Source organism: Micromys minutus, assembly GCF_963924665.1.
Source record: "Micromys minutus genome assembly, chromosome: 1".
NCBI lineage: Eukaryota > Metazoa > Chordata > Mammalia > Rodentia > Muridae > Micromys > Micromys minutus.
In genome coordinates this window covers 221,087,035-221,375,392 of record NC_137969.1, presented here as the reverse complement: position 1 = coordinate 221,375,392, position 288,358 = coordinate 221,087,035, and the positions used below count along the sequence as shown (strand labels likewise).

At 43.7% G+C, this 288,358-nt stretch overlaps 9 protein-coding genes and 1 pseudogene across 14 annotated transcripts in view; 3 read left to right on the top strand and 7 right to left on the bottom strand.

Moving 5' to 3' along the window:
* Window positions 1-13,491: 13,491 nt before the first annotated feature.
* PPP1R36 (protein phosphatase 1 regulatory subunit 36) lies at window positions 13,492-30,487 on the bottom strand (the record flags this gene model as incomplete). Its single annotated transcript, XM_080931521.1, has 11 exons — window positions 13,492-13,678; window positions 14,178-14,366; window positions 14,555-14,733; window positions 15,058-15,100; window positions 17,654-17,788; window positions 23,778-23,876; window positions 24,388-24,454; window positions 24,541-24,647; window positions 26,247-26,333; window positions 29,184-29,248; window positions 30,395-30,487. 11 exons carry the CDS (start codon window positions 30,485-30,487, stop codon window positions 13,492-13,494), a joined length of 1,251 nt encoding a protein of 416 aa, XP_080787647.1.
* A 7,502-nt stretch (window positions 30,488-37,989) lies between these two features.
* On the bottom strand, window positions 37,990-40,385 carry HSPA2 (heat shock protein family A (Hsp70) member 2). Its single transcript, XM_080938460.1, has one exon. It carries the CDS (start codon window positions 40,327-40,329, stop codon window positions 38,416-38,418), a length of 1,914 nt encoding a protein of 637 aa, XP_080794586.1. The 5' UTR covers window positions 40,330-40,385; the 3' UTR covers window positions 37,990-38,415.
* A 6,711-nt stretch (window positions 40,386-47,096) lies between these two features.
* ZBTB1 (zinc finger and BTB domain containing 1) lies at window positions 47,097-72,178 on the bottom strand. Of its 2 annotated transcripts, XM_080923094.1 has the most exons (3): window positions 71,901-72,178; window positions 56,213-58,126; window positions 47,097-49,079 (listed from the first exon to the last, which is right to left on the bottom strand). In XM_080923094.1, the coding sequence occupies exons 2-3, from the start codon at window positions 58,108-58,110 to the stop codon at window positions 49,043-49,045; spliced, it is 1,935 nt and encodes a 644-aa protein (XP_080779220.1). In that variant the 5' UTR covers window positions 58,111-58,126; window positions 71,901-72,178; the 3' UTR covers window positions 47,097-49,042. The 2 variants fall into 2 exon arrangements, with proteins under 2 accessions (XP_080779220.1, XP_080779219.1); XM_080923093.1 differs by lacking the exon at window positions 47,097-49,079 and having other exon boundaries at window positions 55,718-58,126; window positions 71,901-72,175.
* An 809-nt stretch (window positions 72,179-72,987) lies between these two features.
* Window positions 72,988-91,505, top strand: ZBTB25 (zinc finger and BTB domain containing 25; the record flags this gene model as incomplete). Of its 2 annotated transcripts, none has more annotated exons than XM_080918802.1 (3): window positions 72,988-73,113; window positions 84,820-84,999; window positions 90,365-91,505. In XM_080918802.1, exons 2-3 carry the CDS (start codon window positions 84,827-84,829, stop codon window positions 91,503-91,505), a joined length of 1,314 nt encoding a protein of 437 aa, XP_080774928.1. In that variant the 5' UTR covers window positions 72,988-73,113; window positions 84,820-84,826. The 2 variants fall into 2 exon arrangements, with proteins under 2 accessions (XP_080774928.1, XP_080774927.1); XM_080918801.1 differs by lacking the exon at window positions 72,988-73,113 and adding an exon at window positions 79,184-79,309.
* Window positions 91,506-109,670: 18,165 nt separating this feature from the next.
* Window positions 109,671-111,836, bottom strand: AKAP5 (A-kinase anchoring protein 5; the record flags this gene model as incomplete). Its single annotated transcript, XM_080910379.1, has 1 exon — window positions 109,671-111,836. The coding sequence occupies one exon, from the start codon at window positions 111,834-111,836 to the stop codon at window positions 109,671-109,673; it is 2,166 nt and encodes a 721-aa protein (XP_080766505.1).
* A 9,333-nt stretch (window positions 111,837-121,169) lies between these two features.
* Window positions 121,170-187,938, bottom strand: MTHFD1 (methylenetetrahydrofolate dehydrogenase, cyclohydrolase and formyltetrahydrofolate synthetase 1). The gene is made up of 28 exons (XM_080918787.1): window positions 187,745-187,938; window positions 170,836-170,920; window positions 162,716-162,775; window positions 161,954-162,007; window positions 161,652-161,788; window positions 161,459-161,559; window positions 159,249-159,385; window positions 158,150-158,261; window positions 153,359-153,486; window positions 152,860-152,957; window positions 152,528-152,701; window positions 151,333-151,469; window positions 149,033-149,079; window positions 148,242-148,349; window positions 148,042-148,116; window positions 143,502-143,604; window positions 140,722-140,798; window positions 139,814-139,954; window positions 138,177-138,245; window positions 137,467-137,578; window positions 137,236-137,375; window positions 134,175-134,216; window positions 130,258-130,358; window positions 129,374-129,551; window positions 127,728-127,835; window positions 127,124-127,276; window positions 123,028-123,121; window positions 121,170-121,385 (listed from the first exon to the last, which is right to left on the bottom strand). Exons 1-27 carry the CDS (start codon window positions 187,783-187,785, stop codon window positions 123,032-123,034), a joined length of 2,808 nt encoding a protein of 935 aa, XP_080774913.1. The 5' UTR covers window positions 187,786-187,938; the 3' UTR covers window positions 121,170-121,385; window positions 123,028-123,031.
* Window positions 187,939-193,302: 5,364 nt separating this feature from the next.
* LOC308420343 (ubiquitin-conjugating enzyme E2 D3-like) lies at window positions 193,303-194,205 on the bottom strand. Its single transcript, XM_080916323.1, has one exon. It carries the CDS (start codon window positions 193,950-193,952, stop codon window positions 193,509-193,511), a length of 444 nt encoding a protein of 147 aa, XP_080772449.1. The 5' UTR covers window positions 193,953-194,205; the 3' UTR covers window positions 193,303-193,508.
* A 1,937-nt stretch (window positions 194,206-196,142) lies between these two features.
* On the top strand, window positions 196,143-230,749 carry LOC308423428 (uncharacterized protein; the record flags this gene model as incomplete). The annotated part of the gene is made up of 9 exons (XM_080920123.1): window positions 196,143-196,280; window positions 199,122-199,250; window positions 210,425-210,681; window positions 211,547-211,682; window positions 215,742-216,047; window positions 218,456-218,635; window positions 222,577-222,783; window positions 224,957-225,175; window positions 230,591-230,749. 9 exons carry the CDS (start codon window positions 196,143-196,145, stop codon window positions 230,747-230,749), a joined length of 1,731 nt encoding a protein of 576 aa, XP_080776249.1.
* Window positions 228,502-229,292, bottom strand: LOC308431526 (large ribosomal subunit protein eL6-like; annotated as a pseudogene). The gene has a single exon. The product of its transcript is annotated as a large ribosomal subunit protein eL6-like (transcript).
* Window positions 230,750-260,629: 29,880 nt separating the features above from the next.
* ESR2 (estrogen receptor 2) overlaps window positions 260,630-288,358 on the top strand; it is a gene marked incomplete at both ends in the record, with an annotated part of 42,973 nt that continues 15,244 nt past the window's right edge. The window contains 6 exons of one of the 3 annotated variants that reach the window (XM_080937157.1): window positions 260,630-261,048; window positions 261,996-262,168; window positions 271,977-272,093; window positions 281,979-282,278; window positions 285,816-285,954; window positions 286,777-286,830. In XM_080937157.1, the coding sequence (XP_080793283.1) occupies window positions 260,630-261,048; window positions 261,996-262,168; window positions 271,977-272,093; window positions 281,979-282,278; window positions 285,816-285,954; window positions 286,777-286,830 (1,202 nt within the window). The remainder of the gene's footprint in view (window positions 261,049-261,995; window positions 262,169-271,976; window positions 272,094-281,978; window positions 282,279-285,815; window positions 285,955-286,776; window positions 286,831-288,358) is intronic. The other 2 variants (XM_080937158.1, XM_080937159.1) reach the window with 2 other exon arrangements.

The window sequence follows — 288,358 nt, the reverse complement described above, 5'->3', positions numbered from 1 at the left end:
TCTCATATCTTGCATAGGTCAAGAACATAAGAAAGGCTTACTTAGTATTACTTGCATTTGTTTTGTGTATTGACTTTCTTTTTCTCCCTTCCTTCCTTCTTTTTGGTGTTTTTTGTTTGTTTTGTTTTGTTTGTTTGTTTGTTTTTGAGACAGGGTTTCTCTGTGAAACAGCCCTAGCTGTTCTAGAACTTTTTTTGTAGACCAGGTTGGTGTCAAACTCTCAGAGATCCTCCTGCCTCTGTTTCTCTGCCTGTGCCTATGATGGTATGCACCACCATACTGGAGTGTGTTGATTTTCTATAGAGCTGTTCTAACAAGGGAGAACTATGTAGGAAGCAGAGATACTCCATTAGCTTCCTGCTCCTTCCTTTCTGAGTCCCAGGTAGACATCTCTGATCAGAGGTGTATCTAGACTCACTCAGGTATACTCTTTCTCTCCCTCCTTCTCTCTCTCTCTTCCCCCTTCCCTTTGTTCCTTCCTTCCTATCTCCTTCCCTCCCTCCTTCCCATATTCTTCTTTTGCAGTAAATACTAAAAATGATGGCTTAACCCTTTATGGGCCCCCGCGGTCTCACCCCTCTGACGCAGCTCTAGAGTGGAGCCGAGCACATGGACTCTGTCACTTGGCCTGTAACTCTCTACCCGATTCCTTTCCCAGGCGGTTCACTCCCCCCGCCCTGCTGCTTCTGTCCCAGGTGGCTACGACTGCCCCAGCGTGTTCCTTTCCACGACCGGCTCTTTATTTATAACGCCTCAGCTCGAGGTGAAATATGGCTCTACCCGAGACAGTATAGACAGAACTCAGGGAGGAGACGAGGTGTGATCACGTTCAGTGTCAGGCTAGGGTGCGTAAGAACCAGTTCTGCACAGTCTCCCAGATTTTAGTTACTCTGGGAAGGGCTGGCACAGCAGTTCATCTCCACAGATATTGATCAAGCTTTCAAGTGTATCTGTCCTACCCTGGATGTCTTTGTTCACCCTCTAAAGACCCCTTCATTCCTGTGTGTGGCTGGGAGCAGATCTTCATTCTGAGGCTGCTGCTTTGCCCTTCTCTCAAACTACAGTCTTCAAGCTTCCTTATGAATTCTGTCCCCAAATCCCTACAAGACCAAGAACCTGTAACAGGAGTGGATTTTGATCATGCATGCTTTAATCCCAACACTGCAGGCAGAGGCATCTTTGTGAGCTCGAGGCTAGCCTGGTTTACATAGAGAGTGTCAAGTTAGCCAGAGATACATCATAAAGAGACCCTATGTTAAAACAGACAAAAAGGGGAGGGAGTGGGGACAAAAGAAGCCATAAAAAAGAACACTGGTCCTCATAAAAAGCTTAGATGTTAAAATGCATTATTTCACAACATAACATAATGTATTTCCTCTCAGCCACATACCTCTTCCTTATTTTGTGAGACAGGCTCGCTCACTGACTCACTGGCCAGCAAGCCCCAGGCATCCTCTCGTCTCTGCCTCCCCACCAGTGGGATGGCAGGTGTGTACTGCACTGCAGTGTTTGGCTTTTACGGAAGTTTTTGAGTCTGGGGCTCAAACTCAGGTCTTTGTGCTTGCAAGCACGTACAATAGAGACATCTCACTAGCTCTGTGAGTTTTTAAACAAAGAATCTTCACATTTTTGTTAGTCAATTGTAGATTGGTCATAATAAGACATAATAAGAAAAACAATCTACTACTAAGAGATAGCAAGTTTTGTTTGTTTTTTTTTTTTTTTTTTTTTTTTTAACCTCACCTATTATGTGAATTGGCATACAACCTCGGTTACTCTAATAATTTTATTTGACAAAACTGTCTTGAAATGTGTTGCAAAGAAAAACTAAATTCTCAGTCAAGGGAGTATTTGTGAAACTGGACACCGAGAGAGAGAGAGAGAGAGAGAGAGAGAGAGAGAGAGAGAGAGAGAGAGAGAGAGAAAGACTGACCGGTGGGAGTGGGCCAGAGGTCGGGGCATTGAATTCTCATTCTAGAGCTGGACACAGCATGTGACAAGACTGTGGTGTCTTGTGACAGGTACCAGCTATTCCTCCTGGGATCTTGAGTATCATTTAGCTATCAAGGAACAAAAGACAATCTGTCTTTTGCTTGGAACAAAAGCCTTGACCTTGTATCACAAGAGAGTACTGAGTCTTCTTTCAGCTGCCTCTCCCTAGCCCAGCTTTGAAGGAAAATAAAACTTCCTATTAATGATGCACTCCCGCCCCAGCATTTACAGAGACTCATGGTGCCCAAGATCGTCCACAAGCTCTGTCCCCTCAGAATCCTCAGTCACTGGGCTGGGGCAGACCTTATCAGTGGCGCCATTACTGCCTTCTTGTGAATCTCAAAGAGGCTGACTTGTAAAGAGTTTGATCTTCATTTAGAGAGACATCTAAGACAGTAAACATACTGCCTGGACAGAAACTACAAGTGCAGATCAGAGGTGGCCCTTGTCCCCATCCTTATCCCACCAGCCTGATCATTAGGGACACCTGGTGTCAGCTGACAGCTGATCCTCTGTTCTGTCTTCCTATATTTTTATGGAAAACCAAGTCGCTGATTTCAGGATTGGAATATCTTGAGTTTTCCTAGATGACAATTCAGAACATAGTTAAAGCAGGACCAGTGAGTGTCCCCTTATCCCGCTCTTCTGCGATTTGGGGTGACATTTCTAGTGTCTCTAGGATTAGGACTTAAGGAAGGAGTTCCTCTCTGTTGTGTTTGTCACAGAGGGGATGTCCTACTCTAGCACTGCCCTTTGGAAAATGGCCTTGAGGGGCTGAAGAGATGATGGCTCAGTGGTTAAGACCTCTTCCAGAGAGGTCCTGAGTTCAATTCTCAGCAACAACATGGTGGCTCACAACCATCTGGAATGGAATACAAGAACATTTGTATGCATAAAATAAATAAATAAATAAATAAGTAAATAAACAAATCTTTTAAAAAATGTAAATTCACAAAAAGAAAAGAGAGAAACCGTGCTTGATACATGTGTAAAGAAACACATGCAGGATCTGTTTGCAATGCAGAGGTAGAGCTTAACCCCAAGCTTCTCGTAATGGCAATAAAAATCCTTCAAACTGGGAACATGGATGATGACTCCTGGGACAATGTGCTTGTCACACAAACATGAGGACCTGGGTTCAGAGACCCCAGTACATATGTAAAAGTTGGGTGTGTAGGCACACACCTGTAACACGTCCCATAGCCTTAGCCCTCTCCCAAAGAAGGCAGTTCAGTTTCAGGAGGAAGAACCTCCCTAAAGAAATAAGGCTGGGGGCTGGAGAGACAGTTCAGCAGTTAGCACTTGTTGCTCTTGCAGAGGACCCAGGTTCAGTTCTCAGCGTCTACATACGGCGTCACAACTCGGGATCCAATATCTTCTTCATACCTCAGCAGGCACCAGGTATACGTGTGAAACACATATACACAAACAGGATCTATCAGAATCTGGAAGCCCGCTGCCCTCAGCCTTCCCCCCATAAATTATCCCCATCTCTCTGAGGGCCCCCTCTTCTCTGTGGGGTCACAACCTGCACTCCAGCCCTGCATCACCCAGTCCCTGGACCTGAGAGAAACTCTCTCCCAGCCTTCCTCTGCTTTGCCTCAAGAAATGCTCTCTTCTCCCCACACTTTCTTTAAGGCTCACTGAAGTATCCAGTGTTCAGTTGGCTATCAGTGATTTCAAAGGCAAAAACCATCAGTCAGCAAAGTCCTATGTCTTAGTTAGGGTTTTAATGCTATGAACAGACACCATGACCAAAGCAACTCTCATAAGGACATTTAAATGGGGCTGGCTTACAGGTTCAGAGGTTCAGTCCATTATCATCAAGGTGGGAGCATGGCAGCATCCAGGCAGGCATGTGCAGGAGGAGCTGAGAGTTCTACATCTTCATCTGAAGGTCACTAGCAGAATACTGACCTCCAGGCAGCTAGGATGGGAGTATTATAGCCCACACTCACAGTGACACACCTACTCCAACAGAAGCCATACCTTCTAATTTTGCCACTCCCTAGTCCGAGTATATATAAAACATCACACTCTATGCTTCCATGGTGGCTGTAATGGAAATCCAGTATTTATCACAGGGTAGCCAAATGAACAGCTTTTGGTTCTTCTCTTCCTGTTAGTTAGGCTGTAAGGTCTGCAACTGCAAAGAACAAATGTTTTACATACACCATCCTCAGCACAAACTATGAGCAGACACTACTCATCTCCCCACTGAGCTAATGGTAAAACAGAGGCAACTTTGAGGTAAAATAGCCTAACTCGGGCCTCAGATATGTTCAGATTGATTCTGAACTCTACAAGCAACAGCATTCATACTTGATGCCCCGTCCCCATAGGCTGTATAGGGATGTGCCAGGACTCAAATCCACCCCTCTTGCAAACCTGTCTTTGGATCTGGGGGAATCCAAATTGTCCCATATGTTGTCCTTGTTTCTACTCGTGTCTGCCAATAATGAGACCCTAAAATGCTCAGCATGGGACTATTGCCCATGCATACCTGAAGATGTACCTACTCTGTCAGTTTAAATAGTTCCAATTAGCTTGAAATTCCTCCAAGAGACTGTCCCTTCCCATATCTTAGCCAACTCATCTTTTCCAGAACGTAAATTTTTTGGATAGTTTTCCTATACTGCAAAGTTTCAAAGTGGTTAGGAGTGTTCTCCACTTAGGCCCTGAGGTTGCCATATAAGGGGAAAGGGAGTCAGGAATTTTGCTCGTCATTTTCTCATTCACACCCTAGCAGCCTGTTGTGGATGAGATGCCTGAGATCTCAGCACTGTGGAAGGCCAGGCTGGCTCATAAACTTAAGGCCAAATTGGGGCACAGAGCATGACCCTATTCAAAGAGAGCTCCACCATCATGCTAGTCTCTTTCTCAAACATTTCCTCTTCCTCTCTTTTTTAAAATTTTATGTGCTTGAGTGTTTTGCTCACATGTATGTCTATGCACCACACGCATGCTGGTGTTCTCGGAAGTCAGAAGAGGACATCACATCTCTTAGAATGGGAGTTACAAAAGGTTGTGAGATGTCACATGGGTGCTGGAAAGCCAACCCAGTGCTCTTACCTGCTGAGCTATCATCTTTCCAGCCCCTGCTGATTTTTGCATCTGCCCACTCCTTGGTTCTGTATGTGGGGTTAGGCTGTCACCCAAAGCTCTCAGGAATCCACTCTTCGCTTGTGTGTACATGTATCTTGTCTCATGGTAGCCATGACAGTGGGAAAGGTCCTGGTGAGGTTACCCCTCTCTGCGATGTTAGCAGCTCCTAATTTGGTATCATTCAGTGAACACACAATTCTCAGACTCAACCCTACCATACAGGCCACTGAAGAGAGTATTTATACAAGCCTCTTTCCTTATAAATATACTTTCCAGGCTTCCAGATCGCTTCGGAGGCGGGGAGATCTGCTCACATTCTTTCTAAGAACTGCCACTAGTTATCTGAAACGTTTGCTCCTCAGAGAGAAGACAGTCTCGATCTGTTTCCAAACCTGAAGAAATAGTGGTGTTTGGCCACAGTGCAGCTTCTGGAAGGCAACCAACGCTGGATTTATCCGAACACAGGAGACACCGGTGTTCTTTGGATGTCAAAGCCCAGCCTGGCCATGTGGAAGCATCTGAGCAGTCTCTGCGCCTCATCCTATCCACAGACAAGCTCTGCTTTTACTGAGGGCTAAGCAGAGAAAAACTGCAATTTGGTAGTCGGCCGGGTTCACGATGAACTCAAGAACTGGATGTTTTTAAACACGGGTTTCTGTAGCGCTTTGTTTATATCCTGTCTCTAAGAAAAGTAAAGCCAGGCCTTTTGCAGGGGGATGGGAGGATGGGGGACTTCTAACTTGGCCTACTGTGCTGAAACTGTTGAGGGGTAAAGGCAGAATATTATTTTTGAAGTTTTCTCCAAATTGTGCTTTCATTGATTATGGTTAAAACTATGTAGCACAGAAAAATAAAGCAAAACAATAAACAACAACAATAAAATAGTAGCACAGCACAAAAGCATTAGTTCTAGAAAGCAAGCCTAAATACGCTAATGCATAAAGAGCTCATAGCAGCTATGCGAGGGTCTGGTAAATTTCCACTTGACATCAATTTGTTCTGTGTGTAAAATACTTATATGTATTTGTCTTATTTAGGGTTTCTATTGCTGTGATAAAACATTATAACCAAAAGCACCTTGGGAAGGAGTTTTTCCATCACAATTCTATATAACAGTTCATCATCAAAAGCAGTGAGGAAGAGAATGCAGGCAGGAAGGAGCCTGGAGGCAGGAGCCGATGAAGTCCTAAAATGATGATGCTGATGCTTACTGGCTTGCTCCCCATGGCTTGCTCAGCCTGTTTCTTATAAAACCCAGCTAGTGTCAGATTGACATAAAACCATAAAACTAGCTAGTACAGTATTTACCACAATAATATCTGTGCACGGGTGCATGTGTATGTGTGTGTGTGTGTGTGTGTGTGTGAGAGAGAGAGAGAGAGAGAGAGAGAGAGAGAGAGAGAGATTATATAGATGCCTGTCTTAGATCAAAAACATTTTTTTATCAGAGAGATAGAAAAGGCATAGACTTTACATGTATAAAAACATAAAAAATAAAACCCCACTGGTTGGAGCTATGGGGGCAGCTCAGTCAGTAGAGCAGTGAACGGGAAAGTATGCTAGTTGGGTCCTGGAGCCCAAGTTTAAAAAACCAAAGCTGGGCCTGGTGGCACCCACTTGTAATGCCAGCATCGGGGAGGCAGACACAGGAAGGCCACTGGAGCTTTAGGTCAGCAAGAGAACCTGTCTCAAGAGAAGCCAAGCCCATGTGATAACACCCGAGTTTGCCAATGGCCACTTGGATGATTAAATATTAACTTTATTTCTGTACTTCCTAGGCAAAAATGAGAGAAGCTGGCATGGCAGGTTATGTATTCTTGCTCTCTCATGAGATGAGCACATTAATTTTTAAGGGAGACATCCTTTCTACTGGCTGTCAGTTCTGAGAACGAAATGGATTTAGCCTCTCAATGTAACCACAGGGCGAGAGGTGAGTTCCACAAGGCTGAGCATCGTGAGGCTCAGGGGTGTTCAGTTTAATGTTTGATGATCTGAGACTTGCCTATTTTGGATCCTCAAGAAAAATGTAAAAGGACACAGCTTTCAGGCCTTGTCTAACACCTAGGCAGGGCAGAAGATCACCCAGGAAGAATGGCTTGGGGAATAAGGAAGGATCAAATGCAGCTCTCTTTCCTGTGTGTGGCATTAAGGTTCAGCACTGTGGAAATTTTTACTATCTGGGCTCCAATGTTGAAAATTCAGGGGCCAGTGAAATGGCTCAGTGGCAAAGGCATTTGCAACTAAGCCTGGGTGTTGAGACCCATATGGTGGAAAGAAAATCAGTTCCTGCAAGTTGTCCCCTGACTACCGAACAGGCACTGTGGCACACATGCCTCATACACACAAATAATGAATAACTTTAAAAACATAGAACATGTTCAGGTGATATACAGAGAGGAGCATCACAGAGAATGTGGGAAAGACTATCAGAGCCCACACCTTCCCATGTAGGGCTACCCCCAACCTGTGCTATTTCTCCCAGACAGTCTCAGAAACTTCATGGGCTCCCCACAGCTATATCATGTATCTCAATGTATTAACACGAGGACTGGAGAGATGGCTCAGGGGTTAAGAGGCCTTTCTGCCCTTCCTAGAGATCCAGGATTCCCATCACCCACATAGTGCCTCACAACCAACTGTAACTTCACTTCTAGGGCACTTGACACCCTCTCCTGGACTCCATCAGGCAAGCACATAGTGTACAGACACACATGCTAGCAAAACAGCCATACACATTCAATGTTGTAAAGTACAGATATGTTCTGGTAGCTCCTATTTCTGAAAAACCAAACACCAAAACAAGTCAATAGCGGGGCTCCCAGCAACGTATTGTGTTTATGGTCAGCCTGAGCTATGTGAAATTCTATCTCAAGAAACCTAACAAACAAACCAACTAACTAACCCCAATTAACCAACAATCAAGAAACTGGTCCAACAAAGATGGACTCTCACCATCTCTTAGCAAATGCATCATCCCCTGTCCCCCACCGCCACCCCACCCCCACTGCTTGGAGCACATCAAGCCTTCTTTTGATCAGTCTTGGTCTCCACTTACTCACCCTGTATCAGAGGGTTCCACCCCTGCAAGCCTACACAGTTGACTGCATGCTCTCACATCTAATGGTCCCCTTTCTGAGGCCATCTCATCTTACTCAATTTCAGCTACCCACTCCCTGGAACACAGTACATTTTTATCCTCTGTGACTCCCTGCTCTCAGTGTCTCTCCTACTTCACTGACCACTGGTGCACTTGCTTTGTGAAGTTGATTTGCATTGTGGGAGCAGGAAGGGATCTAGCACCTTTCCCCACCCCCACATCTGCCTCGTCTAATATGTAGAGAGCCCTGCGTCTGGGTCCTTCGCCTTCTGTCTGCATTCTCTCCTTAGCTAGTCACACACAGTCCTGTGACCAGTTGCTTCCAAGTCTCTATTCCCAGCTCAGATAGCTCCCAAGAATGTGGCACTGGTACAAAATCCAACTAATCCATATCCCTTAGCCTGTCACAATTCTAAATGTCCCAGTTCAAAAGAGAGTTCAAGACGTTCCCTCAGCCTGTTCCTCATCCACTCTCCCCTATTTGGAAACACAGAATCCCCAACTGCTCAAACCAGGAAATTTAATCATCCTTCCTTGTATTTGTTATCCCAGCAGTCAGTCCATCTGCAAGTTTTATCAACACTACCCTACCCAGAATCCGTCACTGGCTTTGTCTCCTGGGAACCCACAGAGCTTCTACATTGCTCCCACTGTTTGTTCCCTGTTCACCTCACCTCCAGTCCACAATATAGGCAGAGAAATTCTTTTAATCACAGATTAGACTAGGTTGCTTCTTTCTCTAAAACCCTCTACTCTCTCCCCAGATCACTGTGCAAAATCCTAACACCCTACAACTTCCAACGCACAACCATTTTCTTTGTTATCTCTGAAATGCATGCCCTGTGTGTGCTCATCATCCGGATCGTTCTTGGTGCTCTGTGTAGTAGGTGCACAATACTTGTTGGGAGTCAGTAAACCGGCAGTTCAGAGCAGTTCTCAACCTTCCTAATGCTGCCACCTTTACTACAATTCCTCATGTTGTGATGACCCCCAGCCATAAAATTATTTTGCTGCTGATTTATAGGTGTGATTTCGATAGTTATGAATTGTAATGTAAATATCTGTGTTTCCCATGGTCTTAGGCAACTCCTGGGAAAGGATTGTTCTCCTTCCTGCCTCCTCCCATAAGGCTTTGCAGCCCACAGGTTGAGAACCACTGCTCTAGTGGTTGAGGGAGGTATCTGAAGTACACTAAGTTCTGCTCCGGTACCTTCCTATGAAGGATGATGCAGGTCTCGTGTTAGGGAGTTTACAGTTGTGGATGGATGCCATCCCTTTAGAATGGATTTCTTTTTAAAAATTGATATCAGTTTCTAGTTTTTAGCAGCATAGATTTTCATACTGTCCGAGTGTGATATTCTTTGCTATGTATTTTGTGTGTGTTATGGGTTATAGTGTAAATATATGTATTTTGGTCTTGGGTGAGCCCTGCTAAAGAGGTTGTTCCAACCCTCAAGGGTCCAACCCACAGGCTGAGAACCACTGGTTAAGCAGGACAACTTTGCCTTCTAGACTAGTGAGAACAACCTTGTCGCTCAGAGTCACTACCTGAAAAACATACTATCACTACTATTCTTACTGGTTTGTGTGAGGAAGTTTCTAGTCTGAGGACGTTCATGCTGGTTCTCTTACTGTGGGGACCTGAGATGGCACGTGGGGTGCTCACTCCCTTGTTTGCTTCTTCACGTGACAGGCAGGAGTCCCTCAGCACACGTGACACAAGTGATTTCTGGTTCCTCAGCAGATACTCCCATCCTGCCTTTCAGCTCTGCACTGGGCACGATTATCAGCCCTCAGGAAGGGAAGGGTGAGGGGAGAGAAAGAAGCAACAGAATCTGGCTGGGAACCGGCACACTTACATAGTTGGTGACTCACAAAAAAGGAGGCACACAAAAGAGCACACCTCTGTCACCCCCAACCCCAACAGAAAGTGCCTGTAAATCCACTGCCATTGTCCTGGATCCCTCACACCCCTAGGCCTGCACGCTGGGCACATGGGGGGGGGGGAGCTGCTGCAGTTTTGTTTTCTTGAGAGGATGTTTTTGTTTGCTTTAAAATCTCATTCCTGCTTTGATCTGCGCTTAATGCGGAGAAGAATCATTGGGAGGGAGGTTGGGGGGGGAGTGCAGCAGCTGCTCTAGTCCAGGTTTCTCATGACGCCAGTGGCACCTGAGAGTCTTGTCTAGGTCTGTTATTCTATTCAGGTTTTGCAAAATGGGGCCCAGAGAGGTGGTTCAGCAGGAAGTAGCACTGGGTGCTCTTCCGGAACTTAATTCCCAACGCACATAGGCAGCTCACAACTGCATGTAATTCCGATCTCAGGGGACGCAATGCCTTCTTTGTCCTCTCAGGCACTGCATCTCAGTCAAACCAGAAAATAAAAGCAATATTTTTAATTTTTCAAAATGATAATATTCTAGAGGGGACTTTTTTAATTTTGCAAATGATAGCGTTCTAATGGGACCATCCCTTTCTAATTATTACTTACAGTGGTTCTATAAAGAGAAACATTTCCATCAGCTATTTGGGTTGCCCTGAGATACGGTTTGAAAGGGAAATTACTGCCTACTGTTTTGAGGTTTGTGGAGTTTCAAAGAGCACAAGGAAAGAGGCAAATTTCAGATGAACAGCTGTGTTCCTCAGGAAGCGAGTTGACAAGCTCTGGTGCAGGGGGGTAGCTCTCCAGTGGAAATGAGACACCAGGCCCTCCTCTCCTCAGTCCTCGTCAATCTTGCATGGATGGTCAGCAGCCCACTAAGTCCTTAGCCTCTGCCTCACAGTTCAGCCTTCCCCACATGCTGTTTCCAAGCTGCGCTCCGGCTTAATCCAGTTCTTCCATATGTAACCCACTTTAAATTTCCTCATGGACCTATCAAGGCACAGAGTGCTGACAGGTTATTAAAAGGGGACTGCATATAATCCAAGGCGATGAACTTTATCCTAACCATTCTCCAAAGCACTCTTTAGTACCTTTATATATCTATAATATCTATATGAATCTATAGTATCTAAAATATTTTGATGGACTATCACAGTAGAAAGGGCAGGGCATAGGAATATGAGGCGGCTGACTGGTCATATGCAGTCAGGAAACTCAAAGAGAATTTTAGCGTTCTGCTCTCTCCTTGATCTTTATTTTTACATGTATGAATGTTTTGTCTGCAGGTGTGCCTGTGGACCATGTGTTTGCCTGGTTTCTGTGGGGGGCAGAAAACAGTGTCAGAGTCCCTGGAACTGAACTTACAGTCACTTGTGAGCTGCCACAGGGGTGCTGAGCCATCTTCCCATTTTTTTGCTGATTCTGGAATTCCAGCCTAGGGAATGGTGCCACCCATCCTCAGGACTGGCCTTCCATTCTCAGTCAGACCTTTCCGGAAACAGCTTCACAGAGTTACCCAGAGGTGTTTTTCTATGGCAATTCTAAACCTGGTAAAGTCAACAGTGATGTAGAGCCATCTCATCACAGTGAGGTTGTCTCATATTCCCTTAATTCTATGGACCATTTTATTGCATTCTGTCTTTAGTCCTGGAACTCCTAAATAAATTTCTAAATTCTGCATATACTAAGATTCACTTCTTAATACTGGAAAGTGTTATGAGTTTTGACCAATGTGAATGGGCAACGTGCTCATTGTCACGGTCACACAGAGTAATTTTGCTACCCTGAAAACATCATACTTTACCTATCAAACGTTCCCCAGCTTAAGTCCTTGGATCCATTTGTTACCATTTGTTGTTTTGTTTTGTTTTTTTCTGATGTGTCTACTCTCCTCCTGTTTTTGCTTTGTCCTGGATATTATGTATTTAGAATTACCTACAGATTTTCTGACTCTACACTATCTACTTAATATTCACCTGTATTTTTGTTTGTTTTCTTTTTTATTGGATATTCGCTGTATTTACATTTCAAATGTTACCCCCTTTGCTCCCACTCTCATCCCCCCCATCCCCTCCACTTGGTTCCATGAAGTTGCTCCCTTTCCCAACCACCTTCTCCATCTCAGTGCCTTGGCATTGTATTCCCCTACACTGAGAAAACACACCTTCACTGGACGAAAGGCCTCTTCTCTCATTGATGCCAAACAATGCTATCCTCTGCTACATATGCAACTGGGACCATGGGTTTCTCCTTGTGTGCTCATTGGTTGGTGTTTTAGTCTCTGGGAGCTCTGGAGGGCTTGTTTGATTAATAATGTTGTTCTTCCCATGGGGTTGCAAATTCTTTCAGCTTCTTCAGTTCTTTCTCTAGTTCTTTCATTAGGGTCCCCGTGTTCAGTCTGATGTTTAGCTGCAAGCATCCTCAATTGTATCTGTATGACTATGGCAGAGCCTCTGAGGAGACATCCATATCTGGTTCCTGTTGTTTGTTTTTCAAGACAGAGTTTCTCTGTAGAATAGTCCTGGAGCTTGCTTTGTAGACCAGGCTGGCCTCAAATGCACAGCCATCTGTATCTTGTCTTGTTTGAAAGATCATTCTTCTTATTGCCAAATGACACTTTATTGTACAGTTAGGCCACAGCCTATCAACTGGCCTATTTAAATGGCTTCTTGGCTGTTTTGGCTGCTGATGGCTATGAAATAAAATTATTATAAATATACTTTTGTGTAGCTTGGGTATATATATCTTTAAATTATTTTAATTTTACTTTTGGTGTGTGTGTGTGATGGTTATGTGTGTGTGAAGACTATGTGTATGTGCCACAGCATGACAACTTGCTCTCCTCCCACCTTGTTGCCCCGTGTTTAAAAACCAGCTAGTGTCCTGGGTGAGGCTCCTGTGTCTGCTTCCCATCTTCTGCAGGGATGCTGTGAGTAGACATGCATATGACTCCTCTATGTCCCTTTACATGAATTCCAGGGTTGGAACACACACACACAAACTGTCTATGAACATCCATTTAAGGCTGTAGTTATTTAAGTTACAAAGAAGTGTCTCCCTCTAGTTATATAACATATTTTGTATAATGTATATAATGCTCTGAGGAATGATGGGGTTGTCCTCTGGCTTGCACATGCACAGGCACACAAGTGCCATATACATTTGCACACACAAATGCAACTCACAGGTGTGGACACAAAGAACCAGTATGAGTAGTGCTTTTGAAGATCTTTCGAAAACTCTTTATTGATCAAATTGTTAATTTTTAACAGAACTTGAGCAAAAAAAAAAACAAAAAAAAAAACCTTGAACAGTTTAAACAGCTATTTTATGTTAATAAATATCAATCCTAAAAGTGCTACGGAGAAATATTTACTTCAAATATAGAGCCCTAGGTAAGGAACTGGAACCAACTTGATTATTTAGGGCAAGTGCTCTGACAAGCTAGTTTTGACATGACCAAATTCAGTGTGTCCTGAATCCTTGTGTTATTTTTCTCCATTATGGAAGAACTTCTTCCGCCTGGTTTTCCATTTTCTTCTGACTCAAGGGGAAGGAGAGTATGTGGGTTGAACAGATTTCGAGGCTCCCCCAAGATGCCAACTCTGTAAAGAGAATTATTGCTGTATGACTGTGACTATCAGTCTGTGATGGCATGTGTGCACGCACACACACACAAAGACATACATACACATTTAAAGGCAATCCCATTTCCATACCACCACTGTGGTCTTACATATAAGCCAAAAACTCAGTCCATAGCAGGATTATGTTCTGGCTCAACTCACGTCTCCCCAAGACAAATTCTTCTGACAGACCCTGAGCCCTAAAGAGTCTGTCCCTCACTCCTTCGGGTTACAACTATCTGAAGTCTTGCACAACTTCTAGGGATTTTTTTTTTTTTTTTTTTTTTTTTTTTTTTTTTTTGTCTAGTCCAGATGGGCCTAAGTAGAGGTGCTCTGGTCAGGAAGACAGGGGCTGGCTCGGGAACAAATGCTTTCTCCTGCCCAGTGGAAGAACCACAGTGCCTGAGTCCCTGGACGTCCCAGGCCTGCCAAGGGGGATTACACACTAGTCTCCTGTGATTCTCCTTGGGCTACTTACATTGGCATAGCCACAGATTCCAGACTTGTTATCTCCTGCTCCACTCGGGGTTGGAGTTTGATGCCTGCCACATACTTTTTCTCAGTGATGTGCTGAGCTTTTTCTCTGAGAGATGGCAGCAGTGTAGACAAAACTGGGGAGCGCATGTCCATGGCCTTCTTAATGGCTGGACGCTTTGCCATCATTCTCCTGTGGGACAAAGAGGGCACAGTCATGTCCCATCACTCTGTTCCTGACAAATATTCTCAAGCTGAAGAAAGGCCATGCAATACCAGCTGCGTTAGAGGCTAAGGCACATGGACTCCAAGCCTGGGGCCGGCCCGCGCTGCTGAGAGACTTCTTTCTCAAGAGCATGGAGACCGTGAACGAGCTCATACCTGAACTGTACCAATGTCATGCGTTTCTTCTCGCCCCCTGACTCTTCGTACTCTCGCTTCCTTCGAGGGATGTTAAACATATTGGTCCGAAAAAGCCTGCCCACCTCTTCCTCAATCTCTGTCAAGTACTGACGTCGGAAGACAATCCAGGCTATGTACGTACAGAAGGTATAAAAGGACTAAAAGAGAAAAAAGAAAAGTCACGGGACCCAGGAATGGTATGGAAAACGCCCAGCACCCCACAGTGCCATTACATAGGCACGAGCCGAGGTGATCCAGCTGGTCCGTGTCCCTGGGAGCTGTACAGAGTTGCACTCGTCTTCACATTTGTGGGTGGAAAATCAGGCCAAAATTCTAAGGTATAGCAAACAACATCTTATCATCCTTTTTAAAAACAGGTATTTGCTTTTTTTTTTTTTTTAAAGCATTTGTCAGATGGCTATTGGTTATTGCTTTGTACTGTTTTCAGAGCAAATGAAAAGTCTTCAAAACAAGGGGCTTACCTCAAAGAATTTCCAGTCTTTTTGTGTGTCTGATATTTTCTCCCTGAAATATAATAAATCACAACTATAGGTATTAAGTTCATTGTCCCTAACATGTAGGATTCTAACTGGCAGCCCTATTATAATTTGGATCTGGAAGGTCCCCCTCCCCCGCCCCAGGCCATAGGCTCCTTTGGTAGCTGATGGCATTCTCAGGAGGCAGTGGGAACTTCAGGTGGCAAGGCCCAGGTAGAGGAAGTGGGTCACTGGGAATGTGCCAGGTGACCCTGTCTCTGGACTTCCCTCTGTCTACTTCCTAGCCTTGATGTAAGCAGCTTCCTTCTAGCATGCCCTCCTGCCACGAAGTTCTTCCTACCCACTGGCCCAGGCTGAGACCTTCATATCGGTTATTGGATTTCCTCCTTCTTTGCCCCAGGAGAGTCAGCCTTGTGATTTCTATGCTACACTGAGGAAGCTGAAGCTGAGGCTGAAGTCCAGTTTTCTCTCTGTATCCCACGGTGCTAGTCAGCCACCTGTGATTGCTCCACTGATTATGTCTTGATCCCTGCTTACTCCTCCAAGATGGTCTTCTTTGCACTTTATACTTGGAACCATCTTTCTGTTGTATGGTCACTAAGTATGTGTTAAGTACATCGTGTGTGTGTGTGTGTGTGTGTGTGTGTGTGTGTGTATGTGTGTGTGTGTGTGTGTGTGTGTGTGTGTGTGAGGGGGGGGAACAGAACATGAAGTTGGGTGGGTAGGGAGTAAAGAAAATTAGGAGCAATTAGAGGAGGGAACAGGATGATCAAAATATATTTTATAATTTTTTCAATTTTTTAACTATTAAAAAACAAACAACTGTAGAGTTATGTTTAAAACAAAAACACCAATTAATAAAATTCAACATGAATTTCTCAGATTGGATTAATAGAAAAAAATCCATAGCCAATAAACAAAAAGGCTATAATACAGAAAAACTCAGTAATAAATAGTGCTGGAAAATGGAACACTGTCAAAGAGAAAGTATCTTAGAGTCATGGTTCGCCTGATATATATGTGACACATTTCAAGGAGATCAAACTGAAGCACTTTTGTTGTGATTTTTTAAAACTAAGAAAGAAAGGCGGGGGATTTAACCCAGGAGGACCCTGTACGGTTATCAGACAGATTAGGAACAAGTTGGACAAACCTACATTAGTGAAAATGTGGACTATCTATCTTTCTATGTGTGTAAGTGGGAGGAAACCAGCAGAGCAGGACATGTGGCCAGTGCTTGTCATGGGACACAGAAAAATCTACACAAATTCCCATTTGGTCCTTGGTAAAGGTTAAAAGAAAATAAGTATATTTAACTTTGAAGTGTTTATATATATATATATATATATATACACACACACACATATATATATACACACATATATATACACACACACACATATATATATACACACATATACACACACACACACACACACACACACATATATATATATATATTTCAACTCTCAAAACTATTTGTCATAAACCCCAAGGTAACCAAGAAAACAGAATGAACGGGAATAGAGTTCTTCACGGTCATAAACTAAGGTTCCTGGCCCCACATGTGGGAAGGCTCTGGGATTTTCTGCTTTTTTTTTTTTGAAAAGTGCATAACTGTGTTGCCCCGGGAGGACTTCAAGTGATCCCCCTGCCTCAGCCTTTTATGTGCTCCCTACTGGAGGCAAGCATTACCGACACATTGTGTGCACCGTTAGCCTGACAATATATAACGTGAGCATTTTTAACGGTTTGCACTTTTTGGTTAAACATGTTCTGGGTAATAAGCCATAAGGAAATAGCCCGAAAGTAATGTAGATAAAGATATAAAAATGTTCAATACAAAAATATTACAAACCAAACCACCCAAACAAACAAATAAACAAACAACAAAATGAATGCACAAATGTTCACAAAAGAAATGGTGACTCAAATGGGCTAGCACACACAACAGAATCCCCCTGCCCAATAGCTACTGAGACTGTGTACTAAGTATACAGATAAAATATTCGTGTAAGCGGCAGTAAAGGATGGTGGATGGGCTTTCTCACACACAACCGCATGAGTACCGCTGCTATTAAGACTGCACAAGAAAAAGTAAAAGCAAGCACACAGGAAATGTAGAAGCAGCGGGTATCCAGGACAACCGAGTTGGTGCGATCATTAACAAACCTGCATCTGAAAATGAGGGATGTCTTATATGTCCTCACAGCTGCGGTTGATGCAAGAGAAGCAGATACGGCACCCCACCCCCTCATCCCACCCTCCACAACACTGGCCATCACTTGGCCACCTCCTGAGACAGCCATGCAGCAGCCGCAAAGCCCAGGTCACAGGCTGAGCAAGATTCCAGAGAGAACAAATGCTGTCATCCAAAACGCAGTGCCATTTTTAAAATGCCCGCTGAGACTCTGGAATTCCTTCCATACTTACTTGGCTCTTTCAAAGCAGTTACCATTAGCGCTTGGAACAGATTCTCACCTGAGCCCCATTAAAGGAAATACTGTCTCAAGGGTATCAGAGGTCAAATGGGAAGGTGCTAGAGATGCGCAGCCTAAGGGCAGCAGCTGCGCATGCGTACTTTCCACAGTTCATGTGATGCTTATCCGCCATGCCCACGCCCAGCACGAGGATGCAGTACTTCTGCGCCAGGTACTTCTGTGCATTTTCTAGCTTGTTCATAACCAGCTCTATCTCTTTCTTCTCTACCAGGCCTCTGGGGATGGGGAGATACAAGGTAGATTAATTCTGGTCAGTCTATATTAAATGAGCAAGAAGTCAAAAGTATGGGCTACTTTGAAAGAAATAGTGAGTTAACAAACTTCACTCGACAGTTTGACTTGCTTGAGTTTTAGCATAGGAAAGATCCTCAAAATCTCCCTTTCTCTTTTTTAAAAAGATATATTGGGGTGGAGAGATGGCTCAGTGGTTAAGAGAACTGACTACTCTTCCAGAGGTCCTGAGTTCAATTCCCAGAAACCACATGGTGGCTCACAACCATCTGTAATGAGATCTGATGCCCTCTTCTGGTGTGTCTGAAGACAGTGACAGTGTACTTACACACATAAAAACAAATAAATCTTTAAAAAATTTATCTGCATGGGTGTTTTGCCTACATGTATGTTAAGTGTGCTGTGTAGGTGTGCCTGGTGCTTACACATGCAGAAGAGGGCACTGGGTCCTCTGGAACAGGAGTCATGGATAGCTATGAGCTACCACGTGGGGACTGGACCTGACCCCTGGACCTCTAGAACAGCAGCCAGTGCTCTTATCTGCCAAGCCACCTCTGCTACCCCCTCAAAGTCATTTGATGGGTATTACCCATTGGAGTCAGCATCTCAAGTCTGCTTTTCATGTTTTCTCAACTACATGCACACTGAATCCTAATTCCTATAGAACATTCAAGTAACAAGTTATCTGAGCTAGCTGCTGGGGTACCCGGTGGCTTCCCCATTCTTTCGGATTCCAAAAGCACTCAGTGGAGACTCTTTGCCACCTCAGCTTTCCCCAGGGCCCAAGTGCTACTATTAAGTTGAGGGGTTCTGTGTCTGAATACAGGCTGTTCCCAGTTCTGAGCTCGGCTCCATTTGGAAGGGAACCATCGGCCGGTCACTAACTCTGTAGAGTTTGGCATCAAGTGTATGAAAGCACAGCCCAGATCTGATTCAGTTCATTGGACTGCAAATGAACTTTGTAAAAGATGCTTGGTCTTAGGTTACAACAGGTCTGCAGCCCGATTTTAAGTGTTTACAGTACAGCATAGTACTGTTGACCACACTGTCAAGTGTCACTGGAAAGCAAATGGAATGTGTTCTCAGTAGTAACAAATTACTGCCCCTTCTGAAGCTACACCAACTATTTGAAGACACAGCAGGTGGGTGCTGGCACACACCTTTGATCCCAGCACTTGGGAGGCAGAAAGGAGGTTGACTTCTGTGAGTTTGAGGCTAACCTTGGCTACAAATCAACTTCCAGGACAGCCAGGCTTTACAAAAAAAATCCTATATGACAACATGCCTGAACAGAGACGGATGAGTTGAAGGAAACCACGGGCCTTCAAAAGGCAGTGTTATCACAGGCCATGAAAGGTTTGTGAGTCACTGGAGTTTTGGAATAAAGAAAGTGAGCCCAGGTATTTGTAGTCCAAACACAGCTTCTACATGCAACCTGCAGGCCAAGTCCCAGTGTCTGCCTCCCAGCCTTCTTCAAATGCCCTTTCTACTTTGCCAGAGGCACCACTAGCTTAATCCTCTCACACTATAGAAACCAAATCAAACAGTCATCAAAGGGATGCTTTAAACCACTTTGGATAATGATTCTCAACTTTTACTCAATTGTAAGAAAAACTATCCTGAGCTTTTTGCTCAAAGTACAGACTCCCAGTGTGACACCCTTCTCCAAGATTCCACAGAAAGTTTAGGAAAATTAAAACAATCATTCCTAGTGATTATGAATTGGGGGACACACTTAGTAATGATATACATTGGGAGCCTGTGTGTTCCGCTGTCAAGATGGCTCAGCAGGTAAGGGTGCTTGCCATCAAACCTGATGACATTAGTTCAATCCCTGGGACCTACATGGTGGAGAATAGATTCCAGCAAATTGTCCTCTAAAACACATATGCACACACACACACACACACACACACACACACACACACACACACTCACATTTTATTTCTTACTTACAACTTTATTTAAAAAAAAACAGAGATATCTGTACAGATTTTTAAAAGCATTTTGGCATAAAACTATATGAATATATTTTTGTCAGTACTTGATTTTTTAAAAGGTTTGATAGTACACATTGAAATTTTACTAGTTACTTACAATGAGCATAAAGTACATGTAAAACAAAATGTAACATGAAAATAGTCAAGGTTTTCTTGGTGTTTAAAGATTAAACATAATGATTTTTAAATACCAAAAATTGCCACAAGGCTATATTCTTATCTCTTGAGTTATTAATGATTTAAGGTCTAGGTGTACCCCACTCTGAGAGGGTGCACTTATTATTTATTTTTCTAAGAAGGACTGACTTCCACTTTTTGGTCTTTCTTTTTTTGAGCTTCATATGATCTGTGACTTATTTCTTGGGTGTTTCTGGGGTGTTCGGATCTTTCTAGGGTTAGTATCCAATTATCAGTGACTGCTTATTATGTCTGTTCTTTTGTGACTGGGTTATCTCACTCAGGATGATATTCTCTAGATGCATGCATTTTCCTAGGAATTTCATAAAGTCATTGTTTCTAACAGCTGAGTAGTACTCCATTATGCAAATATACCACAATTTTTTAATCCATTCATCCACTGAAGTAAAATATTATACACACTGCTGCCAAAATAAAACTGGCATGATTCTATGAAAAGAATTGGAAAATGAATATAAAGAGACATAGAAGTGATTATAAACTTTGGTCCCATAAGACTTCTCTCAGAAATTTATTCTTTAAAAAGCATTATCCAAAGTCAGTCAGAGAAATTTTATGAATGAAAATATACAATTCTAAAAACAAAAAACCCAAAAAACAAAAAATAAACCCCAAAACATATTCAGTTCTAAAATTCTGAGCTAGGCATGGTAGCACATGTCCACAATCCCGGGACTTGACAGGCTGAGGCAGGAGGAATTCAAGATCAACCTCAGGAATATATTGATTTCAAGGCTATCCTTGGCTAAAGAAGACCATCTAAGAAAAAAAAAACCAATTCAATACATAATAATAATAATTGTTATAATAAACAGTAATAATATATAACAAAATTAATATATAAAATAAATTATTGTTATTATTATTATTATTAAGACAGAGTGTCTCATTATGTAGGCTTGGTTGCCCTGGAACTTATTATGTAGATGAAACTCAAACTCATGAAGATCCACCTGCCAACGTCTCCCAAGTTCTGGGCTCAAAGGTGTGCACCATTTGGCCTGCAGATATTATTTATCTATCAAAGAAATAGGTAATGTTCAAAATCCACAAACACAGAGGAATGAAAGGGAAGCCCTCATGCAGCCCGTTATGACTGAAGGGCTCGGCATTTACTAACTTTGCGTGACTGAATTCAATTCTTTTCCTCTGTGCAAAGACTCCAACACTGTCTATACGCTGTTGTACTGAAGTAAACAGACTGACTTCTAGACTCTTGAAAAATAAAAGGTTGCCATGATTTTCAGAACCCATAGTCAAAGCTTTGGGCTGGCTTGTTTTCCTGTTAGGCTGTGTTCTGGTTAGTTTTCAGTGCGTTTAAAAACTAACCAGGAGACCTTTCTTCTCTGTTACTTATAAACTAATATATAAAAGAAATGTGTTTGCTAGGTTAGTAGTAAGCCTCGGAGTTAGAAGAAACACAAGAATATAACCAGCCAAAGAGCCTTACAGATCTACCGATTCCAGCTTGGGACTCAGAGGCTCCTCCAGCCTCGTAAGCCCAAGTTGGCTTCAGCTTTGGCATAGAAACACACCACATTCTGGCTGCCCTGCTGGGAAATGCCACCCTGAAATAACACTCATGTTGCACATCTCGTGGTGGCGTCCCAGGGCCAGCAGTGTCAGAAGTATGTATCTGGTCCCTCACAAAACTGCTGTCCGGGGTCACCTGTCAGTTCACAACATGTTTCTCCAAGCTGCTTGATCAGATACAGGAGTTTTATATTAAAAAAAAAAAATACATTCTGTAGCAACAAATTAATGGGCTCCACTCTGCATTCCTAACGGCTAAATCAGAGCTGATTCCACATGTACGGGAGGAGAGCAGCCCGGGCACTAGGAAAGTTCCAGGGCTTCTGAAAGGTCACCAAGCCTGAGAAGCATTGTGGTGGCCTGGGCTCCAGGTTCCCAGATTTTGGCCCTGGAGTTTGTTTTTCCGGTCACCACTGCCTAACAGTGCAGTTAAGTTTTCTACAGACATTTCCCCCCAGTTAAATCTACCTAAGAAAACAAAACAAAACCAAAACCCACAACAACTTAGGTTTTTGTTATCATATGCTTACAAGCCTTTTAGCATGAATTTTGTAAGCATAAAAAAAAAAATAAACATAAGAAAAAGAGGTGGAGTGAGCAAGTGAGGGGGCGGGGTGGAGAGTGCTGCTGGGTTCTGTGTTAAAGTCACTAGCTGAGCCTTGGAGAAATTCATTTGAATTAGAGACCATCAGAGACACCAGATTCAGGCTGGAGAGATGGCTCCGCAGTTATGAGTTAAGGGAGCCCGGTTCAATTCCCAGCACTCCCATGGCAGCTCACAACTGTCTAACTCTAGTTCCAGAGGGTTCAACCCCTAACACAGAGAGAGGAGGGGAGAGAGAGCTGAGTCTAAAGATTACAGAAAAAAGTGAAATATCCCATTACTAATATCCTAAGGGCTGGGGAGATGGTTGGTTCAGTAGGTAAAGTGGTTGCTGCTCCAGCTTAAGGATCCAAGTTTGGATCCCCACCCTGCCATGTGTAAACTTGGCATGGTGGCAGGCATCTGTAACCTCAGCTCTGAGGGGAAATGAGACAGACAAATCCCCGAGGCATTTGGCCAGCCCGTCTAGCTGAAAACCAGCAAGCACTGAATACAGCGAGAGGCCCTGTCTTAAAACACACGGTAGAAAAATATAGAGGAGGATCTGATAAAGACCTCATGCTTTCACATGCCCATGCACTGGCTGAGCATGCTACCCCACCCCTACATGCAAGTACATGCATACACCACATGCATGCACTACACACACTCACACACACATTGTAAACACATGCACATGCATGTATATAACACAAACGTACGTACAAAGAATACAATTTAAAAAAAATGAATTATTTTAAAATACTAACACCCTAGTGTTGACTATGTATTATCATCATAATATTTTTTAAAGATTTATTTATTTATAATATATGAGTACACTGTAGCTGTCTTCAGACACACCAGAAGAGAGCATCAGATCTCATTATAGATGGTTGTGAGTCACCATGTGGTTGCTGGGATTTGAACTCAGGACCTTTAGAAGAGCAGTCAGTGTTCTTAACCACTGAGCCATCTCTCCAGCTCCTCATTATAATATTTTTAAGTCAATAGGTTAGATAATTGTTTAAATTAGCTTTAGATACATTTCATTTTGTGTGTTTAAAAATAAAAAATAAAATTTATTATCAAAAATATTAAATAACATTAAAAATAAAAATTTCTAATAACGTGTTGTCTTAAGTTAAAAAGAGACTAGGGGCTGAGGAGATGGTTCAGTAGGTAAAGTGGTTGCTGTTCAGAGCCTTTTCATATACTTAAGACAACACATTATTAGAAAATTTTGGACCCAACGGTGGTGGTACAGGCCTTTAGTCCCAGCACTTGGGAGACAGAGGCAGGTGGATCTCTGAGTTTGAGACCAGCCTCATGTACAGAGCAAGTTCCAGGACAGCCAGGGCTACCTAGAGAAACCCTGTCTTGAAAAACCTATATAACAACAACAACAATAATAATAAAGAAAATTTTAAATTGCAGATATGGCTTTCATTCTATCTCATCATTGAATGGTGATGATCTATGCTTGCTGGAATGTTTCATTATGAGCATTCCTGTGTGAACTGCTCAGTGGGCTTTGAAACAAAGCAAATTCTTCTGTGTAAGATGTTTTCTAGACCACTGAGACTTACTCGACGCCACCGTCCCTAGAGAAAGCTGCCAGCGATAAAACTCTAAAGCACGCAGTGAAATCTTACTCACACCATGTAGCTTTGGGGTTTCTTTTCCATTGAGAGTCTCTCCAGGTAATAAGACAGATAGTACAGCAGCGCCATGAGGAAACTGTCGAGATTCTTGTTCCTACGGGGAAATGGAAGAAAAAAGAAACCGACATTGGGTTTCTCATGAAGAGCAATGGGACACACAGTGTGAGAACGAATATGGTTCGATCACACAGTTAGCTTCCTACCCACTGAGATGCAGAGGTAAAAAGCACCTGAAAAAGACTCATTCCGGGTAGTAAGATACCGACTTATTAACATATTGTTAATTATTTCATTTTACAAGTATTCTTTCTTTAAATAACGTATTTCCACTGTTTGTAAAATGAACAGGCTGGGCATGGTGGTTCATTCCTGTGACCCCTGCAATCCAGAGGATCTCAGGTTCCAGGCCAACACTGGCTGTCCAAATGCAAATTGCTCTCGCTCCTGGCTCTAGGACTTAGGAGCTTCCAGACTCTAGTCTCTGAGAGGATGACTTGTATAGCGGCACCATGTGCTCTTTCTCTTTAAGAACCAGACCTGTAGTCACATTAGACTTCTTAGTCCCTGCAGAAGGGGAAAGATGCATGCTGTCTCTTCAGCTGTACCTCATAAACGTCGTGAAGGAGCAGACCCGCTGCATTTCAGTGTCTTGGAGGGAAAGCAAAGCCACAACTGAAAGGAGAGAAGGAGGCAGTTACACAGAAGAGCCACACTGGAGGCCGGAGGCTGCATCGCGGAGTGAGAAGAAAGAGGCTCACACTTGACATCATCCAGCGTGACAATGCCCTGTTGACCGATTTTATTTCGTTTCTCCAAAGCCTTGGCTGACTTTTCATCCCTTGAAGCAAACCTTTTATCTGTCAACCTGTTTGAAAATAGAATTGTCTCAGGTGATTTCTTTAAGATTTATTTTATATTATTTGTATGGGTGAGTATCAAATTCGTGCGGTGCTCACTGAGGCTAGGGGAGAATGTTTAATCCCCCAAGTACAGTTACAGCCACTTGTGAGCTCTGGGAGTCAAATCTGTGTCCTCTGGAAGGGCAGCCAGGACTGGAAGGATAGCCAGAATGCTCTATCCCTCAGAGAGCATCTTAAAAGATTTAGCCGTATCCAATATATCCCAAGATGCACAAGGACTTGGCTTGTAAGTAATGAGCACTTGAGTGTCATGCACAGTTCCAAATAATCTAGTATTATCTCAAAATGCACTTTCTTGAACCTGCATCTATTATGCTAGAAGTAGAAGCATGAAGACTGATATAAAATGTAAACTCAAATTGATCATTTTTGGGTTTTGTTTGCTTGGTTTGGCTTTTCAAGACAGGATCTCTCTGTGTAATCCTGGCTCTCTAGGAACTCACTCTGTAGAACAGGCTGGCCTCCAACTCTGAGATCTACCTGCCTCTGCCTTCTAAGTGTTGAGGTTAATTTCACATGTTACCACCACCCAGCTTTCAGACAGATCAATTTAATCACTTAATGAGTTGAGGATGTGATTCAGTTTGCCTATGTATGAGGTCCTGGATTAAGTTCCAGTACTGCAGATGGATGGATGGAAGGATGAATGGGTGGATGGATGGATGGATGGATGGGTAGATGGGTGGATAGATGGAAGGATGGGTAGATGGATAGAAGGATGGGTAGGTGGATAGATGGATGGATGGGTGGATAGATGGGTGGATGGATGGATGGATAGATGATGGATGGATGAATGGGTAGATGGGTGGATGGATGGATGGATAGATGGATGGAAGGATGGATGGATAGATGGTTGGAAGGATGGATGATGGATGGAAGGATGGGTGGGTGGATAGATGGAAGGATGGGTAGATAGATGGAAGGATGGGTAGGTGGATAGATGGATGGATGGGTGGATAGATGAATGGAAGGATGGGTGGGTGGATGGATGGATGGGTAGATGGGTGGATGGATGGATGGATAGATGGATGGAAGGATGGATGGATAGATGGATGGAAGGATGGGTGGGTGGATAGATGGAAGGATGGGTAGATGGATGGAAGGGTGGGTAGGTGGATAGATGGATGGATGGGTGGATAGATGGATGGAAGGATGGGTGGGTGGATAGATGGATGGATGGATGGGTGGAAGGGTAGATGGGTGGATGGATGGATGGATGGAAGGATGGATGGATGGATGGATGTATGAATAAAAGGAAGGAAGGAAGGATGGATGGATGGATAGATGTGTGGGTGGATGGAAGAAATTCTAGTGTCACTGCTATTTTTCAGATTTTCAAAAAGCCACAACCAGTTTGAAATGCACTAGTAGCCATATTATTAAAGGAATGTTTAGGGGCTGTTTATAATTCCGGCCATAATTGAGACCCTGCCTGTGTTTCCCTTGATGGGTATTTTCATGACAACTTAGGAAAATGGGTATTTCTTTGCATTTGTAAAGACAAGCAAGACCACCAAGAAATGCCATGGTCAAAGTGAAGCCACCTTTCTGAAGCTGCGCCGTCCATCTCGGCAAAGTGAACCGCCTTCCCTTTCTTGCCTTTCTCCTTGAGTTCTACTGCAGGTGTGAAACTGCAATGAGAAGGTATGATTTGATTAGGGGCTTACCTTTGCCCAGGGGAGGGCAGGTCCTACCTGGGGCAGATCTCTCGTAGTCTGAAGATTGGCATCGAATTTCACATGTGGAGCTAATATCAAGAAGAAGGCTCACACCTCCTAAAACATTTCTGTCTGAACACCTTGTAGTAACGTTACAAAGAGCAAGCTCATGGATGCAGAAAGCTTCCTATGTTATTGAGTGCTGTGACAGGCTAGGTACTTTTAGGTGCCATCTTATCCCTCATAGTAACTTCATGAGGAAAATGTCACTGCCATCATTTTCACGCCGGAGAACTGGTCAGGCCAGAATAGGCTCCAGGGACTCTAGACACAGAGCTGTGTATTCAGTCACCAGGCAGTTCTGCCTCCTAAGCAGCCATCACTGCTTCGCAACCCTGGGAAGGTTTCAGTGCATTATTTGTTATGTGGGCTGTGTGTGTGTGTGTGTGTGTGTGTGTGTGTGTGTGTGTTTTCTTAAAGGGAAAGCATTTTTAAAAAGATTTTATTCGATGTAATCATGTTGGGAAGGGCAAAGAGTTCCAGGGCAGGGAAATTAAAGTTTGAATAGAGGGCCAAGGACGTGCAGTCCCAGTGAGGTGTCATCTCATCCTCTATTGTCTCTGTGGTCTGGGCTTCGGTGTTCCTGCTGTAAGGCATTCAGACAAGTTGCCAGGACTCAACTCTGGTGAAAAGTTCCCACAACCATATAACACAGGAGTTATATGGGAGTAGTGAGTCTAACGGACCATGATGAACAAATATATATTAAGGCCCTACTATGTTCTAGAAATTTCTATGGATAGGAGAGTGTGTCTTGAGTAGAGCCAACACATAGACTCTCTGGAATGCCATGTCAAACACAATAGTTTGGCGGCTTACTGGACTTTTCTAACCCAATCAAGGAGCTTCATCTCTGCCCAAAGTTGTATCTTACTATTAAGTTTTTTTCCACATTTGGTCATTCTCTAAAAATAAAGACCAAGTTTATAAACTCCCTTTATCTCCTCCCCAAAGCTCACAAGAAACCTTTTTGAGGAATACTACCCCATGAGAATAATAAAGTTAGTTTGGTACTTTCTTCTAGGAGGTTAGTCATCCTCCTGCCAATAGCCATGTTGTAACACAATGTTAGCTCCTAAAGGCTAGAGAGGTGGCTCAGTGGTTAAGAGCACTGACTGTTCTTGCAGAGGACCCAGGGTCTATTCCCAGCATCCACATGGTGGCTCACAACCATCTGTAAGTACAGTTCTGGGAGATCCGATGCCTTCCTCTGGTCTCTGTGGGCACTAGGTACCTAAGTAGTGCACAGACTTACAGGCAAAACACTCCCACACATAACATAATAAAACAACCTTTTAAAAACTCTTCTTACAGCCAGGCAGTGGTGGTGCACACCTTTAATCCCAGAACTCAGGAGACAGAGGCAGATGGGATCTCTGAGTTTAAGGCTAGCCTATAGAGCAAGTTCTAGGACAGCCAGGGCTTGAAAAAACAAAAACAAAATAATAAAAAATAAAAGTTTTTTCAATAATAGTCTTAAAGGGTATGTTTCCTCTAAGAACCATGTGAGGAATAGTAATTGCAATGTTTGAGCCTTATTTGAATTCTCATCCGAACCAACATAAAATATATCAGACACTGGGAACCTTTAAACTAACTAGTAACCTTAATGATAAAATACTATGAGATTAACACTAAAACTTAGTTCTAAAAGTACTGTCAATCAACTTTCTTTATATAGAGATTCAGTACATAGAGCTGGGCAGTGGTAGCACATGCTTTTAATCCCAGCACTCGGGAGGTAGAGGCAGGCAGATCTCTGTGAGTTCAAGGCCAGCCTGGTCTACAGAGTGAGCCCATGACATGACAGCCAAGGCTACACAGAGGAACCTTGTTTCAAAAAAAAAAAAAAAAAAAAAAAGGAGGAGGAGGAAGGGGAGGAGGGGAGGCAGAAAGCATGGTCACATTAGTATTTAGTGTCAATGTTGGCAGCTCATTTTCCTCTGTGCTGTAACTATTTTCCCATCTGTTGCTACCCTGTGTGTGTGATGTCACAGGAGCTCTTGAACAGGATTTTCCTGACACCTCAGAAGAAGACAAACCTCAATGACTGTTTTGGAAATAGCAAGCTACTCAGAGATGCTGAGAGGAACATGATCTATAAGATGCAAATGCTTACAGGAATGTACCTTAGTGGTAGCAAGTTTGCCTGACGTGAACAAGGCCCTGGGTTCAAGGCCCTGGGCTCATAGGGTAAGACAAAAATAAAACAGAAACATTTAATAACTCTACATAACTGTGCTGCCCTGCCTGGCTTAGATACACACTCATAGTCAACATCCCAAAGAAGATTAAAACTAGGGTTTTTTTTTTTTTCCCTTAAGATAATCATTTTAATCTTACAAAATTTACTATAATCTGCAGAGGGTGTAATGTTAGTTCATTAATTTAAAGTGTAATTCTATAACGTAAGAGGCAGTTTTACAAAGTAGTTAAGAATGTGGCCTCTGAGCAAAGAAGATCTCCGTTGAATCCATTTCAGTCACTGCAGACCTGCAAACGGGACGTATCATTGAATCTCTTTCGAATTCCTTAGCTCCTTAACTGTAACTGTTCGGATGTTTCAGAGGTCCATAGAAAGCAGCTCACTAGACATTATCAAAAAAAGCGTCTCTAAGGCTGTTCAGCAAAATCATCATCTTTGGATAATGGGATCTTACTGTATTTTTTAAGACTCTTCTGTATGGCTTAGTACCCCCTGCCCCCAGCACATTTAATTGTCATAATAATGCTTTTTTTTTAAAGTATTGTATTAAACTTTACCTTCTGAATTCCAGAGTTTTTGTTTCGTCTCTCCAGTACCACATTCCTAATCGTAATCCACATTGCTGTAAAATGAAATGGTGACATCATATATAACTAAAATTCACTTCCCAACCCGCATGTCCCCACAAACCTTTAATAATTCTGGATATTCCCTCGTTAATTCTATCGAATTAATCACATTGAAGATGTCCTTCAGTTCCTGATTTTCCTGCCATCACCTCCTTGTTGCTGGGATTACAGACATTTGACGTTAACCCTGGTTTATGTGATTCTGGGAATCAGGATCCAAACCAGGGATGGGTACATGCTAGGATGTCACTCAACCATCTAAGTGACACCACAGCCTTTTTCATTTTCTTTCATGTGTACGGGTGTTTTGCTTCCTGTATATGTATCTGCACACTGTGTGTGTGATGCTGGAAGCAGAAGACAGCATCAGATCTCCTGGAGTTGGAGTTAGCAATGGTCATGAGCCAATTTGTGGATGCTGGGATTTGAACCTGGCTCCTTTGGAAGAGCAGCCAGTAGTAGTCTTGTTCACTGAGTAGTCTTTCCATTGTTTTGTGTTTTTTTCTTGGTTTTATCCTTTTTGTTTTCAGATGTGGTTTCAACATGAAAATCGGGGAAAGGGTGAAAGCTAGTCACAGACATTCAGAAGAGAAGATGCCAAACAGCAACCTTTAGTCTAGATTTAAGTTAGACTCCCATTTTAAAAGGGGCGGAGGGAGGAAGGAAGGACAGTTGTCTGATGTCCCTATTTTCAGGGACAGAATTTCTCAGGGTTCCAGAGCACGAACAACAACGCCTTGCTCTCCAGGGGTCCTACCCAGAGCCCAGCTTCTCCTGCAGAAGGACTACCTAGCTCACATACTGAAAGAAGTGGACTTTTATAATCATCTACAAATCCGCGAGGGAAGCCAGACAGAATTCAACTCCCACAACACACCTCTTCACTTTTGCGTTTGGGGGCAAATATGCTCAACTGTTCTTGAACACTGCAGGTACCAGACGAAAGCGACGACCCGCCTACGGAGGAGCCCGAGCGCAGAGAACAGGACCAGGACGTCGAGCGCCGCCCTGGTCTCCCTAGAGAGTCCCGCTGGGCTCCCACGGTGCCTGCTACACCGCCAGCCGCGCCGATGGCGGGTCCCGGTCAACACTGCCCTCCAGTCACCCGGCCCGAGAGCGTGCGACCAGGCTGCACTTACGTCCAAGTCCAGCCGGGTGGAAGATTGCCCGACTAACTGCTTTCTCCTGGAGTAAAACTCTGGGACGGTGAACATGGCCTCACCCTTGAACATCACACCCGCGTCACCTGGGATACCGCCACGCCGCCGCCCGGCTGGCGCCGGAGGGGCGGGGCTTCCGCCGGACGGGGGACCCTAAGCCCTCTGCGGGTCCCAACCCTTCTGTGCTCGCGACCAGCCCAGACTCGACACTTCCTGCAGTAACCCCCCATGAAACCCTCACGCTGTGCTTTAATTGGAGTAACTAGGTACAATCCTATAGAGGAAAGACCTGTTCCAAACTGCCTTGGCTAGCACAGTAAAGCTGAAGCACAGCAGGATCTAGCTTGATTTGGAGAGTTTGGAGATTAATGGAAGAGATTAAGTGTTGTGGAAACACGTCGTCCTGGGTTTCGGCACCAATGTTGGGGGAAGGATGAAGAGAGTTGGGGGCATATGGCCCACGGAGGTGCAGCGAGGCCTGGGGCAAGGGAGATGCCTCTGAGGGGCCCATGTTGGGAATCCCTTCCCCCTGAGGGACCAGCCACACAACGGTATAGTACAGAATAGAGTTTATTCAGGTTATGGGAGAGTTAAGAGAGAGAGAGAGAGAGAGAGAGAGAGAGAGAGAGAGAGAGAGAGAGAGAAATAGAGGAGTAGAGGCAGGCCATGAGCATGTGGGGGGGGGGGGGAAGGGGAAGAGGAGGGGTAGGGTTGGGAGAACAAGAGAGCCAGGAGGCCAGAGAGGCCAAGAGAGAGAGGAGGGGGGCAAGCAGCCCCTTTTATAGTGTCAGGTCACTGGGGTGGAGCATACCTGGCTACTACCAGGTAATTGAGGGGTGGGGTTTACAGAATCCCAACATTAAGGGCACGGAAATAAAATGTTCTGGGGCAGTTCTGCTTAACTAGTGGAACCTGGTTTTTAACCTACTTCGGAAAATATCCCCATCTCCAGGATCTTTGAATTCCAGCACTCCAGAGGCATTTTCCAAAGGCAGAAGTAGACACCTCGAGTTTGAGGTCAGCCTGGTCTACAGACCGAGTTCCAGTACAGCTAGGGCTACAAAGAGAAACTTTGTCTTGAAAACCAAAAATAAAGCAAAACAAAACAAGCTCAACCTGCTTTCTTATAGAACCCAGAACACTAGCCCAGGAATGACTCCACCCACAATGGGCTGTGTTCTCTCCCACTAACCATTAATAAGAAAATGCCCTACACTGGCTTGTCTACAGCCAGATCTCATGGAGGCATTCTCTCAGTTGGGGTTCCCTTTTCTCTGATGACTAGAGAGTGTATCAAACGGACACAACACTAACTGGTACAGTGTGCACTAACCTTGGGAAGTACTCTAAATTAATGCTGCTAAAAACAAAAGCAGTAACAACTTGCTCACTGTTGATGGGTATTCAAACGAGCTTATGCTCACACAGTCGGGAACTTTGTGCTGTCTCTTGGCAGTTGAGCTGACAGGCAGATTTGGGTTATTTTCCCCTCCAATGTAAGCAATGTTAGAGGGAGGAGACTGGAAATGCTGGATGAGTCTGCTTTTGTATCCCCACAGCTAAATAGGTGTGAGGTACACAGTAAATATCCAAGTATCCATAAACTTTACAATGATGGTAATATGCATGTCACTGCCTGCCCCAGTCTCCCAGTCACTGGCTATGGAAGACTAACACTGTAGTCAATATTCCTGTCCTGTTCGCTGGAGTCCGCTCTAGCTGTTGATCAGGTTAGTTCAAATGCATGCCAACTCACCTGTGTACCTCCAGTGTTAAGTTTGAGGGTAAGGGCAAAGCCTGCTTACTAATTGAAAAGGGAAAAAGAAGATAATATCCTAGGTGCTGGGAATTATTTAACAGCCAGTATCTACAACTTGGAGTGCAGTGAACCAGGAGAAGATGAGATAAAGTTTCAGAAAAGACTAAGACCAAAGAATCAAGTTATTCCACAATCAGTAGAGAATGTGAAAATAAACCCAGACAACCCTCTAAATGCATTAAAGGCTAACAAAATCAAGGGGTTTTATAGACTTCAGCCATCTCTAACCTTGCTCTAAACTAAGGTGAAAGGAAGTTCCTGAAAACTTAAAAAGTATTTAAAGTTAACACGAAGAGCCAGGCATGGTGGTGCGGCTTATAATCCCAGGACTCTGGAGGGGAGGCGGAGGCCCACCTGGGGCCCACATGGGGAAACAAGAGCTAACTGCAGACTGTCCTACCCTGACGTCCAAATGCACGGGGAAGCACATGCCTACAACAAAGACAATATGGTCACAACAGACTTTTTAAAGTTTATACTGTTATAAAACAAACATCCTATTAAGTGTCCTATGGAAGAAATAGAAATAGACATGCCTTAAGATCTTATAGAAACTAAGGAGAAGGCTTGAAAAGATAGCTAAGCGGTTAAGGATACTCTTGTGGAGGACCTGGGCTTCTTTCCCACCGCCCACATGGTGGCTTTTAACCCCTTCTGTAACTCCAGTTTTAGAGATCCAACCTCTTCTAATGTCTGAGAACAGGAGGCATACATGTGGTACACACACACACACACACACACACACACACACACACACACTTGCAATGCATAAAATATTTTTAATTAAAAACAACTAAAACAAAAAAAAAAAAGGAAACAAAATAAAAAAATATTTTTAAAAAGAGAAAAAAAAAAAAAAAAACCCCAACAACTAAAGAGCCTATAACACAGAACAAAATTTCTGGTCTTGAATTTTCAGTCCCAATATTAACTGAATATAAGCATGGTGGCACATGCCTTTAGTCCCAGCACTCAGGAGGCAGAGGTGGGCAGATCCAGGCCAACCTGGTCTACATACTGAGTTCCAGGACAGCCACGGCTATAGAGAGACACTGTTTAAAAAAAAAAATTCATGTTTATTTAGTGAAAAAGTCATAGAGTTTCATAGTGTTGTAATTCTGACGAAAGAAAAGAACGATGTTTGAGACAATCATGGTGGTGCATGGCTGTAATTCCAGCCAGGAGACACTGGGGCAGGAAAATGGGGAGTTCAAAGATTGCCTGTAATACATAGAGAGTTAGACTAAAAACAGAACACTGTGATGCTAACTAAACATTCTTAACTGTTCACTCCTAACCTTCAATTTACAACCAACCGTCTCTGCACCGTAAGTGGTCAAGAAGAGAACGTACGGCATCTTGACGTGTTCCAAAGAAGAGGCATTTTAAAATGAAGCATTGCCCCACTAAGCCAGAAGTGAATATGCTCTAAAATATTTACATTCCGAGAGTCATACCAAGAATGAAACTGGATTCTTTTAAAGACCTGTCATTTTTACTCAGAAATGAACATTCGTATAGCATTCCTAGTCGAGAACATTTACTCATGGCTATTTATGCATTAAACATACAGAGGCAAGTAAACATTCTTACTCTTTAAGATTCATTTTTAGTGTGTGTGGGGGGGTGTGCACAAGAATTTGAGGGCCCACAGTGATCAGAGGAGCCAGACTCCCCTGGAGCTGGAGTTACAGGCAGTCATAATCCACCTGATGTGGGTGCTGAGAATGCAACTTGGGTCCCCAGGAAGTATGTGCTTTTAACTACTGAGCCATCTCTCCAGTTCCTTCTACTCTCATTCTTTATTTTCTTTTGTTTTTTCTAGACAGGATTTCCCTGTGCAGCCCTGTCTGTCCTGGAACTCACTCTGTAGTTGGCATCGAACTCACAGAAATCCACCTGCCTTGCTTCCTGCTGGGATTAAAGGGATGAGTCACCACCTTTATCCTCTTTCCTAACCCTAACATACATTTCCTTAGCAATGGTTTTGTAGCCTCTGTGTGTTTAAATGAGTCTTCCATTTATTTATGTGGGTAGGTACAAGCGTGTTTGTGTAAGCAGGTGGCATACCAAGGACAACTTGATTGTCCTCTCCTATGATGTGGAGCCTGAGAATGGAAGTAAAGGAGTCAAGGTTGGTTTATTTAATTTTAATTTACAGAATCCAAAGGCAAAGGGATATGCTTTACAACGTCTACCACCTACAATTTCAGGTGTGAATGTAGTATGTACCTATCCACTCAGCTTCATAAAAGATCGTTTTATTTTATCCAGATATTCTGATTGTACTCCTGTTTAAGATGGACGATTGTACCAGCACAGTGGTGGCACATGTCTTTAATCTCAGAGGGCGGATCTGAGCTTGAGGCCAGCCTGGTCTACACAGCAAGTTCCAGGACATTAGGGCCACAGAAAAACTTGTCTCAAAAAAAAAAAAAAAAAAAAAAAAAAAAAGAAAAGAAAAGAAAAGAAAAAAAAGAAAGAAAGAAAAGAAAACCCAAAACAACAAAATAAGATTGATTGATAATAACGGGTGGAGGTGAGAACAGAATGCTTACCTGGTGAGATAGCTCGGTGGGAAAAAGTGCTGGCTAAGATTCACGTTTGGTCCCTAGGACTCATGTGGTGGAAGGAGCACTCCCACTCCCACAAGTTATCTTCTGACTCCCACACTTGCAGTGTGGCAGGTGTGCAAACACACGACAGCCATGACTCTGATTCAAACAGAGCAGGCTGTAAAGATGGCTCCGTGGTTAGGACTGCTTGTTGCTCTGGCAGAGGATCCAGAGCACCAACATGGAAACTCATAACTGTAACTCTAGTTCCTGGAGATCTGATGCTCTCTTCCAGTCTCCGTGGGTACCAGGCACACACACGGTGTACAGATATACATACAGGAAAAGTACCCATACTCATAAAAATGTTAAATATGAAAAAGATCACTAATTCTCAAAAATTATTCTCATTAAGCTTTTTCTGAATGGGTAATATATTAAGTATCATGTAAGCTACATTAATATCTCCCCAGATGTGCACAGGTTTAAATTCCTTTCCATTATACAAACAAAATGCTGTAAGAAATTTAGAGTGAGATTCTTTCAAAATGTCACAGACTTCAATTACTGTAAACACTATATCTTATTTTAATAGATTATCTCGATTTAAAATAGAGACGTTGTATAGTAATCAGATATTCAGATACAAATGCGCCTGTTTTAAATGATCTTTTTAATCCCTCAGCTTCTATTTGTAAACATATTGCATTTGCTTTAGTTGCTCTAGTTACTACTTGGAGATTCAATGATGTTAATTATTCCTTGGACTGTAACTTAACCCCTAAGAGCGAGCATTGTTTCCACTGTTACTTGACCAGGGCTTGCCTAACATCTGGTAAGGAGTTCCCAGGTGTTCTTGAGTTACTGGTTTCAATTAACTCCTGGAAACAGTGGTTATTTTCATGGGTTTATCTTAGTAATATTCAAATCTAGATACATTTGAGAAGATAGAACTAAAATTTAAAAAGCCCCCACAAAAGAGGCTAGTTTTTACAAATTACTTTTCAAAATAACAGGAAATGAGGTATGTAATACATCGAGGTTGGTGTGATAGCAGGAGGTCAGAGGTCAGGCCACAGTCTTACTGGTCATTGAGACTTTAGAAACCAATCTCTTCTAAAGTGAGGCCTGGGATGAAGCATACCAACTCGTACTCGTAGGAAGGCCTTATCGTTTGAAGTTGGAGTGGGGATATTTATATTTTCATCAGAGGCCGGGAATTGAGTGCTCAGCTAGCATGAACGAGGTGCCAAGTTCAGTATGGCTCTCAGGTCTCCTATTCCTCGAGGTTGGAAAATAAAAACCAAACAACCTTGAACTAACAAAGGACCAATGAAAGAGCAATATAACGAATATTGTCCTGGTAAAATTTGTGTAAAAAGTCATTAAAGCCTTTAATCCCAGCACTTGGAAGGCAGAGGTGGGCTGATCTCTTAGTTTGTGGATTAGAGGCCAGCTTTGTCTACATGAGTTCCAGGATACCTAGGTCTGTCTCAGAGGAAAAAAAAATGTAACTTTAAGCCAGGGGTGGTGGCCTTAAAGTTGTGATAGCAGCACTTGGGAGATAGAAACATCCAAAGCTCAAGGTCACCCTCAACTACACAGGTTAACCTGTGTGGCTCCAGGCTAGTCTGCACTACCTTACACACTGTCTCAACAAACAAAATCATTCTAAATCTATTAGTATCAAAGTACTTCACCAAATGTTCATTCGATAGCCCGTGTAGTCTTGTTCCACTACATCCCAAACACTGCTGCTGGAAGCTTTCACTAGTGTTACACCAGCATAGATTAATCTACCTTCATTTCCAAAATATAATCTTTGAAAAGGTTGTAAGTATTCTGAAGCAATTTTACAACTGTCCATTTATCTTCCTTCCCCTTCTAAGAGAAGCTTGTTAAAAGAAAGTCTATTACATAAAGGTTAACTATAATGTGACAGTCATTTCTAAACCCAATATCCTTGCTTCCTAATTTTTAAATGAGCACATGCTATTTTTCTAAAAATAAAACTGTGACTAAGAAAGGATCCACAATAAGTTGAAAATATAGCTTCTAAAACTCAATAAAATAATTTAGCAAATCTTTATGTTAGGAAGATACTAAAATGTCTATGGGCTGTTAAAACTATGTATTTTCAAATCAACCACTGAATTTTCCCCAAATTCCTCTTAAATAAACTTCTAAATGTAATTTCATCAAAACAAAGCAAAACAAAACAAAACCAAGCTGGGCAATGGTCAAACAACCTTTAATCCCAGCACTCGGGAGACAGAGACAAGCTCTGAATACCAGGGCCAGCCTAGTCTACAGAGAAAGTTCTAGGATAGCCAGGGCTACACAAAAACCCTGCCTCGAAAAACCATACCAAACCATGCCAACAAAAACTAAAACCAAATGGCTGAGCAGGTAAAGGTATGTGCTACCAACCCAAAATCCTGAGTTCAGTCCCAGGGACACACATGGTGAAGAGCACCACACACATAACTTGTCCACCCCAAATAAATGTGATTTAAAATAAAGAACAATAGTAGAGATTTGAGACAGGTACTGTAAAAGCTCTAAGATCTTCAAAAGAGAAAAGGAACCACTCCCCAAGTCATTACAGCGCCCACTCAGGTTCTTACAGAATTTGCCATAAGCTCAGACAGGTAAGCTGTTTTATAGGAAATGAAAACAAGGTTGACCAGACTCAATATTACATCACTTTAAAACTTGCCTGCTGGCTCTTGTTTCAGGAACCTATATATCACAAGGAGCATGTTTCTCTACCCCTTTGACTATTGGGCAGATGCGGTCATTTTTGTTACTCTGGAGAAACACTATTTTGTACAAGACTCTGGATTCCAGCTTGTACTTTCCTGCAACATTCAGGTAGCTTTGTTGCTGTGGTCTTAAACTTGAATACTAAAGCCAGGGTTTAGGAGTTTAGATTCACTTGAAGAGACCCCATCAGGTTTCTGTATACTAAATGGGTGACCAAGATTCTTCAACCCTTAAATTGTTGGTGATTTGAGGCAGGAGCTTCATCTGAGAATTAGAGAAAAGTGGATTAGATGAAATTCACACCATACTAACTTCTTAAAGATCAATGTGAGTAAAACGGGGGACGAAAATTGAAAACGCCAGACAGCAATTTTGAGATCAATTTCAGCTTTACTTTAAATGTGCATTCATGTGTTTACAGAATATACCTGTCTTTAATATTGCTGCAATGTTTCCTCCCATCTCAAAGTAGTACATAAAAATAAACAATTCAAGCTTCTCTGTATCTCAGTGTAACCAAGCTTCAGCAGGACAGGCGTGCAAACATCAGGTTTCTCATTTCAAGCAAATCTCCACGTACATACGTAAGCTTAACAACAAAAAAAGCTAAAATCACCAATCGCTCTAAATGCATTAAAGAGAAACCTCATTTTTTCCCCCAAATCAAACTTTAGAACTAACCTTTTATAACTAAACTAAGTTGCTGCACCTTTCCTTTCATATGTATGCACCAGGCTAAAGACTTCCAACAAACAGATCTTACTTGGCACAAGGACATCATTTCAAAGAAACAAAAACGAAAGGGAGAGAAAGAAAAAAATAAAAAATAAAGAGAGGTTTACGTGGACTGCAGCGCAAGCCTAGTCCACTTCCTCGATGGTGGGTCCTCCAGAGGAGCCGCCGCCGCCGCCGCCGCCGCCTGGACCGCCTTGGTAAAGTTTGCTGATGATGGGGTTGCACACTCTCTCAAGCTCTTTCTGCTTGTGTTCGTATTCATCTTTCTCTGCCATCTGGTTTCGGTCAAGCCAGTTGATCACCTCCTGACACTTGTCGAGGATCTTGTTTTTGTCCTGCTCGCTAATCTTGCCCCTCAGTTTCTCATCTTCCACGGTCTGCTTGATGTTGTAGGTATAGGACTCAACCGCGTTTTTGGCTGCAACGCGATCCCGATTAGCTTCATCTTCCGATTTGTACCGCTCTGCCTCCTGCACCATCCGGTCAATGTCGTCTTTGCTCAGACGACCCTTGTCGTTGGTGATGGTGATTTTATTTTCTTTACCGGTGCTCTTGTCGGCAGCAGTGACGTTAAGGATGCCGTTGGCGTCGATGTCAAAGGTGACCTCGATTTGGGGGACTCCACGGGGTGCTGGGGGGATCCCAGTTAGGTCGAACTTGCCCAAGAGGTTATTGTCCTTGGTCATGGCCCGTTCGCCCTCGTACACTTGCACCAGCACGCTGCTCTGGTTGTCTGAGTAAGTTGTGAAGGTCTGCGTCTGCTTGGTGGGGATCGTGGTGTTTCTCTTGATGAGTGGGGTCATGACACCGCCAGCTGTTTCGATGCCAAGCGACAATGGAGTCACGTCGAGTAACAGCAGATCCTGCACATTCTCCGACTTGTCGCCAATGAGGATAGCCGCCTGCACAGCGGCGCCGTAGGCCACCGCCTCGTCGGGATTGATGCTCTTGTTCAACTCCTTGCCGTTGAAGAAATCTTGGAGGAGCTTCTGGATCTTAGGGATGCGGGTGGAGCCGCCTACCAGCACTATTTCCTGGATCTGGCCCTTGTCTAGTTTGGCGTCGCGCAGCGCCTTTTCTACCGGCTCCAGGGTCCCTCGGAAGAGATCGGCATTGAGCTCCTCGAAGCGGGCGCGGGTGATGGACGTGTAGAAGTCCACGCCCTCGTAGAGCGAGTCGATCTCGATGCTGGCCTGTGTGGACGAGCTCAGGGTGCGCTTAGCGCGCTCGCAGGCGGTGCGCAGCCGGCGCACAGCGCGCTTATTGGGCCCAATGTCCTTCTTGTGTTTGCGCTTGAACTCCTCCGCCAGGTGGCTGACCATACGGTTGTCGAAGTCTTCGCCACCCAGGTGGGTGTCGCCGGCCGTGGACTTCACCTCGAAGATGCCATCCTCGATGGTCAGGATGGACACATCGAAGGTGCCCCCGCCCAGGTCAAAGATGAGCACGTTCTTCTCGCCGCCCGCGCAGCCCTTCTTATCCAGGCCATAGGCGATGGCCGCTGCTGTGGGCTCGTTGATGATTCGTAACACATTGAGACCGGTGATGGTGCCCGCATCCTTGGTGGCCTGGCGCTGCGAGTCGTTGAAATAGGCAGGAACAGTGATGACCGCGCTCTGCACCTTGCCCCCCAGGTAGGCTTCAGCGATCTCCTTCATCTTAGTGAGGACCATGGAAGAAATCTCCTCGGGGAAGAAGGTCTTCATCTCCCCTTTATATTCCACCTGCACTTTGGGCTTCCCACCTTCGCTCACCACTCGGAACGGCCAGTGCTTCATATCGGACTGCACTGTGGCGTCCTCGAACTTCCGCCCGATCAGCCGCTTGGCGTCGAAGATGGTGTTCGTGGGGTTCATGGCCACTTGGTTCTTGGCGGCGTCGCCGATGAGGCGCTCGGTGTCGGTGAAGGCCACGTAGCTGGGGGTGGTGCGGTTACCTTGGTCGTTGGCGATGATCTCCACCTTGCCATGTTGGAAGACCCCCACGCACGAGTACGTGGTGCCCAGGTCGATGCCGATAGCCGGGCCGCGGGCGGACATCCTGACTGAAAAACAGGCAAAGCGACGTTAGGACGAAAGAGGCAAGCCGGGACCCGAGCCAACGGTCGCCTCACACAGCTCTCCAAGAGCGCTAGCGTCTCCCGGCTCCCTCCGCTGAGCTTCTTATAGTCGTCCCCCTGCCTTCTGGAAACTCCCAGAGCCAATCGGTCCCGGGGCCCGCCCGCCCCAACCCGTCCAGCGCTCCCACAGGCTTGCCTGGTCCGAGTGACCAGCCGGTGGTCCAACAGATACCTAGTTGGGTGAGGAGCTGGACTCCAGCCCCCGGCAGGGAGACCAAGGGGCGGCCGTTATGCAAATGAGGCCCCGCCCAGCGCCTCCAGCCGCTTGGGGGGCGTTAAGCTCGCGCCAGGGGAGCCTGGGTGAAAAGCCCCCTTTCCCGCGCTCTTTACCTTCTCTAAAGCGTGATTCGTTGACATCTTTAGGATTGGCGGGGCAGATGTCCAATGAGCAGCGCAGAACCTGAAGCGTGCGGTGGTGAGGTGGGGCGCGGGGAGGGCCGGGGCGGGCCGGGGCGGGGCACGCGGGGGCAGCACGGAAAGGGCGCTGGCCTCCGGAAGGGTTTCAGTACGTTTCGGTGTCGGGTGCCGCTCCTGGCTCGGCTTCCCGGGCCCGAGTTCTTTCTGGGGCAGTTGCATCGAATAAAGGATCGACTCTCGTCTTCTCCGCCTCTGCTGTTACTGCAGCGGGGACCGGGCTGGGAGCGGAGCGGTTCCAGGGCTGGGACTGTGAAGTTGGGCGGGTCATGGAGAGGGCGCGGCTGGGGAAGGCTGCGCGTTGCTTTCCCGGGAGGCGGGTGGGTCCTCGCGCTGCGCGGGAAGCCACGGCCCGCGAGCCGCCTCCTTGCTCGGACCCGCTGTCCGGCCTCCGCTTTCCTAGTTTATTTTCTTTCAAGCTCCCTAATAGGTGGTATTGACTTCTTGGTGGCACCGCGTAATAAGCCAGTGTCACCCTCTGACTCCAGTCCCCGCCTACGCGATCCTGTTTAGGAACTGGTCATTTTGCGCGGAGTTCGGTTGAATGAGATTGTCTTTTTTCCTGCAAAGAAGTTAGGTTGGCTGCACAGACTTTTGAGAGGAGGTAGATGAGAAAGAGTGAACATCTTTGGCTCCTGTTTACCCGGAATTTGAGAATAATTCTGGAAAGTACTCTCTGGCACCAGGGGGTGGGCAGAAGTCCTGTAAAAAGACTCCCTGGAGGAAAACGGAGACCTGTAATGTAGAGCCACCGCTTCGCTTTACAGATGGGAAGCTGAGGACAGCTGTCGCCGCAAAACTTTGACAGGTGCCTAATATGAATAGAGAAAAGGGGACTGGTCCGTCCTTAGGCCATTGAGTGAGATAGGGGTAAACATAAAAGGAGAGACGTCCAGTGAGAACACAGGGCAGGCAGGGACACACTGAGCCTAAGGGAACATGTCAGCATCTTTGAGGAGGTGACATGCCTAACTCCTGCAGAGGAGTGTAAGAAAAGCATTCTTTATCCAGGTTGAGGTGTTGGAGTATGAGCAGCGGTGAGGGCAGATGACTTCAGAATCGAAGACGAGCCCGGATATGTTGAGCAGCTTTTCTTGGTGTTGGAATTTTTTTGTTTGTTTTTGTTTTCTAAGCCTAAGGAGAGAACCACCCCTTTGAAACGGGCTAGTAAGTTGTGTGAGACAGTAATGGAGAAGAATTTTTGTATGAGAAACACGAAAGTTTTCGTTGTCTAAAAGGTAATGTTGACAGAACTCTAAAACTTTTTTTAAAGTTTCTGATTTTTAAAAGTGTGTGTGTGTGTGTGTGTGTGTGTGTGTGGTGCAGAGGCCAGAATTAGAGACCCTAGAGCTGGAGTTACATATGGTCCTGACCCACCTGACCACCTGACACAGGTGCTGGGAAACAAACTCCAGTCCTCTGGAGCAGAAAATGCACTTACTTACCCTCTGAGCCATCTCTCCAGCTCAGAGTTCTATAAAACCTAATCAGGAAAGTTTTAAAGATTATATTCCTATACGTAATTTACAGTTTCAAAAACACGTTTGCCATCGGTAGCTGCACTTCTCTATTTTCCATAAAAGACACTGAAGAAACACTTGACGTAGGAAAGGAGTAAAGAAAATATCAGACCATGTATGGTAGCCTGTGCGTATATACCTAGCACTGGGGAGGTTCTGTGAAAGAGGAGAGGGTGTGGAGCTGAAGAGACAGCTCAGGAAGGAAGAGTACTAACTACTCTGGCAGGGCCCTGGGTTCTGTTCCCAACATACACATGGTGATTAGCAACCACCATAAGGAATGTAACCATTTTCTGACGTCCTTGGACTCTTGTGCTCACATGCACATAAACTCATAAAGACAAGCACATACATATATAAGTAAAAAGTAAATAAACCTTAGGCAAGCAGATGGTACACATCCATGTAGACAAAACGCCTTTATGTTATTATTACTATATTTTAAAGTGAATCTTTAATAAGGAAGGTAGTGCGCTGGAGAGATGTCTCCACAGTTAAGAAGCTTGAGGCTTGCTCTTGTAGAGAACCTATGTTCAGTTCTCATCATCCACGTGGTGGCTAACAAATGTACCTCCAGTTCTAAAGGATGCAACGCCCTCTTCTGGCCTCCGAGGGCGCTGCACATAACTCAGGCTCTCTCTATCCATTTACGTAAAACAAGACTGAGCTGCCAGTCTCAAAACCCTTTCATACAGAGCCCCTTGGCGCTTCAAAAGGAGACGTTAATCTCTGAAGTAACTATGTCATATGTATGCAGTCATTGCAGACAAAACTTGCAGTCTTCCACTACACTCACCTTTAGCAATTCTCTGAGACGACAGCAGCTGTTATACCTGTGCTTTTATTAGCAGTGTTTTTCTGCTTTCACTTTTTACCCGGTAAGATTCATTTTTCATACTGTAGTACACGGTATCTTGAGTCTTCACCATAAAGATACAGTAACAGCACTTTTATGTGACACTTCTTCAGTCATAGAATATTAACACATCCTCATTTTGTCAATATCTTTTACATGTCCTGTGTTTGTATTATGTTTTAAAACAGGTTTTCTTTTTGATAATTATAATTCAGAATTCATTAAAACCTCAGTTCAGGTGGGTGTGGTGGCACTTACCTAATCTCAGCACTCAGGACGGACCAGGAGGCAGGAAGATTATTGCATAGTGAGTTCCAGGCCAAAGTAAATAAGGCTAAAAATCAGTCTATTATAAATTATTAAATCAAGTTTTATCAGATCATATTGTGTTATCAGTAGTGTAGGAAAACAGGCAAACCTTCCCATGACTGCCCACAACTGCAGTCTTTCTGGAGGGCTATGGGGTAGTGTTTTTGTTTTTGCTTTGAAGAAACTATCCTTTTATCTGCTGTTAATTTGTGTTGGGTTCTTCCTAAAGAGATTATAGAAAAACTGTGCTATCACTTACGGTGGTAACAGTAAATAGAGATAGCATAAATATCCAACACACACACAAATCACATATATGCTATGATGTATTATATGTGTGTGTCTATATTTACAGAATTCTGTGCATATATTTAATATGTGCATACATAGGTTGGCCTTGAACTCAAAGAGATCTGTCTGCCTCCCTAGTGCTGGGATTAAAAGCATATGCTATCATGCCCAGCTAGTTATAAGATTTAAAATAGACTAGCATTAACATTTGGGAGCATTTACCATCCCCCCCCCTTTTTGAGATTTGTTTTATATGTGTGTGTGTGTGTCTTTGTATGGTATATATTTGCCTATAGAGGCCAAAGAAGCTGAGGTTACAGGAGTCTGACCTCAGATCCTCTAGAAATGCTAAGTCTGCAAGTGTTCTTGATTGCTGAGCCATCTTTCCAGTCCTGTTTACAGAGTTTTAATAACACAGGAAATTGCCCTTGATGTAATTAAGTGAAAATGAAGCTACTCAACTTCTGTATGTGTTTTTGTTGTTGTTGTTGCCAACATGACATGCCCCCAAATGCATACCCATCCCCCCCCACAAATCAGAAGGCTGTAAACTTAAACTGTCTCCCTGTCACTCTCTTCCCATTCCTATGAGACAGGTTGTCTTGCTGAACCTGAGGCATTTGGTGGTTTGTGTAGCCTGGAAGCCAGCAAACCCCAGTAAGCATCCCTTTTCTACCTACACCCACTTGGAGCTGGGGTAACGGGTGTTATATGTGCTGGGATTAGAACTCTGAGACTTTTTTTTTTTTTTTTTTTTTTTTTGAGACAGGTTTCTCTGTGTAGCTCTGGCAGTCCTGGAACTGTAGACTAGGCTGGCCTCAAACTTAGAGATCTATCCCCCTCTGCCTCCTATATGCTGGCATTAAAGGCAATACTGTTGATCATTCAGCAACTATTCTTAAACAATGACCCATTTTTACCATCTCCAACTTCTGTATCTTATTCTATTAGTAGAAAATTCTATGAGAACTACACCAGAATTTAGATAGGATTATTAGTAATTTTATTATATTCTTATAATTGAATTTTTATTTGAGATAGGGTCTTGTGTAGCCCAGGCTGACCTCAAACTCACTGTGTGACTGAAGATGACCTCAAACTACCAATTCTCTTGCCTTACCCTCCCAAATGCTAAGATTATAAGCAATGTGCCAGCATGCCCAGTGCACTCATATAAGTCTTAAGCTCAGGGCTTCATGCATACTAGGCAAGCTCTCTGTCAACTGAGCTACCTCCCTAGCCCCTACGAGTGACCACTAACATGGCAGCTAACATTCAACTGGAACAAAAGTCATCAGTCCCATTATTTACTCAGAACCAGTACTGATTTCCAGGAGGTAAAACCTCTCTATCAGATCATACATAGACTGTTTTCAAAATATTTTCTAGTCCAAAGACTAAATTTTCACAGATTTGTCAAAGACTCAAGAGCTTTAACATGCTGTAAACATTCTTCAGTTAACCCCTAGGACCCAGAAGAATATCTGGAATACAGAATTCCCAGCCTGGTGGGTTTTGATTTTTGGCTCGGTGTTGTTGTTTGAACCCAAGATACCATGCACACAAAGCCTGTAATGCCCCCTATCTCTAGGCTATATCCCCAGCCCACGCATTGTTGATTATACATTATCTAAGGCACAGTATTTCAATCTGAAAACAATTTCACCTTTCCCCTGGGTAAGAAAAAAAATCTTCTTACACGTTTCTGTATTCAATGACATCTCAGAGGCAAACAGTTAAGACAGATTCCTATCTGAAAACATCTGTGGTGGAGATCTTGAGCTCACACGAGGCCTAAGATGATGTGTGTGTTAATGTGCCAGTGGCCTAGGATGACGTGTGCACTAGTGAACACACGTGTGCACTAATGCATGCATGCTCGCCGGCAGGAGAGGGCAGGGCTGAATTGTCCTGGGACCTCGTAATCCCACCCAAGCACAAACTTTCTTAGGGTTGGAATTGTTTTGAGGAGGCCTGAAGAGGGGAAAATGAGTAACAGCTTGTAATTTGAGGACATATAAGCAAATCAGAGTTAAACTAATGTTTCTATTTAAGGTCTCTAATAAAGTGTCATTTTATAAATCTTTGAAGTGCCCCCACCCATTTTTGTGACAAGGGTCTTGCTACATAAGACAGGTTAGCCTAGATCCTCCTGTCTCAAGTATCTTTTTGACTTTTTCCTCATACATATTTGTGTGTGTGTGTGTGTGTGTGTGTGTGTGTGTGTGAATACACAAACACATGTCCTTGTGTGTAAAGAGGCCAGAGGACGACTTGAGAGAGCTGGTATCCACATGGTTTCAGAATAGAACTCAGGTCTTCAAGTTTGGTAGCAAGCGGTGAAACCTGGTGAAGTACTTTATCAGCCCTACAGTGCCTGGTCTTAAATAATTCTCCAGTTCCCTGTCCCTACAGGAGGAAAAAGAAATCACTACTTGTTTTCTTTGACTCGTAAATTTTTGTCTTATTTGTTATAGTGATTTAACCTATAATTCCAAAACTCTGAAGGCAGAGGCAGAAAGATTACTACCAGTTTAGGGCAGCTTTGGCTACCGAGTGAGACCCTGTCTCAAAAAACCCCCAGCAAACCAAAGCTTAGTGTTAAGTTACAACTAAACTGAAGATACACAGAAGATGGGCAAGAAGACTGGCATGACCTATGTGGACAGCTAAAGACCGGGACCCAGAAGAGATGCTTTTTGAGAGAGAGGTGACCAGAAGCTGCAGGAAAATTGCTTTCTTTATCCTATGCTACCCTGACTCATGGTCCTTGGGGAACAGTCTGAAACAATCTGGCAAAATAAGGCTGCCCTGTCAAGGGGACAGGCAGACCAAATACTCCATTATTGTCAACACATAAAAGATTCCTTACCTGAAAATAAGGAAAGCAAATTATACCGGATAAGTTATTTATTTGAATAATAAAATGTTTGCTATTTTGAGTAAGTCAAAGAGCTAATAGTTTTATCAGATTTTTATACATCATTATTTTGTCTCAGGGATAAACCCAATTAATTTGTTTTTAGGTTTGGCATGAAATAGTATTTTCCAATCATTCTTTTGTATCAGAAACAAATAAATAAAAAACAGAATTCAGCAATATATTTTAGGTAATTCTCTCTGGGCCACACATGACCGTCTCTGGTGACATCACGGTGACACTGGAGAACAAGAGGGGCTGGTAACTTATCCGACTAATTACGTTTTAAAAGAATCAGGTTGCAAAACAATGCAATACAAATAATGTACAGACAGTTTAACTTCTGAATGTAGAGGAGGAACTTTTATTAGGTAAAAGCAATGGACTTTAAAATGTTAACAAAAATAGCTGTATGTAATTAAAAAATTTCATTTAAAACAACATACAGAAAATAATCACATTATAATATGCACTTATGCCATTTATAATTACTGTAATTCATTACACGTGTGGTTAGTACAGTCAAAATCCAAACCATTTTCCTTAGCAAATCTAGTGTGATAAAAACATAAATCAAAAATTGTTTGTTGAATCATTTCTATTTTGATCTGGTTTCTTTCATTACTGGGAAGTTTTTCTATTTTCTATGTATTTTAGGAGGCCTGCAGTTCTCTTTGCTTCCTTATTTTCCCTAAAGAGATGAACTCTGGTGGGTGTTTAAACCCTAACACTTGTCTTAGTCTTTTGTCTTAAAGCAGTCATATATGTGGAAAATGTTTCGTCTGTTTGCAGAGTCTTAGGTAGCCCAGGCTGGCTTTGAATTCACTCTGTAGCCCAGGTCTGGCTCTGAACTTTTCTTGACCCTACCACCTCCCAGGTGCTAGGACTATGGGCAAATGTCACCATGCCTGGCCTTTGGCTTTGCTCTTTGGGGATTTTCCCTTTTTTCTCTTTTCTTCTCTATCCCTATTATCCTATCATGGTACACTCTTTCTCTGAGTTTTCAGTCAAAGTTTCTAGAACAGAAGTCTACCTTACTACCTCAGAGTTAAGATTTTCTTCTATTTTTAATAAAAAATGATTTTTTGAAGACAAGGTCTCATTATATAGCCCTGGCTAGCCTGGAACTCAATATGTAGACCGGGCTGGCCATGAACTTACAGGGATCAGCCTGCCTCTGCCTCCCAATGACTGGGATTAAAAGTGTGTGCCACTACATTTTTCAATTCCTAAGACAGGTTTCTTTGGATAACTTATTAAAATATTTGAAGAATTTTGCATGAAAACAAAGTAAGCATTTAAACATTTGATATTACACACACAAAAAAACAAAGCAATAAGTAATTAGTCACATAGTTAACAAAAAGTAAAAGAAAGTATATTCACAATAAGGAAATAAGATTCATTTGGTTAAGGAGTGTATGTGTAGTCAACGCCAGACTCAACTCTCACTGAATCCTCTCTTCAGTACAGGATTTTTATAAACATGTTATCATTTCCTTTAGTACTTAGTTTTATGTTGAGATTTGGAGATGAGCACGCCTACATGGCACTACACACTAGTTCTGAGACTAACAGGAGTTTATACTACACTATGGGGTTGTAGTGGTAACTTCAGAAGAAAACAATGATGTATGATTTGTGAAAATCTACCACTACTGAATAATAATGCTCCTCTGTCCTTCAAGACTTAGAAAGAGGCTTTGCTAATATTCACAAGCAAGTGTGTGACTGGTACACAGTGAGAAAAGGTCAGTGTTCCATTTCCATAATAGTTACAGTATCTTGTTAAAAACTGGCCTTGGATTTTCTTTCTCTGTACCCATCTCTCTTTACTTACATTCTACAGATATGTTTAGTATCCTTTTAAATTGCTTAACTACACTTCATAATATATAAGCTATAATTCTAGTTATTTTTAGAATGATGTATTTATGGAAATACATAATTATCTCCCTTTATAATGTATGTAAGTAGTCTAGCAAGCCCTATTATTCTAGATCCATGAAGATACATGACATAAAGTTTCATATTAGTGTAGCTTGAATCATTGATGTCACATGACTTTTACAGTCACTTTTCTTTAGCAGATTTCCCATAAGTACTGGGAGAGTCACCGTGAATCAGTTTTGTTACAAGGTGATTCCAAAGTGATCTTTATTGAGTTTTCTTGGATCTTTGCGACTGGAACTTTGGGGATGATGACGTTTGTCAGGAAGACAGAAAAGATGGTGCCACGTCAGATCTGATTTCCTGGGTCTGCATTTAAAGATTATCTGTTGAAGAATGATTCTTCCCCATGTCCTCTCCAAAGTCAGATCTGTCACTTCTCCAGAGGCTTAGAAGGCCCTACTGCACCACTGCCACACAGAAAAAGACAAAACTCAAGAAAAATAGTACAAGTGAACTGCTCTACAAGACAACATCATGCTTAGGTCATAGCATTTTAGCTTTGGCACAGAGTAGGAACCAGAGAACAGCTCCCAGAACTTGAATTTACTTCTCAAATGTAATGAATGCACTGTACCTTTCAAGTATGAAGTATTAATACTGATATAATTCTTCAAATACAGGCACCTTTTATCTTTATTACTCATATGACTTAAGGATGGCTGGGTAAGTCAGTGTGTGACAGATGGGACATCACAAGTGAGAGCAAAGGAAGTGCTTCCCTAAAAACGAGATCATTTACAGTGTTTGCTTAGAACAGACATCTGACCGACAGACAGATGTGATAGAGTTCAATGTTCATTGTTTTAGACTTTCCTCAAATAGTAGGTGTATATTCTGCAAATGAAAACCAAGTACAAACATGGCCAGGATTAGTCCCAGACCTGTCACTCCCCTAAACTGTCTCCTGGTATTGGGTAGAGTGATATTTTTGCATGAATGTTTTGCCCTAATATTAATATCTTAAAAAAAAACTCTTAAGATGTTTTTCTCACATTGGGGAACATGGATTCTCAGAATCCGTGTTTAAGTTTGCTTCAGAAACACTACTGAGGCTGGGCATACACTAGTGTTACTGCTGGCACTTGGGAGGTAGAGGTAGGAGTATTAGAAGTCAAAGGCCAGGCTGGGCTACCTGAGACGATGTTCAAAACAAAACAAAACCCTAGCTCTATTCTCTCACTTGGTAAGTGAGTAACCATGTATAAGCTGTTAGTTTAAGGAGAAAACACAACATTCTTTTAAGTATAGCTTAAAGGCTATATGTTTAACTTTAGTCCCCTTTCAAATAGGTCATTACAGATTATTAAGCAAAAAAAAAAAAAAAAAAAAAAAGACAGGGTTTCTCTGTGTAGCCCTGGCTGTTCTGGAACTCACTCTGCAGGCTAGCCTTGAACTCAGTGGTCTGCACATGCCACCATGACCAGCCTTTTTATTTTTAATTAAAAAATTCATATACAAAATTATTGATATTGGCTCTGAAAGTCTTGTTACCTTGCTCAGGTGCTAGCTTTTCTACTTCACTTGATCAGCACATTGACACGTTTGAATACAAACCATGTGCTGAACTGTAATCCCCACATCACCTCCTAGTTAGAATGGCCCTCTGCCCGCCAGTGATGTGTGGGTGGGCTTTGATAAAAAGAATATTACTAATTTACCTCAGTGATTTGGTTCTTCTGGATACAAGGAAATTAAAAATTTAAACTCAGTGCTAACTTCAATTACTTTTGAGTATGTATATACATATGAATGTTAATAAGTTGGTTCAAAATTAGTATGGATTTACAGTTGTTACTGTTATTTAGTTAATTTCTATTTACTAGCTGTCAGACAGATATATGAAAACCCTTCTCTTCTTGTCTTTAGAAAGAGCTAGGTTTCATGTTTTTATTGAGATCATACCCTTACCTAGAGTTTGACAGAGGGCAGTGACTAGCAGGCCACCTAAATGACTATATAGGTACCATTCACAGAACCTTCTCCACTCCATTCTTTTACTTAAACGATGATGCATATCGTTCTCCCACAAGTATCACTTATTTTGTTTTAAGTACTGCTAGACTGGGGTGGTTAAGTGAGGTCATCTCTCACTTCTTTGTAATAAGACTGCCTTTGAGGAGCTTGCCTGGAAATTGATACTTTCATAAATGGGATTATACACTGTAAAACTAACCAACTTTTGTTTTGAAGCAGATTCCTTTAGCAGAGCAACCGTATTATACCAGTGGGAGAGGGGGATTTGTTTGCTGGCCAAAGGAAAAATGAGTTTTCACGTCTACGAAGGAGAAAAGAGGAAACTGTTTGTTCTGTTATCTTGTCCTTTTTGGGGGGAAGATTTGCTCAAGTAATCTGACTTCTTCAACTCATTAGTTCCATAACCAATATGAGGAAAGAGGTTTGTGGATACACTAACACACAAAGTGGGAACAGAGTAGAGAAAGGGAAGCCCCAGACACAGACATGTGAAGTCTGAACCCAAACCAACTTTTAGCTGATTATTGGGCCTCCAAGGAACTAGCCATCCTGTCAAGTATTTAAATGAAGCAAAGTCAGCATGTCACATTTATGACTCTTTACAATCAAGTCTGGCTTTCTACTCTCACACTCTCCCTCATATTGTTCCTGAGGGCCCACTAGTACCGGCCACCTTACTTAAGGCACCACCGATGAAGATGACCAAGGGACACAGCCTCACACCATCTTTCTATGTGTCCTGTGCTGAAAGGCACTTCTTTGTAGATGGAACAGAACTTCATTACGGACAAGAATGTAGCCTAAGTCAAAGATTAAAGTGCAAACCCCAGGTCTGATGTATACAGTTTGTCCACTTTAGGGGAAAGTGTCTCTGAACCTTAGTCCCCCATCTGGAAAGTTAGTATACTTACCTCAAAGATGAGGCTTAATTAAAATTATGCATGCAAAACGCCTTAGTAGAGTACTGAAGCAATGGATGCTGGGACTACAGAGAGCCCATTACAGGCTGCAGGTTTTCCTAATCCGGGATGTAAACGTCAAATTCTTAACAGCAAGGATGCTGTCACTTGAGTTTCCTAGCACCCATGCTCGCAGCCCTAGTTTACTGAGCCATAGCTACCAAGCACTGAGGACAGGATCCTACAGATACGCTCCCCTTCCCTGCCACTACTTTGCAATCCTAGTTAATGGTAGAGAATTTTCCAATTTTATCACTGGGAAGCACTTGGGAAGGAGAGGATGGTGAACACATTTGAGGAGCTGATCAAAACAGATCAATGGATTGGAGGTGGGAGCTCTTTTTTTTTTTTTTTTTTTTTCCTTTGAGACAGTTTCTCTTTATTTCCTTTCTTTCAAACAACTCATGACAGGTTATCATATGGTCCAGGCTAGCCTTGGGTTCTTAATACTCCTGGTTTAACTTCCTAAATGCTGTGTTTATGTGACATCATATCCAGCTTTCAAGTCTTGATAACCCCAGTTATCAGGTATCAGGTCTGACAAACTCTTTAGCTATTTGCACATGTGCATGTTCTGGTCTTTTTCTTTTGGTACTGACTTACCCTTTGTCAATGACAGGCTTTACTTTCTAACATTAAACTATTATACTTGTTCTTAGTGATTTAAAATGAATACTGCTTAACCACTGAGAAAGTTACCACCACCTACCACCAGGCTTTTTGGGGCACATTCTTGGCATGCTCATAACCACTGAGAGTTGGGTATTTCATAGTTACATTTGGATTAGCCTAGTCAAATAGTCTTGAAAGCCTATACCTCCTCCTACAACTTCTATATATTGGTGTATACTCAAATTTACACTTTTTTTGTTTTATTCAGTTTTTTGAGAAAGTTTCTGTGTAGCCCTGGCTGCTTCCCGAGTGCTGGAATTAAAGGGGTACACCACCACACCCCACCTATGTTCATATTTTTGCTTTAAGCCAAGTCATGGGTTTTTCAAGCCCATTATTGTCCTGTCTTAACAAGCTGTTATTCATTAGTGTCTTTAATTTTTCTGAGACAGGATGTTATTACGTAAAAACCAATATAGCCCTGAACCTGTGGTAACTCTGAATATAGCCTAATTTCTTTGCATGCTGGGATTACAGGTATAAACTACCACACTCTGTTTAAATCTTTTACCAGTACCCTCTGGAATCCTTTCTTCTAATTAATTTTTTGCTCAGAGTCACACTGCTCACTGCTTCACATTAATTAAACATTTGCTAGAGCCCATGTTACCCATGTGGATCATTCTCTGAAATTTTCCACTTTAAAAATATGGAAAATTAACTGGGTATGGTGCTGCATTCTTGTAATCCCAGCACTCCCAAAGGAGGGTTAAAAGAACAGAGACTCCATTCCAAAGTTTCTTGAGCTATAAAGTTTCTTGAGGCCCCGCCTCAAGAAACAAAGAGCCTGAATGCTTTAGCTCACATCTTTATAGGACATGGGAGGCTAAGGCGGAGATCAGCATGAACTTGGGTGAGGAGTCACGATCCAAGGGAAAAAGAGAAAAGGGAAGAGGTTGAGTTCTAGTCTTGCTGTCTTGTTTCTACTTAAGTTCTGAGGTCTAGTCTTTACAAAAACAATTATCTGTCCACGCTGTAGTTCCAAGAGGGAAACTCCAGCACATAGCTAGAAGAGAATGGCTGCCTAGCATGTTGATGCTCTAGGTTGGTCTGAACCACCAGGGAAAAAGATCCAATTAGACTGTGGATTGTTTATTGAAATTCCAGAAATGGCCTTCAAATGAAAATTGTCACGAATAGAGAGAAAAGATACTATGCTTCTCTGGTTTCTCTTTTCCTCTCCAGGTCTGAAAACCTGGATCCTAAAGTGTATGAAGCATCAAAGTCAGAAACAGAAGGCAAATTCCATTCCGGCCAAAGGAGGTGGAGCTCTTCTGGGCCCTCCCAGGAAGGAAGGTGAGAGAGACTGGAGGAAAGGAAGCAGTGGCTGTTTTTCACTCACCTTAATTTCATATGCTAAGTAACTTTACCAGAGCCCTGCCTTGTTAAAGAAAATTTTACATGCTGCTAGGGAAAACCTGTGCTACCTGTGGCTTAATTCCCCAAAACCACATGTACTATGTAGTAATGAAACAGAAATCAAACATACCTTCTGAAGCATGTATCATAGCTGGGTGAAGCTAGATTATGTTTATGCGTTTGCTTGCTAATTTGTTAGTTGGTAACACATACTAAACACTAAATTAAGCCTCTCTCATGAAAGAGGATCCCTCCCTCAAAGAGGGGGGAATGACATCAACTGTGGGAAAACCTTTTCAACAGAAATTCTGACAGGAAAAGTGACCACAGGAAAACTGGGTACCCTCAGACACTGTAATTTGGACATTTCATTTGAGTTTGTCTCCTCTCCCTTTACACTATTCTTTGATGTCTGGCTTTGTTAGATTTATCAGACTCTTACTAGTAATCTAAACACACATCTCATATTTCATTTTCAGTTTTAAGTATTTGTTAATTATATCCAAAATATTTTTAAATGAATGTTTCCAGCTTTTTCTGTTAACTATGTGCCCCTGGGGGAGGGGGCAAAAAAGAAAACAAACCAGAACCAGCTCAAGATCTCATTTGTGTTTTGTGCTTCTCATGGTCACTTTTCACGGACTGTCCTGTGCATCCCTTTGTCCTTACTCGAACTCCAACACACGTCCACGGGTCTCCGAGCTCAACCTGGACTTTCGACTCACCCTGCACTAGCCAACTCTGCTCTCTGTTCTCTTGGCAACTTGTGCTCTTATGCAAAAAAAGCATGTGAAAATATGATTTGCATCTTAAAAATATCAGGAGAGCAAAGAGCAAAAAAGAGCAATGCGTTTCAACTGCTGCCCACAATCAATCATCCTTTTAAATACAGATGTTAACTAAAATCCCTTTCAGTATTAAGAAGGGTGTTCCAAGTAATTCACATTAAAAGGCATTCTATTCGATAGATGTGTTTATTGGTGGGTTATTTTGCCAGTGTTTTAGTTCACACGTAACTGATATAGACCCTGTCAACAACTAGCAATACAATTACTTTATCTGAAAAGTAGAAGCTTTTCCATTTATATGCTGTGATTATTTTACTGTCCTCAAATCTCGTATCTTTTACAGAAGGTGATATAGGAAGCATAGCAGTAAACTGTAATTTGCCACAACACATTTTCTCCAAGCCTTAGTGTAAGACACAACACACTTTGTGTACTCTACTTTTATAGAACAACCAGATTTATAGTTGATTTCTTTATTTTATTAGATTTATCAATATACATGGCAGCTTTTTCAAATCTCAGTTCCAAAGTAATTTTAAAAATGAAAAATCATTTTTCTTTAGATGTCATATTCCTAAAGAGCTATTAAAGTCTATTTATAAACAAAATAATTGATAAACTAACACACTTTAAAAATCAGAATATTTTTAAATTAAAATATTTTAATGAATACAAGATGTCTTTTTTAATTAACTATCATAGTTAAATTCATTATCACAAAACAGAATGGCTTATCCCCACTAATTTCTCAAGTGAGGCAAAGTCATTGGGATTTACACTTAATATAAGTTTTAAATGTGATTATTAAATGATAACATTTTATCAATTATAGGAAATGTTCATTTATAGGAGTTTCCTTAGGTCCATCAATCTCAGGCCAAGATTGAACCCATGTCAACCTTAAAGGTTAGATTCAGTGCACCTCACTTGCCTAATAAGTTTGTCAATTTAAGAATATAGATTTCATTTATAAGGGAGAACAGTAGCCACCCCACTATACATCTGACAAAAGCCCCCACAAAACAAAAAAACCAACAAAAAACCCCAAAAACCCAAAAAGCAAAAAAAAACAAAAGAAGTTAAAAACAAATAGGATAGTTTTAAATAATTATTTTAAAATTCTTTAAAAATTTAAGCAGGAATGGTCAATAATCTTGGGTTTAAAATTTCATAGGATAACTTTAAAATAAAAGTACATAGAAATAGCAAAGTCATTACCTTATTGATTAAAAAAAAAAAAAAAAAACCCAACCAAAAACTAGTTTTAATAGTCATTGAAGGGATAACAGCCACTTACAGTCTACATCAAAAAGTAATTTTAATGGTAGTTAAGAAAACTAAGAACAAAGAATGCTCTAAAAACCAACAAAAATGATAAACATTTAATGCCTAAAATATACTTAAGATCCTAAACAAAAACGTTCAAAGTAAAAGGGTCTTGAAAATTTCCCCAACACTTGTTATAAAATCAGTTCTAAATAGCTCATATCCTTTTTGCTTTGGTGTTCTGCCTAGCAACTAAACATCTGTACAGTAGAAACCCATCAGGTTCTTTTCAAATGCTTGGCATTATAATGTGATCTCATATCCTTCCTCAAATTAAACTTTGCTCCACATATTCCACATGTATACAGATGAACATCCATGTGCTGCTCCAATTGCTCATTATTTGGGAATATCTGAAAGCAGACCTGACATATAGTCTCACCACCAGACAAATGAGAGATCATATGCCGTACATGGTCATGTTTTCGGAAGTTTCCTTGATCACAAATGGAACAGACATACCTGGCCATGCCTTTGTGCATGTCATTGTGCAGACGCAACTGGCGCTCTCTTAAAAACTGCTTTCCACATGTCTGACAAACAAACTGCTTTTCTTTAGTATGAACAGTATAGTGCTCTCTCAAATGACAGCGCTGATAAAATCCTTTTCCACACAGATTACAAAAATGTTTTCGTCTGTGATCTCTTTCATTTTCTTCCATGATGGCACCCTTAAACATATCTTGGTCTAGGCAGCTAGACATATGTTCGACCACCAAATTTTCAGTTTCAAAACGCTGGCCACAATTAGGACATCGAAAAGGACAGGCAGAATGTTTAAATAACTGCTTTTTCTGGATACTGTTTATTTGGTAATGATTGTCTCTGAAATCATCTAGCATTTCAACAAACATGTCTCGTATCTCAGACTGCTCATCGGGGTTTTCTTCCATGTCCATTTTCTCGTCAGCGTTCCCTAGCCCATTCACGGTCAGATCCTGAGGCTCTCCACACCTCTGAGCGTGCTCCTGAAGCTGTCTGCCCTTGACAAGTATCTGTCCACATTTACCGCATGCACAGATATTTTCAATGTGCTTGGCTAAGTAATGGGATGACAGGTCCTCTTCAGTTATTGTGAGTCCACACAACTCACAGGACACATTCTCCGCATCCTCTTGTGTTGGGCTGGTGTTGTTGGGGGGTCTCATGTTCTCTAAACCACCTCTTTCATCCACACTGATGGACATCCGAGGCTTTAGGGTTTTCCTACCACTTTTTTTAATGCCAACATCTTCCTCAACATAGTATCTATAGAATGGCTCTTCGGGTTCATCCTCTAGCTCATCATTGTCAGTGGACTCGTTGCAATCTTTCTCAGTAACCTTAATAATGTTAAAGTCTTTCATGTCATCTGCAGGAATATCTTCTGGTTCCATCTTGATAATAATTCTTTTTGTCTCGGCAGCTCTACTTTTTTCTTCACCAGCCATTCCAGACTCCATGGTGCTTTTTCTGCTTCCAGTGGTCGAAGCTGAATCATCAGGCGCCTGGCTGGCGTCTTCTCTGTATTTGTCTGTCTGTGCAGAAAATGTTTTAGAAGAATCCTTTTCACCAAGTTCAGCTTTGATGTTACTATCTTTTCCATCTCTAATATCTACTATTCGGTGGTAAGCTCTTGTTGTATTTTGGTATGAGTGTCTGTTGGTACAGGTCAGCACATGTTCATCCAGTAGTTTTTCACAGCTGAAGCCAAATCCACAACTATCACAGGTAAAACTCCGTCCAAAGCGTCGTGACACGCGTTCCTTTGGAGTAGATAATTTGGACACAGAACTTTTTTTACACACATCAAACAGTGGCTCAGGAAAATTAGCCGACGGTAGAGACTCTTCATCAGGCTCTCTGTTATGTGGCGTATTCACCGTGGAACTGGGCTCCGCACACCACCTGTTGGCTTCATTGCCATTTCTAGCCACTGTGTCTTCATACATTCTCACCCCAAAAATCATCTTGCTGTTCTGTTTGCTGGAAGCAGAAGATGAACATTTTGAACTAGAACAGTCTGCGTCCTGTATATCTTCTAAGCAGTCAGGAACATTGTACAGCTGGAGGTAGTTCATTGCCACTTTGAACTGCTCAAAACTGGAAGGAGCCGTCATAATCTTTCCTAAATACATGAACTGCAAAATGAGATCAAAACACTCAGCGCTTATTTTCATGTTGCTGAGGTTCAGTTGGGCAGTACTATGCTGATGGTTCATGAAAAACATCCTAAAGTAGGAGCTACAGGCAGCTAGGACCGCTTTGTGTGCTTGGAAGTAAATGTCATCAATAGCAATGCAGCAGTCACAGAGAAAGCCCCATTCTCTTTGGTTGTTTAGCTGCTGCAGGACATAGCTGCTGTGACTGGGCTTTGCCATCTTCTATGGATTAGACCTATGTAAAATAAAAACACAACAGTCAGCTATCAGGAAGGCACTTTAAAAAGGACATTTTAGCATGATTTGACTTGGGTACTTTTGCTATTACAATCAAAGCATGGTTTTCTACACTAATGAAACAAAAGCTGGCAATTTTAAGTTTGAAGATGAAAATACCTAGCCACTGAGTCAGTTTTCTCATATTGAACAAAAGAAATCAGAAACAAAATCCTTAATATTTTTTAAATTAAAAACAAATCCAAACCCAAGATCTCTCAGTTGGTAGAGTGCTTGTCTTAGAAAGCCAGGCTGACGTGTCTAGTGTTGGGCTGAGGCAGCCTTTAGTCCCTTACAGCCAAACCCAGGAGGCAGAGGCAGGTAGGTCTCTTAAGAATTCCAGACTAGCCTGGTCTACAGAGTAAGTTCCAGGCCAGCCAAGGCTCCTCAGTAGGACCTTGTATCCACACAAACAAACGAGGAAGCTCGAGCACTACCAGAAACCATAGATGTGGAACAGCTAGGCATGGGCAGACCCATGAGACCTGCTACAACTGGCTAGCACACTTGGGAAGTGCCAAGCTAACGAGAAACCATCTCAAAGAAACAAGGTAGACAGCACCCAAGGAATGACACTCAAGGTTGACCTCTGGCTTCCACACACGTGCACACACATGTACACAACACACACACACACATGCCTCTGTACAAAAACGAATATGCACACAAAAATTGTCTTTATCCTAAAGGAAAAACATAATAAATCTGAACGAGACCAGACATTAATTCAAAAGATACAAACAACAAAAGTAAATAAAACAGCGTGTGTCTGTGTGCGCCATATACATTCAGGAGCCTAGGAGGTCAGAGAGAGCGGGAGAGTCCTTGGACCTGGAGTCACAGGTGGATGAATGAAAGTGCCTGTGAGTGCTGAGAGCCCAACCAGGGTCCTCTGCAATAACATAAGCCATCAACTGCCAAGCCACCTCTCTAGCCCCCCACGGAGTTTTGCAAGATCCTGAAACTCACTCTACATAGCTCAGGCTAACCTCAGGACTCAGAATTCTTCTTTAGCCTCCTGAATGCTGGATTACCTGTGAACCGCTACATGGGGTTAAGAACTCTTTTAGATAAATACATGAATCTTTTAGATAAACGTATGCAATTTTATAATGTTATATTATACATATATATAACATCTATAAATGTTACAGATGAAGTTACATATTTGAAATAAAGTTATACATTTAAAATAAATTTCAAAACAAATGAGGAGGGAATGAAGGCCATGGATAATATAAAACTGGCTGTGTTAATAATTATTGAAGCAGGGCCATTGTGTTTCATTTTTAATTGCTTGAAACTTTTTCCAGGAAAGTTTACTAGGGATAGAGAATGGCTTAGTAGTTAAGAGCATTTGCTGTTCTGTAGATTTATGTTAAGTCAATACATGTCTGGACAGTGGAGAGGTAGATGGTGAAAAGGGAGGAAAATGGAAGAGGAACAGGGATTGAAAAGAAATCAAGTTGGAGCTGGGGAAAGCAGACTCAGATCCTGGTGGCTGTAATCAGGCATATGTAGACATAAATATTTAATATATATATATATGTAGATATAAATATTTAAAGGGCTTCTATTGGTCTTTATCTCATATGGAAGGGCAGTTTGTATCTTTGTCTATTGGATATAATCTTACTGTGTAGAGGGTTTGTGAATTGAGAATCTATTATATAAACCCATTTGAAAAGTTAAAAAATAATCTGGCTTATCTCTTTATCAGCCCCCCCATCTCACTCCAAGGTGCTGTGTAATATGGAGCCCTGCATACTGTCACTCAGACTGCAAGCCGCCCTATCCCCACATTCCTTTCCCAGGCAGTTCACTCCACCCGCCCTGGTGCTTCTGCCCTGGCGTGTTTCTTTATCCCACCGCCCGGCACAAACATGACTCTAAGGCCCGACAGCTTTTCATGCAGGTTTACATATTACATTCTCAATCCACAAACCCTCTCTACCATAAGATTACATCCAACAGATAAAGATACAAACTGCCCTTCTATATAAAATTAAAGACCTATAAAATCCTTAAAATATTCATAGCTACCTAGCATCAATTAAGTCCACCTGGATCCAGCTCATTCTTCGCGAGCTCCATCTTGATCTCCTCCAATCTCTGTTCCCCCTCCTACCGTTCCCCCTCCTACCGTTCCCCCGTTCAATCATGTATCGCTTTAATGGAAATCTACACTGTTGTTACAGAGAACCCACATTTGTTTCCCAGCACCTACATGGCAGCTAGCAACCATCTGTAACTGCATTGCCAGGAATTCAGTGCCCTTTCCGGGTCTCTATGGGCAGTGCACACATGTAGTACACAAGCACACACACAGACAAAATACCAACACACATAAACTAAAATAAAAATCTTTTAAAAATAAAGTTCTATTAAAGAACCTGCTGAGCTTGGTGAAATAAGTCCCTAGCAGTTGGGTGGATCTCTGTGAATTCCAGAACAGCCAGGGATATACAGTGAAAGTCTCAAAAAAAAAAAAAAAAAAAAAAAAAAAACACCAGAAGAGGGCATTACAGATGGTTGTGAGTCACCATGTGGTTGCTGGGGATTGAACTCAGAACCTCTGGAAGAGCAGTCAGTGCTTTTAACTGCTGTGTGATCTCTCCAGCCCCCAGAATACTTCGTTTACTATTCACCTTGTAGTGAAGGGCAAAAGAAGCAACTGGTATTTGGAAAGACAGTATGTATATGCCTTTATATTGTAAATTTTCTCCTTCAGTTAAAAAAATTTGCTTAGGGGCTGGAAAAGTGGCTCAGCACTTAAGAGCACAGGCAACTCTTCCAGAGGATCCAGGTTCAATTCCCAGTACCCATACAGCAGCTCACACCTATCTGTAACTCTTGTTCCTGGGCTCCCGACATCCTCACAGACATAAATGCAGGCAAAACACCAATGAACATAAAAAACAAAACAAACAACCCAAAACCCTGCATACTTACACAGTGAGTGAGTACTTATATGCCAGGCATACATTGTACTTATATGGTAGTTTAACTCAAATAGTACGTAGACCTCTCTGTAATTTTTCAACATTGACAGACAGCATAATTATTAATATAGTAAGTTAACTTTGGGTAAAAGAGAAAATTTTAAATCCTAAGGTTCTATTATATTATAAAGCAAAAATAAAAGCCAACTTAAATGTAGACATAGCATATACCCATAAATCAAAGACTGAGACAGGAAGGTTTTGAGTTCAAGGCCAGCCTAGATGACAGTCTCAGGCTAATCAGGTGCATATAGTTGGACCCTGTCTTTTGTTTTATTTTGTGTATGTATGTTTTAAAGAGGTTAAAAAAAAAAGAGAAAAGTTTTCTAAATTTTAGACTCAAATTTAGTGTGTGTCAATAAAACTTAAAAAAAAAAAAAATCAAACCCAATGAGCTAGAGAGATGGCTCAGTGGTTAAGAGCACTGACTACTCTTCCAGAGGTCCTGAATTCAGTCCCCAGCAACAACCATCTGTAATGGGATCTGATGCCCTCTTCTGGTGTGTCTGAGGACAGCTATAGTGTAGTCATATACATTAAATTAATTAGTTAAAAACAAACAAACCCAACATCCATAACAAGTTGCTCAGTGAAATAAAATATTCATTCTCTTATTTTTTTTGAGACAGGGTCCCTCTATCCCTGGCTGTTCTGGAACTTGCTAGGTATACCAGGCTGGCCTTGAATTCACAAATACTACTCCTACCTTGAGACTCCTACCCCACCCCCCAAAGTGCTGGGATTAAAGGTGTGAGCTGCCAAAATGTAGCTCTAAAATCTTTCTATCTCTGTAATAGTAATCAAGAAAACACCAAACCCACTTATTTCTCCTTGCTTTCATCTTTCCTCACAGATCAACTATTGATCAGATATGCTATTGTTCAAGCTCTCTGCTATACACAACAGGCCCATGCTGTTCCCCTCTTGCTCCTTCCCTACCAACTCCTCTGTCAACCGAGTTCCCTAGGAAGAGATGAGGCTTATGAAATGAAGAAGCCACTGTGTCTCCTGGAATTCAAATCAAGTGTTTCAAAAGGTAATAAATTTCAAACCCATGTCTCAGATGTTCACAGCTAAACTGAGGGAAGATGTGCCTAAAGACATGTTCAAGTACTTGTTCAAAGACATCCATGTTATCCATGAGAGTTAATTACACTAAGGTTAGCCCACTAGACTTTAAAATATATTGATAAAGAAGCCTGGCGGGATGGCACAGCAGTTAAGAGGACTTGTTACTTTTGTAGAAGACCCAGGTTCAATTCCCAGCACCTTCATGGTACCTTACAAACCATTCATGCCCTCTTCTGGCTTCCCAATGCACCAAAAAGGCATGTGTTCAGAGTCACATGTGGGCAACTCACTAGTGCACATAAAACTAAAGAAGCCTTAAAACGTTTTAAAAAGAAAATATATTGATATATTAAGGTGCAGAAACAAGTTATATTACAACTAGAATTATATAAAACAAATATACAAGTGCAAAGGTAAGAACATATAGAACTGTACTGACTCAAGGCCATCTTAATAAGGGTAAGATTTTGAGGTTACTAGTTATTCTACTGTAAGATTCACAGAAAGATTTAATTAAAAATAAACAAGCAAAAAGGATCAAATGCTCTAAAAGACTTTCTAGTAATAACAGTTATTGGAAACTGAAACAAACCAGAGTGGAACCTAGCAATGCCCTCACAGATCAGGGATGAAATTGAGTAGGGCAAGCAGGGGTGGAGGTGGGAGGAGGGGCTCTCCTGCTCGCAGATCATGCAACCTACTTACACTCATTTGCCCGTGTAGTAAGGTTGGAATAAGCAATGACTCTAATAACAAACACAAAGAATCACACAACTAATGTGTAAAATGTGGCGTTGGCCATATGATAATGAATGGAAAAAATACCGGTTGCAACGGTGGCAATGTTTATCTGAGCACCAGAAAGCAAATCTAACTAGGTAAGTTTCCTTCCAAGTAAAAGGACAGAGTCAAAAACTCCAAGATCCCTTCTAAGCTAAATGAAAAACGCAGATTTGGTAACCAACAGAAATGAACATAAACAGAGAAAGCCAACTACATACATATAAAGCTATAATCACCTTTCTACCAGTGAAAACTCACATACTCTGCATTAACTCAAACAAACACTACTCAAATAAGTAGCGCCTCTAAAGCACTTTGATGCACACTTGTTTATTCAATAAATCAGAAACTGCATACACCGCTAAACCTAGCAGCGGCACAGGTATCCTAAAGCCCAAGAAGAGGTAGAGAAGTTTTCTTCCCTAGATTATGAATTTCACACAGCATATAATCAGGAAGTGCCCGCTCTAAGAAAGGCAGCATGCTGTGCTGGAGAACAGAACCCTCCAATGGCAGGTGTAAACCCCATGTGTCCCCTTCCGGTCTTCCACCCTACTGTGAGACATAGAAAGTAGCTTTCCTTCAATTCTAAAAAGCACATTCCTTCAATTTTAACTCTTGGGAGGCAGAGAATGAAGGGTCCCCCGGTTTCAGGCTAGCCTAGTCCGTAGGGCGTTCCAGGACAGCAAGGTCCCCATCCCCCATCTCCCCTAAAAGAAACTGTATTCAGCATTTACTTTCATTAAACAATTTCATTCAAATTCCAAAAAGGTTGCTTTCTTTTTAATTTTTTTATTTATGACTTATAAGGAGATGGCTCAGTGATTACTGATGTGAACTAGGTACTAGGACCATAGACAAGTATTCCTATGGTATACCTTAGATGGTATTAAAACTTGCTTGCTACTATTTATTATCTAGCACAGTCTGCAAAGACCATCAACTAAGGACTGGGTATGGGTCCTGAATTCAGGTGCTATTGCAAAAGTGCTGAACCTCATCTAAGTATCAGCTGTAATGTGGCTTTATCTGTCTTTACTGACAAGTTTCCTAAGGATACTATGAAAGCTCTTAAAACAAACAAAAAACTGGGCCCCTTGGTGTAAGCTGTCCTCCAGCTATTTGTAGTAGAGGATGACCTTGAACTTCTGCCTCCCAAACTCTAGAATCACAGCCCTGCACCACCATGGCTGGTTTACTAAGTGCTTGTGACAAAACCCAGGACTTCAGGCATGCTGGGTAAGCACATTTGTCAACAAGCTATACCCTCAGGCTTGTAAAAGTTATTTTAAGGAAAATTTTCACTGACATAGTAAAATTTGAGGAATGATTTTCTCTGTGGATAAATCTCTTGAATGGTAATTAACAGGTTTTGCCTGATTATATGATAAGGGTGTATAAATACATACATAAAGCAGTGGTGGCATGCACCTTTAATCCCTGCAGTTCCACACCACAGGGCTACACAGCCATAGAGAGAGAGAGACACTTGTGGAAATAACCAGTTGTAGAGATTCCTCAAGATAAAAGGTTTTTACTCTGAGCCACTTAAGTGACAAACACGAAAATTATTCACTATTTAAACCAGGCATTCTGGCTAGCTATTAAATTCAGTACTTAGTACAGGAAGTTCTGAATTTATAATTGGAAAATGTTCCAAAACTTATTTTTAAGTTATTTGGAACCTGAAACACACATTCCCATAGAAACAATGCTATAAATGGTGGCGCAATTTTGTGCTCACACCCAAAAGTCTGTTAAAGCCACCATGTGCCCGGCATTAGTCTTTACAATGCTGTAGTATGCTGTGTCATTAGCACTCACGGGTCTAAGGAGCAGTATGGTACAGTTATGCCCACTATACGGAGCCCTCAAGGGCAGGGACAATGCTTAAAGGCCTTAGTGTTCTTGTGCTCAGCAGTCTCCCTACATGGCTGGCACTTAGCGCATGTTTGTTAAGTGAAAGGAAAAAGAAAAACCGTCCTGGAAACAAGCACTTACTAGACATGGGCACCAGTTCTGCCCACTCAACAACCCCAGGAACCTTCCCACCCTTGAATCCTACGTCTCAACCACCGAAGCAGGACAGTCACATTCAGCCAAGGACTCTTGCATTAACTAGCAACAAGTGTTTTTGGCAGTCTCATTTTTAAAAGTTGATGTCATCATACTGAACACAATTTATAAAATTTCATGAAAAATCAAGCTCAGTTTACTGCTTTGCAGATCAGAAAGCAAACCCAGGCTTTAAGAGAATGGTTGTCAACCTTCCTAACACTGCGACCCTTTACTACAGTTTCTCATGCTGGGGTGACGCCCAACCACAAAGTTATTTCTACTGCTACTTCATAAGTGTAATTTTGCTACTGTTATGAATCATAATGTAAATATCTGATTTGCACGATATTTGTGACCCCTGTTAAAGAGTCGTTAGACCCCCCACCCCCACCACAAGGGTCCCAACTCACAGGCTGAGAAACTGCTCTAAGAGGTTAAGCAACATGCTCAGTTACACCTACTTTCGGTGGCTGTAAGGGTCTCTGTCCTCCTTAGTGTAGGCCCCTCCTGTTACCAACAGCGTCGGTGACTGCACCACCTGACCTCTTCTCACCAGTAGTCCTTGCCGAATGCAGGAACTGCTCACACCTATTCAGAACTCAACACTGCTGCTCCTTGGCTTGTCTGTTTCTGTTCCCCTGGTCAAGCCAACAGTTGTCACTTGTAAAATGCTGATCTGCTGTCCACCATTTTAATCTCAGATAGGCTGTGAAACAATCTACATAATTTACTTCTTTGAGGCCCTGTTACGTACTATGTAGAAGGTAACCAAATTGTCTTTTGGCTTCATGGCAGGTCAATGGATAATGTTACCAACTAACGGGAACGAGCCATTTCTGTAGTTCAACGGATGGAGTTTTGAATTCTGCTTTCTCTCTGGTATAAGATAAGGTGTTTTACATATCTATTTTTAACCCCTCTATACTAGAGGCAGTATAGCCATGTTCTCAACACTAGAGGGCAGTGTATGCACCTCTGACCTAAATGCAGCTACACCAAGTTGGTGCCCCAGCACATGACATTTGTATTGTTAGAGTTTATTTTGTAGTATTTTTACTTATTCCAAAATATTGGCTCTTCGAATTCCCACTATCTGCTGCAACCGTTAACACCTGGAAGGCAGGCCATTTTAGGACTTAAGTATCCAGTGAAAGCTGCTGTATGACCTCTCAGCAGAGCCTGCAAGTCAAGTGCAGTATACGGTTTCCAGTTCTTGCTGTTGGTTCTAACCAAATCTGAGAAAACGTTTTTCTTTTTGGAGAAAGGGTCTCCCTCTGTATATTAGGCTGGGCTCTAGAGATCAGCCTGCCTCTGCCTCCGAGTGCTGTAAGCAAAAGATGTGTGCTACCACAGCCATTAAAACGCCAACACTGTAATTATTATAATTAAAATGAATGAAATAAAACCAACAGGAAGTACCAGTAAAAAAGATTTGCTGTAAACATACTTCCATTCCTAAGTCTTACATCTCTTAAGACTTTCCCCATCCTAAACCATGTGAAAAGTGAAAGCCTTCCTTATTTCATACCCCCATTCCTTTACTTAGAAACCATCTTGGGGGACCTCTCCTGACTTAGGATGAGGCAGGCACCTCTTTTCTGTGCAGTAAAAGCCTGCCTATGAGCCACAGGGAGACAAAAGATGGATCATCTAAACTAGAGGTTGTATGTTCCTTGAGACAAAGGTGTGTCAGGCATTATTGCAACACCTGTCTTCTAGTAGCTGCTCAACATTTAACTGGTATTTAATGGGGTTTTTTCAGGTAATAAATGTTGAACTAGGCGAGCCTTATTTTATTTTGCTTATTGGTTTTTGCTTATGGCTATCACTGAAACTTTATAGTTGTCAGTTTACAGGGCCTCTTTCATACATCAGTGTACAGATTCTTACAACGCCCTGAAACAGGCTTTTTAATTATCCATGTTTTGTGAATGAAGAAAACATGTGCAGTAGTTAACTACCCATCTTGTAAACAGAAGCTGGGGCTGAAACCCTAACTCTTGATTCAAAATGCAGGGTTTCAGTTTCTGTAACCCAGACAACACTTTGGGTATGATTATTCAGTGAAACACCCCTCTGGAACATTCTAAGCCTCCCACAGTCACATTTTCCATCACTTTGAAAGTTCCCATCATTCTTGCTGTCTTATCTTCCAGCAAGCAGAATGCACCCCCTTCCCCATCTCCTTTTCCATCTGCTGACCACCATGCCCATCCCCACTGCTGGCAATTTCAAGTGAGAAGAAGCTCTTCAGTTAGCTCTTAAAAGGACAATATGCACCTCACACAGGAAACTCATAGAAAATATAATGAGCAATTTACTATTTTATTTATTTGGTGACAGGGTCTCACTATGTAACTGGCTGGAACTATACATACTAGGCTGGCCTTGAACCCACAGAAATCCACTTGCCTACCTTCTAAGTGCAGGGATTAAAGTCATGTACACCCACACACTACTATTCTTTACTTTTTAATACTCATATTTTGCAGTGCTGGAGACTGAACCTAGGGCTTCAGGCATGATAGGTAAGCACTCTCCTACTAAGTTATATACCTCCAAGCCTTCAAATGATTTTGAAAACAATTTATATTCACATAGTAGTGTTTTTAAAAAGCACATCTCCTCACCCCCTCCCCCCAAAAGCAGTTGGTGACACATGCCTTTGATCACAGCACTTGGGAGGTGGAGACAGATGGATCTCTGAGTTCCAGCACAGTCAATGCTACAGAGAAACCCCCATCTCAAAAAAAGCAGCATGTCCTCAACACCTTCAAGCACCTACTGTGATTACATCTGCATCTGCTATTTTGGAGCTTTACTAGGAAATGGACTTCCCAGCTCATCTTCCTTGCATACACCAGGCTACGTAGTTTTGTAATGACTATACAGGACAAAATATCAGTATACTTAGAAATTACTTTAAGGGCTGGAGAGATGGGTCAGCGGTTAAGAGCACTGACTGCTCTTCCAGAGGTCCTGAGTTCAAATCCCAGCAACCACATGATGGCTCACAACCATCTGTAGTGGGATCTGATGTCCTCTTCTGGTGAGTCTGAAGACATAGTGTACTCATATACATAAAATAAATAAATCTTTAAAAAATAAATCCTTAAAGAAATTACCTTAAATATGTAAGATGCCAAATGTGGGTGGAATTCAGGCTAGTCTTTGCACTTCCCCACCCCCCACACCATAACTTCAAACAGCAGGTTACTCTAGCATTACTCTAATTTCCTTTCTACCAGGTTTCTCTTGCAGCTTAGGATGCTGATCACGAGGAACCCACACCATTACAAAAAGGCACAGGAATATCTTGGCCGTGGTCTTTGTGGCAAGTGTACCTACTCATTCCCACCGATAAGCTGAGAAGCTCTATCCACTCAAAGGGTTTGTTTTAATGAGCGTAGTCTGCATAAATCAGATAACAGATTGCCCACCAAGGTGAACTGCATTAGAACTAACCTAAAACTGCAGCCCTATTAAATGTAAAAACTTTCACGTAAACTTACAGAAAATGATATCAGCTCAATGCAACCCCCCCAACACCAATTCTCAACAGTCTGAGTTATGAGAAGAAAGCATGAGCCTGTGACTGGGAACAGGCCAGGGTGAGGCACACACAGTAAGATGCTCTGATGCTGTTTTTAAACAAGGGATTGATTGTCTCAAGTGATTATCTCTAGGGAGTGATTGTCAGTTTTGTATTTTATGTACTTTAGAATTGTCTGAACTTTTATAAAGAGCATGCACCTTTATCATTGAAAAAGTATTCCACTTTGAGGAAAAAATAGGCATAAATAACTTAATTAGGCTCATATAAAACATCAATAGCAAAGCATTTTCATTATTTTATAACCAGAGACACTACAAGAAACTATGAAAAAATACTACAGAGACCCAAGTGAACTTCAAACAGATGTTTTACATATTTAACCCTCCCAAGACAACAGACTGCAGCTTAAAAATATTTTTTCTGCATTCTAACACAAACCTTTTCCCCCTTCTTTTAGGCAAAGGCCATGTCCTGTGTAAAGAAAAACAGACCTTAAAAAAAAAAAAAAAAAAAAAAGCAACATTTTTTTTTCCTGAATGATGTTGCAAGGAGCACTGGATACTTTGAAAAGACCCCCAGTTGTACCAGAAAGTGACAAAGGCGGAGGAATGAGGAGGCAGAAGGTACAAAGAGTTGGCAGCTACCATGAAATAAAGACACTATGTCATGAGCCTGCGTGGCAGCAGGAGCCTTTGATCCTAGCACTGTGGATGCAGGGACAGGCACATCTCTCAAGAGTTTGAGACCAGCCTGGTCTACAGTTTAGGTGACCCACAAGGTCAGAAGCCTGGTGTGGTGGTACAGGCCTGTTATCACACCACTGGGTGAGAGGTTGAAGCAAGAGGACGGAAAGCTAAGGCTGGCCCTGGACCAAACGGTGAGAATCTAATTTTAAAACACAAAACAAAAGAAAACATAAAACAGCCACCATGGTGGTCCATGCTTTTAATCCTGGAGTCCAGGAGGCAGAGGCAGGTGGATTTCTTCTGCCTTTAAGGCCAGCCTGATTTACACAGTAAGTTCCAGGACAGCCAGGGATACACTGAGAAACACTTGTCTCAAAACACCAAAAACCAACTTACAAGGTCAGGAAGCTGTGCTCATGCCCAGGTTAAAAATGGGCTCTTTTTCCTGATAAGGATGCAGCCGAAATGGTGCAAACCAGTAGGCATGTGAGGAACTGGAAGAACACAGCCAGCTGGAAAGACTGCTCAACCAGGTTTTACTTAGCATCATGAAAACTGAGGCTTTGGGTTTTTTTATTTTAATTTCTAACTATGTATATGTGGGGGAAGGGTGTGCCCAAGAGTACAGCTGTCCGAGAGTCCAGAAGAGGAAATGAAGTTACAGGTAGTTGTGAGATGCCTTGTATGGGTGCTGGTGTCAAACTTAGTTCCTCTGGAAGAAAAGCAAGAGCCCTAGGGCTGGAGAGATGGCTCAGAGATTAAGAGCACTGACTTGATCTTCCAGAGGACCTGAGTTGAATTTCCAGCAACCACATGGAGGCTCACAACTATCTGGAATGAGATCTGATACCCTCTTCTGGTTTGTCTGAAAACAGCTATAGTGTACTTATATAAATAAAGTAAATAAATCTTAAAAAAAAAAGCCCCAAGTTTTGTGTTTTGAAAAAAGGGTTTTGCTATGCATGCCAGGTCCAGGCTAGCCTCAAACTCCTGATCCAAAGTCTTGAAGTGCTCAGATTATAGGTGTGTACAACCACACTCTGTAAAACTGCTCTCCACGGAGAAATCCTAGTGTTAAAATGAGTGATCATGGCTATAAAACAACACTGCACCGTAGAAATTCTAAGTATTAACCTTCCGAAATGCCTCTCACCTCTAGTCTACTTTAGGTCCGTCTACTTCTTTAAGAGGAAGAAAGCCCATGTAGCTCTAATGCCGCTCAGTATTACTGTGACTCTGAGTTAACAACAGCAAGTGATTCAAAAGGGAAGTTTTACAGTTCTGGGCGACTGATCAGCCATCCATCATTCGCTTCGGCCTCTTGTACCTTCATTTTCCTCACTTGAAGTGACGAAATTCCAGAAAATATATTTTATACCTTTTTAAAACCACGGTTGCTTTAAAGCTCTCATAAGAACGACATCGTTTTCCCCAATCGACTTCATGATGCCTCAAACTTCGGCTAAAGAAATTAATTCTAAGTGATCTTGGAAAGTCTCAGAACACGCCTATCACCTCAGAATCTAGGATTTCCTGAGTCAGGAGAACTCCTGGGCAACCTAGCCAGACCTTGTCTCAAAAAGAGGGGGAAAATGATTGGAACGCTTTGTGGATTCCAGTGTCAAAGGGAAAAATGTTGCCGCAGCGATACATACCGTACGGAAATACATTCTGACCAGTGGAGAATCTACGTGTACCGTCACAGCGACACTCGATTTAGGAACATGATCACACACATACAAATACCTTATCCCCAGAAAACAAGGACTTTCATTAACCTGTTCCAGACACGTCCGAGTTGGAAAATGTCTTGTCAACCCCTCGGATCACGTGGACGGGTGGCTAAGGTGGAAAGGGAGCCTGGGAGCGGCGGCTGAGCTCAGATCCACGCCTGCACGCTTCAGCAGCAAGGACTCCAGATCGCCACCCAACTAGCTCACCGCCTCCACCAGAACTTCTACTTGTAAGCGCCCACCACTGGAGGCAAAAAGCACTTTCTTCTCGGGACTCGGGGGGGGGGGGTTGAATCTTGTACACTGAAAAACCCCCAAACCCCCGAGACCTACCACTTTGGACCCGAACAAAAAGCGTGTGTGCTGAGGAGCGGGGGTGGGAAAGAGCGAAGCAGGAATCCGCGCGGTCCAGCCGCCTCCTCCCTCGGAGCGCGCCCAAGTCTGCGGCCTCCGGCTCCGGGACGCTCCCCTCCCACCGGCCGCCCAGCCGCAGCTGGAAGTTAGCGAAGCGCGCTCTGGGCCCGTCAATCAAGCGCGGCCTCCCGCCTCCACCTCCCCTCCCCCAACACACCACAAAATAAAATAAAAGGGAAAAGAAGTAATTTGGGAAGTCCTCTGGAAAGGGGATTCGTCCGGGACCCGGGGAGGCCGCGCGCACCGGACTGACGGCCGGCACCGAGCAAAGCCGCTCGGCAGCCCCCCGCCACCGGCTCCTCGCCGCGCGCTCTCCACGCTCCGGTTCCCCGCACCGGTCGGCGCCGCCTCGGCCACGCACTCCGCCAGGCCCGTGGCCCAGCTCCGGCCAAAGTTGCGCAAATAGCCCCGACGACTGGCAGATACTCACCGAGCGCGGTGGGACGCGCGGCTGCGGAGGTTTTATGGAGTTTAGGGCAGCGGGGCCGCGGGGAAGGCGGGCGGAGGCGAGGGGCCGCGGGCTGCAGTTGACGGCGCGCGGCGCTCGGCTGGGCTGCGCCGAGACACTCCGGCTCTGCCAGGGACTGCGCTGCAACAAAGGACTTCCGCTGCCGCACAGCCGCGCCTGCCGCACCGCACTGAGCCGGCCCCGCTTACGCGGCGACTCCGGGTCTGCCCACCAGTTCGCGGCGGCGTCCGCCAGCCTTCCCCTCCCTCTCGCCCGCCCACCCACTCCGTTGCTGGCGGCTAGGGGCACCCGCGGTCGCCTGTTGGTTGCAACAAGTTTCTGCGTCGGGCCGGGGAGGCTGGCACTGCCCGCAGCGCGGGCGCCCGGGAGGCGGCTGGAGCAGCGCTCTCGCCCCTCTCCCCTGGGTCGGCTTGGCCCTCCTCCTGTTTGCACAGCTGGACGCCACTGGGATCCTCCCGACTCCCCCGGGGCTGGATGCTGATCGTCCTCTGCACAGATGTCAGACCCCGGCCCCGCAGTTGGACCCGCCCCCGCGCTCCACCCTGGACGATTTGGGGGGGCTGACACCCTCGTCCCGTCCAGCCAGAAGCCTGTCCGCTCAGGGTCGCCTGTTCCCTGTACCCCCCGACTTCTCGTGCGGGCCCGCCGGCCTCGGGCCTGACTCACTTCCCCCGCCATGCCCCGCCCGGCCCGCCTCCCTCCCTGACTCTCGCCGCATGTGGCCGCCTGCCCCGCGCCCTTGTCCCCCTCCTGCGCCATACGCCGGTGTATCCTTGCCCGTCCCCCCACCCTGGGCCGAGGGGCACCCGTGCTTTTGCACACGCCGGGAAAAGTCCCCGGGTCACGCTGAGACGTGTGGGGAGCCTGTGACGCTCAAACTTGTCCCCACACTTCCGCCTCCAGTCACGACTGGGGACGGTGGCAGACGCGCCCCAAGCGCGGGCCGACCCACCGCCTTGGCCACTCGGGCAGGCGCGCACGCACGCACGCAGGCACGCACACCAGCTGGGGTGCCGCTGGCTTCCCGGCAGCCCGGTCACGTGGGCCGGGCGCGGGAAGCCGCGCGAGAGCAGCCCGCCGGGTGCGTGAGCGGGCGCAGCCGCGTGTTGTGCGCCTCGCGGGAGCCCGCCCCTCCCGCACAGAGAAGCCCGCCCGCCGCCGCGGCGGAGTCTGGGTAAGCAACGCGGCCCTGCCCCTGTGGGCTGCTCCGGGCTCAGTCCCTCCCGCCGCGAGCCGCCGGGCGGCGGCTGCAGCTGCACCCGTCGCGGGACAGATGCAAGTAGCTGGGGAGAGGGGTGTTTTTGGTCCGTTGGAGATGTCAGTCAGGGCCCAGGAGGAAATTAGCAACGGCGAGCGAGTGGTGGGCGCGCGGAGCCGCCCTTGGCCGTGGGCCGCAGGGCCTAACGCGGGCGGGATGGCGCGCGCGGGAGCCGCACTGCCTTGGAGCCCATCCCGCTGCGGGCCGGGCTCCGACCGGGCGCAGAAGCCTCCATTCGTCTGCGTCAGCTAGGTCCGGGGCAGCCGCGCCAGGCCTGCAGGCTGTAGCTATTGGGCGGGTATCCAGATCAGGCTGTGCAACCCTCACTATCCCCTCCCCCATCCAGTTTGTGAGTACCTAGCTTCTAGGGCAAGTAGCCCCCTAACCTAATAATTCATTTTTTCTCACGTATTTTCTCTTAGTCAAACGATTTTTCTTTTTGAATTCTGCCCCCATCTTATCGTCTCCCTAGCACTCTTTTGGAGAAATCAAGCCGTTATCAGTTGCTTAGGCAACGCACAGCGCTGTACCTGGAACCTGATAGCAGCTAGTGTGTGTTTTATAAATTAACTCCTATCTCCCTCTAACGGATTAAACTTGGCCTTCTTCCTCTAGAGATTCGAGCAGTTCCTTTAGACGCTGCAGAGATGTCGATTGACAGGATTAAAGTACATCTTCGCATCAGGGTTTTCAGAGTTATAAAGAGTTCATCCCTCACTTTACAGCTAACACCCGGCTTAAGGAGCACTGTGTTGCTTGATGGAGTTTCTGCACCTTTCAGGATCAGGCTTTAGCAGACACTTTTGCCGTTTAACTCGCCATTGTGCCAGGGCTGCAGTGCCAGTTTATCCTGCTTTGGACAGTGTGTACACCAGAAGTGATCACACCAGGTTTACAGGACTTCTCAGGATGATAGTCCGGGCTAGTGTAGAAGTAGTGGTGGATCTTACAACAGTCTCCTGCTTGCAGGGACTACAGGTGTATGCCACCTTATCTGGCCGCTAGTTTCTTCCTTAGGTTTAGGCATCATTCTTGGAGCAACTGAGATACGTTTTAGTTAAGGGTTCACAGCCACTGTACGACCAATGGAGGGACGAATAGACATGAAATAGTGGAGATGGCTGGATGCAGTTAGGAGGAAGCAGTGAAACCTCAAGGGTGGGCAGCAGGAAGACACACACACACACACATACACACAAACACACACACACACAAACACACACACACACACACACACACACACACGACTGTCATGCCCAGTACTATAATAAATGCCTTCTTCCAGCTATAAAGTTTCCAGTAAGGTTTGGTCACCATTTCGTTTATGTGCTAACCTTTGCCAGCTGTTTTAATAGGCGAATTCCCTAGAAAGGTACTATTGTCTTGTTACAAATATGTTTTAAGCCTGCAGAAGTGAGCCAGAGATACCTGCCTGTGGTGAGAGTATTTTGCGAAGGAACATAAGTCTAGATCACTTCTCTTTCAAGCCTAGTCAATGCTCTTTTTGCATTATATCTTGCTCCCCAGGAAGGGGGTGAGAGAATCCCCTGCGGCTGATTTATTGGCGCCTGTGGTTGCCCAGAGAGGCCAAGCAGGACTTTCAGCTGCCCTCTATGCCTTACAGAGTGGAGCTATGTACTTCCACCCTATCTCCTGAGGGGAATGCAAAGGAGCCAGGCTGTCTAGCTGAGGAGGAGGGGCCCAAGTGGCTTGGCAGTAAAATCTCCTACCATGGCTGAGCTGCTGGGAAATGTTGCATAATGCCTTCCCTACCACTGACCCAAAGTGATTTATTCCCTGCAAGCTGGTGGTGGTATCTGACCAATCTGTCCATTTTTCAAGTAAGAGCTAGAAAAGAGCTGGAGAGCTGTATTGTTGTACAGTTCCCATAGAAAAGCAGTACAGGTGTTCTTATTCTGATGAGTTGTAAAGTAGTTCTACACCACTTCCTGTGCCCCCTTTCTGTTTATTTATTCCACAGAGCATGTGTGTCTGAATCCTTTGAGAGAAAGCCAAAAAGAAAATCCTGCTCCAGTTGATAGTTACCCGTACCGTACCAGCTATGGAATTAGATCCTTTGATCTCTACTTCATACCATCTGTTAGTTAGGTTCCTCAATCAATGTTTTTTCCTTTAGGCTGTTGAGATGGCTCATCAATTGAGAGCTCTTACTGTGCTTATAGACAGCCCAGGTTTGGTTTCCAGCACTCATATGGCTCTTAATTTTATATAACTCCAGTTCCAGGGGATCTGATTCCTTCTGGTTTCCACAGGCTCCTGCACACATATGACGCACCTGAGTCCATTCAAGTACACATATAATATGTTTTGTCAGGCATGCTAGTGCACACCTTTTAGATCCCAGTATTTGGAAAACAGGCAGGCAGATCTCTGTGAGTTCAAGGCCAACTTGGTCTACATAGTAAGTTCCAGGACAGCCAGGGCTGCATAGTGAGCCCTGTCTCACCACTCCCCAAAAAAGTGGAGGAAAAAGACAGTACTCAAAGCTAACATGAAATTTGATTAGTTCATTTTAATTGTACCTGGTTATGTTCGGGATCAAACCTGGCATCTTGTGAATGCTAGGGCCTCTACTACTGGACTCATTTATATCTCCAAACCTTGGTTAGGTTCCTGTTCTCATCTTATTGAGCCCTTTTTCCTTAAAAAAAAAAAAAAAAAAAAAAAAAATTAACCTTATTTAAGAAAAATGTGTTTATATTAAGGTTTTAAAATTTTTCTCACTAATTGCTTTTGTAGTTACAGATCAAAATCAGTGTTTTATTCTGAAACACCAGGCTTTTTAGGCAGAGGATCTTATTCCGTCTATGTTGGTAGTGTGTTCATGGAGACATTCTCTGACAAAGGAAATGGTAGTTTACTTACACACAGATGCTTAGTCACTTGCCTGCTGTGCTCTGGGTCTCTTCAGGTTTTGCCCTCTTTCACTTTCCCTGGCCTGTGAGTAGCTTCTTTTGCTCTTGTTAGAATGCAGTCTTTATAATAAATTGAGGAGAATCTTGTCTTCTTGTCCTACGTTTTTCTTTTTAAGTTGTATTGTCTTAGTGCTTCATCAGACAGATGCTCGAATGCACACACGTACGCAAGCACAATGGAAAAGGCTGCTGTCTGCCCACAGACCGGGGCTCCACACTGTCTAGTGAAGGTTTCTAGAATGTAACTGCCCTTTCCTGTGTCACCCACCACATCTCCTTCTCTAATATTCTGTGTGAATGGGTTCCTGGCAGGTTTTATCTCTGCCTGTATTGTCAGATTCGGCACTTCCTGTATCATTTTTAGAAACGGGAAATAAATTTAAAGGGGTATAAGAATAAATGCTTCTTTTTTCCTAGATACTTTTCACCAAAAAGTTTGGAAATGGTGTGACCCTTCCTGGTCTCCAACCACTCTGCTAATGCATAAGAACATTTCTGTTTCTTTTCTTCGAGGGGTGTGTGTCTGTGTGTGTGGATATGAAGTCAAAGGTTGGCCTTGGGTGTCTTCCTCACAGATTCATCTAACCTGGCTAGCCAGTGAGCTCCAGGGATTTGCTTCTGTGCATGTGTGCGTGCATGAATATGCACACACAGGGCTTTGTGAGTACAGTACCCTTGGGACAAGAAGAAGGTGTCAGACCCCCGGGAGCTGGCATTACAGGCAACTGTAAGCTTCCTGACATGGGTACTGGGACTCAAGCTAAGAGCCTCCTAAAGAACAGTACTGTCTTAACTGCTGGGCCATCTTCCCAGGTCCCACTTAACACATTTTTAGTTTTTTGAAAGTTTTTTTTTTTAAGTTTTTATATGTATGGATGTTTTGTCTACATATACATGTGTACCATGAGTGCCAATGGAGGTCAGAAAACTGTTAGAGCCTCTGGAACCACCATGTGGGTGCTGGGAATTGAACTTTGGGCTTCTACAAAACAAATGCTCTTAACCACTAAGCCTTGTTTCCAGCCCCAGCACCACACACACTTTTTTTTTTTTTTTTGTTTATAAGGGTATCAGAGATATGAACTCAGGTCCTAATATTTGAGTGGCAGACACTTTATTTATCTAATATAACCAGCACAATTCTTTGGACCACTTGTAAAATAGTAAACATTCTTCCATTCTTGCTGGGAGTTACTATATATGCTTCTGATCCCACTATTCAGGAACTTGAAACGAGAACATAAAGTTCAGGGTCAGCTGGGTCACATAGTAAATTCTAGGTCAGTCTGAGTTATAGTGAGATCGTGTCTCACAAATAAAACCAGATGAGTTCATTCATTCCTTAGGTGATCAAATGTCACATATCCACAGTCATCTAAAAATGATTACCACTTTACAAATACCAAGTTACACTTGTAGAAAACCTTTTATCGTGTAGTACTAGAGATTTTTAAAGTCTGTTAAAGATTCTTAAAGTGTGAGAGTGAAAAATGGAGTGAGTAATCTAGGCTGTTGTGCTGCTGCTGATCTCAGAACGCAGGCCAACCAAAGAGTTTTCTAAACAGTTTAAGATGTTGAATATCACACTAACTATAAACAAACTAGTATAAACTTGTTTCATCTTAGTTTGAACTAATCCAGAGCTAATTTACTATAACCTAGAAAGTAAATAAGATTTTATAGTCTCATAACTATCAATACTAAGCCTGTTGTTATAAATAGTACTTTGGGAGTGAGGGTGTGATGGTTGGATGGGGAGGATATTAAGGATATATGATAAAAATGCCTTGTATGCGTGTATGAAATTCTCAGAATAAAATACTAAAAATACTAGTTTGTTAATAAAAATGTTTTTAAAGTTTTTAAACTCTTTGCTTCTCTAAGTTATGAAGGGTAAATTATTTTTCACAACCTATTTTATATTCTTTTTTTTTTTTTTTTTTACCAAAAATCTTTTCTATTAGTTTTTGTTTGGTTTTTGTTAGATAGGCCCAGACCAGCCAGCCTGGAACTCACTCTGTGTAGCTCTGGCTTACATTAGATTTGCAGCAATCCTCCTGCTTCAGCTTCACACACAAGTGCTGGGACTACAAGTGTATACCACCATGTCTGTCTTTCTACAAGATTTTAAATTCTTTATTATTTTACATATGTGGGTGTTTTGCCTGTATGTATGTCTTTTCACCATGCGTGTGTCTGAAAATTGAATTGGCAGAAGGGTTAGTGGATGTTTCTGTTTTTATGGCTTTGGTGGCACAGTGGCTGACTAAAACTGGGGTAACTATTGCTAGAAGAGGGAGAGCACACAACATGCAGGTGGAAAGTGAAAGAAATGGTATGTTGGAGTGGTGTGTATATTCTCTGAATCTTGTCACTGCTGAACTAAACTTGTTTATAGCAGCCTCCACAGAGTACACCGAAGGCCAAAACCGACAGGTTTTAGTTGCTGCCCACAATCGAGGTGGGGGGGTGGAACTTAGGAGTTTTAAGTTCAGCCAAGTTAATTATTTAAAAAAAAAAGTCACTGGAGGAATATTACTGAATAAGAGTCTATAAATAAACATTATTCATAGTTTATGTGTATGGTTGCTTTGCATGTATATGTGTATATACATGCCTGGTGTCCATGAAGGCTAAAAGAGGATATCTCATCCCCTAGTACTGAAGTAAGAAAAAGTTGTCAGTTGCTATGTGGGGGTCCTGGAAACTGAACCCAAGTCTTTTACAAGAGCAGTTAGCTCTTCAGTCACCATGCCATCTCAACAGCCCCTAATCATAGCTTTTAGTATATAAATGACTAGACATGAGAGAAAAAAAAAAAAAAAAAAACAAAAGACCAGGAAGCCATCACCCTAATCAATGAAGGTTGATCCCACAGTGACACATAAGTTAGCAGATCAAAGATGTAAAATAAGGCTGTAAGCAAGTAGGGAATCTCAGCCAGGAAAAGGCTTGCAGTAAAAGGAGTGACACCAAGGCCTAGGAGGGCCTGGCGGCCAGGTTGGGGTTCAGCACCTTTCTGAGAAATTCTGCCAAATGTACCTGAAGATGGAGGAAAGCAGTCATGGTGGAGAGAAATGAGGCAAGAGGTAAAATAGGTTAGACCTGAAAATAAAAGATCTGGAATCTCATGGAGTGGGCTTAGAAAAGGCAGCCGTCAGTGATCGTAAGGATGGGTAAGTTGAAACTAAGGAAGGAATTATTGTGTATAAATGTTCCTTACACAGCTTAATTCTCTGTTAGTATTTTAGGTTCCCTTCCCTTTTTGTATGGACTGACTTATAGTTTGTGAGTAATAAATTCTCCATCCTCAGTCCCTCCAGCTAACTCCCTGATTAATTGAGCTTGTCTTCCGTCTCTAAGAGGGCTCACCTTCCACCCAGAGCTCTTCCTTAGGTCTGCAGCTTCCTCGGGGTTCCACCCTGACGGTACCTCCTATTTTGTTGCCTTTACCCTGAGAGATCCTCTTGGATCAGAAAGTTTGCCTCCTCCACCTCCCTGCACTTGTAGGAGGTCACATGCTCTCCTTGTCACCACTGCTCCCTCCTCACAAGGCTCTGCCTTTAACTCAGTTCCCAGGTTTTCCTGGTTTGTTTTATTATATCTTTTCTGTTTTTCAAGTTTTCATAGTTACCTTTATTTTTTTAATACTGAAAAGTGGACCTAGAGGCTCATGCATGCTAGACAAACCCTCTACCATCATTTAGATCCTTTTTAAAAAGTATTTTTCTTCTGACACAAAGTCTAAGTTTCTCAAGTCAGCCTTAAGCTTCTGCTCTACCCCAGGCCAGCCTTGAATCTGTGATATGGGCCCTGGCATCCAGGGCAGCTTTGATTACAGCATGTGTGTGCCACCAGGCCCAACCCATACTTAGCTTTTTAAAGTTTTTTGTTTTGTTTTGTTTTGTAATTTGGCTTTACTGTGTAGCTCTATGCATATTTAGAAACTTCAGTCTTGTCATTTCAGAGGCCGCCTCCCTCTTAGGCACTGCTCTTTCTAGTGCTGTCTTCACTCATCATCAGACATTTCTATTTCCTTTTCCTGGAGTAGACACTTTGAACTTACTTCGTAAGAAACCTCCTCATCTAAGCCAGTTCCTGTGGCTAGCTCTGGTGTTTTACCTTAATATCAACACCAGGAACATGGCAGTTACTGTGAAAATGTGCACTGAAGATATAAATGACATCTTCTAGTAGCCCACTCACCTTTAGCTTGCAGCTTGTGGTTGACTGCGTCCTGTCTGCCTCCAGTCGTGTGGGTTCTGTGTCTGGTGGCTCTCTTGTGCCCTCCCTTCATTCCCACTGCCATTATGTGGTTTCTAGTTGGCTCCTTGACTGACAGACCTGGAGATGGTACTGTCTAGTACTTACTGAACACTTATTACATGTTCTTCTATCCAATACATACACCCTCCTACCTCCCCCCCAAAACACTTATTAACAAAGTCTCACTATAGTTTAGGCTGGCCTTAAATTCCAGACCCTCCTGCCTCAGCCTCCTGAGTGCTTCATCTGACACCTCAGGAAAATACTGCCATTATCCACACTTTGTAAGTGCTACTGAATGGATGTCCTGTCAAGAGCACAGACCTAGTTAGTGGCTGAGCTGAAACTCTTCAGTTGGGTTTCAGAGTCCAAGATGGCATTACTGTGCTGTGCCACCGAGTAACTGCCAGTGCTCTTCCTATACAGGCATCTTACATAGCTCATTGCAAACAGGGCACTTTAGGTGCAGCTGGAGTACACTCATACTGAGCATCCTTAGTGCGCCGAGCCTGTCATTTCCTTCTCCTTACTCCTTTTCTCCTCCCCCCTTTATACTAAATTGGATCCTGATATCAAAATATTCACACCCGTCCCAGTAATGTTTGGTTTTATCTGTCAGTCTGAGCCTGTTGAAGACCAGTTTGAATATCGTATTTTCCTTGCCTTCTCCATGCGTCTCTCCAGCCGCTCTGGCACTTCACACTTCTAATTTGTATTTAATTATTGTCTTGTGTTTTATCTCCCTGCTAAGCCTGTATTCTCTTTTTAAAAACATTTATTGTATGTGAGTACACTTGCTGTCTTCGGACACACCAGAAGAGGGCATCAGATCTCATTACAGATGGTTGTGAGCCACCATGTGGTTGCTGAGAATTGAACTCAGGTCCTCTGGAAGAGCAGTCGGTGCTCTTAGCCACTGAGCCAACTCCAGCCCAAAGCCTGTATTTCTTGACTTAAGCATTTATGCTTTTCTTTCTTTTTTTCTTTTTTTTTTTTTTTTTTTTTTGGTCTGTAACTTAGTGCAACACATGCTTTTGAAGTGTGTTTCAGTGAGTATGTGCTGAGGAAATGAAGATTTTTAGCTATTACTCAACCCATTAACCACAAGATCTTCATATTGTAGCTTTGTATATGCTATTTCTCATTTCCATATGGCTCCATAGCTGGTTTTGCCAGTGAATATATATATATTATAAGCCATATTTGAAAACCTGGTGAAAATACCTATGATTGAAGAATTAGGCGGTTTTTTATAAAAAAGATTTATTTATTTTATATATGTGAATACACTGTAGCCAGCTTCAGACACACCAGAAGAGGACGTCGGATCCTATTCCAGATGGTTGTGAGCCACCATGTGGTTGCTAAGATTTGAGCTCAGGACCTCTGGAAGAGCAGCCAATGCTCTTAACCACTGAGCCATCTCTCCAGCCCTCGTGGGGGTTTTTGTGAAGCATTTTTTTAAAGAACTGATTTAGAGTATTTTAATTTGAGCCAGTTTGTTGATTTTAAAGTGTTTTTGTATACTGAAACTTCAAATATAGATCTTTTAAAAATCTCCTTGTCACAGGTGATGCTTTAGAATCAAATGTGGTGCTGTAAGTAGTAACTTTTTAGTGGAATAACCTCTTTGAAAAGACCCTCAGTGTGCAGCTTTGTTTTCTTCCAGAGGATAGGCTCAAGTTTCTGTAGTTTCCATTCAGTTATTTCAGTGATGCCGAAAGGGTTTGGTTTTTGGTTTTTGACATGAGGAAGGGCCAGCAAGATGGCTTAGCATATAAAGGCACTTGCTGTTCAAGTCTGAGGGCTTGAGCTTGAGCCCTGGAACCTATATAGTAGAGAGAGAACCAATTCCCACAACATTGTGCTCTGACCCTCTCGTGTGCTCACACACACATTAAAATGGTAAATGTTTAACTAAGATAGGACCAGTGAGATAACTTAGTAAGGGTATTTACTGCCAAGCCCAACAACCTGTATTTGAACTTCTAGGCTTACATGGTAGAATTATAGAACTGTGACACATCTTTGAACTGTCATGCTGTGTCTCATGTGTGCCACAGCATACTTTTACCCCCCCCCCACACACAAATGTTAAAAATTCTTGTAGTTTATTCATGTTTACATGTGTGTGTGTGGACATGAGTGGACATGGAGGCCAGAAGCTGTAGGTAAAGGCATTTTGTAAGAAACCTGGCTTGTAATATCGTTGTTGGGATCTGAAACCTGACCCAGTGACAAGGAGATTTTTTTTAAAGACCTATATTTGAAGTCTCAGCATACAAAACCACTTTTAAACCCTGGTTCATTTCCTATCAACAAAGAGTGGTTCCCAACCACCTGTAGCTTTGACTTCCACGGATTCGACACCTCCAGGAGCATCTGTGCTCTTGTCCAATGTCCACACACAGACACTTAGACACATAATTTGAAATAAATAAAATTTTTTATAAAATAATATCTGATTATAGAGTTAAAATAATCAATTTATGGAATTCTTGAAGTTAGTTGATTATGAAGAATAAATCTTGTAAACAGTACTATTCTTTTGGCAAGGATAATGTCCTACAAAATGTGATAATGTATAAGAAAGTCAAAAACAGGCTGGAGAGATGGCTCAGTGGTTAGGAGCACTGGCTGCTCTTCCAGAGGTCCTGAGTTCAAATCCCAGCAACCACATGGTGGTTCACAACCATCTGTAATGAGATCTGATGCCCTCTTCTGGTGTGTCTGAAGACAGCTATAGTGTACTCATATATAATAAATAAATCTTTTAAATAAAGAATGGAATGGGTTAAAGTACCTAACATATAGCTGTCTTTATTGTATCATCATCAATTGCTCACTTGTCTACTAACCATGCTGCTGCTAATCTCCTGATGCTAACCCTGCTTCCATTGCTGACCTGAGTCTCTCTGGCTATGGAAGAAGCCTCATTCTCACTTTCAGAATCTGCTCTTTCAGTGGATGTTCTCCCAGTTCCTAGTGTCTTAGGGTTTCATTGCTGTAAGGGGACACCATGATCATGGCAAGTCTTGCAATGAACATTTAATTGAGGCTGGCTTACAGTTTCAAAGGTTCAGTCCATTATCATCATGGCAGGAAGCATGGCAGCCTGCAGGCAGACATGGTTCTTTTAGAAGGTGCTGAGAGTTCTACATGTTGATCCAAAAAAAGCAGCTAAGAGGAGGTTCTGATTCCACACAGGGCAGAGCTTGAGCATAAGAGACCTCAAAGCAACTACACAGTGTTGCACGTCCTCTAACAAGACCACAGCTCCTAATAGTGCCACTCTTTATGACCAAACATTGAAATACATAAATCTATGGGGGCCAAACATATTCAAACTACCACACTTAATGACACCCATTGAATTGCAGCTGCCTTCTCCCCAAAGCACTAGGGCTGTTTGCACAGCTAGGGCAGACGTGGTATTGAAGAATAGCCTCCCAGTGCCTGAAACTGTGACTTTCCTGTCTTTGTTGCTTACATCCACACAGTTACATGGTCTGTCTTGGCCAGGACTTGCGTACATATCCTCATGCAGGATTTCCCCTCTGATTGTCATGTCTCCCTTCTCTTACCATGGAGAATCTGCATTCTGGTGTGTATGAAATCAGGTTGTAGGTTCTTTCTAATGAGCTCCCAAGCCCCATATAAATTATGGTATGGCTTGACATCTGTGACTGCTAAGTCCAACAAACATTTTATGCAGTCAGGAGTCCTGAATGCCAGAGGATCTCAGAAGAAAATGGACAGTTCTAGTCCAGGTAGGATGCCCATCAGGCTGGAGAGATAGTTGAGATTCACAACCAGGTAGGATGCCCTGTCATTCCCACTTATAGGTAACATCTAAGTAGCACGTTCTATTACAACCCAGTTTTCACTAAGTTACCTCATGTAACTCTGAGCCACATATCAACATCTCATTTCATCTTTCCAGTAAAGAAACAGCATTAGAAACCTGATCTAAAGATGGGGTAGAGTTCAGTAGTAGAGTGTTTCTGGTGTAGACGAAGCCCCGGTGCATTAAACCATAAGGAGAGTAGGAGTGGGGCTTGCCTAGCATGTGCAAGGCCCTGGATTTGATCAGGTACACACACATGGAAGCGAAACATGATCACATTGAGAAGCATGAGCATTTCTCTCACTCATACAAATTACCTTCTTCCTTGCTTAAAAACTGTCTTACTGCTCAGTAGAATTTATCTCAGTGTCAGAATTAAGGGGTTTAATGTTAGATAGAGAGTGAAGTTAACAGTACTGAGTATCTTCATTTAAAGAGACCTTAATGCTCTAGGTTTGTGTGAACTGGAACTAGTTTTGTGTATAAGTATATATATTTGTGTGTGTACATGTACTATATATGTATGTATATAAAAATCTATACACACCAAACATCTATGTTGGTTTTTCTCAGAGCCGCAATGGATACTGCTGGCCATAGCCTTGTGCTTCTGCAGCAGCTGAACATGCAGCGAGAATTTGGTTTTCTGTGTGACTGCACAGTTGCTATTGGGGATGTTTACTTCAAAGCCCACCGAGCAGTACTTGCTGCTTTTTCTAACTATTTCAAGATGATCTTTATTCACCAAACAAGGTAAGAAGGGGTGTAAATGAGAAGAACTTTTTAACATTGTATATATATGCCTTGTAATATCATTTAAGTCAATGGTTTCTCAACCTTCCTAATGCTAAGACCCTCTAATACAGTCCATCGTGTTGTGGCAACCCCCAACCATAAAATTATTTCATTGCCATTTCATAACTGTAACTTTGCTAATTGTTATGAATCATAAAGTAAATAACTGATATGTAGGATATCTGATAGTTCACCCTGTGAAAGTATTGTTTGACCCAAGAAGGGTTGCAACATACAGGTTGAAAATTACTGGTTTAAGGGCTTATTATTGGGTTATCCCAATACAAATTTTTAATTATAATAACATAATATGTAACATATAATGGCATGTATATATGTATGTCAGTATTAAACTCAGTACGTGGTATCCATGGTAGAACATACTTTTGGGGGCCAACTTGTCTACCTAGTGAGTTCTAGGCCAATCAAGACTACCTAGTGAGATCCTGTCTCAAAAAACCCTCTACCAACAAAAAGGGTTTAGCCAGTACCAAGCATCAAGTCCTATAATGTAAATTTCACTGTTAACAGCTGAGACGGAGCTAACGTTAAATGGGCCTTCCAGGATTAAATAGCTGATGAGTTGGGCTCAAGTGTACCTCTGTCTGAAGCTAACCCTGTGTGCCTAAGCACTAGGCTGCTGATTCCAGTGTGACAGCATTTTATCAGTGTCACATTGTGACATCACATGCTGGGCATCACCAGTAACAGTGATTGGTTCACATTTTTGTTTTGTGGTTTTTTTTTTTTTTTTATTCTTTTACATTTTTTGAATTTTGGGAATTCAAATTCTGAGCTCTGGGAAAAGACTAATTTTAGTCTGGTCTAGGTTTAGACAATTCTAGAATATTTCTTATTTATTTATTTATAAATTTTGAGATAGAGTCTCACTAAGTTACCCAGGCTGCCCTTGAACTCACTCTAGCCCAGGAGGACCTTGAACTTGTGATCTTCCTGCCTCAGCCAAGCCACAGGCTTGGTTCCCCGTGTATTTGGTAGGTTGTTGTTTTGTTTGTTTTTAAAGGACCTTACATGAAATTAAGGTGTCAAATTCCAGTTATATATTTTTATTAAACTGTTCCATCATTTAAATATTTCCTAAGTACATATATATTAGAGACTGAGCTAGAATACAGTTATAAGTTATACCCTGTCTTCAAGAAATCTGTAGTTTGATAGAGAATTAAATGTAAAACAAATAATTGATCTGTCTTGTGTTAGTCACTTCCTGGTGCTGTCACAAAATGCCCAAGAAAACAAGGATTTGCTGTGCTTGCAGTCTCGGGCTTTAAGAGATAGCATGAAAGAAGGCATAACAGAAAAGCTACCCACTTTGAGGTAGGCAGACAGAAAGCAAAAACAGTGCAGTGACCAGGGACTAGATAAACAGCCCTGGCAGGTGTGTTCTTAGAGACTCTTCTTCTACCTTGGCCCCATTTCTTGGTGTCTCCCACCTCCTAGTAATGCAATCACATGACATTGTGACTTCATGAATGGTGAATACGCCAGTGAAGCCAGAGTCCTCGTGACCCGTCATTTCCCCAGAGCCCATCAGCTGGCCACCACGGTTGTAAGATTATACTCCTATTCCTTCAGAGGACATTTCACATTCAAACCTTAACACTCAGTTTTCTTGTCTGTTAAATGCTATAATATATACTCTCCTTTTGGGTATTAAAAGATTAAGTGGATTAGTGACATTAAAATGTTTAAAACAGAGCTTTACTGTTAGTAATATGGTGTTAAACATCAGGGTGTTCTCAGTAGAAGAGTTCTAGCAGGCCTGTTTTGAGAAGTTTGAACAAATCTGAAAAATCGGAGCTGGAGAGATGGCTTAGCAGTTTAAGAGCACTGACTGCTTGCTCTTCCAGAGGTCCTGAGTTCAAATCCCAGCACCCACATGGTGGCTCACAACCATTTGTAATGGGTTCTGATGCCCTCTTCTGGTGTGTCTGAAGACAGCTACAGTGTACTTATATATAATAAATAAATAAATTTTTAAAAATCTGAAAAATCAAGAGTCTTTCAGATGTTGTAGAGGAATATATGGAGGAGTATTACAGTTGGAGGGGAAATAGCATGGAACACAGTTTAGTCCATAACTTTTATGTATTACTGTTAAACTCAGTACATGGTATCCAGGTAGAGCATAGTAATAAAAACAAGTATAACTAAGGCTGATTAAAGGCTTAGCTTAACCAGGTGTGGTGGCTAATGCTTGTAATCTCAGCATTTCAGGTACAGAGACAGGAAGCTCAGTGAGTTTGGGGCCAACCTGTTGCTATACTGCAAGTGCCAGGCCTAGACGACATACTAAACCCTGTCTAAGAAAGGAAGGAAGGAAGAGAGAAAGGAAGAAAAAGAAGGACCAACCAACACCATGACCAAGGCAACTCTTTTTTTTTTTTTTTTTTAAGAGTTATTTATTTAATGTATATGAGTACACTGTCACTGTCTTCAGACACACCAGAAGAGGTCATCAGATCTCATTACAGATGGCTGTGAGCCACCATGTGGTTGCTGAGAATTGAACTCAGGACCTCTGGAAGAGCAGCCAGTTCTCTTAACCACTGAGCCATCTCTCCAGCCTGGCAACTCTTATAAAGATAACATTTAATTGGGGCTGGCTTACAAATTCAGAGGTTCAATCCATTATCAAGGCGGGAGCATGGCAGCAACCAGGCAGGCATGGTGCAGGAGGAGCTGAGAGTTCTATGTCTTCATCTGAAGGCTACTAGCAGAATACTGACTTCCAGGCAGCTAGGACTAGGGTCTTAAAGTCTACTCCCAGAAGGCCACACCTCCTAACAGTGCCATTCTCTGGGCCAAACATATACAAACCATCACACAAGCAGAGGTGATATAAAATGCAGATATGATCATTCAGACAACAGTAGATAAAGTGGCTAGAAAGTGTGTGGTACAAAGATGGGGTTATTATACCACATTACAAATGCTATCTCCCCCTCAGTCTGCTTTGAGCTGTGAGTTGTTTAGCTTCTAAAGTACCTGTGCTATCTAAACACAGGCATTGCGAAGGTGAGGCCTGCCTTGTGTTGTGTTGATCACATACCTTCAGGTAAGAGAATTCTGAATCCTCACCCCCAGAACAGGCTGGTGAGTGAAACCTGAGAGGGGAAGCAGGGTGTCAGGATAAGGACTAGAGAAACTAGATTGTCAGTATGCTGGCTCCCAAACTAAACTGCTTCAGGAAAATTGAGTCCACTGATGCTGTCCACGGCCTCTTCAAGTGTGTCGTCTCCCTCTGGTGCTTCTACTCTGATTCCACAGAGCTCTGCTCTGTAATGCTATGGAGTAACCATATTGAGTTTGAAATTACTAGAATGTTTTTCAGAATTATACTTGTATTCATTTGCAATTTAAAGATTTAGAAGTCAAAACAAACATTTACATTTTAACAATTTTCTTACATATCTTTAAAAATATGAATATTTTTGTTTGGTTTGGTTTGCTTTTGGTTGTTTGTCATTTTGGTTTTTGGTTTTTAAGATTTTTTTTTAATGTGTTTGAGTGTTTTGTCTGCACGATGTGAGCTAGTATATGGGTGCTGGAAACTGAAGCCAGGTCCTCTGCCACAGCAATAAATGCTCTTAAGCACTGAGCCATCTCTCCAGGCCCCTGGCTTTGGTTTTCTGAGTGGGGTCTCTATAACTAACAACTTGAAATCATCCAGCTAAATGGCAGTAGTTACATTTATAATGTTGCCTGCAGCTGTCACTGCTGCTTTCATATTTTTTCATTGCTCCTCCCAGAAACACTGGGCCTGGTGGAGTAACTCTGCATTTTCCTTCAGCCGCCTGTGGCCACCCCCGTTTACCTGGGTCCTCCCTGACCCCATATGTCCTGTCCCTTGTGCGTGGGTGTGTGCTCCATGTGCGTGCCTGGTGCTTACTGAACCAGAAGAGGGCATCTTGTCCCCTGGAACTGGAGGTATAGACAGTTGTGAGCCACCACCACATGGGTGCTGAGAATCAAAACCAGGTCTTCTAGAAAACAACAAGTATTTTTAGCCACTGAGCCCTTTCTCCAGCCCAGTCTCTTTGTTGTCTTAGATGTTTCTCCTTTCCTTGATTTTGTCTTTTTTCCAGAGAGGGCTTCTTTATTCCTGGCTGTCCAGGAGTGCTGGGATTGAAGGCCCCGCTTTGTTTTAGATATTTCATGGACATGGTACCATACAATTTTTTGGCATTTTGTGTCTTTTTTTTTTTAACTTCTTATTTTTTAAGAGTTCAGAGTTATAACCCATACCAGAACTTCCTTAGTTTTATGGCAAAATAACTTGTGATGTTCATAGCCCACTATGTTTACCCATTGTTCTTTTCTTTCTCTCTTTTTTCTTTTATTCTTTTTGTAGATTGTTTTGAAGCTGTTCCTATTTTAATGTTAATTCCACTTCCCCAAGAAGGACTATCTAGTGATGGGCTCATGAGGTGACTTCAGTTGTACCTTCCCATTTTTATTTGTTAAATAAAGGAAAAAGCCTGTGATTGGGCAGGGGGAAAGGGAGGTGGAGAGAGGAACCTGAGGGAGGTTCGGAGGAGGTTGGGGGGGGGGAGAAGGAGATGAGGTGGAACATTAGAGAACAGCAAGTTTTAAGGAGTCTCTTAGCTGGGGATTAGAGAGAGTAGTGGGATTCTGCCCAATCTAGGCGCTTTGATTGTATTCCTAATTACTGACTGGTGTTATTATTTAATGAGTTTGCTCGGGTTGAAAGATTATCGCAACACTTTCTTTTTTGAGACAAGGTCTGTCTATTGGAACTCTCTATTTAGACCACGCTGGCCTTAAACTCAAAGAGATTCATCTGTCTCAGCCTCCCAAGTGCTTGGATTAAAGGCTGCACCACAATACCTAGCTCCAATATTTATTGTTTTCTTATGTATTTAGTTGTTTCCAGCTTTTAGCTACTGTAAGTAATGGTCCAGTGAACACCAGCGCTTTCAAGTTTCTGTGTTTAGTTGCTTTCACTATACGTTCAATATAAAAGCAGTGTACCTATTTTAGTCCGTATTCTCTCTATCCTCTCGCACCTAGAATAGACTGCACTGCTTAGGAGTCACCTGGTATTGAACTAGTCTGAACATCTTCAAGTTTCTTGCTGTTAGGCAATGAATGGGTTGGCTTGTTGATGAACCCTAAAAGCCATTAAATCAAAGAGTGATTTTTGCTGTTGTATTTTATTAAGGCAGATTGCCAGAATCAAACCTCTAAGGAAGATTTGCTTTAACCTAAAATTGTCAGAAACCAAAAAGGCCAACTAGATTGTATTTCATTTTGTGTGGGTTTGTTTTTGTTTTAACAGTGAATGCATAAAAATACAACCAGCTGACATCCAGCCCGATATCTTCAGCTACTTGTTGCATATTATGTACACAGGAAAAGGGCCAAAACAGATTGTGGATCATAGTCGTTTGGAGGAAGGGATCCGATTTCTTCATGCTGACTACCTTTCTCACATTGCAACCGAAATGAATCAAGTGTTCTCACCAGAGACCGTGCAGACATCAAATTTGTATGGTATTCAGATTTCAACAACCCAGAAAACAGCTGTCAAACAAGGGCTGGAGATCAAAGAAACTCCTCCCAGTAACAGTGGGAGCCGAGCTGCTGTCCCAGGCGACCACCCCCAGCTGCAGCTCTCCCTTGCCATTGGGCTGGATGACGGTGCAGAGCAGCAAAGGGCCCACCCTGCTGCCCAGGCCTTAGAGGAGCACCAGAAGCCCCCAGTGTCTGTCAAACAGGAGAGATGTGATCCAGAGTCTGTGATCTCCCAAAGCCACTCCTTGTCCTCATCAGAGGTGACTGGCTCCTCTTTTACAGAAAACACTGTCAAAGTCCACTTATGCCATTACTGTGGGGAGCGGTTTGAATCCCGAAGTAACCTGAGACAGCACCTCCATACTCATGTGTCCGGGTCTCTCCCATTTGGTGTCCCTGCTTCCATTTTGGAAAGTAATGACCTTGGTGAAGTGCATCCACTCAGTGACAGCAGTGAGGCTCTTGAATGCCGGAGGCTGGGCTCCTTCATTGTCAAGGAGAATGAACAGCAGCCGCCCCCGCCGGAGCCCTTGAGCAGGGGAACCTCAGAGCCTTTACAGATCAGTCAAGTATCTTTGATCTCCAAAGACACAGAGCCAGTAGAATTAAACTGTAATTTTTCTTTTTCAAGGAAAAGAAAAATCAGTTGTACCATCTGTGGTCATAAATTTCTTCGAAAGAGCCAATTACTGGAACACATGTATACACACAAAGGTAAACCCTACAGATATAACCGATGCCAAAGGTTTGCAAATTCACTGGCCCAGCGGTTTCAGCAGTATTGTGACAGCTGGCCTGACGTCCCCTTAAAAAATGCTCGCTTGTCACAAGAACATTTAGACTTGCCTTGTGCCTTAGAGTCAGAGCTCACACAAGGAGGTGTGGACACCATCCTCGTTGAGTAGCAATGTCTCCTTTAGAATTTTTATACCGACCTTGAAAGATTCATGTGCCATTTTTAATTCCTAAGTTAGTAACCTTCTCGTGGTCTTTTGACTTAAAATAATCTGTCCCTAGTTTTGAGGTTGTACATTCCAGTTCTTATTATAAGATACGGCTGTTAAATGTAACCTTCAGATTATCCTATGAGCTTTTTTATAAATTAAATTATAATTTGAAAATCAGAAGTTAATGTAGAAACTTTAGAGTGAGTGATTATTTATAAAATCTCTTGATTTTCCAGGTTGCAGGATCAGTAAAATGAACTTGAATATGAAGCAGATGAGATGTATTTTAAAGAATATTTAGAGACTGGGAATAACGCTCATCTGTAGAGTACTTACTTAGCATGTGTGAGGCCCTAAGTTCAGTGTCTAGTACATATTCACATGCTCACACACAAATACACTTCTAAACTGTCACCCATGTCTTATGTTTCATATGAATTATGTTCTTAGAAAAATGATTTTTAAATATTTTCTCTCATATAGGAAATCAATGGTTATTTTAATGTATAACTATATATTATAATGTATAAAAAGTTTGTTTGAAGACATGGCTATACCAAATTACGAGTAGTTTTAACTATATTTATTAGCATTCCAACCTCCTACATGGCCTTTCATTTACTAAACATCAAGTATACCTCATTTTTAATAAAACTGTTTCAGCTAAAAGGAAGGACTGGAGAAGTCAGTGTTGAAGAAGTCTTGATCAGAGAAACCAGTGACTTCACATAAATGGAGCACAGCAGCAGGTCTGTGTGAGCTAATCTTGGTGCAGATAGGCAGGTCTACGGTATAGTCATAGAGACTTTCAGATGTTTATAGCAAGAGGTTCACTAGGTTTGAAGAGGAAAATGTTAAGATACACATCATCACCCTCACTTAATGTCACAGACTTGTCAAGGCTGTCTGGGTTGATGGTCGTTTTCTAAAAGTCACTCATAAAGCTAATTTTACAGTGGCATGGCTTTTACTTTTCTATTAGTAAAGCCAGTGGAGTGGATGCATTAAGCGTTCCAGGCCTATTTAAAACCCATGCAAGCAGCTCTCTTTTTGTGAATATACTCACTTCCCTTTTATAGTGGCGACACTTAGAAACGTAAAACTCTAGGAAAATGAAGTTGTTGGAATAAGTGGTAGATTTTCTGTACTTAACCAGTAGTCCAGCAAATTTCATTGCTTCCGAAGTGTTAAACTTGAAATTCTGTTCTCAAGAATCGGAAGGCAAGAGACACTGTGGAACAGCCCCACCCTCCCTACCCTGTGAAAGTCTAAGCCTCACAGACACTTGAAGAACATTTGAGTTGGTTCTGGCACAAGCACACCCTCCTCTCAGATTGGAAACAAGTTTTGCTATGTTACCAGATTAGCCTTAAAATCTTGGGTACAAGCAGTTTTCTCCTTCAGCTTCCCAGGTGGCCAGGACCATGGGGCATGTGCATCTCACAGACACCTTACTATATCCATTTAATTTTGACATGTTGCTAACCCCACCCTCATACCTCTGAAGACATTTTAGAGGTTCTACTACCTCTGTCAGAAGGTCAGAGTAATCCAGCTAATTCTGAAACAAAAGTTTTTTTTTTTTGTTTTTGTTTTTTGTTTTGTTTCTCTGAGTAAATGGTGAGTTCAGTTAAATAACAAAAGTTTCAGAGATGGTGATGTGGACCTCTAATCTCAGAATTTGTGAGGCTGATCTGAGTTCAAGACCATCCTGGTTTATATAGTGAGTTCCAGACCAGTTAGAGTAACAGTGAGGACCCCCCCCCCCACAAACAAAACAGCACACACACAGATACCACATCAAACCAAAGTAGTTTTTAAGTTTTGAGACATTCTTGGTATTTGGCCCAGGCTAGACTTGAACTCACTGCCTCCTTACTGCTGGAATCACAGGCTGTATGCAGCACCATCCAGCCTTCATGGCGGTAACTTTTAAGGGCCAAGGGAAGAACCCTACTAGACCCTGTTTTTTTTTTTAATTAGTTTATTTATTTATGTTACATATACACTGTTGATCTCTTTATGCATACCAGAAGGGGGCATCGGATCCCATTACAGATGGCTGTGAGCCACCATGTGGTTGCTAGGAATTGAACTCAGGACCTCTGGAAGAGCAGTCAGTGCTCTTAACCACTGAGCCATCTCTACAGCCCGACCCTGTTTTAAGGAAGCTGAATTTCTTATTTAGAGAATTCGCCTCTGGGATCAAGACTGATAATGTGTTTTGAGAGCAAAATCTAGCTAGGGGTAGAATGGATTGTATTGGGGGTGTGGGTCATAATTACATATTATCTTAAATTTAGGTCATCAAAGCAATTAATTATACTACCTTCAGTGATTTAAATCTTACAGAAACACTAAGACTGACTTTGTGTATTTTAAGCTATTTAGGATATACTCCCTACCTTTAATTTTTTGAGATACAGAGTTATATCTCAATTGAAATACAGTTTTTTGAGATACAGAGCTGAGGCTAACCTTAGACTCACAACATAGCGGAAGTTGGCCTTAATCCTGATCAGTCTGTCTCTGCCTCCAAGCACAGGCATTATAGGTGCACCTTCCCACGTCAAGCTCCCCTAGTCTTCTCAAAATAAAACCTTCCTTTTCAGCTTTTCTAATCATCCCTATTTACCAAGTCAATAGTCTGGCCCACAAAAGCCCTTATTAGGGTACGAGAGTCTAGATGTTCTTTTAGGGTAGATGAGTGGGCACAGCAGCTCAAGACATCTAGAGAAGTGCTAAAGAGTTTGCCAACACCTGCTGGCCATGTTAGAGACCAGACACCATCTGTTTAAAATGGAACTATGTCCATGAAGTTCTCAAAGAGTTAATAGAAATGTATTAATAATTAAAATACCTAGAGCCTGGGGAAATGGCTTTGTGAGTAACATGATTACTGTTCATGCAGTTGAACCTGACATAGGTGTGGTATCTAAGGCCTAGTGCTGGTTGGGGAGCAGAGACAGGAAAATATTAGGGGCTCTCAGGGCAGCCAGCCTTGCAGAAAGAGCAAGCTCCGGGTTCAGTGAGACTCTGAAGCAGAGAGTGATTGAGTCGGTCTCTGGTCTCAAAATGTACCACATGGTTGCACACCCATGCACACATACAGAATAAATGAGTAGAACTCTCTTTCTGTCTATCAACTTTAAGAAAATATTGGGTCACCTGGTCCCCATTATTGAAATTCTTTAGCACTAAGACCTTCACCTGACTCCTGTTATTTATAAAGTTATTTTTATACTGAGAAGTAAAAAGCCAGAATGCTGGGTCTTACCTTGTAACCGCATCTGTCAGTAGACAGAGGCAGGCTTGTAAGTTCAAGACGAACCTGGAGCTGTATGGCAGACCGTGTCTCGAGAGAAACAACTAAAAACAAAGTAAAACTTCTCAGCCTTCAATAACATTTTGTTTTAGGAAGTAGAGAATTGTGTTTCATTTTATTAAAAAAAAGTCCCCTAAAGCTTATTTCTACTGAGGCATATAGTAAGTGACATGGGACTGCTGCTGCTTTGACGTATGTTGTGTGTTAGGATGTTCTGCCTCAATGTGTTTCTGTGCACAGTGTGCAAACAGTAACTGGAGGCCAGAAAAGAGCAACAGAATCTGTAGGATTCATGTGGGCACTGGAACTGGAGCAGTTCTCTACAAGAGCAGTAGGTCACCTCTCCAGTTCATTTTGGTATGTCCCATGCTGGCCTGGGACTTGTAAGGATCCCACATCCGACCTCCTAAGTGCCTGGGGTAGCAGGCATGCACTATACTGTCTACAGCCTGGGGAGTTGTGGTTTTGGTTTTAAAGACATGATTCTTCTGGGGAGGGATGTATTTATATGTTAAAAGGTTTTCCAGGAACAATCTTTACTTTTTGTCACATCTGCAAAATGGGCCGGCCCCCACCCCCAGCAGTGTGTTTTATGTAATGGTTGCCAAGTTGAACCAGAAGTTGCCATACGGACTTTGTTTCCAGATGTCGCCCTCTTGTGTTGAGCTGAGTAGTCTGCGGGGTAACATTTTAAAGGCATGGTTGAAACCAGCTCAGTTCTTACCAATCGTGTACTAGGCAGATACTAAACAGATCTTTTCTGCTTGGGCCAGCTTTAAATCTTCCCTTCTTCATAGATCCTGTATGTAGATGTTTTCTGGAGAAAGACAGAGGCTGTTTCAGCATCTGTACTTGGTAGGAGTGCTCAGTAAGTGCAGTCAGCCTTCCAAACAGCATTGTTGCTTTTTCATACATAGAATGTTTGAGGTGGTTACTTCTTCCAGGTAAAGTGGGTGTCAACAGCACATGCCTCACAGGGGTGTTGTGAGGCTTTGCTCTGGAATGGTTAGTGTGCTGATGGGAACTGGTGTGAGGAAGGATTCTGCAGCCAGCCCTGTTCAGTACTCCATCCGGCAGATTCAAGAACGTGCTGGTAGCACTCATACACCACTTAACAGACAATTCGTTGAGAAAATTTGTTTCACGGAATGTGCTGGAATGTGCTGCTTGAGTTCTACAATTCTGTACTATTTCTCTTTACTGCTCAGCAAGGAAGATAGGATTTAACATTGTTGGAAATAAAATACACTAATTTCAGCATAATGAACCTTTCCTCCAAATACATTATTTTCATATAGGAAAAGGAACAAAGAAAATAAAAACGCCATTGTTTCTTGGATGAAGATGGTCTAAATAGTAAATAGGGACAGGAACTGGAAGGATTACCCGTGGGAAGAGCTCACTAATGTTCTTCTGAAGAAAGGCTGGAATGCGTTCTCTGAACACTGACAGATGCCCAGGAGTCCTGACGGAGACAAGCTGGACAGGGGACAGTTCCTGAAGCCTGTTTGCACAGGCAGATTCTTGATACTGAAACTTGGATTCCTGATGAATACTTGATAGGTATTTTTGTGATAACTGTGCTAAAAATAGTTGGTGGAAAATTTTTACAGTGTAATTTGTGTCTTTTAGTGTACTTAAATATGTTTGTGGCATTTCATTAATAAGTTAGGAGTGAACTCTGTAAACACTTCTGTGTTCAACCATGTTGGTGTAGTTGGTCTTTCTTTTTAATCAGATGTGTCACACAGTCCTAAATTTGGACATCTTAAATGCAAGTATCTCAAACTGACTCTCTTCCTAGATTGGAACAACCCCAGGTGCTTCAGTGTGTGAGTGTCCCTGACTCCTTAGATACCCCTTCAGCTCCTCACAGTCACTTGGACAGAGTAGGTCAGAAGAGAAACTTCAGCCAGAATTCAGGAAGCTGAAGCAGTATGATTGAGTTCAAGGCCAGACTGAGCTGAGTCTTTAAAAAAATAAAAATGAAACAAGGGTCTGGAGAGATGGCTCAGTGGTTAAGAGCACTGGCTGCTCTTCTACAAACCCAGATTTGTTCTCGGCACCTATGTCAAGCAGCTCTTAACTACCTGCAACTCCAGCTCTGGGAGGAGCAAACGCCTCTGGTTTCTGAGGTACCTGCACTTGTGTGTGCACATACCCATGCACAGAGACCCATGGTCAAAAATAAGCCCCAGTCAAACCTGAGGACTTAAATAATTAAAAGGCCTAATGAGGAAATCGTCAGGTAGGCATACGTAGCAAATGTGGAGTTATACTGTGTGACATACTAAAAATTGCTTCAGGAATAGTCAAGAGTTCTGTGTTCCAGTTTGGAAACTGGCTTTCATCTGTTTTATGAAGACATAATGTGACTTGATTCAACACAACAAAATACTAGCTTGTAGACCTGATCTTATTTTATAGCATTTTCTGTCAGTGTTACCTTTAAGTCAGTAGTCTCTGTGTTTTTCCTGTATGTATATATTTGTACCGTGTGGATTCCTGGGGCCAGCAGAGGCCAGAAGAGGGTATCTGACCTAGAAATGGATTTGCAGGTAGCTATGAGCCACTATGTGTGTTCTGGAAACTGAATTTGGGTCCTCTGTAAGAGCAAGGGGTGCTCTCAACCACTAAGCCATCTCTCCAGGCCCTCTTAGATTGGGCACAATGCAAAAGGCATAAATGGACTCAATTCTTACCAACCACAACCTGTGGCAAAAGAAAAATGCTGTCCTAATCCAGAAAGGTCCACCTGGAAAGAAAGGTCTAGTCATTTTTCAGAGGGTTCTTGACTTGCTTTTACTTTCTGCTTGATACTCTATTCTCCTGCCCCCATGATCTACAAAGGTGGTTCTTAGGGTATATTAGGGTCTTCAGAGAAAAAAGAAAAAGAAATAGGCAAGTAGATATGTTACATTGACTTACAGCTGGTGTGGTGGCACACATTTGTAATCCAGACACCTGGAGGTAAAGACTGAGTTTGTAATAAGCCAGGTCTCTTTAGTGAGTGCCAAGCTGGTTGGGGCTTCATAGTAAGACCCTATCTCCAAAACCAAAGTAGTAAATGACTGATTGATTCATGCCTTTGTAGAGTCAGAATCGTGAAGAGCTGCACTCTGCGAGCTGCCTGGAGCTAATGGTGAGTCCAAAAATGACATGGCCACATGAGCTATTGAGACAAACCCCAGCCCAAAAGCTGGCAGACCCAGGAAGTGCGGATGCTTGCATTTGTGCCCGAAGTTAAGAGAAGATGGCAGGAGAAAGTCTGCTTTCTGTGCAGGCCTTCAGCTGGCTAAATGAAAGCAGTCTATTTTACCTGCTCTACTGATACTAGTGCTACTCAATCTGCAAATAACCACCACCAAAGCCAGACGAGAGGGCTGACATACCGAGGAACAGTGAGTTAACTGAAGTGGGAAGGTCGCCAGCTTACATGGAGACCAGCCTGAGCAAGAAGACCTTGTCCCAACCCCCGCACCCCCAGAAAAAGCATCTTCACTCTAGTCCAGAGTATGGGATGGAATTGGAGCTCAGTAGAGTGCTTGCTTGGCATATCAAGGCCTTGAGCTTCGTCCTGCAAAGTAATACATAAGAATATATCCTAAAGCTCAGTCAACGCAAAATTCACCATGTGGATAATTGATAATGTGGAGATATTTGGGGTAATTATTCCTGGGTGGAAGGCATGATAAAGTTGTTACTGGCGTCTAGTGAGTGGAGACCGTGGAGGTTGGTAAACACGTCATGAGTATCTCCCATTCCTGTTCCACTTCATGGCCCACTCAAGGTGTCAGTAGAGTTGAGGTTGCTAGTTTGGTCTAAAAACCTTTAAATCTTGTGATAGTGCATAAGGGCACAAAATTGGGATCTCTGTCTAGTCAGTTTGGAGTTAATATTGACCTAATGGTATGTATGGTGTCTTTGTCCAAAGTCCTATTTATATCAATCATCTTTTCAGAAATCTAAAATTGGATTATTTAAAGTCAGTGCTGCAGAAATGGCTTAGTAGGTAACATTACACAAGCATCAGAGCCTATAGAAAGCCCATGCTGTTGCACACGCCTGTAACCCCAGTGTGAGCTGAAGCTAGGATGGGGAGGTGGAATCCTGACGTTCATTGACTCCATGAGAAACCTTGTCTCAAAGTATAAAGATGGGGAACTGTGGAGGGAAGACACACGCACGTGCAGCCTCGTGTGCACACGCACCCACTCACTAACAACTACAGACACAACACTCTACAAACACTAGTAAAATAAAATCACATTCATCAGCACAACGCTTAAAATTTAACTTTAAAAACAAAAACCCAGTCATCTTGTTCTGTGGCTCAGGCTGGCCTCAAACTCACTCCTTTTACCTCAGCCTCCCAAGTTATGGGATAATATATATGTGCTGCCATATTCAGGTCAAGTCAACTTTGAGCCTGTTAATAATGTTGAATCAATTGTCTCTCTAAAGTCAGGTAAATCAAAAATATGATTGTTTATAATTTGTGTGGATTTTAATCTGGCCAAAAGATGGCGCCAGCGAACCGTAAGAATGTGTTCTCAGTTTTGACATTCCTCTTCAGCTCCTTTTGTATTTGATGAGCTGCGTTTGGATCTTCCCTTGCCTTGCAGTCAGCTCAGTGTTAGGGAACAGCATCTTGACATCCCCTCTATGCATCTGACTTACAAGAAGTGCATCAGCAGAGAACAGCACACTTAAGAGCTGTACTATTGAACAAGTCTGAGGATTTTTGTAAGGTCATTAAGATAAGGACTTGGGATTTTACTCCAATGACATTGACCTTTCTAATCATATATCAAACTCAGTTAATGTTTTCCCTAGCCAACAGCTAAATGGAGACATTCAAGAAAATCATACATTGCCCTCCCCCATTCTTTTATTGGCATATATTCACTGCGCTTGGTGTTGGGTTTCATAAAGTCAGTTTCAAGTCTATCGTGTGCTTAAACCATAGCCAACCCCTCCCACTTCCTTCCTTAGTCCCTCCCCTCAACCACATAGCTTCCCCAGTTTCCCTCTTAATTTTTTGTCATTTTAGCTTTTGGTTTCATTTATTTGTTTTTGAGACGGGGTCTCTCGGTTATGTTGCGCTGGCTATTCTGGAACTATGTAGACCAGGCTGGCTTCAAACTCACAAAGATCTTCATACCTCTGCCTCCTATATGCTGACATTAAAGGCATGAGCCACCACACCCAGCTCTCCCTTTGTCACTTGTATATATATGCATGAGGCAGGAAGTGAACAAAAGCATGTATTTTTTTTTTCTGCAACCATTTTAACTTTTCTTAGTATAATCTCCAATTACATCCATTTTCATAGCAAATGACTCATTCTTAGGGCAAATGGAACTTTGTTGTGTTTACATGTCACAGTTTTTAATTGATGTCACCTAGGCTATTGTGTATACTGCTGTAGTTCATGCATATACCCATGTCGTGGTACTGCTAGGAAACAATACCAAGAACTGATAGGCGGGAATGCATGAGATTTAAGAGCTAAATAGCCCAGCTTTTAGCTTTTAAACGATTTCTCAATCCTTTAATCCCAGCACTTGGGAAGCAGAGGCAGGAGGATCTATGAGTTTGAGGTCAGCCTGGTCTAAGGAGTGTGTTTCAGGACAGCCAGGGCTGCATAAAGAAACCCAGTCTCAAAAACAGAAGAAAAGGGAGACGAGAGGGGAGGAGAAGGAGAAGGAGAAGGAAGAGTTCCTTTGGTAAAGGAAAAGAGTAAAGGGCAATCCATGGAAGGGAGAAGACACTAGCTAACTGCATCTGACAGGATTACTATTAATAAATAAGTCAAAAGACTAAAAAACACACACACAAGCAGTTCTTCAGTAAACATGCTAATGGAAGAACAGCCAGTTCTCAGAAAATAAAGTACAGATGGCTCAGCGTCCTTAGCACCACTGAGACGCCGATTAAAGGCACACTGAGATTCCTCCTCTCAGCCGTCAGAATGGCTACATCAAGAAAACAAGATGAGGATACAGGAAGCCTCATAAACTAGTGGGTACACAGACTGACACAGTCATTGGAAATCAGAGTGGAGCTTCCTCAAGCCAGAACAGGCTGCCTCAGGTGCATCTTGCCTCTCCTTCCTTTTGTCTGCTGTTTGCCTTTCAAAAACAGTCACACCAACTACAAGGGATGCTCCTAGATTCCTTCCTTCCCCACTTCTACCCAGGTCCCTCTTTAATAGACTTCTCAACTCTTATGATCCGCACTTTTCGGTGCCTGGACCTTGTCTGTTCTCACAGTTACTGCTAGTATTCTCCTAGAACTTGGTACTAGGTGTTTAAGTTTTGGTGCAGCTGAGCCTTCTTGAGAAATGATCCTATTTTCTCTCAGATAAATTGTTTCCTAGCGTTTACACAAACCTTTTCCAGCTGAAACAATTTGGTAACACTGTACTGAAATAACAGAAATAAAGCATCCCTTAAACTATCCATCCCATCCTATGTGGATTAAAACTGTCCCCTCCTGTCAGAAATCTGAAGGAATGGCAGTACTGTTGGAGGATTCTTGCATATCCTTTGTCCCTTCTCTGGGAACTAGAAGCCCATACAGGGAAGGAGTCTAAGCAGTCATGTAGCCCCTCACCTCTGGGGCTGTCTGCCATTTAACTTTCAGGAAGGTCCAGGGGAGGTCTTTGTGTGCCTCATAGGCCTTTGAAGAAGGGAAACGTGTGAATTCAACTCTGCCATTTTTCCCTATGGTGAAAGCTGTATAGCATCCCATCCTATGTGGATTAAAATATGAAGGCAAAGGGGAAAGTTCCTTAATGCACCTGTGATGGTTTGCATAGGCTTGACCCAGGGAGTGGCACTATTAGAAGGTGTGGCCTTGTTGGAAGAAGTGTGTCACTGTCGGGGTGGGCTTGGAGACCCTCCTCTTAGCTATGCCCAGCCTGTTCCTGGCTTCTTTTGGATGAAGATGTAGAACTCTCAGCTCCTCCTGCACCATGCCTGCCTGGATGCTGCCATGCTCCCACCTTGATAATGGACTGAATTTGTGAGCCAGCCCCAATTAAATGTCCTTTATAAAACTTGCAGTGGTCATGGTGTTGTTCACAGCAGTAAAACCCTAACTAAGACACACATCAAAGGCTTGGAAAGAGAGGGAAAACTCAAAATTCTTCCCAGGCCAATCTTGCCCTCTGCCACCCTCTCACCATAAGTCTGCAGTGTCCGGTGCTCTTAGGAAGTGGTTCCTGATTAATTTACTTTTGCAGTTTATTTTCTCTTAATCTTCCAATCCTCATGTCTCCATGCCTTCAGAGTGCAAGGATAATGGGTGGACACCACCATACCCAGATTAAATTTACATTTGTGTACACACACACACACACACACACACACACACACACACACTCATGCACTCACTCATGCAATGCTGGGCATTAAACCCGGGGTCTTGTAGCCTTCGGGCAAGCACTCCAACACAGACTCACAGTCCTTCCTGCTCTCCATTTCAATCAGGGTTTTAAACGAGGAGGAAAAGCATAAAAAGGGAAAACCCAGTTCTCAGCGCTGCGTGGATGTCTCATGCTCCGAGGGCCACGCCAGCCACACAGCGGCCAGAGCACTCCATTCCACCTGTGAGCAAAGCTCATCAACAGATGCTTTCGAGGTTAACTGTGCGACTGCACAGTGAGGCATGCCAGATGGGCTTTCTCCTGGGCGTTTGTTCTTATTAATTGGTTAGTGAGTGCATGTCACATACCTGGCCCTCCTAATTTAAACACTGAGATTTAAAAACTTAATTTAGCCAGGCCTGGTCTACACATTGAGTTCCAGGACAGCCAGGGCTATTACACAGAGAAATCCTATCTCAAAACAAAACAAAAAGTTATTTTGGATTTCTGCACAAATTATAGTTTTGCTAACACAGGAGATTAGATTAAACTAAAAATACTCAGGTAACATTTGCAATGGTTACTTTGCTGTTGTTGTTTTGTTTGTTCTAAAGGGTCTCTCTCTATGTAGCTGCCCTAGAACGGTTATGTAGACCAGGGTGACCTCAAACTCATAGATCCTCCCACCTCTGCCTGGTACTGAAGACAGGTGCCACCATACCTTGCTAACTATTGTGATTGTGAACAGGATCTAGAAATAACCTCGAAGGACTTCTTAGTGAGGCTGCTGTGGTCCTCTCTCTGAGCTTCGCCATGCTGCCTAAAGATGACAAGAAGAAGAAAGATGCCGGAAAGTCGGCCAAAAAAAGACAAAGACCCAAGAAATAAATCTGGTGGCAAGGCCAAAAAGGAATTTCCCAACTCTAAGCTTATTACTCCAGCCGTGGTCTCTGAGAGACTGAAGATTCAAAGTTCCTTGGCCAGGGAAGCCCTTCAGGAGCTACTTAGGAAAGGACTTATCAAGCTGGTTTCAAAGCACAGAGCCCAAGTCATTTGTACTAGAAACACAAAGGGTGGAGATGCCCCAGGTGGAGGATGCATGAACAGCTGTACATTTGGGAAAATAAAACTTTATTGAATCAAAAAAAAAAAAAAAAGAAGGGAAGGAAGGAAGAGAAAGAAGGAAGGAAGGAAAGAAAAGAAAGAAAGAAAGAAAGAAAGAAGAAGAAAGAAGGAAAGGAAAGAGCCTAGGAGACAAGACTCTAGACATTGAGTCTGACCTGGGTCACATTATTTGAGTGGAAAGAGCCACTTTAACTATGGGCAGAACTGGTCCATGAGCCGGTGGTTTGATTCCCAGCACAGTTACAAATCTAACCTGATCCCTCCACTCCATTCCCTGGCTCAGATGATGATCAACTATCGTGTACAAACCTTCAAAAGCCCTGGGGCCAAGGTGTCGTTGTTTCCACCCGTCTTCCTGAATTTATTTCTTAAACCCCAGGAGAAAGTCAAGGCTACAAGTCCAATTTGAGTTTAGCCACAAAACAAAGGATGAGGAATCTGGCTAATAACAGGCTTTGCACCATTCAGATTGGCTGACATTTACAGAGGCCCTGCTGGGACATCTGACAGTCGCAGCCCCTCCCTTTCAGAATTTTTCATTGTCCACGAGGCTTGAGGCAACTTGGCTGAAGATTTTCTGGGTGGTGTGCACATGCATTTACTCTGCCCCCTAAACTCATGAATTAAGCCCCCAGAAAACCAAAGCGAGAGGGAAACAGGGGACTCCAGACTTCAGGGTTAAAGGCGAGTTTGTGAAGAATTAGCATGCGCAGTGATGAGGACACAGTCTGTAAATGGTAGTGTTCCCCTTTTACTAGAAAAGTTAATTTCCCAAAGCTTTATGCTGTGTAGTGACTTGCTTGTAATCGCAGCGCTCATGAGGTACAGGCAGAGGCAGGAGGATCTTGAGTTTGGGGACAGCCTGAGCTACACAGGCCTTGTCTCAAACAACAAAAATAATGTTTTAAAAGTTCCTAAGAGCCCAGGTGTGGTTGCAAACAGCTTTAATCCCAGCACTTGGGAAGCAGAGGCAGGTGAATCTTTGTGTTTTTAACAACAGCCTGGTCTATTTAGTGAGTTCCAGGACTGCAGGACTACAGAGAAAGACCCTGCCTCAAAAACAAAAACAAAAAAAATCCAAATTATAATAATGTAATAACAAAAATAAACACAATTCTTTACATGTAGTACCTGTAAAACATCAGCCAATCAGGTAAGTCCACAACCAGGTGTAGTTCAGGATCTTGAGGGTACTGTCAACTTTTCAGTGGGTACTGAGATTTGGGAAGTAGAGTCTCATTGGACCCAATTGCTACTATTAGGTTGTACTTAGAAAAAAAACCAAACCAAACCAAAACCAGAGGCCAAGCCTGGTATTACATTCCTGAAATTCCAGCACTCAGGAGGCTGAGGCAAGAGGGTTAGACAAATGCCTAGGGCCACCTGTCTCACAAAACATCCAAATATTGGTACAGAATGAAATTGGGACTTTAGGAAATCCAACTTATAGAACAGCAAATTAAAGTTGGTATCATGTGAATAATGCAAATCCTTCCATACCATAGCTTGTATAAGAAACCATAGAGATTATTAACAGTTCATAGAACATAATACAGAAAAGACAGGCCGGGTGCTGAGAGGCAGAACTGGGCGGATCTTTGTAAGGACAGCCTGGTCTACAAAGCTAGTTTCAGGACAGCTAGGGCTACACAGAGAAACTCTGTTTCAAAAACTTAAAAAAAAAAAAAAAAAAAAAAAAAAAACAGACAAATTAATAGTAACACAGAAAAGCAATTCTTGGGCTAGAGAGATGGCTCAGTGGTTAAGAGTACCAACTGTTCTTCCAGAGGTCCTGAGTTCAATTCTCAGCAACCATATGTTGGCTCACAACCATCTGTAACGGGATTCGATGCCCTCTTCTAGTGTGTCCGAAGAGAGTGACAGTGTACTCACATTCATAAAATAAGTAAATAAATTTTAAAAAGAAGTAATTCATGCATCCAGTAAGAAACAACTAAGCTTTTCTTCTTTTTTGTTTGTTTGATTTTGTTTGTTTTTAAGGTCCCGGGAACTCTGCATGTAGCATGCTATATTATACATGTAGCAAGTACTGCATCAATAGGCTCCAGGGCCCAAAATTGAATGACATCAGATTCAGACCTTGCTCTTCTGGTTGTATCAAAGTTCTGTTAGCATCTCTTTGCTGGAGGTGGCCTCCTGTGTGTGTATGTTGTGATGTCTGTCCAGTCTCCAGCATAGTGGAACTTTTTATAGAACTAAATGTCAGTATGATCTTTACATTTTAGGAAGTAAACATAATTTACCAATTTTAAAGACAGTTAAATAAATGAGCTAATATAACATTTATTCTGTAGTAGTCAGTACATGAATCAATTCAGCTTGAAAACTTTTTCTCAACAGAGTATTATTTCTTTAATATTTCTTTACAATTAGCCTTTGATCCACAGAGTACTAATTTCAATGAGAATACAAAATGGTACTATTACTTTTATAATGGTTCATCCACTTAACATTTCTACAGGCAAAGAACTGACACATGTGGCATTTTGCAGGTCTTTCCTGTATCTGGTCACAAATCAAAATGGATACACTGTTTATTTTCAAACTGCTCTTGTATTTAGATCCCAGCTTTTCCATCTCTTCTGCATTGTCTGTGGCTCTGCCTTACCCCTGTCCTGGCTTCTGTTGCCGCCTCCTTTGCCTCCGACACAGACACACACACACACACACACACACACACACACACACACTCATCCTTACTTGGGATGAGCTGTAGGAGGTGCCTATTATAATGGTATTTGACAGGTGTTAACATGTTGAATCTAACTTAATTGGGGAACCCATGCGTAATTTAGATTCATTCTAATAAATTTTTTGTCACTAAGGATCATTACAAAAATTATTTTTAAAAATGTGAGATAAAATGCAGAATGGATTGAAAATTTCAATTCCATATAAAAAACTGTTACACGGCAAAACAGGAACTTGAACCTAAAGAACTCTATAACTTAAACAAAAGTAACTAAAAATGCAAAAATGACAGGTATAAAAGTCAAATCCTGGTGCATTTAGTATTGAACTAGAAAGTAGACTACTTACTCAGTGAAGCTGACTAAAGGATCTTTTCAAACAACAGGGTTTGAAAGTCTAGCAATTATTTTAAAAATTCTGCCATAACCCCCCAAAAAATTCTCAACTATCAAAAAAAAAAAAAAAAAATTAAGGATACTGGAAAACAGACACTTGCAAATGAACTCTGGGCTGGATGCATGTGTAAGGCTGGCCCAGGGCCTCCTCACAGGCCACAGAGCTAATGAGCCTCTAGCAAGAAGCCTCTCGGTATACTGTGGAGACAGCATTGTCTCTCAGAAGTAAAGCCGTGTCTAAGACTCCACTAAGTAGTAGACCAATTAAGATCATCACCATCCTCACGCTGTCAAAGCCCGTTACCTGGGAGGGAAATTATGCAGACAGCTTTTCTGAAGAGATCCATTTGTGCCACATGCTTATTATTTTTGGAGGTGGAGGAGGTGGCAGGGAACATGATTTCTGTTGGAAAGGTCTTTTGTTTTCTGCTGCCTTTACTTAAATGTTACTGGGGACTATTTTTAATATCCTAAAAAAGTGCTTTGAACAAATGTTAAGTGAATAGTCACACACACACACACACACACACACACAATCGCGGCAAGTGCTTATATCCTCTGTGCGGTGAGAAGCGGGTGAATAATTCTGAGAGGGTGAAGAGAATGCACTGAAAGATTATCAAGGATCTGATAGACGCCCCCAGCCTTAGAAAATTCTGAGCTCAAAAAGAAATGTGATTTTAGCTAATGTTCATTAAAGGCTCAAGTAAAATCAATGTGAGTGTCCTAAGTTGATGCCTTTACACGGGTCAGTTTAAGGTCACACGGGGGGAAATGGAGTCAGAATCTTCCTACATGATTTTCACAGAAGGCCAAACTGTTTGAAATACATCCCATTACAAAAGGTATTTTATGGCAGACTTCCAAGTCACCTCTTGGCTTATTTTTGTAACAACACAATATTTTGGATCACCCTAAAATTCACTATCATTTGGCCATAGAGCAGATAAATAGGGTTGCAACCCACTAATGCATTTCTGCATTCTGCTTACAGACTGAAATGCTGTTTAAGTCCTCAGAAAAGCCAGAGGACTACTTAAGAATGGAGAATCTATTTTCTATAAAAACCAATCAATTATAGTCACACATTCTAACCAAAGGTATAGCTATCAAACAGCAGTGCAGGGAACACACACACACACACACACACACACACACACACACACACACACACGCCCTAAAACATGAAACCCAGGGCTACTATCTTACCGCCCAAATTACAAATTTACTTTGTGCCTGCTTTTCAAAAATCCCCAAATCCAGAATAACTGAGAGCTTTGTATTTTATAGATTTTACTCATTCATAAGAGATTAGAAACTTCAATGTGAGTATACTGGCTTGGAGCCATTCTTATAGTAAATAGATACAGGATTACTTAAAGTTCTGCAAAGTGTACCAACTTTAACTAGGCCTTTAAAAGTTCATTTTAAACATGGTTGCTGGTAGCTATCTGTACAATTCTATTAGCACCATATACAGTGGATTAAAATATTCTTTCAGAGATGATTTAGGAGTGATTTTAGTTTTATGTCTAAAAGGAAAACAATTAAAATAAATTTATCAAAGGAGTCTTTTATCTAAATTTTTTATCTAAATTGAATGATATCCCCCCATCTCCCATTAAAAACACGAAGCTAGGCAAGCCTGAAGAAAATATTTTCATATTCCAGCCAAAAATCTTGCTAAACACCCACCGTTTGGTTAAATTTCAAAGCCACATTACTTTTGCACAAGATCACAGTATGTATTTACAAAATAAAAGTGCAGGAAAAAGCAGTGTATACATATTCGGTCCATAAACACAGTGTGAACGCAGAACCGATGAGAATCAGCAGTGCTCACCAGGCAGGGGCAGTGAACTTTAGTTCCATCACTCTGGGAGCAGAGGTGGGAGGATCTCTGATCTGAGGCCAGCCTGGTCTAGACAGTCAGATTCAGGACAGCCAGGGCTACACAGAGAAACCCTGTCTTGAAAAATAACAAGAAAACAAAAAACAAAAATAACAAACCAACCAACCAGTTGTGTGCATGCCTCAAGAGGGTGCTCTTCAACAGACATGGTACCACTTGCACTGCATCTTTTGTAACAAGAAGTAACACCATCAGTTAGTTTAGATAGTGGGGTGGGGGTGCTGTACAATATGAACCCTAATTTGCAGGGTTGGGAATTATGTTACAGTGTTATGGCTAGACACAATGTAAAATACTGATGTTGAAAATCTAGGCTTTAGTGTGAATTTTGACGTTTTATTCAGTTGATTACATAGTTTATGTTTGTCCAAGGACTATTTTCACAAGAATATTATGGTTTTCAGGCCCTTTAGCCAGGCAATGGTGACCCATACCTCCCGGTCAGTACCTGGGAGGCAGAAGCAGTGGGATCTCTGTGAATTTGAGGCCAGCCTAGTCTATACAGTGAGTTCTAGGACAGCCAGGGTTACACAGAGAAATCCTGTCTGGAAAAAAATAAAAATTAAATAAAAAAAAAAAAATAAAACAACCCAAAGAAGCAGCTCTGTTAAGAGCATCCTTTGCTATCTGTGAAGTTTGTCTCCTGGATAAAAAATGGCATTCCCTTTTTGACTTCTCAGGAAAAAGGTCCACTCTCTGTGTGTATATATCACAGATGCGTATATACAGGTCTGCTGGGCAGGAGGATGACAGGAGAGAAAACACACCCCATGTGTCCACACCTACGCACTTGTTAACCATTTGCCTGGCTGAAGGAACCCATGAATGGCTTTTGCGTAGAACTTCTTCAAGACTAGAAAAGCCTACTCACCCGATTCACCATTACAGACCTCGGGGGTGGTGTTTACCTATAACACAGGGTCGAACGATCAGAAAGAAACCCGGACTTGGTGACATTAGAGAACCGTAAGAGCATGCAGCATACCCAAGTGTTCAACAGCCTTCCCTCCTCAAAGCACTGCCATTCCCACACCTCCCTGTAAATCACTTCGCATTGTGATCTGTGCTGACTGCCTCCAATCCAGAACTGATTTCCTTTCATTGACAGTTTTACAAACTTTATTGATCCTTTAACACTTCTGGGCTGGAACTATACCATCAGATTCCACAAATGATAAGCCTGTAATTTATTACTGAGAAAGAAGTGCTGCAAATGTATAAAAGAATTCATCTTTTAAGGTTTTTTTCTTTCTTTCTTTTTTCCTGTGACCTGGAAATGAAGTCACTGGAACAGCGTATTTCTTTGATTATCCTCGGAAACCATTTCATTAACCAGCTGCTCCACAGACAACTCGATAGCATTCTTGACGAGAGAAGAAGCTGTTTCTATTAGGAGTGTTTCATACTGTTCTGAAGTTCTCCCCTCAAAATCACTATCATTAGCAAAAACCCCCACTTGCTCATTCTCCATTGAAATTAGGAATTGCTTAGGGACATTTTTAGATTTCTTAACATCAAATTCACTGATTTCAGTGTCTGTAATGATAATAGCAATTGGCTCCATCCTTTTGCTTTCTTCTGATCTCGGTTTCTCTGTATCCACTCCATTTTCTTTCAGATCTGGTACATGCCTCAGTACAGCTTCCTCTGCCTGACACACTGTGGCTTCCTCTGCTTGACCCACTGTGGCTTCCTCTGCCTGACACACTGTGGCTTCCTCTGCCTGACACACTGTGGCTTCCTCTGCCTGACACACTGTGGCTTCTTCTGCCTGACACACTGTGGCTTCCTCTGCCTGACACACTGTAGTTTCCTCTGCCTGACACACTGTGGCTTCCTCTGCCTGACACACTGTGGCTTCTTCTGCCTGACACACTGTGGCTTCCTCTGCCTGACAAACTGTGGCTTCCTCTGCCTGACACACTGTGGCTTCCTCTGCCTGACACACTGTAGTTTCTTCTGCCTGACCCACTGTGGCTTCCTCTGCCTGACACACTGTGGCTTCCTCTGCCTGACCCACTGTGGCTTCCTCTGCCTGACACACTGTAGTTTCTTCTGCCTGACATACTGTGGCTTCCTCTGCCTGACACACTGTAGTTTCTTCTGCCTGACACACTGTGGCTTCCTCTGCCTGACACACTGTAGTTTCTTCTGCCTGACACACTGTGGCTTCCTCTGCCTGACACACTGTAGTTTCTTCTGCCTGACACACTGTGGCTTCTTCTGCCTGACACACTGTGGCTTCCTCTGCCTGACACACTGTGGCTTCCTTTACTTGTCCTACTGTAGCTTTCTTTGCCTGGCTAACTGCAGGTTCTTCTATCTGGCTCAGTTTACCTTCTTCTGCCAGACTCAATACCGTTTCCTTTGCCTGGGCCACTGTAGCTTCCTCTGCCTGGCTCAGTTTACCTTCCTTTGCCCGACCCTCTGCCTGGATCACAGTAGTTTCCTCTCCCTGGCCCACTGTAGCTTCCTCTGCCTGGCCTAGTGCACTTTTGACTGCCTGGCGGACTGCAGATTCTCCTGCCTGGCCCAGCGCAGTCTCTCCCGATTTCTTTTCTTCAGTACTTTTCCTGTCATCTTTTCTGCTTGGCGCACTTTCCCAGATGCCATCACTGGGTTCCTGCAGACTGCGTTGATGTGTGGTTGCTGGTGATGGAGGAGCAGCAGAAGTCACTGGCAGAGGGCTGTCTGCAGCGGAACTCTCAGGTAGACTTGTTTGCTGCGCCGGTACACTCTGCTCTTCCCTGAACACTTTAGCCCCCTTTTCAAGCCCTGGAGTTCCCATCTGGAGGGCAGAAGATTTATTTTCTGACTCCAGTTCTACGGCAATCACATTCTCTCCCGATGTGACGCTGTTGCTTATGTGTGAGTCTCGGATCTCCTTACCATCTCTCACCAATGCATCTTCCTGTGTGGACTTAGCCTGGGTGGGCTCATCTGGCTGGATCTGGGCTTTTATCTCCAAATCATCTGCCTCTCCCTGGACTCGGATGTAGCCTGAATCTTCTGTGAGTTTGGAAGGACGACTTTTCTTTGCCCCTCGTGAGAATCTTATACAAGGAAACTTAAGTCTGGATTTTGTCTTTTTCTTAGGAAGAGCTCCATCCTCAGTGTGCACTACAGCCTCAGATGGCTTCTGCTTCTTCTCAGGCTCGGTCCTTTTCCGATGTGTCACGAGGCGTTTGATGGAGGCCCAGGCCCCCGCTGGTTGCCGCTGACCAGAAACCCCAGCTTCTGGGGCATGCTTCTTTGTCTCCTCAGCAGGCTTAGAACCAGCTTTGGCCTTCGTCTTGTTTGCTTTCTTCCTTCTCTTGAAGCACAGTGTAGTTGTTTTTCTCTCCTGCCTCTCTTTTTGAGGACTGGCTGCTTCCGGTCTCTTCTCATCCTTAGTCTCGATTTGAATCTCAGAAATGCTGGTCTCCATTTTGACGCTGCACTCTTTCATTCTCTGGAAAACTGTCTTCTCTCTTTCTCCTTAAGTCTTTGTGACAAAAATATCACACAAGGTCCGATTTCTTCTATGTGTCCACTTTCCCCTCACACCACAGTTGTTCCTGTGACTTCTTCAGGACACAAACACCTTGTTTACCTGCTCTCACGCTGTCTTCTTTTAAGTTACTTTTTGCATGAAAGCTCTTTCCTGGATAAACTTCTTCATTTAAAGCCCAACCTGATGAGAGAAAAAAGTAGTTTGTTTCAGGGTATTTATTTTATGATTTTGTTATTTTATTGTGTTTGTTTTTTTGAGACAAGGTTTCTCTGTGTAGCCCTGGCTGTCCTGGAACTAACTCGGTAGATGAGGCTAGCCTCGAACTCAGAGATGTACCTGCTTCTGCCTCCCAAGTCCTGAGATTAAAGGCGTGCACCATCACTGCCTAGGGGAAGCCTATTGTTTTTAATATAAACTGTATCCTGTGGTGTGTACTTTCCACAGAAAGTACATACTAAAACAGTTTATGGCTACAAAGTGAGGCTTGTTTTTTTTTTTTTTTTTTTTTTTTCTCTCCCCTATCAAAAAGATTCCAGTGTGAACTCATTTTGTTCCGGTTTGGGGTCACTCCGAAAGTGCGCCTAGTTATCTCCTCTATGGATTGTTTATGGTCCCACAGGGAAAGTTTATCAAATAGCAAAGAAAGAGAGGGCAGTTCGGCAGGGAGCCTGACTACCGTCTCATCACATACAATGGAGAACACTGACTCTACCAGGAACTTGGGAGATGACTAGAGGTGAATTAATGACAAAGCTGAACTCCTAATGGGCAGCTAGGGCTTGCAGAAAGCCTTAGGCTAGACGAGGACCTAGCCAGAGTTAGAAGTAGAAAATCTGACTCTCTGGTGTTCGCTCTATTGTAGCATAAGGTTTCTGTGCTAAAAATGTACATTCCACCAGGGAGGCGCTACTTTCCATACATACTCTCAGGAAAAAAAAAATCCAGCCCCGCTGTCATTCCCTGCTCTTAAGTCGTTGTGTAACTTTGACATTTTCAGCAGAGCGGCTGCTACTCATGTTTTCCCACTGAAACTGTACACAGCTGGAGGTAAGTCAGTGGCAGTAACAGCCATCACCGGCTCTGCACCTCTCTCGTACGAGGCGGCAGCGCTGAGCACCTGCACACATGTCGCTAACCTGCACCGCAGTGTTGCAGAGTGAGGAGGTGGCCATATCTCCATCTGCAGTTAAGCAGACTGCCTGAGACTACTGAGCTAGTCAGTGACAGTGCTCGAATTTAACCGAAGACTGCCTGTTTCTGAACTGCCTTCTTCACTGCTCTCCAGGGTTCAAGAGAAAGAGAGTTGCTTTAAAATGCTAACCTGAGGCTGGTCATGGTGACCATGCATGACTGGAATTCCAGCAAGTGGGAGGTGGAGCCGTGAGAATCCATCAAGGCCAGCCTATAGCTATACAGTATAGTTGAGACCAGCACCAGCTACGTGAAACCCTGTCTCAAGAGAGATAAACGTGTAAAACTAAGCTATTGGGCTGGGCACATAGCTCAGTGACAGGGCATTGGCTTAGCATACCACAAAGGTCCTGGGTTTGATATCCAGTGCCTCTAAAAGAATAATAATCCACAGAATAGCATGGCTTAAAGAATGGGGACATGGGGTGACTAGCTAACAACAGCTCCATGAATCTTAGGTGGTAGATGTCCTGAGTTAAGCACAGGGGCTACTTCCTTCCATGTAATTCTTCACTGAACTTACACTTGGGTATCAGTTTCCTAATTCTCTGTAGAAATGGAACCCTGGAAAATCATTTTAAGAGCTAAGGACTTTTTTTTTTAAAGGTAAGTGCTGGAAGCTTCATCTTTTTTCAAAGAAACAAGATTCTGGAATAATAATGGAGCCAATATAACATTTGCAGTCTCTCCTCACACACCCTGGCACTAGAACCCAGTCTTAATGGCTTCAAGTCTTTCTCTGAGCCCTCAGCGCCCTAGAGAGCATTCCTTCTAAGCAGAGGATATGCGTATTAATAGAAAAAAATATTCAAAAGAGATTATATTCTGGAAAGTCTGACATTAACCTAAATTGCCTATATGATTGAACGAGAGGCTTCTTTTAATGAACTCACTGTAGAGATCAACGCCCCAACAAGTGTATGCGAGGCAGAGAAAAGATGCAGCCTGCAGGCGTTAAAACTTTGCAGAGTGTTAAGACTGCAAATGATTCACCTTTACCTTGGAGAGGAGCTATCGTCTTGGAAACCTTAAAGTCCCTGCTGTCCTTTCCTGGCAGAATCTTGTGTCTAAGGCCATAGAAAACAACCACTACCTTTCCCCCCTTGAGCAACAAAATGCAACCACTATCGGAGCAGAGCTAGGATCCTTTCCCAGCTGCACACACGAACCGCTAGCTAAGCTTTCTCCTGGAGGAAGGACTCTCCAAGCTTGACGCCCCTGTGGCAGGAGACAGAGCTCAGGAGAAAGTGCTCAGAAAGGAAAATACCGGGGGCGTGGAACAGATAGCCCAGCTTCAAGCTATCTGCAGAATTATCATAGCCCAGAGCCTAAAATCACAGTTCCCCAAAAAACCCTAAAGAAGAAAAAGGGTTAGGCAGCCGGTGCCAAGGCACCAGCTGCAACGCGTGCGAAGCGAGCGGGCGGTAGAATTGCCCAGGGTCACCCACCTAGAGCCGCCTGAGGATCGGCGACCTTGTAGTCCGTGTCCCCCACAATCCGGTGACCAGGACCCCGGGTCCGCCGCCGTTACCCGAGCTCAGTGCACAAGATTCTGACCCAGAGCTTCTGGTCTTGCCTCTACTTACCCAGATCGTTGCGGTCCCAGGACAGCCCTGCTCCGGAGGTTTAGGAACACGGGCCCAACCAACGGGAAGCCCTGGAGACCACGGAGCGCGCAGCCCTCTGCAGAGGGACCGCAGCCCCGCGCCCCCTCCCCAGCGCGGAGAGAGACAGTTGGCCGCGCCAATGCGAGTGGAGCAGTGGGGCGGGGCCACGACCGGGGGCGGGGTAAACTCAGCCAGCCACCTGCCAGCGAACTGCCCCGCCGCCTGGGAGAGACCTCCGAGCTCCCGCCCCGGACGCATCCCCGCTGCATAATGACATCAGGGCCTGGGTATAGAGAACACTAAGGCAGAGCAGGAGGACTGCGAGAAGAGGGTAGAGACCCCTCATTTTCTGAGTCGCACATCCGTAAAAACCCCGTTTGAATTTATAAGGTTCCCACCGTAAATCCCCCTCGAAGATTAAAGACAAGGTAGAAAGCATATCTTCAAATAAAGATTGATGGGAAAGATGGCTCAGCGGTGAACAGCACGTATTTCTTTTCCAGAAGATTTGAGTTCGATTCCCCATACACCCATATCAGGTAGCTCACAACCACCTGTAACCAGCTCTAGCGGGATCTTTTGCAAAAACAAAATTAAAAAGCACAATTCATAACAGTGCAGAGACAGTAAGGGGGCGGGGGAGACACTTTATTTTTGTGGAGACAGAGTTTGTCTGTGTACCCTTGCTTGTCCTGGAACTCAGAGATGCACCTGCCTCTGACTCCAAACTGCTGGGATTAAAGGTTTGTGTTACCACCAGCCTGCAGGCATTTTATTTTGAGACATTTTATTTTATTGTGTAGCTCTGTATGACCGACCTGAGACTTACTATGGACCAGACTGGTATTGAACTCACTGAGACCACCCACCTTCACCTCAGGAGCCACACACCTGGCTATGAAGAAAATTATGTATATGGTGAGAAACAAAAACAACTTTGCTAAACAGGACCCCAGACCTGGTACTGATATAGTCCTCAATCTGGAATCAGAAGGTGTCTGTTCAGGCAGAAACCAGCACAAATACAGCTCTGTGTCCATAAGCTGTGGCTTCCCCAGCTCCGGGTAGGTGCCTTAGGGGTGCTTTCAAGAGCTTGGGTGTTGTAAAGTTACACTTTGGCAGTCTCACCCTACTTCCGCTACCTCTACAGCGCTTCGATGGTGAGCCTGTTTCACCATGCCAAACCCCAGGTTCTGTGCACAAGAGGCAAATGCCTGTATCAGTAAGTACCCTGTGCTCCAAAGGGGCTGGAAGAGTGACTGCCCTCATCTCCATCCCCACTTGAGAGGAACAGGGTTAGAAGACCCCAAGGAATGTTCTAAAGGACACAGTAATCCCCGTGTGCTTTTGATGTAAGATGTCAGATGGGCCATGGTCTGTGCGTCCCTCACCTGTGTTCCCCTGCCAACATGGATGTGGTGCTCCAACAGATCCCAGCCTCCTCCTGGGCTCCTAGCAGAGCTCAGAAGCCAGGGTAACATGGAAGAACAAGACCCCTTCTCCTTTCTTAGGTGGACCTTTGGGAGGTCAATATCAGATGTCCTCTTGGGATGTTTTCTTGTTTTCTAGGAACATATTTTACCTTCCTTAGATTGTCTAGTCTAGATTTACTCCACCAAGACCTGATAAGGAATAAACTCTTGGGGCACAAAACAGACCCAGAGGACTCAGGTTCAACCCCCAGCACCCACATGGCAGCTCACAACTGTCTCTGACTCTTGTTCCAGGGAATATGATTCCCTCACGCACGCAGGCAAAATACCAATGTACATAAAAGAAAAATAATTTAAAAATGAGAGCTCTCCTTGATTTGCAGAGGACCAGAGTTCAAGCCTGTGATCTCAGTGCTTAGGAGGTACAGAAGTAAGATGAGATTTCCAAAGCCATCCTTGGCTACATAGGGAGTCTAAAGCCAACCTGGGCTACATGAGACCCCCATCACAAAAAATCAAAATGAATTTGACTTAGCCTTGGTCATGCAGCAGACACGTATGTGTGAAATGATCCTTATATCCCCATATGGGTTGTATGTTAACTCTGCTGCTGGCAGTTTTCAACTTGAAACAAGCTGGAAGAAACTGGTTAAACTCGTTAAGTTTCTTTAAATCCAGCAGATCTGGGGTAACCTAGCTATCTTATTAGAAGGCACTTGGAGCCAGGTGTAGGAGCACAATGCCGGGAGTGGCCAAAGCAGAAGGACAAGAAGTCCCCAGCCAGGCTGTGCTACATAGCAAAATGCACTTGGAGTAAAAATCGAGCAATGAGAGATGCAGGCTGAAAGAGCAGCAGTGAAGTGTCTTAGAAACTCAACTGTAGGGCTGGAGAGATGGCTCAGTGGTTGAGAGCACTGACTGCTCTTCCAGAGGTCCTGAGTTCAAATCCCAGCAACCACATGGTGGCTCACAACCATCTGTAATGAGATCTGATGCCCTCTTCTGGTGTGTCTGAAGACAGCTACAGTGTATCCGCATACATAAAATACATAAATAAATCTAAAAAAAAAAAAAAAAAAAAAAAAAAAGAAACTCAACTGTAGCCCTCCTGCTCCTGCTTTGCTCTTAGAAGTAGAGGAGCTGAAGGAACACAGTCTAAGGTAAGAGGTGGATTACCTCATGTTCTAAGGGAAAATAAGATTTATATGATCAATAACTTGTCTGACATCTTTCTTTCATGCATACACAATGCACCCAGTAAAGAGAATGGGGGTAGGAGGGTGAGGGAGAGAGGGAGGAAGAATATACTATAAATACAAATCTGCATTTTGGCTTTTCTTTAGGATATGGCTAGAACTTGAGGCCAGATGTTTGAACAATGTACCTCACGCACAAGAGAAATAAACCTGTCATCACTAAACACATTCAAGTGACAAGGCAGTTGAAGCTGTTACTGTATTATTGCCTACTACTCCATCTGAATTATATAATTAGGAAATGAGCTATAAATACCTTCCCAATCTGACGAGGAACGCTCCTCCTCTCAGCTTACCTTACCAATGTCACAGATACAGCATGCCAATGAAATAGCCTACATATGTGTCTAAGCAGCACGGAGCCGACTATACACACCATCTCTTCCCTCCTGGTCCCCATCCATAGTCCCGGCTTTTAGCTACAAAAATGGTCTCGACTCCTTGTTAACAATACTTATGTCCTTGGGCCTTTCTCAGAATAAGCCTTCCACAGTCCCTTTCTCTGGCGCACCATCTAAAGAACCTATGGCCCCAGGTCCTTGGTGGTTTGATCTATGTGTGGGCACCATGAAAGCTGCAGGAGACAAGTGTCTTACTTGTCAGTACATACTTACTGCTGTCACCCTTAAATTATGTGACATGAATCTTCAGTGTACAGCATCAGAGTTGTGACAACTAGGAGGGACAATCTGCGTATCAGGGATCCTACCAATATGGAGAGGGGCGGGCCAATGTGGGAACCATTGGAACTGTGCTAGCCCCTTGTTGAAGGGATGAGACTTGGGCTGGTGACACTGACAGGTCCCCAGTGCACTGATTCTTCTCTAGGTATTTTACACAAGTGGCCACAGATATCTGATGCCTTTTTGTCACCGTGGAAACAGCTTCTGCAAACTTGTATTTGTGATACCTTTGAGCACAGATCCAAGAATCTGTTGCATAAAATCCTTGCCCATGAGAATTGCTCTGCGGCCACCCTGACTTCATTTCTTCTGTCAAGTTTCATGCACCTTGGTTACCTCTTCCTTCTGGAGGCAAGCGGAATGGACCCGATTTCCTCTTTGTACAGCTTGGTAGGAGCTGCCTTCTAGGAACTGCTGAGAGGCGGCAGAGAGCAGAGGCTTTGGAATAAGGTGACAGCAGGCACCAGCGCTGGAATCCTGAAATGCCTTTCTGTAAAAGGTGGATATAGGCCTAATTGATTACAATTCACCTACACGTTTTCAAGCAGGTGTCAGCTCTTGTTATGAAGCTGTCGACTTCCTTCTGAGCAGTTACATTGGCAGGAGGACCTAGCCATGTGGATGCTCGCACACAAGTTGCAAAGAGACACATGAGAATTTCCCATGTTGTTCGTGAGTGTGTGCTTGTGTGTGTGTGTAGCTATTGATCAAACCCAGGGCCTTACACAGAGCTGGAGGGATGACTCAGTGGTTAAGAGTGTTTGCTGCTTTATTGTGTAGACCGGAGTTAGGATTCCAGTACCCATGTCAGGTGGCTTATAGATGCCTGGAACTCCAGTTCCAGGGGATCCACCGTCACCGGCCCCCACAGGTACCAGCTTGTTCTCCCACGGATGTGCATAACTAAACATTAACCTTCTCGCTTTTTTTGTTTTTCAAGATGGGGTTTCCCTCTGTAGCCCTGGCTCTGCCAACCAGGTTAGCCTCAGATTCAGAGATCTTTCTGCCTCTGCCTCCTAAGTGCTGGGACTAAAGGTGTGCACCACCACACCGAGCTTAAGATCTTAAATCTGAAGTCAGGAATAGAGGATTTTTGTGAGTTCAAAGCTAGCTGGGTTCATAGTGAACTCCAGGCCAGTGAGTTAGTGATATACAGTAGACCTTGACTCCGAAAATACAAACAAACAAACAAACAAAAAGAAACTTTAGGGTCTGAAGAGATAGATCCTCAGTGGTTGAAAACATGTAATAGAGGACCCAAGCTTGGTCTCAGCACTCAGGTGAGGCAGCTCACAAACACTTCAAAGGCCAGCTCCTTCTCAGGGGATCTAACACCTTCTTTTAGCTTCTACAGGCAACCACATGTGTGAAAATGAATTTAAAAAACTGATCCCTTAATACAGTGAACTTAGTAATTTACTATTTACTGCACTGGGTTTATCATCTCAAATCTCTCTCCATCCTTTCGTGCTCCACTCTATTCACTGTTTTCAGCATTTTGGATGGAACTTTGGCAATATGGAGAAAGCCCTTTAACATGATCTCCAAGTCACCGGGTCTCATAAGACCTTCCAATCCTAGATGATATTTGTCTTAGTCAGGGTTTCTATTCCTGCACAAAACATCATGACCAAGAAGCAAGGAAGTCAGGACTAGAACTCAAGCAGGTCAGGAAGCAGGAGCTGATGCAGAGGCCATGGAGGGATGTTGCTTACTGGCTTGCTTCCCCTGGCTTGCTCAGCCTGCTTTCCTATAGAACCCAGGTCTACCAGCCCAGGGATGGCTCCACCCACAATGGACTGGGCCCTCCTCCCTTGATCACTAGTTGAGAAAATACCTTACAGCTGGATCTCATGGAGGCATTTCCTCAACTGAGGCTCCTTTCTCCGTGATAACTCCAGCTTGTGTCAAGTTGACACAAAACCAGCCAGCACAATAGTCTATAGATTATTTTGAAAGTTAGTAGAAAGATGCTTCCTATTAGGAACAGCAATGAGCATTCCAAATGTGCCAGACATTGTACAAAGCTCCTTATAGAACTTGACTGCAGAACCAACCATAGGAAGCAGAACAGGACCTTTATCTGCATAAACCAGGTGAGGTGGCAGAGAGGTGGGTGAGAGACAGAGGTATGTGAGGCAACAAGGGGTGAGCCTTTGCCATCCACCGCCATTGTTTGTTCAGACTTTGGAACAGTATTGCAACACTGATGTGGACTCGTGGGACTAAGTATAACAATGGCAAAGGAGCCTGGGAAAACAGCTCAACACACATTAGCAATGCTTAGCTTTGGTACCAGGGGGATATAGAATCTGGAAGGAGCCAATGAAGGAAGACAAGAAAAACAGAAGACACAGGGTAAGAGAAGTTAGGACATTCTATAAACTTCAAACAAAAACTCACAAGACCCAAGGACTTAGCAATAGTCTAGCAAACATTTGCTAAGCCAGTGGAGCAGAAACGGACCACCTAAAGGGGATGCTGAATTCTTGAGGACCTGAAATGGATTCAGCATAGATGTCTATTGCCAGAACGGATAATTAAAATGTGGTACATACAGAAAATAGGATTGAATCTCCAGCCATGAAAGAAAATGAAATTATGAAAATGGATCATTAAATTAAGTGGGGTACCCTATGCTGAGAAGAAAAAGGTGGTTTATTCTCTGCTGCATGCAGAGTCTAGCTTCTAACTGTTAAATAGGTGTATCCAGGTGGGAGGAATAGGAACAAAGGTCAGGAAAATAGAAAGGGGTCCATGGGAGAGGGGTAGGGATGATAACATAGAAGACAGAAGTGGGAAAAGAAGGGTTGGGGGAAAAATCAGTCAAAAGAAATGCACGTTCCAGTGTGCATGTGTGTGTGCATGCACACTCGAGCACATGCACCTGCGTGCGTGCCTGCTCGCACGCGCACACACACACACACCCTGTACCCTACTTCCACCTTCACACTTTCAGGTCTCCTGAGCCCTCACCCCCTCAAACAACTGATCCGGGAAGTGCCTCTTGCTTCTCTAGCCCCTACCCCCACCCCCACCAGATGGATGGCCGACATTCTACTATTCTACCTAGGTCTATCACTGTCAGTTTATGTTTCAACACCAAGATAGCAAAATTATTTCATTTATTCTGTGGACTTTCACTATGTAAATAGACACGATTTATGTTAATTTATACATGACATATGAATTAAGGCTATGAAAGGCTTTAGGGAAACTCCCACTGTTTCTGAAGCTCTTCAGGGCAGGGACAGCTTTTAAGACTTCTGCACACTTCCTCAATGGGCATGAACAGACACTGGCTATACAGAGTAGCCTCTTGGAGATAGAAGATCTGGAAAGAAAAGCAGAATGAATGAATGAAATGAATAGATGAATGAATGAATGTTTTCTCTAATCACAGCACTTCTCTCTCCTTCCACACTTCATCATTTTCCAGATACATCTCAAAGCTGTTCACACTCACACCCCTCCCTCTGGGTGAGTCTTCCAGGGCCTGTCCAAATATGAACTTGAAAACAACCCAGAGTGTGACGGATGTTGAACATTGCCAGACTGAGCAGAGAGCTGGGACCCTCTGCAGAAAGGGCTTCCCTAGACCAAGCTCTCTTATTCTCCTCACACGATCAGAATGAAGGCCATAGCTTGCCTTAGTATTACCTGTATCACCCATCTCCCCAATCCTTCCGACCTCCTCCCCAGCTCTGTACTAGATCAGAAACTCATTTGCTACGGTCCAAATCCAGTTCCCTAAAATTCATGCCTCTGTCTTGGTTTAGGTTCCTCATTTTGCTGGAGTAGAAGATTATATCATTAAATACCCTCCTAGCAGAAGTGGGGGCAGCAACCCTTTGCCTGTCTGAAAATACCTTGGCAGATTTGGCCAGGGGTAAACACAGGATGAAAGTTATCTTCCCCTCACACATTTAGAGACATTCCTCTGCTGTCTAAAAGCTCCTTATTGCTGATAAGACAGGCATTCTGGTCTTTTCTCATTCCACAGCCCTGACTGCACCAGACAGGCTGGCCACAGCTCAGTCTTCCACAGGCAGGCTGGGTTTTAATTCCTCTGAGAAGAATGTTGAGGATTTTCCTGCTTGACATTTTTGAGATCTGAATTGAATGTGTCACTGTGGTGAGTACATAGGGTCCCAGAACTCCAGAATTGGTTCTCTTCTCTGCTTTCTGGAAAATTATCCAGCTAATGTCTCTGTGACTGTACGAGTGCTTTCCTGGGCACAGAACGTGGCTCTCACACAGGCTGATTGCTCCACCATCATTTACACCCCAGCCTGGCTTGCCTTCTATTCCTCTATCTTCCTTCCTTTTTTTTTTTTTTTTTTTTTGTGAGGCAGGGTTCCTGTGTGTGTAATCCTGGCTGTCCAGGAACTCACTCTGTATACCAGAATGTCTACCTGGCTCTGCCTTTCCAAGGTACACAGATGGACTTGGGGCCACACCTGCCTCTACTAGATCAACGCTGAGCCCAGAGCCTCCCGCGGAAGCCGCAGAGGGAAGCTAACCCCGCTGTAGGCCTCCATGGTGGCTGGGCTGTACACTTGCTGCCCGCACTGCTGCGGGCATCGGAGCCTCCTCTTCGGGACAGAAACATGAGTGTTTTATTCACTGATTATTGTAGGGCATCTTTCCTGATTAACATTGATTCCTTCTCCATGAATCTGGTAGGAAATATTTGGAAATCACTTGAGTTTGAGCATTGTAGACTCAGTTTGAGCCTTAAAATTCATAAATAAGCTACAAAGTAAAAACATATGAACAAATACACTTTCTACAGGGCAGGCAAGACCCATTCAACTGGGAAAGGGACTTGCTACCAAACCAGAAATTCCAGGACTTCTCTAACCTCAACACATACCCCACAAACACCCCTCCCTTCACCCATGAAATAAACACATACACAAATGTAAAGTAAAGATAAAGGCAAACAAGAAAACTCCTGCCCAGTAAGAGCTCACCTGCTTAAAATAATCCATTCACTTGTTCGGTTTCAGGGTCCAAATCAATATCATAGAAACAGGGCCGTGTGGGGAGTCCAGGCATTGTACTCATCTATGAGGCAAAACAGCATTACAAAGGAGCTCAGGGAGCCAGCAGGATAGGGCCAGCAGGACGGCTCAGTGGCTTTTATTTTTGCCACCAAGCCTGACAACCTGAGTTTGATTCCTGGGACCACAGAGTAAAAGGCAAGAATCAACTGTTAAGTCATCTATGAGCTAAATGTGTTCACCACACACATACACATACACACACACACACACACACACCACAGACATACACACATGCATTCACATACATGCTCACCATATACCACATACCATTCACACAAACATATACACATGCACACCGTAATGATTATTTACCTTTCCTTTGTACCTTGCAGCAGCCACAGAACAAGACTCACCTTTTAAGTCATCAGTGCAGGGAGTATTCTTCTTGTTACATATTAAAAACCCAGCCATTAATCCAAAGATGAACTCAACAAGAAACCCTCACGTCCCTCTTTAAGCCAAAGGCCAGGCCTCACTCTGACCTTGCACAGGACAGTTAGGGCCGACGGCAGGGGAAACAGGATCCAGCTCCAACCTGCACTGGCAGATGCTGGAGAAGCCGGGAGCTCACCCTCCACAGTCTCAGCTGTGTTTCACAGCTGAAGGAAGGTGGGATGCCCTGTAATCCCAGCACTGGGAAGACTCAGGTAGGACTGTTGAGAGTTTCAAACCAGCCTGGGGTACTTCGCGCCTTAATACAAACCAGGGCTACCTAGCAAACCATCTCTCGAAACAGCTAAACAAAGCAACCAAAAAGAGGCACAGCACTGGTCTGCTTTTGAATTTTCTCAGGAAGTCTTGTTTGCATAGAAGCCCATGTGGTTTCTGTTGCAGTGTCTTGACATTAGAATTCACATCCTTTAATTCGGGCCAAGGCATTTCTGTATACAGCCTGGATGGTTTGACGGTCTCTATTCTTATGATCGCAGGCTTTCTGAAGCTAAACTTGAAGCTTCTCTGCTATTTTTGTGCCTGCTTCTTTTCTGAACACTTGGCTCTGCCATTTATCAGCAGATTCGCATGGCTTGTAACTGAAAATGTGGTATGTTTTCTTCTATCACACTGCCTGTATAATGAATACATACACGCTCCAGACCAGACCCAGAAAGGAAGACAGCTTAGACTCAAGTTCTAAAATTGTATACATGTCATAAAATAGATGAGTCATTTTCTGTAACACAAAACATCAATATTTGAGAAAAACCTAATCCCGACATCTGAGCACACTGATCAATACACTCCGAGACAGTGCATGGATCCAACAACTGGCTTCTGTCAAATCCTTCTGTAGGAAGGAAGGGGTGGGTGTAGGGACAAAAAGGAGAAAGGAAAGAACTGGTCTTCAGACCCAGAACAACACAGCAGTCAGCATCATAAGGGAACAGGATGGATACCATTGTCTCAGATACAAGCACGTGTGCTAGCAGGAAATTCCAGACGTGGCTGTTAGAGCAGCAATAGGCAAGATTTTCAGTGCTTTTATTCTTCCTCAAAGAGGAAGGTCTGCTCCTGTAAACACTGGTCAATGAGAAGCAGAGAAAACAAGCGATGGCGTGTATATGTACATGCAAACTTAGATATGAAACTCTGAAAAGCCACTACATGCTAAAGCATTACGTAAACACACACATCTAAGCTCTGCCGAGATTCCAATAGCCATCAGGAGTTCTAAGGTCGTGTGACTTTGGTTGTTTTTTTGCTATGCTGAGATTGAGCTCAGGTTCTTGGTCACACTAGGCAAGTGTTCAGCCACAGAGCTACATCCACAGACTCCAGAAAGTATCAGGATACAATTATTGAGAATAATTAAGGAGCTGGAGTGATGGCTCAGTGGTTAAGAGCACTGACTGCTCTTCCAGAGGTCCTGAGTTCAAATCCCAGCAACCACATGGTGGCTCACAGCCATCTGTAATGGGATCTGCTGCCCTCTTCTGGTGTGTCTGAAGACAGCTACAGTGTGCTCATATAAATAAAATAATTATTAAAAAAAATTTTAAAAAGAATAATTAAGGTGGCCCACACATGCTTTTAATCTCAGCACGCTGGAGGCAGAGGCAGGCTGTAATCACAGAAGATCTCTGTGAGTTCAAGGCCAGCTTGGTCTACAAGTCCAGGTACACAGAGATACTGTCTTGAAAAAATTAAGGTGACTGTTGAAAACCTGTGTACTCTGAGATTGTGACAACCAAAGTTATGTTTTAATTACTGTGCCTAAAAGCTCCATGAAAGAAAAATGCCCCTATCCTGGAAGCCCCTTACCCACAGACAGATACTTGCTGGAATGTTAGAGGCCATTGTTTATGGGGATAACAATCCACATGTTTTCACTCTCATCACAGCCAGGCTGGAGGCACGTGTTCAGGAAGTGCGTCAGCATAGTTGCTGACCGGACCTGACAGGAAATACAGTGGCCTCACGGGTGCCTTTTCAAGTCCCTGCTAAATGCCATTTGTTGTCATTTTCTGGGAATCCAGAAATAGCCCTGGCTGGAGTCTATGATCCTGACCAGTATTAAATTAAAGCTTGCTTGAAATATGGCTCAAAATTATGGTAGTGGTCTTACCCTCACCTGGTGGAATTATCAGCAAAATACTGCCCTTCTATTCTTTCTCTTAATGTTCATATTTAAATCTATAATCTAGGAAAAACAAAACCAAAAAAAAAAAAAAAAAAAAAACCCACAAACACACACCCCCACTTCAAAAAAAAAAAAAAAAAAATCGCCCTCCACTTCAAGACTAATGGTTTCTGAGATTGTTTGGAATTCTAGGAATTCTTCAGAAGCTGTATAAGCACAAGAACTGTGAGAGGGGGGTGGTTGGTGGTTGAGGGGTTTGGCTGTGCTTTGTTAGCAGCTGTACTCAAAGAAGAACCCCCTCCCCATCCTTTTATTTCCCCCACCTATCTAGTGATGGGCTGAAACCAAGGGTATAAAGAGTGGGAAAAAGAAGAACCCTAGTGAAGACTGGCTACACTAACCTTCTTGGGTACCAGGTACACAAATGACACAGAAATACATGCTGGCAAAATAACCACACACACATACATTAAAAAAAAAAGCTGTAAGTTTATCAGGGAGATGCTGGATGGCACAGGTTCTGTTCTTAGTCCTGGGGCTGCAGGGAGGTCTGCATAACATGCTCAGTAAACAAAACTGTGAGGATAGTATCTCCCCGGGGGGGGGGGGTTGTTTTTAAGATGGTCTAATATGGCACACAATCTATGCACACCTGTACACTTCAAATCACCTCTGAACAACTTCTAACACCCAAAACAATGTAAACACTATAAAAGCAGCCATTATAGAACATTATTTAGAAAACATATTCAATAAAGACACATTTTCCCCCCATAGCAATTGTGTTTTGGAAACCAAGTCAGACATTTTATTAAGGATGCTTCTGTATAGGCCGAGCAAGAGGGTTGAAAGGAAAAAAGAGAGGCGGAGTTGGGAAAAGGACATATGGGTGGTAGACTTCTCAGAGAGCAGCAGCAAGTATACATTCCCAAAGGTGGGCACTGGCTTTTTAAGGGACAGTTGCTGGTTTTGTTTGAGACAGGGTCTCAGCCTATATGCAGCCTTGGTTGACCTAGAACCCACTAAGTACACCACGCTGGCCTCAAACTTACAACAGACCTCCTGCCTCTGTATCCCAGGATTATAGGTGCATGCCACCAGCCCAACTCCTATTAACTCAGACAACTGAATCAGTGGATGCTGAAGCCACAGAGAGCAGACTGAATTTTGGCATTATCTGAGCCCGATCAGACCCATTCTGGATTTAACCAAGAGCAAACTGCCACCAGGAAACAGAATCTTATTCAACAGAGGTAGGTGCAGTGTTGTTACTGCATGGCCCGTATCAAGACCAGGATTAACTAGGATAGGCCTAATTATTACACCTTTGTTCTTCACAACGGCAATCTGGCACTCTCTGACAGCCTGAGTGACTCATTTCAGAGGAGAAGCAATGATCGGGTTCCACTGACAGCCTCCACTTACCGTTCCCACTAGTGGGTACAGGAAACCAGCCCCAACGCTGGCACGGATGTCCCGGATGGGCAGAATGAAGCCAGTAGGCACTCCTTTTTGCTCTGGGTTATGAGACAAAGACAAGTGTGTTTTGGCCATGCAGATGGGTAGATTCCCAAAGCCCTGGGTGGGAAAAAGAAAATATGGGTGTCACTATACAATGAGGAACATCTGGATATTGTCATACGACTCTGATCCTGGGGCTACCTCCTTGCACACCCACCTCTGCCTTACTTCCTACCCTCCAAAAACAAAAGATTTTTTTTTTAAACTGCAGACCAAAACAAAACAGAATCCCTGTAAGGGAAGGAACAAAGTATGTAACTATATTTTACAAATGGCTGACTTCTATCCAGATAACCAAATGCAGTACACCACAGAGGCGTCTTAGTATTCCAGCAAGACATCCCGTCATCCCTTCTGGCTTTTCTAGATGATCACACACGCTTACAGGTGAATAGAGAATTGAGGGCTAGAACTTGTAACTCAAACCCAGCATTTTGGGAAGGAGGTTGCCATCTAAGAGGTAGTGTAGGAAGTGACCAGGCTGGACAGCTCAGGTACAAACACCTACCTGCTTTGTGTAGATTTCTGCTTTGTTCTGTGCTTCAGGGAGCAATTCGATGTCATCAGCCCCGTAGATCTTCTGTGCAATAATCCTGATTTTATCTTCAACGGAGAGCTGGTGCACAAGAGAGAAGGGGACTGTGACTGGACACACGTGAGGAGTCGTAGCAAGGACACTCTAGATCAGGGCCCCCAGGGATACAATGCATTTTATGTGCTACAGGAGTGCAAATAACTTAAGGGTTTTTTGGGGAGAGTCAAAACATTGAACTAATTTGATTATTGGAGGTGATGAGGCTAAAACCCAGGGTCTTGCATACTCTAGACTAACACTATCCCTAAGCTACACTATCCCCAGCTTAGAGTTAGAAACAAACAAATAACCTACTTTACATATTATATGTGTGTAACATGTGAGGATGCGCATTGCTCCTGTGCAGAGACCAAAGGCCAACTTACAAAAGCCAGTTGTCTTTCAACAATGTGGGTTCTGGGAATCAAACTCAGGCCATCCAGTTTGCTGCAAGCGCCTTTATATGATAAGCCATCTTGCCAGCCCAGAACCATTTTAATACAAAGTTCCAGATTTGGTTACATGGAAAATATCTCACAGAGGAAAAGAGCAATGCTGTACCTATAAAATACAAACTTTACTTTTTATTAAACAGTGCCAAGTTGCAAGGGAGCTTTAGAAAGCAGACATGAAAAGTGTGCTCTCAGTAGTAGCTTTAGAAAAATGCAGATGACGCTCATATGCATCTTATAATTGGGGCTTCTTAAATGCCAAGCACATTTAGAACTTCAGAAGCAAAACCACTCTGGTTGAGGGGTGTGGATAATATAAAGTGGCAGCCTCTGGTTTCCAGAGCAGAGAAAAGCTCCCAGAGAACTGGGTCTGAAGCCCTGTCCTCTCCCTCTTTCAGGTCACCTGCCAGCCCTGAAGGCCTAGGGTTCCTGACCCTGACAGTGGCTTGGAGAAGGCTCTTACCAATGCTTCTTACTTGTGTGCATTTATGTTTATAGCATTCTCTAGAAGGGCGATTGTCCAAATAGATTTCCAAAGCCAAAGCTCAATAGAAGGTCATTATCAACAGAAGTATGCCAAGTAACTCTCCATGTATTATGCAAGCATATATGCACAGTGCAGAGAAGGCAGAAATGTTTTAAGTTAAAACTCCAGCGCAATAATAGGGTTTCCTCCTTCCAAATGTGTGTGTGTGTCTGTTTGTGCTCAGGAAAACAGATGGTGGCTACAGGATAACCTTGAGTATCTTTCTCTTATCCCTCGTCACCTCACTGAACCTGCAGCTCACTGATTTGGCAACACTGGCTGGTAATTAACTCTACAGATACATACGCCTCCAGCACCGGAGTAGTGAAAGACTTCAGTGCAGTGAGTTACATGGTTGGCTCTGTCCACAGAGGGATGCATGCATATATTATAAGCTCTACAAAGTTAGGATGTGAGGTCATCTGTGTTTGTAAGACAGATGTCTTGAGCTCAGAGTCCAGGCTGTGGTTGCCGGGTGACTCACCCGTGAGGGAATCAGACTGAAAGGCTACCCGTAGCTGCACGCAAGTTCCACACTTGAGGCATTTTGCACTCAGAATTCACTCTGGTTTGGTTCTGTTTGCATAGAGCAAGCAACCCACCTTGAGGTCATAGAGGAGCTGGAAGCTGCTGGGGGCCTGTGAAGCTCTCTGGACAGCCTGAGCCAGGGCTAAGGCCCCCTGCCCCCCTTCTGCCCAGTGGGTGCACTTGACAGCATCGAAAGCCCCGTGTTCCCTGGAGAGGCGGCCGATGAGGTCCAGCTCAGCATCTGTGTCTGTCCTGTACAGGAGGTCGTCATGTCAAAGAGTGGAGGGTGACCGGGAGGGGAGACTATGCCTTACGTACGCCACTGAAGCCCACACGGCTTACAGCCTGAGAAATTGGCACCACTCAGTCCTGCCTGCTTTTAAGCTCAGCGCTGTGACCTTTGGCCAGTTACTTTATCTGTACTTATTTGGCTCCTACAGGAGGAAAAATGGAAAGAATCACAGCAGTGCTGCCCAGCGCTGACAGGAGTATGTTTAAAGCATGTGGAACAATCCCAGCGCACCACTGGGAAGCAGTAAATATGAGCTTTAAAAATTGTTGCTTCCCATGGCGCCATGGCGAGGGCGTTACTGCAAACCCCTCAACAGTGCCCAAGTGCCCGGCAACCCACACAGCTCGTGCACGGACACCTCTAGCTCCATACATCCAATTCTCTCACTGTAACGTCCCATCTGACCCTGAGACAGGAGACAATCTGCAGGCTGTGCTCTCCTGCGAGCATAAAAGGCCCTGGAACAACCAAAAAGAACATTTCTTGTCGAGCCTGTGCGTTCTTCGAGCTGCTCAGTAGAGAAGAGGGCCCTCAGGAGCAATTCTGACTTCCGGACCTCAGTGCGTACGTGAAGAACTACACGTACTAAAAGCAGCATCACACTTGCTATGGGCGCTATCGTCCGGCATTTTCTACATTTCTCCTTCCTCTACCCTTCACACTTACTTGAATGCGTTCATGGCCACGACGACAGGCACTCCAAACATTCTAGCATTTTCTATTTGTTTCCTCAAGTTACTGAAGCCCTTTTCAACCAGGTCCAGGTCCTGTCAAACAATAGCAAATGGCCTGTAAGGTCAAAGCAAGCTGAGCTGAAAAACAGAGACTGTCCCCGGAGCATGGCAGGCACCCCTGTAATCCAGCAGATTCCTGTCCAAAGCACTGGACTGAAACAGTGCGGTCTCCCTACACCTTGAGTTTGATGACACTCACAGCTTGTATGTTTACACAGCAGATTAACTCCCTAGGTGCACAACAAAACAATGGGACTCTTCTCAGTGGGAGACAGACCAGCACAGGACCGACAGCCATAAATACTGTCAAGCAATAAGTCAGTGAAGCTTCAGAAGATTTAGTGAACTCACCCACGAGCCCTCTCAAGGCTAATAAAATAAGGAAATATTATTTGGACAACCTGAGGACTGGGCAGGACTGATAACTCAGTGGTTAAGTGTACACTTCCTGTTCTTCCACAGGAAATGAGTTTGGATCTAGTACCCAAGTCAGGCAACTCACAACATCCTGTGACTCCAGCGCTCAGGCTCATCCTCTTCTGGTCTCTTCAGACACCCCACCCCCCACTCCATGTATGTGCTGGCACAGAGGCACATGAATAAAAATAAGCTTAAAAGAAAAGTAGGGGGTTGGAGAGATGGCTCAGCAGTTAAGGGCACTGGCTGTTCTTACAAGGGGCCCTAAAACAACCGATAATTCCAGTTCCAGGAGATCTGATGCCCTCTTCTGCTTCTGAGGGAGCCGGACATGCATATGGTACACATCATACATGTAGGTACTTCCCACATAAACAGTAAAAATGATTAGAGGATGAGGCTATAGCTGAGTTGGCAGAGTGCTTGCTTAGCATGCATGAAGCTCTAAGTTCGGCCAACCCTCAGCACATGTGCTGCTGTGGTGGCACATGTCTGTGACCTCCTTCCACTAGGTATGTCCCCCAAAATTTAACTATCTACCTAAATAGAGACAGATGGATGGATTGGCACAGATATAGGTAGATGGATGGATTGGTACAGGTATAGGTAGATGGATAGATTGGCACAGATATAGGTAGATGGATGGATTGGTACAGGTATAGGTAGATGGATGAATTGGCACAGATATAGGTAGATGGATGGATTGGTACAGGTATAGGTAGATGGATGGATTGGTACAGGTATAGGTAGATGGATAGATTGGTACAGATATAGGTAGATGGATGGATTGGTACAGATATAGGTAGATGGATGGATTGGTATAGATATAGGTAGATGGATAGATTGGTATAGATATAGGTAGATGGATGGATTGGTACAGGTATAGGTAGATGGATGGATTGGTACAGGTATAGGTAGATGGATGGATTGGTACAGGTATAGGTAGATGGATAGATTGGTACAGATATAGGTAGATGGATGGATTGGTACAGATATAGGTAGATGGATGGGTTGGTATAGATATAGGTAGATGGATAGATTGGTATAGATATAGGTAGATGGATGGATTGGTACAGGTATAGGTAGATGGATGGATTGGTACAGGTATAGGTAGATGGATGGATTGGTACAGGTATAGGTAGATGGATGGATTGGTACAGGTATAGGTAGATGGATGGATTGGTACAGGTATAGGTAGATGGATGGATTGGTACAGGTATAGGTAGATGGATGGATTGGTACAGATATAGGTAGATGGATGGATTGGTACAGGTATAGGTAGATGGATGGATTGGTACAGGTATAGGTAGATGGGTGGATTGGTATAGATATAAGTAGATGGGTGGATTGGTATAGATATAGGTAGATGGATGGATGGATGGATGGATACAGGGTCTCATTGTCCAGGCCTGCCTTGGACTTGCTACACAGTCAAGGATGACCTTGAGGTTTTAATTCCAGCCCTTCCACTTTCCAAATGTGCCAATCTTGACACTCATGCACTAGCTTGGCTGGCCTTGTGCAGTCCTGGGACTAAACCCAAACCTTCGTGTATGCTCGATGATCATACTGCCAAGTAAGATACTTCCGAAACCCATAAAAATATTCTCATACTATCTAATTTTCTTTTCTGTAAAGGAAGGGCATGCCGTTTAAAATGCTAAGGTTTTAGGGTAGCATGCATGAGACCCATTTCCTATAAGGTCTGATCCCAGCACTAGATTAAAAAAAAAAAAAAGGTAACTGTACCTTCAAAGTATTAGCATTTTTTTAAAATAAAAAATATGGCCAGGTGTAGTGACGGCACCTTTAATCCCAGCACGCAGGAGAAGAGGCAAGAGTATATTTATATATCTGTGAGTTCAAGGACAGCCCGGGCTAGAGTGTGTTCCAGATTAACCAGAGCTATAAAGTAAGACTGTGTCTCAAGAAAAATCAATAAATAGTAAAAACGTGGTTGACTTCATAAAACAAGCTGGACCATGAGGAAAAGGTAGCACTAGGACTTGCTGTTTAGATGCCTGAAACAGTGGGAAAGATAGGAAGGCTAATGGCAGAAAAGAAGCAGCTTGTGAGTCCCCTGAACATACTCTGAGAACAAGATTAACATTGACAGTCGGAAGCACACTCTTGTCTTTACCTCTAGTCACATAAAAAACAATTAATATATAAGACCGATGGGGAACAGTTTTAAATAAGCCGAATTTCTTAACTGAAGACACCAGCTGGGCCAGTTCGGGGCAGTCACTGTAATTAGACACAGGAAAGACTGTGGGGTAGCAGGAGGCCAGAGCTGTGAATTCCCCTCCTACGCCTGAATCCCACAGATGACCATAAAAGGCAAATCACAGCTCAGAAGACAGGCAGACTCAAGGCACCAACCATCTTTTTTTCCAGTCAATTTTGCAAACTTCATTTGGGGGCCATACACTGACCCCACACCGCCTGATAATGTAAGAGCCTCCAAAAGGAGAAATAAATTGAATCAACGGGAACAGCAGCTGACCTGCATCTTATCCAGTGGCCCTAGGGATATTTCTTTGATGGTAAATGATATCAGTATGAAGAAGGGGGTTGGGGGAAGAGCTCAGAACTGTTCTTTGAGCTCCTGCCCAATAAACCAAATCCGTTTACAGAAGACGTGCCTCCAAACCCAACCAGAGCATTTACAGAACATTTACTGGCTCTATCTCAGGTCTTTAATTTGGGTTTGCAGAGAGAAAGGTTATTTCAAAAGCTCTCTTCTTGCTTGATTTAAATGGCATTTAGGACTTCAGAATGACTGTCTAGGGCATGCCTAGGACACGCCTTCTTTTGTTACTTTTACTGCTGGGGTGGGGGTGCCTTACACACCATTTAACAACCATCCCTGTCAGTAACACTTCTTTTTTAAAGACTTAGTACACTGTAGCTGTCTTCAGAGACATAGAAGAGGACATCAGATCCCATCACAGATGGTTGTGAGCCACCATGCAGTTGCTGGGAATTGAACTCAGGACCTCTGGAAGAGCAGTCAGTGCTCTTAGCTGCTGAGCCGTCTCTCCAGCCTGCTAGTAACACTTCTGTAACAATCAGAAATGGCTCTCCAGCTAGGTGTGGTGTGCACACCTCTAATCCTAGCACTGGAGTTCAAGGCCAGCCTAGACGACTTAACAAGACCCCATCTCTAACAAGTAACAACAAAACGCTTCCAGATACTGCCTTGTTCCCTGGGATCGAACTGTCCATTACTGGTCTGGGGCAATGGCTTTCTGTAATCTTCAGGGAGCCAAATTTATTCACTGCTGCTTTCCTAAAGTGATTTCCAGTGCACTTCAAGCTTTGTCTCTGAACCCCCCCCCCCCAAGGACCTGCCCCCTTTGTCTTCCAGATCAAGACAGCTGATAGGAGTGTGGCTTCTTAGGACAACTGCTTAGAAATCACTCTAGTTACCTCTTCTGTATAAGCCTTGGGAAGAGGCAGTCCGGCAGTGACCTGGAAGAAAGGAAAGACAATCAGCTGTGCTTCCTACTTACTGTTTCAGCTCAAGTGGCGCTTGGTGCACTGTGACAGGAAAGTGGCTGCACGCTCCAGAGAACAGAGTGAAGCTGTTTCCTGCCCAGAGGACCGGGAGCAGTCAGGTGGTTCTTTGTGAGGTGGGATGAGGGGACAGATGGACGAAGGCCAAGGTAGACAGAACTATGCTTGAGGCAGGACACTGACCCCGGTGAATGACGCACACACCAGTGGAATGAAAATAAAGTTGAGTGTCGGGGGGGGGGGGGGGGGGAAGACAGCCACCTGCCCTGAAAGTCACCATGGATGTCTAAGGTCAGGCCAGTAAGAAGCATGGTGGTTCAGGCCTTAACTGGAGGGGAGGGAGCTAAGCTGTAGTGACAATTAAGAGGGGAAAACAAGAGCCATTGTGAGCCTGGACCCCCTCCCCCCCAGCACTCAGAAGACAGCAGGAGAATCACTATAAGCTCCCCATCAACATAGCAGTTGGAGGCCAGCCTTAGCTCAAGAAAAGGGTCTTGGGGCACAATGGTGACTTTCTTCCTCTGAGGCAGAACAGACTTACAGGTAAGTGACCTCTGGAGAAGTTAGCTCATTGTGTCTCTAGGAGGAAGGGCCTGGACCCTGATCTGGGGAGCTGGCTCAACCCTACTGTATGGTACATGCAAATGACTCAAGGTTGACCCAGGCAGCATAGTGATTAAAAAGCCTCTTGCTGGGTCTTTTACTACTCCAGAAGACTGAAGACTGAGGTCTGCACATCCAGCCTATGGTGTGACTCTTGAAGGCCATGTGGAAGATAAACAGGAAGCAGTGACAGATATGGCTCCTGGACAGTCTAGACAGGCAAACCCTGCTTTCAGGACTGCCAGGTAGGGGCTCAGATGCCTAGGCAGGTCCAACCTTTTGACTTTTCAACATAATATTGTTACCTATAGAGTTCACCCTCAAGTACTGCACAAATGAGTTATATATATATATATAATCCCTCCTTCCCAAGGGTTCAATGTTTTTAGTGAGTTTAAGGCTTCACAGGCTTCACTCATAGCTGTCCTTAGTCACTCTATGGTGTAAGGATGCTGATTGAAGTGTATGAGACAGGAATGCTGGGTAGGATCAGAAAAACCAGTCTACCTAGCATTCCTAGCAGAAAGGGGTATCCAGAAGTTGGGAAAGTCTAGTCAGGGGCAACTCAGCTAAGGGCTGCCAGAGGTAATAGTGGGGTGAGGGAACCCAAGCCTTCCAGGGTTCCCTAAGGCCAAAATTCTTTCCTAATGAAGCCTTCACTTTCTCACTGAGTGGACTACAGTCTCTCCAAAGGCTACATGCAGAAGAAAAGGCAGTTTCTAGTGAACCAGACACATAAGAGACAGGAAGAGTGGATAGTGCCTATGTTTTGTTTCAGAAAAGCTTTTCACTCAAAACACTTTTATGTCAACATGTAACTTAGTCCTAATTTCAAATATATTAAATACTAATAGCTATAACATACATAAATAAAAGCGTTTTTTGGCCTTCAATAATTTTTAAGTGTACAAAGAGATTGTAAAGGCCAGGTAGCACAATTATTTCAGGCACACACAAAGCTGAAGGCTTAATCCCCAAGTGTAATACTCCCTGCCCCAAGACAGTGAAATACTTGCCAAGCATGTGCAAAGCTGTGGGTTCAATTCCCAGTGTAACCTGTGTATTTTGAATAGGCACAGGCCTTCAGAGACTCATGTGTTTCAGTGCTTGACTAGGGAATGGCACTATTAGGAGGTGTGGCCTAATAGTGGAAGGAAGTGTGTCACTATGGGGGCGGGATTTTGAGGTTACTCATGTTCAAGCTACACCCAGCGAGGCAAAGTCTCCTTCTGATGCCTGTAGATCAAGATGTAGAACTCTCAGTTCCTTTTCCAGAACTGTCTGTCTGCATGCCTCTGAGTCCCATCATGGTGATAAGAGAATAAACCTCTGAAACTGTAAGCCAGCCACAATGAAATGTTGTTCTTTATAAGAGTTACTGTGGTCATGGTGTCCCTCTCTTCACAGCCATAAAAACCCTAACTAAGGCAGCCCGCAATCCTGAAAACAAAACAAACAAAAAAAAAAAATCCAGAACACTCGGGAATTGCTATAAGAACAGATGTGTGCCACTGCACCAAGAAATAGATTCTGTTCTGTTCCCTAAGGAGGTCTTGTTCCCTAAGGTACAATATCAATGCCTAAAGAACAGAAATTGAATACTGCAATGAACAGTATCGCCAACTGTACATGCTGGTCTGAAGAAAAGATGTGAAGCCAGACGTGCTGCTACATTTAATCCCAGCACTCAGGAGGCAGAGACTGAAGGAGGAGTGGAGTGAGGCCAGCCTGGTCTACATAGTGAGTTCTAGGACAGCCAGGGCTACACAGTGAAACCCTGTCTCAAAAGGTAAGCAAACAAAAGGAAGGAGAGATGGGAAAATACTCTAAGTGTAATGTCTAAGAAACAAGAGTTCAGGAGAACACACCAAGTGCATCTGGGAGCTGGTCCCGAGTGAGTCCACCCTTTGCCTGTACCAGCCACAGGTCCTGTCATTCTCCTTCACAGCCTCTGGCAGCCACACCAACTTACTGGTGTACAACTCAGAGCCCTGTCAGGCAGGACTGCTGCTCACAAGGTGCTTGGCTGGCTGGCTGGCTGCCAACATCAATATTAAGAAGGGAAATTGGATTTGGATTTATAAATGACTGATTGACACTTTTTTATATCAGTATGGCTGAGCACAAGCCCTTAGAGGGGGTTAGACAGGTAGTTATAAAACAGTTCATGTCTCCTTAAAATGCTGCAAGGGATCTGGTCCCTGAGGGTGAACGAAGCCTGGATATGGTCACCCCTGGCTTTGGCACCTTATCCAGCATGAGGATACATAAGAGCAGTGTAATGAGGGCAGATCCAAAGACAAGTCATGGAATTCCCTTCATGTGCCTAGAACGTTCCTGATAAACCATTCTCCCAGTCCTTGGTCCTCACCGTGGGGCCACCCCCGTGCATCTTAAGAGCCCTGACAGTGGCCACGAGAACCACCACGTGCGGCTGCAGACCAGAATACCGGCACTTGATGTTGAAGAACTTTTCCATTCCTATGTCTGCCCCGAATCCCGCTTCCGTCACTGCAAGGAAGAGGAGCAACTGTAAAATCACCACCGCCACTTTGATGCAAGATAATACATGGCGGCCCACCGAGGATGCCTGAGAACCCACCTACGAAGCCCTCAGGGCCAACCAGCTTGAGCGCGATCCGGTCTGCAATGATGGAGGAATTCCCGTGGGCAATGTTGGCGAAAGGCCCAGCATGGACAAACACCGGTGTGCCCTGTGGAGACCATGACATCATGAGCAAATGCCAACCTGGCATCTCAATGGGGTCACATAAGCCAAAGGGCTAGGATGTAGCTGGAATTTGAAGAAAAAAAAAAAAGACTTCCAAGAAAAACAACTCCAAAACCACCACCCCTTTTCTGTGCTGGGATTCAAATCCAGGGCCTTTTGCACAGCAGGCAAATGCTCTGCCGCTGACCTCCACCTTCAGCCCCAAAGGCATCTGTGTCATTTCAGCAACACCCTCTCACTCCAGCTACAGCATGAAAAAAAAGGAAGGAAAGAGATGAGTAATAGGTAAGGTTTCTATGGGATGGCAAGATGGCTCACTGAATAAAGGAGATTGCCTTGCAAGCTTGGAGACCTGAGTTCAAATCCCAGAGCCCGAGTAAAAGGGCCAGGAGAAAACTGACTCCACGAAGTTGTCCTCTGACTTCCTCATGCATGCTGTGGCACACACAATGCTCCCATAAAAAACTGGTTTTGGAGACTCTTTTAGAAAAGGTGTCTGATTCAGCAAGGAAAGGTTGTGTTATAATCTCTTGGCTCCGGAAAGAGGAAGTGGATTGTGGACACAGGAGGTACCAGCTCACCTCTAAAGTCTGCATGAGATTGGGCTTGATTGCATCCTTCATCAGCACCGTTAACGCTCCACTCACGCCCTGTAAGACAAGCCCATGAGGCATCAACTCATGCTAGCAGAAATCCAATCCCCTGAAACCAACATTCAGCACTCCGGGGCTTCTCATTCATTTTAACCATCTTGGAACAATTAGTGCTTACACCTAATCTCAACCATTCATCTGCAGTTCTTATTTTCCCTGGCTGTACTAGGAAGCCACCAGTTATCTTAGCAGGGAGAGGAAGCAGAATGAAAATGGCTTTCACATACAATTTTCTGAAAAGGCATGTGACGATAGAAACAAGCGCCCCAATCAAGCTCTGCGGCTGGCTGGCGTGCGGACCCATTTAGACCAGTTTACAGTAGATGCGTTACTTCCAACAGCTAGGAGTTATTTATAACTTTGGTATCCGAGCAGAAATGGTATATAAATCAAATTCAATGTATGTTTCCCAAAGCGGAAGCCAGAATACTAGCCAGAAGTCTAATTCCAACTCCTAAATCCAGCTAGCTCCCTCTTTTAAGGCGTCTAATCCTCACTGAACAAAACCAGTGGCTAAGTGAAATCAAGCAATGGTTCTCATTTATTTTCAACATTAAAGTGGTTCTAAATTTAAGGTCTGGGTGTTAAAATTTAAAATACATATTAACTGTGAAAACGAAGTTAATATTTCCCTCCCTTTTCTAAAGCTGTCTGCCATGGCGCCAGCTATACTGGTGTGTGTTCATACAAACAGGCCTTTACATTTTTAACCTAAAACAGGCGCTGTGGCGTGCAAACAGGCCTTTACATTTTTAACCTAAAACAGGCGCTGTGGCGTGCAAACAGGCCTTTACATTTTTAACCTAAAACAGGTACTGTGGCGTATGCTGATGACCCATCAGTTCTCAACCTGAGTGTTACCACTCTTTGACAAACCTCTATCTCTAAAAATTATATTATGGTTCATAACAGTAACAAGACTACAGTTATAAAGTAGCAACAAAAATAATTTTATGGTTGGGGGGCGGTCACCACAATGTGAGCAACCTTATCAAATGGTTGCAGCATTAGGAAGATTGAGAACCATTATTATAATCCCAGGACTCAGGGTGAGGGGCTAAACAAGGAAGCACTTGGGAGGCAGAGGCAGTGGAACTCTGTGAGGCTCAGGCCAGCCTAGTATACATAGCCATACATACATAGTGTCCTAGGACAGCCAGACAAAGAGAGACCCTAAGGAAACAACAAAGAAACAAACTAGAAAGACTCAATGACAAGACTCTCGGCCAAACTGGCCAGTTAGTCCTTCCAAGCCAAGTGTCATGGGGAGGCACCAAGGATGTCAGCCAACACTTGGACTCTAGGTGTTTATACAAACTTTGGGTAGGGCTTGCTCAAGAGATACTTGCAGGAAGAAGGCATCACTAGCACTTGTGGCCCATTTCAAGAGCCCAACACCACTACCATCATTCACAATGAAGAACTTTTAAAAACATAAATTTTATAATTTTTGCAATGAGCAAAAGCAGTCAATGAGTTAATTGCAACATGTTAAGTAGAGCATAATCTCGGTTTTGAACAATCACCGAAAGACCCCGGGATGCTAGACACTGCCTGTCACTTACCAAGTCTTCACAACTGATAGGCTCTCCCTTCTTACTGGACGCCACCACCATTTTGCTCAGTCTCTCTCTCATGTCTTCCAGAGAACTAGTGAGAGCCAGGACGGCCATGATTTCACTGGCCACAGAAATGTCAAACTGGGCCTGTGGACAAAGAGATAAAGACCCTTCGTGTCAAACCAGAAGGATGAATTTTTGGAGACATCTCTTCTGGCTCAGACAAGGATGGAATAAGTAATCTTCCTACAGTCAAAACTTATAATTGTTCAGAGGCCTTGAATAATCACTTTTTAATTGAATAATCACTTTTTAAAAGTCTGTTCTAGGGCTTGAGGCACTAGGGCAGAGCACTTGCCTAGCATGCACAAAGCCCTGGGCTTGATCCCCAGCACCTCAGAAAACCAGTGTGGCAGTGCATGCTTATAGTCCCAGCTCACGGGAGGAATAGAGTTCAAAGTCATCCTCAGCTATAACGGTAAGTCTGAGCTACATAAGACCACCCTTAAAAATAAAAAGCCGCAGCGCGGTCAGCCAGCCATCCCCGGGAAAGCAGCTTGGAATATTGGTCAGTTTCCCTAACACAAAGGGGACAAATCAGGTACTCTTTCACTGAGGATATATCCTGTCGAATGGCCACAGAAAAGAAACCGTTTTCATTAATTCATATGCAAGAATATTCACTCGGGGTTCTCCACCTCCAGGAAAGAATGCTGGGGGAAAGCCACACAGGTGACACATGAATTTATTGCACAAGCTGTCAGGAGTGCTCTGTGCCACACCCACTCACTTCCATTTTAAAAGGGAGGAGGCAGAACAACACCTGCCGGTGTGGTCGGAGGGGAGGCGCTGGAGGAGGATGGAGGCAGCAGCAGCTAGTTCCCATGGAGCAATTACTGGAGATGAACAGTTACCGTGCGTGTGTGGCCTTTCTCTGTTGGAGCCTGTCCAATTGTGATCTTCCTCAGGAATCTATCGTTGGTGTCCAACACTACGGTGGAAAGGGAGGGCAGGGACTGTTAAGAAAAGCTACATGAATAAAAGGATAGGATATAGTTGAATGGTAGGGCAGTCTAGAAAAGGGGAGGGAGGGAGGGATGGAGGGAAGGGAGGAGAAACACTAGGGTAGACAGTACACACCTGGAACACCAGTACTCTGAGGGCTGAGGCAGGACAATAAGAACTTTAAGGCTTTCCTGGACTAAGGAGCATGAGCCTATCTCAAAAGTAAATCATTCAATAAAGATGTAGGGACCGTAAAGCTAAAGGGAGGAGCAAAGCTTAGTATGTATGTGTGCACGTGAATAAGTGTGTGTGTGCGAGCGCGTGTGCGTGCTGTCTCAGAGACAATGGCCCTCTCTATTATGAAGCTCTAGCTGCCCTGGAACTTATTATGTAGACCATACTGGCCTCAAATTTACAGAGATGCCCCTGCCTCTTGAATACTGAGATTGAAGGCAACAGAGTTTTAAAACAACAAATCTAGCCTAGTGATAGTTTACTAATACCTGATTTCAGAATGCATACAAAGCTAGAATACGGTGTGAGAGACAGCCACATACCAGAAATGCAGGAGCTTTTTTTTTTTAAATTTAAGCTTTGCTTGAAGCAGAAGGAATGTAGAGTGGTTAAGTTCGCTCCTTCTAAAGAATTCAAACAATTACAAAATCTGGACTCTACTTCAAAGCACATTCTATATTAGCAGAGACACACAGAGCGACCCAGTTTATGAAAAAGCTGAGGTGTGTATTGTTCTGTGGGTGACTCACTGGCCATACACCCACACAAGAGCCTGTGAAGCACTCTGGGTCTCAGGCCTGGCCTCTCCTTAGCACAGTCTCTGGTGATGGCAAGACTATATGCCCACTTGTATAACCACCAGCTGACCCAGACCTCACTTCCCTGGACTCCTACTTTTTCTTTCCCTATGTATAGAATCCAAAAAGACACATCTTGTCTTTGCCGTGGGTTAACAGAACCAGGTTCCCAGAACCCTTGGATGATAAGATGGAACACCTCAGGAGGGGTGTGGCCACCAACAAGAACAATCGATAGGAGGGATATAACCTTCAGCCCCATCCAGAGAAACTGACCCCCTACTGAACTGAGGAACAGAGATAAAGCTGAAGGCCTATAAAAACATCATCATCAATGAGTTTCCAAGCCGATTAACAACACACGAAGGCTCAGGGAGGGTGATATACATAGAGCTTATGTCAGTCTCCACCACTCTTCCCCAATTCTTTCTTTTGTAGCAAACCAATAAACACTAGGAAAGGAAAAGTAACCAGATGTAGTACTTCATGCAAGGTTGAGAATCAGGAGTTCAAGATCAGTGAAAACTACATAGTAAAACACACTCCACACTCCCCCCAAACACACACACACACACACACACACACACACACACACACACACACACGCTAAAGGAAATGATTAAACAATATATTAAATTCTCATAACAGATGGTGAGCTTCCTTCTTCTAAAAATATTGCAGTGGGGTCTGGGGATGGCTCAGTGGTTGAGAGCACTGGTTGTACTTGCAGAGGACCAGGGTTCAGTTTGTAGCAGCCACACGGCAGCTCACAACCATCCACAGTATCATCTCCAGTCCCAGGGCATCCCATGTTCTCACCCAGTCTCCTAGGTACCAGGCTTGGACATGGTCCTCATATATACGTGTAAGAAAACACTCATACGCACAATAAAGATATTAAGAAATTAAAATGGGGCCCGGAGAGATGGCTCAGTGGTTAAGAGCACTGGCTGCTCTTCCAGAGAATCCAGGTTCAGTTCCCAGCACCCACATGGCAGCTCACACCTGCTGTAACTCCAGTTCCAGGGGATCTGATGCCCTCTTCTGGTGTCTGTAGATACTGTATACACATTAAATAGACATACATGAAGGCACCATACACATACAAGTAAAAAATAAATAAATAAAAATTAGTTTATATATTGGCGGTCTGCAGTTGTAATTCAGCATCTGGGAGGTGGGGGCAGGAAGCCAGCCTCGGCTACATAGAGAACCCAAGACCAGCCTGGGCTACATGATCCAAACAAACACCAAAGCTCCAAATAAGCAGGACTTTAACAGTCGCTGTGCCAATAAAAACAAGGAAAAAGTTGGTAAGTTGGCCTTCTAGTGCATTCTACATGGTTCAGCGGAAATTTCTTCTCTTATGTGATATGAAGGAAACGGAAGGAAAACAAAACCCGAAGCTGTGCCGATTGTACAGAGAAGAGCATATGACCACGAAGTAAAGGCTGAAGGTCGGCAAGCGTGTTGAAGAGGAGTTAATAAAATGAGAAATGATTAGTAGGATCAAGAGATACATGAAAATTAAGTCACTGGTGCCAGAGAGTTCTCAGAATAAAAAGCACACATGATTCAAGTGATTAGACATCATTTTCCCACCTTATGACACCCAAACTTTCTGCATAAAATTGAAACTTAAGAAATGTTATTTTTGGTTTATGCATGAACTTCCTTGAATTCCTCATTTCAATCAACACTGAGCAGACGTTCAAACAATCCCACAAAGGGACAATGTACAACTCGGCTAAGGCTGACAGGTAAGGTAAAGGGTGTGTCCATTCTGGACAGCATTCTGACCCAGGAGCATCCTGGAGGTGGGAGAGGTATGGCGTTACCAAAGTGCAGGATGCTGGCAGCCTGTTCTGGGTACATACCTCTCTGCCACGTTATGGTTTCTGGATCAATATCTAGTCTTGCAAATCTGTTTATTTCATCATCTGTCAGCGTGGTGGGGTCAGTCTTCTCAATGCCCAGCCTCTGAAGAGAAAGGACATTAAAACATAAAATAAGACAAGAGCCAGCACTTGGGAGCCCGAGGAAGACAGATCTCTGAGTTTGAGACAGTCTGGCCTACAGAGTGTAATCCAAGACAGCCCCTGTCTGTCTCAATAGAACAAAACTCAAACCAAAACAAGAGTGTTCACTCATCCGTCCTTTCATTCCTGCCTCCTGATTATAAATATGACATTACCAGTTGCTTCAAGCCCCTGTTACTTCAGCTTCCCCTCTATGCTGGACTCTGCCTTGAACTGTAAACTAATATAATCCCCACAACCCACCTCAGACAAAAACAGAGAAGCATACTTTTAATTCTTTAAACTGACTTTTATCTTGAAATCGAGAAATAAGGACTATGAATTAACCCAGCCTGTGGCATGCCCTTGGAATGCCAGCATCTTAAATCTAGAAGGGAAAACTGTGACTTGGGCCCCTGGCTAAGCCTGGAGGTGAATTCCTGTTCCCACTTGGTATGTCTGCCTCAGTAACTGAGCTCCAGAGACTTCCCTCAGTCCAGCAAAAACTAGCCACAACCAAGAATCATCACAATGCATTTCTAGATTCATTAAATATACTGAAATGAAAAGCAATACGCACAGCTTTAAAAACCAGACTGAGAAACCCAGGAAAGCCAACTGAAGTCAAATTTTAGGAAAGGCAAAATTGAGCAGCAATCATTAAAAAAAAAATCAATTTAAACTCTTTTACATGCTTTTCCATGGCTCAATACTTTTGCTGACTTCTTACTGTTCTGAAGAAACACAAAAAAACCTTTTTTTTTTCCTTACATAAGTGAAGTACTTTAAAAATTTATTTAGTGTCTATAAGGATCACTTCCTGAAATGGAAAATGCTTATCAAACAGTCTCCTTTTCATTTTTGGCAGTCAGGAGTCAAGAGCTACACCCAGCAAGACCCACTTTGCCTGGGGCCCTCTCCTCTCTTCTCCCCTCCCTTCCCCTCAGAGACAGGTTTTCTCTGTGTAGCCCTTGCTATCCTGGAACTTGCTCTGTAGACCAGGCTGACCTTCAACTCAGAGATCCGCCAGCCTCTGCCTCCCAGGAGCTGGGATTAAAGGTGTGACCCACTGAATGAAAACATGCAAACCTCAGATGCCCCTGAGCCTAGAACTTGACACTATTTAAAGAAACCCACAAACTGCTCAATCTCCATGCTAAAAACCTGCTGCTGGAGGTGATGGTTAATCTCAACTGTCAACTTGATGAGGTCTAGAATCACCAGGAAGATAGGCCCCCGGGTATGCCCGTGGGGAATTTATCATGATTAAGTTTTTGAAGACAAGAAGACCCACGAACCCACTACTGTAGGTAATGTGCTTTCAGTTGTGACATTGCACAGAAAGAAGAAGGAAAAAGTGAGCTGAGCAGACATTTCTCTCTCTGCTTCTCCACTGAGGATACAATGTGACCAGCTGCCTTCTGGTCCACCTGCTGGGACTTAACCACCAAGACGGGCTGTCATTTCCTACAGTGAGCCAAAATCGAGCCTTTTCTCTTCAATTGCTTTTGTCTGGGTTTTTTTTTTTTCTCTCATAGCAACAGAAAGAATAACTAAGGCAGTACCCACTTCTGACAGAGCACTCTGGGCAGGCTATGAGAACTCTGTACCTGGCCATGGTGGCACACACCTTCAGTTCCAGCACTTGGGAGGCAGAAGCAGGTGGCTCTCTGTGACTTTGAAGCCAGCCTGGTCTACATAGAGTTCCAGAACAGCCAGGGCTATACAGTGAGACCCCATCTCAAACACACAGACACACCCACACATACATACCACCACCACCAAGGAAGCAGTATGCAGGAGAATGCCCGAGAGAGACGGACGGGAACCCGGGCTCTTGTCTGATCCCCGTAAAGGGAACTGTAGCACCCAGAAATACCTCTCTTCTATTTTAAAGATTTATTTATTTATTTATTTATTTATTTATTTATTTATTTATTTATTTCAAGTACACTATAGCTGTCTTCAGACACACCAGAAGAGGGCATCAGATCCCATTACAGATGGTTGTGAGCCACCATGTGGTTGCTGGGATTTGAACTCAGGACCCCTGGAAGAGCAGTCAGTCCTCTTAACCTCTGAGCCATCTCTTCATCCCCAGAAACAAATCTCTTGATCTAATTTCCTTGAGTGAACTGTCCCTCTCCCTACTGACAAGAGGTCCTTTAATAAATGGTAATAGGTCATCTGCTCCTGCCATGGAACCCCAGCACATCACAGAAAATGGCTTTGTCATAACAGAGTAACACTTGATGTACCCAAAGCACAGGTTTCAGGGGAGGCATAAAAAACAAGGTAAGGAATATGCTTGAAAGCTAGCTAGCATATTCTCAGTGGGCAACAAAAACCCGGATCCAAAAATTATCATGGATAAAGAAACCTCCATGGTTACTCTTGCAGCAACAAAACAGAGTTGCTCAGGGCAGGCTAGATGGTTGGGGGTTAAAAGCCCCTGCTGTTCTTGCAGAGGACCCAGGTTTAGGTTCCAGCACCCATATGGCAGCTCACAACTTCAGTTCCGGGGATCCAGATGCTCTTTTCTGGCCTCCGAGGATACAAACAAATAAACAAAACTCCACAAAGTTTCAGGGTTGGAGATGTAGCTCAGTAGGGGCTTGGTAAGCATGAGAGTACTCCTGAGTAGCACAGGAAAGGACAGGCTGCAAAGAATTAAAAATAAACTGATAGGCAGCACGCACCATTCAGCAAGTGCTGACACATGACACACACACATAAACAATTTCCTTACATCAATAGAGTTACACAGGAACCGGAATGTCCCTGTGCTATTCCTTTATAGTGACACTGTCCCACTGACCCGTGACTCTCGGCATAGACTAGGTGATGTGTCACTGACGGTACCACATGAATGGAGGCTCAGCCTGGGACCCTGTGATAGCGGCTTCTTTTATTAGACACAATGCCTCTGAGAGTCAACCGAGTTGCTGCGCCAATCAGCAGCTCATTTCTTCTTATTGAACAGATGCACTGCAATTTGTTCTGCCATTCGTCCACTGAAGAACACTGAAGATTTTCCTCACTTTGGGGAGACTATTAATAGAGTCATTAAAACATGCATGCACAGGTTTTTGTGTGAATGCCATCTTTCCTTTGTCATGTAAAAAAACCGAAGGGAGGGATAATTAGGGTATGTGGTAAAAGCATGTGCTTGCTGACTCTATAGGTTTGGGCAGACTATTCAGAATGTAAATGCACTTGCTTCAAAAGCCCAATGACCTGAGTTCAATTCCTCAGACCCAGGTAAAGCCAGATGTGGTGTGCACATCAGTAATCCCAGTACTCCTACACAAGATGGAAGGAGTCAGGAGAATTATATTCTATATAACAGCAGAAACCCTGACACAACAAATTGGAAATTAAGAACTGACTCCCAAAAGTTGTCTGTTGCCATAAATATTAAAAAGACATCTTAACCTTTTATCGGCCCCTGCGGTCTCACTCCAAGGACGCCGCTCCAGTGTGGAGTCAAGCACATGGATTCTCACAGTCTGCAAGCCACCCACTCCACAAGGTTCATTCTCGGTTCATTCCGCCTGCCCTATTGCTTCTGTCCTGGTGAATCTGACCACCCTGGCAAACCGGCCGAAACAAACATGACTCCAAAGCCCAGTAGCTTATCAATCAGGTTTATATATTAAATTCTCAATCCACAAACCCTCTACACAATAAGCTTACAACCAGTGGACAAAGATACAAACTGCCCTTCTATAAGAGATAAAAAGGCCTATAGAAACCCTTAGAAATAATAATAACAACCTCATCAAGCTAGAGATGTGTTGAGAGAAACATGCACATCTGCCTCCATCTCCGTTCCTCCCGGAATCTCCTCTCTCCCCTCCTCCTCTTCCATTTTCCCAGCCTTTCCCCCACCTACCTCTGCACTGTCCAATCATCTATCACCTTAACATCAACTTACAGTTGTCCTCTAATCTTTATACAGTGCTGTGACCCACATGCGCCTACATTTAATATACATAAATATTTTAAAAGCTATATATACTATAGAAATTCAAATAAAACACAGAAGTCACTAATACTCTGAGAGTCCTGTGTCTATGCAGGGTAAGCATTATTAAGCTCGTTTCATAGACTGAACCAAGAGGTGCCCCACAAAGAACATGTACCCAAGATCTCAGGGCCAGGGAGAGCTGGATTCAAACTCAAGAAACGGCACATCCCCACAATAGCATCCTCAATCTGCACATTAAAAAGTCTCTGTTCTCTCTCTTCTTAGTTGAGGACTAATTGTCAGCTCTCAGCTCTACTTACTGTAAGATCAATCACTTATAATTCACAATGAGGGAAACCCCTACCTTCAATCCTTGTTATCTTAATTAAACTTCTTATGGTATCAGCCATCAAGCAGGCAAAAGCTTACCCGTAACCTGCGGATTTGGATGTCAGAGAACTTCCTTACTCCATTTACTGAAGGTACCAGACGATTAAAGAGAGCCTTAAAGAAAAAGAATTAAAGAACTTTATATGAAGTGTGAGGGGTCCTACTGTCATGGCACCTGCATCAGCACCCAAGGGACTAACGTTAATCAGGCACATTCCCCCCCATACTCTGCATCCTACCTTGTCTGTCTGGGTCAGCTCATGAAACATCCGAGCGTCGATGGCAGCAGCCACAAGGTTATTAGCTGCAGTGATGGCGTGAATGTCACCAGTGAGGTGGAGATTAAACTACAAGAGAGCAGAGGTCACAGCAGTCGCTAGCAGATCTGTCTTTCCAAACCCGCAGCCTCCCACAACCACCTCAGTCTCTGCACTACCACCAGTGGATGCTGGCTGACTTGCTGTAAGTGAACAGGCTCACGAGTGGGCTTCTATATGCAAAGCATATGTTTGACGCCCTCAAGAGGCTGAGGGAGGTCTGCCACCAGTTCAAGGCTAGCCTGAACTACACAGTGACTACTGAAGAAAAAACAATGCCCGGCTATTCGTCCCTCAAAACAACTTGCAGTGAAGGAATTAGCAGTCTCCACATAAATGTCCAGAGAGCAGAGCATTCCCCTTCACTCCTCCTCCTCCCCCCACCAAGGTCAGAGGTTACACAAGGGAAGAGCATAGACGGTTGTCCCCCTCTGGGTCCCCACACAGTTCTGAATCCCCAGGCCTCTGATGCTTCTGGAGACCACATGGCATGTGTTTGCTTGCTCAAAACGATTATCCCCATTGAAAGGTAGAACCTGAGTCCAAGCTGTTGTTTCAAGTCTACAAATAACGATTTTTTGTTTGTTTGTTTAATATATTGCTCCTGTCAAGAAACAAGTGGTGTGCCCACTAAGCATTAAAAAAAAAAAAAATCTTATCTCTGAAAGGGAAAATCTATTGCACAGGATAGGGTTCAGTAAAACCTGCTTTACCTCTTCCATGGGAATGACCTGAGAATAGCCACCTCCCGCAGCGCCACCTAGGGGACAGAGCAACGGCAGGGACTCAGGTTAACTTGCTTCTCCATGAATTAGAATGCAAAGACCAACAAACCCATTTTCATAACTACTAAGCAAATTGTTTGTTTACTTTCTCCAGTCAGTGGGACAGATGTGAGCAGGTGTTTTCTAATTTCCTTTACCGCACTGAAACACTCGATCACGCTCACGCTGAATAGTCTCTCAATTGAAATCAGAGTGCAAATGACAGAAGCATGCACACACACACACATACCCACTCATTATCTTTAGAAGCAGGCTCCCTGTGATTCCTAACATGTTAAAAACCCCGATGACAGCTCCATAAAGGCAAGCCCGTGTAATTTCCTCCTCACGAAGCTACTCGAGCTTCTCGAAAAGGAATCTTGAAGGTACACACCGAACAGAGACACCAACTCTCCTAGACTAGAAGTCAGCTGAACCACCAGGGTTCTGTGGCCCATGTAGTCAAGATGTCCAGCATGCCATAGCCTCGTTAGGACAGATGTCAGCGGGAAGGAGTGGGTTTCATTTTTGTGAGGAAGACTATGCAAGGGGGGAAAGAGAGCAGTTGGTTCTCAAACGGAGATGGAGGACAGGCTCCTGGAGTCAAAGGGGGTTATGACAACAAGCGCAAAGGCAAGGCGGGCACAGTGGCACATGATTCCAGCAGGAAGGAGGCAAACAGGTCAACCTGGGCTACACAGTGCATTCCAGGCCAGCCTGAAATACCTGGGAAGACCTTGTCTCAAAGACAAAAGGAAGCTAACCAACAGAAGCGAGTCAGACCTGGCAGGAGGAAGAGGTGTGCCTGTTGAGAACATTTCCATTCATTACTGGAACAAGCGGAACATGCTAGCTTGTCGGCTAGCAGAAGAGGAGGCCGCCGCGAGGAACACGTCACAATTAATAAAAATCGTTTTCATTAAGAGTCTGTTTTGAAAGAAGAAGCAAAGCGGTCTAGGAAAACAGAGAGAAGTAACGGGAGGGGGGTGAGGAGAGAGGGTGCGGGGTTCGAGGTGTGCAATGTACACGTGTGTGAAAGCAGAATTGTGTAACATGGCACCACGTACACTGAAGATGCACAGTGGAAAAGTGTGTCTGAGTGTAGCTCAGTGGCAGTGTGCACCTGGCATGTGTGAGGGCCTTAATTTAATTGCAACCAATGAATGTATGCAAAATAAACAGGTAAAGTCAATAAACACCCCACAGCGGGGGAGGATCGTCCTACAGAACCACAGTGACGGAAATTAGGTTAAATATGCTGACCCCGTGTCCTCACCTCACCAAAAGTGTTGTGTAGAGGCTGAAGTAGGCGTGGGGCAAGAGTTGCTGTGGTCCGAGTTATAACGGTTCTCAACCTTTCCTGATGCTGGGACGCTTTAATACAGTTCTTCATGTTGCGGTGACCCTCAGTAATAAAATTCTTTTTGTTGCTACTCCATAATTGTGATCTTGCTACTTTACTTATAAAGTAAATGTCTGAATGAGATCCTGAAGGAGTCATGACCCAACGTGTTGAGAACCACTGCACTAGGGGCTAAGTGGGGTAAAGGTGCACACTGCCAAGCCTAACAACCCGAGTTTGCCATCGAGGATCCATATGGCGGAAGGAGAAAACGAACTTAGCAGGTTGTCCTCTGACCTCCACATGTGGGCTGTGGCATGAACCAAGTCACTCACTCACTCACTCACTCACTCACTCACTCACTCACTCACTCACTAACCAACCAACCAACCAACCAACTAATTACCTACCTAACTACCAATGTGATGGAGCCACTAACCAAATCACCAGTAAAGTCCCTCTGCTGCCATCATAAACAGACATGAATCTCATGGGAGGGGAGAAGGACGGAAACACAAAGGACTTAGCACAGTGCCCAGCAGAAAACATTCACTAAATGAAGGCGGCCTTTTCTCATTCCAGACAGGGAGACATCTGTGCGGCTGGACTATTTCAGCGTAAGCCTGGACCAGCAGCTATGATTTCCTTTACTGGTACTGTGCCAGTAGAGTGGATATTAGGGTCAAACAAAAGCCCTTTCAACTCCATTTTACACATCCTGAGAATCCCTGTGTATGTCAAAGTGATAGACTCGGGGCAACAATGAAAGCCTTCCTCAAATGCACCTCAGGTACAAATGTCTGAAGCAAATATACCAGCTATCTAAACAAGCTAAAGCCCCCGTGGGTAAAGAATCAGTCTGGGAAAACCAAAGGCCTCAGAGGCAGGTGCCTCTGGCCAGAAGTACCTTTTATCCCAAAGGTGGGGCCCTGCGAAGGCTGTCGCACACACGCAAAAACATTCTGATGCAGGTGGGCGCCAAGGGCTTGCACCAGCCCGATTGTGGTTGTACTTTTCCCTTCTCCCAAGGGTGTTGGAGTAATTCTTCAAGAAGAAAGCCAAGAGACAATAGAATTAATGTCAACCAAAATCACTGCACAGTCTAATAATTACCTAATCTAAATAGTAAAGACAAGGACTGGAGAGATGGCTCAGTGGTCAGGGCACTTGCTGTTCTTTAAGAGGACTGAGTTCGGGTGCCAGCATCCATGTACCTAACAAACCACTAAAGCTTGCGGCCATTTATAGCCCCAGGGGAATGTTACACACTCTTCTGGATTCTACAGCCAAGCGTACACACTAATACACAAAACAAAACAAAACAAGAACAAAAGCCCTCAGAGATCTCTGCTGCCTCCCAGTTGTAATTTCTGAAATCATTAAAAACAAAAAGCAGGGTCTCCGAGATGCCTCCAGCCTCAAAGCTTTACCCCGAGTTTCCTCAGAAATCACACAGAGGTGGCATGCAAGAACCAGCTCTACACTCCCGCCCTGCATGCAGATATCATTTATGTACATAATAATAATAAGTACAACTGGAAAGAATGTTAGCTCTACTCACCACAAGAAATATAACTGACACTTGACCCTGATAGCCCATGTTTTTAAGTTCTTTTCCAAACAAATGACATTAAGTTTTATTTTACATGCATGGGGTTGTTGCCTGCATGTCCACAACATGCAGTGCCCGTGGAGGCCAGGAGAGGGCGTCAGATTCCACAGGACCGCAGTTACAGACAGCTGTGGGTGCCTGGATTCGAGCCCTGGTTCTCCGGAAAAGCAGCCTAGGCTCTTAATCATTGAGCCATCTCTCTAGCCCTATCCTCCACTTTAAGGGTCTGTAGGCACCTACATTCATGCATGTACATTCCTGCACATAATTTAAAGCAAAAATAAAACCTAAAACAACAAAAAGACCAAGCTGATGGCTCTTCCACACATGCAAATGCCTCCCTGGTGATGACGGACTGTCTGAATGTAAAGGCTGCCTGAAACAGAATGTACACACCCGGTCACCACATACACACCTGGGTCACCAGTACACACCCAGTTACCACATGCATACCCGGTCAGCAGTGCACACCTGGTCACCACATACATACCCGGTCACCACAACGTATTTCCCATCTGGCTGATGCTTCAGACGATCCAGTGCCGACAGCAAGACTTTGGCCTTTGTTTCCCCGTACAATTCCACCTCTTCTGTGAGTAGCCCAATTTCATGGGCCAGGTTTCCGATGAGCTTTGGTTTGCAAGATCGTGATATAGCAATGTCACTTTAAAAACACAAGGATGGGTGTCACTCTTTAGTCACCGTGTTTAATTAACCCCACACTAGTAACTCGCTCCTTCCCCTCAATCAATGATGTCCATGGTACCTGGCAGTTAACCCTAACCAGCCACCAAGTTCTAACCAAGAACATCTCATTCCTACCTTGGGACAGGTGTCTTGAGGTTCAGCTTGTTATACTGAATTGTCCACTTCCCTGGCTTAAATTTCTTCAGGAAGCGCTGTGCGCTCTCCACTGTGCTCTGGGAGAAGTGAGAGAAATGGAGACAGAAGCAGTGAATGGTTTGACTCCACACATCAGGTCCCAGCCCCAGGTCACAAGGGTCCAACTCAATCAATTGCCAGCCCTCTAGTAAAACACCACAGCTAGAAGGAAGTGAGGAAAGCCATGCTGAGGGCTTCGGTCTCATCCACAGCAGGAGGTGTACAGCCAGCAGCGTGTTTGACCTTCAGTTCTAGATTCCAAAGGACTTAAGAAGGATGCTGCCACCCCTATCAATGTGAGGAATGCCATTGTTGCTTGTTCTCTCCCTCCTCTTTTCTTCAACAGACTCCTATCCGAGCCTAATTTCTGAGTGGGTCTTAGTGGTGTCTTTGGGTAGAAAAGTCTTTTTAGAACAATCCAGAACTTTCTGCACCATACCTGCATCAGCATTGCCACAGTCATGGGCCCCACGCCTCCGGGGACAGGCGTGATAAAGCTCGCCCTCTCCTTGGCCTCATCATATGCCACGTCACCCACAACTTTCCTTCCATTTGGTTTTGTATCATCTGGTTCAGAGAAGGGGGAAGAGATCAAAGTAGAGTCTCAGAGCTACAATAATATAATTGTCTCCAACTTCAGTGATTGATTATGAGTTTGGTTCCCTGTCCGCAGAAAGATCTGCGTAAAATTTAAGAGGGTATTAGTCCCATAAAATCATGTGTCTACTTTAATTAAAGCTACCAAGCACGCCTGGGGTGCAGTTCTGTGGCAGAGCACTCACCAGGCCAGCACGGGATGGGCCCTGGATTCTATCCTGAACCCCAGTGCTAGATGGCAGGTGCTCCCCATCTTCTAGGGAAGACTACATTATCTGAAAAACCTCATGAGTAAGTGGCAAGAAAAGAAAATTAAAATAATTTAAGAATAAATAAATAAAATAAATACTTTTAAAAAAGGGGACTTTTCAGATCCCAGAGAATCCTTTTATAGTCCCTCTGGTGATAAATTAAATATGTTTCTTATTCTTAAAATGCTCGACCTTTTAAAATGTTAATTTGCTAAGGCCTACAAAGGAATTTTTTTTTTAAGTACACAAAGCTCCAACTATGTCACAGCTGCCAGATACGTTTCTACAGCAACTGTCAGCAGTTACTGAGCTCCAGGAAGGAGCCGGAGGAACAATTCAACATCCCCGTTCCAGAGACTGAGCAGTTACTTAAATGCTTGCTCAAGGCAAAGAATATAATTACACCTCCCTTAAAAGGACCAGAAGCACAAATCTCTCCAGTGAAGAATAGCTATTCAAGGGAACCAACTCAGAGATGCACCACTGCTCACACAAAGAACATCCTACACCCTGCTCTGGTGCACTTCCGGGAGATGCTGGGCCTAGACCTTGAATCCTTGGAAGTTCCCAAGGAGGGTCTTGTAGAATCTTTGGCACATTTCCAGTTTTCTTTGAGCATGTTGTTATGTTGGGAGAGGAGGTTTTCAGATAAAGCCAAAAAATAAAACCCCAAACCAAGAAGCTTCTGTCTCTGGGATGAACCCATACACTATAACTGTCCTCTACCCTTCCAGGCTCCCCACTGACCTGCGGTCTAAAAATGCAAAGGCCTAAATAGACACCTGCTTGCAATGTTATAGGTTATTAAAGAAGTTAAAGCCGCACACCATGGCAAGAAGGATTCTCCTCGTAGTCTTCCCCAAGGCCATTTTGAAATGCAGGAGGAAGTAGAAAGAATCATTCAAAAAGTAAAAGCTGAGCCATAAGCCTCCTACCCCGGGTCAGACCCTCAGAGTACATGTCAGACATGGATATACATGTAAATCCAACATCCCTAGGCTGAGGGGTTGATAGGAAACTAGTGGGCCAGCTAGTCTGGGGGAGTGCGTGGGGGGAATACAGGATGGTGGAAATGAAACTATCTCAGCAAGGCAAAGGGAGGCAAGAACCAATTCCAAAAAGTTATCCTGACTTCCACACATGCCTAGTAACATGTACACACTGACCAAACACTATGAAGGTTGACTTAATTCCCTGCTGAAGAAGGGACAAGAGCCTCACCAACATCGTGTGGTTGGGAGGAAAGTGACTACTACGTATAGTAAATCCATTCCTGGCTCTAAGCTTTCTTTCAGTGGAAACTTCCAAACATAAAACCCAAGTTGGGTTTGCATCTAGCTCTGAAATTCAGTTTAGACTACTAACTATAGAGGCCAGTACAGAAGCTCTTAGACTGTGAGTGCAGACAAAGCGGTGGGGAACCTGCCCCTTCTAATAAAGCATTAGCATGTCTCAAGCATCTTCACTAGCTGAGCAGGAACGTCAGTCAGCTCCACTCAATTCCTGGAAAATAGTCTTTTGAGGTGACCAGAGATGTAGCTTAGTGGCAGAGTGTTTGCCCAGAATGTGCAAGGTCCTAAGTTTGACTCCCCAACACTGCAAACCAAAATTTAAAAACTGGAAAAATGTATGCACTAATTAATTCTTAATCTGTAAGGAGATTTATTCCTTTTATCCTTGAGTGGCTCATATAATATCTATCTATCTATCTATCTATCTATCTATCTATCTATCCATCTATCTATCTATCTATCTACCTATCTATCTCTATTAACAGTTTTTTTTTCAAGACAGGGTTTCTCTGTGTAGCCTTGGCTGTCCTAGAACTCACTTTGTAGACCAGGCTGGCCTTCAACTCAATGATATCCTCCTGCCTCTGCCTTCTGAGTGCTGGGATTAAAGGCATGTGCCGCCACCACCAGGCTCAGTTTTTAATAAGATAAAACTCAGAGTCTGGTGCTTGCTAAACTCTCCTACCACAGATACTCCGAGAATTGAACAATCTAAAAAATATGAACCAAGCAGTGGCCTAAGGGGTGGACCAGATTGCTTCATCAGGTGAAGATGTTCAAAGATCGGTCTGTAGGTCTTGAGGCGTACCTCTAGCCCATAACAGCATAATTCCACCATTCCCAGGGGACCGAACACTTCAGCCTTATCAATACTTACATGCCCATATGCATAGGACCAGTGAAAACATGGACAACCACCTATACTGTTTTAATATCTATATAAGAAATCAACATTCATGCCAAAGTTTCAGGCACATCTACAAAATTCTGACCCGTTTTGGTTTTTTTTAATCTCAACTAAATAAGTGAACGAACGAACAAACCCCCCTTTCCTGAAGTAAGAAGGGTAGAATCTAGTGTGCAGCACAGCCAGGCAACTCTTCCACTGAGCTGCACCCCCAGGCCAGGCTTTTCTTTTGTATCTGTATCTCTTTAGAATGCCCATAGTAGTAGAGATGCGGGGATGTAAGCAGACTGAGCTGAGATGTCACATTGCAAAACTTCACAGTGGGGAGACGCAGGAGAGCAATTTCTTCCGCACCCGTTAGATAATTACACCCAGCAAATGAATGATCAATTATGAGCTACTGTCTTAAAAGCGAGGCCGAGTGGGAGGGAGGTTAGAAACGGTGAGAACTTGACAGTGACGAATGCTCCTGGCAGCTCAGTGTCTGCATTTTAAACTTCAGATGGGAAGGAGGAAAAAAAGATCCTTGCTGTAACTGCCTCAACAACTGCACAGAGCTGAGAGCTGGGCGGCAGGAGACCAGACAAGCAGCCCAGAGACCACCGAGGAGCTCCCAGAGCAGACCAGACACACCGGAAACGCCAAGTCCTGTGGGACTGGAGTGAGGGGAGAAGGGTTTTCAGAAGACAAAGATCATGCCTGGCTGAGAGGAAAATCAGGTATGATTTAGGAAGAACTGACAGGAGCTGACACGGAGGAGAGGAACTGAAGAAGTTATTGACACACACACACACGGAGAACAGTGATTGCTGCTGTGCTTCAGGGGGAGAGCACGCGTGGATCACGCACGAGGCCCTGGGTTTGAGTCCCGCAATCAAAATGAATGTATAAATGTACAAATGGATAAGTGAGTGAGTGAGTGAATGAATGAATGAATGAATGAATGGAGTCCATAACTAGCCATACTTAGGCACAGAGCCCAAGGCCTGCCATACTGCTCAGTGCATGTAAGTAGTTACTGTTCCTAAATGCAATTAAAGAATATATGTAATATATGCATGTAGGAACAGTAACTATATAATTACATATAGTCACGCCACCCCCCCCCCACGTGGAGAGGTTTAATAAAATGATGAGACAAGGGCAAGGGCTGAGAGAGAAGAATAGTTACTACATATAATATACATATATATATTTACATATAGTCTAACCTCCCTTCATATATATACAACTATATATAGTAAATATATAAATCTACATGGTTACTGTTTCTAGGTTAATATATATGTATGAATGTAGATATTCCTGTACCGTTCTTGGACATTTCTTCTGAGAGAACAGAAGATACAAAGGAGAGGGCTCAGTGGGTAAAAGCACTTGCCACCAAATTTAATGACATAAGTTCAAATCTGATAAGTGAAGGTTACCAAGCGAATAACAGGCAAAGGTGGCAAAAGGGTGGCCCCTGTCCCAGGTGGGACAACAAAGATGGCACAAGACTTCTCAAGCCACTCTGGATGGCAAACAATTTGAAATTCACTGGCCTTTAATCTTAGCCCCCTGGAGGCAGAGGCTGGCACATCTCTGGGAGCTCAGGGCCAGCCTGGTCTACATATGTTCTAAGTCATCGAGGACTACAGAGTGAGACTGACTCAAAAACAAAGAAACAACCTCATTGACAGTTTAGGAGTTTTCCATCTAATATTTTGGACCACAGTTGACCTTGAGTAACTGTGTGACCTTGAGTAAACCAGGAAAAGCAAGATGATCACAGGTAAGAAACACCTAGTGTAGTATATGACTAAGTCTATCTAGAGCCGTCGTTAGAGCACAGGGTGACGGGTATATGAGGGCAGAACAGAAGCCAGGTGAGGGCTTGCACACCTGGTAACCCTGCAGTCAGGAGGCTGGCACAGGACAGCCATGAATTCAAGGGCAGGTTTGGCCACTGGAAGATATCTTGTCTCAAACAAACAAGCAGTGATACATTTGTCTCCTCTTCCACTCTCTCTGGACTAAGTCAACTAAGGATTAGCACAGAGCAGTAGGGAGCCAGCCACACATCTGACCCCAGGCAGGACAGCTCACAGAAGACAACTACTCACCTACTCACAGCCAGGCTCACTAAACCCTGGTACTTAATATAAAATAAGAGTTCTGATTCTCTGCCCCGAACCACTCACCTGGAACATAATTGATCCCACAGTCTATAACCACCGCGCCAGGCTTGATCCACTCCCCCTTCACCATCTCAGGCTGTCCGGTTGCAACCACTAGAATGTCTCCTTTATTTACCTAGGGATGGGGAGGGACCCAGACTTAAATAAAACAATCAAAACACACACAGACACAGATACACACACACACACACACACACACACACACACACACACAGATACACACACACACAAACAGAGAGAGAGAGAGAGAGAGAGAGAGAGAGAGAGAGAGAGAGAGAGAAAGGAAAATCACGAGCCGTGGTATTACATTTTTAGTTATCAGCAACACTTTCAGGGATACTGGGTAAGGACTCAAAAGCACACCAGAGTTTCTGCTGGCCCAATCCCACACTGTACTCAATCCTACACATGCCAGAAGCCCCCTTTCCCCAGGTATTTTCCCTAACAGAAAGGCAATGAGAACCAGTGGGGGCTGGAGGAAGCAGAGGTTTGGAGCCTCAGACTCAGGACGACATTCCTGGTGATGCAACCCTCCTTTACAGACTACAATTACTACCACCATAATCACAGGGCAATTTAAGAATATTAAAAGGGGGAGCCAGGCTTCCATTTTGTTCTTCGCTCACATATAAAAACTACACTATCAAACAGGGACAGAGCCATGTGAAGATTTTTGGATGCAGGAATCCAATGTAAGGATCATGAATGCGCTGCTGGGGGTAAGGATGTAGCTCAGTAGTGAAATACTGCCTACTCTAAGGGATTCAACCCCAACCAAACAATAATAAAATAACAAAGAACGCCCGCTGCTCAGCCGCTTCTAGAGTATCTCCATCCCCAAGGCCAACAACATGCCCAGGAGAGCTGTACAACGCATCATCCCACTGGTGGTACTAGCGCCATGGGCATGCTGGTGTAGAAAGTCTATGGTCAGAATGTCAGGAAGATCTGGATAAATGTTGGCAAGCCTGTGATTTGAATTTGTTCTTTCCTCTTGGAAAATGAGACATGGCATGCAGTATAGTCACTGGGTTAAGAGAGAGAATGAACGCACACACGCACGCAGGCTGGACAGACGTCCATACTACTCTGGACCTCCTACCTCCTTGTCCAGATTGGCAGTCTTGGAGTGGCAGGTGGTCACCGTGGCATTGTTCCACAGAAGCAGGTCATGCATGGGTGCACCAACTATTTTACTTCGCCCAACCACCACGGCATGCCTTCCGGCAATCTGCACCCCTGGAAGAGAAGCCAGCACACAGTAGAGATGGAGAAGCCATCTTTACACACCTCCCGGATAGAAAACAGAGCTCCTCTGCACCAAGCGGAAACCTGCCTAAGGCCCCTTTGCCAACCAGCCTCTGTTCCAGCTTCAGACTGGGACTTGTACGCTATCCTTCCCGCAGTAAGGTTTGGAGCTCTGCTTAGGCCAAGATTTGTTCATTGAGTCATAGGGAAGTGGGAAGAGATCCTACACTCAAAAAAGAAACCTTAACACACAGCTAACAGCCATATGGAAGAAGCTATCAGATTAGACTACATGGACAAAATAGTCACGAAAACTACGGCGTGTGGATAGGGGTTAGAGCAAGGAAGGAAATCAGATGAGGATCAGTAAGACTTGCCAAATTCAGGGAGTTTATTCATACAGTTTCTCATCCAAAGTTCTGTCTAGCTTAGGGCCTGAACCACAGGGTTATCTGTGGGGGAGAAAGAACGGGGACAGCAATGACAAGAGACTGGAAAGGCTTTTGCTGACTCAGCACCTGTACTCCTGGCACCGTGACAACATCCCCCACCTCACTCCAGCGCTGGAGACCAAACTCAAGACCTCACACAGGCTGGGCTCTTCCACTGAACTACCCCGAGGCTTGTGTTTCTTCTGAGACTCTAGCTTGCCTGGATTAGCCCTGAACAGTCTCTCTAGAGCACAGACAGGCCTTGATGTGCTTTTGAGAATGGCAACCTGCATCCCACAGAGGTGACAGGTGATCACCCGCTGGCCTGGGAGATGCAGCTATGACTGTATGGCCTGAGAAGAGAGCAGGGAGGGAGTGGCCTGAAATGAGCGGCTCACACAGAGGGAAGCAGAGCGCTCTGAACTACTCTGCCCCATCAAGGCTGAAAAGCTATGAACGGTTGCTTGACATTGAAACCACACTTCTCAAAAACGAATCAGCTTCAGCAGAAGACCAGCACTTAGAGAATGCTAACATCATGACTACTGCAATTGAAGTCCTCGTAGTTTGAGCCAATTAACAAGTACACTGCTGGTTGAATGCATGGGTCAACCTTAGAACAAGGGCCTAACATGCTGGCTTTCATTCTCAGTACTGCAAATCAATTAATGAACGACACTTTACAATACAAATTAGGACTCAGCAAAGAGTTGAAGCTACCTTAGGGCAACAGTAGCTTGTGAGACACTAGGAAGCCACAGGTGTAGTAGCTCATGGGATTCTTTTCTATAAAGCTGTAATAAATATTGGCTAAACACTGGAGAATGTAAACTGTGGTTCTGAACTGTCACACTGGGCCAAGGCTTCTGACTTGCCCTTTGCTGGCCACCACAGACAGTTCTCATTACCAACGCTGGCCAAATGCCTCGCTTGAAGCTTCTGACCTACTTCTTTCTAGCGGGACTCATTTCTGCGCAAAAAATAAACTCTGCTAAGAGCATGCATAAGGAAACTAAGACAGGAAGGTACTAGCTATGTAATAAAGGAACATGGGTGAATGTTCACAAGATCCGTTCCAGCCGTCTGTCCAGTGCTGGAACCACACAGTTGACTTGGTGCTGGTTCCAAGGACAGGAAGCCATGACTTTGCTCACTTTGTACTGTTGAAATTCTTACATTTAGGATTTCCACCCCATCCCACCCCACCCACAAAATACATTGCTTTGAATGCACTTAACCCTGGGTTCAAATCTTGGTTCTGTTATCTCTTGGAAAAAAAACTTTCTCTGGTCTTTTCTTCGTTTGCATCTTTTGCTTTCAGTGCAGGGGTCTGAATCCCTGGTTCTGTGGCAAGTTCTCTTGAAGGAACCGGAAGATGCAGCTTCCTGAGAAAGAACCTTCTAGATATTCAGCAATCCAGAGGAACTGGGTCATAGGGAAATGGACCGGAATCACAAAGAAGCTCAAGAAAATGTTCCATTTTCTCCTCGTCCGGGGCGTATGAATGCTGGAGTTCAGCAGCTAAGGAAACAGGCTCAGAGCCAGTGAACTTGTGAAAATCACCTGCCAGCCCAGCGTTTGGAAGGCGGAGGCAAGTCCTCACGATCCTCCTGCCGGCTTCCCCCACTCTCACCTGTCTCTTTGATGAGTTCCAAGCATCCTTTCGGTGTGCACGGAATGAAGCAGTCACTTAGGTCACCTCTGGCAAGCTTCCCAGCACTGATGCTCGTCAGCCTGAAACAGTCCAACAGGGAGGAAGGAATGGAAACAAACAGTGTTTCCAGAACAGAAGCGTGCGCAAAATGAAACCAATGGGTAGCACTCACCCATCCACATCCTTCTCGGGTACAATGGCGTTGATGACTGCCTCAGTGTTAATGGGACTCTCTGAATCTAAAGGCAGCTGCACTATGAATCCGTGCACGGTGGCATCCTCATTCAGGGAGATGACATGTTTTAATACCTAAAAGTAGGGCCACAGTTGATTTGTACTAATTAATTACAGATGTTGAAAGGGAAAATTGAGAGCAGTAAAGAAACATATTCTATCTGCAGAGCGTATCTCAGGCCCTCAAGTACCACCAAAGCAGACAGAGAGGCACCTCGCCATGTACATCTATTCGCTCACCTCGGACTCTGTGGACGTTCTTGGTAATTTAATGTGAGTGGCTTTGATCCCAATCTGCAGAATGAACACAAGAAACAGGGAAATGGTATGAGAGGCTGAGACCTGGGCCTGTGTGATGGTTTGTATATGCTCGGCCCAGGGAGTGGTACTATTTGGAGGTGTGGCCTTGTCCAAGTAGGTGTGTCACTGGGGACATAGGCTTTAAGACCCTCATCTCAGCTGCCTGGAAGTCAGTATCCTGCTAGCAGCCTTCAGATGATAATGTAGACTCTCAACTCCTCCTGTATCATGCCTATTGGGACGCTGCCATGTTCCTGCCTTGATGATAATGGACTGAACCTCTGACCCTGTGAGCCAGCCCCAGTTAAACGTCCTTATAAGAGTTGTCTTGGTCATGGTGTCTGTTCAGAGCAGCAAAACCCTAAGACAGACTTCCTGCCTCTCTGAAGGACTGTGACTGAGACAATAGAGTATAAGGCATCATTTTTCCCTGTGTATGGAGAAGAATCGGCCCATTTGTCACCATCACATTCAACAGCATTCCACAGCCAGTATGTGGCTCTCAGGGGGAAAAAATCATTGAGAAACACACAGGGGAAAACCAGCCGGCTAGGTCACCTGATTCTGTCTTGTCCAATAGTTAAATTCTGGTCTATTGGTGGCAGTTAGCTTTGTGGGGAGGGCCACACAGGGTAAGGGGTTACCAAAAGGACCTGGGGCGGAGGGGAGGAAGGACTCCAGCATTACTGATCTTGGCTTTACCTCTTCAGCAGCCTTCAGCTTCACATTTATATAAAGATTGGAATCATCTCTGTCACCAACCTGGAATAATAAATACATGCAAATCAGACAGTTACGGAAGGGCAAAGTGTACAGAGAAACTTCTGCAATTTTAGTCTGGATAAAACAAATGTTTGAGCCTTCCTACTCTTGATGAAGAGAGCTTTTATGGAAGGCAGAGGAGGCTGGGGAAGGGAAAGGCTGGGTACAAGTGGCTTGACTCTGTACCCCCTAACTTCGTTCACACAATCCACTGACAACGCCCAAAGAAGGAACATGAGCAGGAAGCAATGACATGAACCTCAGAAGGTTGATGCAAAGAGTCGCTTAAACCCACCAGATAACGGCCAGCCTGGGCAACAAGGATAACCCGTGTTACCACCAACAAGAGTATGCAGGTGTACTGCGCTGTGCCTGCACTGTAAACAAGGCAAGAATGCCACAGGCTCTCAGAAATGTGGGACTACTTACAACAGGATGAGTAACTGAAATTGAGAAATTATCATTAGTCCAGAAATACACCAGAGGGACAGAATTACCCAAAGCACCGACCATCCAGGGGCAACGGAAAATGCTCACATTCAGCCAGACTTAGTGAAACAGTAAGACAGGATACTGGGCTAGCTTATACAGAACAGACACCATGGGGAGAGCAAGCCAGCGCCCACCTGACCGATGTTGGTGTCAGAGACTTTGTACCCTTTGAACCCTGACCCCATTGCACCACATGCATTTTCATCGTGACTGTGTTTGGAATTCTTCATTGCATTAAGTTATCTTTAAAAATTTATTTCACAAATACTGCCTCATGTTCAGGTCAAGATCTCTCTGCAGTAAGTTTTGTTTCTCTCCATTCTGTAGAGGGCAAAGGGTCCTATCCTCAGGATAGGGCCCAGGGTGACAGAGGATGGCCTTCATAACAGCATTTCCAGAACTTTCTGTATGCAGTCTGATGCTGCCTTAGGATCCCAGGAATACAGTATGAATCTCAGCTCTGGTTGGCCAATATTTGTTTGGTTCTTAGCTTTGCTGACTAATTTGGACTTCAAAGGAACTAGAAGAGTCCTATAGAAGAAGAACTTGGATCTTGGAGATTTAGCTTTGTCTTTTGGTCCTACCTCCTGCGTGCTGAGCCTGCAGTACATCCCCAGTTCTAAGCCTCCCATAGAGGAGCTGGTTATATAATCAATCATAGACTAGATAGATACGAGAATGTTTAAAGAACATAAAATTCTTGACTGGTAGTCAAGCGGGTGGGTGGTAGACTGGTTCCCCAGAACACATCTTAATCCCAATGATTTATCTAGAATGTTACTTAATGTTTCATCCTGAGTGCTAGTCCCTTCCTGCAAAGGGTTGGTGCCTCAAACCATTAGACAGACCTAAGGAGATAAAATAAGCCAGATGTGTAATCCTAGTACTTAGAAGGCTGAGGCAGGAGGGAGGAAAATAGGAGTTTGAGATCACCCTGGGTCTCATGTACCCCAAAATGGGCCAGAATCATTTATGACCCTCTTATCTCTGCCTCCCACATGCTGGAATTATAAACCCTGGTTCAGGGCCTTTGCAAACACTTTTTATAACATGCTAGACAGACTGTATGTTAGAGTTTGTTTGTTTTTCCTCTTTCACACAGGGTCTCATGCTATAGTCCTGGCTGGCCAAGAACTTGCCATGTATACCAGGCTGGCCTTGAATTCACAAACATCTGTCTGCCTCTGCCACTTGAGCATCTGGATCACAGGCATGCACCATCCCACCCTTGGGAACAGTTATAAGCCCTGCATTTTTGAGGTATGTGCAGATTCCCAGGCCAGTCTTGGCTGTCCAGCAGGTTCAATGTCAGCTTCTGCTCTGTGAGACCTTATCTCAAAAAAGCCACCAGCCAACCAAACCACAACAAAACCCAAAGACCCCACCAACCATCACAGGACTATGGCAGGTGCCTTAGGTGCCTCAGGAAGACTGTGGCCTAGGCTCAATCCAACTCAGGGGCCATGGTGAGGTCCCACAGCTCATGAAAGTAAAACAGGACAAGGAGTGGATCCCCATCACCAAGCTGGGCCATCTGGTCAAGGACCCAAAGATCAAGTCCCTTGATGAGATCTACCTGTTCTCCCTGCCTGTCAAGGACTCTGTGATCACTTACATTTTCTTGAGAGCATCCCAAAAGGATGTTGTTCTAAAGATCGTGCAGATGTGGGCATAACGGTCATGTTGGTCTTGGCATTAGTTAGGTCCTCCAAGGAGGTAGCCTGAGCCATCCGAGGGTCTATCATTTTGGCCAAGCTTTTCATCATCGCTCTGAGAGAGGTTCCTATAGGAACACAGATTGGCAAGCCCCATTCCCATGCAAGGTGACAGTCATAGTGGCTCTGCTCATGTGCCTCATCCCTGTTCTCAGAGGCAATAGCATGATCTCTGTGCCTGTAGCCAAGATGTTTGGATAACCAGTATTAATGACTGTAACACACCAGCCAGGGGCTACTCTGCCACTCCGGACAGCTTCACCAAGGCCAGCTCTAATGCCATTTTCAAGACTTACAGTTACCCTCAACTTCTGGAATGGGACTGTGTTCACCAAGTCTCCACCAGGAAATTCACTGACCACCTTGTGAAAACTCACATCAGAGCCTCTGCTTAGAGGGCCCAGGCCTCTGCTAAGGCTACCACACATATTTTTATAGCAGAAATCAAAGTAAGTCTGAGAAGAAAGAAAGTCCAACAAGTATAGACTTGGACCAAATCATGAACGTCCTAAGTTTGGTTTTTCAGCCTGGACTGAATTTATGACTGTGCACCACGGCCCTGGATACACCAACCCTGTTAAGAGCTAATGTAATGAGTTCAAGATCCTGGAGACAGAGAACCTGGCTAAGTAGAACATTCTGAATGTGAGGAGACTGTCGCCAGGAAGATCCAAGTGACCACTGGCTATCTTTACAGCTCCAAGTTATTCATCTTGTATCTGACCTCACAACTTTTAGATAAGACTCTAGAAATAAGCTTGACATGTTTAGCCTCCATTAACCCTAAAACTGAGAACAAGATACTGTCTAAGTAGATGTCCTTGCTTTGGTGTAGCCCACCTACCAGAGGGCCTATCTATGCATTTTGCAAACATTTTGACTAACAGCTTTCTTTTTTTGTGACTATAAAAATTCATGTAACCTTTCCATGGCTGCAAGTCTTTCAGATCCTTTGAATCCACATTTTCTGACCTATCATGGCTATTGTAATTGAATCAGAATAAACTATTATTTCCTTAAGAAAAGTTAATTTCTATGGTGGCAAAAAAGAAACAAACCTGTTTTGTGCCTTGTGCTTGGTTGGGGTGCCAAACTCATCCCTTCTGACTGGCTTTGGGCAAGCCCCCAAGATGTATGGACATCAATTACTGTTGGGACAGCTTTTTATCTCATGGGTAATTTAACAGCACAATCACAAATATACACAGAACCTTTGAACCACAATAAACACTTACTGCCTTCTCATCAGCAAAGAGGGAGTGCAGTTGAGTTACAATGAGATTTGTATTTTAACAAGAGCTTGCTGCTGGAGAGAGAGCTCAGGGGTTAGTTAGGAGCACTGACCACTCTTCTGAAGAATCTGGGTTTGATTTCCAGTACCCATATAGTGGCTCACAACCATCTGTTCCAGGGGATTCAATGTCTCTTCTGGCCTATGTGGTTGCCAGGTATACACGAAGTACGGACATACATGCAGGCTTATCCGTACACTTAAAACAGAAAACCAGCGAGCGGTCACGGGTGACCCAGAGCGGGAGGAACAGGGATGTAAAGCAAGGAATAGATTCAAGATCCAAGACAGAGACTCCATAGGACAGCAGCCCCACGAGAATGAGATTCTGTCTTCTTTTATTTAGAGACAGGGTCTCTTTCACACGGGAACAGACTGGTCCTGAACTCCTAGTCCTCTGGCCTCTACTGACCCAATGCTGGGATTACAGCATGTGCCACACAGGCTGTGACGAGAGATGACCTTAGACCTTTGGCATGGTAGAAAGACATCAAAACCTCAGGGCAAAAAAAGACAGGAGGTCTGAGGAAAAAAATGGGATGGTAACATTTTATTGCCAAAGAGCAAGACTGGAGCATCCGCAGGACTGTCTCATTGCTGAGACCCAGGCAGCAGAAGCTACTTAGACCACAGTAGATACTTCCAAAAATCAACAAATTTGAAGTCGATTTTAAAAAGTCTTGCTAAGAAATGTTTGGTTAAAAGAAGAACTTAAGCTGGATGTTGTAGCAGGCAGCTGTCATTCCAGCACTAGGGAAGTAGAAACAGAAAGACCTGAGGTTCAAAGCCATCATTGGCTACATAAAGAATTAATAAGACCCAATGGATATATGAGAACCTCTTGAACACTGAAGGAGGAAGAGGAAGGAAGGAAAAAGGTAGAAATCACAACAGCTCAAAGAGCTGGTTTTCAGTTCATAAAGCAGAGGTGCTTGTTTTTTGTTTTGTTTTGAAGACAGAAGAGGCTGAAGAAAGCTCAGCCACCATTTACAAGTTACTTTCATGGAGGGAGGTCGGGAGGATCGGAAAGGAACAGACAGGGCAATGTCAGGTGACAACTAACACATCTGGGGAAATGGTCTGCCAGGGCATTTAACATTAGTGCGACTGACTCCATTTTGACCTCTCTGAACTGCTGGACCCAGTGACATGACTTAGTTCACTGATTTAAGTGAGTTTCATTTTCTTTCTTTTTTTTTTTCTCCTTCGCAGCGTTTAGGATAAAACCCAGTGTCCGGTGCATGCTGGTCAAGTGCTCTACCACTGAGCTACCCCTCCAGCCCAGAGTCACCATTCTTGCTTATGACATGCATTTCTCCCCACAACAAACAATTAAGAATGACTTTGGTTCTTAGTTATCTGAGGTAACAAACAAAGGAAAAGCTACCACACATGAGGAACACCAGGCAGAGCCATCATCTTCTGGGTTTAAGGCTGTGTGGGCAAACAGCAGCGTGGCTGGGGGAGGCAGTACTCAACTACCACCCCTTCTGAGTTTTCTGATACACAAGGGACAGAGGTTTAGCAAAGGATTAAATGGCATATGTGTAGAATGTGGGAGCAAGAAGATGGTGATTCTGAAGGAAGTTTCAAATGAAAGCTATTTCTGCCACCCAAATCAACCCTCCACGTACCCACCTGTACATCTGTCTAAGCAAATTATTTGCCTCTCTATTGGATGAATCTTCAGATCAGGAAGAAAACTGGACAGAGAGAAACCAGAGTTTGGCAATATTCTCTCATGAAGAAAAGGTACTGCATACCCATAATTGTAGCAGTTAAGGCTGGGGCAGGAGTTCAAGGTAAGCTCGGGATATATGGAGTGTCTGGATAATGGTGATAATTGTGGTGATGATGGTGATGATGGTGGTGATGATGGTGATGGTAATGGTGGTAATGATGGTGGTAATGGTGATGGTGGTGATGATGGTGGTAATGGTGACGATGGTGATGGTGGTGATGATGGTGATGATGGTGGTGGTGGTGATGATGGTGATGATGGTGATGGTAATGGTGGTGATGATGGTGGTAATGGTGATGGTGGTGATGATGGTGGTAATGGTGATGATGGTGATGATGGTGGAAATGGTGATGATGGTGATGGTGGTGATGATGGTGGTGATGGTGGTGATGATGGTGATGGTGATGGTGGTAATGGTGATGGTGGTGATGATGGTGGTGGTGGTGATGATGGTGATGATAGTGATAGTAATGGTGGTGATGATGGTGGTAATGGTGATGATGGTGATGGTGGTGATGATGGTGGTGATGATGGTGATGATGGTGGTGATGATGGTGATGATGGTAATGATGGTGATGGTAATGGTGGTAATGGTGATGGTGGTGATGATGGTGATGGTGATGGTGGTGATGGTGATGATGGTGATGGCGGAGGCAGGAGTTCAAGATAAGCTTGGGCTACATAGGAAGTGTCAGGATGATGTCGGTGGTGCCTGAGGTTGAGGCGAGAGTTCAAGGGATATATAGGGAGTGTCTGCATGGTAATGATGATGTTAGACTACGGTTGGACAGGCAGTAAAGTGCTGAGTAGACAGCCTTGCAGAAATGCTTTCTGTATAAGGTTGTGGTTTTGTAGAAGGTTATGGCATTCTGGCAGAGATTTGGATGATACAGTTACGAAGCAGTCATGTTGACGACTGTCAAGGCTTTCATAAGGAAAACCATTTTAAATTCTGACAACCTTTACATAGTTGATGTCATTTGTTTTTTCTTTAACTGTGTTGACTTTCATATTGATGGTACAAAAGTAACAGTGGGCAAATCTGATGGTGGCAGCACAGACCAAGGACACCAACCCCACTATTCTCCACGTATCTACCCAGCAATGCTCTTCAGAAAAAATAGACGGCTGGTTCACCAAGGAAAGCTCTTGGTAAACAATTATCAATGTTATTAAACTTCAACCTGGGAATCTTTTGAGTAAAGAACCAGGAAGTTCCCACAGCTCTCCTGCTGTCTGTGAAGGAAGCTCAGTGGCTATTAATAGGGAAAACATTTGTGTTATTTTGCCTTGCCAGATGAACCAGATGCATGTTTCCACAGAAAACCAACTTTTCTTGAAAGAACCAACAGTGATTACTCAGGCTTCAATATTTTACAAATATTTTCTAAAACTGAACAACTGAGCTGGCCCAGCACGACACAATGGCAGTCCCGGCCCTCAGGAGGACAAGGCCACGAGTCCAAGGCCAATGGACTTCGGTCACCAAATCTGTCTCAAAAACAAACATAAAACTACTATTCACTCTTGGTGTGATGAATGGTTCTATGCAACCTGACACAAGCTAGAGTCACTTGGGAAGAAGGAACCTCAACCGAGAAAACGGCCCTGGCAGACAGCTCTGTAGGCAGGCCTGTGGTGCGTTTTCTTGCACACCTACAATCTCAGTACCCTGAAATTCAGCGTCACCTGTGGTACAAAAGCAGGGCCCGCCTCAAAAACAGTTCTTTCTTCATAACGCTTACGCTAACATATCAAGAGTTTTTCCATGGGCACTTTGAAATCAAGACTTCACACTTAATCCGAGTCCTGGCTCAGCGTATCCGAGGAACAGAGCTTTGCTGCAGCACCCACACTGGGCGCTCACAACCATCACTAACTCCAGCTCCAGGAATCTGGTACCTCTGCCCGGCCTCAATGACGTGCCTGCATCCACGTGTGCACATACCTACACAAGGGCGCATGCTCGCACAGGTGCTTAAAAATAATTAAGTTACAAATAATGTCTAATTAAAAATAAAATCTTTTAGGCAGGGCTTGGTAGTGTGCAGGAGGGCAGACAGACTCTGAGTTAGAAGCCAACATAGAAAATTTCAGGCCAGCCAGTGTTATTGAAAAATTTTTAATCCTGACCTGGAGTTGCTACCCCACCTTTGACTTTTTAGTTCCTGAATAAAGGACACACACAGCTTGTATATTTACAATAAGCCTTAAACAGCACAAGAGCTGGGTAGACACTACCCTCTCTGTTGGCAGAATCTACTTTCTATCCACAACCCCGAGTTATTTATTACTTACTGTGTTTCAAGCCAGGGCTGCACAGTGAGACCCAGACTAAAAAAATCTTTTAAGGAGAGTTAATGTACTTGGAAATAAGTAAATAAATAAACCCGAATTTTATTCCCAATACGATAACTATTAATAGCTAAGTTCTGCTTAAAATGTAAGAGTACAAAGGGACCCAGAAGACCTGGTAGGTGGGGTTAATACAGCTCAGTGGGTAATGGTCTTGTCCACCATGCAAAAAGCCCCGAGTTTCACCCACAGCACCACACAAAACCAAGCAAGGTGGTACATGCCTGTAATCCTGGAAGTTGGGAGGCAGAGGATTACAACTTCCTACAACAGAAGATGGGAGTTCAAGGTCATCCTCGCCTACTTAGCCCATATCGATATATCCTCGGGATATATGGGACCCTACCTTACACACAGAAATAGAGTAAAAAGTACCAAGAGCAAAGCACCCACACTGGCACAGAGCGAGATCTGCTGCTGTGGGGAGGACAGGTAAGCATGGTTTAAAAGGAAGATGCGACGATACCTGCAGGATTGCCAGGCCAGGAGTGAAGCCGGGTATCTGCTCCTGCATCTGACTAACCTGGTTCTTCAGTCGCTCCCTTATTTGCCTAGAGGGAAAGAAAAGGTGGGAGTTAGCACTGACTTCACGGCAAGTGTGAGTGAGGCAGACCGCTGGATACATCTCTTGAAAATGCTCATGGTCAGGCATGCATCTCATGGCCTTCCCACCAATTTCCCTTAGATTGTTCTCTAATAATGATGTCGACTGAACCAGAGGCAAGTACAGGGAGAGATGTTTAAAATACCCCAACTGGGGGCCAAAGACGTAGTTCAACAAATTGCTGTTTCAGAAGACCCAGCCTAGAGACCATCATGATCTTAAGGGCCAGGCACGGTGGCTCAGCTACTCGGGAGGATCAAAAATTCAAGGTCAGCCTGGGAAACTTAAGAGAGCCTGTCTTAAAATAAAAAAATAAGATCTGGGTGTGTGGGGAAACTCCTGTAATCCTGTATTCAATGAGACTGAAGCAAATTACTGAGCATTCGAGGATAGCCTGAGCTACATACAAGTATCAGGCAAGCCAGCACATAGCAAAGATTATGTCTCAATAAAAAGAATTCAGTGTTTTACTTTATTCAAATTTTATTTCTAGTTAGTGACCTTGTTTTCTTCAAAGCTTTATTCAACGCAAGAATAAAGTTCAAAATAGAATAGGCCATAGTTCGAGTCCCTGCTGTTGTTGCTGCTGCTGCTTTGACCTGGATTTGACCCTGACTTGACCTGGATCACGGCTGCAGCTCTGCTGTGGAACAAGAACAGGCTGTCTGGCAGCTGCCGGTCTCCACATCCCTGCAGTCACGCCCTTTGCTGCTCCCCGTCACGGTGTGAGGCCAGAGCTGAGGGCGAGCTCCGAACTCTGCTGCCAAGCTCCCAGACTTGCCCCTTCTTCCCACTCCCTTCCCTCTGGCTTGTCAAGCAAAGCGCTTGAGGGTTGAGGCCAGACAACAGGAGCACAAAGTGCCCCGTGTCCGGTGCTCCACTGGGCAAGCTGGGCCTGCTGCACACCCAGCAGCTGGGAGGGAGGAGGCCGGGGGTATGAGGTGATCACCAGCTACCTGATGAGTGTGAGTCCAGCCTGAGAGTGTGTTTCAAAAACAAAGATGGGATGGGAAGGCAGAGGGGCATGTGATAGGCCAGTTTTCATCTTATCTCAACCTAAGCAAAATCTGGGTTGTGTAACTAGTAGAAAGACATTTTTTAAAAAAAGTCTCAAAGGGGAGGAGGAGGAAGAAAAACAACAGTAGAACGGGTGGGCACTTCTGAGACAACTCCCTTGTCAAGTAGGAAGGCAGGAGGCGTTCTGTATGCCTCTCACAAATGAAACACAAGCTCACAAGGGTCCAGCGGCTTTCCTCCAGCCAACTGGCAAAAAGATGAGCAAGTGCCAGGAGCAGGCACCTGCCGGCCCCCTGGAAAACGGGAGGGACGGCCAGCACAGAGACTGTCGCAATCTGTCACACGGCCAGGCACGCCCCTGTCCTTGGAAACGGAGCAGGGAGCTGCGACCTGAGGCACTGGAGAGAAACCACCGCCACTGCAAGGCCAGGCAGCCACAGCCCCAGGCAGATCACAGCACTGCTGATGGGTTAACCTAAAAAAACCGATGGCATGCTACACCCATCTGCAGGAGGCACATAGATGTCACAGCTACGTGGACTCTGAGCTTTGGGGATTGTGAAATGGTGACAGAAAACTACCAACATGCTGAGGCCCAGAGCAGATTCATACCAACAGAGTCGTGCTATTTACATATATTCTAAAAGCTAGTGGGCACTTGAGACCTACAGTTGGGAATTTAGGGAGAAATACATAAAACTCAGCAGGTGACAATGCTGCAGGAACCCAGTGCCAGGGGAGCTGATCTGGAAAACACTGGTTTTACTCAGTAGGATAAGACTATAGAACAGAATGACCCAGAGTTCCATGCTACCGTTCAAAGAACCTAAGCTTGAAGTTTCTTTTTTAGGGGAAAAAAAGGTGTTAGTGGGAAATCATTTATGTTGCCTCTCTTAAACTTTTCCTAATAGCAGCTCTCCGGTAAATAAGCATGTTTTCATGTATACAGGTATTCACATGTATATGGAGGTACATGCATGTGCATGGATGTTGGAGAACAGCCTTGGGTGTCATTTTAAGTCTACACACTTAAGACCAACTAACTAATGAAGCTCAGAAATCTGTGCAGACACCCTTAATCCCAGCACTTGGTCAACATAAGCAAGTCAAGGTTAGTCAGGGTTACACAAAGACAAACTGATAACATTTGGGTGTTTGTACCCCATTGTGTGTATGTGGTCAGAAGATAACATGGGGGTCAGGCTCCCCTCCCACAGGGGCGGTGGCGGTCCTGAACTCCAGCTGTCAGGCTCACGTTCTTCACCCACTGAGCCATCTCACCGGCCCCTTTCTATTTTACAATAAGCTGTCTATTCTGTCGCTCTGAGGAAGAAAAAGTACTCTGCCCTTGCCTTCTGGGGTGGCTGCTAAAAACCTTAAATAAAGAGAAGGAGAAAAGCTAGGTGTCAACTTAGCTGGAGCAAGGGACATTGAAGAGCAAACATAGCTTCGCCTGTCGACAGGAAGCTGGTCTCAGACCATAGGAAATTAAATGGCAGTAATTTCTTCAATGATTATAGCACCAAGTTTCCAGAGGTCTAAGTGCTGTGGTGGAATGACTTCCAATCACTGCAGTCTTCATTTGTGGGAGCCCCCACACCTCTCCACTGCCTCCACTGCCCCCCCACGCCTCTCCACTGCCTCCACTGCCCCCCCACGCCTCTCCACTGCCCCCCATGCCTCTCCACTGCCCCCCACGCCTCTCCACTGTCCCCACGCCCTTCCACTGCCCCCCACGCCTCTCCACTGCCCCCCACTGCCCCCACGCTTCTCCACTGTCCCACGCCTCTCCACTGTCCCTACTCCTCTCCACTGTCCCCACGCTTCTCCACTGCCCCCACGCCTGTCCACTGTCCCACGCCTCTCCACTGTCCCACGCCTCTCCACTGTCCCTACTCCTCTTCACTGTCCCCACGCTTCTCCACTGCCCCCCACGCCTCTCCACTGCCCCCCATGCCTCTCCACTGCCCCCCACTGCCCCCATGCCTCTCCACTGCCCCCCACGCCTCTCCACTGCCCCCCACTGCCCCCATGCCTCTCCACTGCCCCCCATGCCTCTCCACTGCCCCCCACACCTCTCCACTGCCCCCCACGCCTCTCCACTGCCCCCACGCCTCTCCACTGCCCCCACGCCTCTCCACTGCCCCCACGCTTCTCCACTATCCCCACTGTCCCCCACACCTCTCCACTGCCCCCACGCCTCTCCACTGTCCCCACGCCTCTCCACTGCCCCCCATGCCTCTCCACTGCCCCCCCACGCCTCTCCACTGCCCCCCACACCTCTCAACTGCCCCCCACGCCTCTCCACTGCCCCCACACCTCTCCACTGCCCCCACACCTCTCCACTGCCCCCACACCTCTCCACTGCACCCACACCTCTCCACTGCCCCCCACGCCTCTCCACTGCCCCCCATGCCTCTCCACTGCCCCCCACGCCTCTCCACTGTCCCCACGCCCTTCCACTGCCCCCCACGCCTCTCCACTGCCCCCCCACGCCTCTCCACTGCCCCCCACACCTCTCCACTGCCCCCCATGCCTCTCCACTGCCCCCACACCTCTCCACTGCCCCCACACCTCTCCACTGCCCCCACACCTCTCCACTGCCCCCCACGCCTCTCCACTGCCCCCCACGCCTCTCCACTGCCCCCCACGCCTCTCCACTGTCCCCCACGCCTCTCCACTGCCCCCACACCTCTCCACTGCCCCCATACCTCTCCACTACTCCCACTGCCCCCCACACCTCTCCACTGCCCCCCACACCTCTCCACTATCCCCCATGCCTCTTCATTGTCCCCCATACCTTTCCACTGCCCCCCACTGCCCCCATGCCTCTCCACTGCCCCCCATGCCTCTCCACTGCCCCCACTGCCCCCCACGCCTCTCCACTGCTCCCACGCCTCTCCACTGTCCCCACGCCTCTCCACTGCCCCCACACCTCTCCACTGCCCCCCCACACCTCTCCACTGCCCCCACGCCTCTCCACTGCCCCCCACACCTCTCCACTGCCCCCCATGCCTCTCCACTGCCCCCACTGCCCCCACACCTCTCCACTGCTCCCACGCCTCTCCACTGTCCCCACGCCTCTCCACTGCCCCCCACTGCCCCCACACCTCTCCACTGCCCCCCACTGCCCCCATGCCTCTCCACTGCCCCCACACCTCTCCACTGCCCCCCCACGCCTCTCCACTGCCCCCACACCTCTCCACTGCCCCCACACCTCTCCACTGCCCCCACTGCCCCCCACACCTCTCCACTGCTCCCACGCCTCTCCACTGTCCCCACGCCTCTCCACTGCCCCCCACTGCCCCCCACACCTCTCCACTGCCCCCCACTGCCCCCATGCCTCTCCACTGCCCCCACACCTCTCCACTGCCCCCCCACGCCTCTCTACTGCCCCCACACCTCTCCACTGCTCCCACGCCTCTCCACTGCCCCCCACACCTCTCCACTGCCCCCCATGCCTCTCCACTGCCCCCCACACCTCTCCACTGCTCCCACGCCTCTCCACTGTCCCCACGCCTCTCCACTGTCCCCCACTGTCCCCCACTGCCCCCCACTGCCCCCACGCCTCTCCACTGCCCCCCACGCCTCTCCACTGTCCCCACACCTCTCCACTGTCCCCCACGCCTCTCCACTGCCCCCCACGCCTCTCCACTGTCCCCCACGCCTCTCCACTGCCCCCACACCTCTCCACTGCCCCCATACCTCTCCACTGCTCCCACTGCCCCCCACACCTCTCCACTGCCCCCCACACCTCTCCACTATCCCCCATGCCTCTTCATTGTCCCCCATACCTTTCCACTGCCCCCCACTGCCCCCATGCCTCTCCACTGCCCCCCATGCCTCTCCACTGCCCCCACTGCCCCCCACGCCTCTCCACTGCTCCCACGCCTCTCCACTGTCCCCACGCCTCTCCACTGCCCCCCACTGCCCCCCACGCCTCTCCACTGCCCCCCACGCCTCTCCACTGTCCCCACACCTCTCCACTGTCCCCCACGCCTCTCCACTGCCCCCACTGCCCCCCACGCCTCTCCACTGCTCCCACGCCTCTCCACTGTCCCCACGCCTCTCCACTGTCCCCACGCCTCTCCACTGCCCCCCACGCCTCTCCACTGCCCCCCACGCCTCTCCACTGTCCCCACACCTCTCCACTGTCCCCCACGCCTCTCCACTGCCCCCCACGCCTCTCCACTGTCCGCCACGCCTCTCCACTGCCCCCCACACCTCTCCACTGTCTCCACTGTCCCCCACGCCTCTCCACTGCTCCTGGACTAGATCTTCCATGTAAGGACTTCAGAACCAAGTGAGGTCAGAAGATGCAACCAGAAATACTCATGGTTCTCCAAATACAAATATCCATGCCAGATTCACAGCATTCTTTATCAACCACTTAGAATCTAAGGGAAGACATTTGCCAGTCTCTACATAAGAGCAATCAGTATTGAACTGTGCACAGAAACAGAAAAGCCAGTGTAGCACTCAAGTCTCTCAGGATCTTATCGACGGGTACCAGTAAAATAATCACAACCAAGCGATGATGCAAGAACATGGGCACGGACACAGTTTTAAGATGGTACTGCCATCTAGTGGGTAGAAGTCAGAAGTGCAAGAAACAGATCAGACTGTGGATGAGGTGGACTCAGGAGGCGGAGGCAAGTGGATCTCTATGAGTTCAAAGCCAGCCTGATCTACATATAGAGTTCCAAGATAGTTGGAGCTACATAATGAAGAAACCATGTCTCAAAAAAACAAACAGTAGACTATAAGGCCGAAAAGATGGCTCAGTGGGTTAAGGAGTGTCTGACAACCCAATAACCTGAATTCAATCCCTGGGACCATCAGTTGTCCTCTGACCTCCACCAAATAAAAGTAAGTAATCGCAGACCAAGAACCCACCACACACACAAAACTAAATGAAATAAAACATTTAATTTTTAAAGAATTTATTTTTATTTTATTTATATGCATGGGTGTTTTGCCTAAGTGTAGGTATATGTACTATGTGTGTGCCTGGTACCTCTGGAGGACAGAAGGGGCTCATATCCTTGCAACTGGATAGGTAAGTTGTAAGCTACCATGTGCTAGGAACCTAACCTGGTAAGCAGTGTTCTTAACCCACTGTCTCAATAAAAACATCTTAATAGATTAAAAAAGAAAGGTTAAATAGCATTATAAACCAGCAGTGGTGGCTCACGCCTGTAATCCTAACTTAGAGAGCCGAGGAGGAAAAGTGCTGTACTGATAGATCTGCTATAGATCAGGTCGGCCTGGGCTACTCAATGAGAGCCTCATGCCAGGCTAGAAAGACAGCCCCGTGAAAGAGCTTCCTGCCAAGACTGACCACCTCAATTCAACCCTGGTGTGGTGGCTTGAATAGGAACGGCACCAGAGATTCATGTGTGTGACTGCTTGGCTCATAGGAAATAGAACTATTAGGAGGTGTGGCCTTGTTGGAGGAAGTGTGTCCCTGTGAGGCAGGCTTTGAGGTCTCCTATGCTCAAGCTCTGTCCAGTGTGGAAATACCATCTCTTCCTGGTTGCCTTCAGATCAAGATGTAGAACTTGGGCTCAGCGGTTAGGAGCACTAACTGCTCTTCCAGAGGTCCTGAGTTCAAGTCTCAGCAACTACATGGTGGCTCACAACCATCTGTAATGGGATCTGATGCCCTCTTCTGGTGTGTCTGAAGACAGCTACAGTGCACTTAATATAATAAATAAATCTTTAAAAAAAGATGTAGAACTCTTGGCTTCTCCAACACCATGTCTGCTTGCAGGCTGCCATTATTACTATCATAACCAGGCTGGCCTCAAACTCACATAGATCCGCCTGCCTCTGCTCCCTGAGTGCCAGAATTAAAGGTGTGAACCTCCACGACCCAACAAGAATCTTTTAAGTTTAAAGTTAAAAAAACATTGAATAGACAGACACACATGGATATACATATACATGAGACAGACAGACAAACACACTCAAAAATAATGCTAGGCGGTGGTGGCACATACCTTTAACCACAGCACTCAGGAAGCAGAGGCAGGTGGATCTGAGTTCATGGCCAGTCTGGTCTACAGTGAGTTCCAGGACAGCCAAGGTTACACAGAGAAACCCTGTCTCGAGAAATCAAAATTCAAATGTTTTCCTTTATAAGAAATGCCTTAGTAATGGTGTCTCTTATTAAGTTTTGATCTGTTGCTATGTACTGTTATTAACTCCTATACCTATAGGTCTAGTTTTGTTGTGTAAACGTTTAAAACTTAATTTAAAAGTATTGGTTAAATAAAAATAGTACAGCCAATTACTGGAGGGTTTTGAGTTACCAGGTTGGGGGTAACAGAAAGAAAGGGTAAGAAGAAAGGACAGGAAGAGGAAGTTGCCATGAGAGATGAGCCACAAGCAATGGCCAGGAGAAACAGCAAGTAATCGGGGTACAGTAGCCAGATCAGCAGTTAAAAAAGCAAATTACAGGTGACGCCCCCCAGTAATTGTCAAAGCCAAATAAAATAACCACAGTCTGCGTCTCATTCATCTATAAGCTCGACAGGGATAAGTTTAAATTGGTTCAATTGTAGTCTCTTCACAGTAATGAAACTCTAAGACATCTGGAATCCACACAGTGGAAGCAGAGTGAGACCCTACTTCAAGACAGACAGACGGATGAACAGACGAATGATCCTGTCTCCCTGCCTGCCACCCTACTCAAGGGAGGGGCAGATCACCACCTATTCAGATCTAACAAGCTCCTGACTTTAGGCATTCAGACCATAGACTGGGGATGTAGCTCAGTAGCTGGGCTTTTGCCTGGCACACACAGCCCCAGTTTCAAGGCCAGTACTGCAAGAATACAGAACAGAACATTGATTGCTAAACTCTATATCATCTCTCAAAGAATCAGGCATCTAGGGTTTTGAGTATAATTACAGATATGAATGTGTTGCAATGTAATCTAATTTTTAAAAATAATTCTGCAACTCAAACAAAACACTTGGCTTATAAGCCACTGGTTTTGTTACAAGACAAGAGTTAGGAGACAAGATGGGATGGCTCTGTGTATAAAGAACCAAGAAGCTGCAACCAACTATATGCCAACAGGGAAAATCGTGCCAGCATAGGGCACACGCCAGACTTCGTCTTGATATCTAACATTATCTAGCCATAGATCTGGCTGTCAGAGCTGGTTACGGTAACAGAATAGCTACAAATCCCCTGTAAACCTGGACATCACCACCAGTAAGAGATACAGAAGTCTAAAATATATCTGCTTGAAGAAGAGAGAGAGGGAGCTGGTACATGAAAATAGCCTTGAAAAGCCCACGATTCTGTTTTGGAGAAGACTAAAGGAAACCTAAGGTAAAAAGGGATTGGGAGCCCAGAGAGAGGTCAGCTGCTGTGAAGAGAAACTGTTTGGTTCCTGGCACCCACAGACTCCAGTAACTCTAGCTGCAGAGGATCTGACACCCTCTTCTGACTTCTACGGATTATATACATAGAAACCTGTCTTGAAATAAAACAGAATAAGGCCCTAGAACTGCTCTCATCTAAGAACCAAGGTGGTTCTGACACTGGCAGACCCTTTCCTGAGGGCTGGGGCACTTGGCAGTGTTCACCCTGATGCCTGGGGCAAATTTCACCTACAAAGTCATTTCTGCCACTCACTCAAGGGCCACTCAGTTTGCCCTGATGTAGGTTGATGTCAAGGCAATACATGATTGGACCGTGGAAAGTGGGGCGGGGACAGAGTTTTGGTGATGGGGGGAGAGGAGAAATCGGGAGATTCAAGATGGAGGCAGCAGAGGAGGATGGTTCAGATCAAGGTGAACTAGATCGGTTTAATCTTGTCTAGGTGGGCGGTTTATAGCTTTATTAACTGGCAATGAATTTATTGTTTGGGTGTATTATGGATTAAGAATTTAACATATAAATCTGTTTGATAAGTTTTTGACTGTTGAGTCATGATTTTACCGGACTGTAGAAGACCTTGTGGGACCAGGTGCCTGGCTCCACACTGGAGCGGCTCCCGCAGAGTGAGACTGCGGACTAGTAGCAACAGAACCTTTTTTATTTTTATGGCAACACCCTGAAGCCATCCCTGCTGACCCCAGGTGATTATTTACTAACCATTGAGGTCAAAGGTCCAATGCGCTCGCAGGTTATTCATTCTTGGTTCAGAGCCTCCTTCCCCATAACAGACGGGCTCACAGCCCATGTCCAAGCCCATAGGTAACTTTGACAAGAATATGACATTCATTCTCATTAACAGAGCCTACCCACAGAAATCCCAGCTCTCCTAGAACTTTCTACTACTGGATATCTGATTTATCAAGTACATGTACACATGGATATCAGTCAGCAAACTCTACAAGGGTAGAGATTTGGGCTATTTTATTCACTGTTAGAGTTTTGGGCTTTGAAGATGTCCTGGCATAGAAAAAACACACCAAGTAAGAGGATAATAATATGCAAAGGACATATAACTGTCTATATCCCCAAAGGCCCCCCCCCAAACTAGGATGGTATGGGTTATATAATAAGACATTCCCTTCAAAGGAAAAAAAAAAGGTTGAGGCTTGTGGCAGAAGGCTATAATTCTAGCTGAGAAGCTGAGGCAGGAGGACATCAGGTTTGAGGTTTGCCTGACCTACAGAATGAGCTCAAAGCTAGCCTGGGCAATTTAATGGGAACCATCTCAAAAAGTAAAAGAGAGCCAGATGTAGTATGCACACCATTAGTTCCAGCACTCAGGAGGCAGAGGCAGGAGGATCTCTGTGAATCTGAGGCTAGCCTGGTCTACAGGGCTAAATCCAGGAAGACCAGGGCTACACAGAGAAACCCCATCTTGAAACTACCCTCACCCTGAAAAGGAAGAAAAGAGCCTAAGGAGATGTAGAGAGCCATTTGTGCCGCACCCAAACATGGCGCCGGCTTCCCGCAGATGACTCAGCAAACAGAGCCCAAGAGACATAGCAAGCATGTGCCACAGATGTCACAGCCCGCGCTCGGGGCATGCTAATGAGCTACTGGAGGGCGCACCAATCAGGTAGCGACATGAGTCTCCTGGGCATATATAAGCAGTGCATTTTTCTTCCACGTGGGCCCCCTGCTCAGAGTGTTGTACAATAAAGGTTGTTCGCAGAAGAATCCTGTTGTTGCATGCCTTTTCCTGCCGGTGGGACGTGGGGCGCGCGACAAGGAGATCATGGCTCAGGGGTAAGTATGAAGTCCTGGCTTTACCAGGCAGAGGGGAGGATAGGATGTCTTTGACCTAGCAAAAGGAAAAGTGTGGACAACTTACCACCAAGAACTTCTATGAATATACAGTTCAGGCTGCTCAAGCTGAAAGATCACCTCTGGTTCAGGAGGCCCACAGCTATGGCTCAAGCATGCAGGTGCTATGAATGAGCTCGCAACCTCGACTACCAAAAGAAGTTCACTGAGAACTGTCAACAGGTACGACAGCTCCTCGGTCAAAGTGACAAAGAGCCACTATAGGAATATACTGAAAACTGCCGAGGGCCAGTGAGGTGGCTGAGTGGGCAAAGGCTCTTGCTGGGCAAGCCTGGGGGTCCCAGTTTGACCCCCAGAACCCTCAGTCAGGGGAAATCCAACTCAACAAAGAGTCCTCTGGTCTCCACCTGTACATCATGACACAGCGCATCAGCACCTACACACACACAATGATAAGTTAAAATTTAAAAAGAAAAAAGAAAACTCTTAGGGTTGGCCAATACATTCAAAAGTAAAACACTTGCCTAACAAGGTCTTAGGTTTGAATCCCAGCACCCACCAAACAAATTTTCAAAATTAACCAAGTATGGCACATGGCTGCAACCCCAGCATTCCAAAGATGGGAGGCAGCAGGGTCAGGAGTCCACAAAGATATATGCTACATAGTTAAGTTCAAGGCCAGCCTGGCTGTATTAAGATCCTGTCTCAAAAAGAAGAAAAAAGTCATTTGTAAGCACAAAGGAACCTTGGTCTTGAACCTGGGTCTCTGTAAGAGCTCTCTAAGTGTTCTCAACTGCTGAGCCCTTTCAATTGAACCACACTGATATTATGTTATGGGACTGCTTTTGTTTTAATCCCGAGTATGGGATATGGGACCTGCTTCAGGCTGTTCACAACAGCTAACTACAATTTGTTTCCTGTTCTGCCAGGGCTGTGATTTTGCCAGTTGAAGATGGTTTACTTTTGGAAATCTGGAGACTCTGGAGAGGGTATGAAAATGCCAGAACTCTAGGAGAGGAGGAGGCTGCTGCGGTTTATCAAGTAATTGTGAGCAAAGAGGCAACGAAAAAAAATTGATATCTTGAAGTCAAAGATCAACATTGCCCCAAAGAATAAGATGCCTTTAGCCAGCAGTAAGTAGCCTCACAAGATCTATGCCTACTTCCCCTATAACCTTCTTTCTCTCTTACCTAGGATTGGGGGGTTGCAAGGGATTGAGGTGGAGAGGGTTGTAGGTTAAAAAACCCAAAGTAGCCAAAATCTACAGTTATACACATTCCCAACAGAAATATGCACATTAGGATATGCACAAAAGACACAAAAAATGCCTGAAACAGCCAGGCATACATAGCAGTGCAGAGGCTGGCAGATACATGTGAGATTGAGACCAGCTTGGTCTACTGTGATGGTTTGTATATGCTTGGCCCAGGGAGTATGACTCTCAGCTCCTCATGCAACAAGCAGGCGGCTGTATTTCTTTATCTTATGCTATTCCCTAATAACCACACAAGAAAAAAAATTATTTAAAACTGCACCTCAATTTAGCTGGGCAGTTAAATATGTACCTTTACTTCCTAAGCTAATTTGGCTCTCTCCCATCCCATCCCATAATACTTGCATATTATGGTTGATCTGGTTCTTCAAAAACTTCTTTATGGCTACAATTCCTCCATCCTACTAGCAGATCTAAAATCATTCCCACCTCCACCCTCCCATGTCCCACCATATTCTCTATTCTGCCCAGCCACTGGATGTTCAGCATCTATTGACAAAGCAGAGAATAGAATTCCCTGGCCCTATATCCTATCACTTTGAATAAAGACAGAAATCTCCAATCGATTCTAATATGCAACCAGTGTTGAAAACCACAGGAATAGATTTAAGCCAGCTACTGCTTTCAAAAAGAAAACCAGGCAAGCATTCACATATACATCAATTATAGATTATTAATACAGCTAATGTAAGAACTCCAATGTAGCCAGCATGGTGGTACACACCTGTAATCCCAGCACTTAGAAGGGAGAGGGATGTTTGTGAGTTCCAGGACTACCAGGGTAATGTAGAGGCCCTGTCTCACAAAATTAAAACTATCTTTTCATTTTGCTAAAACCCTCAAAATCTAGACATTACTTTTAATTTACATCTGAGGAAATTACAGCACAGAATTTTAAAAAATTTGCTTAAAGCCACATAACTAGTAAGAAGTGAAAAGGTTTATAGGTATTTTAGATATAAACATAAACCAAGGGGCTGGAGAGATGGCTCAGCGGTTAAGAGCACTGGCTGCTCTTTCAGAGGTCCTGAGTTCAATTCCCAGCAACCACATGGTGGTTCATAACCATCTATAATGAAATCTGATGCACCCCTCCAGTGTGTCTGAACATAATGACAGTGTACTCATACATTAAATAAATAAATAAAATCATAAACCAAACTGCATATCTATCCTCATATCACTTACGTTATTTTATTATTTTTGTATACGGATGTTTTGGCTGCATGTTTATATGTGAACTGGCGTGTTCCTGATGCATGGAGGCCATCAGAGCCTCTGGAACTGGAGTTACAGATGAGCTTCCAGATGGGTGCTGGGGATTTGAACTCAGGTCCCCTGAAAGAGCAGTCATTGCTCTTAACTACTGAGCCATCTCTCCAGCTATTGTTTTAATGGAGCTTATATTTAATTTCCTCTCCATTCAACCAAAACATACCCATGCCACCAATTCCCAGTTACCCACCAAGTCGGAAACCTAAATTATCTCTTTACAAGCTAATATAAACACTTCAAGAAAAAACACAGTAAGAAGGTGTGAATATATTTATTCACATTCAATAAAGTCCTAACCAGAAACAGGTACTTCAGTAATCTACATGTTGAAAAAGACTCAGACATAAAACTAACAGGCACACACACACACACACACACACACACACACACACACACACACACTTCAGTATCTGAGGGCAAACCAAAACCACTGAGATAAAACTTCACACCCATAAGGATATGATTATTATCAAAAAGGCAAGGCCAAAGTTTCGGCAATTAAAAGTCTTTACAGAGAAAGCCTAACAGCCCTGATTCCTATCTCCATCCCTCAGTTTAGAGAATCTACTACAAGTTGTCCTCTGGTTTCCACACACATAAACATCATTCAAGCTCACTGTGTGTGTGTGTGTGTAAGACCAGAGAAAAGGAAACTCTGGTACACTGTTGGTGGAAACATCAATTCATATGGCCACTAGGGAAAATAGCAGAGTTGCCTTTTAAAAATCAGAAATATCCTTCTGCAGCAAAACCAAGACGAAGCAATGGGCTATGGGATCTGGCTCTAAGATTTCACTGGCACCAGTGGCTGGTGGGGCCATACTCAACTCAGAATCAAAAAAAAAAAAAAAGACTGAGGAATTGAAAGACCAGTAAATCCTAATCTACACTAAATGGGCTAATTTATGTTTAAATTAAAAAAAAACTAGACAGGCAGGGCACGGTGATGCTCACCTTTAATCCCAGCACTCTGGAGGCAAAGGCAAGCAGATCTGAGTTCAAAGCCATCCTGGTCTGCAGAGTGAGTTCTAGGACAGCCAAAGCTATACAAGAGAAACCTGTTTCAAACACACACACACACACACACACACACACACACACACACACACAATTACATGATGGGGCTGAGATGGCTCAGTAGTTAAGAGCACTGTGCTCTTCCAGAAGACCCAGGTTCAATTCCCAGCACCCCTATAACAGTTTATAACTGTAATTCCAACTCCAGGGGATTTGACACCCTTACACAGACATACATGGGAACAAAACACAGATACACATAAGATAAAAATAAAAAATTAAAACCCTATAAAATACCCTATGAATATATCTAGATTATGCATCCATTTAAATTTTTAAAAATCAGAACAAGTTTTAAAAATTAAAAACAAAATGGAATTACCAGAACTAACATAATAACCCCTTTCCTGGATGTGGAACCAAAAAAGTTAAATGACAACCTTGTAAAGAAACCTGTCTACTAATAACAGCTATAGAATTATTCACAAGAGCTAAAATATGGGAACAACCTATCTAGGCCTTATTAATGGTTGCTCTTATGCCATTCCAGAGTCTTCTGAAGCCAGTTCCTCTACCCCTGAGTAGCCATGACTTCAACAGACAAGTGTTCAACAGACAAGAAATGGACAAGCTGTGTCACATGGACAGAACCATAGGACACTATCCTTAAGGAAACAACCCTGACACTGCAAGAAAAATGCTACATAATTGCATTTATAGAAAGTTAAACCCAAGCACACAGCTAGAAATAAAACAGGGCAGGGATAGAAACCAGATGAAGCCCCAAAGAATACAAAGTAGGAGATGGAAGAGTAACAAGTCGGGAGCTCCAGGGTGGAACAGAGACTATGGGGAATCAAGGATACTGCATCCAGGATTGTGCATAAGAGGTAACCACCCATGTATTTACTTCACTACAGTAACCATATACATTTACTACCTATATGCACTCCATAATATGTGGACAACCTTAAATAGAATATATACAAGGTGTTTTTTTTTAAAAAAAGTATTAATTATGTGCATGTGTGTGCCATGGCTGTACATGGGTACCCAGAAGGCATCTTTCCCTTGGAGCTGGAGTTACAGGCAGTTGTGAATGGTCTGAACAGGTTGCTAGGAACTGAACTGAGTTATCTGAAAGAATAAGATATGCTCTCTTAATCCCTGAGCCGCCTCTCCAGCCTCCACATTAAGAAAGAAAAAAAAGCAGGCATATTGATATATGTCTTTAATCCCAGCACCCAGGAGGCAGAGGCAGGTAGATCTCTTTGAGGCCAGTCTGGTCTACAGGGTAAGTTCTAGGATAGCCAGGGCTACACAGAGAAACAAAAGTCTGAGTAGTGGTACAGACCTGTGACTTCAGCCCTCAGGAGTAAGCACTGAATCAGTGATTCAAAGCCAGGCTCAGCTACATTTGAGTTTGAGTCGAGCCTGGGTTACCTAAGACCCAGTGTTTAAAAAATAAAAAGATAAAAAAAAAAAACAAAGAAAAAAAAGCACTCATATGTATTATGATGTTTAGTCCAGAAGCCGGAGAGATGGCTCAGTGTTAAGAGCACTGACTGCTCTTCCAAAGGTCCTGAGTTCAAATCCCAGAAACTACATGGTGGCTCACAGCCATCTGTAATGAGATATGATGCCTTCTTCTGGTGTGTCTGAAGACAGCGACAGTGTACTTATATATAATAAATAAAACAAACAAACAAAAAGATTTCTAGTCCAAAAATCTGGAGTTCTTCCTTGCCTTACTGTAAGATTCATCATTTAATTTATATTTCTCCTCTTTTCCCCCCAAACTTCAACAAAGGATCACTTTACTCTGGGGTAGGCTTCATCATTCTCTCAAAGCTTATTCTGACCGAGTCAAAAGTTTACTGAACTATTACTGTCAGCCACAGCAGTTAATAAATAACCAGTGATACCTAATGTTGTAAATGCACCCTTTGGTAAGGTCACAAAAAAAAAAAAAAAAAAAAAAAAAAAAACCACCATACTCTCTCTCTCTCTCTCTCTCTCTCTCTCTCTCTCTCCCTCCCTCCCTCCCTCCCTCCCTCCCTCCTCAGCATTCCCAAACACTCACTCCCTAAACAAAAAGCAAGGAATGCAGCCCAGGGGTTAAACACACTTCCCGCTCAGCTCAATTCCCAGCCCTCTCTCCCAAAAAAAAAGCCAAAGAGTGCCACTTTCTGAGAGGACACCTGGCAGACATTTCCACTAGTTAAGCATTTAGATCTGCAGGGCCAGAACAGGTGGTCAAATAGAATAGGGAATAGAGTCAGCGCACAAGAACCAAACTAAGAAATAACTTTAGTGCCGGGACGGATAGGTGGATGTTAGAGGGTAGAGCTTGCCTTACAGTGTGCGATACTTTGGAAGTGAAGCATGGCCGGAATCAAAGAGAAAGTAAAAGACAGCATTTGGTGTAATGAGGAATGCGTTGAATTAGAGGAAACCCTCTAGGCCAGGTGTCACATGCAATTGATCCCAGCACTTGGGAGGCAGAGGCAGGAAGGGGTCTCTGTGAGTTCAAGGCCAGTATGGGCTAGAGTGAGTTCCAGGACAGCCTGTGTCAGAAAACAAACAAACCCGGGTCATATCTTGCCATAATCGAATCACCACCAAATTGCAAGACGAGCGGTTATGCTGAGTTTCTGAATTTGGACTCCCCAGGCAGCCCATGTCTAGGCAGGATGATGCCAGCAGCTACACTTTTGAGAGCAAGTCAGGTCCAGACTTGCCGCCAAAACAGGAATGCAGCCACCCCAGGCAGTTATTGCAATTGCACATTGGGCCGGGCATGTGTTTCTCAGGCTTCGGGAAACCAGTCTTCAGATTCTAGGGGCCGTATCGATGTCCCCTCTTCCCCCAAAGCCCATCTAAGCACCTCTCCTGCAGAGTCGGGATGCCTGGGAATCCACACGCCCTGCTCTGAGCCCACCACCACTATCAGCAGTGGCAAGTACTTACGCGGAGACCACTTTCCCGTTCAGGATTCCCGCTGGTGCCATGGCCTTTGCTAGTCTGCCACCCACGATGAACACCAGCAAAAATCAGGTCCCAGACCCTCCACGCGCGCGCCGGACAGCACAACCCACGTGCTCAGGGCCTCCGGGGAAAATTCAGCCAGTGCGCCTGCGTCGCGCTCCCAGCAGTGAAGGTGCGCAGGCGACCCGGAATGACGTCGTGACCCGCTGACAGCAGAAGCCTAGGAAAGTCTGCGGGAGCTGGTGGGCCCAGGCAGCAAGAAGACTGTCACCAAAGACTGGCTAGCAGCTGTGACTGGCTGTGGAAAGAGCCTGTGTGGAGCCCGCCTCTGATGGGCCGGGATCTTCCCGCTTTGCTTTTAGCCAATCAGAGCTAGTGTGTAGGGGGCGCGGTGGGGGCGGGGTCTAGGCGGAGTCTGGACGGAACCCGGGCAGAACTGGGGCCAGTCTGAGCAAGCTCGTGTGACCTAGGTTGCTGCAACAGAGTCCTGCAAAGTGGTGTGATTTTGGATCTCCAGGCAGGAGCTTGGAAGCCTTAGGCTAATTACGGCTACTGACCTGGAGCGGGCGTTGCGGCTTTCCACGTTGTCATAGCCCCGAGCTTTCAAAGTGTGTGTGTGGGGGGGGTGGCACCTGGGATAACTTTGTCTCTCTATAACGCTCTAGCAAAAGTGAGGCTCTCCTAACGAGGCAAATGTGTCCCTCTGGTTAGCCATCTGCAGAGAAAGCACCCCAGGGAATTGAATTTCTTTCTGGTATCTTGTGGGAGAGAAGCTGCTTTGTGTCAGCCAGAGTAGAAATGTGTTTCCGGAAAAGAGATTTCAGAGATCACCTTGCAGGACTGTAACTTAGACTGTGATGGACAGGACCACACCTCGACCTTCACTGTTCAGCTCTGTCTAAGTCCGACTCTCTACTTAAACCTTAGTTTCATATTAGGACTCAGAAGATAAGACTTCTCTTTGTCCCTCTTGCCAATGTGGCCATATTGAATACATCTCCTTTCTCCGTATCTTACCATTACTTGTTTAATTGGCTTATTAAGGACGGTGGCTAGCCTGGTTTATTGGGTTGTCAGAGTCCAGGGTCTGACTCTCAATTCTAGTAACAGTAGGGAAGATCAATCCACAGCCTTGGCATAGCGAGACAAGTTTGCCATCATTGAACTATACAACTCAGCCTCCCATAACTCAAATCGAAACTGCTATACTCCCAGGGTTGAAGCCCACAGGCAGGCTCAGCCAGCAGCTAAGAGGGGCCTCAGAGCAGGAGCATGGGACTCCAGCAGTGTGTAGGGAGCAGGATTCAGGTCAAGTGATCCTCTGCCTGGAGAGATGGCTCAATGGTTAAGAGCATTTTGCTGCTTTTGAAGAAGACCCAGGCTTGGCTCCCAGCACCCACATAACAGATAATAACCACCTAGTAACTCCAGTTCCAGGTAACCCAGTCCCCTCCTCTGACATTCAGGGCTCCTACACACAAACTATACATACACAAACACATGCAATAAAAAATTTTAAATGCAAGAAAATGGTCCCATAAATTGCAGTGTTTCTGTTGTATATTGCATTTCAAAGACTTTTACTAACTATCTTGTTGGTGAAGAAGAGGTTCAAGCCTCATTTAACAGGTAGGGAAATGGTCTTAAACCCATAAACCCAAGGCCTAAAGCTATAAGTAGGTTAGGCCCCAAACCTTGATGCCTCATAAGTTTATTGACTCTGCCGGCTAAGAAGACTGATTTTCAGCTACAGTAGCTTTGTGTAACCTGTATAATTCATTCATCGAGCAAGTAATTGTTTAACAGCCAACAATTCTGCTCCAAATGCTCCCAGCATCACAGTGAATTATATTCTGATGGAGGATATGAACAGTAATTAAATATTTAATTTTAGAGATGAAAAAATAGCCATGCTATTATTTACTTTTTGTGCTAGGGACAAAAGCCAAGATCTTGTACCTGCTGGGCAAATGCTACACCGATTGCTAAGTGACACCCCTAGATCAAAAACATGCTATTAAAAAAAAAAAAGTCAGATGAGCCAGTGAATTAGTAACGCTTTTTGTTACTGTGGTAAAACACTAGGACCAAAGCAATTCATAGATTTAATTTGGGGCTTGTCTTAGTCAGGGTATCTATTCCTGCACAAACATCATGACCAAGAAGCAAGTTGGGGAGGAAAGGGTTTATTCAGCTTATACTTCCACATTGCTGTTCATCACCAGAGGAAGTCAGGACTGGAACTCAAGCAGGTCAGGAAGCAGGAGCTGATACAGAGGCCATGGAGGAATGTTACTTACTGGCTTGCTTCCCCTGGCTTGCTCAGCCTGCTTTCTTATAGAACTCAGGTCTACCAGCCCAGGAATGGCACCACCCACAATGGGCTGGGCCCTCGCAACTTGATCACTAGTTGAGAAAATGCCTTACAGCTGGATTTCATGAAGGCATTTTTCCAACTGAGGCTCCTTTCTCTGTGATAACTTCAGCTTGTGTCAAGTTGACACAAAACCAGCCAGTACAGGGCTTATGGTTTCAAATGGTCCTTCACCATAACAAAAAGCATGGCAGCGGGCAGACATGGCAGAGCATCAGTTATGAGCTCTCATCTCAGACCCCTACCAGGAAACAGAGAATGCACAGGGAAAGGCAAAAGGCTTTAAAACCTCAAAGCCTTCTCCCAGTGACATACCTCCTTCAACAATGTCACACTTCCTCATCTTCCCCTAACTGGGAAACAAAGTATCCAACTATCTGAGCCTTGAAGGACTTTCTTTTTCAGTCCACCCCAGCCTGGCATAGCAGTGCACTCTTGAGTTTAAGGCCAGCCTGGACTTCAGGGTTTCACAGAGAAACCTTTTCTTGAAAAACAAAAAGGAAAATCTAGGAACACACATACACACAGACACACACACACACACACACACACACACATACACACTTACTTGTTAAAAGGATAGGCGCTCATATCAGAAGGAGATGAGAAAATGATATTTTAGTGATTTTTTTTTCTGTTTACACTGGAAAGTTGAAATGCACACAACACAGGTGCTAGGCAAACACAGCCGCTGTTCCAAACCTCAGTCTAAGTGCCATACTTACAAGTGTGGTAAGAGAAGTTCCTCTGGGCTTCTGATCTGAGAGAAACCGGACTCAGCAAGGGGCTTGGAGTGAGAGAGAGAAAGTAAAAACTTGGGCTGAGCAACCAGGCAGGTAGAATTGCCATTTTAACCTGTTTGATGAAAGGATCATATTGGGGGATAAGACTCTCAAAGAGAATCGATTCAATTAAAATGTTCTTAGATGCCTCTTGGACATCCAGTCCCTAGAACATTGCGATGTTTAGAAGTCCAGAAGATGGGCAGAGGAGATGGCCCGTGGGTACAAACTCATGCCATGCAAGCCTGACAGCCAGACCCAATGTGAAGAGCAGGGTGCAGTAACCCAGTGTTCCTCCTGTGAGACAAGGGCAGAAACGAGGGAAGCACATAGAAGCTGGACACCCCAGAAACAATGGAAGACTGCCTCGAAACAGGGTGGAAAGAGAGAAGTGTTCCTGGAAATTATCCTTTGACCTCCAGGTGAAGATTTGGGGCATACACACAGACACAGTAAGAATGTAACGTTAGAATCCAGCTGCTGCGCAGGCTACAATACCACACAGCAGCTCTACCTCTGTCTCAGTCACCCACTAGTGTACTACTGAGACACTGTCTGTGAGTCTCCAGCTAAAACTTCCAGGCGGCAGGAGTGAGTTTACATCCAAGCGCGTATGAGTGGGCTACACATCCAGCTTCCCACCTCCTCTGCCTCCTGCCTGGGAATCAGAGGGTCAGGCTGCAGGCTCGTGCTTGTATCTATCCTCAGTACGGTATAAGAAGAGAGCCCTGATTCCCAGAGTCGCCACCATGAAGTTTCATCTCTGGTTCTGGGGTCTGAACTCCTGTTGTCTATGTCTGTCTGTCCATTAGACAATCAATAATTCATCCCAGTGTCTCCTCAAGCCCCCATATGAGATCTTTCACACACACATTTTTTAAAATTTTGTTGACTTTTATTTTATGTGCATGGGTGTTTCATTGCCTGTATATCTGTGTACAGTTTGCTCCAGGAGGCCAGAAGGGTTTGTCAGAGTCCATGGAACTGGAATTACTTAGATGGTCCAGAGTCAATCCTATACACATGCTCTGAGTGGAATCCAGGTTCTCAGGGGAGCCAATGTTCGTAACCACTAAGCCACCTCTCTAGCCCTCTTTACACAAATCTTTAAAAAAAGAAAAAAGCATTTCAGGAGATGACAAACTAGGGAAAGAAAATAGAAAGAAAAGGAGAGTCTAACATATGAGAGAAAAAACATAAAGCCTGCTGCCTCAGAAAGCAAACGAGAATGTACTTCATAAAAAGAAAGGCAAGCCTGTGAAACCCCGAGGACAGGGCAAACGAGTACGGAAAAAAAAAAAAAAAACCACAACCATTTTCCTGACACTAGAAAGACAAAATATTTAAATGCTAATAATGGAGGTTGCTATCAATGCTGTATATTATATTTCCCAGGCTCCATTTTCAATTTTATAATATCTATCAAAAATTTAAATGTACCATAGTGGCACAAACCTTTAATCCCAGCAGTTGGAAGACAGAGGCTAGGGGATCTCTGTGAGTTCAAGGCCAGGGAGTTCTAGACTAGCCCAAGCTACATAAGTGAGACCCTGCTATCATTTATGTGTGTGTGTTTGTGTATGTTTATGTGTGTGTATGTGCTTGGATTTAAGGCCTATACCCCCACAGCCCAGCCTTTTCTGTTTAGCATTTATTGCACATAACTAAATAAAGACAGTGGACAGTAATTTTCAGCCCTAAATTTACATTTGAATGGCCTTATAGATTCAAAAATATTATGCAAAGGCTCAGACCCTAGACTGAGGTCAGGCTATCAGTATTCTTGGCTATTTGAAGTATATTCTTAGCTATTTTGACATCAAGAATAAACACACACACACACACACACACACACACACACGGGACAAACTTCTGCTATAAACGAATTTTTCTAGAATAAGAATTTCAGTTTTGAAACAAATCATCTTTTCCTTAGAAATAATAGATGGAATAGTCATTTCTATCCTCTTAGGGATCAGAAGTTTTTTTTTTTTTTTTTTTTTCCATTCTCTGTAGAACAAGAACAGGTCATTCCTTTATTGACATGCATAAAATACATCACATTTTCTGTTCTGCTGATGCTACAATTCAATACCAATTCTCCAGCCACATTAGTTATAAGCACAAAGTATATCATGTAACCTCAAATCTGTAACAGTGGAAGGTTAGACAAGAGTGGATGCTGCTAGAATAATGCTTCCTTCGCTGTGACAGCAGAGCATCCACCACCCCCCTCAGATGGCTTCTTCAGCACGTTAGAGCAGTGAGGACTGGTTTAGTCTCATAACCAAGTTAGAGTGAAGACATTGGCCACATAATACACATGCTCCAGTTTTTAAAAAATTTCTGAATCTTGGGCAACTGTTCTTTTGTAACTACTTTACAGTTTCTAAAAGCAGTTATTGTCCAAAGCTGGAAGAACTTGTCTTCTCAGATGAGCATGTGAATGAATGGAGGGAGGTAAACAAGAAATAAAATTAAAAAAGATGAGGTCTGATAGGGGAGCAGCCGGATAAGAAAATCAAAAAAGGAACAGTAATTTAACGTTTATTCCAGCTATAATGCAGGTTACTCTGACTTTAAGGTAGCATCACATGGCATACTTCTGAATCCATTCCCGAGATACACTGTTGTACTTGTCTCTGTCTGTTTTATAGATCCGTGCAATCTCTGGCACTAGGGGGTCATCTGGGTTTGGATCACATAGCAGTGAACATATGGATAAAAGAACTTTAGAAATAGTTAAAGCAGGAGACCACTGTGATCTTATAATATCGAGACAAATGCTGCCATTACTGTTAATATTTGGATAATAAATTCTTGTTGTAAACGCAACCTTGGGTGGTTTGAAGGGGTAGTCTGTAGGAAAGTGAATTGTCAAAAAGCATACACCACCTTGATATGGGCTGTCATTAGGTCCCGTAATTGTGGCTTGCCAATGAAACATGTCATCTCCAACTGGACCTGCAGAACACTGTGCTGGAGGGTCACGGGCCAAATCACTAAATTCCTTATTAATCCGTTTCAGCGCCATAGTCTGTGCTTTTCGCCGGGCTCCTCACTATCCCTATGTGTACTCAAAGGTCCGGGCAAAACTCTTGGATTATCCTGGCGGCAGGGAAGTGTTGTCTCTTCTCACACCGGCTCTGCCAGACACAGGCGCCCCCCCCCCCCCCCCCCCCCCCCCCCCCCGCCGTCGCGAGCGCAGGGCGAGCTGAGGGCTGAAGGGGAGCGGTTTGCCTCCCTCATCCAGGCTGAGTGGACGCGTCACCCTCTTGCGGTCTCCCTGTCGGAACAGCACTTTGTTACTAACCAGAAGTTTTATATAAATAAAGATATGATAATATGTGATACATATATATATATATTTATATATATTCAGTGTAATTATTTGATCTATCCTAAGACCTTCACAAAAGCCTCCGAACAGGATTTTCATGTTTGATAGTATTTGTTCATTCACGTGGATAGGTTTACTTTCTTAAACATTTTTGTTTGCTTCTTGTTGTTGTTTTTTTTTTTTCCTTTTTTTAATGTTCACTAATATTTGGTTAAAAGTACTTGTGCTTTTACTTCCTTGGTTAGGAAACTAACCGCAGTGTAACTGATCCTGAGATGTCTCTGCCTTCCTTGCTGTCTGTGATGCGTTCACCTAGCAACGGTTTCCATGACGTGCAAACATTCTACTGGCAAATTGTACAGGATGCCCACTCACTAGGGGGTCTCCTGGGAATTGATCTTGGATTGGGATATTCTCTTGATCGTATTATGGTAAAAGAAAAATTATGTTTTGTTCTTTCACTAATTGAACAATAGTAAATTGTATCTTATGTGTAAGAAAGTAAGACACAGAGAGAGTATGAAGGTGGGGTTTTTTAGACTTGTAGAACCTTAAAGCTGTAACCTTAAACAATGTTAAATAGAACTCAGCTTCCATCTAAAATTTTTTAATTATGTGTGTGTTCATGTGCACTTACCATGGTGTGCAATGGTGATCAGAAGATGATTAGCGGGAGGTGTATGAGTGTTTGTGTGTGTGTGTGTGTGTGTGTGTGTTCAGTTTCTCCTATCAGGTTAGTCCTAGGAATCAAAATTCAGGTGTTAGGGGTGTGGCGACAAGCAGCATAACTGGGTCCTCTCATTGGCCTTTTATTTTCTCTTAAACCTCCATAAAAGAAAGCCTGAAATTATAATCAGGGCCCCTGAATAGCCTTCCTTGAGTGGCCTGCTGCTCTAGTGTCTGCGCTGGTCTGTCTCTTCTGGTCTGCGCTATTGCTCTGCTTCCTTGCTTCTTTATGAATCCGAGTGTGCTTACTTTAGTGCTTGGAGTAAGACACCAACCACCTGAGAACCAGGCCCTGGAGAGATGGCTCAGTGATGAAGGACACTGGCCTCTTTAAGAGAAGACCCAGGTTTGATTTTTAGCACACACATGGCTGTTCACAACTACTGGTAACTCCAATTCCAGGACCTCTTCTGATCACTGAAGGCTCATGCACATACACAGACACTCAGGCACACACATAGAAATATAAAGGAAATAAATATTTAAAAGGAGAAGTTGGAAACAGCCAGCCCAGATCTGGACCTCCAGTAACATTAGCACTCAAGGACCTTGGTTTTGACCTTAACACTTAAAGAAAGGTAACATGGGGTTGCATTGATACTTTCTTCTGGGTCATAAAGAGCTCTGTAAACTGGTGTATGAAATTATCAATCTGCATTTGTGGTTTGATTGTTTCTTAAGTGCTGTAGTTAACATCTATGACAGGCCAAAAACTTTTAAATGAGAAAAATTCACAGGTCATAAAGCTATGACTCAGATATATATCAAGAGCTAACATAAATATATATATACACACACATATATATATAATGTGTGTATTTATATATAAACACTTATATATTAGAAATATATAATTAAATGTATAATATAATATATATAAAATATTTTAGAAAAAATATATTCATATATTTCTAATGACACTTCAACTATTTTACACTCTCTTTAGAAACTAGGTCCACATTGTCTCCAAGAGACAAATTCAGCGGGCAGCTCTTTCTGAGGCCTAAGCACTTGAGACACTTCTAGAACTTTCTGGAAGTCTTTGCTGTTGGCCTGAGAGACCTCAACCTCTCTTCCTGAACTCTATACAGAAACTTTCCTTAGAGGCACCGTGGGTCACCACTGGTGGATCTGTTGTATGCTTCCTGTGTCTCCAGTATGTCAAGGCCACTCCAGCCTGTAAGTCACTCGGATCCAGGGAGGCTTGCTAATAGCCAAACCAAAGAGGCCTGTGAGGCTAAGCCACCAGAAGCCAGGCACCTGTCACATCTATCAGCTCTGGAAAGTGTCCCAGTGGTGAGTTGGACTCTGGTATTTTGTCCCCATTTTCAGAAGTAAGATACTATTTATGTACCATTGAGAGCTAGTCTAAGAAAGGGAAAGTTTGCCTCTGATTGCCTACTTACTGGTGTATTTATCACTTCTTTGCTAGAAAATGATACAAAAGATAAATTCAGGGGTCTGTTGACAGAGCTCAGCAGGTAAAGGTGTTCAGTGCAAAAGCCTAATGACCCAAGTTTGATTCCTGAGACCCGCAAGGTAGGCAGAGAGAACCAAGTCCCAAAAGTTGTTCTCTGACCACCACATCCAAGTTCAGGTACACGATCAATCACACACACAAAAACAAAGGTTTGTTTGGGAGTGGGAGGAACTAGAGAGATAACTCAGTGGTTAAGAGCACTGACTGTTCTTCCAGAGGTCCTGAGTTCAATTCCCAGCAATAGCAAGCTATCTCACAACCAACTATAATGGGATCTGATGCCCTTTTCTGGTGTGTTTGAAGATAGTGACAGTGTAATCAAATACATAAAATAAATAAATAAATCTTTTTTAAAAAGTAAAAAAAGAAAGAGGCTAAATGATATCCCTCTTTTTTGTTTTTTGCTTGCTTTTTGAGACATCATCTCACCCTATAGCCCAGGCCAGCCTCACATTCATGTCTCTTCCTACATCAGTCTCCAGGGTTCTAGAACTGCAGGTGTATCTAGAACTGAGACCCGTATCTAGCTCTTTGATTCTTTGAGACTGTATACAAGATTGACCTGACACTATGTAGTCAGGCAAGCTTTACACTTTATATCCTCAGTTTCCCTAGTGCTAGGATGACAGATAGGCCATCACAACAGTCCTCTCTCACTTATATTATTTTTAAATTTTTATCTATTGGTCAGTCTACCTATCTGTCTACCTACCTATACATTTATTGGAAACACTTATTTTATGTACTACTGTAAATTTGAAAGTGTGTTTCCAGCTAAGTATGAACAATATGAACTGTCTCTACTTTATCTGCCACCCCAGCTGCCGAGATAAGAAAGTGTGGGAGGCTGGAGAGGTAGCTCACTTGGTAAACTGCTCATATCATAAACATTAGGACCAGAGATCAGCTTCTGGCATCCACAAGAAACCCACAGGCCCAGCCAAATGTACCTGTGATTCCAGCACTACAGAAGCAGATGCAGGGTCATCCCATCTAGCAAAGAGCCAGTGAGAGACATCTCGGAAACCAAGGCAGACAGCACCTAAGGAAACACACAGATACACACACTAACATACACTTACACATACTCACACACTGACATACACTCATGCACATGCAAACACAGTCACACACTAACATACATATACACACTAACATACACTTACACATACTCACAAACACATACACACACATGCACACACACTCACACACTAACATACACTCACACACATGCACACACATACATTCACACACTAACATACATACACTACACACACAGTAACATACACTCTCACACACAGTAACAAACTCACACATACGTTCACACACACTCACAAACACACACACACATATACACACCAAAAAGAAAAAAGGAAAGGGGACTATGAAAATGTATGCATGAGTGGTTGGCTCACCCTACTTTTTCTGTCCCCTGAGTGCCAGGATCACAGGCATATGCCACCATGCCTGGTTCTCTAATAGCTACCTTTTTTTTCTTTTCTTTTTAGAAACTGCTTTTTTTTTTTTAAAGAAAAAAAGAGTTTATTTTATATATAAGTGTAAAATATATGTGTGTGTGCATTTTGTGCATATGAGTTTAGGTGCCCTCAGAGGCCAAAGGAGGAAGTAAAATCTCTTGAACTAGAATTACAGGTGGTTGTGAACTATCCAACTGTGTGTCCTCTGGAAGAACAGCAAGTGCTCTTAACATCTCTCTAGCCCCTAGAAACCACCTTTCTCGTTCATTTTAGGTTTATTTTATGTACACGATTGTTTTCCCTTTCTGCATACATCCGCATCATGGGCATGCCTGATGCCCTGGGAGGTCCCAAGAGGACATTTGACCACCTGGATGGTTGTGAGTTGCTATATGGGTGCTGGGCATTGAACCCAGGTCTTCTCCAAGAGCTACATGTACCCTAAACTGTTCAGTCATCTCTCCTGAGCCTACTTTTAAAATTTTTGCTTGTTTATGCATTTGGGGGTGTGTGGCATATGTACACATGTGGACATTTGTGTGCATGTGTGAACATGCTTGCAGGTCAGAGAGTGTGTTGGGTGTCCTCCACCTTTATCCCCTACTACTCTATTCCTCTGAAGCAGAGTCACTCCTTGAACTTGTAGCCTGTAGTTTTTTTCCTGTCTAAACTGGTACCACCAAGCCTCAGAAATCCTCCTGTCTCCACCCTGGCCTGCCCAGTGCAATCTACGGGCCTGCATAGGACCATGATTTGCTTTTTATAGGGCTGCTGGCATCTGAACTCCTGATCTCATGCTTGCCCACTTAGCCATCCCTCCTGCCCACTCTAGAGTTATTAGATACACATGGAAATGTCTCCAGACATTTTATGTACCCGGTCTTGATTCCTGTACTCTCAGGGATCACAGCACACGATTCAGATGGGCTGCATTTGCTTCCTGCTAGTAGAAACCATTGATAGGTAGGAAGTATTCAGTTTAGAAGAAGATAAAACAGGTCAGTGTGATACTTGCTGTTTGCCTGGAAATGGTTTGGTTGGCTAGGATGGCATCTCAGAATAAATATCTTGAAGCTGAGTCCTGTTTGCAACTACTTATTGTGAGCATTTGTGTGGTTTTGTGGGTTTTGATTCTCAGGATACATATTTAGTTAATTAACTGGCAGTTTCTCTTTGTAGGCTTGTTTTGGTCCACCTCTTGAAGTGGTTCCGACCAGGAACCCAATCATACACAACAAAAAGGCAGCCCACCCTGTCCATCCTGACCTGACCAGCTTGGTGGTAAAAAACAAGACTCTCTTAGCTGAGGTATGTGGCTTACAAAAACAAAAGTGGGAATTATCTCTTTTGAAAAGCTAGGAGAGAGAGCTCTGCTCTTGGTGAGGGGTCATCTTAACCTGGTTTTGTCCCCTCCCCACAGCGAACTCTCTCGTTACTGAATAGCTCGGTTTAGAATCGTGTCTGCTTTAACACCTCTACTGAGGATGGTGGTTAGTTCAGTGCTTTCGGAAGTCAGAATATTGCTTATGAAATACCATTCTCAAAATTTATGACACAGGGGCCAGAGAGATGGCTCAGCAATTAAGAGCATTGACTGTGTTCCCAGAGGGCCCAGGTTTAATTCCTAACGCCCACATGGTAGCTCTCAGCTGTCTGTAACTGTAGTTCCAGAGGATCCAATGCCCTGTTCTGGTCTCTGCAGGCATCAGGCACACAGACATAGATGCAGACAAAATACCCATATGCACAAAAATTTAAAAGGTTAAAGTAAATAAAAATTATAGCATAATAATAAATAACTGTAAGCATATCTCTCTCTGTGTGTGTGTTTGTGTGTGTGTGTGTGTGTGTGTGTGTGTGTGTGTGTGTGTATGTGTGATCAACCTGCCTCTCTGCCTCCTTGTCCTACATACTTTGAGTGGAAAGAATGAGTTCCTATTTTTGATCCCTCACCAGATACTAAGAAGAAACGACTTAATCTTATTTAACACTTGCTAATATCTGAGTGCATCACACACCCTACATTTGTAGGAAGTGCCTTTTGACTTTTACTCCCTGTGGAGAGTTTGTAGGGATTCTCTAATTGAGCCTAACTATCCTGAGGCTTTGTTGACTGTTCCGGCCTTGTAGAAACCTTGGTCAGGGAGGCTCAATGTTCTTTGTCATTGTGAAGGGCGCTTTCCTGTAGCTGCTCACGTCTGTTTTGACTCTCTATGGTTACCTTCAAGCCGAATCCTCCGAATGTTTACCAAGGCCAACCATGGGTAAGCAGCTCTCCCTGAGGCTGCATTTGCTTCCTAAGGCTGATAGAGCAAAGTATCAGACTGGGTACCTAAACAGCAGTTTTTCCCCTAGAGGTTATAGCCACTAGAAATATGGGCGGTTCCTCTTGAGATGTTTCTTCTTGGGCTGTAGATGGCGATCTTCTCCTGGAGTCTCCCCCTCCCCAGCATCTGTGTTCCAAGGTCCCTCACTCCTCCTCCTATCCCTTTACCTCCTTCCTTTCTGAAGACTCATTTTATTTATATCTATGTGTGGATATGTGTCTTGGGATGTGTCTGTGCACATGTGGAAAGGTGACTCCAGGGGCTTGGGAGACATTCGATCTCCTGGAGCTGGTTACAGTTGACTATGAGCTACCTGATATGGGTGCCAGGAACTGAGCACCAGTTCTCCACAAAAGCAGCAAGGGCTCTTAACTGTGCAGCCATCTCACTAGCTCCAAGTTTCTCTTTCTTACAAGGACACCAGTCATAGAACTGGTAGGATGACTCTGGGTAAAGCACTTGTCTCCAGGGCTGACAACCTCAGCTTAGTCCCAGGGACCCACACAATAGAAGAAAACCTATTCTACATGTTATGCGCACACAAATAAAGTGATGTCATAATTTTTTTTTAAAAGAACACCAATGCAAGACAGTGGTCGCTCATGCCTTTAATCCCAGCACTCAGGAGGCAGAGGTAGGCAAATCTTTGTGAATTTGAGGCCAGCCTGGACTACAGAGTGAGTTCTAGGACAGCTAGGGCTACACAGAGAAACTCTTGTCTCAGAAAATAAAGGACACTGGATTACAGACCAGTATGGATTAATGATCACATCTTAATTACTTAAGTTACAAACATAGTCACATTATGAGTTATGAGGGGCCTGGGATTAAAACTTCCATACACCAAGTCGGGGACGCTCAATTTGTTCTTTTTCTGCCAAGTCCCTTAGTAAAGCCCTTCTCTGCTATCTCATCTGCCAAGAGCTTGGTCCCAGTTTCCATCCAAGAAGATGTGAGTAGAGCTATGAATGAGGGACTGGGATTGTAGATCAGCTGGTAGAGCACTTGTCTTACCTATACAAGGTCATGATTCCATACTCAGTCCCAGAAAAGTGTGTGTGTGTGTGTGTGTGTGTGTGTGCATGCTTCTCTGTAAATCTTGTATTTCTCTTCGTCTTATTTTACATTTTAAAAGTATATTTACCTCTATGTGTGATGGTCCCTACTTGTAATCCCAGTATCGGAAGGCTGAGGAAGGTCAATTGAATGGGGCAACAGCCTTGGGTTACAGGAGATCTTGTCTACACCAAACAAGCAAAAACAAAAACAGGGACTGGGGAGATGGCTTAACTGGCCAAGTGTTTGTCATGAAAGTATGAAGAACTGAGTTTGGATCCCTAGGGCCCCTTTAAAAGCCCAGGTGCTGTGATATATACCTGTAATCCAAATGCTGGGAGACAGAGACATGAGGCCCCTTGGGTTTGCTGGCCGGACTGGTGAGATCCAGGTTCAGTGAGAGACCTTGTTTCAAAAATGAAGGTGGAGGGGCCGATGAAATGGCACGGCTGGCCAAGGTATCTACCTAACAAGGTAAGCCCAATGGCTTAAGTTTGATCTCCGGAATCCATGAGTCACTTCTTCACTGCTGTAGTAAAAAACCACGACCAAACGCTACTTAAGAACTTATTTAGTTTACAGTTCCAGAGGGCTAACTTTCCATCGTGTCGAGGAAGCCATTGTGGCAGGAACGGAAGGCTAAGAGATCACACCTCAACAGCATACGGGACTCAGACATCCAACTGAAAGTGGCCTGAAGCTGCAAACTCTCAAAGCCCACAGTGACATACTTCCTCCAGCAAGGCTCTACCACCTAAAGGCTCCACAGCCTCCCCAAACAACTCTGCTAATGGGGGGAGCCAAGTGTTCAGATACACGAGCCTTAGGGGACATTTCTCATTCAAACCACTGTACTGTGTAAAGTGGAGAGGAAAGACTTCACAGAGTTGCCCTCTGGTCTCTACAGAAACATATACTGTGCATATGTACACATGCACACACATGCAATAGCAGCAGTAACAACAATAATGAAGATTTAAAACATAAAGAGCAGAGCATGTGAGGGGAGGAAGGTAGCTAACTGACCTCTGGCTTCTGCAGTACACACACACTTGGGCATATCCCAAGTCACATACACATGATCATGAAACACATGTCAATGTACAACACACACCCACAAACCAAAACAGAATAATATATATATTGTCCTAGTTTGCTTTCTATTATTGCTGTGATAAACGCCATGGCCAAGGCCAACGTGGGGAAGAAATGGTTGGTTTCAGTTTAGACATCACGAGTCCATCGGAAAGATCAGTGGGAACCTGAAGGCAAGCATTGAAGGAGAGACCATGGAGGAATGCTGCCTACTGACTTGCTCTCCAAGCCTTGCTCAGCCTGTTTTCTTATACAGGGGTGGCACTGCCCCCCAGTGAGCTGGGCCTTCCCACATAAATTATTCATCAAGAAAATCCCCCTCCCCCACTTGCCTATGGGCAATCTAATGGAGGCATTTTTTTTTTTTTTTTCAGTTGAGGTGACTCTAGTTTAGTTGACAAAAGACAGACCAGCTCATCAGTTTCTTAGCATTATAATTAATAACACAGCAAATGGGTTTTCAAGAACTAAGTTAATAAAACATTTGTCCTAGCTGTCATATTTGATAAGGAGCCAGGAAGTATGTTCCTGAGAGATTAGATTTCCTATAGTATAGGGATAGAGTCCTCATTTGTTCTTGATGTGAAAGCCAACCCAGGCTTGGGATGAGGAGAGAAGGAGCAGAGAGAAAAACATTAGTAAATATCACAGCTCAGCCTGCAGGATCCAGGCCTACTCCTTCCACCAGGCCATGGCATGGACTGTATGAATGACAAAGACATGGGGACAACATGTAGTCAGTCTTCTCACTACAGTATGTCTCAGTGATAACACTTGAAGCGTTTGTGGTCTTGTTTAGTTGGAGTCGGATGCAGTTTGTAGTAGTAGCAATAGTATGTTTGGTGTGTGTATTCACCCACCACACATATGAGACACTTTACCAACTGAACTGTTGTCGGGGTCTGTGCTCTTTTGTTTGTCTAAGACTCTCAGCATGTAACTCAAGCTGGCCTTGAACTTGCAATCCTCCTGCCTCAGTTCCCGAGTGCTGGAGAGAGTTCTCGACTTTCCCCCTGTGGGTTGACATCCCCCATTGGGGCTGATGCTTAGGTTGTTGACAGTGCCCTTATCTACCAAGCCATCTTCCTGAGCCTTAAAAAACTTTTAAGCCAAACTGTCAAGAAAGGTTCCAGGTGCCTTGCTTAAAGGAAATATGGAAATTATTCTCAAGAATTTCAAAGATTTTCTTTGGTCCCTTGTTTTGAGACGGAGTCTCACTGTGTGACCCCAGCTAGCCTTAAACTCATGGACTCTATTGAGTCTCCCCTCTAGGATCACAAGTAGCTCAGGCTACAGGCACATACCACCAGCTCACGACACTACCACACCTGGCTTTCAAAGTGTTTTTTTGAAGCTACTCTCTGTGCACATTAAAAAAAAAAAAAGCAAAAGGTTCTTATCATTTTGACACGGTTTTAGATACTTATATACATTTAAAAAAATTCTAGACAGGAAAGGTGGTATGCACTGTAAACTCAGTGCTCAGGAAGCCTCAGAAGGAGGAGTACCTCAGAGGCCAGACTGGTCTGCACAGGGCCTAGGGATGTAACTCAGCAGTGAGGTGCGTGCTGAGCAGTGCGCATGCTTCTGGGTTTGATCTCCAACTGTATATCCTCCCTCAAGAAGTACTCCATAGCTCCCATTGGCTTTTTTAGTATAGGATACAGTTTATTCAGGGGAGTTGAAAGGGTAGTAGAAACAGGGAAATGCAGAGAAAGAGAGAGTAGAGAAGCAGAGGCCACCATGAACAGGTGGAAGGGGGGGAGGGGAAATGGGATATAGGGGGAGGGGACAGGAAGACAGAGCAACTACAAGAAGGCAAGAGAGCAAGAGCCCTGTTGGCATTTACGTCAAAGCCAGAGAAACGGCTCAGTGAAGACAAGTCTGTTGCCAGGACTGACAACCAAAGTTTCATCCAGGACACACATGGTGGAAAGAAAAATTAACTCCTGCAGGCTGTCCTCTGACCTCTGCATGTGTGCTGTAGCACGCACTCTCGCACACACACACACACACACACAACACACACACACACACACACACACACACACACACACACCCCGTTCTGTTTTCTGCTTCTTCCTTCGGTGAGCCCAGGCACTGCTACACACAGCACACCAGATGGGGAAGGATGAAGCGAACGGGTGGGCTAGCAGGATCCAGTTGTGGCAGTGAATGGAGGGAGAAGGCCTTCTCAAAGGATGTTAGTGTTACAGCGTTCTTAGACACCATTCAATGAAGCAGCTTTTAAAAATGAAGTTCAACAAACCAGCTTATGTGCATAAACTTTATTCAGGGATAACCAAAGGATGTATACGTATACATATACATGTGCACACACATACATACAATATTCATAAGCACACACACATGCACATGAACCCTGGAAAGTGGGAAGGGGTTCCTCTTAGGGTGAAATTTCATTGGCTGAGGTTTAAGGTTCCGGGGACCCCTCATTTGCATGAAGAGGCATTCCAGAAAGTTAAACGTGTAATTTTGCCAAAGATTATGTGATATTGCTCAGATAAAAGATTGGGGTTGGGCTCCCCAGATCAGCTAGAAAAGAGGAAGCCTCACTAAGAAAAGGGAGTCTTCCATTTTGCACCAAGCTGTCCTGACATGGTAGATTACAACTTTAGTATCAAGGTACAACACACACACACACACACACACACACACACACACATACACACAACCACTACCACCACCAGCAGCAACATCAACACCACACAAATAAATATAATGTTAAAAATAAGGTTCAAGCCAGGCATGGTTACACACTCCTAGCCCAGTACTCAGAAGCCTACATAAATAAGATAATACGTTCAGCCTGGATTGCCTAATGAGACCTTGTCTCAGAACTACAAATTTAGTGACAATTATTATTACACAGTATCCTCATGAACATCTTCATGTTATAAAAGGAAGTTTAGCGATTGCAGCAAGATACCTGAGCGCAGGCATGAGTCATTTCTTGCTTCCCAGGCAACCTACATTTAGTCCCACAGGGGACCCAATTGTCTTGATAAGGCAGTTTTCCCCTTCCCAGCATGCATCTCAATTTTTTGTTATAATTAAACTTATCTCTTTGTGTAATAGAAAAAAAATAATTGCAATGTGTTTCTGCCCTATAGTGGAGAAACAGGTGCAGGAGAGCTATATTTGGGTAAGGCCAGATATAGGAAGAATAAATGTGAGCCTGTTCAGTCGGTGCTTGTGTGGACTAGTTTAGAAAATGTGGTATTGAGATAAAACTCTTGCATAGGCGGGCTGCAGGAATAATGAGTTAAGAAGTCACAGGTAACATATAAAGTCAAATACTGTAAGTTGAATACAAATACAGTGTGCTTTAAAGACTTATCATTATCTGTATGGGTGTTTGACTGCATGCAGACGTGGCTGAAAGAGGGTGTGGGACCCTCTGGAACTACAGTTGCAGACAGACCATCACGTGGGTACTGGGTGTTAGAAGTAGAACCTGGCTCTTTTGCAAGATTAGTGGGTGCTTTTATTTATTTTTAAGATTTATTTTGGGGGGTGGAGAAATGGTTCAGTAGTTAGGACCACTGACTGCTCTTCCAGAGGTCATGAGTTCAATTCCCAGCAACCACATGGTGGCTCACAACCATCTGTAATGGGATTTGATGCCCTCTTCTGGTGTGTCTGAAGATAGCGACACTGTACTCATGCATAAGATAAATACATCTTTTTAAAAGATTTATTATATATGTATATATAGTATATACACACATATATGTATATATAGTATATACACATATATGTTTATATACTACACACACATATGTATATAGTATATACACAGATATGTATATAGTATATACACATGTGTATATAGTATAAATACACATATATATAGGATATATACACATATGTATATATACACATGCATATAAACACCAAATATATAAATATATGCACATGTATATATATATATATGTATATGTACACACACACACACACACACACACACACACACTGTAGCTGTCTTCAGATGCACTAGAAGAGGGTTGGGGTCCAGCCTCTACACAGGATCAGAGTTCTCTACTAGAAGCAGGGATATCTGGAAGGCACATAAGAAACAGACACAGACAACTTTTCAGATACAAACTGACAGGCAAATTTTCAAAGGTTAAAGTTGCTCTCTCCCTCTCTCTCCCTCCCTCCCTCCCTCTCTCTCTCCCTCTCTCTCCCTCTCTCTCTCTCTCCCTCTCTCCCTCTCTCTCTCCCTCTCTCTCTCTCTCTCTCTCTCTCTCTCTCTGTCTCCCTCTCTCCCTCTCTCTCTCTCTCTCCCTCTCTCTCCCTCTCTCTCCCTCTCTCTCCCTCTCTCTCCCTCTCTCTCTCTCACCCCCCCAGCTCTGTTCTGCTTTTTCTCTCTGGCTGGCTCACAGCTTGAGGCTGTGCACACACTCTATTCTACATGCTCTGCTTTTCTTCTGTGTGCTTTTCTTTTCTTGAACTTCCACACTCCTACACACCTCTGTGCATTCCCCGTTCACTCACACGCACACGCTTCACACACACCTCACACACATACCACATGCACTCTCCTTTCACTCACACACACTCGCCACACACTCTCCTCACCCTCTCTCCACTGGCTCTTGCTCTCTTGCTTTTTTCTTGTCCCAGTCTTTTATGGATACTCCAAAAGCAGGTAGGAAAAAGAGACTTTGTATCATCATTGCCAAATCAAATTCAAAAGAATAACCATATCCCACAAAGAATCAAGAATTACAATTGTTCCTCAATGTTTCAAGCTTTCCCCATTCCCAGGCCTGTGGCCAAAATAATAATAATAATTGCAAACTTATAATTATTTAAACTTTATCTTCTAACTTATTATACTTCGAGCTCCGAGGTCAGCTGCTTGCATTTTCCTGTGAAGCTCTAATGATAAACAACACGGGCAAATCTGCCAGGCAGTGGCCAGAGAGACTCAAGTTAAACCTTAACCTAGTAGTTCCTCCAGCTTTCTGCTTCTGCACATTGCACACAATGACTCTCCTCAGAGTCCCAGTGTTTTGACTTAGTTTTACTAGTATAAGATTTTATGCATTCTGTACTTTCTTATCCAGGAACCATTCTCAAATGTGTACAATTTGAGATTATTATACCTTCAATAGCTCTTTCCTTTCTTGGGTTCCCAATGCTGGCTCTATTTCATTTTCTAATAATTTCTTCAAACTTTCTTTGCAAGTCAAGCATTAATCTGAAACTGCCATTGTAACAGTTGTTACATTGTTTCCAAGATGAGAACACACAGCAGGCACCTGGGCCATTAGGACTGTGCTGTGCTGGGCCCCTGTGCCTCAATTTTTTATTGTTTAGGAATCATTACATCAAGGAACATCTAGTTTCACAGAATTCACCAGAGCAGGAGAAGGGAGTAGGAAAGTCAGATATAAGAGGATATGCACACCAGGCCCATTGAAAAGCAGTCACACACAAATGAAATCTATACAGCTGTTGTCCAGGGCTAAGGTTAGGAGAAATGGGAACAACTTTAAAAAAAAAAAAAAAAAGAGCTACTGAGATATTTCCATCCCTGCCTGCTGCAGACAATCACTGTCATGGTATGCTGTCCCTAGCAGAAGAGAGCATCAGATCCCATTACAGTTGGGTTGCAGGGAATTGAACTCAGGACCTCTGGAAGAACAGCCAGTGCTCTTAACAGCTGAGCCATCTCTCCGGCCCCTAGTGGGTGCTTTTAACCTGTGCCAAAGGACTTCCTAGGTAAGGGAGGTGACTATGCTGAGCCGCTATCCCCATCATCACACACTCCTTCAGTCCCTCAGGACAGTCTGTCAGAAAGACCCCAATTTGAATTTATTCACTAGCAAACTGCATTTCTAGAGCACAGCACAAGGCAGGAGGGAAATGTGTCTGGGCCCTGGGGGCGGGGGGTGTTCCAGGCTTTCCTTCACATGTTTGCTTTGGTCGGTCGAATTCCCCTAGAGTTTTAATGAAATCATTGTTGAGTCTAGCGTCTGTTCTCCCTTTACCCCAATAAGCTAGGTGTTCTACACGAGGGCTGCAGAGCCATGCTCCGTGTGAAATTTCACAGAACGCTTAGACATTCACTGTAGATCTAAAATGGAGTGTGTTTTATTTACTAGCAAACACGGAGATGTTGGGTCAAGCACCCTAGCCCTGTGGCTTGGCTCTGCAATCCTGACCAGGAGTGGTGAGGGAATGAAGACATGACTGACTCTCAGACATACAGAAAAGCAGGGTTCAGGTGGCTGTGAATGCACTAGGGAGCCACACTTACCATCACAACAGTCTGAAACCTCTGTGTGTCTATTAGGTACATCATGGGGGGGGGGGGGAGGAATTAGCTGGTCTCCATGGTCATTTCTGTAGAGGAGCAGCCTCTCAGGTAGTAAACATCCAGAAAGACAAAGTTGCAGTTGCTTCATAAAACATGATGCTAGCTGGAGCTCTGACCACCTAGGGCTGGTGTATATCCTTGGTCACATAAGTGTGAGCCAGTGGCTGCTTACTAGAGCCATGTTCTTACCTGTCCAAGGAGAGAGGAGAGATGCCCGTGGAGTTAGCTTGGTGTCTAATGCCACTAACACTGTGCTGTGGCTGTCTTCTGGGTTGTCTGGGATTCTGGGCTCTGGTGGGGTGAGCTTCTTAGCCCTTGGAGGACTAGTCAGCAGCATGGACCATGTTCTGTCCTGCTGATGCAGCTCAGAGAAAGCGCCCTGAAAACACACAGGTGTTTTCTATCTATCTATTCTATCATGTAGACATTTGAACCAGTGAGAGCAAACACAAAATAAATGTTGGGAAACAAAATGAAACACACCTGGATTTCAACCCCTGAGATTTTAAAGTTGTTAAACAATTTCAGTTCCAAGCACAGGCTTAAAACTGTCACTGTGGCTCTATTTATTGCTTATTATTAATAATAACTAATATAATTATCATATAATAACATTATTATTATTAACAATTATTATTATTACTGACAGGCTTTCACTATATAGCCCTGGCTGGCCTTGAGCACCCTTATTTTCCTGCAGGCATGAGCCATCACACCCCACTGGTGGCCTCTTTCATTGCCCTCTGCCTTTCTTTTTCTTCCAGCGAGCCATCTTTCCTGCTTCTCTTTATAAGTTTATGGTCTTTTCTCCCCTTTATCTGTCTTTTAAAATAATTTTGAATTTTATTACACACACACACACACACACACACACACACACACACACACAGATCTGGTGTCCATGGAGGCCAGAAGAGGGTGTGAGTTCCCCTGGAAATGGAGTTAGAGATGGTTGGGAGGTATCATGTGGATGCTTGGAATTGAACCTGGGTTCTCCAGAAGTTCAACCAGTTCTTTAAACCGCCAAGCCATCTCTCTCTTTCATTTCACAGCTAGCCCCCACCCCACTTTTGTTTGAGACAGTCTCTTTACATAGCCCTGGTTGTCCTGGAACTCACTGTGTAGATCAGACTGGCCTATGACTTCACAGAGATCCTCTTACCTCTGCCTCCCAAGTGCTGGGTTTAAAAGCAGGTGCCACTATGCCCAGCAACAGTCAGCCATACATCTTTGCTCTTCCTTTAGATTCTCCCCCTTTTATTTTTCTACCAGTGCAAATGAGTTCAGGGACTAAGACAGACCGGGGGTTACTGCCTGTGTGTGAGCCGCTCACCAGAAAGCATCTAAGGTGATAGCATTGCTCCTTTTTGGCAGAAATCCCCAAATCCATTATTCCTGTAACTTAATAGTTATGGAAGTACTAAAGGCTCACACAGTTTTAAATGTTGATAAACTGTTTGTTTCAAACTCACTGTGCCATTGTGTTTTATTTTAAAGGTCTTTTAAACATTGAGATACACTGTTAAGGAAAAGATGTGAAAGGCTTCATTTTATTCTCTAGCAATGTGTAACTTATATTCACAGTGACTTAACATCATGGTATTTAAAGCAAGAAGTTACTTTCACTAACTTTTCTTTCCCCTACCCCTTAGCTGAGAAATCTTCAAAGCAAACTCTACATGAAAGAAACATCTTTGCAAGAGATGAAGACTGAGTTAGAGAGTTACAAAGAAACTAATGCCCAGCAGGCGGTACAGATAATATCCCTGAGAGATGACATCAAGAACCTTCAGGACCTTATTGATGCTCTAATGAAGTTTAAGATTTTGAAAAACACAAATTCTCAATATTTTGTAAGATACAACTGGGATCTAACTGAGCGAGTTATAGACCTAGAGAACCGTTTAAGGTAGGGAGTATGTATGTGTATATATATATATCTTTCATCATATGTTTTCAAATTGTATTTAAGCCATATTCCTGATCAGATAATTTAATGGAATTTCACTGAATACCTGATACTTTGGAATGTGCTGGTTAATTTTTAAAACATTTAATAATTTTTGTTTTCTGTCAACTTGATATAAGCAAGGATAGTTTGGGAAGAGGGAAGCCTCAATTGAGACAATTACACCATAAGCCTGGGCTGTCTGTGGGGCATATTCTTGATGGATGATTGATATGGGATTGCACAGGGTCTTGGGTTCTATAAAAAAAGCAGGCTGAGCAAGCCATGGGGAGCGAGTCAGGAAGCAGTGTTCCTTCATGGTCTCAGTTTCTGTCGCCAGGTTTCTATCTTGAATTCCTGCCCTAAAAAATGTGACCTATAAGCTAAAGAAACCTTGAATTTTTGGTGAATGTCTTTGATTTTTATTAGAATTCTAGGGTTTTTTTTTTTTTTGTTTCTGTTTCATCCTGTCTCTTTTCTTATAGTGCTGCTAAAGTTATAAATTTGTTAGATGTTTTTACTTGATTCAGTTATATAATGATGTATTTCAGATGTGAAATTTTTAAAAAAGTAGAGCTGGGTGTGGATGGTGCATACCTTTGATCCCAGTACTTGGGAGACAGAGGCAGGTAGATCTTTTTGAGTTCAACCCCCCCCACTCCCTACCCCATCCCCCCACCTCCCCCCTCAGCCCGCCCAAAATAAGTTCGATGGCAATCAGGGATGTTAACAGAGAAATTTTGTCTCAGAAAAAAATTATTTTAGCCATACTGAAAATTGGTTGAGCTGGTTTCATTGTGTTGTTGACCATTGCTGTCCTACCCAGGGAACACCTGGTGGGAAGGGAGCTGGCCGAGCCAAAGGCAGGGCTTCTGCAGAAAAGGCGATCCAGCCCCAGCAGAGTCTCTCCCCGTATGAATCGGAAAGGACCGGAAGAGTCCTTGGATATTTTCCCAGTGAAGGTGAGAGTAAGTTTCTATTTCCCCAGGAGAAAAGGGTTGGTAGGGTGCCAGTCCTCTTGTGAATGGAAGACCCAAAGAAGCATGGTGGACCGATGCCATTGGGACTGCCAGGTGGCGAGGAATGGGGCCATGAGCTAACGATTGGAGGCATGAGGAAGTGAGAGGTTGGAGTCATCAGTTTCTTGTTGAGATTGGCTCAAGCTGCTGAATACACCAGGCTTCGGGTTGGGGTTGTCCGTTTGTGGTTCACATTATCTCCTGCTTCTGAATACACTGGGCTTCCAGTCCTTGGGTGTAGACCAGACTTGGTGGGCCACCACCTTTGGCCATTGACGTCCAGCTCTATAGATTTTCCAGAAGGAAGGGCACTGGAAAGAGAAGGGAGGAGGCAGACCATTGGACAGGGATCTGTGAATGTTTATTGTGAGCTTCTCAGACCATCACAATTTAGTATGTAAAACAAGGACCTGTGTGACTCAGCTGATGGGAGATCCCATGCAGGGGACAACCCAAGGGCTGAAGAGATGGTCCAGCAATTAAGAATGCTTGCTGTGCAAGCTCGGGGACCAGGGTTGGGATCCTAACATCCATGTAACAAGCCAGGCATGGTCAGGCATGCCTACATCTCCAGCACAGAACAGGGAAGGTCTGGATGATGTCTGTGGTTTTCTGGTTGCCAGGTTCATTAGATGCCCTTTCTCAAAGGGGTAAAGAAGAGAGTGACAGCAGGGCACACCTGTCACACAAACACACAGCTATGCACATCTGCATACACACACACACACAGCCATGTACATCTGTGTACACACACACAGCCATGCACATCTGTGCACACACACACACAGAGCCATGTACATCTGCACACACACACAGCCATGCACATCTTCACATACATACACAGCCATGCACATCTGCATATATATACACACACACACAGCCATGAACATCTGTGCACACGCACACAGCCATGTACATCTGTGTACACACACTCACAGCCATGCACATTTGCATACACATACATAGCCATGCACATCTGTGCACAAAAACACACACAGCCATGCACATCTGTGCACACACACAGAGCCATCTACATCTGCACACACACACAGAGCCATGCACATTTGCACACACACAGCCATGCACATCTGTGCACACAGACACAAACAGCCATGCACATCTGTGCACACACACAGAGCCATGCATATCTGCACACACACAGCCATGCACATCTGTGCACACACACACATACACACACACACACACACACACACACAGCTATGACATCTGCATAAACATTGTAAGGGTTCACAATTCTCCGAAGAATGGTACCCCAGACTCAAATGGTGTGTAAATGCAGAGTGTTTTATTCTGCAGAAGTCCAGCATGCTGGGGTCTCCCATTACCGAGACAGAGAGACACCTGAGTGAGCTCACAGGCTCAATTTAAAGCACATTAGGGGAATTCCAGGGTAGGTGACCTTACCTTGCTCTATCTCTCAGAAAGATTATAAAACCATTACTGAGGTATGGGGGCTGGAGTCTGTAGTTCAGAAATTCCAGGGTAGGTGGCCTTATCTTGCTCTATCTCTTAAGGACATTCCAGAACTATTTCTGGGGTGTGAGGGCTGGAAACTGCAGCTGACCCATTGCCCTTGCTTCAGGCCAGGCAGCAGGGCAGTTTCTGGCTTCAGTGCCTGAAACCTGGGTTTTTAGGCCTGATCTTCTAAATTGCCCATTTAAAGTCTGTCATGGAGTCAGCCTGTCTCATCAACATGTGTATATAGCGCGCGTACACACACACACACATCAGCAACTACTTTCAGTGTAATTCCAATTTTTATTTGCATCTCAAGATTTTAACACCTTGCCCCCTTTTGAACTTTTGCTACAAATCTCTCCTTAAAAAAAAAAAAAACAAAGATCTCCAAGAACTGGAATCTAAGCAGGTCTAGCTTTTCTTCCCTGCTCCTTTCCCCTCCAGGTTTTTAGTGATACAAACTCACCATTCCCTCCATTATTCTTCGTAACTTCTTTTAATCTCTTAACATCACCCAGCAACAAAAACCGCAGGACAACTGAATTTGACTCATCAAGGTGGACTCCTCCCATGGGAGGAGCTTAGTCGGACCAGCCGGGGCTCTCTGCTGATAGTAGATCTTGCTGTTCAATCCCCAAATCTAATGGTGGAAGGGGAAGATCAGCTCTAAAAGTTGTCCTCTGGCCTCAATCCTCACACCGCGACACACACGCCGGCTGTCTGCATTCACCCACGCATCATTACATGTGCAACAGCAGAAAAGATTTTTTTTTAAAGAATATTTATTTTATGCATATAAGTACACTGTCTTTAGACACATCAGAAGAGGGCATCGGATCCCATTACAGATGGTTGTGAGCCACTATGTGGTTGCTGGGAATTGAACTCAGGACCTCTGGATGAGAGCAGCCAATGCTCTTAACCGCTGAGCCATCTCTCCAGCCCAGCAGAAAAGATTTTTAAGTAAGAAAAGCTCAGCATTCTCCTTTACCCTCGTCATCTTTGCAGCAGAAATAGGCCAGGAGGAAGAGATGTGACTTCTTTCACTTACATTATCGAGGCCGTTACATTTGTTAAGCACTGGTTCTTTCTTTCTTGCAGTATTGGGGTTTGAACTTAGGGCCTTTAGAATGTTAGGTGAGCACCTAACGCTACCACTGAGCTACAGTTTCAGCCCGACATGAGTATAAAAATTCTTCATGAAAACACGCTTCCTTGACAGATCTTTACCTAACCATTTTAATATTCATTGGTGACCCTTGCCCAAATCAGTTATTTTATTATGAATTACAAAATTCTCCTTTCCACCTGGGTATAGTGGCATACAACTACATTCCCAGCGCCAGGAAAGGCTCTCTAGCCTGAACTATACAGCAAGGCCTTCTTGATAGGTTATTTCTCCACCACCGGTGAAACAGGCCAGTTCAAGCCCGATGAGATTATATTAAAGGCTGGTTTGTTGGGAAGCTGATCTCACTGAGACCAAGGAAATCATCATGGGGAAAAGGGTGGGGAGGGAGAGAAAAAGAAAAAAAGGGGGTGCATCTCACAGAGAGAGAGAGAGAGAGAGAGAGAGAGATGAGGAGGAGCCTCTGGGGGAAGGGTAGCCTAGCCCCTGGACTGAAAAGTTCAAAGTTGGAGGCAGGGTATGCCAGGTAGAGACTGAGAGGTGCTGGGGAGAACCTGGAGGCCAGGTCTGTTTTGATATGTAAAATATGCACTTCAGTCCCCTGTCCAGGCCCTAAACCAAACACCTCTCTCAAAAAACAAAACCAAAAAAAAAAAAAAAAAAAAAAAAAAACAACCAACCAAACACGAAACAAAACAAAAAAACAAAAACATGAACACAAAAAAAAAAAAAAAAAAAAAAAAAAAATCAGAGAGTTGGCTTAGTGGTTAAGAGCACTGACTGTTCTTCTAGAGGTCCTGAGTTCAATTCTCAGCAATCATATGGTGGTGGCTCACAACCATCTGTAGTGGGATTTGATGCTCTCTTCTGGTGTGTCTGAAGACAGCTACAGTGCACTCATATACATAAAATAAATAAATCTTAAAAAAAAAAAAGCCAGTGCGCAGGCTCAGCAGGTAAAGGCACATTTTGTACCAGTCTGTTGACTTGATTTTGATTCCCGAACTATGTGATAAAAGGAGAAAAGGGATTCTTGCAGGTTGTCCTCTGGTCCCCATATGTATACAGTGGTACATGCCACCTCCCTCATAACAATAAATAATTAAACATCATAAACTAAAATTACAACTTAAAATTCCTTGAACGCCGTGAGCCTGAATGTTCTGTAGAGTTTGCTCCCACAATGGCTGTTTCAGTTCCTCCCTTTTGCTGTTACTGTCTCTTCTTTTAAGTCAGTGCCCTTGTTTTTTTGTGGGACTCTAATGTTTCAAATTAAAGGCCTTTCCTCCTGAGGTGGTGTGTTAATACTGAAGTCACAGTTCATAAGGAGGGACATAGATATTTTCACATCAAGTTTCAAGTGAAAAGTGTAATCCTTGTGTTGGTACATTTAGGACAACGATAGAGACCACAGCTTGGAGAGAGACAGTGTTGTTTACTCCGAAGGCCCAGCTGATGGGCAAACCACTGGCGATAAATGTCAACAAGATTTGATCCACAAAGAAAAGCCTACATCTGAGACGGAGAGAGCTCCACATTCCTGCAGCTGGGAAACCACACCTGAGCAGTCCCACCACCAGGATTTCCTTGGTCAGTTGGCTACTCTGCTGAGTGACAGCATCAGCCCCATCCTAGCCACAGAAGAGGCCGTGAAAGAGAGGATCAAGGAAATGGGCACAAATGAACAGTTGTGGAAATGTGTAAGTGTGCTCAGAAAAATTATTCTTTCCAATTGAATTCTCTTTTTCTTTGTCCCTTTCTATTTTCCCTCTCTCTGTTTCTGTTTCTGTTTCTATCTCTTCTCTCTCTCTCTAGGTTTTTCAAGAGAGGGTTTTTCTGTGTAGCCCTGGCTATGCTGGAATTTGTTCTGTAGACCAGGCTGGCCTCGAACTCACAGAGATCTCCCTTCTGGAATTAGAGGCATGTACCACTATTATCTGGCTGAATGTTTTGTTTATGTATATGTTTGTGGGAGTGCACCTAAATATGTGAATATATATGTATATGTGTCAGTGCATATGTGTACCAGTACATGTGTGTGTGTGCCAGTACATGTGTGTGTCAGTGCATGTGGGGGCCAGAGGCCGACCCTGGGGATGTTCACTGACTAGGGCTTTAGGGATCTGCCTGCCTCCAGCACTTGACTTACAGATGTACGCTAAGCTTTTTATATGAGTGATGAGAATTCCAACTTGGACAGCATACATTTTACAATCTGAGTCCTCTCTCCAGCACCCCAATTTTATTAGTTTAATATGTAGATTTGACATTAGCCAATTAGTGAGCTCTGCGGCTTCATTTGTAATTTTTCCAAAACAAGGTTTCTATGTGGAGTCCCAGATGTCCTGAAACTCACTCTGTAGACCAGGCTGGCCTCTAACTCACAGAGATCTGTCTGCCTCTGCCTCCTGAGTGCGAGGATTAAAGTCCTGTACCACTACTACCCGGCTCGTTTATGATATTTTTTAAAGATTTGTTTTTATTATTTTATTTATGTATATGTGTCTATGTAAATATGGGCTACTTGTGTGCATGCCTATAGAAACCAGACAATGGTGTAACAGATGGTTGTGAACTGCCTGATGTGAACATCTCTGCGATTACCACAGCAGCACCACAGAGTGACGATCCAAGGGAGGCAGGGAGGTAGCTCGGTCCAGCACAGTTCAGGAGCTGGTGTCGGTTCAAACTCCGAGTCTGATCCTAACGGGCTTATTTTGGGCATATTTAAACACAGCACCAGTTGGCGAATACTTTCCTGGTGATAATTAACCCAGTCCCATGTGCACAATAAAGCTTAAGACATGGGTTCGGCTACAAGCAATATCTTCCATGAAGATGGGTTCTCTAGACTGACAAGCTCACGGTGACAGTCTAGGGGAGGGTGTGATTTGGTCATCTTGGCCACACAGTGCAAAGGTCACCGGGCTATTAATCACATTCATTCTCAGCCTTCTGGTTAGGAAACAGGTTACACATCTCTCCATTTGAAGAGATGACCTTGAGTGCCTAACATTCCTGCCTCCTGATGCTTCTTAGTGAGCACCGGAACCTCTGTGCCTCCCACACCCGCGCCGGGTGGCCAGTGAGTACGGGATGGTCCGTCTCCAGCTCTGCACTGTCATTTTGATTGCCTTTTTATTACTAACTGGAAGGAGAGAACAAGTCGTTCTTAACTGTACTGGAGACACCATAGCTTGGTCAGAGCACAGAGCCCTGCTGTGTGTTCTTGGGCAGGTTGTTTATGTCCACTGTGTGTTAGTTCCATTTGTAAATTGGAATTAAGAGATGTCAGTCCTGCTTAAACGGGTTAACACATGATACATGCTTAGTATAGTTCAGGATAAATTCAGTAAGTATTAACCTAATTAGTACTATATTAGCTAGGCATGACATGTACATGTCATTATAGTACATGCCTATAATCCAAGGCAAGGGTGAGACTATGAACTGTAGGGCAGCCTGGGCTCCATATGAAGACCCTGTAACAACAAACAACAACAAAATTGTTATACAACTTTATTTTGCACTATGAATATATCTTATCTTTGTATATGAAGATTTTTCTACTTATTTCTTTTCTGTTTTTTTTTAAAGATATATTTATTTTATGTATGTAAGTACACTGTAGCTGTCCTCAGACACACCAGAAGAGGGCACCAGATCCCATTACACATGGTTGTGAGCTACCATGTTGTTGCTGGGACTTGAACTCAGGACCTCTGGAAGATCAGTCAGTACTCTTAAAAACTGACTCAAAAATCCAAACAGCCAGTGCTGTAGAGATGGCTCAGTGACTAAGAGCACTTCCTGCTCCTGCAGAGAACCCAGTTCTGAAACCTAGCACCCACATGGTAGCTTACAACTACCCGTAACTCCAACTCCAAGGCGTCTGATAGTCTTCTGGTATCCTTGGACACTGGGCATGCATGTGACGGTGATACATGTCAGCCGTACACACAATAAAAAAGCCCACATCAACTCTACTCATCTCTCCAGCAACTCAGTATCACAGCAGGGTCTGTGGAAATAGAACGTGTTCACAGTTTGAGATAGCAAGGGAAGCTTGAAGCACTGGGAAGTGTTCATTTAATGCTATGTGTTGCAGAAAACTGAAGTCCTGCAGCAGGAAATTCAGACGCTCACCAAGAGACTCGAGCAGCTGCACCACCTTTATGAAGAAGCTGCTGAAGAAAATTACATGGAACAGAAAAGACCCTTGGGATACCTGGAGGGAAAGGTTGCTGTCAACTGCCCTCTGAATTGCTCAGATGTGGGCAGGAAGAAAGTAAGAGCTGCCAGAAGGCGACATGTTTCTCTGAGAATGATCACATTTAGTTTTCTCAATAGCTTTACATTACAAAAGCTGCTTATGCTAATTATGTATTTCCTGTGTGTGTGTGTGTGTGTGTTAGCATTTTGTTGTGTAGTCTTGGGTGCACTCAAACTCTCAGCCTCCCAAGTGCTGGGATCACAGGTGTGCACATCTGACTTACACATGTTTTTGAGAATAGCCAAAGGGGAATATGTTTCAAATCCTTATTGTTTATGATTTTCTTTAAAAAAAAACCCTCTCTTCTTTTCTTCTCTTTTATTCTACTGTGCATATGTTTGGTAAACATTATGATGGCACTTGTTAATATGACTGATTTTTAATAGTTTCTTTTTTCTGTTTGGACAGAGTTTAATTTAACAACAAAATATAATCCAAGCTAGACTGAAACTCTCACTGTAGCCTAGGATGACTTTATAGTTACCGTCCCCTCTGCCTCTGTCTCCCTAGCCTGGTTGTGATTAGAGATGTGTACCGACTCCCCTGGCTAAAACGGGCCTTAATTCACTCTTAAGTGAGGATGATCAGGAAAGGCACTCAGAGGAATCCCAAGTGTTGTGACAGACTTGATGGAAGGTATTCCTCTTCATTCCTGTGTAACCACCGGGTAGGGATTGAGGAATGCTGGGAGAACCTGGAGGCCAGGTCTGCTTTGGTATGTAAAATATGCACGCCAGCTGCTTGTTCATTGAATTCTGTGCCCCGCCCAAACCTATGGCACACAGTTCTAGAATGAGACTGGCTCAGAGTGTGACCTCACTTGCTCAGTTATGTTGACTAGTTGCTCTCAACCCGTCCATTAGAGTGTGTTTTTGCCGTTTTCCCTTGGCATGCCAGGAATCAGTCGTGTCATGTGGTCTTAGCTGATCTGGAACTAGCTACGGAGCCCAAGTTGGGTTCAGACTCAGAGATCCACCCACTTCTGCCCCCCAAGTGCTGGGACCATTCAGGTTTCTGTTTGTTTGTTTGGTTTTCTTGATTTGTTTTGTTTTTTGTTTGAAGAGATTTTAAACAAACAAACAAACACTCCTTCACTAGGTCTGGAGAGCACCCAAGACTACACAGTTTAGAGCACTATTGCTCATGCAGAAGACCTGGGTTTGATTTATGAGCCACATCATGGCTCGTAACTGGAACAACAGTTTTAGGGGATCTGATGCCCTATCCTGGCCTCTTCAGGCACCAGGCACATAAATGAATACAGGCAAAGTACTCATACATAGAAGATTAAACAAATCTCACAAAGCAAAACCCTCCATATTATGAAATGACATTTGTTTTTAGTTTTGAGACAGGGCCTCACTATGTAGCCCTGCAATTTGATACACAGTCCAAGCCAGTCTCTGACTCAGACATCTGCCTGCCTCTGTAGCCATTAGAGGCACGTGCCACCATGCCAAACTTCACTCTGAAATGACATAAAAAAATGTGCCTCACAGTGTTTAAGCTTGAGCTGTAAGGCTCCGTGGTTTGAGAAAGAATGATGAACGCAGAGTGTTTTATTCTGCGGAAGTCCAGCATGCTGGGGTCTTACAACCAAGTAAGCTCACGGGCCATGTTTAAAGCATATTAGGGGAAGTCCAGGGTAGGTGACCTTCATCTTGCTCCATCTCTGGGGACATTCTAGAACCATTACTAGGGTGTGTGGCCTAGAAATGATTGCTGGGGAGGTCTGGAAACCCTTTTTGAGGAAGAGGCTGAGGAAGTCTGGAAACTGCTGATGACTGGTCGTCTTTGCCTCAGGCCAGGTAGACTTGCCCAGTTCTTGGAAACAGAGATTTAGATTTGTCTCCTGAACTGCCAGTTTGAAGCCTGTCATGGAGTGGGCCTGGCCTTCTCAGAGCTCTTGAGCAGTAATGATTCATGCCTATGCAAGACATTTAAACCATTTATTAAATTTGAAGAAAGCACAAACAGCAATCCTTTTCTCCACCCCTTTAAAAGCTCTCAGGAAAACAGTAATAATCTTCCCATCCCTCTTCCTGCCTCTGCCCTCCCAGGAACCAATTATTTAGGCATCCATCTTTCAGAGATGTTGTTGTGGTGCCTTACCGCTGCAGTAAGTGAGCATCACAGCCAATTAAGTCTGGTGATGCTTTTTGTTTCTCAGTGCATATAAAAAGTGTAATGACATTATATTGTAGTCTATTATGTTTTCATTATCTATAATATATATGTCAAAACAAGCTAGTAAAATGTTCTTTAGAAAGATAAAATAGACAGCTAGGCAGGCTCATTTAAGGAAGGTGAAAATACAGTGGTTTGAATGAGAATGGCTCCCATGGATGCATATATTTGACCGCTTGCTTCCTAGTTGGTAGAACTGTTTTGGAAAGCTCTAGGAGGTGTGGCCTTATCAGAGGAGGTGTGTCACTGGGTCTAGGCCATGTCTCTCTCTGCCTCCAACTTGTGAATAAGATACAAGCTCTTAGCTACTGTTCTGGTGAAGTGCCTGCCTGCTGCCACGGTCCCTGCCATGATGGAACTGTCAGTAAGCCCACAACTAAATGCTTTCTTTTATAAGTTGCCTTGATCAAGGAGTCTCTATGCAACAATAGAACAGTAACTAAGACCATCTGTATGAGTAGAGAAGAAAATATAAAAGGATATTTTGTCATCTAGAGACAATAAATCACAAATGTAGGGACTCTTGGAGGGAACTCAGCAGTAGACCATGTGCATAGCATATTTAAAACCCTTGGTTTGATTTCCACAGTGGGGATGGGAGAGGGCAGCGAGAGGGAATAGGAGAGGAAAAGGGGAGGGGGAAAAGCAGAGAAAAAGAGGAAGGAGAAGAGAGGCTTGAAAAGAAATACATTATTATAAACAATATAATGAGACCAACTCAGACCTAAAATAGCCAACATTCTCAGAATACCAAGAAAGAAAATTATTGGTCTTAATGAGACACTCCAGCAAGGTGGCAGATAATTAATAAAAATATAAACACATGGGCTGAGAAGCTCAGGTGGTAATGTACTTGCTTAGCATAAAGGAAGCCCTGGGTTCCATTTCCAGCAACACATAAACCAGGCATGGCAGCACATGCCTGCAATTTCACCATTCTGGAGGCAGAGGCTGGAGGCCAGAAGTTCAGGACTATCCTGATGGTGAGTTCCAAGCCAGTCAGGAATACGTGAACCCCCATCTAACAAACCCACCTCACAACATCAGTAAATTCCAAGATTTGAGACAACCATTGTTTTATGGGAATAGCTTCTTTTGACTGTCTTCGATGCATATATCACACACACACACACACACACACACACACACACACACACACACACTGTTTTTGAGACAGAGTTTCTATATATAGCTATGCTTTTTTTTTTTTTTTTTTTTTTTTGAGACAAGTTTTTTTTCTGTGCATCTCTGGCTGTCCTGAAACTTACGATGTAGACCAGGATGGCCTGAAATTCAGAGAGATCCACCTGCCTCTGCTCCCAGAGTGTGGGGGTTAAAGGCCTGTGCCACCACAACCTGGTAGTCTATGAATATGTTAACATAATTAAAATAAGCGTAGTTTCTTTTATATTTTTATTTAGCTGTATTATTATTTTTGTTTAATAGATATTTTAAAAATAATTTCTAGGGAATGTATATTTTATCACGCATATTTGAAGTATTCTAGTATGATATTTGCATGATTTCTATTTTTTTCTATTATGAATTATGCTGAGTATCAAACTGCATGTGAAACTTTATTCAAGTTCTTAACACATTTTAATTTTTCCCAGAAAAGATGGACAAGTCTATTGTGACACATACTTGATTTTCTTGATTATTTTATTAGTTTATATTTATGCTATGAAACTTATGCAGTTATCATTAAACCTCACCCCAAACATCTTAAATTACAGTTTTCAATTTCAATACAGTTAATTTCTACAAAAGAAAACGCAAGGACCCAGACTGTCCACGCAGATGGACACAGCAAGTTCAAACAGTTAGAGATGTTACTGGATATTGAGCAGAATTCCAAGATGGCTGCAGCCCCACGAATGGAAGAGAAAATTCAGAGACTTCAGAAGCAGCTCAGTGATTTAAAATTGTCAAATAAAAACATGAAGACTCAACTGACAAGAATAAACGTCCTTAAAGTAAGTGCAGAACCTGGCTTTACAAATGCTCACCAGGCTTTGCCTCCTGTTTTCATGTGTGAGATCTTATACTTCTTAGTTAGTTCATTATACTGGAACATGTGGTTTGCAGAATAAAGTGGGGGTACTCTTGAGGGATCAGGGTAGATCAAAAGGACTTCTGTGGTAGAAAAGAGCCAGTTAACAGTGTTGACTTAGAAGAGCCAAACTAAGGGTAGAAAGCTTAAAGATTTGTTCAGTTTGACCACATTGTAAAGAAGGACAAAGAGATCTAGTGACTGCTGTCACCCTGAGTCCATCTTTGGGGTCTTGAAGTGCGATTGCAGTTTAAACAGAGTTTAAATATGCACGTTTAATATGCACACTCCTGGTCAAGGTGTGATCCATGGACCCATCATTGTCCCATCCCAGTCTCATTGGTGTGACAAGTTCTTAGAATTCTATAAACGTTTCTCCTAGGAGACAGGTTTCCCCTCTGGCTGGTGACTTTTCCTCTCCCAGCATGAGATTTCTGTGGAAATTCTCATTTCTTTGGAGTGTTGGTTTGAATAGTCTCATAGTCGGATTGAGAGACACAGTGTCTCCTTAGAACATTATTTCTTCTAGGCCATTTACTGTGCTGTGGCATAAGGGCACACACGCACATACAAACACATGAATTCACACATTTATGCATGTACACATGCACACACATGAACATATATATGCATGTGCATATACAAGCTAGAAATAATTTTGTATACACGCAAAATAGTATTAAAGCTTATAAGACCGAGGTTCTTGTCCTTCCTAACACAGTTCCTCATGTTGTGGTGACCCCAACCATAAAATTATTTTCATTGTTGCTTCCTAACTCTAATTTTGCTACTCTTCCAAGTTGTAACATAAATATATTTGTTTTCCAGTGGTCTTAGGTGACACCTGTGAAAGTGTCATCTGACCCACAGGTTGAGAACTGCTGCTACAGGAAACTGGGTGTCTGTGCAATCACCAGATAAAATGATTCTCCTGTCGAAGCCTGAGCATGGCTCACTACTTCTCAAAAATAACTTGTATTCAAACCGTCACGACTATAAACCATCTGCTTTTTGTTTTAGGTTCTAAAGATTTATTTGTATGTATTTTTACTTTATGTGTACCACATGTACCCAAATGTTCACAGAGGCCAGAAGAGGGCATTCCAAGATCTCTTGGAACTAGTGTTAGAGGAGGTTGTGAGCTGCTTAATGTGGGCTGTAGGAACCAAATTCAGGTCCTCAGGGCGGTGCCTTCTCTCCAACTCCTTCTTTTGTTTTTACTGAAGTGTTTGAGAAAGGAGCTCACCCAATAGCACATGCTGGTCTGGAACTCCTGCTCTTCCTGCCTCAGCCTATACATTGCTAAGGTCACAAGTATGCACACTCAACTTTTACTATAGTATTTTATTAAGTCAATAGATTATTTTTAATTAATTATTTTTTACTATAAAATGTTTTTATAGTATTATAAAAATATATATTTGGAGTTACATATATATGTGTGCATAATATATATACATATGTATAGTATTATATATACATATATATATACACACATATGTATTATATATATATATATATATATATATATACACACATATATATATAAAGTTAGGTACAGTTTTGAGCTTGGGAATTGAATCCGAGTCTTCTGGAAAAGCAGGCAGTGCTTTTAACTGCTGAGTCACCTCTCCAGCCCTAGATTGAATATTTTTTCTGTTGGTTGGTTGTTTTTTTGGGGGAGGGTTGTTTCTTGGTTTTGTTTGTTTGTTTTCAAGACAAGGTTTCTGTAGGTAAAGCTGGCTGTTTTAGAACTTGCTTTGTAGACCAGACTGGCCTCAAATTCAGAGATCCACCTGCCTCTGCCTCCTGAGTGCTGGAATTAAAGGCACCACCTCCTGATTCTCATGTTTTGTTTTTAAGTCATGTGAGCCAGGAGTTATATCACACGTATTTATTGAATCCCAGCACTAGGAGGTAGATGGAAGAGGATCTCTATCAACCATCCTGGTCCATATACCAAGTTTCAGACCAGTTAGGGCTACAGAGTGAGACCCTGCCTCAAAACAAAGAAAGATGAGTTGCCTTGTCTCTTATTTCCAGAAAATTTGAGCATGTTTTTCTCCATCTCTCCCCTGCCTTTTAACCCTACACAGGACAAAACAATTGAGAAGCTCAGGCAATCTGTAACAAAAATCGAAACAGTGAATGAGAAGAGAGCAGCCGAAACAGACAACTTGAAAACCCCATCAGATCCTGAGGGGGAGGCAGCAAGACCAGAGAAGGAGAGGGCCCACCAGATGCCAGCCCAGAGCCTTCCTGAACCTTCTACAGTCAGGAGCGTGCTGAAAGGGGTCCCGGGGAGAGAGCAAGAGGTCTTTTTCTTATGACTGTTAAAAACTAATTTCATTGATGTGATCAACACTCACCTCAGCTTAGACTTTACCTAACTTTGATAAAAAGAGATGTATTAGCTAATGGCATCGTAGATGGTTTGAACTGTGGAGCCCCTCAGAAGGGTAGATGTGTCCCTGGATACCAGGATCAGCACCCTGACATCTTACAAGGCCCTTTTCCTTCTCTTCTTGATGTCAGTACAACAGCTTGTCTGTTTCGACAGCAGCTGTTTTTCCTATGTGACAGGAAGCACCAAGAAACATGTAGTTTTATATTTAGGCTCTGTGTCAGGAGCCATAACCCCAAGAGAAGTTGTTCTGGATCAAGGTTGGGTCAAGTGTATCTCCATGTGACTCCAACATGGCTAGAGCCGGGATATATGCTTATTTTAGCTTAGCTTTATGTACACAACCTCTAACTAGGATGGTCGAAACATGTAAAATAGAAAACTGTGTTTTATGTTCTATATCTCCGTCCTTGGGCTGGCACACCCAAACATGCTTAGGCTTTTCCCTTTTGAGATACACCCATGACTGCCACCTCAAAGGGGATTCAACATATTCTGAAGGCCTAGCTATGATGTAGTCTACCCCAAATACCATGTTCCAATGTGCTAGCACTCTCATGAAACTTTTAGTAACAGAACAAAGAACATTACAAATCAAAGACACATTTATTATTATTATTTATTAAATTACTGTTTGTTTTCAGACAGTGTCTCACTATATTAACCTTAGTTGGCCTCAGCTCTCTATGTAGACAAGGCTAGTCCTGACCTTGCAGAGATCTTCCTGCTTCTGCCTCCCAAGTGCTGGGATTAACAGCGTGTGCCGCTAGTCTGACAAGACATTTTCAAAAATTATATTTATTTATGTGTGTGTCTGTGTGTGCGTTTGTATACTATGTGTGTACTTATTGCCTTTGGAGGCCAGAAGTAGGTACTAGATCCTCTGGAACTAGTGCTACAGATAGTTGTGGATGTTGAGAATTGAACCTGGGTTCTTTGGAAGAGGAGACAGGGCTCTTCACCACTGTTTCATCCCAGCAGTCAGTCAGTCAGTCAGTCAGTCAGTCTGTCTGCCTATCTATCTGAATGTTTTTTCTAGTGAGTGTATGTCTGCATGCCAAATGTGTACCTAATGCCTGAGGAAGCCAGGAGTCAGATCCCCTGGAACTGGAGTCACAGGTTGTTGTGACCTGATTGCCATGTGGGTGCTTGAGACCAAGAGCAGCCAGAGCTCTGAACACTGAGCCATCTCTCCAGCCCCTACTGTTACGATCCTTTGGTACAAGTTGAGGTTTGCTTTGTTGTTACGTATTATAATGCTAAATTCTATATCCAAAGGTCTAGGCCTACAAATGGCTTCCAGTCACTTGAGTGACTTTTCAAGTTTAGGAGCTTTGGTTGTGCAAACCTTGTTTGTTTATTTAAAACTATTGGTTAAATAAAATTGGTTACAGCCAATTACTAGAGGGATTAGAAGTAGGTGGCTTTTGAGTTACCTGGTTGGGGTGGAGAAGGGGAGGAGTTAGGAGAAACCAAAGAAAAGGAGGAAGAACAGAGGAGAGAGGAAGTTGCCACAGGGGAGATAAACAGTGAGATGTGGCCAGGCCCGAGTTAGAAGAGTGTTAGGTTAGGGGTTACCCTCCAATAATTGTCAAAGCCCAGTAACCGCAGTCTCCGTTATCTGTACGCTAGTCAGGGAGAGGCTTAAAGTGCAGCAGGTATGTGTTTCCGGTAGTGTGTTGTACAGTGACGCTAGAAACCTCCGCTTTTGGTCTCAGATGCTATCAGATGACATTCTTAGCCTCTGCGTTGGTGGAAGCAAAGGGCCTGTTTGTGCATTCTAACAGAATTTCCTGAAGAGTCACAAGGTTGTTAGGTCACACATAAAGGTGGACAATAAAGGGGACTCAAGAGGACAGGATAGCTAAGGATAAATCCACTCTGCACCTGCAACAGTCAGCCTTGGATAATGTTTAACATATGTGTGGCTTTTCTTTTTTTCTGAGAGTTTCAGTTAACATGGCTTTATTTAGAAAACAAAACATATAAACACAGTTTTGGTAGTACTGGGGATCAAACCCAGGGCCTCACTGATAGTTGGGGGTGATTAAATATAGGTCATATTCCCATAGTAGTTGCTTAAGTAATTAGAAATTGATCCATGACTGTAGGATGCCCTGCAGAAAGCTGTGTCAGCATTGTCTCCTTTCTGCTTTCTTTCTGCATGTGTGCTGTCTGGCTTGCTTTTGCTCCTGCATGCCTCCTTGTATCATACCTTCTGTTACATCTCTCCTTGGGCATGCTGTTTCACGACTCATTTCTGAGGCGATTTCCTGCAGCTGTTGCTTGATTTCAGGGATCCTTATCCCAGAGGCACTTTGGTCATAGTCTTTAACTGATTCTATTCCAAATATGTTTCAGACTTAAAATATCCTCCCCACGTCTGCACATTCTTAATTGATAACTCCATTTCTGCCAAAGTGCAGCATCCAAACATGGCTGCCATGTTTCATGGGTGTTTTGTTGTGTGTGTGCCCGTGCATGCACACATGCTTGAGTGTATACATGTATGTGTGTACTTGTGTGTGTGTGTGTGCATTGGGGTGTATTTCATCACCTGAACAGTGATACTGCCTTTCCATTTCTGTCCTAAAGTAGTTCCACATAGCTTACTGTTTGTCTATTCACTTGATACTTGTAAAGGATTTACTTTATTCTTAATCATGTGCATGTCTGTGTGAGCAAATGCTGTGTATGTGTGGTGCTCTCAGAGGCTAGAGTAATGGTTGTGAATCAATCCCCTGGTGTGTATGCTGAGACTTGAACTCTGGTCCCCTGGAAGAGGAATATGTGCTCTTAACTGATGAACAGCCCCAGTCCCTTATTTACTTTAAAATTCTATGGTTGTCCAGCTTCTCCGTATTTCTGGTTTAGAGCACATTCCACATTTCCACTAGGATGGATATATCTATATCTATATCTATATCTATATCTATATCTATATCTATATCTATATCTATATCTACATCTACATCTACATCTACATCTACATCTACATCTACATCTACATCTACATATCTATATCTATATCTATATCTGTCTCTGTCTCTGTCTATCTATCTATCTATCTATCATCTATCTATCTATCTATCATCTATCTATCTATCTATCTATCTATCTATATATCTATCTATCTATCTATATGATTATTTTAGCTGAACACTGCCCTCTTCTGTTGCCAAAGCAAGGGTGATTTTTTTTTTTCATATGAAGCTGTTTAATTAAATTGTTAGCAATTTAGAACACAAGTTTGTGAGGATACATCTCGTTTGTCAGGGAGAACTGAGATCACAGATAGCCTTGGAACTGAGGAAGGGCTTTAATCTTTGGCAAAATCTGAGAGTCCAGTTTTCTGATCAGCCTTTCGCTGCTCTGTAATCTCGTATTTCTCCTTCTCTGTGTCAAAGATCTCGCCCTCCTGGTGCCTGGGTTTGTGTAGCTGCTGCTTCTTGAAGTAAACGTCAGTCAGGTGTTTGGGGATTTTAACCTCGCCAATATCGACTTTTGTAGAGGTGGCGATGACAAACTTCTGGTGTGCTCTGAACAGAGGAACTCGGTTGAGGGCAAGAGGTCCAGTCACAAGTAGCAAGCCACTACCCAGCTGCTCCAGGAAAACCACTCTCTTCTTGCCGTGGCTCAGTAGCTTCCGAGGCACATCTTCAATAGGATTATACCTAGGCATTTTTCGAAGCTTCACCACCCGGGTGCCACCGTTCTTGTCCCCACCAACTGTTTTCGTGACAGTAGCAAGGACCTTCTTTTTCTTCTTCTTTTCAACCTTGGTCTTGGCAGCTGAGTATTCCTTTTGTACAAGGCCTTTCTGGAACACATAGCCAATTCCTCTAACCAGGGCATGGTTTCTTTCGGTTGCAATGGGGCTTCACCTTCTTGGGCTTTTTAACCTTAGGGTTCCCCTTTTTGGCTGCACCAGCGAACCCGGCCTTGGAGGCAGGAGCATCCCCGCCAGCCTTCTTGGCCGCAGGTTTCTTCTCCTTTGTATCAGGCTTCTCCGCCTTTTCACCCGCCATCTTGCAAAACGGGAAAGAGAACTAAGGCCGCAAGGATGCTTTTTTACTTTTCTTGTTTTTGAGGTACTGAGATGCAGGGCCTTGCAGAGGCCAGGAGACCACACGGCCTCTCACCTCTACACCCAGTCCTTAACCTTTTCCTCCTGAGACAGGGTCTCGCTCAGTTGTCAGAGCTGGGCTTGAACTCCTGTAGCCCAGCAGGCCCTGAACTGTGGCTGGCATTGCAGGTGCAAGTGGTTTCTTGACAAGCCTTTATCTGGAGGTAGAGGGCGTATATGACGTTTCCTTCTGCTACGTTCTTTTCATATAACCCCTTAGTTCATCGTTCCCTTTTTCTGCTAGCCTCCCTCCCTTGCGAGCACTCTGCAGCCTCGGCTCAGAAAGCTTGCCTTCTGGAGCTATTACGGGTCTCACATGCTTTGAAGCCTCCATCTTTCCATTCCCCGTGAGTCCGTGTGCTGATCTTGGAGGTCTCAGGCTTGTTTCTGGCATCGTGTCTGTGTTCTACTCCAGTGGATAGTTTGTCGCCCTCTGGTGCTGCCTCTGCTGACTTCGGATATCCATGTCCCCTCTCACGGGCATAGTGAAAGCTGGAGTTTTCTTTCAGTTGGCTTTGTGGCTGTTTTCTTATTTGCTGCCCTTGCTGATCTTTTTGGCTTTGGGTGGATTGAGAAATGTGTTGAACACGGCTACTGTCATTAAGCAAATTAGTAGTTCAAAAGGCAGTTTGTCAACCCCGTGGCACATGCTGACAGTTCCTAGTTTGGGAGACTGAGGCTCATGTGTCTGTCTCTCCAGCCCAGGAATTATAAGGCTAGGCTGAGTAACAGAACACTTAACAAAAAGTATTCTGGCAAGATGGCTCAGCGGATAAGAGTGCTTGCTGCTTACCCTGCCAACCTGTGTTCAGTCCCGGGGACACACATGTTAGGAGAGAACTGACTATAAGCAATAAAATGATATGAGTAATAAAGTTGGAAAAAATGAGAAAAAGAGATAAAAATGCATAAGAAATTCTCAAGAATTCTTGTCATAGAAAGGATGTTTCTAACTAGAAAATGCCACTTTGCCCAGCCAGCAGTGAAGCCTGGCTCTGATCCCAGTGCTAGGGACACTGGGAAGAAGACAGTCCGATGCTGGCTTAGCTGCACGGCAAGACCCTTTACCACTCCCAAAGATATATTGCCTTAAGGAAATGTTTCATAAAGCTAAATTTCAGATCATACTGACTTCATCGTCCTCGATGAGTGAGTGACTCCTAGCCATCACAGAATGATTTGTGTGGTGATTCTTTACAGTTTGCTGACTTTCGAGAAACCATTATGAAGATGTTGGGATTTAACATGAAAACAGCAGACAAGGATATCATTAATCAGCTGAAGCTTGTCATCCAAATTTATGAAATCTCTAACAGATCAAAGATGGCTTCTCACTGGGAGCCTGGACAGGCCAAGTGAGCAAGTTCTGCTTCTCCAGGCTGCTAAGAAGTTATATACAGCTGTTTCCTCCTACAGCACCCAGAATATAGCTACATTGTGAATAAAACTGGAAAGTTTCCTCTAGAATCTCTTCTCCTCTGTGTCTTTGGAATGATCTATTATTTCTGGCTTAGTCTGTATTGTCACTTGAGATATATGACACTTATCTAATTACTTTTACTGACTGCATTTTAACCATAAACATATAATTAGCTGTAGTATTTATAATTATAGTCAGTAGCCCATGTCTTGAATGAGTGATTTATTGGATAAACATCCCTCCTTAGTGCCTGGGGCCCACCCCTGCCTTTTGGAGTTTGGAGCCAAGGAGGAACAGAGTTGATGGAAAACTGATGATTTCCGGCCTAACTGCAGTTCTGACTGCACTGGGGGCAAGAAGCTGATGACTCTGGAAACATAACACTCTTGCTTAGTCTGTGGCTGAAACTGCTGGCTTCTTTTTTCTGTACCTCTCTGTGCTTAAATAAGCACTGGGGAGACTTAACAATGCTTAAATAAGCACTCAGGGAACTTAACTTTTTATTATTGTTCTGTGTTTCAATAGCACTAAAAAAACACAACATGACTCTTTTAAAAATTATTTTATTGGATATTCTCTGTATTTACATTTCAAATGTTATTCCTCTCCCCCTCCACTCCCATCCTCCATCCCCCTCCACTTGCACCCATGAAGGTGTTCCCTCTCCACCTCAGTGCCTTGGTGTTCCCCTACACTGGGAAAGTGCACCTTCACTGGACCAAAGGCCTGTTCTCCCACTGATGCCAGACAATGTTAGCCTCTGCTACATATGCAACGGGAGCCATGGGTCTCTTCATGTGTGCTCAATGGTTGGTGTGTTAGTCTCTGGGAGCTCAGGAGGGTTTGGTTGGTTGATAATGCAACAACATGCCACTAATGCTTAAATAAACACTGGGAAAGTACAAGGAGGATTTATTGCTAGTGCTCTTTTCTCTGGTGAGTCAGCCAGAAGCATCTTTCTGGCTTTTTTTTTTTTTTTTTTTTTTTTTTTTTTTTTTTGCCAAGAAAGGAAGGGAAAGTTACTCACACAGAGAATACACACACAGAGAACACACACACACACACACACACACACACACAACTGGATGAAGTAAAAAATGGTTACACCATCTTTATTGCTTTCAGCTTTTTTATAGTATTTTAGACAAAAAGTTATCTATGTAAGAAAGAATTACCTTGTAAATAAAATGTTATATAAAAGGGGAGTTCCAGAAAGATATCAATAACAAGTTCAAAGCAGTGTTCGTTTCGTAAGCTCATTATAAGATCAAAGCAGCAGTTTTTACATCGCCTTGCCTTATCATGTGCACACCTGTGGCTTCATCTTTGGACCTGAATAGTTTTCTTTGAACACAAATTTGTCTCAAGCCTGTATCTCTTTTTAGTGTAACTATATGAAAGTTCATTGTATTTTTTTATTATGCAGCATTTACTGACTATATGAGGAGTGGTCACATTCTATTCTTGATTCTAACTTTATTATATCTTTCTAGCAGAACAACTAGAACCATTTTAAAACTTTCTTCCCAAAATTTTTGAATCAAACCAGAAATTCCATACAATCATTGATTCATCTAAATAGTATTAATTCATGAAAGGTCATCTTTATGTTGATCTGCAGGAAGTCTCCCCAATAGGGTGAGTTGATGCCCAGGAATCATTAGGCTGTGTAATAGTGACAGGAATGGCAGATCAGCTGCAAGAAGCAATCCTAGAATGAGGTCACCTACTAGCCGTAGCCTTTCCTAGATGGCTCCTGGCACCTTAGCAGTAAAGTTATACTGTGCTACTTGAATTTTCCTAACTAGGCATGTGAATATCAAATATGACCTGTTAAGGGGTTGGAAGGTCACTGAGCATTCTTATAACTAGAATGGGCAATAGACTGTATTGTTATTGTCCTAGTATTTAATGTTTATTGTAATTCAATTAAATTGTTTTAGTTAATTTAATAAATGTTTAATATTTAATTAGACTCACTTTCTACTTTATAGTAACTTCTTTTACATCTGTGTTTTGAGAGAGGGTCTTACTCTGAAATCCAAGCTGGCTTTATTGCCTTTCCAATTTCTAGACTCTAGAAACTGACCCTAGAACCTAGGTGCTGCTTCCTTTGTGGTGTGTGTGTGTGTGTACGCACGCATGCATGTGTACACGTGTTTGAGACAGGAACAGGCTAAGTAGCTTGGACTGGCCTCAAAGTCATGATCACACACCCCGAGTGCTAGGATCATGGGCTATGCCATTATGCCTATGTTGGGTGTAGCTTTTGTTATCCTGCCTTAACTCTGGGAATGAGCCAGGATGCCAGCCCCTGCCCAAAGAATATTGGATCCAAGGATGACACACACACACACACACACACACACACACACATACACACACACCAGTTAATCTTAAAATGCCTTTGCTAACTTAGTCAATGGGCACTGCTAAACCTGTCCTGCCACCCAGGCATAATTGGATAGAGTGGCTATTGGCCACCCAAAACCCAAAACCCACATCTACTGCAGCTACTCTCGGCTTCCTCTTTCCCCACTCTCAGATTCTGCCTGCATCCTCCCGAGCAACTCTCAGTGTCCTGTCCCCTCCTCAGTCACTGGTCGCTGGTGTCTTTATTAATGGATCAAGAACTAATTGGGGAACAGGACCTTAGTATTAGCACCAACCCCCACATTTTACCCTTTCTGTCCAATAAAACAAAAACAAAAAACCTCTTCTCCCTCCCAGGCATGCAGTGAACAAAACCATATCATGTAAATTACATAGTATGATATACAATTAACATCCTGCCCATCATATTTGTCAACTAGATAGAGTACTCTATCATCACTTCTAACTTAAAGAATTACGATTCTATCCCTAGATTACGTTTAGATTTTAGCCTGTAATGCCATTTGAAAACCGTGTCTTCCACTCTAGAACCTCTCTCTCAATGTTAAACAACTTGATTTTGATTATGAGACTATAACAAGTCTTCAACCCCGTAAGAAATCTGAGAATAACTTAAACATTGCCTGGGTATATAGGAAGCACCAAACACAGCTTCTCAAACAATCAATTGTGGACACAGCTGACTACCTTTACAGCTCCCTAATTTCTTATAACATAGAAGCATCTGTACAGACCTTAGTAAAGCAGGATTATGAAGGACTCTTTGCCCTGTCTTGGCAGAGCCATCATGTGACTTCTGCAGATTGTGTCCTCCCCCCTATCCCCCCCCCACAGTATTTTATTTACAGATGAAATAGGCAATTTCTGCCTCGGGGCAACCTTGCCATGATTAAAACCAAAACAAGAACAACAACCCCAAAAAACAAGAAGGAAGATAGAGCGGAACCACACGGCCTGGAGAAGCCACAGGTAGTAAGGAGTCTCACAACTGGGGATTAGATTAGTGCAGTGGTTGATCTGACCAGTCTAGGTGTGCAGATATCAGATTCGCTGGGAACTATGGGGCACAACTGCCTGTGAGGTAGTTTTCTGGCAGACACAGTGAGCTGATCTGGACATCTACACCAGAGTTCACTCTCCTGTATCCCTTGTGTCTACACAGGACTCGTGACAGCCAGACCCACTCTCCTGACTGCTTGCACTGCAAGCAGCCTGAGATCAGTGCACACACTGCCTGCTGCAAACCAAACGAAAGACAGAGGGCTGGCTCTGAAGCACAGAAACCTCTGGTCTTTCTACAGTCAGCCCCTCTCTGAGAATAAAACAGAGAGGACTGCAGTATCCTGAATTGAACAGCAGAGGGAGACAAAGGCATATATATGATACTTAAAGATGAGAAACAATACCTTTTGGGCTTTATGGGATATTTTGAATAGACAGGGATGGATTTAAAGGAGACACCTTGTCATTTACTATTACTGCAATATTCTCTCTTTCCCTCTTCCAATCTCTCTCCCTCTCCCCCTCTTTCATCTTTACCCTCTCCCAACCCCTCTCCCCCTCCCTCCCTCTCTTCCTCCCTTCTCTCTCTCTCTCTCTCTCTCTCTCTCTCTCTCTCTCTCTCTCTCTCTCTCTCTCTCTCTCTCTCGGATATATTTTATTTACATTTGGATATTGGATATTAGCCTTCTAATGAATGTGGAATTGGCAAAGATCTTTAAGATCTTTTCCCATTCTGTTGATTGCCGTTTTGTCCTAATAACAGTGCCCTTTGCCTTACAGAAGCTTTGCAATTTTATGAGGCCCCATTTGTTGATTCTTGATCTTAGAGCATAAGCCATTGGTGTTCTGTTCAGAAAAATTTCCCCGGTGACCATGTGTTTGAGGCTCTTCCTCACTTTCTTTTCTATTAGTTTGAATGTATCTGATTTTATGTGGAGGTTCTAATCCACTTGGACTTCAGAGACTTGAAGTTCTTTTCATACAGATCTTTCACGTGCTTGGTTAGAGTCAAACCCAGGTATTTTATATTATTTTTGACTATTATGAAGGGTGCCATTTCCCTAATTTCTTTCTCAGTCTGTTTATCCTTTGAGTAGAGAAAGACTACTAATTTGTTTGAGTTAATTTTATATCCAGCCACTTTGCTGAAGCTGTTTATTGCTGTAGAAGTTCTCTAGTGGAATTTTTGGGGTCACTTAAGTATACTATCATATCATCTGCATATAGTGATATTTTGATTTTTCCTTTTCAAGTTGTATCCCTTTGACCTTTTGTTGTCTAATTGCTCTGGCTAGGACTTTGATTACTATATTGAATAGATAGGGAGAAAGTGGTCATCCTTGTCTAGTTCCTGATTTTAGTGTGATTGCTTCAAGTTTCTCTCCATTTAATTTTGTGTTGGCTATTAGTTTGCTGTATATTGGTTTTACTATGTTTAGGTATGGGCCTTGAATTCCTGATCTTTCCAAGACTTTCAACATGAATGGGTGGTGAACTTTGTTAAGTTCTTTCTCAGCATCTAATGAGATGATCATGTGGTTTTTTTTCTTTGAGTTTGTTTATATAGTAGATTATGTTGATGGATTTCTGTATATTGAATCATCCATGTATCCTGAGATGAAGCCTATTTGATCAGATGGAGGATCGTTTTGATGTGTTCTTGGATTCGGTTTGTGGGAATTTTATTGAGTATTTTTGTATCGACATTCATAAGGAAAATTGGCCTGAAGTTTTCTTTCTTTCTTTGTGTGATTTAGGTATAAGCATAATTGTGGCTTCATAGAAGGAATTGGGTAGTGTTCCTTCTGTTTCTATTTTGTGGAAGAGTTTGGAGAGTATTGGTATTAGGGCTTTTATGAAGGTCTGATAGAATTCTACACTAAACCCACTTGATCCTGGGCTTTTTTTGGTTGGGAGACATTTGATGACTGCTTCTATTTCTTCAGGGGTTATGGGACTGTTTAGATGGTTTATCGGATCCTGATTTAACTTGATATTTGGTATCTGTCTAGAAAATTGTTCATTTTATCCATATTTTCCAGTTTTGTTAAGTATAGGCTTTTGTAGTAGGATCTGATGATTTTTAAAATTTCTTCAGTTTCTGTTGTTATGTCTCCCTTTTCATTTCTGATTTTGTTCATTTGAATACTGTCTCTGTGCCCTCTGGTTAGTCTAGCTAAGGGTTTATCTATCTTGTTGATTTCTCAAAGAATCAGCTCCTGGTTTTGTTGATTCTTTGTATGGTTCTTTTTATTTATACTTGGTTTCAGCCCAGAGTTTGATTATTTCCTGAGGTCTATTTCTCCTGTGTGCATTTGCTTCTTTTTGTTCTAGAGCGTTCAGGTGTGCCCTTAGGCTGCTAGTGTATGGTCTCTCCAGTTTCTTTTTTGGAGGCACTCAGAGCTATGAGTTTTTCTCTTAGCACTGCTTTCATTGTGTCTCATAAATTTGGGTATGTTGTGCCTTTATTTTCATTAAATTCCAAAAAGTCTTTAATTTCTTTCTTTATTTCTTCCTTGACCAAGTTAGCATTGAGTAGAGCATTATTCAGCCTCCATGTGTATGTGGGCTTTCTGTTGTTTTTGTTGTTATTGAAGACCAGCCTTAGTCCATGTTAATCTGATAGGATGCATGGGATTTTTTCCCCCAATCTTCTTGTATCTGTTGAGGTCTGTTTTGTGAACAACTATATGGTCAGTTTTGAAAAAGGTGTCATGAGGTGCTGAAAAAAAGGTATATTATTTTGTTTTAGGATGAAATAGTCTATAGATGTCTCTTAAATCCATTTGGCTCACAACTTCTGTTAGTTTCACTGTGTCTCTGTTCAGTTTCTGCTTCCATAACCTGACCAATGATGAGAATGGGTGTTAAAGTCTCCCACTACTATTGTGTGAGGTGTAGTGTGTGCTTTGAGCTTTAGTAAGGTTTTTTTAATGAATGTAGGTGCCCTTGCATTTGGAGCATAAATATTCAGAATTGAGATTTCATCTTGGTGGATTTTTCTTTTGATGAGTATGAAGTGTCCTTCCTTATCTTTTTTGATAACTTTTGGTTGAAAGTTGATTTTATTCAATATTAAAATGGATACTCCAGCTTGTTTCTTGGGACCATTTGCTTAGAAAATTGTTTTCTATCCTTTTATTCTGAAGTAATGTCTGTCTTTGTCACTGAGGTGTGTTTTCTATATGCAGCAAAATGTTGGGTTTTCTTTACATATTCAGTCTGTTAGTCTATGTCTTTTTATTGGGGAATTGAGTCCATTAATGTTGAGAAATATTAGGGACCAATGATTGTTGCTTCCTGTTATTTTTGTTGTTAGAGGTGGAATTATGTTTGTGTGGCTGTCTTATTTTGGGTTAGTTGAAAGAAGATTACTTTCTTGCTTTTTCTAAGGTATAGTTTTCTTCCTTGTGTTGAAGTTTTCCATCTATTATCCTTTGTAGGGCTGGATTTGTGAGAAGATATTGTATAAATCTGGCTTTGTCATGGAATATCTTGATTATTCATCTTTGTTAATTGAGAGTTTTGTTGGATATAGTTAGTAGCCTGGCTGGCAATTGTGTTCTCTTAGGATCTGTATGACATCTGCCCAGGATCTTCTATCTTTCATAGTCTCTATTGAGAAGTCAGATGTGATTCTTATAGGTCTGTCTTTATAAGTTACTTGACTTTTTTCCCTTACTGCTTTTAATATGTTTTTTGTTTTGTGCGTTTAAGTATTTTGACTATCATGTGACTGGAGGAATTTCTTTTCTGGTCCAATCTATTTGGAGGTCTGTAGACTTCTTGTATTTTTATGAGCATCTCTTTCTTTAGGTTAGGGAAGTTTTCTTCTATAATGTTGTTGAAGATATTTACTGGCTCTTTAAATTGGGAATCTTTCCTCTCTTCTATACCTATTGTCCTCATGTTTGAACTTCTCATTGTGTCCTGGATTTCCTGGATGTTTTGGGTTAGGAACTTTTTGTATTTTCTTTGACTGTTGTGTCAATTTTTCTACGGTATCTTCTACCCCTGAGATTCTCTCTTTTATCTTTCGTATTCTGTTGGTGATGCTTGTATCTATGACTCCTGATCTCTTTCCTAGGTTTTCTATCTCCAAGGCTGTCTCCCTTTGTGATTTATTTATTGTTTATATTTCCATTTTTAGATCCTAAATGTTTTTGCTCAATTCCTTCACCTGTTTGTTTGATTTTTGTGTTTCCTCTTTAATAGCTTCTACCTGTTTACCTGTGTTGTCCTATATTTCTTTAAGAAGATTATTTGTAACCTTCTTAAAGTCCTATGACATCATCACGAGTTGTGATTTTAAATCAGAATCTTGCTTTTCTGGTGTGTCGGGTACCCAGGACTTTGTGTGGTGGGGGAACTGGCGATGCCAAGTGGCCTTTATTTTATTTTTTGTTTTTGCTTAGGTTCTTGCCATCTGCTTATCTCTGAGCTGGTCTCGCTGATTCACCCTCCTGTACTCTCAGGTGTGTCAGCACTGCTGGGGGACCAGCTCTCTCCCAGCAGGGTCTGCGTACAGAGTGCCATGGCACGGAGTCTGATTCAGGTACAGGCAGAAACCAGAAGCTATTTATTCTCGATTTACGGTGTCTTCTCAAAAGAAAGGATTCTAGATAAAAATTATGTGCCTTAGAAAAGGGACTAGAGAAAACACTAGAACTGAATGGATAGGAAATTATAGACCATAATAAACAACAGAAAGAGGAGAATAAAGGTTGGAGACAGAAGCTGGAGGGGAAGGTAGAAAAAAAATTGCAGAAGCTCATGAATGAGACTGAGCAACAGAGAGATAAACTTAAGACTTGGCAACGCTAGAGGAAACACTAGAACTAACGCTTCAGGATTCTATAAGTCAAGATAAGCAACAGAAAGAGAATAAAGGTTGGAGACAGGAGCTGGAAAAGATGCTAGGAAATAGGATGCAGCATTTCATAGATCATAATGAACAGCAAGGACACAGATAAAGTTTGGAAGCAGAGTTTAAAAAATAATTTTCTAAAGTTGGTAAATCAAAATATGGTAGATGCTACAATATCAGAAACACAACATAAAGAAAAACTTAAGATGTGGAGGCAGAATCTTGTGCAGAGAATTCAGGAGCTAAAGGAACAGGAGGGGCGACACACGAGAGAGATGAAGCATGGGCATAGGCCTTAAGGGAGGAACTTAAAACTTCAATTAAGGAAAATGCTCAGGTAGAGACAGAAGATAAAATTAAAGAAAGCCAACCAAAGGTTATCAGAAAACAAACTTTAGTTTATCTGGTTAGTATACAACAAAGCCTTCCAGACAATGATCATCCACAGGGTTATCAGGAACTCGAATGGCAACCTGTGGATGTGTTAAAACTGAGAAAATTTAAGCAAAATGCCATTAATTTTGGAAAGCATTTGCCATTTATATAAAAAAAATAATCCTGACTTCTTGGGCTATTAAAAATAAAATAATCCTCCAAGACTTGAAGCATGTGCCAGAAGCAATACTTGAACTTACATCACATTTACAATGTTTCCCATTAGAAGAAGAAGATGGAGGAAGAAGAGGTGGAAGGAAGATGGAGCTGAACCACATGGAAGCCAGAGTAGCAAGGGATCTCATAGCTGGGGAATAGGCTAGTGTAGTGGTGAATCTGCCCAATCAAGGCAGCTTATGAATGTTATAACTGAATTGTGTGCTCTTGCACGGGTCTATTGGAGTTAGAGGTTTACCACAACATGGCCTACCTTGCTCACATTCTTGACTCATGATCTTCCTTTATTTTTAGTGATTTCTTTAAGATTTAGTTTTATTTTTCAAGTGTTTTCCTTGTGTGTGTGTGTGCTTGTGGTACCAGAGGCACCCGAGCTCAAGGGCACAGACCCAGACATTCTGTACTCTGCCTCGGTTCTTTGGCTGTCATAGCAGGACTCTAGGCTTCACAGCCTGGGTTTCTTCTCTCTCACAGTACTCTGGCCTTCACCTCTGTTCCCTACCCAGTGTCCTGGACTGCGCTTCAGAATACCCAAATGGCCATGTAGGCCAGGGCCACTTGCCTGCTCAGAATTTGCTTCTGAGGTGCTACAAAACTTGGGGTCCCAAAGATCCCATCAGTTCAGCAAAGCCAGTTTTACCCAACTTGAGCCCACACAGGTATCGCAGAAGGTGTGGCACTGGCTACAGAACATGCCTGGATTCCAGTCAATCAGGGTGTGTGGGTTGTGCCAGGGCGCTTCTGGGGCACGGCGTTGGGCGGGGGCAGAGTTGCGTTCCTACTGGTCTCTGTTGCAGCAGGAAAGTGGCTTCCCTGACTTGGCTCCTGGTGGCTTCGCTTTGTCTCTCAGCTCAGCCAGACTTGGGTCTGGCTCTAAATGCGAGCATCTGGGACGTTTTCCAGAACTTTGCAGCACTGGCAACAACTCCACACGTGCTTTCCGTGCTAGGCTCCCCTAAGCTATACCTGTACCCAGCTCTGCAAATGTCTAAAATGCATGGCTCCAATGCTTTCACAGTTTCTCACATAAATTGGCTTTATGAGAGCTTACCAAAATATACTTCATATTCACCTTAGTAGTTTTTGTTTTGTTTTGGTAGCCCTGGGTGATGGAACCCAAGGTCTAGGCAAGTCCCCTCCTGCTGGTTCATATTCCCATCCTCTAGTCTCTTTCTCCCCACTTCCTCTCTTTATTCTGTTGTTGATTTTGAGACAGTGTCTCATAACGTATTCCTGGCTACTCTCTATGTAGACCAAGCTGACTTTAAACTTACAGAGATCGTTTACCTTCCAAGTGTTGGTAATAAAGGCTGTGCCACCGAACCCAGCTTATTATTTTTTTAATTTTTATTTTATGTGTATATCTGAGTGTCTATATATTTGTGAGTGCTCCGTGTGTGTACCTATGGAGAAAGGGTTGAGTCTTCTGGACCTGGATTTACAGGCAACTTAGAACTGCTATGTGGGTGCTAGAAACTGAACCCTGGTCTCCTGCAAGAGCAGCTGTTCTCATAACCTCTGAGCCATCTCTCCAGACCTCCCTGTGTTCTTTTTAAAGATAAATAGAACAGCCAGGCACAATTGTGCAGGTCTTTAATCCCAGCACTTGGTAGGCAGGTTGAGTTCAAGGTCAGCCTGGTCTACTGAACAAGTTTTAGGACAGCCAGGCCTACGTAGAAAAACCTCATCTCAAACAAAACAAATAAAAATAAAAAGATAGCCAGGGCAATGAAATAAGCAAGATCTCTTTTTTAAAAAGATATTTCTTTATTCTGTGGGTGTGCATATGAAGTGTGTGTGTGTGTGTGTGTGTGTGTGTGTTTGTAAGTGCTACAGAACACATGGAAGCCAGAGGACAATTTGCTGAAGTCATTTCTCTCATTCTACTACATGGATCTTGGGGGAGAGAGAGTGCTTGGCATTAATAATGTTCTTTACCTACTCCGCTGGTCCCTCCTACAGCATTTTGATATAATTTTAATTAGTATCACTTACCAACACCCTAAGCTGATGGCTTTCAGTAGTTGTTTGAAATCAACCTGCAAGTTAATAATATCCCTTCTCTGTAGCTTAGCACCCTTATACCTTCTAAACACGGCTGTTAGTAGAGATGATTTTAGAGAGCCATGAGCAAAATTCTAACATGGAAAAAAGAGAAGGGGTTTTGTTTGCAAGGGAAGGGGCGTATGTGGAGTTTATAGAACAACCAGAAACACTGCAATAGGAGTGGGCCAGGCAGATTGAATCAAATATTCTATATGAGCTGTGCATGAAAACATGGATTAGTATGCCACTGTCGTAAGTATGTATATCTTCAAAGGACGGAAAGATGAAGCGATGTAAAGTCCTTGCTATGCCCGGCTCTGAGGCAATGGAGGCGCTGGATTCCCTGCAGTCCCGTGGGAAAGATAAACCATGCTATGCTCTCCGTTCTGCCTTTTGGAACAGGCTGGTTTCTAAGTGGGCATGAACCATCACTACCACACACGTGAGCCCACTTTCCGTGTGGAATGCCTTACCAGATCTTTATTGGCCTGGAGCTCCAGGGTCCAACTGTGTAAGAACATAAGACCACTCAACTATCCTTTATTATGCTGCAAGATTTTGTTGTTATTGTTTTTTGTTTGTTTGTTTTTTGTTTTTTGCTTTTTTTGAGGCAGGGTCTCATTATGTAGCCTAGGGTGGCCTGTAATTGGCTATGTAGACCAACTGGCCTCAAACTCACAGAGATCCATCTACCTCTAACCCTAACCCTAACCCTAACCACTTTCCCAACAGCTCTCCTGGAACATTTCTATGTCTCAAACAAAGCTCACTGGCTAAGAGAATGGGTCAGTTCAGTGAACTTGTGTGACCAGCTTAGCACACAGGACCACAAATCACTTTGGTCCTCTAACAAATGGCACACAGCAGGGAGAGAGGGAGTGGCTTCAGAGAAAGAAACAAGAGCTGTGGTTGGAATACACCCAACCAGGACAGTCCCTTTAGGCTGCATTGGAACCTAAGCGTAGTGGCACCGGACTGTAATCCTGGTGTTTTAGAAACAGAAGCAGGAGAATTGCTACCTGTTCAAGGCCAAACTGGGCTACACAGAGAGTTGCAGCCTAGCCCAGGCTGCATCAGTGAGACACGAATAAATAAACTCCTGCAAACAAGCATCCAAAAGCTTCAAGTTGTGCCTCACATACAACTATGATCACAGAAGAGGGATCCAATACCCTCTTCTGACTTCCTCTGGCATTGTATGCACCTCATAAAAATTCATACAAGCAGAAGATGAACGGCAGATTCTGTGCCGACTATGAGATCCAGATTAGTCAAAATCAGAGGGTCCTTATAGAGACAGCTACATCAGATGTGGCCTTTATTTCACTCTATTCTCTCTTCCTTGACTTCCTGACCTACAACTAAAAATGTGATCTCTCAGCTGGCTGTGAGTTAATATGCTCTACCTGCATAGAAATAATGGGCGGACCTCTTCTCCTTTTCTCTCTCTGCTTGTGCGCACCCCTCCCCCCAACCTCTCCTACTCCCACTTTCCACATGGCGACATCCTGACCTCGGTTCTTGGGGCTAGTGAACTCGCCATCCGAGATCAGCTTCCCAATAAACCTAATAAATATGATCTAAAAAAATAAAGAAGAGAAGAGAAGAGAAAAGAAAAGAAAACTAGTGGGCAGAAAAAGAGACCCTCTTTAAAGCTATCTTTCTGTTCTTTCGGTGTTTGTCACCTTCGGTGGTGGTAGAAAAAGAAGCGGCAAGTTGGCGCCCTCTAGCGTTAGGACCCCTAGGCTGGGTTTTTAAGACCCTTAGCTCTACAGGGTTTCAGATCTTCCTCTGCAGCCTCCAATATTATTGCTCAGCCTGGGCTTTGAGATTCTTCTGTGGCCTTGAATGCTTGCTTTAGTTGTCTACACCTTCACGGCTGGCTGCCTGCGCCTTCACAACTCAGCCATTGTAAGTTTGAATGTAAGTCACTCTACCTAACTACCTTGTATTCCTTCTGAACTGTCCTTAGAGATTAACGAGAAAATTTACTAATTAAAATTTTTTTCAACAAGTCATACTAATCACAAATTGTATTAAACCAATAGCTACGCGAAACGGGGCATGGTAGCACACACATTTAATCATAGCACTCGGGAGGTAGAGGCAGGCAGATCCCTGTGAGTTCAAGGCCAGCCTGGTCTACACTGCGAGTTCCAGGCCAGCCTGAGCTTCTGTGCGAGAGTCCCTGTGTAAAAAGAAAAGGAATCTAGCCAGTCATATTCTTTCCCATCCACTAGGGGGCGACATGAGCACGCTGTGCAATGCTCGCAGAGGTTCTAAGTAGAAAGAACCCAGTCAATTGCAGCAGATGGTCTTGCAGACTGTGGGGCCCAAATCACTATCTGCAGGTCCTGAGGTCTCACATAGTAAATAATGTTAAATGCAGAAGGAGAATACACATCAGCACTGGAGCGTGAGGATGCTAGTAAACTCCACAGCTCACCTGTGCTTTACGTTTCCTCACCCACTTCTGTCAGGCCCTGAGTAGGGCTCATGGGTGGCTTTTGTTTTCTCCTTACATTTATTGAACAAAGCCCCGGGGAAATAGCAACGCGGAGAGCCCCGGCTCTGGGAAGAAACAGGTCCCGTTTGAAACTGCTGCTATTCACGGGCTGTGTGGTTTCTATGTAAGTCCCTGGTCTCTTCTTTCGTGAGGTGGTAATATAAACAGTGCCGGTTTTGTCGGATTGTGATGAGGATTAGCTTGGATCGCGGATGTTCTCCCATGGCCCACGTGTTGAAACCTCGGGAGTTCAGCCCCACCTACTCCTGACCGGCAGTGGATGCTTTAGGGGGTGGGGCCTGGTGGAAGCAAGTTAGCCCACGGGGCATGCTCCTGATGTGGACTCTGGGACTCCAGCCTCTTCTCTTGCTTTCCTCTTCTTCTGGTCATAAGGTGGTGAACTTTATCTGCCATGTACTCTGTCTTGCTTTAAGTCTAAAGCAATGGGGCCAGCCAACCAGATATCCTGAAACCAGCAAGCAAAGGAAACTCTTTTGGGTGCAGGACAGGAAAGGTAGATTCTCATTATATAGACCAAACAGGCCTGGAGCTCGGGGTCCTCCTGCCATGGCTGGAGTGCTGGGACTACAGGCACATACCAGTCCGCTTGTCTTTTAAGTTGATCTCAAGTATTTTGTTAGAGAAATGCAAGCCACTGAGACCAAGATTTGAGTGAAATGAAGTAGGTAAGGTGCGGAATGGTGGCTGTGTCCTCTTCATGTGAGAGCAAGTACTCTCGTATTTCCTCATAGCTCAGACACTTAAGGTAATACGGTGTTCAGCATCGAGGGGGTCACCCTTAAAGACATAAATGCACCAGGCAAATGGCATCCTCAAAGAAAATTGTCATATGAAAGAATAAATGGAATGTTGACTCTCAGAGAACTTTTAAGATGAAAATAACTAGAGAATCTGTCAAGAATTTTCTCTCCTAAATTGAATTTTAGAGTGAGGTGGGCGTGGGAGAGAGCAGGCAGGAGGAGAGGAAAAGGATGGGGTGATGCTCACAAGCCTGTGAGACAGGAACTCTGCCAGTGGACATTTGGAGACACCAGCGGTATCAGCACAGAGATGGAAAGTCCCCAAGGAGGTGCATATAGACCAACATCCAGGTCAGACGTCTATGGTTGCAGATGGCAACCTCCTCTTTTTTAACATAATAATGTTATCTTTTACTTTTTATTCGTTTGAAATTTGACACATAGTTGGGGCTGGAGGGATGAATCTGTGGTTAAGAACACTGGCTGCTCTTCCAGAGGACCCAGGTTAGATTCCCAGATCTACATGGTGGCTCCGAACTGTGTAATTCTAGTCCCAAATAATTGGATACCCACTTCCGATCTCTGAAGCCACCTGGCTTACACATGGTGCACAGATATACACGCAGGTAAACACACACATGCACATAAAATTCGATGCACACTCCATGTGGGTACCGTGGATTATTTGGATACGTGTGTGTGGTGTGGGATGATTAGGATAACCTCATCAACAGTTATTATTTCCTTGTGTTAAGGGGAATCAGCATTTTGTCTTCTAGCTTTTATGCAGGGACAGGTAGCCCAGGGTGGCCTTGAGCTCCTCACATGTGGTCTTTAACTCCTGATCCTCCTGTCTCTTTCTGTCACATGCTTTGTCCATAAGCATGGACCATACCAGGCCTTCCTTCCTATTTTGAAATACACGGTAAGTTACTGATAGTTACAGTTGCCCTACTGTGCTATAGAATGATAGAGTTCACTTCTCCTTTCTAACTATAATTCTGTATCCTTGACAAACCTCTGCAGATCTGGATTTTCTTTTTGTTTTTTGAGACAGGTTTTCTCTATGGAGCTTGGAGCTCACTCTGTAGACCAAGCTGGCCACAAGCTCACTGAGTAGATCTAGATTAAAAAAAATAATAATTTATGCAATGTTTGTTAATGTTCATATAGATTTGAATGACACTATAAGTTCTTTTCTTTTTATTTATTATTAGTTGTGTGTGTGTGCATGTGTGTGCATACTTGTGTGTGATGGGTGTGCAATGCGTGCATGTAGTAGGTGTGGAATTCAAGAGGACAACTTGTGGGAGCTGACTCTTTTCTTCTACCTTTTTAGGTAGATTCCAAGGACTGACCTTAGGCTATTGGAGGTTAATTTGCCTCTACCCACCGAGCCATTTCTTGGGTTCAATATGAGACATTTCTAGTATTTTTCTCTAATGAGTGAAAAAAATTTAAATGGTAAATACAGAAAAAGTAGAGAAATGGTCAATTAAAAAAAGGGATTTAAGTACTGAATCAGTCAGTCTTATTAGAATATGTGGCCTCTTAAACCATGTCTGCTTATAGCCCTTCTCCTTCCTGACCTCATTTTTGGGAACTGTTACACTGTCTGGCCTATTATTAATACTGTTTTATTCTGACCCACAAGAGGTGAGGATGCTGCATTTCCAGAATTGCATTTGAGTCATTTATGAAATTGTATCTTACAATTTACCACCATTTCTGGAGGCTCGTTATCTTCTCCTTCTAAATGGGCGTGTGCAGTCACACCAGGGCCAGTTTTCCTTCTAGGTCATGTGACAACACTCCTCGAAGCTGGGGGTGAGGCTAGGAATATACATCCTTCAGGCTGTTTGGTTTCAAACGGCCAGACCATTAGCAACTCGAGGTCTCTGAGAGACTCAGGTGGAGGTCCTGCATCAAGGAGCAGCACCAAAGTTACTACAGCTGCTTCTGTGCAGACAGTCAGAGTAGGACTGAGACACACGTGGGTGGTTTGCAGGGGGCTGGCTGCAGAAACTGGTTTGCCCAGATGGTTCATGTAAATTACCAGTCAGAAGAATCTTGTTGGTGACCTGGGGACACAGATATGCCCTAGGTACCTGGAATGCCAATTAAGTATATACATCAGTATAGAGTTCAGTTAGACAGTTATGCTCATAGGTGGTCAGATCTAGAGCAGAACTTGATGACATTTCGAATGGCACCACCCAGGTTATGTCACACAGGAAAAAACATACAGACAGGAAGGCAGAAGATTAGCAGGTATATAAATAAACTGGAGGTGGAATATTTGTTTAGCCATATGCATATAGGAACACCCCCACCCTGAGCCTCAGTTTCCCCACCAGTAGAAAGGGACAGACTTTTGGAATCTAGGGGGATCCAGGGAAGCAGGTGAACAAAACTGCAAAGCTTCTGTCCGAGGTCTGTCTGGAAATGTGCTCAACAAACCTTACATTCCTCTACTCAAACTCAACGCTCAATGTTAAGTCACATTGTTAAAACAGCACCGAGCCTTCCCAGTGAGAATCACCCCATGCCCTCAGAGAATGAAGAAAACTCTTTAACAACAGCACACACTGGTTTTGGCTAATGCATAATGACAGGCCATGGACAGAAACCCCCCTCAGCATGTATAGTCTCTTTGAGCAATTAAACATGTTTTGCAGAGACAGAAATTCCAAGGTTTGGCTGTTTGGACAAATGGAGAGATTTGAAATATAAAAATATTGTCCTAGCTATCCTGGGACAGACCAGGACTGTTTTCCTTGGGCAGCTGTTAGCCAGGGTCATTCCGAGTGCCTGGCAGAGCTGTGTTCTTCCTGATAAGGTATTGGGTTAGCCAGGGTCATCTTCCCAACACTGCCCTGCAGAGGGAGAGCTCCTTTAACCAAACCTTATTTTTGTATAATGTAATAATTTCTAAGCAGGTCTCTTGGTAGGTTTTTTTTTTTTTTAAAGATTTAATTAATGTATATGAGCACACTGTTGCTGTCTTCAGAACACCAGAAGAGGGCATCAGATCCCATTACAGATGGTTGTGAGCCACCATGGTTGCTGGGATTTGAACTCAGGACCTCTGGAAGAACAACCAGTGCTCTTAACCACTGAGCCATCTCTCCAGTCCCCAGTAAATCCTTTATAACACCAGTTTTTTACCTCTATTTTTCTCCTCTAGCAATGTACAAAGTCCTTCCTTCCTTGCTTGCTTCTTCCTTCTTTCTTCCTTTCTTCTGACCTGTTTGTCTATCTTTCTTTCTTTCGTTTTTGGTTTTTCAAGACAGGGTTTCTCCGTGTAGCCCTGGCTGTCTTGGAACACCTTGTAGACCAGGCTGGCCTCTAACTCAGATTCACCTGCCTCAGCCTCCTGAGTTTTGGGATTAAAGGTGTATGCCACTATGTTGACCTGCCACGTTGGTCTGGGCAGAGGAGAGGATCCCGGCCACATAGGCAATGCCACAGTTGCTGATCACCATCGGTGGCGGTGTTAAACTCCACTGGTGTGGGTTCTCCAGCCTCAGATCCTCTTGAAACAGACCGAGTTATATCCACAGAGTGTGGAATAGTTCCGATCCTACGCTTTAGAGTAGAAGAGCAGCTCAGGACCTGAGTTCTCCAGCTACACTCAGAACAGAAAGACCAACAATCCAAAGGTATGCCTTAGCATGAGTCCTGCCTAGCAGTTAATTTGAACAGTCTTTTGTTTGTTTCCCTTCTTTGATCATTTCTTACAGAAATGCTCCCCCTGTCCATTTTTCTCTGCTTTTCCAAATTGATCCCTTTGTGAATGCCTGAATGGGCAAAGTGGGGGCTTTGGGATTGTGGGGGATGCCCAAGACACAAGATGACAGTGCAGTCAGTGTCAGAGTTGAGCTGCCCACTGCAGGGAGGTGGAGCGCACATTCCGTAGGGCCGGTGTCTGTAGAGGCAGGGCAGATGGAGCCAGTACTGTCTTTTGAAGTAGGCATAGCATCCTTAGAGAAGGGGCAGGGTGAGACAGTTGGCGAAGCTGCTTTTGTGCTCCTTGCAAAAAAAGCGTATCTGTTATAAACAGCATTCTTTACTTTTTCCACTTTTGCTCACGTCATGCTCCAAGTTAATTTAGTTAGAGTCATCATGAGGATCGTAGATAGACTAAACACCCATTCGTTAAAAAGTAGTGCATGTTCTGGGAAGGCAGCTCAGTGGCAGAGCAGGTGAATGACATCGTCAAAGACCCAGGCTCCCTCCTTAGCACCAAAAACAGCAGCAAAACCAAGCTATCGAATTGATGTTGCTTATCATACGTAGCACGAGTGAATTTTAATAATTCAGAGCTTTATCCTGAAGGTTTACTAGTAAGGTGTTCCGTCTCTGTTATGGGGTGTTTAGGGGAGAGGAGACCTTTTCCTGTCACACCATGTGATTGCTTTGCTAGGCAGCTGGAGGAGACAGAGACAAGACTGACTGTGCTAAGCAAAAGCACCATTGTTACCAGGTTGCAGGGTGCTTTTTGGTCTAACCATTAGCATCCACTGTCTCAAGAGTCCCTTCATTTTTTTAGTCATGGTTCAGCTAGACTGGAGGATAATCGCCCTTCTTACTGTCATTCAAGCAGACAAAGCACCCATCTGGTTTGCCATTATCCTTCCTGATGGACAGGGTGAGTCAGAGAAGCAATTTCCTCACCTTCGCTCACTCTTTGCTTCAGATGTTCTGCAATGCTATGTCTTGTGTAATAAGCAGCAAGCTGTGGGTGTTCGAGGGTCTTTGAAGTGAGAACATGCTGCCCCCGTGAGCAGGGCACTTTCTGAGGAAGCCTGACACCCAGCCCAGGGCTCCACTTCTGGCACTGAGCGAGTGAAAAGAGATGCTGAGGAGGGTTTTGTCTGTAGGAGGCATCGGGGTTCTATGTAGAACAAACCTGGAGTCAGTTTATTGCTGATCCATTGTAGATGTTTGGGGACTTTTGTTGTTATTATTGTTTTAATTTTATTTGTTTTTTTTTTTTTTTTCAGATAGGGTTTCTTTGTGTAGCCCTGGTTGTCCTGGAACTTGCTTTGTAGACCAGGCTGGCCTTGAACTCAGAGATCCTCCTGCCTCTGCCTTCTGAGTATCAGGATTAAAGGCATGGGACATTACTACATGGCTGTTGTAGATGTGGTTTAAACAGACACAGGACAGAACTTTCTCAGCTTTGCGATCTTAGGAAGGTCACTTAATCTTCATGGATAGCCACTTTCTCATTCATAAAATTGGGACAATTAATGGTAGAGTTTGCTCTATAGGCAGGCATGACAAGGGGATTGCACATTTGAATTTGGAAGCAACTTGGGCTACATAGTGAGTTCAAAGCTACCCTGTGCTACATAACAAAACTCTTCCAAAACCTTTTTAAAGGAAGAAAAAGAATGTATTTTATATAGCCATTGTCTATAAAATAAAAAGGTGACACACATACAGGTATTGGTTATTTTTTTTTTTTTTTTTTTTTGTCAACTTGATGCAAAGATACCAAAGTCACCCAAAAAGAGCTAACTTCAATTGAGAAAATGTCTTCATAAGATCACCTGTAGGCAAGTCTTCAGGCTATTTTCTTGGTTAATGATTGATGGGGGAGGGCCCAGCCCGTTGTAGGAGGTACCAGGCCTGGGCAGGTGGTTCTGGGTTGTAAAAGATGCAGGCAGGGCAAGATGGGAGATGCAAGTCTGTAAACAGTCCCCTACGTTGTCCCTCATCAGCTCCTGCCTCCAGGTTCCTGCTTTAACTGCCTTCACTGTGGACTGCAATTGTAAACTGAAATGAACCTTTCTTCTCCAAGTTGCTTTTGACCATGGGGTTTATCACAGCAATGGAAATATAGCTAACACACACACACACACACACACACACACACAAAATCGTGTAGTTAAATGTTCATAACGGTGTATAAAAGCCACGGTTGCTACTGGGTTTCTTTTTCATCTTGTAGCTTTACGTACTGGATGTAAGCTCTGTGAGCCTCTGTTCCTCATCTGGAAGGTGGACCCAGTATGACCTGCCTCTCGGAACTGGTATACAGATTAAATGGGATGCCGAGCCGTCTGGCTTGGTATAGATACTTAATAAAGTCAGTTTTCTTTTCCTCGAACCACCTTTACCTGCCTCTTGGCTCTGGATGAGATTCCTTCACTGTTCCATTGTAGATGAATTTTTAATATTAAAAATGTATTATCGAATGTGCCCATGCCATACATCCTTTATGTGGCAATCAGGGAGATGTCCTCTTCTTCACCTTTTTCAGTTATTTATTTTTCTGTTCTGCCGGCATGTGTGTGTGAGAGACGTACCGTGTATGTGACTGGAGGTCAGAAGAGAGTATTGGTTCCCCCTGGGACTGGAGTTACAGGTAATTGTGAGCCACCACGTGGGTGCTGGAACTGAACCGAGACCTTATGTAAATCCATCCACGCTACTTGGGTTCTGTGGCCGAAACTCAGGTCTGTCAGACTAACTTGACTGGTCCATTTGTTGGTCCAGCCATCCTGGCCACCCTCCAGATGGATCTTGTTAGCAAGTATCATTAAATTAAAAACCTCTGCTTCAACTTTTCTAGCCAAGACAGGAAAGGAGGAAGAGCTGTGATACAGGACACAGGGATACACCGGAAAGGGCACAGGGAGGTACCAATCTCATTCTTGCTTATCTTCACAGGAATGGTCTCAGCAGCTAGCCACTCTCCCATCCATGATACCTTTCCTAGGCCTCAAGGATGGGGACATCTCACCTTACAGATGGAGGATTCCTTAGCTTACACGAGCTGCACATAAATGGGGACAGTGAGACTGTTGGTAGCTGTTGCTCATAGTTCTTAAAGCCGGTTCTTCTCCATATGTGCAGTCTGTGGTCCCTACCTGTGGGACTCAAAAACCCAGACCTCAGGAAGGTCTCCGAAGGCATTTTGGTTACACCAAAAATGTTGAGGTTGGCATTGTAAAGTTTCCCTCCGAATGCCCCCTTGGTTTTCTTCTATTAGATTACCATCCACCAAGAATCACATTCCGGGTCTGAAGAGACAGCTCAGCTGTTAAGATAGCACGCTGCTCTTGCATAGAAGCTCATTCTATTCCCAGCACCCGTGCCCGGAAGGGGGGTCCCACGCCTATAGCCTCCGTGGGCATCTGCACTCATGTGCAGATACCCACGTGTGCATAATTTAGAAGATAAAAAGTAGATCTTAAAAACCCTTCACAAACGTTCCCATGATGTGTGCAGATGGCTTGACTAGTTAGGTACACGAGTGACCAGGTTGGCCTACAGGTCATTTGTTTTCCTTTTAATGTTTGCCACTAAAGGGTGCCTTAAAGCCAATTGTTTCTTCAAAGACTGAGGTATGATCCCAGCCTTTGTATGGTAGGGCCACTTCCAGGCTAATGCGGTAGAGCTGGGAGGACTAGGAGGACCAGAGCTGCCATCCGGGGGCGCCAGAGACCCTCTCCGCCAAGGAAGAAGAGGAACCTCTTAAAAGCACAGATTTTCTCCAGGTGAATTCCAGGAGGCACGCGGGTTGGATCTAACCTATTACCCCCCCCCCCCAAACACACACACACACACACACACACACACACACACACACACACACACACACACACACACCGTTTTTAAACCTCACTTTCTTTCTCCACTTCCATCGCCAGCCGCTGATAGATGCGCGTTTCAAGCCTCCACCTCCAGCCCATTTCCTTGCTCTGCCTTTCTGGGGCTCAAGTTAACACTCCCTGGAAAGGGATCTGACTTCATTACTCCGTTATTACTGCTTATTTCGGTGCTATTAGCAGAACCCGGGGCCTGGCCCAAGCTTCTCAAGGAGAGTTGTCAGACTTAAGCATTTAATGACACGCGCGTGGGTCAAAGTACAGAAACAGGATGAAGTGTGGTCTCTGGACTCACACGGTCAAGTCCAGAATCCCTGGGGATCTGGTGAGAAATTGTTCCCAGGCCCCATCTCGGTCCTCCATCCTCAGTCTGTTGGAAGGGAGGTGTCCCTAGTGGATGACTGTGAAGTGGCTGGAAGTCGACATCCCGTGGATCTGGTTGAGCGGCGCGGGAGTGCCTGAGATCTCCGGCTCCGGGTTTGTGGTCACGTGGGCTTCCCGCTACCCTCCCACACTCTTTTCTAGGTCTTTAAAAGAAAGACGCACTAACGTCCATTTGTCGTGGGTAATCTTTGCAGCTTCTCCGGCTGCTGGCTTTTTTGAAACGTACTCTCAGGTCCCTGCCTCCTCCGAGGCTTCTAGAATCAGCCACCTCTTGAAACTTCTGGGAGCAGAGGTGGGGAGCTGGCCCGGAGGGAGCGGCTTGTGCTGCCACTGGCATCCCTTGGCATCCGGGTCTGCCTTGGAGTCTGGCTCAGCTGCAGGGCTGAGCGACAACCAGCGGCGGCTTAGTGACTAAGGAAAGCACGTGTCTGCATTTAGAGAATGTTTACCTACCAGGTAAGAGTCCCTTTGCTCGCGGCTTAATTGACTTTGTGGGAAACCAGCGGAGTTTAGAACAATAAAGGGTCTGGGGCAGGGGGATGGATACAACTGTCCTGAATACTACTGGAAACGGAAATTTTATTGACGTTTGGGTTGGTTGTTTGAATATAATTGTCCTTTTAGAGGAAGAAAATGCCTGTGATTTTCTTAGCAGTGGATGAGAGGCTGAAGCGTCTCGCTTGAGCACTGTGGACCAGGGAAGAAGCCTGTCTTAGGCGGGTGATCGTGGCTTGGAAATGAATCGACGGGCAATCCTTAGCCGGGTCAAAAATAGTTTAACTTCTTTCCTGGCTAGTCTGAGAAAGATGAAATCTGATTTCTCTTATATGCTGGAGAGGAATCTAACTGTTGCTTCTTCCCGCTTACCTGTGGGACTGCTTCATAGCGGGAGGAGAAAATTAGGTCAAGTGTGTGTGTGTGTGTGTGTGTGTGTGTGTGTGTGTGTGTGTGTGTAAAATACAACTATGAATTTGAGCGCTATTTACAAAGCAAGCCTGACGATTCCACTTAGAATTTAGAAGGCAGTTTTGTGCTCGGTACATAGTAACCTCGGAGGAAAAATTTTTAAGTCCTGTTCTATTTCAAGTGTTTTTGTGAGCATTCGTTGAAATTTCATTGTTACTGTAATGATCCGGTGCACAGTGGATATTTCCTCTCTCTGTGTAAGTGCTATTTAAAGAGTGAAAGGAAAGATTAAAGAGCGGATATATAGTGATAACAAAAGGGCTGTGATAGGTAGTCTCATTTTCCAGGAAAAGGCGCTACAAAGATGGTTCTCAACCTATGGGTCGCGACCCCTCTGGGAACCTTTGGTTTCCAGGAACATTACATTATGATGCGTAACAGTAACAAAATTACAGTTATGAAGTAGCAACAAAAATAGTTTTGTGCTTGGAGGTCACCATAACAGACTATACTAAAGGGACTATACTAAAGGGACTATACTAAAGGGACTGCCCCACTGGGAAGGCCGAGACCCACTGTTCTCCAGACATGCTATTTGAAGTAAAAGATGAGGGTTTATCAGTCAGTGTTAAAGCAGGAACTTTAGGGTTCCATTTTACATACAATAGTCGTCTAGATGGATCTAAAATTCTTATATCAAATGCAAGTTTTAAAGGCAACGCTTTAAGCCTTGCCCAAGATATATAAATGTTTGAAGTCAACAAAAAGTATGTATAGGATAAGATGGGTCAGAGGAACCCAAATGGATCTAGTCAGATTTGACATTTCTCAGAATTTATTTTTAATATAAAAGTGTGAAATTTGGTATTAAATTCAATACATCAAATATAAAAATTAGCATTTAATAGGCCTTATGATCCCCTTTAAAGACCAAAACTCTGTGATTCTTATTAAATGTGTATCAAGCAGGCAATGACTTAAAATATATTTCATTTTAAAATTTTAGTTGATGTTTTGAGAAACTTTATGAAGTGATTAGAAAGAGATTATATAAAATTCTGAGGAATAAACTAAGCATTTCCAGGAAAGTTGTTTTGGTTATATATTTGAAGCCCTTGAAAACTGAACATTTGGTTATTAGACTTCACAATTCAGTGTTTAGTACATTGTTATAGAAATTTTAAAAATTATACTTATTGCAGTATTGTTTACAGACAGTTGCATTTAAACTTTTAAAAGAAATACCACTCTAAGATTTACGATAGAGAAAAATTAGCTTTTTCTCAATTCAGTTTTAAAGAGTTACATGTAAGTCAATTACACATGGTCAGTTTTAAGGTTGTTTTAGGGTATGTTTTCTCTGTTCCTATTATGAAATTGATTGAGGGTCTTAATGTTTTTCTTCGGAAAAGATCATGTAAAAGCAGTAACTGCTAAACAGAGGCACACAGAGTTCATGCGGCTTCAGAGGTACCTCTGAGGGCTGGGGGCATAGGTTAGCTGGTATTATCTGCCTAGCATGCACAAAGTCCTGATCTCTATCCACAGCATCACATGAATCAAACACAGTGGTCCTTGCCTATAATCCTAGAACCCAAAATATGGAAGCAGGAAGATCAGGAGTTTAAGGACAACCTTGGCTGCATAACAATTTCTATGCTAAGCCTGGACTGCACAAGACCTTGCCTTAGAAAAAAAAAAAAAAGAGAGAAATGTGTTTATACGTATTTTTCTTGTCCATGGAATTCTCTCTGATGTCTGTGGGTGTGAGTTTTTACTTTTATGGGGATCACAAGTGGGGGATGTTTGGATGGGATGCTTTGTGATGGGGATGGGCAGCTGGAAGGAGAAGTGAGTTAACCTGTCAAAGATGCTCTCACCTGGAGGTCCAAGATACGGCCCTCCCGTGAGCTGGCATCTCTGCACACACAGAGCAGACAGGGTCCTGACAGCCCAGCCATTGAGGTGATGGATTTCTGTCAAACACAAGCTTTAAAAAAGTAAAACTCAGACGCAAAAGCCTTTATTTTAAAGTGTCTGGGAATCCTGACCACTGGTGTGGCCAGTGGCAAGTCAATGGACTGTTTTCACACTCTTCCCCAGAGCGCCGGGAAAATGTGCATTCCATATTATTTTCTCATTTCTACTGACAGCTAAGTTTGAGGAGTTTAGGCCACTTGTCTAAGACCTGGATTTCAGTCATTGTGGAGTCCCGGGTCTCGATGTTGTGCTCTGTGCACTGGGCCAGAATACACATGGGTATCGGCTGGATGGTAATCGATGTCTGTCCTTCTGCTAGATACGTACGTAGGTCAGTCTACTCATTTTGGGATGTCATGTTATTTCCAGGGACAACCTTTTTTTCTTTCCCATAAAGCCACTGTCAATATTTAGGGGGGTCTTAAAAAAGTTATTTATTTTTTAGCTTTAGATCCAAAATGCATTTTTCCTGACCAGTATCACCATGCATGACCCTGTACAAAAGCTTTCCAGAGGTTGTGACTTAGGAAGAAAAGACATGGGTGACTATGTTACCAGTCATTCAGGATGTCACTGACAGATAGCCGTGAATCTGCATGTATCAGAAGATATTCAGCCAGAGAGTGAGTTCTAATGACCATCCATTAGCAGTGGTGCTCAGCAATACTGAAAGCACTAGGACTTGGTAGGAAGCCTAGAGCAGTTGATTAGCGATTCGCTCGCAGATGAGAACTGTTTTCTAGGCAGTGTCACTGTGGCAGCTCGTTGGTGACTGGAGTGATCTCAGCACTTGTCTTTGCATGGCTCATACCTGACAGAGCCAGTTGAACCGCTGACCTGAAGGTTTCGGCTGCAGGAGATGAGGACGTGCTCATCACCATTTGTGACTCCAACTCCAGGAGATCTTCTGGTTGCTTTGGGTACCAGATACACACCCAGTGCACAGACATTCACAGGCAAAGCACTCATACACAGAAATAAGAATAAATAAATCTTAAATAAGAGGCCGGATACAAAGAAAACACAGCAGAGGTTTCAGATGGTTGCTACAGGAGGTTACAGACAGAATTTCTGGATGCTGGAGTGTTAACTACACTTATTTTAGAGACCAAAAGCTAAGAGCCTGTGGATTCAGTGAGACCTTCTTTGATCACAATGCCGAAATCTCATCAAGCCATTTAATTATGTTTTTGTTCACTTTGCATTATCTCGAAGTCCTTTGCTCAAATTTGTTTGAAATGTACTGTTCTCTTTCTTGGCTTACAATTTCCTAAATTTAATTAGTTTTCAGTTGGTGATCCAGAGTACTGTGTTTGTTCCTTATGGAGGTTTACACTTAGAAAGATTTGGTGGCATCTCTCTGGTTTTTTTGTTGGGTGACTTTCTTTTTCTCCAAGACAGAGTACATAGCACTAGATGGTCTGGCAGAACAAGCTGGTCTCAGCCATCACTCATGCCTCTGCCATTCCAATGCTGGGAGAGCAGGTGTGTCCACCATACGTGGCTCATGAGAAAGGCTGTAAATGGCCGGGATGTGGTTCTGTTAGTACTGTGCTTGCCTGCCGTGAAAACAGTCCTGGGCTTGATCCACAGCCCCACATGTACTGGATATGGTTGTGCACATCTGTAATTGCAGACCTGGGGAGGTGGAAGAGCTCAATGTCCTCATTCGTAAGGGAGCAAGTTCAATACCTGCCTGGGTTACACGAAACACTGCCTCAACAAGACAAACAAAGGTAGGTCTGGAGAGGTGACCCAGTGACTCACGTGTAAACTCGAGGACCAGAGCTCTAGTCCCAGCAGCGGTGTAACAAGCTACATCGCCCTTGCTTGCAATCTCAACTCCAGCAGGGATGGAGACAGGAGATTCTGGAGTTTTTGGTTTACAGCCTAGCAGAGAAAAACATAAGATCTAGGAGAGGGAATGGGCAGGGAGTGGGAGAGAAGGGTACCCAACACCCTCTCTGGCCTGCATGTGTGTATACAGATGCATGTGCCTGCACACACACACACACACACACACACACACAAATAAATATATAAATCTTTACAAAGAAAGGTAGCATATACACCATAGTGACTATACTCATTTTTGGACATTTGTTAAATTGCATCTTCTAATTTTGGCTTTTTATACTTTTTATAATGTTCAAGGAATTTAAAATTTAATATCACCTCCTAATTTTGTTTGTAAATACATTTGCTATGCATGCTGAGAGCTTATGCACTTAGCTCTTGGTTGATAGAAGGCATGCTGTTTAAATTCTATTCTTACAGTTCTTTAAATGTGTTTTGGTTTGGGATTTGGCATCGCCAGATGGGCTCAGATGGTGCAGGTGGAAAGTGATCTCAGAGCCGGGGACACAGCGCCGTGAGGGCTGGCTTAAGACGGTACTGGGGCTCAAGACACTGCTCAGCGGTTAAGAGCACTGGATGCTATTCCCTCCTTATCATCCACTAAGTTTCCCTTACCTTTGAGTCTTTGGATTGTCTCTTCTGTTGGTATAGCAGTCTGGGTCAAACCAGGAGACAGTTGTATGATACCTTCAGCTGGGGAAATTTAATGCAAAGAAATACTATCAGATGAGATAAGTATAAACTATGCAGAGATTCTTTTAGCCCTGTAGGGATGAGGGGAAATACCTAAGGAAGGACAGCTCTGAAGAAGTTTAGAACTTGCTAGGCAAGGTGAGGTTTGGCCACTGACTAGCAGTGACGTCAGCTTGTTTGGAGGATCTAGGGTTGCCGATAAAGCAATAGGCCTCCTTTAAAATGCAGTTCAGAGGCTGGCTGCCAGAAACCAGGGCATGCACACAAAGTGGGAACCAGATTCTCTCAAGGGCCGAAGGCTTTTGGAGCATACACAATGCCAGGGAGAAGAGTCTTGTACAATGGATGACTCTGCAGTGTTTAATCTTTGGGCCACAGTCTAGAGAGGTGCCTCTGAAAAAAGCATTCCCACTCAGAGGGCAATGTTACTAAGAGATTTCATTCTGGGCCTTCGGCTGGGACAAGCTCCACCCTGGATTTCCACCTTCATACTGCCTGTCTCTACCAGGACCAGAAGTTGGAGAAAGCCTCTTTGTTTCTTGGCGTCTCTCTAGCGCCCTCTACTGAAATTAGTATTCAGCTCAGTTTGGTTTTACTGGCCGTATGTATGTATGTATGTATGTATGTATGTATGTATGTATGTATGTATGTATGTATTTAATGTATAAATCCTATACTGAAGGTTGCTTTTAAAGTTTAGAGGCAATAGACAGAAAATATTACTGTGGTCGGATGATTTCTATGATAAATTTCTTGTTTTTGTTATTGTAAATTTACAGCATATTTGAGTAGGTTAAAACTATAATAGTTTCACTCACTGATGTACCCTTTTAGGCTTATTTTTCAGTAACGGCTTACAGTTGACTTTACGTAGTTCTAGGGGAAAATGCCTTTATGCATTTCTGTATTTTTAAATTTAAAGGTAACTTTGTGATTAAATTATTTCGGTTTAAAGTTCTCGTGGTTGAGGCCTGGAGAGACGGCTCAGCAGTTAAGAGCACTGGCTTCTACCCCAGATGGCCTGCATTTGATTCCGATTCCAAGCATCCACATGGTGGTTCACAGCCATCTGCAACTGCAGTTCAAGAGGATCCTGACACTTCTGTAGTGTCAGGCATACATATAGCACACAGACACACAACAGGCAAAGCATCCGTACATATAAAATCAAACGACAACATCTTAGACTCTTGTAGTTGACGTCAGCAGCAATGGAGTAGAGAAGGAAGTGAAAGGGGGTGTGTGGTTTTGTTGCTACTCCCCTAGCCAGTGTAGGATCCTGAGTTTGATCCTGGTATTGTTCAAACTCATCACGGTGGTGAATTCACAGAATCCCAGCACTTGGGAGGGAGGTAGAGGCAGGAGGATCAGACATTCAAGGTCACCTTTGGCTACATACATAGAGGACAGCCCAGGATGCATACGAACCTGTCTCAGAGTCAGTAAAAGAGAATGGGATAATCAATAAATCACCACCAATAAAACACCCGCGTGTCCACCCCTCTGCAGGCCACGTTCTCACACATCTGCCAGGACACTTGTCGTCCTCTCCTGATACGTGCGTGAGCATCGTTAAGATGGCATGGATACGTGAATTAAAAGAGAAACTGTGTGAAAGACAGAGACAGAGACGGGGAGACAGAGTGTGGGCGGTGTTGTGGTGCAGGGGCACAAGCCTCTGTAGGACAACTTGCAGGATTCTTCTCTTCCCACTGTGGGTGTTGAAACTCAACTCATGTCGTCAGACTTAAGCAGCACTTTCCCCACGGAGCGCGTTTGCTCTGTTCTTCCTTCTTTTTTTGTTCTTCTTCTTTTTTGAGTCATACCTCGAAGAGCTCATATAGCCCATGCTGTTCTTGAACTCCTGACGAGAGGATGACCTTGGACCTCTGATCCTTCTGCCTCTGCCTCCTGGATATTGGGTCTACAAAGGCTTCGTTCCCAGCCGGCCTCCCTCCCCACACCCCCTTGTTTCTATTTTTTTTTTCAAGACTACATCTCACTGCAAGCAGGCCTGGAACTAGAAAGCCCTCAGCCTCAGCCTCCCTGAGTACTAGGGTTGTAATGTAAGCACCATTGCCCCTCGCTAAAACAAATACTTCTTAGTTACTCTGGCAGCTTGAACTAACCAGACATTGTTTGCTTCCGTCTGCAGCCGTGGCACCTGCCCACGAGTCTCTGAGGACATAATGTCCACCTGCACCTCTTCACACAAGGAATTTTCTCAGCTGCGACCCGCTCAAGACATGGAGATCAAAAACTCACCGTCAAGCCTTAACTCCCCGGCTTCCTACAACTGTAGCCAGTCCATCCTGCCCCTGGAGCATGGCTCCATCTATATCCCTTCCTCCTACGTAGACAGCCGCCATGAATACTCAGCTATGACATTCTATAGTCCCGCTGTGATGAACTACAGCGTTCCTGGCAGCACCAGCAGCCTTGAAGGTGGGCCTGTTCGACAGGCCGCCAGTCCAAATGTGCTATGGCCGACTTCTGGACACTTTTCTCCGATAGCCACCCACTGCCAATCGTCACTTATCTATGCGGAACCTCAAAAGAGTCCTTGGTGTGAAGCAAGATCACTAGAGCACGCCTTACCTGTAACCAGGTAAAGTCCCGTAAATCATGGGCGGTGGGATGACCTTCTCTTTACAGGTTAGTCTGAAGAAAGGTGTGTTAGTAAAGGTCTTTACCTGGTCACCTACACTCTTAGGATACCGGAGACATGTTGCTCTGTCTACCCTGATATTCTAGTTCTTAAAAAGTTGTGCTTATGGATGGATATTATGAAAAGAGTTCACCGTAATGGATAGTCTTTTTATGCAGCAAACACAAAACTTTTATCAGTTTGGTCTGGGTGAAGGTGTTGGGTTTGAAATGGTTTTGTTTTGTTTATAATATTTCAAATATCATTATAAAACTTAGGGGAGCCAGGAGCCAGATGGTTCATCTCAGAGCTAGAGGCATGTTTAACATCCTTGGGGCTCTGGGTCTAGCCCACAGCACCCCAAAACCCAGCACCGCTGAGCCCCAAACCAAACCAACCTTTAAGGAAATACACAATCATTTATTTTTTTTCTTAATCTTTTTATTTATTGGTAAGATAAAGAAACAAACATAAAAACTGTGGGTCATGTCTTAAAACGAGTGCTTTTAACTCACCTCTCTTTAAAGGGTGAAGATTGTTTTCATCATTTCTAAACTAGCAATAGCTCTACTATCTTCCTCCCCCAAAGAAGCATGTCCTGGCAAAAACCAGCCCCTGGGTGGGAGTACGTGGCTGCCCCTGCTGCTCCTGGGCTGGGCTCTTCCTCCTTAGAGCTACTGATCCCAGCCTGCTTCATAGCCTTCTGAGGGCTGTCCTCACCAGGTAGGCACTCAAATGTCAGTCACCCCCACACCAGAGCTCCCTGTGATCTGATATCAGGTTTCCTGGAACATATTTATCCTTAGCCCTGGAAGGCAAAGAGATTAAATTTGGTAAAGTTCATGCTATTCTCCCCCACCCCCGCTTTTGTGTCCTTTGACAATGGCTGTGTTCTCTGCTTCCCCCAGAGAGACACTGAAGAGGAAGCTTAGTGGGAGCAGTTGTGCCAGCCCTGTTACTAGTCCAAATGCAAAGAGGGATGCTCACTTCTGCGCCGTCTGCAGCGATTATGCATCTGGGTATCATTACGGTGTCTGGTCGTGTGAAGGATGTAAGGCCTTTTTTAAAAGAAGCATTCAAGGTACAAAACTATGAAAAACCCATTTCTTTAGCATTCACACTTTGGCTTGCAAGCAGTTTTGCAGAGATGATCTGGTATAAATGTCACTGTTGGCCTGGCTGGTCTACGTCATGAATGTGAGCAGCTTAGATGAATGTGCATTTGGGAGTGGGTTGAGTGAGGGAGTATGGGTGCTTGGATTGCATGCTTCTAGCCCAGGACCTCAAGATTAGAGGGGTCAGTTTGCCCCTACATTACCTAACTGGGGAAGGGGGATGTTTAGTAAAGGACAGAAGATATCTATTTACAACGTTGTAAAGATACTGCTAGGAAGAAAAAAAAATCTGTGCTCATCGGGAGAGCCAAGGAGTGTCTGTCTGTCTGTTCGTTCTGCTCTAGGTTTAATATAGGGTATGCTTATGTCATGATGGTGGGCTGGCTCCTGAGGGGAAGAGAATAAATGTACTTTGTGGAAATGGTCCGGAGTCAGGAGTTAACTGTAACAGATTTTGAGAAGTATGTTGTCCTTGGGCTCGTGGGTTGCAGTCTCCTAGTTCTTAGTCTGATATCAGACTGTCTCGACCTTCCCCGAAGTCACTGATGGTGGTTACTTACTTGGTGTGCACTTGTTCATCGTGTGTTTGCTGTTAATTTGTGTGTGTGCAGCATGAATATGCCATAGCATACGTGTGGAGATCAAAGGACAGTGTACTGGAGTCAGTTCTTTCTTTCCACTCTGTGGGTCTTGGGGCTCGAACTCAGATCATCATGCTTGGCAACAGATACCTTTCCCACAGAGCCTGTGTTGTGTGTGTGATTTTTTTAACTATAGTTTTAATAAACTTCAACTGCACACACCTGGCTTCAAGGCTAATTAGCCTGACTGTCCTTGCCTCTCCTCCCTCCCTCGTCACCTCTCTACCTTACCAGCTCCGATGTGCTGAAGTCACTTATTTCTTAAAGATGTTTACTTTTTAATGTGTGTGAAAGGGTGCATGTACATGGAGAAGTACAGGTAGATGTGTGTGTATGTGTGTGCATGTGTGTGGAGAGGCATGTGTGTGGGGAGCACATGTACCCATGTGTGTGCATATGGATGAAGGCCACAGATAGACATCTGGTATTTTCTTCCTCAATTTTTATTTTTAAAATATTGTTTTACTTTATGTGTTTGAGGGTTTAGTCTGCATGTGTGTCTGTGTACCACATGTGCCTGATGCCCAGGGAGGCTAAAACAGAGCATCAGATCACCTGAAACTGGAGTTCCAGATGGTTCTGAGCTGCCAGATGGGTGCTGGGAATTGAACATGAGTTCTCTGTAAGAGCAGCAAGGGTCTTTAACCCCTGAGCCATCTCTCCAGCACTCCCTGTCTTTATTTCCTGGACAGTATCTCTCACTGAAGCTGGAGCTTGTCGGTTAGGCTGGACTGGCTGGCTAGGCAAGCTCTCAGAATGCTGCTGGCTCTGCCTCCTGACACTGGGGTTGCAGGCATGGGTTTACTGAGTTACTGAGGCACCTCCCTGACCCCAAAGTCACTGTCCCTGTTCTGTCGCTCTGTCTTCTCCCCTAATCTTTCTCTCGGGTCATCTCTGCCTCAAGCATTCCTTTTCTACTCAGTCCCAGTTCTCAATCCACCAACAGCACAGGGGCACCAGACTGGGAATGACAATCTAACTTGTCCATTGGCAATTCTAGGTTAGTAGGACATTTTATCTCAAGAGAAAAGCACTGGCAACATCTGGAGACCGAAGGCATGAGACATCTTTCTGTGTCCCTGAAGTGTACACTGGCTACTTCATTTATTAGCCCTACGACTTTGCCTCCCTCCTGTCTCTGTTTCTGTGCAATGGGAGCATCCGTGGAGTGGTAGTGGTGAAATAAATATATATATATTCATTTAGTATTTTTATTTATGATCACTGGAGCAGTAGATTATAAAGCCAGGTCTACTTTCCCTCTATATGATCAGAGCAATTTAAATATTCTGAAATTCAGATTTAAAAGGTTTTAGTTTGTTTCTTTTAGATGGGTTCACGGTGTAGCCTAGAACCCTGCATAGCCCAAGCTAGTATTAAACTAACAAAAATTATTTACTGGGGCTGGAGAGGTGGCTCTGTGATTAAGAGCACTAGCTGCTCTTCCAGAGGACCCTGGTCCAATTCCTAGCACCGAATGGCAGCTCACAACCATCTGTAACTTCAGTCCCAGGGGATTTGATGCTCTCTTCTGGCTTACAAGGGCACTGCACACATGAGGTGCACAGACATACATGTAGTCATAACACTACCATGCGTTTTTAAAAGTATTCATTATTATAGGTGTGTGTGAGTTTGTGATGTGTGCATGTGTGTATGCATGTGTGTGTCTGTGATGTGTGCATATGTGTGAGTGTGTATTCATGTGTGTGTTTGTGATGTATACATATGTGTGTTTGTGATGTGTGCATATGTGTGTGTGATATGTGCATGTGTTTGTGATGTGTGCATGCACATGTGAGCGTGTGTATTTGCATACATGTGTGACTGTGTATAAATGTCCCTTTAAAGCTAGAGGTCACTATTTAGTGTCTTTCTCAGTTGATGTTCACCTTATTTTAGAGTCAGAGTCTCTTACTGAACCAGTTGCCACCCAGACAGCTCCAAGGGTCCCTCTTGCGCCCCCTGCTGGTGTTACAGAGGTGATCCTAGCTCTTACATGGGGGCAGGGGATCAAACTTGGGTCTTTCATGCTGTGTGACTAAGCCACCTTAAGCCTGACCTTACTCTTTATTGACTAAGCCATCTCTCCAGCCCTGGTGTTCTTTCTCATATCATGAAATTGGCAGATATTTCCTGTTGTTGAAGGTCTAAAAGCCTTTAACATTGAGTTAAAGTTCTTAACATTCACAGTTCTTAACTAATTCAGTCTTATAGATTAATTGCTTTGTCTTTACTGTTGAAGATATTATCGGTTATTTTTATTGTTTCAAATAATGCTATGATTTATATTTGTTTATACAACATCGGGGGAAAAATGTTTTCCTTTGAATGTAGTCTTAGAACAAATGGACAAGGTCCAAATGTCATGGTAATGTCTAAAGTTCCACCCAGCATCTCCACTCCTTTTCCCTTTTCGGTGAGCATCTATATAACCCAAGCTTGCCTCAGATTTGTGGCTGACCTTGAACCCCTGAACCTCCTGTTTCCATCCCACAATGCCTAGATTACGTATGTGAGCCATCATACTTCGCTTTAGTGTTTAAAATTCTTGGTAGGTTCCTTCAATTACTTTTTAGAAAGGTATAGAAATTATTTCTTCTAAAGTGAACTGTGAATGAGTTTTGTTGTTTGTTTTGTTTTGAGGCAGGGGCTCCTGGAGCCCAGCTTGATTTTGAACTCACGACCTTGAACTTCTGATCCTCCAGCGACCACTTCTCAAGTGCCGTGGTTACAGGAGTGGATGGATGTGTGTGGATGGAACCCAGGGCTTTGTATGCTAGGCAGACTCTAACAAGTGAGCCACACCCCTACTCCCCTGAGGGTTTTACTTTGCTTTTTACCAAAGTATTGATAGCATTGAGACTATCTTTTTATTTTTATTTTTCGTAAGATAGGGCCTTGCAAAGCTGTCTAACTTGACCTTGAACTCACTGTAGCTTTAAGCTCTTCCAGCTTCTATCTTTTAAGTTTACATGCAAAAATATCTAATCATTACATGGTTAAATCCTATCAACCTTGCATATATAATTTTTAAATGTAGGTCTTTTGACATTGGAAAACTATATCAACTTGCACTTAATCTGTAATGGTTGAGTTTTACATGGTGTTATTTAATTGGAAAAGAAACATTTTGGTATATTGAATAGCATAAGAATTAATATGTTATCTCTAAAATACATTTTGCATATATTTTAGTGACTAAAACCTTTCTTTTTTCCTCACTGATTTAAAATATGGAAGCTGGGCTGCAGATATAGCTCATCTGCAGAGAGAATTCCAGGCCAGCGTGAGTTTTAGCACACAGCCTTGTTTCAAGGAGGAAAAGAGTATAGAACTTTAGTTTGAAGTATAACTTATATACAGTAAAATTTCCCTATTTAAATCATGCATGCATCTAAGTTTTTGAAAATGTGTCATATAATCAGCAGCATAATAAAGACATGAAAGTTATTAACGGAAAGTTCCATTCTTTTTGTTTCATGATACTTCCCAGGCTGGGGACAGCTCAGTTGGTAGAGCGCCTAGTATGCACGAAGCCATGGTTCAATGTATGCTCTTTGGAGGTTGGCTTAGTCTCTGGGAGCTCCCAGTGGTCCAGGTTACTTGACATTGTTGGTCTTCCAATGGGGTTGCATCTCCTTCAGTTCTTTTATTCATGTCAAACCTCCTGATCTTTTTAAAGATAAAAATAACTTCTTATATATTTTTATTGTTTTTGAGATTATAATTATATATTTCCCTTTTCCCCCATCAACCCCTCCCATATGCTTTCTTGTTCTCATTCAAATTCATAGCCTTTTTCTTTAACCATTGTTACATTTATATATAAGAGCGCTGGCTGCTCCTTCAGAGGACCAGAGTTCAAATTCTAGCATTCACATGGCAGCTCACAACCGCACCTTCATTTCCAGCATGTCTGATACCCTCTTCTTGCCTCTATGGGAATTGACACATGAAGTGCACACACATACTTGTAGACATTCACACAAACACATAAATTCTTCTATCTGTCCATTCATCCATCTGTCTGTCCATCCATCCATCCACCCACCCACCCATTCATATGTGTGTGTATGTGTGTGTGTGTGTGTGTGTGTGTGTGTGTGATTAAAGATGTATACCACAATGCTTGGCTTATAAATAAAAATTAATGCTATCACATAGATTAGAGAGAAATTTGAAATCATGATGCATTCTTCCTGGCCTGGAAGAAAGCATACATCACTGTGAACTAGGGGATAAACCACAGATGTCTAAAGGAGCTCAGGGCAGAGTATGCAGTCAAAAGACAGCAAGAAAATGACCCTACTCTATGACAAAAAGGCACTGACGCTATCTGCAGCTCAAATGAGTAAGGAAGACCTTGAACTATAGCAATGGAGCAATTAATTAGCTATATGTATTTTAAGAAAGCCAGTGAAACCAAGCAGTGGTGGTGCATGCCTTTAATTCCAGTACCCAGGAGACAGAGACAGGTGCATCTCTGCGAGTTCGATGCCAGGCTGGTCTACAGAGCAAGTTTCAAGATATCCAAGACTATACAGATAGAAGGAAGGAAGGAAGGAAGGAAGGAAGGAAGGAAGGAAGGAAGGAAGGAAAGAAGGAAGGAAGGAAGGAAGGAAGGAAAGAAGGAAGGAAGAGAGAGAGAGAAAGCAAGTGAATGAAAGCATTTAGGTTTGCATTTTCGAGAGAACCTTCCTGCACTGTAGCCAGGCTGGTATTGAAGTCCTTCTACCCCATCCTCCCAAGTGCTGGGATAACAATTGTGCTCCACCACATGTTGTACCAATTTTTTTGTTCTTGATGAACTTTAAACTTAAAAATGAATTTTAACTTAAAGTATTTATCTGTGATATGAAGAACATTTTACCCAGGACTGTTTGGGGAACTGTTGCCAATATACTTCATCACTATGTTTCCAATACACTACCATCAAATCTGGGAAGCTAGCACCATGTGTTACCACCCCAAAAACTCAGACTTGGAGTTTTGCTAATGTCCTCTCCAGCACAAGGGTCAAGATCAGGAACTGACTGTATGTTTAAAGGTTCTGCCTTTAGTCTCTGTCCCCCAGAGCTTGTATTATTTCCATCATCACTACTTTGGAAGACGGACACCACCATCTTGCATAACTAACATCCCCTCCCCGCCCCGGTTTTGTCTGATCTTCCACCATTAGACTCTGCTTGCATTATTAACAAGGACAGCCCAGTCATGCTAGTGTGTTCTCGTTAGCCTTTTTCATGTGGTGTGTGATTTCAATTTGTTCTGTTACTATGGGTTCATTTTGATTCCTTGATTAAGGTGCTGGCTGCCAGACACCCATTCTGCAAAATTACTCTTCCCCCATTTTGTAAAAAAATCTTTTGTTGGCAACCGTTTGGGCCTAAGCAAATATATTCTTCATGAAGTCAATGAATTAATTTGTATCAGTCTAACTTTCTGCATTGGGTTACTGTCATTAGTTTTGGAGGCTCACATTATCTCAGATCTGGCAAGGAGCTGTCCTTAAGCCGACTCTTCCTGCCTTTTCAACATGTTCCTGTAATTCTTTGGGGATTGCTTTTCTTCTTCCTGGCACAAAATGTTTCAGGTGCCTTCTGCATGTTACCTGCCCTAGTTCTGAAATAAGCTGTCTTTTCATGGAACCCTCCTTCCCTTACTGGAAAATGATGATAAAAAGATATATGAGCATTCCTTTCTTACTGCTCATGGAAAGTTCCTGAACCAGGTCCTCTTAGGAGACGGAGTTAGAGATTAGATTTATGTATATATCCATGTATGGACATATGTTGATAGACATGCATTCATCTATGTTCCTATTTCTCTGTGTGTGCATATCTCTAGTTCATCTATACCTATCTCCATATTAGAGATGCTGTGTGTGTGTGTGTGTGTGTGTGTTTGATGGGTGTATGTGCACATGTGTGGAAGTCAGAGGTTAACATTGGATGTTGTTTTCTGTTGCTATCCACCTTCATTTCTGAGAACCTGGGGCTCCTGATTAGTGAGACAAGCCAGCCAGTGCTTAGGTATCCACCTCCTTCAGCCCTGCCCTCCCCCATCATACATTTTAAAGCCAATTGCTACATGTACGTATGTTGCAGAGTTGGAGTTTTGTTTTTGTTCTTTTAAACAGAAAGACCTTGTATTGTGCAGACAGAATCGATTCTCAAACTTGAGCTTGCATCCAAATCGTACAGAATTCGCTCTTTCTCTGTCTCTCTCTGACTCTGTCTTTTTTTTCCCAAAGATTTATTTATTTATTTAATATATATGAGTACACTGTAGCTGTCTTCAGACATACCAGAAGAGGGCAGATGGTTGTGAGCTACCATATGATTACTGGGAATTGAACTCAGGACCTCTGGAAAAGCAGTCAGTGCTCTTAACCACTGAGCCATCTCTCCAGCCCTGGAGTTAGTTTTTAAAGTATGCTTTTGCTGTGTACTAACAAATACTTAGAATTCTGTGGATAGCATAAGGTGCTAAGATGCTCTAGCTTTTACCTTTCTTGCTATGGTTTTACCTTACTATGGGGTCACAAGTACATGTTGCTGCCAGTTAACTTTTACTTGGGAACCACATGGCTCCTCATGTTTGCACAGAAAGTATTTTATTCACTGAACTGAGCCTTCGCTTAGTCCCCAAGAAGCTTTCATTTTTGCCCCGCCCTCCAAGAAGCTACCTTTTTAAAAAGTTTTTAAAAAATATTTTTTATTGTATGTCCATGAGTGTTTTGTTTGTATGTATGTCTTTACATGATTCTCTCAGAGACCAGAAGTGGGCATTGAATCTTCTGGAACCAGAGTTAGAGAAGGTTGTGGGCCTCCATGTAAGTGCTGGGAATTAAACCTGGATCCTCTGGAAGAGCAGTCAGTGCTTTTAACTGTGGAGCTATTTCTCCAGCTGAAAGAAGTTAACTTTTGCAATAAGAAATTAACTATAAGGCTGGAGAGATGGCTCAGTGGTTAAGAGCACTGACTGTTCTTCCAGAGGTCCTGAGTTCAAATTCCAGCAACCACATGGTGGCTCACAACCATCTGTAATGGGATCTGATGCCCTCTTCTGGTGTGTCTAGAGACAGTGTGCTTATATACATAAAATAAATAAATAAATATTTTTAAAAAAAGAAATTAACTATAGGATGGGTGGTAGTGGCACATGCCTTTAATTCCAGCACTTGGGAGGCAGAGACAGGTGCACCTCTGTGAGTTCGAGGCCAGCCTTGTCTACAGAGCAAGTCTGGGAAAGCCAAGGCTACACAGAGAAACCCTGTCTTCAAAACCAACCAACCAACCAAACAAACAAACACAATAGTTTGAGTGTAATAAAAAAGTCTTAAGAAAAGCTTGAAAAACATCACATTTCACATACTTTTAAAAGCTAAATGATATATGTTTGTATGTTACACAGTTGAAGTTAGTTTTTAAATGATCTTTTTGGTATGTGCTAACATGTATCTAGAATTCTGTGACTAATATAAAGAATGGGAAAGGAAATCCTTGCGTAGCCAGTTAGAGCAGTGATGAATCTGCCTCCCAGCCCCTGTGACCAGGCTTTGCAATCACACCTCCTTCCTTCCGCCAGAGTCAAGATGCTTCTAGCTTTTACCTTCCTCACTATGGCTTGACCACAAATGCATGTATCTCTGCATGCTGTCATTGTACTTTCTCTGTTAATGGAATCTCATTTCTCTGTCTGTCTCTATCTCTGTCTTTCTCTTTTCTTTCTGGGACACCCTTACTTAGTCCAGGCTGGCCACCGACTCTGTATATAGCTGAGAATGACCTTAACCTTATTTTCCTGTCTTTATCTCTGGAGTACTAGATACAAGGATGCGTGGATGTAGGGATGTGTGGATGTAGGGATGTGTAGATACAGGGATGTGTGGATGTAGGGATGTGTAGATACAGGGATGTGTGGGTGTAGGGATGTGTAGATACAGGGATGTGTGGGTGTAGGGATGTGTGGATGTAGGGATGTGTAGATACAGGGATGTGTGGGTGTAGGGATGTGTGGATGTAGGAATGTGTAGATACAGGGATGTGTGGATGTAGGGATGTGTAGATACAGGGATGTGTGGGTGTAGGGATGTGTGGATATAGGGATGTGTGGATGTAGGGATGTGCTATCATGCCCTGTTTTAGTCAGCAATAGGAGTTGAACCCAAGGCCTCATGCATGCTAGGTGGTCACTCTTCCACCTCAGTAATGCCATCAGCTTTAGAATTCTGTTTTTCTATAAGTTGCCCCCTTTCCAATACATTCTTTGGCAAATTCTTTCCTTCCTTCTTTTTTTTCCTTCCTTCCTTCCTTTCTTCCTCCTTCCCTTCCCTCCTCCTTCTCCTCCTCCTTCTTCCTCTCTCTCTCTCTCTCTCTCTCTCTCTCTCTCTCTCTCTCTCTTTCTTTCTCTCTCATCATTTGCTTATGAGTTTCACCCATTGCTAATATGAAAATCTGGTCATCACAGACAGTGTGAGAAATGCAGACTATTTTGTTTATTACTGCAATGCAATTAAGAAATGAGGTCCCAGAAAGATGACTTGGGACTTGGTTAAGCGTGCACCCTGGTCTCCCGGAGGACCCAGATTTGCTTCCCAACATCCATGTCAGGTAGCACACAGCCCCCTGTAACTCTACTTCCAGGGAATCTAATACCCTGTCTGGCTCCATGGACCGTCCACATGCATCATACAAACACACACACACACACACACACACACACACACACACACACACAGAGAGAGAGAGAGAGAGAGAGAGAGAGAGAGAGAGAGAGAGACGGGCGGGGGAGAGAGAGAGAACAATAAAAACAAACTTTTAGTCCATAAGGATGCTTGATGCCAAGTTTGATGCCCTGAGTTGGACCTTTGACCTACATCCTCTCCCTTTCTAAGTAAATAAATGTAAAAAATTAAATAAACCTTTAAAAAAGAATAAAGACACCACGGCTGGGTATATAGCTCAGTGGGAGGGGACTTGCGTAGCATTGGGCCTTTAATCCTTAGTGACAAAAGGTGCCCGAATACCCTCTTCACGTTGGTGCCTTTGCCTGTATCTGTCCCGTCTTTTGACTACATAGTGTTACCATCCAAACGTTTCATTAACCACCCTTTTCCTTGCTATAGGACATAACGATTATATCTGTCCAGCCACGAATCAGTGTACCATAGACAAGAACCGGCGCAAAAGCTGCCAGGCCTGCCGCCTTCGCAAGTGTTACGAAGTAGGAATGGTCAAGTGTGGTGAGTTTTGCTTCCCTTTCATTGCACCAGCTGCCCGTGAGAGCCGAGGGACTGCAGACTCAGGGCCTGCCTCCCAGCAGACTTAGGGCCTGGGAATCATTGTTAAGTATTTGTATCCATCAAAGTGCGCCCGTTATTCCTTGCAGCTGTAGACAGAGTTGGGGAAATGTGAGCAAGCACAGGACAGAGATTTTGGTGCTTTAGAGGTGAGAGTCTTACACGGCTCAGTGGAGGAGCAAGAGGAAAGTCTCTGTTTAGGCTGGCGGACTTATAGCCACTGAAAGACTCTAATGGCAGGAGGCCCACCTGCCAGCCAAGAGTGACATCCTGGCATAATCGTCTGCAGTTAAGCCTGTGACAAGAAAGCAGGATCTATGATGATTATTCAGATGACTATGGGGAAGATGCAGTCCTGTCTCTTCAGCAGCTCCCTAGACTTAGGGGAAAACTCTGTGTGTGTGTGTGTGTGTGTGTGTGTGTGTGTGTAAACGTGTACATATACATATGTATTTACACATACATGTGTGTATGTGTGTAAACATGTGCATATACATATATATTTACATATACATGTGTGTAAATGTATACATATACACATAGATTTACATATACGTGTGTGTAAACATGTGCATATACATATATTTACATATATGTGTGTGTAAATGTGTACATAAACATATATATTTACATATGCATGTGTGTATATTTGTTTCCGACTCATACCATATATATGTCAGAATATGAAAAGCACATAGAGCACAGATTTTGATGATGACTGTATATACTTGCATGTATGAATGTACACATATAACTTATAGTCAACTTAGAGATTAAAGTTTATATACATACAAGCACAAATATTTTATGTATTTATATTTTTCTTCTTTGAAATTTTTTCTCTTTAAAATAAATTTATACATTTATATGTATTAATGTATACATGTGACTGCGGTGTCTGCAGAGCCTAGAGTTGCTGGGTCTCCTGGAACTGGAGTTATAGTTGACTGTGGGCCACCTGGTGTGGGTGCTGGGAGCCAAACTTGGGTCCTCTGCAAGAGCAGCACATGTTTGTAACCACTGAGCTCTCCCACCCCACAGCTTGCTGGTTTTTTAAACTCATCTGTATACATTTTCTTATTTTTGTATATTCACATTGGCTCTGCCTGTATTTATTTTTTTGGTAGCCACCACTATTTGGCCTGTAATTACTTGTAATTTCTTTCTATTTGAAAATCAAAAAAAAAAAAAAAAAAAAAAAAAAAAAAAGTCCATCTTTTCTCCCTGATTATTTCTTAGTAGCTCTGCTTAAAAATATTTTTTAAAAATCATGTCTGTTTTGGATGTGTGTGGGGGAGGTAAGGAGGCCACTGGAGTTGGAGGTACAGGCACTGTGAACAACCAAATGTGGGTGTTTGGAGCCGAACTCGGGGCCTCTGGAAGAGGGGCAAGTGCTTTGAACCATGGAGTTGTCTCTGCAGCCCCAGGACCTCTGCTCCCTGGATACTCTTCGGTCCTTTTCTTTTCTGTGGCCAGTGACTAGAATGCACAGGAAATTTAGAGTCCAATAGGACTTCTCTTAATTTGATCATGTTTTCTGGTTTTCGAGAGTCTGTGATGCTCTGCATGTTCTGTGTGGGACATCCTGAAGTGCTTTCCCAAGACTTGTGTGCTAAATAAAGACTTATTCCCCCTGGGTGCCTCTATTAGAACATAAACACCTCTCTTCTCAAGCAGCTTTTGAGAAGTGGGGCTGAGTCAGAAGTCTTTAAGTTGCCAGGGGTGTGCCCTTCAAGGGGATTTTGGGAACCTATTCTTCTTCTCTTTCTCTATTTTGCATCTTTGTCGTGAGGCAGACATATGAGCAGGTGGTCCCCTCTGTCCCAATACTGGCTTGCTGCCATTGTCATCAAATGCTCGCATCAGATATTTAAAAGTATCATGTCTGCTTGAAACTTCTAAAATTGACAACCAGTATAAACCTTTTCTCTTCATAAGCTGACTATATCTTAGTTATTTGTTATGGTAGCAGAAAGCTGACTAACATACTTCATGTCCATGACCTCCAGTATGCAATGGTTACTTTCTGAAAGATATATCTAAATCAATCAATCAGTCAATCAACCTATCTATCTATCTATCTTTCTATGATATATATGATATATAGTGTAGATATAGATATCTCTATAAATACATAAAAGATATTTCTGTCCCAACCACTTTAGTTATTTTTATATTAAATACTAGTGGGCTTTTTCCCAAACCTATTTTTAATCATTGTTCCAATATATAATCAATCATAAACTATATGTAAACATGAAATAAGAGTAGGAAAAGACAGATGTTTCTAGGAAAACCTAGCTGAAAGCTTTGGACAAAAATGTAAAGGACAATAATTATTGAGTTGGGAATGGGTGAGATTTGGGGGTAAACCGTAAACCTAACAAGATTCAGAATTTAAATTGCCCTATGGAAGTATCTAGGTTGTTCTTCAGTTTTGTTTTGTTTGGCAGGGCAGATTAATGAATTATTTATCTTTATTTTATGGGTATATATGAGACCAGAGCTTAAGTGTGGGTTACAGTGTCAGCTACAGATGGCGGTGATCCACCTAAGGTGAGTGCTGGAAACTGAACCTGAGTCCTCTGTAAGATCAGCATGGCTCCCAGCTGCCGAGCCATCTCTCCAGCCCTTGTTGCTCGGCTTAGACACTGACCCTGGAAATCCCAAGATAACATATTACATATCTGTGTGGAAAGAGACTGGACCGGTCCCTAGAGATGCTTACAGAGAAGGCCTTGGTCCTTTGATAAGTTACTACAAACAGACGTTTTCTGTTTTAGGTTAAGTGGAATTTCAAGATGTGTCTGTATTTAAAGAATGATTTAGTCTTCAGATGCATTACCGTACTGTCTGTGTTGGCTAGTCTTAGCCCCAGCCTCAAGGCAGGATTCCTGGTAGGAAGAGCTGGAGTCTGCAGGAAACATCTTTGCTTCCTCACTTTTCTCTCTAGCCCTTGCCTTTCTTATCTCGGCAGCAGACTATCTGCTGTTTGGGTTTCGAGAGGAACAGTAAGCAGACAGGTAGGAACAAAGACAGTGTCTGGCGCTCCGTCTCAGCTTCCCTCAGCTCTCCTCACGGGATCATGCTTACATGAATTCCGACTCGGACACGGTGTGGTTTTTCCAGGCTCGGTACAGAGGAGTAAAGAACTATCCATGTGGGCCAGGCATGGTAGCTCACACCAGTAATCTCAGCCCCTGGGAGGCTAAGACAGAATTACTGTGGCTCCCTAGTCCAGCTTGGATGGCTTACTGAGACCCTGAAACAAAAACAAAACGCAATGGGGAGCAGAGAGGCTTTCTAATCTTTCTGGAATCTCAGAAGATGTTCAAAGGGGTGTCTCAGAGATGTTTTCAAGGGGACAGCCGAAAGGAGGAATCTTCATTTTGGCTGATGCTCTTAGAGGTTTCTGCTCATGTCATCGGGCTTGTGCCTCATGGGGAGGAGTGAGTGGAGGGAAACTGTTCAATGGTGACCAGCAAGCAAGAAAGGGCACAAGGGGCCAGGGGTAAGCTGTGCATTTCAGATAAGCACAAACAAATCTCCTGACCGGATCTCACTTCCCCGACTCCCAGTAATGAAGTCATACCATGAATCCATCAGGATGATCAATCCAGTGAAGAAGCCAGAGTCTTTGCAGCCCAGTTATCTTTTTTTTTTTTAAGTTTATTTATTTATTGTATATGAGTACACCATAGCTGTCTTCAGACACACCAGAAGAGGGCATCAGATCTCATTACAGATGGTTGTGAGTCACCATGTGGTTGCTGGGAATTGAACTCAGGCCCTCTAGAAGAGCAGTCAGTGCTCTTAACCACTGAGCCATCCCTTCTGCCTGTCCACTTACATCTTAACAGTACCTCCCTATTTGAGCCTTCTGGGGAGCTCCTCCTACCCAAAGCATGTGAAAGGGGTCTTAACTATTTCTCTCTTCTTAAAAAAGATTTATTTTTATTTTATCTATATGAGTGTTTTGCCTTCATGCATGTCTGTGTACCATGTTCATGCAGTACCCATGTAGGTCAGAAGAAGTCATTAGATTCCCTGGGGCTGGAGTTACAGATGGCTGCGAGTCACCACATGGGTGCTGGGAACTGATACCGGGTCCTCTGCAAGAGCAGCCAGTGTCCAAACCACTGCGCCGTCTCTCCAGCCCTGTTCCTCCCTTTATTCCTGGCAGGTTTCTGCTTTTCTCTAAATCCTCTGTTCACAGTTGTCCTTCTCTACTGTCTTTAAAAAATGTTAAGCATGTATACATTTAAATTAAAAATTACATAATTTCTCCCTTACTCCTCCTAAAAACCATGGCCTCTTTGTTGTTGTTTTATACACACATAGACACACAGATACAGATACATACAGACACATAGACACAAAACACACAGACAGACACACAGAGACATACAAAGATAGTCAGACACACACACACACACATAGACACAGACAGACATACAAAGATAGTCAGACAGACACATACACACACAGACATATACAGACACAGAGATAAAAGACAGACAGACAGACAGACACACAGACACAGGGACACACACACACACACACACACACACGCATACACACACTGTTCAGTTCATTTAGTGTTACTTTTATGTATATGATTTCAGAGCTGACCTCTTGGTTGGCAGCTCTTCCTGGGAAGGACAATTTCTCCCAGTCTTAGCATGCCTTAGTTGCCTGAACTTCTTTGTCTGTGGGAGAAACATACATATGGCGCCCCTTTCATTTCTAGGAGCCATTCTCACAGCAAATTTCTCGGTCCTCTGTTTCCTACAAGTTTTCTGCCCCATCTTCACCAGTGTTCGCTGAACCTTGGGTGCAGGATCTGTGCTGCAGATGTATCAGTCAGGGCTGAGCACCCCACAGTGTCCTGTTCTCTGCTTTCTGATCGGCTGGTGATTTCTGTAGTGGTCTCTGGCTAATGCAAAATGAAGTGTCTTTAATGAGTGATGAGGACCACAGTTACTGTGGGTACAGGTTAAATATTTAGAGTGCAGTTAGGACTGCAGACCTCTGCTCTAGTGAAGTTGGGACACACAGGTTCTCCTCTTAGATCTATGACCTCTCTAGCCTCAGAGGATAGATGGGTCTTTTTTCCAATCTTGAATGACTAGGGATTCTACATGCGTCCAAGATCTTCTCGAAAGGTTTGCTTCCCCTTTGATTTATGAATCATATCTCTTACATTGATTGTTTTTATTATTTCTGATCCTGCCTTTTAGGCTGGCATTTTTGGACTTTCTTAAATGATGAGAGGGCGTGCACCTACACTGACTTTTGCAGGGTGGTGGTGGTGGAATAACTTCATATAAAGACATCCTGTGATGTAAATATCCAAGAACACGGCTGAACAGGCATGTATTTGGTTTGTACCCCCGCACTGGGGCATAGCTCCGCATTGTTAGGTGCTATCTCTTTACTCTTGGATAGAAGGCTGTGTCAGTGAAGGTAGACAGTCCAGAACAGCGTGACAGGTCAGCTTTGAATCAGAATTCTCACTGGGTTGATCGCTATTTCCTAGCTTCTCTACCTAAGACAACTTCTAATTTTAAAATTTTGTCTGTATATATGTGTTTGTGTGTATGCGTGCATGTGTGTAAATGTGTCTGAAGGCCAGAGGTCAGTCTCTGGTACCTTCCTCAATTGCGCTCTAGCTTTGGGACACAGTTTGGCACTGAAAGTGAAACTCATCATTTGTCTAGACTGACTTAGGGATCCTCACGTCTCTGGCTTCCCAGTGCTGGTTATACACATATCGTGATCTTCCAGGCTTTTTATGTTGGTGCTGGGGATCTAATCCAGGTCTTTATCATTACACAGCAAGCAGGTTGCTCACCGAGCTGTCTGCTGGCCCCAACTTTTGTCTGTCTGTCTATCTATGACAGGGTGTCATTTAGCCCAAGGTAACGTCTAATTTGCTAGTAGTCAAGAACAAACTTGAACTTAGGCCCACACTTCTACCTCCCAAGTGCTGAGCTTACAGACAGTTTCTGTAGTGCCAGGAATCAAACCCGGGGCTTCATGCTTGCTAGGTGAGTGCCCTACCAGCTGAGCTACATCCCCAGCCCTGCATGTGCATCTGTTTTTAAACTCCTTATCCTCTTACTGTACAAAAGACAAAACACAGTCAGAGAAGTATTTTCTTAAGATCCATATTCAGTTTCATTTAGCCATGGTTGAATTTAAGTATCTATAGCACTTTATTAATAAAATGAAGTGTAAATGGGCTGGTCAGAAGGCTCAGCTGGTCAAAGCACTTCCCACTCACCCTGACTACCTAAGTTTAATTCCCCAGGACCCACGAGGCAGATCGTGAAAACTCACTCTGGCAAGTTCTCCTCTGACCTCACATGTACACAGTGACACATGTACACCCACAAATGCACATACTCTTGTGCACACACACACACACACACACACACACACACACATACACACACACACACAAATAAATAAAAAATTTTAATGTAATAATTTTTTTTTAAAAATGAAGTACATGTTAAGCTTTTAGCTCTTCTGGTTATAAATTAGGTTCAAATGTCCCTACACCAATACAGTCTTTTTTTCTGTGAAAATAAACAAGGTCAACCAGATGTGACCCAAGCAAGCCCCAGCGTCCTGTGTGCTATCTTGAATTAACACTTTTTTCTTTTTGTTTGATCCCTTTTCATGTTTTTCTGCTTCTGGCTGCACCAGTTCCTTTAGTGACATCTCTTTACACACATCATTGATTTGAGATTTCAACTCCTTTCTAAGTAAAAGAATTCTTTTTCAGTTCTAACCCCAGTCACCCTTCGATTCCCCCCATGCTGCTATTTTACCTTCTTTGTCCTAAACTATTATTATTATCACTATGATTTTATTCGTTCAGTGCTTTGTGTTTGTGTGTGTGCATGTGTACACACACACATGCTGGTGGAACCCAAGGCCTTAGGTATACTTGGTCTACCACTAAGCTCTAAACAAGCCCTTGTACAGTGATTTAAAAAAAAAATAAGGTTTACATTTTCTGTTTTCTTACAATTACTTCTTGAATGTCAACATTTCTGAGGCCATTCTTCTCCATTCCAAAAGCACTTGAGCAGCATGGCTTCTTAGTCATTGTTTTGTGGGAAATGTCCAGAACTGTTATAGATTCTTTCATGTGTATGAGAATTCTGCCTGCATGCGTGTGCCTCATGTGCATGTGTGCCTTGTGCTCCTGGGGGTCAGGATGGGGGTGTTGGGTCCCCTGTGACTGGAGATACAGATGATTGTGAGCCTCCATGTGGGTGCTGGGAATGGAACCTGTCCTCTGCAAAGGTGCTGAGTGCTCGGTGCTGAGTGCTCTGATCGCTGAGCCATCTCCCCAGCTTCTACTGTCCTTATTTATTTTCAGACTTGGAGGACACTTCAGTCAGCTGGGAAGATTCAAAGAGATACAGGGTTAGGATGCACAACCGCTCCTGGCTTTCCTCCTGTCGTCTTAAAAACATAATTTTATTATGTTCTGATTCATAAGCCTACAATAACAAAACTATTTTGGTACTGCTCCAGGCATAGAAATACAGATCTGTAAAAATTAGCAGAGAATCAGGAATAAGTGGCCTGCATAAGTAAATATTTATTACTGACAGGCATTTACAATTGGTAGAAAAAAAAGCTTATGGTATAATTTGTATAGGAAAAACTGTTTATCTGTTTGGAGAATATGACCTAAAATATCAGCTCCACTAATACAAACAAGTCTATCACACAAACGTGTTTAAAATTCCAAATAGATTTTTAACCACACAAGTGTTTATGAAGTTAAAGAAGAATGCTTTCTTTAATCTTTCTTTGAAACAAGTTGACCATTTATTAAAGTGTTAAAACTTTTTATTAATTAAAATTTTTTTTGTTTCATGTCTATTGGTGTTTTGTCTGCATATTTGTTTGTGTGAGGGTGTCAGACCCCCTGAAACTAGAAGTACTTACAGACAGCTGTGCCATGTAGGTGCTAGAATTTGAAGCTGGGTCTTCTGGAAAAACACCAGTGCTGTTAACCACTGAACTACCTCTCCATTAAAGCTTCTTACAGCAGAAGCCACATGAGCAAGTTTAAATCTACGGAACAAGCCAGATACTGCATGCAATCTCTCAGTCAGCACAAACATTTTAATGGACATATGTTTTGTTTCAACAGATTGACTTCTTTGAGTTCATCACAAAGAAGCAATTGAATCTACCTTCAAGACGCATTTTCACTGTAATACTTAATAAAGAAATTCTAATATCACATGCTTACATCAACATGGAACATTTTAGTTTTTGTTTGTTTGTTTGTTTTTTGAGGGTTGGTTTCCTGCACTCTTTAGTCGAGGCTGGCCTGGAACTTACTATGTATCTCAGGTTGGCCTAGGATTTGTGACAATTCTCTATGCTTGGGTCCCAGGCCTGTTTCACCATGCCCAGAACAACACTGGATTTTAAAAATAGGTATTTTATTAATAAAACAGAATGCTTTATAGGCTGTGAACTTTGTTCATTATTGTGTGTGTGTGTGTGTGTGTGTGTGTGCACACACATGCGTGAGTTACAGCACATCCATGGAGATCAGACAATCTTTGGGAACCGGTTTTTCCTTGTTGTTTCGTTGGGACAGAGTCCTTCTTGTTTCTTTTTTCAGCACTGCACCTCTAGCCTTGTTGGCCTCTGGGCTCTGGGCAGCTCTCTTGTCTCTGTCCTCTAGCTTGCTGTAGGAGATCTGGGATTATATATGTGCACTACAGCTTCAGCTACTGCTTCTTCTTCCTCTTCTCCTTCCTCCTCCTCCTCCTCCTCCTCCTCTTCTTCATCATTATTATTATCATCATCATCATCATCTTCTTCTTCTTCTTCCTCCTCCTCTTCCTCCTCCTCCTCTTCCTCTTCCTCCTTTTTTTTTCTGAGACAGGGTCTCACTATATAACCCTTGCTGTCCTGGAACTCACTATGTAGAGCAGGCTGGTGTTACACTCAACAGCGATCCATTCACCTCTGCCTCCTGAGTGGTGGGATCAAAGGCATATGTCCCCATGCCTGGCATATAAAGCTTCATCTACTTGAATTTTGAGCATGAACTCAGGTCATTGAAGTCTTTGTGTGGCTGGTGTTGATACAGAGCCTTCTCTCCAGTCCAAGTGACATATTTTCAATGATAAAGAGCAGTCTATGAAATAGTGTATTTACTATGATTCTAACTTTGTTTGTAAATTATTTAAAAGCATAATAGAAAAAAATACTGAAAGAATTTATGACAAAATTAATATTTTTTTGTATTTTCCAGGCTTTTTCAGTTAATTTATTTGAAATAAATTTGTATACGTATATAAAAAGGAAAAACATACATGTATATAAATGTTTTTAAAGTGTTGTTAGCTGGAATATCAATGTTAAAGTCCTGACTTTTCCTCCTTTTCTACTAGAGGAAAATTCCTAACTTCCATATCTTGGGACTTGGGTTCTATCAGCATACTTTAGAAGAGAAACAGACTTCAGGAGCCAGTGATAACCTTGAAACAGAGCAGAAGTTCCCAAACACATTGTGCTGTTAATACACTCAGACAGTAGTTATCTTTCTCCATGGCCCACAGACTCCAAAATATAAGCTGGAATGATATCAGTGATGTTGACACTTCTCTCAACACAGCTGGGCTGAGAGTTGAACTCAGGACCTTGTGTGTGTGAGTCAAGCAAGCACTTAACCTGCTTACCTACACTGTCTGGCCCTCGTTGTTTTAGACTGGTCATCCAGTGAGTTGTATTCTTGGGCAGAGAAACCACAGGTTTGTCATCTGCTCTCCTCTTTAGGATCCAGGAGAGAAAGGTGTGGGTACCGTATAGTCCGAAGACAGAGAAGCTCCAGTGATCAGGTGCACTGCCTGAGCAAAACCAAGAGAAACAGTGGGCATGTGCCCCGGGTGAAGGAGCTGCTGCTGAGCACCTTGAGTCCAGAGCAACTGGTGCTCACCCTCTTGGAAGCTGAGCCACCCAACGTGCTAGTGAGCCGTCCCAGCATGCCCTTCACCGAGGCCTCCATGATGATGTCCCTCACTAAGCTGGCTGACAAGGAACTGGTGCACATGATTGGCTGGGCCAAGAAAATCCCTGGTAGGACTCTCTACATCCTGACTTGGTTCTATTCATTTGTAACAAGGCCTGTTGTTCACATTTTGGGGGGCAGTGAACTTCACCTGGAGTTAATAATCTGTTTGACACTTTGTTTTGTAACCTTTTTTTATAAGGTTTTTTTTTTTTTACATTCAATTTTAAATTTATGTATGAACACAGCTGCAGGTAACCAAGGAAGCCAGAGGTGTCAGATCCCCTGAAGCTGGTAGTATGCACTGTCCAGTGTGGCTGCCAGGAATTGAACTCAGCCTAGGTGCTGGGAATTGAACTGGGTCCTCTGCAAGAGCGGTGCATGCTCTTAACTGTTGAGCAAAATTAGTAATTTATAATGATGGTGGTTTTCTCCCTATCTTGACATATATAACGTGTCCTGGAAGGTTAGATTCTGTTTAGAATTCCCAGACTCTCAAGTTTTATATGAAAGGGTAATTCAGGAAGCATGGTATATAGATAACCTCTTTCTACATCTGACTTTCTTTACTTTTTACTCACAGATCCATCTTCCACACACTGTAACACTGGGTATATCCACATGTCCTATACAAGGCTGTTGCTTATCTCTCATGCCCAGGAGTGAGTGGTCTGGGACAGACTCTAAGGATGGACCTACCCAGGCTTTGGAACAGGACTTAGGATCACTTGGGCAAGTCTGGGGTCTTGGGGCCTGGTTAAAAGGTAGAAATGTGGACTTCATGTTCGTCCAGCTCTGGTCTCAGCTTTCAAGGAAGGGCATGGTTAGATTGGGACAAGGTGGAGCCAGTCTCAGTGCCAGGGTAAAAGGTGTGTCAGATGCTAAGAAGGAGTGTGCAAACTATCATTCCAATAGAGAAAGAAGCAGTAGTATATACAAATAGAGTAAATCAACAGTTGAAGCATTATGGATCAATAATCCAGTAAATCTTCATGCTATCAATATGGGCTCATGCAGAATATGTACTTTTTCATTCTATAAAGTGGTTATTTCCCCAGACCCCACCTACTCCTCAACTTATGATGGTTTAGCCCACAGTTCTTCACTGTGGGTGTGATGGTTTTCTCCTTCAGTATAAGATTCAAGAGATCACTTAAGCTATTCGATGATTCATTATAAAACAGGCCTAGTACTGAACAGATTTAACAAAAACAATTCTAAGCATGTTTAAGGTAGGCTAGGCTGAGTTATGATGGTGAATAGGTTAATTTTATTAAATGTAGTTTAATGATATGGTGAGTATTTGGTATTGTTATTATTACATGTGTATGCACATGTGATATGCGTATATGTGCATCTGTGTACCATGTGCATGTGTGGAGAGGGTCAGAGGACAGTCTTCAGGAAACAGTTCTTTTCTTCCACCACTGGTTTGAGGAATCAAAGTCACACCATCAGGCTTGTGTGAAAGCACTTTTACTGGCTGAGACAGCGCTGGCCCTACATCTTGTTGTTTTGAGATGAAAGGCTCAGGGTGAGCCATTCACTTATTTAACAACCATCCAATAAATCTAGATAGGTTCAGAGTCTCCCTCTCTCTGAATCGTAAGCCAGGCCAAGGTTCCCATGGTACAGTGGCAGCAGGGCAGAAGCTGTGTGTGGTTCAAATTGTGCAGATTCAGTGTTGAGCGGATGGATTAAGAGCTGTGGGAACCATGGCCCTGGTGCGAGGGTCTCTTGTGGCCTCTGTTGGCTGGGCCCCATTTCTTCTGAGCCTTCTGGAGTGATTCTGCTTCCAGCTTTGTTTTGTCCAGCGTCCCCACCTTTGCTGGAATCATTTCATTTTGTCTGCTGTTTCCCAGAGAAGGAAAACACCGAGGCGCTTTCCTCTAGTTTGTATTTCGAGTGTTTTCTAAACACCGTTTGCGGGATCTCCCAGGAAGAAGGGAACTTGACGCTGCTCACTATGAAAAGCGGCTTCTTGTCTGCTCTTCCCACCCCTCCCCCATCAGCCTTTCTTCAAGCCTAGTGTTCTGGGTTATGTAAGATTTGCATACGGTGTCTTACATATGACTGTGAGTGAGACTGGAAAGTGTACATGCATGAGGAACCTGAGCCAAACACAAGCATGTCACTCTGGGAAGGACTTGTCCATCTGTGTGCATGTGTGTGTGCACGTGCATGCACACGAGCAGTGAGCGAGCGTATTTATGTGTGTGTGTGTCTAGAGGCCAGGAGTCTGCCCCCTTCAGGCTCTCTCGCTGAACTCAGAGTTCACGGATTGGCTAGGCTGGCTGGCCAGTGAGCCCTGGAGACCTTTCTGTCTCTTCCCAGTGTTGACATTATGGGTGCAATGCTGCTGAGGGTCAAACTTGGGTCCTCATCATTTCCAGGCCAGACTTTCCTGACTGAGCCGTCTCTCCAGCTTTGGATCTGTCCATCTTTATGTTCATGCTCCAGTTTCTTCTCCATGGTGCACATTTACAGCTCCATTATCCAGAGGATTGAGCATCCGCGCTTTGACGCTGTAGGGATACTGGAGAGACGGTTAGAAGGAATCTTAGCTGTAGAAGATTCTCAGAAGGAGGCAAGAACGCTTCCATTTTTCCTACAAGAAAAACAGATTTGATGAGAGATTAAATTACCAGCTGGGGGAGGGTGGATAGGGATGTAGTTTAGTGACAGAATGTGTACCTGCCATGTTCAAGGCCGGGCTTTGCTCCCTAGCATTTACAAATACACACGAGTGCATGCACACACACATGAACACACTCACATCTTCACACAATTACTAGTTAGGAAGGATCTAAGTTGATGTTCGGAAGCAGAATCCTTTCATTCCCAGGCTGTGCCTTTGGCTACTGTGTTTATACTCACAGCTCCTCTTATTGCTGTGTGTTCTGGATGGCGTTCCTATGTCCTCGGCTTTATGCTAAAGACATTCACTCCCCTAGAGATTCTGGGTTTCGTTCCAGTTCTGTGGCTAATTCATGCCATGAGAGAATCAACTGCTTTTGGCTGTTGTCCTTGCTCTTTAGGATAAAATCATCTGAAGACAGCACCTCTAATCAGAACAGTCCCAACTCTGCATGGGAAATGTTACACAGTCAGAAGAACTATTTTAGTGGAAGCCTTGGCTATGTGCAGGGACAGACACTTCTCTCTGCTTACTATCCCCCATCATCTAGACCCCAGCTCTCCATCTTCCATCCTCCAAGCTGTGCACTGGGACAGGCAGGCAGCCTCTCTGATAGTCGAGATTTGACTTCCTCAGTAGGGCACAGGAGTTATGAGGACCACACAGCCATAGCTAACAAGCCTTGGCTCTGCCTTTGGGTCCTTCCTAGCATCCTTCTGGGAGAGCCAAGGCTCTTTAGAAATACTAAACAAAAGTTTGTTTTCTGAAGGGGTCGGAGGCTGGAAACTGCAGGTTGCACTGCCGAGGTTCCTTTAACCAACATTTAACTACCTCTTTGCAACACGTATTGGTTCCTTCCCTGTGTAGTTTGTGCCTCCTTGGCATTTAATAACTTGCCGTTCTGCCTTTCTAGAAATGGGTTGCTGAGGGGGAGGGAGGCGTGTTTAATGGATTCTTGTTTCCCCAGGCTTTGTGGAGCTCAGCCTGCTGGACCAAGTCCGGCTCTTGGAAAGCTGCTGGATGGAGGTGCTAATGGTGGGGCTGATGTGGCGCTCCATCGACCACCCGGGCAAGCTCATCTTTGCTCCAGACCTCGTTCTGGACAGGTGAGGGAAAAAAAATACTTTGTATTTCATCTCTGATCTGTTTAACTAAACAAAGCAGAATGGGAACAAAGTCCTAGGTGCTGCAATTAAATTCTCACACCCAAAGGGGCCCTTAGAGGATGATAACTCCATCCATTCCTTCACTGGGTCAAGAGCCCACGAAGAAGAGGGCATGGGTACCAGGATTTGTATCCCCAATCCAGCCAATCAGCTGCACATCAACAGTCCTGGGCTGTGGCAGGGAAGTGCATCCTGCAGGGTGTTGGCCACCGAGCACACAGTCAACATAGATTTTCCTTTTGCATTAAAAATTCTGTACTTACATTATATTCTTAAGTTGCCCCATAGTTGAATGACCAGTTACATCTCTGGACAGGCGATAGAAACTCTTTTGGTACTTCCCAATTTATTTTCCTGTGCAATAGCTTTAATACCAACAGTACCATTTATCTCTAATGGTGGTTTTGGAACATGTGGTGGGAGGGCTTTTTATTAAGGCCAGGGGAAAGTTGACAGACACTGGGACATGACAAATGTGTTAAACTTAGTTTTCTTTTGAAGACAGCACAGAGCAGGAACTTAACTTGGATTTAGATGAAATGTCTATAGAAGATAAACTGGAATAGCCAATGACAGCCAAGCTTTGCTGTAGGAGAAATGGAAAACTTTTGGCATACCTTTTGAGTGGTTTGGAAACTCTCCATGGGAAAAGTCCCAGTGTTGAATGTTCAGCGCATTAGCGTGTGCTGAGAGCAGGAAACCTGGTGCTGTGAACCTGAGTGCCCGCCCCAACTCTTGCATCATAATCCTGTTACACTGTAGGTCCTCAGAAGACCCTCTCTGGCACGTTGCGCAGATGAAGAGTGCTGCCCCAAGGTATCAGCATCCATTCTGCCTGTGGTCATGGATGACCCTGACAAAGAGCACTGTTCTGAGTAATGGAGGTGTTTTGGTGGAGAACAGACCCTGTGGGAAGAGCTGAAGCATGGGATGTGGCTTGAGCAGGAGCAAGCTCAGGTGGCGGACAAGAGGGGGAGGCTCTGGAAGGCCAGAGCAGTGGGGCAGGTACCAGACCCTTCAGTGACCCTTGGAATAGCTAACTTAGTGGCTGGTATGTGCCAGGTGCCATCCTAAGCACTCGATATGCGGCACCTTACTTGATCTTCCCAGAAGCCCTTCTGGAGGAAACAGCATTCACCACCCCAGTCCTTCTGGGAGGGAGCAGGGAAGTGACGTAATTGATTACAGCTGCAGGGTGGACGGTGATGGAGCACGTGGGGATCCGGTTCTAAAGCCCATACATGGGGCATACTGCCCCCATGAGAAAGAGAACTGGAAGGGAAAAGAGGAGGCAAAAGGCGAATTGATGTCATAATTTATTCTCTTGTCTTAGACCACAGCCCCAGGACCTACTCTGTTTTTACCCACCTCAGAAACCCACCACACCTACTGTCACCTCAAGATTGTCAGTCAAATGGAAAGGCCAAAACCCAGCCAGGACGTTGCCTCATTTGTTCATTCTGCTTCACAAACACACACACACACACACACACACACACACATGCACGCACGTACACATACAAATACATGCACACGCACGCACGCACATACTATGTCATCTGTTCTACCCATTGGTGTGCACTGGGGTTAAAATTACTTTACTTTTTGTTTCAGTTTCTAGATGGACACCAAATCTAGTGTCTCAGCAACTGAGTCACGGTGGAAAACATGTATGGATGTAAATTTAACGTTCCTGGTTGTATGGGTGTAAATTTAACGTTCCCCTCTCTCTGCACGGGTTCTTTAACCTCTAGAAGAATGTGTATGTGTTACTGTAAGGAACCCTGAGCCTCATGAATATTGTGCCTACCCTTAGATAGCTAATAAAAGACACAAAAAGCTGGGTTCGGTTGTGTGTGTCTGTGATTTGTGAAACGTATGCTGAGGCGAGAGAATCAGGAGTTCTAGCTAGCATAGACAAATCTGGTCTCAAACAAACAGACAAAAACCAAAGTTCTTCTTAAAAATTATTTCAGGAGGCTCACATTGGTCTTTGTGGCTATATATTTGTTTCTGTCACATAGCTTTAGTATATTTCAATGATACAGAAGAAGAGGTTTTAGGAGTTATGAATGTGTTTACATCGAGAAGACAGGTTTTTGGAGCACCTACTTTATTTCATTTTTAAAATTATATACTATTTTGTTCATTGGCATAGGAAACTGTGGTGTGTGGAGGCTGGAGGACAACTTGAGAGATTTGGTTCTCTCCTACCCTGTGAGTCCCGAGTGCAGACACGGGTTTGTCAGGCTTAGGGGCAGGCAGCTTTACAGGTGGGCTCACCTCAACAGCCCTTCATGGTTTCTGTTGATAGGTTTTTTGAATTATTATTAAAAATTGTGTA

Bases quoted from the DNA above. Each gene is read 5' to 3' on its own strand.
- HSPA2 (XM_080938460.1), bottom strand. From the start codon at position 40,329: ATGTCCGCCCGCGGCCCGGCTATCGGCATCGACCTGGGCACCACGTAC.
- ZBTB1 (XM_080923093.1), bottom strand. From the start codon at position 58,110: ATGGCAAAGCCCAGTCACAGCAGCTATGTCCTGCAGCAGCTAAACAAC.
- MTHFD1 (XM_080918787.1), bottom strand. From the start codon at position 187,785: ATGGCACCAGCGGGAATCCTGAACGGGAAAGTGGTCTCCGC. The intron at 143,605-148,041 runs GTAAGCTTTTGC...CTTTCTCTTCAG, and splicing joins TCCAAATCCGCAGGTTACGG to AGGCTGGGCATTGAGAAGAC. The intron at 137,579-138,176 runs GTGAGCTGGTAC...TGGTCTCCACAG, and splicing joins ATCTCATGCAGACTTTAGAG to GGCACACCGGTGTTTGTCCA.
- LOC308420343 (XM_080916323.1), bottom strand. From the start codon at position 193,952: ATGGCGCTGAAACGGATTAATAAGGAATTTAGTGATTTGGCCCGTGAC.